Source organism: Salmo salar, chromosome 24 (assembly GCF_965601325.2).
Source record: "Salmo salar chromosome 24, fSalSal1, whole genome shotgun sequence".
Classification (NCBI taxonomy): Eukaryota; Metazoa; Chordata; class Actinopteri; order Salmoniformes; family Salmonidae; genus Salmo; species Salmo salar.
This window is the reverse complement of record NC_138314.1, coordinates 3,096,940-3,385,297: the sequence shown is the minus strand read 5'-3', so window position 1 is coordinate 3,385,297 and position 288,358 is coordinate 3,096,940. Positions and strand designations below refer to the sequence as shown.

General features: G+C 42.8%; 5 protein-coding genes and 1 pseudogene across 6 annotated transcripts; 2 read left to right on the top strand and 4 right to left on the bottom strand.

The window, feature by feature from the left end:
• Positions 1-31,859: 31,859 nt before the first annotated feature.
• LOC106584909 (heat shock protein beta-8) lies at positions 31,860-55,629 on the top strand. Its single transcript, XM_014170575.2, has 3 exons — positions 31,860-32,697; positions 41,121-41,184; positions 54,430-55,629. Exons 1-3 carry the CDS (start codon positions 32,301-32,303, stop codon positions 54,593-54,595), a joined length of 627 nt encoding a protein of 208 aa, XP_014026050.1. The 5' UTR covers positions 31,860-32,300; the 3' UTR covers positions 54,596-55,629.
• Positions 55,630-56,354: 725 nt separating this feature from the next.
• On the bottom strand, positions 56,355-59,276 carry LOC106584908 (uncharacterized). The gene is made up of 4 exons (XM_014170574.3): positions 58,678-59,276; positions 58,067-58,130; positions 57,661-57,781; positions 56,355-57,363 (listed from the first exon to the last, which is right to left on the bottom strand). The coding sequence occupies exons 1-4, from the start codon at positions 59,132-59,134 to the stop codon at positions 56,695-56,697; spliced, it is 1,311 nt and encodes a 436-aa protein (XP_014026049.3). The 5' UTR covers positions 59,135-59,276; the 3' UTR covers positions 56,355-56,694.
• Positions 59,277-63,333: 4,057 nt separating this feature from the next.
• Positions 63,334-118,462, top strand: LOC106584907 (coiled-coil domain-containing protein 60). The gene is made up of 13 exons (XM_014170572.3): positions 63,334-63,799; positions 73,146-73,223; positions 73,636-73,712; positions 78,996-79,244; positions 95,380-95,484; positions 100,615-100,705; positions 101,336-101,597; positions 103,779-103,878; positions 104,295-104,372; positions 104,936-105,076; positions 108,079-108,216; positions 113,515-113,704; positions 116,770-118,462. Exons 1-13 carry the CDS (start codon positions 63,506-63,508, stop codon positions 116,860-116,862), a joined length of 1,896 nt encoding a protein of 631 aa, XP_014026047.2. The 5' UTR covers positions 63,334-63,505; the 3' UTR covers positions 116,863-118,462.
• A 9,475-nt stretch (positions 118,463-127,937) lies between these two features.
• LOC106584906 (uncharacterized) lies at positions 127,938-130,771 on the bottom strand (annotated as a pseudogene). Its single transcript, XR_001323861.3, has 5 exons — positions 130,442-130,771; positions 129,851-129,947; positions 129,616-129,732; positions 129,340-129,506; positions 127,938-129,116 (listed from the first exon to the last, which is right to left on the bottom strand). The product of XR_001323861.3 is annotated as an uncharacterized LOC106584906 (transcript).
• A 13,582-nt stretch (positions 130,772-144,353) lies between these two features.
• Positions 144,354-256,020, bottom strand: znrf3 (zinc and ring finger 3). The gene is made up of 8 exons (XM_014170570.3): positions 255,444-256,020; positions 185,686-185,808; positions 155,516-155,590; positions 153,045-153,176; positions 152,375-152,485; positions 150,122-150,289; positions 149,043-149,145; positions 144,354-148,704 (listed from the first exon to the last, which is right to left on the bottom strand). Exons 1-8 carry the CDS (start codon positions 255,672-255,674, stop codon positions 146,783-146,785), a joined length of 2,865 nt encoding a protein of 954 aa, XP_014026045.2. The 5' UTR covers positions 255,675-256,020; the 3' UTR covers positions 144,354-146,782.
• Positions 256,021-285,024: 29,004 nt separating this feature from the next.
• On the bottom strand, positions 285,025-288,306 carry coq5 (coenzyme Q5, methyltransferase). Its single transcript, XM_014170567.3, has 6 exons — positions 288,012-288,306; positions 287,437-287,586; positions 287,001-287,240; positions 286,505-286,611; positions 285,916-286,116; positions 285,025-285,688 (listed from the first exon to the last, which is right to left on the bottom strand). Exons 1-6 carry the CDS (start codon positions 288,211-288,213, stop codon positions 285,587-285,589), a joined length of 1,002 nt encoding a protein of 333 aa, XP_014026042.3. The 5' UTR covers positions 288,214-288,306; the 3' UTR covers positions 285,025-285,586.
• Positions 288,307-288,358: the final 52 nt, after the last annotated feature.

Sequence of the window (288,358 nt, the reverse complement as noted above, 5' to 3'; positions counted from 1 at the left end):
ATGTACCTGCATGTTTAATAATTAGTGTGGGTCATGGATAGGTGTGGGTGGGTTTGTGTATTGAGAGGGAGCCACGGTGGAGGCTCCTACTGTTGTGTGTTGACAGCGAGTGGAGTGACCTCTGTAATCATCGTTGCAGCTCTCCTCCTCTGCTTTCATTAGACACTGACCTAATAGCAGCACAGTGGGTACTTACCTCTCTTCACAAATATGAGCCACTGCATGCTGCAAAAAAAGGACAGATATGTGAGGGTTGACACAAAACACATGGAGACACAGTACAGGGTCGGGTTCAATTCCATTTCGATTCCAGTAAATTCAGAAAGTAAACCAAATTCCAATTCCCCAATTCCAAATGTTCCTAATTGCAAAGCATTGAAGAGAATTGGAATCGGAATTTCACTGAATTGACTGGAACTGAAACGGAATTGACCCCAACCCTGATACAGTAGTATTCCACGTAGACCTATTTCCCACTACTGAGCTGAACCTGGGCTTAGTTAGTCTGGTTCTGCATCCACTATAGTTACTGGAAAAATACTGGAAAAGACGTTTCGTAGTGTGACGCATTTCACAGACCAATCCAACTCTACTTGAAAAATGTACATGTTCGTTATTGGAGTAGTGCAGTACCCCTGAGGCAAGTGTATTCACATCATTAATCTAATTGCTATCTAGGAAAGTCTTTGGGTGATAATTAAGTTGTCCCTAGAATATGGAACTTGGACAAACAATAAGCCTTAATTTAAAATAGGGTGTGCTAGTCTATCGGGTGTTTAATAGTGGTGCTAGATCATGTCTCTTCCACTCCTAATTACCATGACTTTCATCGCCTATAATAATGATTATCCATTGTTCCTGCTAGCTTTGACATGGGTAATGAACAGCATATTAGCCTTGCTGAACTTCAGAGGAGTGTCTAGGGACCGAATGAATGCTCAAATCACCCACAGCAACTTGGGAAGGAAGATCCCTAAGACACACTAACACACACATTCCCTTTATTTCGACTCTGTTACCATGTCCATATTAGCATGCCAATTTGAATAAGGCAATGTACTGGGCACACAGTGCCTTCGGAAAGTATTCAGACCCTTGACTTTTTGCAAATGTTGTAACTTTACAGGCTTATTCTAAAATGGATTAAATAAAAAAAAAATGTCCTCAACCCCATAACGACAAAGCGAAAACCATGTTTTTAGACAGTTTTGCACATTTATTAAAAACAGAAACCATATTTACATAAGTATTCAGACCCTTTGCTATGAGACTCAAAATTGAGCTCTGGTGCATCCTGTTTCCATTGGTCATCCTTGAGATGTTTCTACAACTTTTATTGGAGTCCACCTGTGGTAAATTCAATTGATTGGACATGATTTGGAAAGGCACACACCTATGTATATATAAGGTCCCACAGCTGACAGTGCATGTCAGAGCAGAGACCAAGCCATGTGGTCAAATTAAATGTCCGTAGAGCTCCAAGACAGGATTGCGTCGAGGCACAGATCTGGGGAAGGGTACAAAAAATGTCTGCAGCATTGAAGGTCCCCAAGAACACAGTGGCCTCGATCATTCATAAATGGAAGAAGTTTGGAACCACCAAGACTCTTCCTAGAGATGGCCGCCCGGCCAAACTGAGCAATCAGGGGAGAAGGGCCTTGGTCAGGGAGGTGACCAAGAACCCGATGGTCACTCTGACAGAGATCCAGAGTTCCTCTGTGGAGATGGGAGAACCTTCCAGAAGGACAACCATCTCTGCAGCACTCCACCAATCAGGCCTTTATGGTAGAGTGGTCAGACGGAAGCCACATGATAGCCCACTTGGAGTTTGCCAAAAGTCATCTAAAGACTCTGACACCATGAGAAACAAGATTCTCTGGTCTGATGAAACCAAGATTGAACACTTTGGCCTAAATGCCAAGTGTCACGTCTGGAGAAACCTGGCACCATCCCTACGGTAAAGCATGGTGGTGGCAACATGATGCTGTGGGGATGTTTTTCAGCATCAGAGACTGGGAGACTAGTCAGGATCGAGGCAGAGATGAACGGGGCAAAGTACAGAGAGATCCTTGATGAAAACCTGCTCCAGAGCACTCAGGACTTCAGACTGGGGCAAAGGTTCACCTTCCAACAAGACAACGACCTCTTGAAGCGCTCGTCCCGCATGCGGGATCAACATCCAGCGAAAAATCATATCGCCATATTCATAACCGATCCATAGCAAAATGTAATAATTTTTTTTTCTCTCAAATATAGGACTATTTTATATCGTTTTATAGATACACCTCTCCTGAATCGAACCACGTTGTCCAATTTCAAAAAGGCTTTACAGCAAAAGCAAAACATTAGATTATGTTAGAGGAGTATATCGTCAAAGTAGCCACATAGCCATTTTCCGACCAACCACATGCATCACAAATAACCAAAAAGCAGCTAAATGCAGCACTAACCTTTGACAATCATCATCAGATGACACTCCTAGGACATCATGTTACACAATACATGCATTCTTTTGTTCGATAAAGTTCATATTTATATATAAAAACAGCATTTTACATCGGTGCGTGACGTTGAGAAACTATTTTCCCTCAAATGCATCCGGTGAACAGCACTACAATTTACTAAATTACTATTCGAAAACATTTTTAAAATGTAATATTGTCATTCAAAGAATTATAGATTAACATCTTGTGAAAGCACCCGCATTGCCAGATTTAAAAATAACTTTACTGGGAAATCACACTTTGCAATAAAAGGGGATGCTATACTCAGAAAAATAGGCTAGCGATACAGGTCAGCGCCATCTTGGAACAATCGAATATCAAATCTACTCTTGTATACTATTGTAAATATTCCCTTACCTTTGATTATCTTCATCAGAAGGCACTTCCAGGAATCCCAGGTCCACAACAAATGTAGTTTTGTTCGAAAAAGTTAATAATTTATGTCCCAATAGCTTCTTCTTGTTAGCACGTTCCGGAGGCTACTCAAAATGTACCGTAGCGCGCGGGACTTCTCGTCACGAATGTGCAAAAAAAATATATTTAAGTTCGTTCAAACATGTCAAACGTTGTATAACATAAATCTTTAGGGCCTTTTTCAACCAGAGCTTCAATAATATTCAAGGGGGACGGTTGCATTGTCTTTCTAAACGTTTCGAAAGGGGAGGGTAGCCAGGGGCGCCCGCGTCATAATGGTAATGGCCCTCCCCCTATGACCAAGTTCCACAGCCTCTCATTCGGTCAGTTTGTACCGTAGAAGACTCAAACCACTTTGTAAAGACTGGGGACATCTAGTGGAAGCCATAGGAAGCTCAATGAATCCTAACTCACGGTGTGTTTTATAGGCAAAGTGCTGAAGTTGAGTCCGCAAATCAGATTTCCACTTCCTGTTAGGATCTGTCTCGGGGTTTTGACTGCCATATGAGTTCTGTTATACTCACAGACACCATTCAAACAATTTTAGAATCTTTAGGGTGTTTTCTATCCACATCTACTAATTATATGCATATCCTAGCTTTTGAGTTTGAGTAGGAGGCCGTTTAAAATGGGCACGTATTTTTTTCAAAAATCGCTGTAGCGCCCCCTATCCTTGGCGTGCGTCAAGAGGGTTCACCTTCCAACAGGACAACGACCCTAAGCACACAGCCAAGACAATGCAGGAGTGGCTTCGGGACAAGTCTCTGAATGTCCTTGAGTGGCCTAGCCAGAGCCTGGACTTGAACCCAATCGAACATCTCTGAAGAGACCTGAAAATAGCTGTGCAGCAACTCTCCCCATCCAACCTGGCAGAGCTTGAGAGGATCTGCATAGAAGAATGGGAGAAACTCCCCAAATAGAGGTGTGCCAAACTGGTAGTTTGTCGTGGAACTTCAATACTGAGAGAGATTTGGTCATTTCTTCAAACAATCATCTTTATTTAATATATCAATTAATTATTGCAATAATGAGGCTGGTCGACCCCCCACCCCCACCCCCCCACCCTTGAGTGTTGGACCAAGTAACCTAACCTTCACACAAATGCAGAGTACTATATACAGCTGAACTCTAAACTCCTCCTGGTTATCTCTATCTCAGTTACACCCACCACATCTTGTCTATGTAATGCAGTCTTTAACTCGTTTGTCAGCTCAAGCCATTTCTGGTGACCATAAGCCCAGATTAACTGCAGGGAACTAGAGTGGAGACCATAAAAACACAGACACTAACAGGACAGAAATATCCTCCTATTTGTTAAGTATTAATTGCTAACTATTAATATCAAACAAATCAGGTAAATATGCAATTACCTAAAGAGATTTGAGGCTGTAATCGCTGCCAAAGGTGCTTCAACAAAGTACTGAGTAAAGGGTCTCAATACCTATGTAAATGTGATATTTCAGATTTTTTTTTTAATAAATTTGCAAACATTTATAAAAACCTGTTTTTGCTTTGTCAGTATGGGTTATTGTGTGTAGATTGATGAGGGGGGGGGGAAACAATTTAATACATTTTAGAATAAGGCTATAAAGTAACATAATGCGGAAAAAGTCAAAGGGTCTGAATACTTTCCGAAAGCACCATAAGTAATTCTACCGTAAGTGGTATGCTAGGTGGTATGTACTCTATATTTGAACATATCCCTCCAAGTCCCTTTTTCCCCCATCTCCACTGTGGTTTCAAGGTAATAGTACATGAACAGTGGGCTTCTCTATCTGAGTTTCCATTACTGACTCAGACAGAGTGATTTGTTTATGAGACCACTGTACCAAGGCTCCCCCAAAGTCACTGATCATTCACTGATAAAGTGAATGTCACTAATAATTCTCAGACCACCATTTTGTATGCAGGATGGGTTCCTGTCACACCATGTTTGTTTTCTCTGCCTAAATCGACTGTTTAACCTACATGTACTATGTCAATGTCAATGAGGAGGACCATAATCCAAATGTTGACATCTCCTTTGACTTGCCCTCTCCCTGACCGGCTGTGGTCGTGTTGTTTAATTTATTGATCCACCATCTTGTTTTTCCTGTTTTCCCTTCCTGTTTGAGGCTAGATGTATCGATCCTTCCTGGCATCTCCTCTATTAAAGCTCTATTAGACACGCACAGGTCTTCTTGGCAATGGCAGTATGTCTCCTGTAGATGTGCACTGAAACTAAAACTAAAACTTTAATAAACTTTAATTTATATGGTAATTTGGGTATAGTCAACAGTAAAATAATCTGAAACATTTTACTGCAGCATACTGTAAATGATGGTGCCCTGTGGAAAATATTGTGCATGGGGAAAGAATTGCTGTATTTGGAATGGTACTGTAATTCCATCCTGCAGAATACAGTACCATACCGCATCTTTGGTGCACCAAAAACCTTTAGACCACTAGTGGGTGCTTGGTATTTTTGTTTCTGGTGCATCAAAATATTTTGAGGTGTGCTTTGCAATAGGCTATACTTGTTGCACCTGTGAGTAGGAATGCTGTACCAATTTAACTTCTATGTGGTTTTAGTGCCCCATCAATATAAAATGTATGGGGGATAGACTGGAATTGCAGCAAGTCTTAAACCTTGGTTGAGCATTTTGCCATGTCCTTTTGATCTGTTTTGCCCTGTAGAAGCTGCTAGTTTGGAAGCCTTTGTTAAGGCCTCATTAATATGCTGTAATCTGTGAACACTTTACCTGGCAGCCAACCTGCCTGCTTGCGTCAATCCCTTGTAATTACAGTAAAATTTTGCGAAATACAAACCCCTCCCCCTCAATGAATTTCATTTATTAATTCATTCATACCAACTATGGTAGCGTTTACTTTTCTACCGTATAATACAGTACATTTTACGGTATTGTACTGTGTGTCATTACACAGTACTTGCTTTGATTCCGTATTTATATCACTGTACAGTGTACTGAAATATGAAATACAGAATTTTACTTGCCACTCAGCTGCCTGTAGGTTACTGTCAAATTCACAGTAACTCCTTTACAGTGTGTGTGTGTGTGTGCATCCCCGTGTGCACATGGCTTGCATGGCAGCCATAATTACCCACATCTTGCAAAATAGAACGCACATCCCTTCACAGTGACCATGAGAAGTGGATGAGAAGGACTGAATGGAATCTTACATCCACGATTCATCTCGGCACACCATACCGGTTAAGAGTAGGCCTACAAAAGAAACATACACAGTACTCACAAAGCCTGGGGGGCATAAAATGCTGTAAGTCCTACTGTACTTGGAAGACTGTATCCAGTCACAGCAGGGCATCAGTAGTGGAAGGGATGGAAGTTGGAACATAATGCTGGTCTAGAATCAGAATCCCTCTTTGTTACATCCTTGTGGAGGCTCCATTCAAAAGTCCGCTCCACGCTGCTCCCATCTACCATCTCGCCCTTTTTTCCTTCACGTTTTGTGTAAACACTCCATTTGGAAGTGTCTGTGCAGAGGGAAGGAAAGAGAGAAATAGACACACACCGATGCAGGAGGCAATTATGTCAGCTTTTCTTGCAGAGTGGCGTACAAATCTGATTTACTATTTCATTATAGAATTTTTTTCACACCGTCATTAGAGATACTGTGTGTGTGTGTGTTTGCGTGCATGCGTGAGTGTGTCTATGCATGCATGCACAAGCCTGGCCTCAGAGCCATACGAAACATAATTTACATATTTCTGAGCAACTCCAAGATGGATGATACGTACTAATGGTCTAGTTACTTTAGACAGAAACGAAAGTAGGGAGGTTGGTCAGGAAGGATGGGTGTGCGTAATCCGTGACCGTCTAGCAAAGGTTGCGTGTTCGAGTCGGGGACATTTTAGCAAACCCTTTCGCTAACCCTTATTCTAAACTTAACCCAGTTCACCTTAAACTGCTACATAAATTCACCTAACCTTTGTCATTTTAGTTCTTCTAAGCTTCAACATAAATTATCCTAACCTTTGTCATTAGTTCTCCTAACCACAGATGTAAATTCTCCCCGTAATTCTCCTTTGATATTATGGCGCAAAAGCAACCTTGTCTCAGAGCAAGACATATACTACTATACATCCCCAGGATGTATGATAAAATACTTCCAATTCGTATTGCACGACCGGGTAAGACGTATGACACTATATGCCCTATAAAGCATATGATATTGCACTACTGCTATTCCATTCATAATGTAACATAACGTAATATATCATACTAAATGGAGTGTCATAGATTTACTTATAGAATAATACACTGTAATATATTGTTAATTTCTGTACACAGACGCAATAATGCATTAACGGGCATGTAAGAATGCATGCACACACCTCATCCCCTGAAGCCTCCCCCTTCATACACACTCTTTTGCTCTCTCTCTCTGTCTCTCTCTCTCTCTCTGACCCTGGGGAGTTTGCTGAGGTGAAAGTAATGCCCCCTTTAAGCTCCTCTCTCCTGTTTGTAATGTAGATTCTGCTCCATCTGTTGTTGCTTTCCCCCTCTTCCACATGATACACCACAATAGCAGCAGTACTACATAACAAAGCAACAGAGCACAGGGGCCTGTGCCACTGTTCCAGGAAGCATGAGTCACTCTGATAAAGACAACAACAAAGCTAAGCCACAGTCAGCCTGGTTATAGTCCTTCTATAAGTGTTCCACAAAAGCAGAGATTGCATATGATTATATAGAATATCATTAGAGTATGTCATTAGTATGATAGGATGACTGTGTTCATCTTTATTTGGGAATGTATATGTAGGATCTTAATTTGATAACATTTTTGTTGCTGAGAATTTTCCAGCACAGCAGTAGTGTATTCAAGGTTTAAATTGGCTTTTAACGTTTGTAATTTCCATTGAAAATGTCAGACTTGATTTTTCCAAACGAAAAAATTGATCAACACCTACAAAAGATGTTCATGAATTATAATCTAGATAATAATTCACATTTTCTGTCACACCCTGATCTATTTCACCTGTCCTTGTGGTTGTTTCCACCCCATTCCAGGTGTCGCCCATCTTCCCCATTATCCCCTGTGTATTTATACCTGTGTTTTCTGTCTGTATGTTGCCAGTTTGTCTTGTTTGTTCAAGCCTACCAGTGTTTTGTCTCAGCTCTTGTTTGTCCCTAGTCTCTCTTTTTCTCATCCTCCTGGTTTTTGACCTTTGCCTGTCCAGACCCTTTACCCGTCCGCCTGACCAATGCCTCTCTCTGACCCTGAGCCTGCCTGATGTCCGGTATCTTTGCTCCACCTCTGGATTACCGACCTCTGCCTGACCTGAGCCTGCCTGTACCTTGGGCTCTGCTCTGGATTATCAACTCCTGCCTGCCTTGACCTGTCGTTTGCCTGCCCCTGTGGTTACAATAAACATTGTTACTTCACACAGTCTGCACTTGAGTCTTACCTTGATTCCTGATATTTCCTTTTGCTGCAGGATTCTTTTCCTGCTGTATCAAACTGGCTCAAATTAAGAATACAGAATATAATTTGAGTATATCATTAGTATGATAGGATGTCAAGCAGAAAAAGATGATTGTGTTCATCTTTATTTGGGAAAACGAATGTCTTGAGGGAATGTATGATCCAAAACTGACATACCTTTGTAATACCATCTCTGTCAGGGTATTCTTTCTAATTATGAGGGTGGGTCATGTTGGATATCTACATTAAAGAAAATATAGCTCTTCATGCATGGCATAAGAACCTTTTTATTGTTCCTTACTTCCCTATTTGATTAACCCCTAAACAGTTTTCACCTTATTACAGGTTTTGACCGACTCCTGTCCAACGTATAACTCCTCTTACAGATATTGGATCTTAATTTGACCAGTTTTGTCGCAGAAGAAAAATAGTCCTGCAGCAGGAGGATTTGATTATATAAAAAAAAAAAAACGGATCATTCCTACTGGAAAAAGTGTTTTGATAGGCTACAGTAAGCTACACTTAATGTACAAAACATTAGGAACACCTTCCTAATATTGAGTTGCACCCCGTTTAACCCTCAGAACAGCCTCAATTCGTCGGGGCATAGACTCTACAAGGTGTCATAAGCGTTCCACAGGGATGCTGGCCCATGTTGACTCCAATGCTTCCCCCAGTTGTGTCAAGTTGTCTGGATGTCCTTTAGGTGATGGCCCATTCTTGATACACACAGGCTTTGCAACAGCGTTGCAGTTCTTGACACACTCAAACCCGTGTGCCTGGCACCTACTACCATACCCTGTTCAAAGGCACTTAAATCTTTTGTTTTGCCCATTCACCCTCTGAATGGCACACATACACAATCCTTGTCTCAATTCTCTCAAAGCTTAAAAATGATTCTTTAACCTGTCTCCATGACATCAATAAGGGATAATAGCTTTCACCTGGATTCACCTGATCAGTCTACAGTATATCATGAACAGAGCAGGTGTTCCTAATGTTTTCTAGACTCTGTTTAGAGCCCGGCCAGCTCTAGGAAGAGTCTTGGTGGTGCCAAACATCTTCCATTTAAGAATGATGGGGGCCACTGTGTTCAATGCTGCATAAATGTTTTGGTACTGTACCCTTCCCCAGATGTGTGCCTCCACACAATCCTATCTTGGAGCTCTACAGACAATTCCTTCAACCTCATGGCTTGGTTTTTGCTCTGACATGCACTGTCAACCTTGGGACCTTATATAGACAGGTGTGTGCCTTTCTAAATCATGTCCAATTAATAGAATTTACCACAGGTGGACTCCAATCAAGTTGTAGAAATATCTCAAGGATGATCAATGGAAACAGGATGCGCCTGAGCTCAATTTCGAGTCTCATAGTAAAGGGTCTGAATACTTATGTAAATAAGGCATTTCTGTTTTTTTTTAACTGTTTTTGCTTTGTCATTATGGGGTATTGTGTGTAAATTGATGATGATTTAAAAGAAAATGTAATCCATTTAAGAATAAGGCTCTAACGTAACAAAATGTGGAAAAAGTCATGGGGTCTGAATAATTTCCGAAGGCACTGTATGTCGTAGTGGAGACCAATATCTATCTTGTGTTAGTAAGCTATATAAAATGACGATTGTTGATGTGTATGGCGACATTTGAGATATTTTTTGGTACATTTGAATGTCGCAGTAGTAGGACGTACAGTAGTAGGACATTTATTCTGTCTGGTTTGAGAGAGCGAGAGAGAAAGAGGAATTTGTGTTTTCAGTGAATTTATGTGAATCAGGAGGCTCATTTAAGATACCACACCAACAAATTAAGATTCCACACCTGTACCCGTCTTCTACCTGCCTCAGAGTAAACAAATTCAGGTTCTGTCAGAATTTCCAAGGATTACAGGCCACATAATTCCTCTTCAAATACAAGACAAATCTGGAAAGATATTCCATCACAGCGCCTTCGGAATAAAAACTGGTCCATGACGTCAATGCCAAAAGCAATCTAGAGAACAGATAGGGTCTACTTTTTCTCCTAACAGAATAAAAAATAAATTAATCATCATCTAGTGCGTATTGAAATATTCATTTCCTCTATCAGCCTCAGTCTCCTTCCCTTGATTCCTTGATCATGTTAATCACCCAACCCAGCAAGCGTTAGCTGTCTTCATTTCACCCATCACCTTTAATGGAGACAGCCTGCACTTTTACATTATTAGTTTGACACTACAGGCCGTACAGACGGTGTGCGTGCCTACATGTGTGTACGTGTACACTCGCTCATGTGTAATTGCTTGTGAGTGTGTGTGTTTCTTTTCTGTGTGTGTGTGGCCCTCAGTCTATAATACCGAGGTGGGAGAGAGAGAGAAAGCAGAAAGCTCTGAGCGGAGGGAGAGGAGGCAATCAAGTCTTAATCTCAGCTCCTGATTATCTTCTCATTACAATCAGACAGAGACGCTCGAAAGGAGGAAGATGTATAATTACGCTTCAATCTCCCATGACTAAAACACAGTATGGTAATAAGGAAAGGGCACAGAGAAGTCTGTGTCTCAAATGTCACCCTATTCCCTATATAGTGTGGTACTTCTGACCAGAGCCCTATGGGAAAGTAGTGTACTATTATCTGGACAGTCATATTACATAGGTTTGATATTGTGATGAAGCCAAGACTGTAGGAGTCAATGCAAAAAAGGCTAAATCATTTTCATATGACTTTAATACAAAATTGCATAGGAAACGGTACAGTAGCTTTGTGTCCAAATCATGATCGTCCATAGTTAAGTGCATTGTTAAATGGAAATGCATGTAGTGGAATGCTGTTATATTCATTCATTACTGGTGTTATTTCCATTACACTGTTTCCATTCTACATGTTGGGAGAATGAAGTGGTAAACCTGTGAGTAATAGAGCATAGTAATATAGCACAGGGATAAAATGTGATTGAATTGTTTTAGCTTTTGGGTCTGATAGTTGCTACTATGCAATGAGTATAAGCGATAGTTTCTTCACCCCTATGGAAGGACAAACTCAAGGAGCTCTGCCTCTGTCTGTGCTTAACTGTTCAACTGTTCCACTTGCCAAAGCCTCCCCATTGCTACGCCTGCCAACCTCGAGACCTCGAGATGCAGAAAATAATTTCAGAGGATGTCAGGTCAACTGAAGCATGTAAATAACGGCATTTCAACTGACAGCTCATTTGAATGGAGAATAGCTGGCCTCTAGCTGACCTCCAGGTGCTGTAGAGCCCATGGGGCTCTGGTTCAAAAGTAGTGCACTATATAGGGAATAGGGTGCCATTTAGTACATAGCCAGGGTCTGGGTGGGAAAAATAGAAATAAAAACATCCTGTGGAGTGACTGAAAGGAGGAGAAATAAAATAGGCCCTAGTGATGCATCAATGCATTTCAAACTGTATAATGAAAACAGTTAACAGTTTGTATTCTGAGAATATTTCAAATGGAATGTGTTCCAGAGAGTCACGTGCAGCTGACAACAACACAGAGAGAGAGAGAGAGAGAGAGAGAGAGAGAGAGAGAGAGAGAGAGAGAGAGAGAGAGAGAGGAGAGAGAGAGAGAGAGAGAGAGAGAGAGAGAGAGAGAGAGAGAGAGAGAGAACTAAATCCATTCTTCTTTTTTTCTATCAATCCACAGCACGGAGACAACAACCTGCCAGCCACTCAAAGCCGACGAGAGAAAAGGGGAGGTAGCGGACACCAAGGTGGACACAACCACAGATAGAAATGGATGCATCAGAGACATAGGACGACACAAACATAGCAGCTATCATCGGACGCGGTGGTGAGTGCCTCTCTGTCTTGCAGTCGCAGCTCCACCAAATAAATGACTGGATTGTACAAGCATTGCTTCAGCATAGCTTGTATGGGGGCTCAATTTCAATTTGGGATGGGGGGGTGAACAATTTCAAGCTCTTGCCACTTCTATTTCAGCATTTCAAATGGTGACGAAGGGAAGTCTTTGAAGGTGAACGGTCTTTGTAGATGATAAGGAGGTTTGAGAATTAAACATTTGCCTTCCACTTTTTACACAATGTTATCCAGCTTTCTTTGGCACAAACGTTTGAACAGCCTTGTTTGTGATCAAGTGTTGCATGGGGGATAAAGCTACGAATATCCAGAATACACCTTGGGGGATTCTCTCCCTGTCTACGTCCCAAAGGGCATGCTGTTCCTTACATTTTGCACTACTTTTGACCAAAAGAAGTGTATTATATAGGGAATAAGGTGGGACGCAGACCCAGTCTCTGTCTGAAGACAGAGGTAATCTCAGCTTCCTGGTGCGTCGTGCTGAGAGGGACGTAAACATTGTTATCAGCACCGGCACAGTGCAAAACACAAAGGTGTTGTGAAATATTTTGAGCCCAGTGACAGTCGGTTCCCCCCTTTCATGGACACCCCCTACACGCCCTACCCTCTCTACCCACCACCATCCAACCCACTAGTTTCCTTTCCTTCACACCTCAAGAATAGTGTGTACCTCCCAAATGGCACCCTATTCCCAATAGTGCCCTACTTTTGACCCAGAGCCCTATGGGCCCTATTCAAAAGTGGTGAACTAAATAGGGCAGGGATCATTAACTAGATACAGCCACGGGACGATTTTTTTATTGTGCGGATGCTCATGGGGCCGGAACATAATAACAAATCATTTGTAGATTGCAAATTGACTGCAAGAAGCCCAAACAGATATAATATTTGACTAAAACATAAGAATTTCAAACCTTGATAACGTTTGTATACGATCATATATTTTTTTTTATTATGTGTTGCTAAAATTTGGCCCGTGGGACGCCAGTTGGAGAAACCTGATATAGGGAATATGGCCCCATTTGGGAAGCATACAGAATCCTTTGCCAAGTCATTTTAAGGTGAGAAAATCAATTTCGTCAGATATTTTAAAGCTGGAATAAGTTTTCAGACACCTTCAAAGCTGGCATGGTAATACAGCTGGAGGGGGTAGTCGATATGTAAAACACGGGAGAAGACATCTTAAAGGTTCCTGGGATCATAAGCACTGGAAATCATAGACTGGCTCGTTGAACTTTAAAGAACAGCTGCAGCTGCACTTTGGTTTAAAGCTTAACATAAAGAGAAAAAGGAGTCTCTGATGTGCTTCTGACGATTATGATCACGCCTTTTACACATGAGAAGAGTATGGATAAAAGCACTTTGTAGGGCTGTGGTTAAGAACTTGACTTTAAAAAGAGCAAACTGTGTTTTGCGTAATAACTATGGTCAGGAGTTTGTCCTGGTCAGGAGGAAAAACTCCTGGCCCTAGTAACGGCTAATAAAAAGCCTTGGCCTTAGCTATCCCTGCTTCTGTATTGAGTGTTTTTATTGGGCAACCAGGCAGCTATATCATGCCTGTGCATCAATAGCTGACAGCTAGAAGTAACACACGGGCAGTCCCAATTCACTTCCTACCCCTTCCCCTTCCCTTGGCCCTAACCTTACAATGTTTGCCCATCTGAAGGGTCTGGATAGGTATAAGCAGTGTAGTGATGGTGCTTTCACCATATTGCTTCCACCTTGCATTTAAGGGAAGGGCCAAGGGGAAAGGCTAGGGAGGGAATCTGGACCAGTTGTAAACCGCACCAGTAGTCTGGATAGGTATAAACAGTGTAGTTGTGGACCTCTCACCACATTGCTTCCCGGGAATAGGGAGCGGCTATAAACCTTGCCCTGGCTGTGTGCATCAGTATCTGACAGCTAGAAGTAATGGCCTCCATCAGAGGCCTGTTTATCCCGACTGTGCCCTGAAGGTCAAAGCGCTGAGGAGAGAGGACAGAAGCTAAAACCAAACCTGACACCACAATCATTAGAGTCCCACCCCACCGCACCAGCAAACATCACACAGCGGGGAGCAGGGGTAGCCCGGGAACATGCAGGAAATACACAGAGCTACGACGGCAAAACTGCTGACTGACATCGACCAACTTACCTCCGAAAAATCTGTTGGAACAGTGACAGTCTGTGGAAATGAGCTCTGACTGCTGTTATTTCTGTAGATGGCTAGCTAGCTGCTAATGATATACATATAGCTAGCTACAGTTGAAGTCGGAAGTTTACATACACTTAGGTTGGAGTCATTAAAACTCGTTTTTCAACCACTCCACAAATTTCTTGTTAATTAACAAACTATAGTTTTGGCAAGTCGGTTAAGACATCTACTTTGTGCATGACACAATACATTTTTCCAACAATTGATTACAGACCTCCACAAGTCTGATTCATCCTTGGGAGCAATTTCCAAATGCCTGAAGGTACCACGTTCATCTGTACAAACAACAGTACGCAAGTATAAACACCATGGGACCACGCAGCCATCATACCGCTCAGGAAGGAGACGTTTTCTGTCTCCTAGAGATGAACGTACTGCGAAAAGTGCAAATAAATCCCAGAACAACAGCAAAGGACCTTGTGAAGATGCTAACCTGAAAGGCCGCTCAGCAAGGAAGAAGCCACTGCTCCAAAACCGCCATAAAAAAGCAAGACTACGGTTTGCAACTGCACATGGGGGACAAAGATCCTACTTTTTGGAGAAATGTCCTCTGGTCTGATGAAACAAAAATAGAGCTCTTTGGCCATAATGACCATTGTTATGTTTGGAGTAAAAAGGGGATAGGCTTGAAAGCCGAAGAAGACCATCCCAACCGTGAAGCACGGGGGTGGCAGCAGCATGTTGTGGGGGTGCTTTGCTGCAGGAGGGACTGGTGCACTTCGCAAAATAGATGGCATCATGAGGAAGCAAAATGATGTAGATATATTGAAGCAACATCTGAAGACATCAGTCAGGAAGTTCAAGCTTGGTCGCAAATGGTTCATCCAAATGGACAATGACCCCAAGTATATTTCCAAAGTTGTGGCGAAATGGCTCAAGGACAACAAAGTCAAGGTATTGGAGTGGCCATCACAAAGCCCTGACCTCAATCCTATAGAAAATTTGTGGGCAGAACTGAAAAAGTGTGTGCGAGCAAGGAGGACTACAAACCTGACTCAGTTACACCAGCTCTGTCAGGAGGAATAGGCCAAAATTCACCCAACTTATTGCGGGAAGCTTGTGGAAGGCTACCTGAACAGTTTGACCCAAGTTAAACAATTTAAAGACAATGCTTCCAAATACTAATTGAGTGTATGTAAACTTCTGACCCACCAGGAATGTGATGAAAGAAATAAAAGCTGAAATAAATCATTCTCTCTACTATTATTCTGACATTTGCCAGGGAATTTTTACTAGGAATACATGTCAGGAATTGTGAAAAACTGAGTTGAAATGTATTTGGCAAAGGTGTATGTAAACTTCCGACTTCAACTGTACATTTTGATTAACTGTTGATCCTCAAGGACGAAGTAACTACAGTTGCTACAGTGGAAGGGAACATGAGTTTTTCATCCATTTTTATTTTATTCAATCACCATATCCTCCCTCAGTGCCAAACCAGAAATTACACTTAACTACAAGTCTAGGATTAGATTATCAGTCCCCAATCCTAAACCTTAACCATACGGTGGATGATAATTAATCTTACTGTAGATCAGTGGTTAAGGTTAACTTCCCTCCTAATTTTTACTACTGAGCGAGATGCAAATGATTTCTTTCTTCTGCAGGGATGGAGTTAGTGGGAGAGAAGTGTTAATGAGTAACAAAGCTTTCTCATTACCGAGACAGTACTTGGGTTCCTTCCCTATAATCAGCCCTTAATGTATTTCAGCTGCTACTATTTAATGCTATCCAATGCAGCCTCCAACCGACATCGTTTATTATGGCGAGACAGACGGCCGCGTTCCATCTACTTGGAATGGTGTGTGTGCGTTTGTCCGTGTATGTGTGTGTACGGTTGCACGAGTGTACTAAAACGGACAGACACAGCAAGGCTAGGCATTCCCGGAGGGAAGGATGGGGAGATATTGTCTGCCCACATACGTTTTCATCTGAGAGAAGGAACGATATAGACTGCAGTCGGTCACACACAAACACACACACACACACACACACACACACACACACACACACACACACACACACACACACACACACACACACACACACACACACACACACACACACACACACACACACACACACACACACACACTGTGTTGTCATATGATCTAATGGGTTTTCTGCTGGAGTGGCATTTATGTCTCTATTATATCCCTCAGTTGCTCGCTGAGTGCTCTGTTGCACCGCAGCATGATGTTTGGAGCCACTCAGATGCTGTTAGACTACATGTGTTTACACTATTCAGTAGGTGATGTAAAAGGGAGCTAATTTGTAAATCAACAGTGTTTTGACAAATCTGATCACACACTTGACATATTTCACATCTATACTGAACAAAAATATAAACGCAACATGTAACAATTTCAAAGATGATATACATCTGTTGGTCACAGAAAAGGAAGGGGCGTGGATAGAAAAAAAACAGTAAGTATCTGATGTGACCAGCATTTGCCTCATGCAGCACAACACATCTCCTTCACATAGAGTTGATTAGGCTGTTGATTGTGGCCTGTGGAATGTTGTCCCACTCCTCTTCAATGGCTGTGCGAAGTTGCTGGATATTGGCGGGAACTGGCACAGATCCTTGTTGATAGAGCCATGCATTATCATGCTGAAACATGAGGTGATGGTGGGGGATGAATGGCACGACAACGGGCCTTAGGATCTCGTCACGGTATCTCTGTGCATTCAAATTGCCATTGATAAAATGCAATTGTGTTTGTTGTCCGTAGCGTATGCCTGCCCATACCATAACCCCACCCTCCACCATGGGGCACTGTTCACATGGTTGACATCAGTAAACTTCTTGCCCACACAATGCCATACATGTGGTTGTGAGGCTGATTGGACGTACTGACAAATTCTCTAAAATGACATTGGAGGCGCCTTATGGTAGAGAAATTAACATTCAATTATCTGGTTACAGCTCTGGTGGACATTCCTGCCGTCAGCATGCCAAATGCACACTCCCTCAAAACTTGACATCTGTGGTATTGTGTTGTGTGACAAAAATTCAAATTTTAGAGTGGCCTTTTATTGTCCCCAGCACAAGGTGCACCTGTGTAATGATCATGCGGTTTAATCAGCTCCTTGATATGCCACACCTGTCAGGAAGATGGACTATCTTGGAAAAGGAGAAATGCTCACTAACAAGGATGTAAACAAATTTGTGCAAAACATTTTAGAAAAATATATTTTTTGTGCGTATGGAATTGTGTTGGCAAATGGGCATGTATGCGTACGTGCCTGTGTGTGTGTGTGTCCGTGCCTGTGCGTGATTAACAGTGGCTCACCTGTGACTGCAGTCTCTCTCAGCTCCACCTTGTTTGCCAGACATATTTACGACTCAGCGAGTCCTACATAATTTAACCATCTAATTTCATCTCCTCCAGACACCCAGATAATGCTCATTTTCTACCTCATTATTGAAGCCAAGGCAAGGCTGCCCAAATAAATTGCAGTTAACGGCCCTTTCCTAGGCATCTCTCTCTCTCTCACGCTTCTCTCTATCGCTCTCTCACAATTCCTCCCTTCTTTACCGTCTCTCCCTCTCTCTATATTTCTCTCTCACTCCCTCCCTCGCTCTCTGTATCTCTCTCACACTCCCTCCCCCTCTCCCTCCCTTCTACCATCTACCTCTATCTCTACCTGAAAGGCCAATTTAAGGAGTCTGTAGTGCTTAAAAGGGCCTCGTCGCCCTGACGCATTAGCCATTTGCAGAGAGCAAATGAAGTGGACCTTTCAGGAGCATTCATCCTGAGAGGCAGATGGTCTCCGACAACAGTTCCATCTTTATTGACTAATTAAAAGGCTCTGGGTGGAAAGACAATGCCTAGGGGAGAGAGAGAGAGAGAGAGAGAGAGAGAGAGAGAGAGAGAGAGAGAGAGAGAGAGAGAGAGAGAGAGAGAGAGAGAGAGAGAGAGAGAGAGAGAGAGAGAGAGAGAGAGAGAGAGAGAGAGAGAGAGAGAGAGAGAGAGAGAGAGAGAGAGAGAGAGAGAGAGAGAGAGAGAGAGAGAGAGAGAGAGAGAGAGAGAGAGAGAGAGAGAGAGAGAGAGAGAGAGAGACTACTTGGCTGGAGATAGAGAGTGAGTGAGGGGGAGGGAGGGAGAAAGGGTGGGAGGTGGAGAGAAGGGTGGGTGAGAGGGAGGAAAACAGAGTGAAAAAGCAAGAGAGAGAGAGTGAGCGGGAGAGGGAAAAAGAGGGGATGGAGAGTGAGAAAGGGAGGGAAAGCGAGAAATTTATTTGAGAGAGAGCTAAGTAGAGAGAGCAAGAGGGCCCCTATGCCATGCCTGTAAGGTCTTGGCAGGAATGTAAAGCTCAGAATTCATCAGGGCTAAAAAGGTACTACTCCCTAACTTAATTGATTGCTTTGGGCTCTGGAAGTTGTGAAGTTGTAATACCCCGTTCGGCCACATTTTGTTTTTTATGTGCCACTAGTCTTGACTGCTGAGGAGTGCTGTGGCTATGACTGACATTGGAGGCGCCTTATAAATCACATAATGTGCTACCAAATAAAATATTTTTGACATTCCTGTACATGACCATGAAAATAGTGCATTGGCAATGCTGTCATCACTAAATATTTACTATGTCAACAATCCCTGTCTTCTGTCTCTCTGTCTCCTGTTCCAGTGTGTCATTTGATGACGATCTCTCCCCTTGGCCCCACGCTCCCAAAGGGAAGAAAAAGAAAAGGAAATCGGAGAGAAAGAGGAAGAGGAAAAGGTCCGTACATAAAAGGAACCAGCACTCTGGTGGCCCGGTGGAAGGGTCTATTGTTTGTGCGTGTGTTTGTATGTGTGCGGTCATAACTGTTTATGTGGTTTTTGTCATAGGTCTCCGTCCTACAGCCTGTCACCGGTGAGGAGGAGAGAAGAAGAAGAAGAAGAAGAAGAAGAGCGCGAAGAAAAGCAAACGCCACAGGTAGCTACTTTCTATGTAATGTTGTTGTTGATCTGTATTGAAATTGTACCTTTGATCTTTTTCACCAGAAGACAGCATGAGCCTGGCATTACAAGATTACTTTGGCAAACACTATAAAATGTAGAATATGAGGTTTGAGTGAAGCAGAAGTTTCAATGGTATGCTGTTCTGTCAAGGAAATAGATGAACACACAACGTTTTGTTTTTGTTTCTCTTTTCCAGGTATACCTCTAAAAAGACAAAGCACAGCTCTTCAAGCTTGAAACATAAGAGGAAGGGTGATCGAAAGCACAAAAAAAGGTTGGTTGATGTAATTTTCCATCAATTCAGAGCTTTAGATTAATGTTGAGAAGCAACTAGTATGGATGAAACTGCACTGATTTTGTGTTCTGAAACTGAAAGCACCATGAAAGCACCCATTCTGAAAGCGAAAAACACGATTGAAAGCAAGAAACACAATGAAAGAGAAAAATTTACCAAAAGAGAGTAAGAGAAACCAATTTCACGCTATGAACCGACAACATTTATAATTCTGCTGCAGTGAGCAAAGCAGAGCCGATCGTCGTTGCTGAACATAGAACGAGGTTCAGACGTTGTGACTGCTTACAGAATGTCAGACCACTGCCTTTAAAAATATATATATATTTATTTATTTATTCTCATCTCTGCCTTTCCATCTCCTTTTTTATCTTGTGCTCCCTTCTCTTTCTTTTTCTTTTGTCCTTCTTCCACCACAATATTTTGTCTTCTTTATATGAAATGTATTGATTTGGTGGCAGTAATCAGGGAAGCAGAATATGGAGGAGTAAGCAAGTGCAATATCCATCACAGCAACATTTGGCCATTTCTTCCTTACTAAGAAAATACTCATTCCCTGGTCTATCTTCCCTCCTCTCATTTACTCTTCCAGCTCACGGAGTCACACGAAGCGAAGACGACGCTACCAGAGGTCAGAGTCAGAGAGTTCCACCTGGCGCTCCTCCAGCACCGAGAGGAGGTAAGGCCTAGCCTCAACACACACACACTGCGACGGAAGCCGCCATTTATCTTTTCAGCCCCGGGCATCCTGCCTGGTCTGGTCTGGTCATGCCACAGTGATGACTGATGCCAGAGGTGACTGTCTGATCATAGGAATGAGTAACGGGTGTAGCGGTAGCCTCCTTATCACATCTTCACAGGAAACGGCTGGGAAACGGCATCCACAGATCAATGCCCACTCAATTAGAGGCTGAGATCGGGCTGTGTTGCGGTGGCGCTGATAGAGTTTGATGGATTTGGCGGATTAATATTGCAATTGGTGTGGACTAGAGTTACGATTTTGAGGTGATTGGTTAGGTGATAGGATAGGTTCTAAATTATTTGGGCCAGCAGTTTAGTTTTTGCATTTGACTCTTCCATTAGGTTGTAGCCTGCGTTAAGTTTCAATATGACTGTAGTCTGACAATAAATCATTTCATTTTCATCATCTGAATCCTCAGAGACAGACAGAACAATTCTATTAGACCTCCCTTAGTGTCACCACTGCACTACAATAATTAACTCATCATCTGACATAATCCACTCTTTCATACATACACCCCTCATTCATTAATGAATTAATGAATTCATCCATTCATTCTCTCATTCATTCACACTGGTAACATGGGGAGACAGAATTGAGAGCCAAAGGTTTCAAATTGAAATAATCTTAAACCAGAGATGATTGCTTTTAAATCCCTTCTGGATCTCTCCATTATTGGGAGTTTCCCTGGGATATTCAGCAGAGGAAATCATTACTGAAATTGAATAGCGGCAAGCTTTACCCCGACCGACCGTGCTCCACTGAAAGGTACCGAGAGTCTGTTTGCGTCGCAAATGGCACTCTATACCCTTTATAGTGCACACATTTTGACCCCATATAGTGCACTACTATATAGGGAATAGGGTGCCATTTGGGATACATCCTCTGTCGTAGGGGGAGACAAGGGGGGAACAATCAGAATCATTTTCAATACCCAGGGATTCCATACCAACTGTCGCCTGGAAAACAATTATACACCAACTGCATTCCAGAACTGTATAACTATTTTGGAATTGTATAACCGTCAAGTCCACCAATAAAACCCCACTGAGTTCTCCAGGATCGTGTTCACAGCTCTAGCTCTAGCTAGTTTTCAAATGTGAAATGCCATGGTTTGGCAAGGCTGGCTGTGTAAGTTCTCCTTCCCCTTAGCTCGGCTGGTGGCAGTATCTGTGCTAGCAGTGTTTGCCTGTGTCGGAGGGTAAGGCTATATATCAAGCCGGTTTGTCTGAGCTCTGCCAAGCCGACACACACGCACAAGCACACACACACACACACACACACACACACACACACACACACACAAGCTGATGCAGGCATTAGTCTGTAATCAGATAAGGGTTGATCCCTGTTCAGCCTTAGATCACATTCACTATGAGGCTGCTGCCTGGTTCTCCTGTACAGTCTGGGGTATATTCTGAGCTGGCCCTCTGTCCCCCTGTCCCTACACAGTTTTTACAATGGCAAAGTAGGCCATAACCAGTTACAACATCATTTTGGTTGGTTGGTGAAACAACTTTCATCACAAGATGAGGGGAAATCGCATTTGAAGTCAATTTGAATACAGTTGTTCAAACAGTAAACATTGACCTAGTGAATACATGAGGCCAAATGTGTATTCTCAACGCTGCACAATAAGTGCTATTTTGAGTAAACAGTTTTGTCCTAACCTATCCCTAACACACACAGATGGCAATTTTGGCCAGACAATTGTGGCCAGAAAATTCTGTCAGCTGGCAAGCAAGTTTTGCTTGATTTACATTTTAGTCATTTAGCAGACACTCTTATCCAGAGCAACTTACAGTGAGTGCATACATTATTATTTTATTTTTATTTATTTATTTCGTACTGGTCCCCCGTGGGAATCAAACCCACAACCCTGGCGTTGCAAACACCATGCTCTACCAACTGAGCCACACGGGACTATGATGAAGTAGTGAGGTTTTAACTCCTTAACTCCTTATCTGTGTCCACAGCCATCATCTGCACAAATCAGTGAATCACCCTGTGTTGGGAGGCCTAGCAGCCCAGAGGGAGGACCCTAGTACAGCGCACCTGGACCACAGAGGGTTTGAGTGGGGGTCCGCCGCCAAGTCAGTCTGTAAAACGACTCCAATCTTTCGCTCCGTCCTTTCTACTGGCACTGTAAGTGTTCATCGGGATTCTGAGCCTTAACAAATGTACCAGTGGTGTAGTTTTTATTACTCTATTATAAGGCCATGTAAAACTGCCTCAGTATCTCGAAAACAGTTGAATTTATAACAAATATAAAAATGTATTCAAAGCAAACGGACCGTGTCCTCCCCCAAGATCAAAAATGGCTATCAGAAATACTGTGCTGTATAAAAACACACATATAGCACAGATATTCATTGTATTTTTGGAAGATATGGTCTTTTGAATTCAATTTGGTCCTTTGTGGGTGAATTCCAATCACTTCAGAATCAAATAGATTTTACATGGCCTGTCTGAATCATGTTGTTTCCTTACCTCTTTTCTATGAACGCCACATTTAGCGGTAATGTCATCTGTTCTTGTTTTTCCATTTTATCTAACCAACACCATCAAATAAATACAAACATAGCAGAAACAGCACCCGAGGAACTTGCTGGAGGTAGGCAGATATTGATAATGTGCCGAGGACGCATTCAAGCTGTTTTGTGAAAAGCTAATGGGGCAAGAGTGAGATGAAATGATCAGCACAATGACTGCAGGCAAGATTACAACACATACTGTAGCAGTTCATTGTTTCTTGAATTCAGCTGTTTTTCCTGAGCTCAAGCCCATCACTAATTGTTGTCATCAAAACAATACTCTTATTGACTGTTTATGAATTGCTATTGGCCCTGCACTGTAGCAGTATTAGAAACTATGTCTTGGTTGATAGTAATTGATCAGGTATTTCAGATCCGAAATAGGACGTTGGCAACATCTAACTTTGCCAAGTGCCGTTTCTCTCTTTATTACTTGAAACTGCTTGGATTTGAAACCCAGCTCAGCTCCGTCCGTTGACTCATTGTCTCATGCTTGCTGAGGCATGAAATACATTCCATTTCTCTCCAGTGATCATTAAATTATGCTAATTACACCCCACATTTTTTAAATCGCAAACCACAGGTTTTGTAATTTAAATGTAATAAACTAGGCCTATGTTGACGCATGCTTTGTATTCTAAACTCAAACCTTTTTTCTGAGAGGGGTTTCTACAACTGGTTATCTAATATCATTTTACTATGTTTATCACTTTTTGTATTCATTTTATACAGGATTTAATTGAATTAAAGTAATATTGTTGCAGGAACCTATATAAACTAACTCTTTCATAGAATATATTTTCACAGGTTTTAAGTGAATTAATCATCAGTGAAAGTATAGTCCTTTCTGTAGTTATATAAAAAGGAACAGAAAAACTATTTCATAATTGGTCTTTAGAATTCATTATTTGCTGGGGGCAAACTTAGGAACAATCTTTTGAAAGTTATTAGAGCAATGCATGATGGGCAGTGGTGTTCTACACTGCATTTTTTTGTGTCCCACATTTGTTTATATAAAAAACTAAGCCGTTAACAGCCCAATATTGTTAATCAACCAGGTTGACACTGAAATACTCATAGTATAATAGTAGCCTTACGTTAGAATTTTTTTTTAATTAATGCAAATACTGTTTTATATGCTTGTTTTCGCTTATGTTGAATGATCAAACCACTGCACAGAAGGGCAGAATTTTTTTTTTTTTAATTAAAATGTCCAGGAAAGCATTTTGTCTTCATAACAGATCCTAGTGAAGCTAAACTATGTGGGTATTAGGAAGATTGAGGAACAAGATTGGATAGGTTGAAGCATATTTGTCAGTAGCCTGTGACGGATGGTTTGGTTTTGATGTTTCCCCTGGGGTTTTCAGTTTTAATCTGGTCTGATGTTGCAGACCGGGGACTCGATTATCTGAAAAAGACTTAGGGCAGGCAGAGTTTAAGTAATCTACTACAAATAATTTGCAATTGAAAGGTAAAGAGAGATTATAATCTGTTCGGAGGGAATTTACTTTCGCTAAACATTCAATCATTTAGTATCTTATTTCCCATGAGTTTCATTCCGCAGGAAAACATTTCTAGCATTTCTGTATAGTCCTCATTGACAGCAACCACTCTTGCTATTTTAGAGTAAAACGAACTCACTTACTTTAGTAAAAAAAATGAAAAAGCTACAGTGTAGTTTACAAAGGTGGTTTGAATACCTATTCTAAAGTAGATTTAGTTTGTAATAAAAGGCCTTACAGACATGCGGTGTAACTATTCCAGATTGAGTGCATAATAGAAACTTGTTATGGGCTTCTAGCCCCAAGAAAACGCCTAAACAATCACACTTAGGGGAACAAAAAGAAACATGCCAATAACAGTCTAACTGGCTCTGGGTTTGAAGAGAGGGTTGTTGTCTTTTTCTTGCAATTTTCAACTCTAATGATGCACTTATGTTGCCCGCTCTTCCCTTTTTCTTACACCTTACCTACTTAAGGAGGAAATCTTGATTGGTAAGTCGATGCTATCCGCAGACGTAGGGATTTACTGTACCTAGGGTTCGCTGCAGGGTAATTATTTTCTTCTTGCAGGGAAAAAGCACAATCATCTGTCCTATTCTGAGGGCTTTCTTAGTTAGACTGATGGGATATCTCTTTGTCTGCAATCCTTTTCATTTCTACATAATACCCATTTTGTGATGTTTGTTCAATGTTCTATAAAACAGGCTTTGTAATGGGGCTATTGTTTTTTGTTATTTTCTTCTTCTTTCTTCTATCTTTTTCTCTCAGTCGACTTGGCTAAAGCCGTTGGTAGTTTTATTCACACATTAGTTTCTCTCTTTCTTTTCCGTTCTTTTGTTCTTCCTTTCATATGTTTGTTTTAGTTCCAAATTAATTTACTTTAAACCTTTTTTGTTAATTTATTTCTATTTGGTTCAGTTTTGTTTTTCTTTCTAACTTATTTGCATGCCATAAATTTGCATGACGTCTTTAATCTTTCCAAGTTCTCTGTCCCAAAATAATAATTTATTCTCTGTGTTTTGAAGGGAAATACGTGCCTTTGTAGAGTATCACAGTGCATCGTACAGGTAATTGCTTGAACCTATCCAAAACATCTCTAGAAGTAAAGCAATATCCTCTTTCTGTCTGTTTACAGGTCTTGCAGTCAAAACCTGGCAGTGAGGTTTTAAACACGACAGTGGATCACCATCACACTCTGACCAATCAGAGCAAAGGACCACAGGATTACGATTCCGGGAATGACACGTCTTCACCACCGTCGACCAAAACCAGCATTTCACGGACAAACGTCATCGGTGACAAAAAGGTCTTGTGTCAAGCGCCGGCTTCCCCAGAGAAGCTGAAGTTTACAGATGGCGATAACGCATCCGACTCTGGGAACTCTGTGACCAGCTATGCTTCCCTGTGTAAACCTCTGCATGTGGAAGGTGGTTTGTCTACTCCCATTTTCAATGGGAACGGCAAGAGGTGGGCTTCCTATCTTTGAGGAATATCATACTGTAGATGACGTAAAGTGCTGCTTGAAGTCAAAGATCAGAAATGTTCCTTAATTTAAGCCAGCCATGTACATACTGTAAGGAGGACATCAACATATTTTTACAATTGCAGCAGAAATTGATACATTGGTGTAATTCCACTGTTATTGTTGCAGTGAGCCGATAACAACCTCAGTATGTGGGGCCAAGATGGGGAGACCTCAGAAGACAGTCTCTTCTCTCTCTCCTTTGAGGATGGTGGCCTCTTCACGTAAGCGGACTAGAGCCAACTCGTCGAGCAGCAGAAGTACATCCTCAGGGAGCTCAAGACACTCCGGACGCTACTCTCGAAGCCGATCACTGTCATCTGCCAGGTTGGTTTCATTCAGGTTTTAATGTTCTAATGTACTTCACTGATACCTTAAACAGCCACTTGAAATATGTGGGATTCGCTGAGCACCGTTGAAGTAAATCTGTTCTGCTTGTCTTAAGGTCGTACTCCCGTTCACCAAGCTACTCTGGTTTGAGAAGGAAATGTAGTGAGGGCAGTGGAAGGTCCAGAGGAAGCTACTCCAGATACAGTAAAGAGAGGTAAAACATGTTTCACCTATCTACTTGCTCAACTAACTACTTCTGGCATAATGATAGCAGGATGTGCAAGTGTCGTGGGTTTAAAATGTGTCTGAATTACAGAATTGCTTATGAGTGATGCCTTACTGTACTTCTTTTGCCATCTAACATAGGATTCGAGAGAAGAAGAGGGACCCCAGCTCCTGTGAGAAGGATGTGAAGCACAGCAGTCAGAAGCGAAGCGGGAAGAGGCATAGACGCAGGTCCTACTCTCCAATGAGGAAAAGGAGAAGAGATTCACCCAGTCACCTGGAAGCCAGGAGGATAACTAGGTATCCTTTTCTCTCTCTGTCTGATACACTTTCACATTTCTTACAATACATGCATTCTTTCATTCGTGCACCATAACTCTTTAATTTGACTTTGTATCAACTTATTTACTCAAACCACGGACTCAACAATGGTTTTCCCGCAGCAGAGTCCCTCTTCTTTTAACCTTCGACAATGGCCTCCAGTTTGCCTCTGAGACTTTTGGCGGACTGTGCTGTGAAAAGAAGGCCATTTACCTGATACATGTTCTACTAGTCTAAACAAGCTACAATGGATAAAGCGAGACAGCTAGATGAAACAGTTGTGCTCATGATTATGCATTGAAATGTTGCAGGCATAATGTTGTTTCGAGGTGTGACAGTAATGCTATATCTTAAAGAAGTTTATCCTGACATGAACACGAGCTGAAATACAATTTTGTGAAGAAAGTGTAACATAGCAATCCAGGCATGAATACTTAGGCCCCTTGTACTGCATGTTAACAATAATGTATGGTTTGGCATCAATATCCAATTAAGCATTCTGAATGACACCACAATGTTTTTTTAAAACTTTATCAGCAATTGATTGCTTTGGGACTTAAATTACTTACTCTTGATATATTGATTCACACAATCTCTTTAATGCTAACCATACCTTCCTGATTTCCCATAGTGCCAGGAAGAGACCAATCCCCTACTTCCGGCCCAGTCCTTCATCCAGCAGTCGCTCTACCAGTGTATCCTCTTGGAGCAGCCTCTTCACACGGAGTCGCAGCCCTAGGCCCAGTCCTGGCCTCTGCCTCAGTAGTTCAAGGAGTAGGAGTAGGAGCAGGAGCCGAGGAAGAAGTAGGAGTAGGAGCTACTTCTCCTACCGGAGCTACAGTCGCAGCTCCTCTTGGAACTCCATCTTTGGTCGCCGGAACCGCAGTCAGAGCCGGAGTCGCAGCTATGACTCGTTGGACGGTTACAGCAAGGGCAAGAACCGGCACTGAGTTTTTAACAGACTGAGGAGGTTACAGAGGAGACTGCATTATTTCCCAATCTCCCAGCAGAAGTATGAAGTAATGTTTTCATCTCTTTGCGTATTTTTTGTGTTAGATGCCTGAGCCAGACCCTTCAAGTAAGTGTATTTTTTTTTGTGTCATTATTTGTTCAACGATGTCTTGAATAGAGGCAGTTATCTTGTCCATGATGTATTGAAGACAGAAACCACTGGAAATAGATTGTTTGTTTTCTTTGGTTAGTTTTTTTCAGTCCGCTGTGTCCTCGTCATGCATTAGCATTCAAAATGGCCAGAGACTGTTTTTCCTTGTGACACTCTTCCTCTGACGTCTGTGTCTGAAACGAAGGATGGAGGAGCATTGTTCAATTTAACCCTCTGATAAACTCTTATTTTATAACAACTCTTAAGTTTCCGACCATTTCATTTCAGATCTGGGATGTGCACTACAAAGTTGTTTTGGGGACAGAGGGAGGGTGAGAGGGAGGGTTTTTCAGGAACATAGGAAAAGGTGTATTGCTTCTCTGATCTCAGCTCTTAACAATGTGGAGCAAAAACATGCCTCTGAGAAATGATGAGAAGGTGGAGGAAGAGGAGGAGGGGGAGGAAGTCACGATGCCAAACAAACTGCCTATCAGCTCAGATTTATGTATCCTCTAATCAAGTGGAAAACAATTGAAATGTAATTCCTTATAAGATGATGGTGAATGATCAAACCACTGCACGGAAGGGCTGAAAAAGTGGGTTTTCATAAAAATGTCTGTCTTCATAACAGCTCCTCTAGTGAAGCTAAACTATGTGAGTTTACAAAATCGTTACACTGTTTTAGTAGCTGCTAGGTTGTCATATTTATTTGTCTAGGTAGTTATTTATTAATTAATGCATTTCTTTATTTATTCAAATGATCTGTGTTCTATTTATTTTATTATTTTGAATGAAACTTGAATAAGAGTGCAATGAGAGAGTGTTCAACTGTTTTACTTTTCAGCATATGTTTGACAGAGAGGAGATTCACTATTGGATAAATCAGTTATTTTGTAATTCAGATTTTTTGTGTAACGGTCCCAAATAGCACTGTTCAATCATGTGTTTGGTATTTCAGAAGCATAATCAAACACATACTTCACCTGTCTTGTTTGCATAGTCCGCCCACCAAAGGTCAAGTTTTGAAACACACATTTTTGTGTCATGCATATTTATAACATGTTTACAGTAATATTTATGCTTTTGTGTTGCCTCTCAGCAATGGTCTATGTTTCTATGCAATGCCATTATATTGCTGGGTTTATACAATTATGAGTATGTTGCGATTTAAAAAAAAGTTCCCATTCAAACTATACAATGGACAGTCTGACTCTAGCACATGTGTCTGTTTGTGCTAGCATGCCAACTCATTGTCATCCATTGACAGTAACAAAGTTGACAAGCGAACAAGCAGATCTGGAACAAGGCTAGTCTGACTTTGCACAATAGACAATGTAATAGCATATCAATACAAACAATGTTACTTTACTTCACTCCATCTCAACTATTCATTCCTCTGTTCTCTTTTGGGGAGAATGCTATTTCTTCAGAGGCAATGCTATAAATAGCCACATCAACAGAAAAGCAAATAGGAAAGTACTAAAAGCCTGTGTGGCAGACTTTTAGCCTCAATGGATACTCCCATATACTCTTTCAAGGAGATCTATGTGGGTAGATTAAGCAAAAAAAAATGAAAACATTAGCATTTAGAATAACTGTCTTTGCCCTTATGTTTAATTTCTCCATTAGGTCCAATCTATCACCTTATCTATCTATCTATCTACGTTCAGAATCTGCTCCAGGCATGAGGGTCTGCTCTCTATGCATTGTACATGTAACAGTCTGAAGTTATTTATCTGAATGTTCAGTAACTTATCCAAAGGTTTGAAGAGCTTGGAAGGAAGATGATGACACAAGAGTTTGACAACCCATTTTACATATGATACTGATGACATGCTTTTGCGGTAGTGCTGAGTGATTAACCGAAATGTAGGTTTATTTTCATTTTTTAAATAACTAATTGATCAATGTCAGTTCAATTATTTTAATTCCTTTTATTTACATTTTTTTCTGTGTGCTCAAAGCGCGGTTTGTGCCGTATCTCTAGAGATTTCTCTCTGGGAGATGTTGTCCAACCATAGAGAATGATAGAGGCCTCTAGTGGCCAAAAGGAGTGCCAAAAGGCTGTATTAGCATGGGCAGCACCATTGAAGTCTTCCACCATTTTAATGTAGTCAACTGGGTGGGACTTCCAAATTCATTGGCTGATCCCTCCTGGTGGCCCAGTTGGAGTCATGTCCAACCGAGTCATCAGGAGGGTTCAGCCAATCGTGAATAAGAAAATTGACTACTTCAAAATGGAGGTTGCCTCAATGGCGCTGCCCATGCTGCCACAGAGACTATAATAGCATAGATACAAAGATGAGTCCTCTATCGCAATGTGTCAAACTCATAGTTAAAACCAGAATCCATTGCCCCTACAGCTGCCTGTTATCATTGGTTCTTGCCGGGCAAGACTGAGGGGCCGGCAGACTGACCCAGCGAGAAAGAGCAGAGCGATAGAGAGACAAGAGAGGGAGAGAGAGGTATCTCTACCCAACAAAACATCTAATTGATTGGGGTCACTACCATCATTGGGGTTTTATTAATGATATAATGAAGTCATCATCATACAATCTTAGAAAAAAGGGTTCCAAAAGGGCTGTTTGGTTGTCCCTATACGAGAACCATTTTTGGTTCCAGGTAGAATCCTTTTTGGTTCCAGGTAGAATCCTTTTTGGTTCCAGGCGGAACCCTTTTTGGTTCCAGGTAGAATGCTTTTGGGTTCCAGGTAGAACCGTCTGTGCAAAGGGTTCTACATGGAACCCAAAAGAGTTCTACCTGGAACCAAAAAGGGTTCTTCAAAGGGTTCTCCTATGGGGACAGCCAAACAACCCTTTAAGGTTCTAGATAGCACCTTTTTTTTCTAAAAGTGTACTAAAAACAAATATGTAATTTATACAAGCAAAATATTTTAGTTAAGTAAAGTAATGTGAATAAATGATGGCTAGAGCCCAATAAAGAATAGTAATGGGCAGTCACTACCATCAATTGTTTTATTCTGTGTTGCAGCATTGAACCCACATAATGCATTTATTGTACAAAAACAAAAACATTATTATTTTTCAAAAACTGAACCGACCTAAAAAAAAAAAACGATTTGCTGAGCACTACTTTGAGGTGAACCACTCTCCCTTTTGGCCCTGATATACCATTCCATGATGTACAGTATGTACACTGTACAAATTAATATGAATTATTACTGTGGTGTAAATATGCATCTGCACTGTATAGATTCCTTATATGCGGGATGTGGCAAAATTCATTCAGAATTTGTGGAATAGTCAATCAAATGATCAATGCAAAATGATGCACTGTTACGGTATGGTTTCTCTCCTACTGTAAATACTTTGCCTCATTGTTGTCAACTCATCTGTAAGCTCTCTGATTTTAGTGTTAAATAATGTGCATTCATTCTTTAATTTTCCATGTGAAAGAACAATAATGCAAGACTGAGAGCCAGGATGCGTTTTCCCGCTGGTGTCAGTGTGAGCTTCACTTGTTGTAATGTGTCAGCTGAAATTGTATTGTCCTTCCTTTGAATCCTTAAATAAACCCTTATGCCTCCCCTTCCTCTATCTTGTAAGTCTGTAAAATCCATGTAAAATCCTAAATAAAACTGTATTTCAATCATAGCCTACAGGGTTGACTTGCCATCTTATTTGTTTCAATACCTATACAAAAAAAAGCTGAACTATAATGTAGGACGATAGTAGTTGCTTACTGCTACTTTACTGTTGGGCCAGATACAAAGATACCGCAAATACATGTAATTTGCATACTGACGAATTTGACTCATTAGCAATTAGTTTTATCCATATAGTGACATCAGCGTGTTCTCCCCTTGCTCTCCTCCGCGTCTCCCCCTTTCCCTCCCTTCGCCTCTCCCCCTTTCCCTCCCTTCGCCTCTCCCCCTCAGGCACGCTTGTAGCCATGCGTTATTTTCTATTAAAAAGATGAGTCACCGGGGAGCGATCATTTCAAGAATCTGTTGGACTAGTAACACACCAGCTAATGGCTAAACTTGGACGGAGAGGGAGGGTCTTCTGTGGTCAACTGTTGCGTCGCGACCGGTTGCGCCCAGCGGCACTACTGTGCACATTCACCGCCAGGGAGAAGGTAGCCATATAAAACGGTTGACCAATCGGTATAATGTCAGTTCAACTCATAGAGGATATTACACTTCTAAGATACTAACTGGAGGGGTAGTTATAAATCAATGTCCTTGGTTTGAAACCGTTATTTTTGGTGATCCAATCCGTAACTGTCATGAGCCCAACACAGGAAATTATCAAATTAAAAACTTTTTCTCTCTTATAGACTACTCAATATTTATAGAATTCGTAGAGGTGTCAGCTTGGGGAGAGTAAACTTGGAAAGGGTAAAAAAAAAATAGTACTTTTCTTCTTCGGGACAACGACCGGTAAACATGGCAGAAGGAGACTTCTACACTCTTGGAAGTAGGCAGAGGGTCCCACGAGATCCGTTCAGAGAGAGTCCGTCTCTCGCCTCCCGATTTATGGACGATGACTTTGGGATGTCCCCTTTCCCCGAAGACTTGTCAATGGACTGGCCCGGCTGGGCTCGGCCTAGCCGGCTCAGCACGCGGCTTTCCGCACCGTTTACTGGCACTCTGCACACTGGGTTTCAGCCAACGCGCGCATCGACTGGGCAGACGCCGGTGTATTGCACGAGATACAGCGAGTCCCCCCGCAGCTCTCCGACCCAGACACCCGGAGAGCCCTGGAAAGTGTGTGTGAACGTCCACAGCTTTAACCCAGAGGAACTTAATGTCAAAACCAAAGATGGGTTTGTAGAAGTGTCAGGTGAGGAAATCTTCGAATCTTAAATAACAAAAGTTACTAATATCGCCTTTATAAATCCAAACTAACCCAACTAATACCACCAGAATTGCTTGGAGGATAAATAAGAAACACTAACAATGTTATTTTCGTTTTAAGTTGTACCCAGCTAGCACATTTAGTTCCTTGGAAATTGTGGAAACGTGTTTTTGGTTTCACATTGGTTGTGGGAAAGAAGCCATACTTCCCTGACCAAGTTAACATTTGTTCTAGGGTTCTGAGGTTCTAGGGTTCTGAGGTTCTGAGAACGTTTTACTCTGGTTCCTTGAAAGTTTTCCTGGGAGGTTTTATTAACGCTCTGAGAACAGAAATTATAGGTTATTTGGAGGTTTTTGAATGACTTTGTAAAAAAATCTACTCAATAACACTGCTAGCTTATTTTGTGTAAACCTTTGTGAACTCCAAGCAGAGATAGGACACATGGAAATTAATGCAAATACATTTCTTTTTTATTGTGACATCAGTACCTATAATCTTCTGTTCTCTATCCTTGGGTTGCCCTTGTTTTTAGTCGGCTTCGCGAGTGTACAAGTATGTTCACTCCGGCCCTGAAACTCCCCATAATTAAATTTGCGACGATTGTACATCCGCTAAGAAAAGTCTGCAAAAAAAATAATAAAAAAATACATAAATGGAGAAGTCAACATACACGTGTAAGTAAAAACGAATGAAAATATTTTAGAAATTGTGCTACTAATGCACAAACACTTCTCACAAAAAGTTAATATGTTTTTCTTTGGTTATCTTTTGGAAATTGTAGAAATAAAACATTTTCCTTCTTCAGAAGTTCCAGCTAGGCAGGCTAACGATAGTTAGCTAATTAATGTGCTAGCTATCATACAGTAGGTGTATATTAATAACTATATATTTAATAAGTAGACATGCACTCATAATTGACTGTAGCGCATATAAAGCACCTATAAGCTACCGGTGGCTGAAAACACAATCATCGCAGGGTGAATGAGTGACGAATTTCCGGCCAAGGGTGGTCAATTTAAAAATCATTCCTTCCTCCCTCGCCCCTTGCCCTGCAAGTGTATACTTGTCAGACGTCATGATACGTCATCTGAAGTGTCCACTTAATTAGTGTGTGTTTTTAAGTGTTTGGACCGCACAACGGAGTTAGTCCACTGTGCCACCAGGATAGAGCTAGCATGCCATGTTTTTTTATGCATACAAAGCTGTTATTTTTTTGTCTATTCAAACAGACTCCATTTCAAAGAAAACAAGCACTCATTAAGATCAGGTGTGGCTAATTAGTGGGTGCAGCCAACACACCTGAGCACACTTAACAAGATAGAGGAGACAGTTTTGTTGATGAGTTTTGTTGACACTGAACAGAATGTATAGGTTTTTAAATAATATTTTTTTAAACGTTCTCTGAACGCTACCAACATTTTCTTCTGGTTTTGATGGAACATTTTCTTCACATTCTGAGAACTTAATGTATGTTTTTAAATTTCTGAAATTCCCACAGAAGAACATTGTTTCTTAACGTTCTCGGAACAATTTGAGAACATGACTTTAAATGGAACCATGAGGAAACCTGTAGGAAACGTTATGCTTAAGTACTGAAATTCACACAGAAGAATGTTGTTTCATTAACGTTCTCTGAACTATTTGAGAACATTCCCAATGTCAAACCAGTTGGAAAACATTCCGAGAACATTACCCACATGTAAATACAATGTAACCATGTTTGAAGTTTTATGAAACGTTCTGTTAAAGTATTGAAATACAGTACCAAGAAAATAATTTTTTTTTGTCAAGTTCCTTAAATGTGCTAAGAATGTTCCAAAGCCAAGCAATTATCCTGCACCATTCCTAGAAAGTTGTGGGAAGGTTGTATGCAAAATTACCATAGGAAAACCACGCTTTCACCAACTGTTATAAACATATGGTTATCAGAATGTTGTGTTCTAGCTGGGTAAAGTACCACAATAGATAAAGTAACACAATAGACATTATTGACAAAATAGTTATATTCATATTTTAAATATTTACATAAATTATTCACATAGCCAGCTCATATCAGCTCATATCAAGGGATGTTATGATATCCTGCCCTACAGTATGGGCAGTAGGACCCATGACTTGCAGATTGCTAGACCAGTTCATCAAGCCTCGGCACCTGTTTAGATTCCTTCAGAATCACTCACCAATACGCCAGATATAGATTTAAGTGAGGAAGGCCCATGACAACAGTATCTGTCCACAAGAAGATAAGCAACACACTACTGTTAGTGTTTAACACTGGAGAGAGAATGTTCTGGAACTATTATTCTGCCTGGTGATAGCTGACTAGACCCTTCAGTATTTATTAAATCAATAGCTTGTTGTACTACCATGCCCTGATTCTAGGAACCAAAAACATGAAACAGCTAGGTTCTGGAAGTATTATTCAATTTCTGGCCATTGATGGCTAACTACATCCCTTCAGTATTTAGCCAATTCATATACCAGTAATCTTTGAGTTTGTTGTGTTACCATGCCCTGAACTGATTTACAGAACAGAACTGCTCTGATTGTTGAACCAAATCATTTTAAGGGCTATATTAACCTCCTGTCCAGGGCATCCATATAATCTTTGAGTTTGTTATGTATAACCAGGTCCAGATTGTATAGACAAATAAGCGTAAACAATATTTCAAGCTCTCCATGGCTTCTTTAGAGAGTAGACTAAATATTTAGGGAACAACTGAAGAATGCCAGGGATAACCAGCACCTAGGCAAGGTCTGACGGAAGTATAGGTTAGTGTAGGCTACAGAGAGAAGATACTAGGCCCTATACAAGCTTTATATAAACACGTTGGTATGCCAGTTGGGTCATTTAGTCAGCTAGCTGCCTATCTCCGTGGCTCTGCCTGCCTGCCTCAGTGATCTCGTTCTAAAAGTCTGCCTGTGTGGGGGTGTCACAAGCATGTTCAAGCCGGTGTTGACGTGGCCTCTCCGGGCTTTCTCTCATGTCACAGTTTGTACAAAGCAAAAGTTAACCTAACATTGGCTGAACAGGGTTTTGTCTCATCATAGTCTCTAAGCTATCCAAAGCAGTGTGTCCTTGAGGCTGCATTAAAAACTATGTTTAATTAATGGGTGTAGCCTACTGTATATTTGCAATTAAGGTCTGAGTGTGTTACCAGGGCAGTTTGGAATGTGACATCTGTACCACAAGGGACTGAGGGAGGGTGAGAGGTTCTGGGAGACTGAGAGAAAGCCTGTGGTTGTGTTTTTATTCTCTCCAGACCAGAGCTCACACTGCAGGGGTATAGCGTTGCACATAGCTGGGGGCGGGACCGAGCAGAGGGGCAGAGGGGTGGAGGGCAGCGGCTGCTACACTGACATTTAGCATGTAGAGCAGCTGCACAGACAGAAGTCATAAACAGAACTTTATTAAGATGATGCCTTCATTCTGGGGATTTCCAGATCTCTCTTTATGTCACTCTCTCTGTTTGTCAGGAATATATGTGTTTGGGTTGGTGAGGTCATACTTTGAGAAGAAGCAGGGTTAAGATGGGAGGAGATGGAATGATGTCTTTCGTCATCATTCCTGTGAATATATGACCCACCCTTACACCAGGGACAAGACTATGTATATACTCTGTGTTTACATCAGTCCACAATCCTGGGAATTAGATAATGACACTGCTATAAATATCTTCAGAAAAATATTTGAGAAATATTTTTGCCAATTATTGCAAGGTTTTGGATTTCAACAACTTCACCCAACTTCAACAAATTCACCCAACTTATTGTGGGAAGCTTGTGGAAGGCTACCCGAAACATGTGACCCAAGTTAAACAATTTAAAGGTAATGCTACCAAATACTAATTGAGTGTATGTGAACTTCTGACACACTGGGAATGTGATGAAATAAATAAAAGCTGAAATAAATAATTCTCTACTATTATTCTGACATTTCACATTCTTAAAATAAAGTGGTGATCCTAACTGACCTAAGCCAGTTAGGATTAAATGTCAGGAATTGTGAAAAACTGATTTTAAATGTATTTGGCTAAGGTGTATGTAAACTTCCGACTTCAGCTGTATATACAGTGCCTTGACTTTTTCCAAATTTTCTTACGTCACAGCCTTATTCTAAAATGTATTTAATAGTTTTTTTCCTAATCAATCTACACACAATACTCCATAATGCCAACGCAAAACAGGTTCAGAAAAATATACAGTTGAAGTCGGAAGTTTACAAGTTTGATGGGTTGCTGCACAGATATTTTCAGGTCTTTCCAGAGATGTTTGATTGGGTTCAACTCTGGGCTCTGGTTGGGCCACTCAAGGACATTCAGAGCCGTGTCCCGAAGCCACTCCTGCATTGTCTCTTGGCTGTGTGCTTACAGGGTCATTGTCCTGTTGGAAGGTGAACCTTCGCCCCAGTCTGAGGTCCTGAGCGCTCTGGAGCAGGTTTTCATTAAGGATCTCTCTGTTCTTTGCTCTGTTCATCTTTACCTCGTTCCTGACTAATCTCTGAGTCCCAGCCACTGAAAAACATCCCCACAGCATGATGCTGCCACCAATATGCTTCGCCGTAGGAATGGTGGTAGGTTTCCTCCAGACTTGAAGCTTGTCAATCTTGGTTTCATCAGACCAGAGAATCTTGTTTTTCACTGGTCTGAGAGTCTTTGGGTGACTTTTGGCAAACTCCAAGCGGGTTGGCACGTGCCTTTTACTGAGGAGTGGCTTCCGTCTGGCCACTCTACCATAAAGGCCTGATTGGTGGATTGCTGCAGAGATGGTTGTCCTTCTGGAAGGTTCTTCCATCTCCACAGAGGAACTCTAGTGCTTTGTCAGAGTGACCATTGGGTTTTTGGTCACCTCACAGACCAAGGCCCTTCTCCCCCGATTGCTCAGTTTAGCTGGGCGGCCAGATCTAGGAAGAGTCTTGCTGGTTACAAACTTCTTCCATTTAAGAATGATGGATGCCACCGTGTTTTTTGGGACCTTCAATGCTGCAGAATTTTTTTGTTGTACCGTTCACCAGATCTGTACCTGGACACAATCCTGTCTCGGCACGCTATGGAGAATTACTTCAACCTCATGGCTTGGTTTTTGCTCTAACATGCACTGTCAACTGTGGGACCTTATATAGACAGGTGTGTGCCTATCCAAATCATGTCCAATCAATTAAATTTACCACAGGTGGACTCCAATCAAGTTGTAGAAACATCTCAAGGATGATCAGTGGAAACAGGATGCACCTGAGCTCAATTTCGAGTCTCATAGCAAAGGGTCTGAATACTTATGTAAATAAGGTATTTATGTTACTTTCCAAAGGCACTGTATACACAGTTGAAGTCGGAAGTTTACATACACCTTAGCCAAATAAACTAAGTTTTTCACAATTCCTGACATTTAATCCAAATAAAAAAATCCCTGTCTTAGGTCAGTTAGGATCACCACTTTATTTTAAGAATGTGAAATGTCAGAATAATAGTAGAGAGAATGATTTATTTCAGCTTTTATTTATTTCATCATATTCCCAGTGGGTCAGAAGTTTACATACACTCAATTAGCATTTGGTAGCATTGCCTTTAAATTGTTTCACTTGGGTCAAACATTTCGGGTAGCCTTCCACAAGCTTCCCACAATAAGTTGGGTGAATTTTGTCCCATTCCTCCTGACAGAGCAGGTGTAACTGAATCAGGTTTGTAGGCCTCCTTGCTCGCACAAGCTTTTTCAGTTCTGCCCACAAATCTTTTATAGGATTGAGGTCAGGGCTTTGTGATGGCCACTCCAATACCTTGACTTTGTTGTCCTTGAGCCATTTTGCCACAACTTTGGAAGTATGCGTGGGGTCATTGTTCATTTGGAAGACCCATTTGCGACCAAGCTTTAACCTGTTGGGTCTAGGGGGCAGCATTTGCACGTCTGGATAAAAAAAATGTACCCGATTTAATCTGGTTACTAATCCTACCCAGTAACTAGAATATGCATATACTTATTATATATGGATAGAAAACACTCTAAAGTTTCCAAAACTGTTTGAATGGTGTCTGTGAGTATAACAGAACTCATTTGGCAGGCAAAACCCTGAGACATTTTCTGACAGGAAGTGGATACCTGATGTGTTGTATTGACTTTAAACCTATCCCATTGAAAAACACAGGGGTTTAGGAATATTTTGGCACTTCCTATTGCTTCCACTAGATGTCACCAGCCTTTACAAAGTGTTTTGAGTCTTCTGGAGGGAGATCTGACCGAACAAGAGCCATGGAACGGTGATGTCCCATTAGACACCTGGCGCGCTAGTTCATGTTGGGTACCCTCGTTCCAATACGTTATAAAAGAGTATGCATTCGTCCACCTTGAATATTATTCATGTTCTGGTTAAAAAAGGCCCTAATGATTTATGCTATACAACGTTTGACATGTTTGAACGAACGGAAATATATTTTTTCCCCTCGTTCATGACGAGAAGTCCGGCTGGCTTACATCATGTGCTAACGAGACGGAGATTTTTGGACATAAATGATGAGCTTTTTTGAACAAAACTACATTCGTTATGGACCTGTGATACCTGGAAGTGACATCTGATGAAGAGAATCAAAGGTAATGGATTATTTACATAGTATTTTCGATTTTAGATCTCCCCAACATGACGTCTAGTCTGTATCGCAACGCGTATTTTTCTGGGCGCAGTGCTCAGATTATTGCAAAGTGTGATTTCCCAGTAAGGTTATTTTTAAATCTGGCAAGTTGATTGCGTTCAAGAGATGTAAATCTATAATTCTTTAAATGACAATATAATATTTTACCAATGTTTTCTAATTTTAATTATTTAATTTCTGACGCTGACTTGACTGCCGGTTATTGGAGGGAAACGATTTCCTCAACATCAATGCCATAGTAAAACGCTGTTTTTGTATATAAATATGAACTTGATAGAACTAAAAATGCATGCATTGTCTAACATAATGTCCTAGGAGTGTCATCTGATGGAGATTGTAAAAGGTTAGTGCATCATTTTAGCTGGTTTTATGGTTTTGGTGACCCTGTCTTTGACTTGACAAAACATTACACACAACTCTTGTAAATGTACTGTCCTAACATACTCTAAATTTATGCTTTCGCCGTAAAACCTTTTTGAAATCGTAAAACGTGGTTAGATTAAGGAGATGTTTATCTTTCAAATGGTGTAACATAGTTGTATTTTTGAAAAATTTGAATTTTGACATTTATTTGGATTCAAATTTGCCGCTCTTGAAATGCACCTGCTGTTGATGGAGTGCACCACGGGTGGCACGCTAGCGTCCCACCTAGCCCCAAGAGGTTAACTTCCTGACTGATGTCTTGAGATGTTGCTTCAATATATCCACACAATTTTGCTTCCTCATGATGCCATCTATTTTGTGAAGTGCACCAGTCGCTCCTGCAGCAAAGCACCCCCACAACGTGATGCTGCCACCCCCGTGCTTCACGGTTGGGATGGTGTTCTTTGGCTTGCAAGCCTCCCCCTTTTTTCTCCAAACATAACGATGGTCATTATGGCCAAACAGTTCTATTTTTGTTTCATCAGACCAGAGGACATTTCTATCAAAAAGTACGATCTTTGTCCCCCATGTGCAGTTGCAAACCGTAGTCTGGCTTTTTTATGGTGGTTTTGGAGCAGTGGCTTCTAGGAGACAGAACGTGTCTCCTTCCTGAACGGTATGACAGCTGCGTGGTCCCATGGTGTTTAGACCTGCGTACTATTGTTTGTACAGATGAACGTGGTACCTTCAGGTGTTTGGAAATTGCTCCAAAGGATGAACCAGACTTGTGGAGGTCTACAATTTTTCTTGGTCTTGGGTGATATCTTTTGATTTTCCCATGATGTCAAGCAAAGAGGCACTGTGTTTGAAGGTATGCTTTGAAATACATCCACAGGTACACCTCCAATTGACTCAAATGATGTCAATTAGCCTATCAGACGCTTCTAAAGCCATGACATAATTTTCTGGAATTTTCCAAGCTGTTTAAAGGCACAGTCAACATAGTGTATGTAAACTTCTGACCCACTGGAATTGAGATACAGTGAAATAAACTGTCTGTAAACAATTGTTGGAAAAAGACCTGTGTCATGCACAAAGTAGATGTCCTAACCGACTTGCCAAAACTATAGTTTGTTAACATGAAATTTGTGGAGCGGTTGAAAACAAGTTTTCATGACTCCAACCTGAGTGTATGTAAACTTCCGACTTCCACACTATATATATGAAGTAATGTTTAGTGTATTGGTCTGTTTTCTGTGTCTAGTAACAGAGATATGTTCAGGGTCTTATCTTCCTCCTTGACCTGATAATGACCAAGCAACAGAGGTTACACCATTTGACAATGTATTATTGGTTAGGGTTATTGAACTCTGCTCATTGGATTTCATGTTGTTTTTTCCACAGGGAAACATGAAGAGAAGCAAAAGGAAGGAGGTATAGTGACAAAGAATTTCACAAAGAAGATACAGTAAGTATCCATAGCCACATGCAACAATGATAACAACAGCAACAACAGCCAATAAACACATACTCCCTTAGGATTACTTTGCCTAGCGTCCATATCTCACAGGTAATCAAACATTTCAAACACATCATATGATCCCATTTCAAAGTTGTCACTCGTTCCTCGATGAGCAAAACAACAACCTTTAGCCTCCCCACAGGGAATCTATCCGACATTTCAAACATCTATTTTGATACGGTCCAATATAACCAAATAAAAAAAATGGCTAAAGGAACACCTTACTGCACAATTGGGGACTGTGAATAGACACAGCCATTTTATATATCTTGTATGGTAATTTGCACTGTATTATGTATTAGACCTAGATATTGTGTGTATGAACTGAGATGTAGGCTATGTGTGACGTTTTAAATGTATGTAGTTCAGTCCTTGACTAATAATGTTCTGTACTATGTATTATGTCATGTTTCATGTGGATCCCAGGAAGAGTAACTGCTGCTTTTGTAGGGATCCTAATAAATACCAAATACCAATATCAAAAATTATCACCAATTCAGCAACAACTGATAAACAGTTGCTGCCTCAGAATTAGTTACTGTCTCCCCACAGGCAATCCATCAGACATTTCAAACATCTACTGTCAAATGATCTCATATCAAAATGCCAGCTAAGTGGCCCAGTAACCCAAGGCAGCTAGGGCACAGAAGTTTCCATACGGCCATGCCCCTGTTAATTAGGACTATGGAACATCAAACAGTGGTGCTAATCACAAGTATGGGAGCACTGGCTACCTATCAAATGGCACCCTTTCCTTACATACTGCACTACTTTTGACCAGACCCCTATGTGCCCTGGTCAAAAGTAGGGAATATTGTGCCATTTGGGATACAGCACTGTCTTACAGGCACGGTGGAGGTGGCGTCACTTCAATGTTATTAATTTACTCTTGGCTAATTAGTAGGCAGCTAGTCTGCACTGGCACCAGCACTACTCTCTCTCTTCATATCACCAAGTCTTGTAATTGTAATCCCTCAGATCACACAGGCACACACACACACACACACACACACACACACACACACACACACACACACACACACACACACACACACACACACACACACACTAAGACACACACACACACAGACACATTCACACACATCGTGCTCCAGCTAAGCGAAACCCAAAGCAAGAGACAGACTGAGAGATAGAATAGTGGGTATATAAATAACTGTCCTCAATACAGAAATCCTCTGGCTGTAGAGTACAGTAGGCTACCCCCAGTGGAGAGAGAGAGGAGACATTCCTGTACTGCCTAACTAATCTAATCTGTTGTTATTAGTGAAAAAGACAAGGGGCTTGAGTCAATCTGTAGCGCTGAAGATCCGCGAATGAAATTCCAAGGTAATTTCCGATTGAGCCGACATATGCAGCATTTACCATGAATGCAATCTTCGCAAACAAGGATAACATTGCCTTTGAATTTATTTTGCGCTATACTGCGGATCTTCAGATCTATGGATTAAATCGAGCCCTAGAGCTTGTTATTCCTTGCAGAATATAAAATTCTGCTGTGCGTCGGAGCACCCCCTCCCACATTCACCGGATAGGCACCAGATAGGTGCAGTGAAATGTGTTGTTTTATAGGATTAAACAATTTTTCACCTAGTCAGCTCAGGTATTCAAACCAGCAACATTTTGGTTTCTGGCCCAACATGTTAACCACTAGGTTACCTGCCACCCTTACAACAATTTTTAGCTGTGACTATGTTCATGATATAACACAGCTTCTTGTGCCTTTATTTCTTAATTAACTTATTGTGGTCTTTCTAGCATAGGATCTTAGAGAGAGGAGTGTGGATAAATTATTAACTATTTGGGATTTTTCTCTGACTCTTCTGTGCATCAACAAGGTTAACTACTTATGTTATTCCAACCTGGGGTAGACGTAACATAGTAAACGAAAATCCGGGATACTTAACCTGTTGGGGCTAGGGGGCAGTATTGAGAATTTTGAAAAAGATATGTGCCCATTTTTAACTGCCACCTACACCAACTCAGAAGCTAGGATATGCATAGTATTACCAGATTTGGATAGAAAACACTCTGAACTTTCTAAAACTGTTTGAATGGTGTCTGTAAGTATAACAAAACTCATATGGCAGGCAAAAACCTGAGAAAACCTGAGAGAAAAAAATAATTTTGTGGCTGTACTATTTTTTTAAATCATTGTTTAATAGATACCACAGTGAGAAAGGATTCATTTCGCAACTCCTACGGCTTCCACTAGATGTCAGCGATCTTTATAAAGTTGTTTGAAGCGTCTATGATCAACAGAGACCGGATGACAAGGAAGGGAAGTTGACCTCCCTGGGATGTCGTCACTTCCATTATTGTCTGCACCTGCTCAATCATGTGATGCGAGACAATTTTCAAAAACGTTTTTCTAGACACAGGAGCGGTCGGGTTGAAACATTACTGATGTTTCACGTTAAAAATGGCTCCAAAGATTGATGCTAAACAACGTTTGACATGTTTGAACGAACGTAAATAGATTATTTTTGTAACTTTTTTTAACTTTTCGCCGTGACTTCCCACCCCCCCCCCCCCCCCCCCGCCCGCGCTACTTTTGAGTAGCCACCGAAGCGCTAACAACATGGAACAACTTGGAGTTATTTGGACATCAATTATGAACTTTGTCAAAAGAAACCACATTTGTAGTGGACCTGGGATTCCTGGAAGTGCCAATGGATGAAGATAATCAAAGGTAAGGGATTATTGACGATAGTATTATTGATATTAGATGGTTACAAGATGATGCTAACCTATATAGCCTAGCCTATTGTTCTTAGCACAGCACCCGGTTTATTGCAACTTGTGATTTCCCAGTAAAGTTATTTTGAAATCTGGCAATACAGTAGCATTTACGAAATGTTAAAATATAATTATTTGAATGACAATATTATCATTTACCAATGTTTTCGAATAGTAATTTTGTAAATTGTAACGTTGTTCACCGGAAGCATTTCAGAGAAGAAAAAAATCTGAATTTCACCGCTACTGTAAAATGCTGTTTTTGGATATAAATATGAACTTGATGGAACAAAAAATGCATGTATTGTATAACATAATGTCCTAGGAGTGTCATCTGATGGAGATTGCCAAAGGTTAGTGCATAATTTTAGCTGGTTTCTGCTTTTGGTGACGCCTGACCTTGAATTGAAAATGGATGTTTGTACTTTTGTGGCTATGTCCTAACATAATCTAACTTTATGCTTTTGCCGTAAAGCCTCTTTGAAAATCGAACAATGTGGTTGGAATAAGGAGATGTTTATCTTTTAAATGGTGTAAAATAGTTGATTGTTTGAGAAATTGAAATGATTAGATTTTTGATGTTTTGAATTTCCAGCCTTGTTAGCAATCCCGTCTCGGGGTTCATTGCTAACCTGTAGCCCCAACAGGTTTTAAATGAGTATGATATGTTACGTTTGGAATTGTATCATTCGTTTGTTGGTGTCCATCATTAGTTTCGTATGATATGTTACGAATTATAATTCATAAGATATGTTACGAATTACAATTCGTATGATGTGTTATGAATTGCAACCTATACAATATGTTACAAATTTGCAATATGTATGATATGTTATGAATTCCAATTTGTTGTGCCTAACGTTAGCTGGGTGGCTAAAGTTAACGTTAGCTAGGTGGCTAACAGTAGCTAGGCTAGGCGTTAGGGTTAAGGTTAGGGTTAAGGTTAAGGGCTAGGAGTTAGGTTAAAAGGTTAGGGGAGGATTTTGCTAATATTCTAAGTAGTTGCAAAGTAGCAAATTATCTAAAATGCTAAAGTTGTCCGTGATGAGATTCAAACATGCATTATTTGGGTTTCTAGACATTCGTGTTATACACCTACCCATCCACCCCGCCCAACCACCCTACTTTAGTTGTTGCCTTATTAAGTAACCTTCTGTCTTATTTAACCATACCAAACATAACATATCATACTCATTTGAGTGTCCCAGATTTTTATTTACTATGTTACGTCTAGTCTTTGAGACCAGGATGGCTATTGTCATAACGCTCCTGCGAAGATCTGAAGGATCAAGTTACAGTCGGTCCGCTCTACAGCGCCCTCTCTCTCCCGCAGAGGTGGAGGGGGCCACTTTATGGCGGTCGTAAAATACTCTGCTTCTGGGCTCTGTAGTATCGAGATTGGAATGTGACTGTGGAACACAGACACTTGGACGTCAAAAAGTTGAATAATTGAACAGTATTTCTGTATTCCAAGTAGTTTGGGTGGTCCATGGACACTTAAGGAACAGTCATGTCGAGTTTGTTTCATTTGGTGACCTCATGAAGGACAGGAGACACACAGTACTGCTTCTTTGTTTGTATACACTTCTCAATTATGGGGTTTGCATCTGATGTTGTATAAAATAAATTATTAAGCATAAGGATACTTTTGCTAAAGATAACAATGTGATCTTAGTCTTCTAAATGAGAATTGTTTTTCATAGTAACTTATGATCAGTCAGTGGCCACGCCCCCGTGAGCACAGACATTACACGGCGTCATGGAATGCCCCCTTTTCTACTCCTGTATAAAGCCACCCGTGCCAAAATGTACATTAGACCAAAAAACATGGAAGCTGTCGCCTCATGTTGAAGTGGTTGGCAACTCTACCAAAGGACAAGACCAGAGAACGTGGAGATCATTCCCACGTTGAAATGGCAAAGAAATCTACAAACTAAAGAATAAATATTTAGGCTGCAGCTGTTTAAGTACTTTAGTCTGGTAAACGCAACTGGTCGAACGACCGAATGGTACTCTGACGTATCCATTATAACAAGCTACAACTACGAAAGACTTTGATCTCTGGGGGAATGCAACCAGAGACTCTCTGATGAACTATTATCCAGCAGACGGACCAGCAATCACAGAGAGGGACAACAAAGGCATACACTCATAAATATGTAAATTGCAATTTCTTTTCGAATGAGCGGCTGTTCATGTTCAAAGTATTAGCATTTCCATGAGGGTAGTTATCAACTCTGAATTTCCCGCTCTTGAGCTGTCCCCACCCCTTTCCTTTGTCTACCAAGCTGTCATATCGGTTTTGTCCACTAGGGACTTTTCTTTGTGTCATGTTAGTAACTGACCTACTGTGTGTGTGTTTATGTAATTCTGTGATTGATTAGTTATTTAGTAAATAAATAATTAAGCCAATTTGTATATCACTGATTCATGATTTATGATGCTAGGATTCGTGCAGATATCCCAGGGTTTGCCACATTCAGGAGTGAGACTGATGAGGTAATAATACATTAATAGAAGACTGTAATCGATAAGATAATAAATTATCTGAAGAGTTATATTCGGGAAATTGTAACTCTATAAACAACATTTTCCATAGGTGCCCCGACTTCCTAGTTAATTATCATTCCATGATTCGTTTAATCACAGAATAATTACACAACGAGAATTGATTTGATAATATAACAGTCTACAAATTTAATGACAGCAAATGCTACGACACTATTCTAAAAAACAATACTCAATGCCTCTCTGTGTATCTCTCTCTGGAATATACACTGCTCAAAAAAAGGGAACACTTAAACAACACATCCTAGATCTGAATGAAAGAAATAATCTTATTAACTACTTTTTTCTTTACATAGCTGAATGTGCTGACAACAAAATCACACAAAAATAATCAATGGAAATTCAATTTATCAACCCATGGAGGTCTGGATTTGGAGTCACACTCAAAATTAAAGTGGAAAACCACACTACAGGCTGATCCAACTTTGATGTAATGTCCTTAAAACAAGTCAAAATGAGGCTCAGTAGTGTGTGTGGCCTCCACGTGCCTGTATGACCTCCCTACAACGCCTGGGCATGCTCCTGATGAAGTGGCGGATGGTCTCCTGAGGGATTTCCTCCCAGACCTGGACTAAAGCATCCGCCAACTCCTGGACAGTCTGTGGTGCAACGTGGCATTGGTGGATTGAGCGAGACATGATGTCCCAGATGTGCTCAATTGGATTCAGGTCTGGGGAACGGGCGGGCCAGCCCATAGCATCAATGCCTTCCTCTTGCAGGAACTGCTGACACACTCCAGCCACATGAGGTCTAGCATTGTCTTGCATTAGGAGGAACCCAGGGCCAACCGCACCAGCATATGGTCTCACAAGGGGTCTGAGGATCTCATCTCGGTACCTAATGGCAGTCAGGCTACCTCTGGCGAGCACATGGAGGGCTGTGCGGCCCCCCAAAGAAATGCCACCCCACACCATGACTGACCCACCGCCAAACCGGTCATGCTGGAGGATGTTGCAGGCAGCAGAACGTTCTCCACGGCGTCTCCAGACTCTGTCACGTCTGTCACATGCTCAGTGTGAACCTGCTTTCATCTGTGAAGAGCACAGGGCGCCAGTGGCAAATTTGCCAATCTTGGTGTTCTCTGGCAAATGCCAAACGTCCTGCACGGTGTTTGGCTGTAAGCACAACCCCCACCTGTGGACGTCGGGCCCTCATACCACCCTCATGGAGTCTGTTTCTGACCGTTTGAGCAGACACATGCACATTTGTGGCCTGCTGGAGATCATTTTGCAGGGCTCTGGCAGAGCTCCTCCTGCTCCTCCTTGCACAAAGGCGGAGGTAGCGGTCCTGCTGATGGGTTGTTGCCCTCCTACGGCCTCCTCCACATCTCCTGATGTACTGGCCTGTCTCCTGGTAGCGCCTCCATGCTCTGGACACTACGCTGACAGACACAGCAAACCTTCTTGCCACAGCTCGCATTGATGTGCCATCCGGGATGAGCTGCACTACCTGAGCCACTTGTGTGGGTTGTAGACTCCGTCTCATGCTACCACTAGAGTGAAAGCACCGCCAGCATTCAAAAGTGACCAAAACATCAGCCAGGAAGCATAGGAACTGAGAAGTGGTCTGTGGTCACCACCTGCTGAACCACTCCTTTATTGGGGGTGTCTTGCTTATTGCCTATAATTTCCACCTGTTGTCTATTCCATTTGCACAACAGCATGTGAAATGTATTGTCAATCAGTGTTGCTTCCTAAGTGGACAGTTTGATTTCACAGAAGTGTGATTAACTTGGAGTTACATTGTGTTGTTTAAGTGTTCCCTTTATTTTTTTGAGCAGTGTAATTCCTATGTGTTTTTCTGTGAAGGTCTCTATGCTAGCTATTTGGTTTGTTATTCGGGGCTGTGGGTGGATTGTATGATTCGTCTTTGAGACCAGGCTGGCTATTCAAGAAACAAATACTCAATGTCTCTCTGTGTCTCTCTCTGGAATGTAATTCCTATATGTTTTTCTGTGAAGGTCTCTCTCTGTGCTAGCTATTTGGTTTGTTATTCAGGGCTGTGGGTGGATTGTCATTGTCACTTTACCTCCTGTCTCTCTCTTCCCGCAAGCCCTGTTTCACTGCCTCTCCCCCCAAAAAAGCATATTGGACAGTTTTGGGCAGCCATAAAGAATCAATGGGAGAGATAAAAAGCAATGTAGCCAGAGGTGAATAAAATCCCCAGCCGGACAGATACTATTATGCAGTCGGGTGTGTCACGTAATAAGCCGGGCTGAGTGATTTGACTTTGTCAGAGAGACTTGCTGCATTTGGCTCCCTGAAAACAGGGGACTGTGAATTGGAGCCTTGAAGCCTGGGATGATTTATTATGGGGTCTTCATTCATTTCCAAGTTTCCACACATGAGTATGTCTGTGGTTTCTCTTTACCCTTGATGTGCCAATCTTTACCCTTGCTCTCTGGCTTCCTCAGACTAGGACAGGCAATTGTCAGTTGTGTGTAAAATGGTAGAGAGACTGTAGAGGGGTTATGATAATGAAATGGAGGCTGGACTCTAGGTCTGAGTCTACGAGGCTCTGCCCTTTAAAAAAAACAGTTCCCACATCCAATTTATGTGAAAATCGGGTATGCAGATTCACATGTGGGGTTGAAATCATGTTATTCTCCTCACATGTGAAAAGATGGTGTTAACATGTTGCAGTAGCAATGTTTCCATCTGGGATTTAGGGTGACCACATCTAAAAAGCCCAAATGCGGTACAAAGGATTTAAACGATAACACGATTAAATAAACCCTCTTTCCTGCAATTCTCCCTATCTTTGGTTATGTTACGCTGGCTTTTTTCCAGTTGCAAGTTTTGGCACATTCATTTCAACAACATAGCACCCTGCATCTCACTGCTGTTTTGCCTCTGAAGCTACAGTAAGCAGGGTCAGTCCAGGTCAGTCTCTGAATGGGAGCTGAAGTGGTGAAAAATAAACATATGAAAAAGAATGTCACATGTGGGGAAACATTTTTTTCACAATGGAAAACCGTGAAAAATGTATGTGAAACTTCACACGTGTCCCAAAACCACGTGTCTGACTCGTGAAAATTTTAACAACAACAAATTATTAATTTGTTTCACGTGAATTCGGTCCTATGTAGCAACATTTTAAATTGTGTTTTTTACATTGGATAAAAGTAGAGACTATAGAAAATGGTACATACGCTACAGTTGAGGAACAATGGGAAAGTAATTCTGCTTTGAAAGTTGATAAACTTGTCACCCCACTTTTGAGAAAATGGCCCTTGAAGTATTTTTGGTACACCTACTGGAGCTCTTCTTTGTCTACACCCATTCAGCATCCTTCACACCCTCTTTAGCCTAAGCCCCAACCCATCTCTTTAAAGATTCACATGTAAGGCCATGTGCTCAACAGAGTGAGTAGTGTAGTAAACAACCAAAGTTTTTAAGACAAAAAAATGTAAAAGTAGTAGCCTACAATAAGGAAAGATTCCAGGTAAAAATATATTTTATTGTCCTTGGCCTATATCCTAATCTGACTTTAGTGCAGGTCATGTTGTTCTTCACATTACCGTCTCTGGTAAACACACACTCAAATAAAATAAAATAAAATACAGAATACAGAAGGTGTAAATGGTAGAGTGAAATGATTACTTGCATATTTGCGTAGTAGCGATATCAAAAACAGAAAATGTCCAGATAATTGTTAGATGACGCTTACCCAGACACATTTGTCTAAATTGATGGGTCATGTGAAAGAAATGCTATAACCACCCCCTAGCCACATCTAGCTAAGTGGATGGGTCACTATTGTCTAGACATGTACACATGTTCATGAAATACAATAGATGGCTGTAACCACCCCGACACACCTGGCTGACTTGATGGGTCTTGTTGTTTAGCTAAAGTATTTTTGTTTAGCTAAACAATGAACTGACATAATCTCAACTCATATTAAACTGATTGTCATAGTGGTAGTATACATATACATGTTGCTAAAGCTAACCAACTATGTTCAATGTTAGCTAGCTAGCTAACATTAGGCTATTACAAGCAATGCATATAGTTTTCTGATTCGAATAATATTACTACACAGATCATACACGTAACTTTAACTAGCGAGCCAGCAAGCTATCGTTCACTAGCTAGCGAACAGTACGCTTTAACTTGCAATGAAAATGACTTTCTGACTAAATTAGAAACTTATAATATATGAAAATGTAGCTAGACTCTTACATGGATGAACACTTTATGGCAGACTGGAACCATTTAACTCTGTTTGTAGCTACATCTTGTTTGGCCAGTGTTGTGTCAAGTCACTCCGGTTCACACTGACCGTGGCGTGTGCAGAAAGTAGCCTATCACAACTCTTTCCAACTGATCTGTCGATGCTAAATTCAGGGCATCAATGTTGTTGAGAAAAGTAGCAAAACCTTTGTAATTTTCGATGGCTAATGTTATATCTTTCAAAAAAACCGTGTTTGAAAGGATAATCAACACATACTGAGCAGCTCACGTTATAGACAGAAGCCAGCTACATGGCAGACCAATGCAAACTCATCTCCCGGCCTGTCCAGCCCATCCATTATCTCAGCCAATCATGGCTAGCGGGAAGGTTCCTGACTTTTTCCGTGGCTAAACCAACTAGGCTCATAATGTAACAATTTTATTCGATTTACAGATGGAATCCAAATTTGTTAATAAGGCACATGAAAGTTGACATTTTCCAGTAGGCATTTCTGGCCAAAATATATATTTTTAGATATGTTCAAATGCCTCTCCTCTGAAGTAGTGACGTGCAACATACATACGCCTATCTTCCTTAAAGGGTCACATATGTGTGTTCACACATGTGTCTGAAAACCATGTTTTTTTCTTATGTGATTTTTTTTCATGTGTTTCTTTTGTAAGGATGTTGTTTATTTAAGCATAGGAACACTTGGCAGCTCATATGGAAACTCCAGCGACGGACAGAGGGCTTTATATGGCCAAGCTGCTTGACAAAGACCAGAGACCCGTCTGTCTGGGGTCTCTCTCTCTCTCTCTCTCTCTCTCTCTTTCTCTCTCTTTCTCTCTCTCTTTCTCTCTCTCTCTCTCTCTCTCTCTCTCTCTCATATAACTATATTGCAGATCTTAACTCGAACCAGTGTGCCTGGCACCTACTACCGTACTCCATTCAAAGGAACTTAAATTGTTTGTCATGCCCATGGCACACATACACCATATCTCAATTGTCTCAAGGCTTAAAATCCCTCTTTAACCTGTTTCCTCAACATCATCTAAACTGATTGAGGTGGATTTATCAAGTGACATCCAATAAGGGATCATAGCTTTCACCTGGATTCACCTGGTCAGTCTATGTTGTGGAAAGAGCAGGTGTTCTTAAAAAGCTGTAATATGTAACTTTTTGGGCAACCCAATTAAATCATTCTCATTAAAAGCAAGTCTAAGAAGCGGTATATATATGTTCTATGTGACCTATTTCTATGCTTCCCATTCTCAAGTTTTGTTTTGTTTTGTTTTACTTTCAGTTTTGTACACCAGCTTTAAACAGCTAAAATACAATATTTTTGGCTATAGAAAATATATTTCACAGCTATTTAGATGGTACAATGATTCCTACGCTATATTTGCTTGTTTTTTCACGTAAACTGAAATTTGGCGCACTATTAGAATTTTAGCAACCAGGAAATAGCAGAGCGATTTCTGCATACTGCATCTTTACTGTTTCGTACAATCAATGTATTTAAAATAAGGAAGAGAATGTATGTTTAGATCATGCTTATGAAGTATTATATAACATGTGCTACTACAGTGTCATAAACCAGATTAGACCAGATAAAACTCAGCAAAGGTTAATCCCATGCTGACCTTTGATAGGAATTGATAGCAGAGAACACAAGACCTCTAACTTTACCCAGAGCCATATGCTTCTGTCTGGGCTATATACTCCAAGGATATATCCTATCTAGCAACCAAGCTAATCTTTAAATCTCTGTTTGTTTATCTCATATTGGTCCAATCATATTAGTGTTTTGTCCAAAATGGCACCCTATTTTCTACTTCTGACCAGAGCCCTATGGGCCGTGAATAGGGTGCAATTTCAGAAGCAATCTCTGTCTGTTTATCTCATATTGGTCCAATCATACCAGTCCTCCTCTCTCCATCCTTCTCTCTTGGCCCTCTACTATTTTCTATTTTTACCAATGACCTGCCATGGGCATTAAACAAAGCCTGTGTGTCCATGTATGCTGATGATTCAACCCTCTACACGTCAGCAACCACAGCTAGTGAAATCACTCCAACCCTAGAATGGGTAGCCTGTAATAAACTGGTACTGAACATAATTCCCTAAGTTCTAGACCTCAGCTGAATCTGGTAATGAATGGTGTGGCTGTTGAGCAAGTTGAGGAGACTAAATTCCTTGGTTTTACCTTAGATTGTAAACTGTCATTGTCAAAAATATATGGATTCAATGTTTGTAAAGATGGGGAGAGGTCTGTCCATGATAAGAGATGCTCTGCTTTTTTGACACCACACTAAACAAAGCAATTCCTGCAGGCTCTAGTTTGATCTTATCTTGATTATTGTCCAGTCATATGGCCAAGTACTACAAATAACCTAGTTACACTGCAGCTGGCCCAGAACTGAGTGGCACGTTTTGCTCTTCATTGTAATCAGAGGGATAATATCAGTAATATGCATTCCACGCTCTCTTGGCTAAGAGTTGAGGAAAGACTGACTGCATCACTTCTTCTTTTTATACGAAACATTTGTGTTGGAAATTCCAAATTGTTTGCATTGTCATCTTACACACAGCACTGACACACACACATTTACCCCACCAGACATGCCACCAGGGGTCTTTTCACAGTCCCCAGTATTATACAGAGCCATGAGTGCATTGAACTGCCTTCCATCTCATGTGTGTACTGACATGTGTAACTGACAGATGCAAATGCACATGCACACTAGATGTTAATGTTTTTAAATGTATGCACATTTTTAAAGTATTTTGTCTATAATGTATTTTCCATTATGTGTCGGACCCCAATAAGCCTAGCTGTCGCCATTGGCGTCGGCTAATGGGGATCGTAATAAAATAAAATAAAATCCTCCAGAATCCTCATAAACATTTTTGACAGGCGGTAATGATATCTCACTCTCTCTCTAAACAATTTTTCTCTGTCTGTCACTCTGTCCATGTCTCTTTCTCTCTCCCTCTTTCCCTCTCTCTCAAAACGCATTTATGAGGAAGCCATTTATGCTAATTTAGTCATAAACTAGTTCAAAAACCAAGGGGGAAAAGGGAGAGGGAAATTGGCTGTTACCTGTCTGTCTGGCTGTTGAGATGAGCTGATTAGAAAAGTATGCAAATGGGAATTTCAGGTGATAATAGACTTTGCATCAGACAGCCATTTTGAATAATTGGAATCAGCCCTCATTTCTCAATCCTGCACCTGGAGCGAGTATGTCTCTTTTTTCTCCTTCTTCTTTTTTTCTTCCTCACGGCGCTGCGATGGTGACGGCAGCCAGAACATTTTAATGAAAACCTGAAAAATGAGCGTTGGCCAAAGAAAAAAAAAAAAATTGCTTTCAACATTAATTTAATCTGGAGCCAAGGTTTCTACTTACGGATTGTGTTAAATCCTATGTTTATAACTGGAGGCTGTTATAGGTATCGACAAGATGTCAATCAAATCCATTTGTTAGCACCAAACAGTAGTTGCAGTACTGCTGAGGTAATTCAGAAAAGGTTGCAAAGTTTTTAAAACCTCCAAGCACAGTTGCTTACACCATGTTTTTCCTTTCCTTCCACACCTGTTCTCTCCGTCTTTGTAGTTACCAACTTTTTCAAGACCCTCAAGCTTAAAGTTGTATGTACAAGTCTCTCAAATGCTCTTTCTCTCCCTCTTAGGATTCCAACCGACGTGGACCCTCTGAGGGTCTTCGCCTCCTTGTCGCCAGAGGGTGTGTTGATCATCGAGGTACGGCAGAGCCCTCCCTACTACCTCTTCAGTAACGAATGTCCTCAGGGAGAGATGGAAGAGGCCAGCCAGAGCCAGGAGGCCACCATGGTCTAGGATGAAGCCCAGGACCGAGCTCTCTCCCCTGGGGAGACACAGCCTCACCCCGGGCCCCCCTCAGGACATAATAGAGCATCCAGCAGACTAGAGAAAGGGCTAACACAGGTTCAAAGCCATCGAGACCTTCCGCGTTATGTTGTTGGGGTGACTCCGAAATGGCACCCTATTCACTATTAAGTAGTGCACTGAATATGGTCCCAAAGAAGCACTCTGATTTTCTTTTTGAGTGTTAAGTAATCACACAATTACTCCCCTAAAATATATAATAATAACATGGTGTTTGTGTATCTCTTGGCAGCGAAGGCTACTTGGATCTGTCACAGATTTAATTAAAAGTCACAAACTAAATCAATTCTAATGTCTCACAGTAGAGTTGCTATATACAGTATGCATCCAGTCCCAGATGCAATACTGAACTGACTCCAGATCCTAAACTGAGCAGCCTAGAAGCAGGCTGGGGCCCATGCTGTCTGAATCATCCTGAATCATCCTGTGGTTTTCTATCCGTATCCCATTTGTGATGAAAACGTAATTTGACAGAATGCTTCATATACACCATATTATGTTAAATGTGTAATTGAAAGAAGCACATTCAAATGGATAATCAAATAAAGTCATCCCATATGCCTTTATTTCTGAGTGGGAAGACTTAATGAAAGGGATATTCCCATCATTATAGTGTGTAACCTACTGTACGTGTGTGTTGAAACTGTATTCTACCCTAATGTAGGCCTACTGTCTGTAAATACATTGCACTTAACAGTACGTGCCAACCCATAGACACATCTATTTGAGTGCCATGATTACCCTACCTAGAGGTCTTACAAACTGATGTTCGTTGCATTTTTCTATTTGTACATGTAATGATGACGCTGTGTTCGTTCTTGGTGCAAAGGGAATTCATTTTTGCTAGACTTCTCCACTCCCTCCCCCCTCCTTCCTCTGCCGTCCCTCATCTCCTCCATCCCTCTCTCCTCCTTTCCGTCATGTCTTTGTATTTGTTTATGCAATAAAATCTCCCATCAATCCCAGTGTGTGTTCACATCTGTGTGTTTTGTTCTGTCTGCCATGTACAGTAAGGGCCAGAATCCAAGATGTCTGCCCAACAACAGTAATTGGGTAACAGCTTAGTGTAAGTGTGCATCTCAAATGGTACTTTATTCCCTTTTATAGTGCACTACTTATGGTCCATAGGGCTCTGGTAAAAAAATAGTGCACTTTAAAGGAAGTTGGGTGCCATTTGGGATGCAGACAAAGGATTGATTAATACAGGGGAGGTCCTGTGTAAACACAAACTCACTTCCTTGACAACTTCTCCTTCACAACAGCATTCCTTAACAGCTCTGTGCTGGTCCGCAAAGCGCAAGAAGTATGACTGTCCTGACTTCTACAGAGGCCATATCACCGTAAATGCTGCATGGCCAATGCAGACATCGGATTGACCATGCAGTGACTTTAATGCTGCCCGGCTGTACAAACACAGGTTACTGTATGATAATATGTATCATGAAACATGTCTAAACCATGAAACGCCATGATTAAAAATCCATGTTCCTATGTACTCATGGCAGGTAAACAATTACTGTGTCGATGTGATAATCAACCATCTAGAAAAGTTTATTTGGAGGTCAGCGTGTCAATATGATCACAAGGAATACCAAAGCATATGGAATATTGATTTTAAATCGCTCTGGAAAAGATTGTATGCTACATGACTAAAACATAATGTAAATGAATGTGACACTACAATTGGACATAGCTTTTGACTTTTTCTTTTGCCATTGGTTTATTGGAGCGCCAAACATCGCATGGTTACAGTGTGAGTATGTATGTGGGTCTTCACATACATACAGATTCAGGGTATATTTAGTTAGGCAAGCTTTTGCTGCTGGCTGATGATGAAGTAGCCTGGTCCCAGATCTGTTTGTGCTGTCTTGCAAACTCCCTATGGTCATTGTCGGCAGTGGGCAGAACAGCAGATCTGGAACCAGTCTAGTCATGAGGAGGAAGACTGCAGAATGTAGGCGCGATGGGAAGGATGATTTGATTCATAGGGAATCCCTGATGGGATGATGAAATGATGACCATGGCTCTTTTTATTTGGTGTACTCCTGTTGCTCCATATGAGGCTGCTCTTGGGTTTCCAGCTCCTGGGAGTGGTGGGCCACCTCTTCTGGTGGACTCATGCCTGGCGCAGGATCCTCAGGCTGCGGGAGCTCTTCCGCCGTCTCCCCTGTGCCCTCCGGGTGCTGGAGCTCTCCGCCATGGTCATGAGCCTGGTCTGTGTATTCCCCCTGATCAGACGTGACTGTGTCTGGGGTGTCTGGGCTGTCAGGAGTCTTAAGGTGCTCAAAGGGCTCTGTGGAAGTCGGAAGACCTTCCTCTTCTCTAGCTTCATCATCTGCGGACCCAGAGGGATGTCTCGCCATCTCCCCAGCTGGCTCAGTAGGGGCCCTCTCATCTGCATCTCCTCTCACCTCCTCATGCCTCTCGGGTCCTGCCGCGCCGCTGTCTGGTTGAGCCTCTGGGTGAGACTCTTCTCCAGGGACTTCCCGTGCGAACTCATCCCAGCGCTCGATTGCCTCTGTTGGGGGTAGTGTGCCAGGCTCTGTGGGGGTGAAGTCAGCGGCCTCCAGGGACACAGGAGCCACAGCAGGGGCAGATGGAGAAGGCTGGGGGTCCCGGGTCTCTGTGTCTGGCTCGGTAGTCCTCTCTGGCTTGGCATCACCCTTCTCTCCCTCCTCTCTTATGGTCTCCTTCTCCACCTAAATATACATGTAGCAGTAAAGAACATAAAATAAACATACAGGTTATGATTAAGGGTCATGTGTCTATTTGTGTTCTAATGTATGTGACATATAACAATGAAAAGGACATGGACAGACACAGAGATACAGTTTTGTTATTACTCCAAACTAGGATATACCTCCTATGCTTCCAACTTCCTATTCCGTACCGTACTTTATTTTAAGTGTCGAAGACAAGGAATTGTCCAACACAGACAATGAGTACTATATACAGTTGAATTTCATGTTTCGCCTCTAGTTAGTTGTTCACCTGACCTGAATGGGAATGATGACGTCAGCAGGGATGGTGGGATCAGGAAGTGAAGCTTCCACAGACAGGATGCCATCACCAGACAGAGAGGAGCGGATGATCTTAGGATCAATACCTTTTGGGAGCCTGGGACAGCACACAATCATGTTATCATACACATACAATGAATACAATATTCCAATACATAATATTTATAATTCATCATGTTTATAAGTACAGTACTCATAAGATTCATTTATAATGTCATAAACATTAGTATTGCTTTACGTAGGTGTAAACAGTAGTGTCAAATTTGTATTCTAAAAATGATGTGTCTCTTCTTGCTACATTAAAATGTATAATATAAACTGGTGAAGCTTGAATACATTTCTCAAATTATGAATATCAATAAGCTTTCTTGTGGAAACTTACGTGTATCTCCTGGTAAAGCACCTAGCAATAAATCCATGCTTGTCTGGTCTCTCCTCGTGTTTCCCTAAGGAAGAAATATCAATTACATTAGCAATATGAATACCCACAGTGGATCTAGACATCAACACCGAGGATGTGTCCCAAATGACACTCTGTTCCCATTGTATTGCACTACTTTTGACCAAGGCCCATTGGGTAGTGCACTATATAGGGAGTAGGGTGCCATTTTGGAGAAATTGATTGCTGTATGCCACCATAGTCCTACTCTCTTAATTTCCCTGAGCTGTTGTGTTCCACTAACTCACTCAAACTCTGTCCTGTGGGCATCATGTCTAAACACCAGACTGTTTATGGTTTGATTGTATAGAGTGAAGCTTCTCCATACATCTTTAAAACACTGAAGCAAATCACTCTCAGTACACACTATTGCTGTATAACATAACAGCAGCGTTTTGTTCAACACAGCAGCCCTTTACTTTACAATATACTTTATCTGTGCTATAAAATAAGCATATAATGTCAGTTTCATTACACTGTATGCATCTATTCTATAACAAAAGAGTAGCATTTCAGTATACATTTCAATAGCTTCACTACAGGTGTAGGCCTACCTCCGATTTCCAGGAAGCCTTCCCGGGTCCTAAGAGTGATCTCTACAGGGGAGAAGTGACTGACGTCCAGGGTGATCCTCCACTTGTACCCCTCCTCCCGGACCTCTGACAGCCCTTGCAACCCTGCAGACTCTGCCCTGCTCAGCCTGGGGTCTGGCTGGTGCATGGAGGAGGCCGGGACCAGGAAGGAGGGCACCAAGAGGGGGAGAGAGGGCATGTACCCAGGCCAGGAGCTGGCCGCCAGGTGTCTATGGATGTTGTTATCTATCCAGCTAAATTCACGGAGGTCTCCGGCCTCTAGGAACAGTGGCAGGCCAAAGTCCTGGTTGGGGAGGAGGGAACTGGGGCTCGGGGACTGCCACCAGCTCCGGAGGGCAGACCAGAATAAGTCCCGGGAGTAGTGGGGACCTGATGGTGCCGATGGGGCCGCTGTGTACGCTTTGGTCTGCTCGGTCATGATTCAGAAAAATATTAGAGGAGCAAATAAGAAAGGCAGAAGTCGTCTTTAATGAGGAAGAGTCGCAGGAGGATTAATTCTTATAACAAAGGAGAGGAGGGGTTTCAGAAGAGAAGAAGCACTGTGCAGTGAAGACCGAGAAATCTCTGGGGTTCTTTATATACCCTCACTGTCTGTTTTAGCACTTATTAAGCACTAATGGTTATCCTATGAGAGGGGAATGTGAGGGTGAGGTGACGGGTGCGCCTCAGAGACAGAGCTGTTTCTTATGTACACAGGACCAGGGAGAAGGGGTCATACACTCTGGCACCCTATTCCCCTCTCATAGTACACTACTTTAGGGTGCTAGTCTAAAGAGCTCTGGTCAAAAGTAGTGCACTAAAAAGGGAATAGAGTACCATTTGGGATGCAGAGAGAAACAGAACTAATTACATGTATTTATAACTGTGAGGGGGAAATGGCAAATAGCTGCTGGATGACTCCAGACTCCGTACGAGTTGGAGGAGCATAGTCCTGCCCCGGCTGTGAGAGCCCCGGCCCATCATCTCACGTCTCTCTGTGTGTGTGTGTGTGTGTGTGTGTGTGTGTGTGTGTGTGTGTGTGTGTGTGTGTGTGTGTGAGGTGGAAGAGGTGTTGTCCAGGCCCAGCCCCGACTGTGACAGACCTGGCCAATCTTCTCACGCCTTAGTGATCTTTATTCATTTTATTTATTTATTTTTATTTCACCTTTATTTAACCAGGTAGGCTAGTTGAGAACAAGTTCTCATGTGCAACTGCGACCTGGCCAAGATAAAGCATAGCAATTCGACACATACAACAACACAGAGTTACACATGGAATAAACAAAACATACAGTCAATAATACAGTAGAACAAAAGAAAACAAAAAGTATATGTACAGTGAGTGCAAATGAGGTAAGTTAAGGCAATAAATAGGCCATGGTGGCAAAGTAATTACAATATAGCAATTAAACACTGGAATGGTAGATGTGCAGAAGATGAATGTGCAAGTAGAGATACTGGGGTGCAAAGGAGCAAGATAAATAAATAAATACAGTATGGGGATGAGGTAGGTAGATAGATGGGCTGTTTACAGATGGGCTATGTACAGCTTAAAGCTAGTGAGGGAGATATGAGTCTCCAGCTTCAGAGATTTTTGCAGTTCGTTCCAGTCATTGGCAGCAGAGAACTGGAAGGAAAGACGACCAAAGGAGGAATTGGCTTTGGGGGTGACCAGTGAGATATACCTGCTGGAGCGCGTGCTACGAGTGGGTGCTGCTATGGTGACCAGTGAGCTGAGATAAGGCAGGGCTTTACATAGCAGAGACTTGTAGATAACCTGTAGCCAGTGGGTTTGGCGACAAGTATGAAGCGAGGGCCAACCAACGAGAGTGTACAGGTCGCAATGGTGGGTAGGGTATGGGGCTTTGGTGACAAAACGGATGGCACTGTGATAGACTGCATCCAGTTTGTTGAGTAGAGTGTTGGAGGCTAATTTATAGATGACATCACCAAAGTCGAGGATCGGTAGGATGGTCAGTTTTACGAGGGTATGTTTGGCAGCATGAGTGAAGGATGCTTTGTTGCAATATAGGAAGCCGATTCTAGATTTAATTTTGGATTGGAGATGCTTAATGTGAGTCTGGAAGGAGAGTTACCAGTCTAACCAGACACCCAGGTATTTGTAGTTGTCCACGTATTCTAAGTCAGAGCCGTCCAGAGTAGTGATGCTGGACGGGCGAGCAGGTGCGGGCAGTGATCGATTGAATAGCACGCATTTAGTTTTACTTGCGTTTAAGAGCAGTTGGAGGCCACGGAAGGAGAGTTGTACGGCATTGAAGCTCGTCTGGAGGTTAGTTAACATAGTGTCCAAAGAGGGCCGGAAGTATACAGAATGGTGTCGTCTGCGTAGAGGTGGATCAGAGAATCACCAGCAGCAAGAGTAACATCATTGATGTATACAGAGAAGAGAGTCGGCCCGAGAATTGAACCTTGTGGCACACCCATAGAGACTGCCAGAGGTCCGGACAACAGGCCCTCCGATTTGACACACTGAACTCTATCAGAGAAGTAGTTGGTGAACCAGGCAAGGCAATCATTTGAGAAACCAAGGCTGTCGAGTCCACCAATAATAATGTGGTGATTGACAGAGTCGAAAGCCTTGGCCAGGTCGATGAATACGGCTTCACAGTAATGTCTCTTATCGATGGCGGTTATGATGTCGTTTAGGACCTTGCGCGTGGCTGAGGTGCACCCATGACCTGCTCTGAAGCCGGATTGCATGTGGAGAAGGTACGGTGGGATTCGAAATGGTCGGTAATCTGTTTGTTAACTTGGCTTTCGAAGACCTTAGAAAGACAGGGTAGGATAGATATAGGTCTGTAGCAGTTTGGGTCTAGGGTGTCACCCCCTTTGAAGAGGGGGATGACCGTGGCAGCTTTCCAATCTTTGGGAATCTCAAACGATATGAAGGAGAGGTTGAACAGGCTAGTTAGTAATAAGGGTTTCAACAATTTTGGAAGATAATTTTAGAAAGAGATGGTCCAGATTGTCTAGCCCGGCTGATTTGTATGGGTCCAGATTTTGCAGTTCTTTCAGAACATCAGCTATCTGGATTTGGGTGAAGGAGAAATGGTGGGGGCTTTGGCAGGTTGCTGTGGAGGGTGCCGGGCAGTTGACCGGGGTAGGGATAGCCAGGTGGAAAGCATGGCCAGCCGTAGAGAAATGCTTATTGAAATTCTCAATTATAGTGGATTTATCGGTGGTAACAGTGTTTCCTAGCCTCAGAGCAGTGGGCAGCTGGGAGGAGGTGCTCTTATTCTCCATGGACTTTACAGTGTCCCAGAACTTTTTTGAGTTAGTACTACAGGATGCAAATTTCTGTTTGAAAAAGCTAGCCTTAGCTTTTCTAACTGCCTGTGTATATTTGTTCCTAACTTCCCTGAAAAGTTGCATATCACGGGGGCTATTCGATGCTAATGCAGAATGCCACAGGATGTTTTTGTGCTGGTCAAGGGCAGACAGGTCTGGAGTGAACCTAGTTCAACATTTTTTGAGTGGTGCATGCTTATTTAAGATGGTGAGGAAGGCACTTTTAAAGAATAGCCAGGCATCATCTACTGACGGGATGAGGTCAATGTCATTCCAGGATACCCCGGCCAGGTCGATTAGAAAGGGTCTCAGCTGTATGATGAAAGGTGTGTAAGTCAGGCCCTTTTCAAATACTTCCTTCCTCCCATTCATCCTTCCTTCCTACCTTCCCTGAAGAAATCCCTTATCTGATATGATTGGCTATGTGAACGCAATGTGATAGAATCATTGCTTACACCTATCCATTTGTGTTAGATCAGTGATTACTTCAAGGTAGGGAGGGAGGAAGGAAGGGTGTGTGTTTCCAACAGGACATCAGTGTGCGTCCTCAGAGTTGAGTCACAGCTAATAGAGATGCTGTTTGTTTTGGAGCATGAAATGCCTCCCGTGGTCTTTTGGGATGGAAATGTTCTGTGTCATCAAAAATGTTTTTGTGCGGTGTGTGTGTGTGTGTGCATGTGTGTGTGTGTTTGTGTTGACTTGGTGTGTGTGCAATCTGAAAAGCTTATATTTATTAGTTTTGGCAGTTTCCAGTGGGGTTATTAGCATTCCCATCTTTTATCAGCTATGACAGAGTTGTAATTGTTTCATCTGTGAGACGCCTTGAGATACTGCCACACTGTCCATTGGAGAACAAACCTGATTGAACAGATGTCTCTGTCATTCAGCAAGATGTCCCAGCATCAGTTTCTGCTTCAAGGATCAGGCAAGATGTTGTTAGCAGAGGTTGAATTGGGGTTTTGTGGAAGATTGCTGTTGTTTACAATTCCCCACTGTCTTCTTCTAGACAACTAATATAACCTCTAGAGAAGATAGTGAATGCATGGAGGAAAATATGTATGTCATCAAAAGGATGTTATAGATTTACAGTGGTTAAAGTCCTTCTAGGCATGTGTTATTGTACCAACAGTAACATCCTCAAAAAGTCATTGAATAATAAATAATAAATGTTATTCCCAGGAATCCCATAGGAATCCCATACAAGCATGTGCATTGTTATTGTGTTTTCGAGATAGTTGGGCCTGTCCCGACATATAGACTACCACCTTGCACTTTCTGTGTGGGCTGAGTTTCTCTGTAACCACGGGAGACAGGGTCCTACAACAAAATGCGTGTGGTTCAATGCCAAAGTCTAGCAGGCCATTCTGCGGTTTCTTTTTTTCAAAGATAATCATAGCAACTTCAATTTAAAAAAAAAACATTGAGTGCTACGATATATTTTAAAAACTTGGCTACACAACGTTTTGTCTACAACTTGAAAGCTTTGTCTGGCGTTATTACAATGACGACTCATCGAAATGCAGCATTAGACCCGCGTCACTTCGTAATAATCAAACCGCTTCCGATTCTTAAACCGACGGGAGAAATGCTCCAGGCCCGGAGCAGAACGTTGTGGTCCGCCTGTCAGTCGACCAGGGAACAGGTGTTCTGGGATAACTATCACCGACGACAGTGGCAGCTGAGCCGGCAGGGCTATAGAGCAGCCCCCTGGAGACCCTATGAGGAGGTTGGACAACCGCTCTACCTTGAAACCAAGAGACTCATACTAGAATCACTGGGACAACCTGTGGAAGAGGTGATTGTTTCCCCCTGGCCTTGTATGTATCTGGAGATTGTGTCTAATTGAATAAGAATAATTTAGACTACTGAGTAGACCTAGTTGATTTATGTGACAGTTTATGGTAGGCCAGCCTAAATAGCTCACAAAGTATGCCTAAATATTTATTATCCTTCATAGGCCTTCCATGCAGTGGCGGTTCTAGACCATTTCAAATGGGGGGGCCAAGCTGGGGCCAGTTGTACTGTTAGAGGGGCCAGTTACATTAGACGTTATTGTTGTCATATCGTTTTCTTCACTGCATTGCAGGCATTAGCAGGCAAAAGACCATGTTCATAACCATTCAACAATTTATTTGCATTTCCATTATAATTTTCATTTGCATTACATATTCAGTATCAGGTCATATCAACTGTATTCTCCGGTTTTTGTGTTTTTTTGCAAAAAGATCAGCAAATGAATCTAGACTCAAGGCCTTTGCCCTCCTTGACTCAATACCTAATACACCTAAATTGCTTAATCTGTCATTGTGGACCCGAGATACGTTATTTCATAGTCCACATTTAGAGGGGCCACAAGGGGGTCCAAGATTGTTGTCACAGGGGCACTGCCCCCCCCAGAACCGCTAGTGCTACCGTGTAACCTACTGCCAGTTCCATTACACTAGCCCATGACACTCCACAACATGAATTAGCATTTTTGACACTAAAATGAACACCTATGTTTTTTGCCAGTATATCATAATAATGATGAGTGAAGATGAAAGTTTTAGTTATTGGATAAGTAATGTATTATTATTTCATGTTCCTTACTTCTCTCTCTCTCTTGTGTGCACTCTCTCTCTCTGTCTCGCTCTCTCCTTTCATGTACCCTCTTTTCTTCCATTGAACTCGGTTTCTCTGTATGCAAGTAATATTTTCTCTCTGGTGGGCGGTGGTGTGTGTGTGTGTGTGTGTGTGTGTGTGTGTGTGTGTGTGTGTGTGTGTGTGTGTGTGTGTGATCACTCATTTCATGGCATCCTGTCTATCTCCTCATTTATCAGTCCTGTCCCCTTGGACTGACCGGGCCATTCAGCATCTCACACACACATGTGCGCGCGCACACACACACACACACACACACACACACACACACACACACACACCCCCTCAGGCCCGACACATAACTCCATTTACTGTTAATGGACAGTGATCCTCTGCGCTAAACAGATCAGTGACACGGAGAGTGTATCTGTCTGTCATCACAAATCAAATACTCCCTCAGCCCCAGCTCTCATGCCTCAAAATTACATAAAAAACCCTTCACAATTCTGTCCCTAGCCTCCCAAAGCAAGAGGGTTCAGCTCAGTGAAAGATGCAGACACACATTGGCCAGTTTACTTTAACCAGCCTCTGTGGGATTCCAGTAGCTATGAGATTTTCCCCTTTAATGTTATCCCATCTAGACCTTTTGTCTATAGAGTGAATATTCCATATCCTGTTTAGATAATGCAGAAGGCATGGAGGCCCATCGTTTGTCTTCCTCTATACACAGCCTCTCTACATAGTCCCTAATAAATGCATCTGAAGTAAGATATTAGAGGGCGGGCACCATTTATAAGGTGATTATACCTGTCCTTTAGGCTAGCAGCAGAGGCCATCACAGCAAATCAGCAGGCTTTAAGTAGCAGCAGCAGATACATGGGGTATTGGCACCTAACACATCATGGGATAATGTGAAATAGGTGGTTTATTCCTGTGAACATTGCATTCATCATAGTTATCGGGGACGCTCAGTTGCTAAGGCAGCTAGGCAGCTTGCCTGGCGAGCAGAGCAGAGGGAGGAGGCAAGAGTCCACATTAAAAGTGACAACATTAAAATGGAGAGGCTTATATTCTTGAATGCTGGAACCTTGGTCTCCCCCCTCTCTCTCTCTCTCTTTCTCGTTCTCTCTGTCTCGGTCTCTTTGGAGTCATCTCATTCAGGTGGTGTCAGAAGCAGTAGGAGACAACGATGATATAACGTTAATCTTACATGAGGGATTGCTATTTGTTCACTGAGTTGCATCCCTTGAATTGTGTTAGTGAAGACTCAGTTGTGTGATCAATTGTTACAAAGGCTGTATTGAGCAGTCGTACTACACCTACCATAAGAGGCTGATGATGGGAGGACTGCTCATAATAATGTCTGGAACGGTGCGAATGGAAACCATGTGTTTGATGTACAGTGTCCTCTTTAATTTGAGGGTATTTTCATCCATATCAGGTGAACTATTTAGAAATTACAGTACTTTTTGTACATAGTCCCCCCATTTTAGGGGACTAAAAGTATTCTAAAACGGTTCACCCGATATGGATGAAAATACACTAAAATTAAAGCTGACAGTCTGCACTTTCACCTCATAGTCATTGTATCATTTCAAATACAACGTGCTGGAGTACAGAGCCAAAACAACAGAAAATGTGTCACCGTCCCAATAATTATGGAAGGCACTGTATTTGATACCATTCCACTCACTCCGCTCTAGCCATCACCACAAGCCGGTCCTCCCCAATTAAGGTTCCACCAACCTCCTGTGTCAACTACTGTGGGTGTCAGAAGTATTCACCACCTTGGATTGTTTTAACATTTTGTTGTGTTACAAAGTGGTATTGAAATGAATTTAGTTGTTTTTGTCATTGATCTATACAAAATACTCTGTAATGTCAAAGTGGGAGAAACATGTATTTATTTATTATTCACCCCCCTGAGTCCATACATATTAGAAACACCTTTTGCAGGGATTATAGCTGTGAGTCTTATTGGGTAAGTGTTTGCACACCTGGATTGTACAATATTTTCCTATTATTCTTTTCAAAATTCTTCAAGCTCTGTCAAAGTTGTGGGGATCATGGCTAGACAGCCATTTTCAAGTCTTGTTATATATTTTCAAGTAGATTTAAGTCAAAGCTGTAACTTGGCCACTCAGGAACATTCACTATTTTCTTGGTAAGCAACTCCAGTGTAGATTTGGCCTTGTGATATAGGTTATTGTCCTGCTGAAAGGTGAATTCCTCTACCCATGTCTGGTGTAAAGCAGACTGAACCAGGTTTTCCTCTAGGATTTTGCCTGTGCTTAGCTCCAGCCCGTTTCTTTTTATCCCGAAAAACTCCCCAGTCTTTGCCGATGTCAAGGATACCCATACCATGATGCAGCCACTACCATGCTTGAAAATAAGGAGGCAGTTACTCAGTGATGTGTTGTATAAATACGTGCAGTATTACTTTAGTGCCTTGTTGCATACAAGATGCAAGTTCGGAATATTTGCATTCTTCTTTTTACTCTGTCATTTAGGTTATTATTGTGGAGTAACTACAATGATGTTGGTCTATACTCAGTTCTCTCTTCACAGCCATTTCATTTTTTTTTTTAAATCACCAATGGCCTCATTGTGACATCCCTGAGGAGTATTCTTTCTGTCCTGCAGCTCAGTTCAGAAGGACGACTGAATATTTGTTGCGTATGGGTGGTTTAATACATCATCCACAGCATAATTATTAACTTGACCATGCTTAAAAGAGATATTCAATGTCTGTTTTGTTATTGTTACCCATCTACCAATCACTGCCCTTCTTTATGATGCTTTTGAAAAGCTCCCTGGTGTTTGTAGTTACATTACATTACATTACATTTAAGTCATTTAGCAGACGCTCTTATCCAGAGCGACTTACAAATTGGTGCATACACCTTATGATATCCAGTGGAACAACCACTTTACAATAGTGCATCTAAATCTTTTAAGGGGGAGGGGGGGGGGGGGGGGTAGAAGGATTACTTTATCCTATCCTAGGTATTCCTTAAAGAGGTGGGGTTTCAGGTGTCTCCGGAAGGTGGTGATTGACTCCGCTGTCCTGGCGTCGTGAGGGAGCTTTGACTGGGCTGAGCGTGAACTGTGCTTCCTCAGAGGTAGGGGGGCCAGCAGGCCAGAGGTGGATGAACGCAGTGCCCTTGTTTGGGTGTAGGGCCTGATCAGAGCCTGAAGGTATGGAGGTGCCGTTCCCTTCACAGCTCCGTAGGCAATCAATAGTTGATTCTGTGCTCATTCAAAAATCATTTCAACACCTATTATTTCACACAAAGTGAGTCCATGTAATTTATTATGTGATTTTTAAAGCAACATTTTACTCCTGAACTAATTTAGGCTTGCCTAAACAAAAGGGGTGAATACTTGTTCAACAACTATATTTGAGTAAAAAAAAAAAAACAAAAAAAAAAAGGTGTTAACATTTGTAGAATTTTTTCACTTTGACATTATGGAGTATTTTATGTAGATCAATGACAAAAAAAATCACAACTAAATCAATTTCAATCCCACTTTATCACACAACAAAAAAGTGAAAAAAAAACAAGGGGGGTGAATACTTATGATACTCACTGTATAATTGTAAGTCATCTCGGGAAAAAAATAAGCAAATACATTTTGCTACAGTTCTCAGTTTTGATATGACAATTTTTTAAATTTAGATTGTGAGTATGCAAAACATTTTTTTATTTAGATTGTGAGTCAGTGTTGTAGTACTCGAGACCAGTCTCGAGTCTGGTATCGAGACCACATATTGAGTGTCTCGGTCTTGTCTCGGTGTTGAGTACATTTGTACTCGGTCTTGACTTGTCTTGGACAGTGAGGACCAGCCGAGACCAGCGAAGTTAAAAACTCATAATTATCAGCTTCCATTCAGTCAATGTATAAAACTGCTTAGCCAGATCAAATATATACACTCCTTTCTTGAAACATTAATGCAGTATCTTAACAGCCTTTATATCTATTTTAGACATGTTTGCGCAGTGCCGAACCTATAGGACTTCAGTGTGTGACATGTTCTTGATTCTGAAGACAGCAACTAATACCAGCACACTCATGTAGGAGTGCACTTTTTGTAAAACACAAAGGGCCAGTGGTGTAGTTGAGGCTATACGCAGGTATAAGCTGTATACCCACTTTATTTTCAGTGGGTATTGTGTATACTCACTTCTTAATCCCAACTGATGCATATCAAATCAAATCAAATAAAAAAATTATTAGTCACATGCGCCAAATACAACAGGTGTAGACCTTACAGTGAAATGCTTATTTACGAGCCCTTAACCGACAGTGCAGTTTAAAAAAATTGGATAAGAATAAGAGATAAAAGTAACAAGTAATTAAAGAGCAGCTGTAAAAAATGATAATATACCGGTTAGTTGAGGTAGTATGTACATGTAGGTAGAGTTAATTAAAGTGACTATGCATAGATGACAGAGGGCGGCAGTGGTGTGGAGAGGGGAGGGGGGGGGGGGGCAATGTGAATAGTCTGGGTAGCTGTCACGTCCTGACCAGTAAAGAGGTTATTTGTTATTGTAGTTTGGTCAGGACGTGGCAGGGGGTGTTTGTTTAATGTGTTTCGGGGGTTTGTTGGGCAATGTTCTATGTTAGTCTATTTCTATGTCTGTGTCTAGTTTATCTATTTCTATGCTTAGTTTATTGGTTTGACCTTCAATTGGAGGCAGCTGTTTCTCGTTGCCTCTAATTGAAGGTCCTATTTAGTAGGGGTGTTTTTTCATGGGTTTTTGTGGGTAGTTGTTCCGTGTTTAGCGTTTAGCCTGACAGGACTGTCTTCGTCGTCATTGTTTGTTATTTTGTTTTGTGTTCACGTTCCTTCAATAAAAGAAGATGAGTTCACACATTCCCGCTGCGCCTTGGTCCCATCTTTACGACGAGCGTGACAGTAGCCATTTGACTAGATGTTCAGGAGTCTTATGGCTTGGACCTAGACTTGGCACTCCGGTACCGCTTGCCGTGTGGTAGCAGGGAGAACAGTCTATGACTAGGGTGGCTAGAGTCTTTGACCATTTTTAGGGCTTTCCTCTGACACCGCCTGGTATAGAGGTCCTGGATGGCAGGAAGCTTGGCCCCAGTGATGTACTGGGCCGTTCGCACTACCCTTTGCAGTTGCCATTCCAGGCAGTGATATCAAAGTAGTGTAGTGGAGGTATACAATTTATCAATTATGTAGTACAATAGAGAAATCATGCACAAAACAGCCTACACAATCACAAACCATGTGCAATATATTCACACATAGCCTAGTTTCAGTGGAATTGAATCTGCAGGCAGCAAGAGTGTGCAGCTCTCGACTGGTTTTGGCATGGAGCAGCTCACAAAAAAATGACATCGGTAGCTGGTAGGGTAGGAAAGACATTTCAATTTATGATATCTACCAGTAAATGCTAACTAAGGCAATAATGGGTATGCAAACCAGGTATTGAAAAAGTTAAATCCAAACCGTTGGTTAGTAGGCTATTTGTGATGTGGAAGTGTTATCATGCACTATTTGCATCAGGGGCGTAGACATGGATTGGCCTGGGTGGACAGAGGCCCACCCACTGGGGAACCGAGCCCTGACAGCTCCACCCAATCGGATTGATGTGGTTTATGCATTGTTGTGGACTTAGACCATCACATTTTTCAAAATGTTATAATAAAAAAAAAAGATTTTGAGAGTATAAATCTGAAAAAATCTATTCCATACCTTCGCTGTGTGGGCATTTAGGAGCTTTTTGGCTAAATTTGAATATACCCACTTCTCCAGGCACCACTGCATAGAGCCGATGGAAAGACAGCAGTCACAGACAGCATGATGTTAAAGGATAAGCAGTCCATAAACTCAAACATAATAAGCCAGTAGGTCACAAATCATAAGAATCCAAAAACACAACCATTAAGCATTTCCCAATCGAAATGTACAACTATTACTTCCCATTGAAAAAAACATTTCATGTTTAGCACACAAAGTAACCTGTGACCTAAAGTTTAAGTGGAACTGACAGCATTTTAACTACTTTGCAGATATGAAACAAACAGACAATGATAATATCAAAAATATCTAATTCCCAGTTTATGCTACAAAACCAACTTTATAAGAGGTTTTAAAAATAGACTCAATGTTCCATGACTTACACTAAGGCATTGTTGGCAGAATAGATGGATGCAGTTCAATGCATGATTAATATAATTTACCACTACATTTCTTGGTAGTTCAAAACATCTTGCTATCAGGTTGTACATCACAGCTGGCCTGGTACATTGTTTGCTGCCTCCATTCGGGATGTAATGTTTCAGTTTCAATGACTGAATATTTTGGACAAAAACTGACAAATGTAACTAAAGCTGGGAATGTCAATACAATCAAACTAGCAAGGGCAATTATCACAAGTCAGTCATAACGTGGCTAATAGGCTAGCATATCTACCCGCTGAATATGACCGGTGTCAGTTAACATAGACAAAAAAAAAGTAATAGTTAGTCAAGAATGCTCCAGATAACATGCAAACAGCCTAACCAGCTCTGCTACGGTGAGTAAAATTGTCAGAGTGAGGGGTTCTCTCCTTTGTGTCTGGAAGTAGCTAGCTAGCAAGCTAGCCAACTTTAGCCAGTTAGCTTGCGTGCTTGGTTGGGACAAGCATGCATTGGCATGCAAGCTGCAGAAGGCTACAATTCCCCATCATTAATCAGTTGCAATATTGACGGCCAACTAGCTTAAAAAGTTTGAGAGAGTTTATCTAATGTTCCGTCGTTAGATTTTAGCTCATCTTGCTCATCAGATGTTTTTATTCGGTTTAATTTACTGCAATTGTCCAAATGCATGGGCGCTTTCCCACTCTATATTGATATAGAATTTTCACAAATGCCTTAGTATACGTAATTCCCAAATATTCTGAGAATTTATGAAAATTACCATATCTAAGTGGTCGCTTGTCAGAAAATGTTTTTAAAAGTCTCATATTCTTCCTGGGGTTGTATATAAACAGATTTTAATAAGATTTCATGTTGCTAAAATGCTGTCAGTTCCACTTTAAATACAACAATGTTTCACATACATACGTTATTTTCAAAGAGACAACAGCAAGCACACTGCAATAAAAAACACAGTTCTACTCACCAGATGATGATCAATTAAAACTTAACTTCTTATTGAAAGTTATTCTTGAAAAGGGAGAAGCTAACAAATTAGCAACAACATCCTCTGCTGCAACAACTGCAAACTAGCCGACAACAAAAGCTAGCTAGCTAGACCGTGGGAAAACTACTGCTCGCTATTGCGCAGTTGCCTGTTGGCCTTCAAGAAGGAAGAAGTTTCCATTCGTTTTCTAAAAACGGTGCCACTCATTAAGTCAAAATGTGATTGGCTGATTCCACTGTCACTCCAAAATCTTCCCTAATACAGTTAAATGGCAGATGCCTTTATCTAGCTTCCAATGGCTGATTTAGCTAGCTAGATGCATCTCCCCAGAGACCAGCAAAGAACAATCCTGATTGGATATTTTCTTCTGTTCAGTGTTAACCTTTTCCTTTCCCTCCCAAAAAAGAGATTAAATCAGAACATCATTGAAAATAATAATATAATTATATTATTATAATCGTTATTTTATAAATCCTTAGCCCTTCTATGAAGACATAGAAGGCCCATTGTTCCCCACTGTGTTATGGTTAGTAATAATTTGTAGAGTGGCTCTATTTTCCCTCAGCATGCATTTTTTCAATATTTTGAATTTCTTAAAAAATGCATATGTTGTTCTGAAATATGAACACAGAAATGCTGGACATTTTGAAATCGAATTATGGTGGTGATCTGACAAAATTACAATCATGGTCTTGAATTGGACTCGCATTTTTCTGGTTTTGGTCTTGACTCGGTCTCGGACAACTTGTCCCTCTCCCGGTCTCGGCCTTGACTCGGTCTTACCCCCACACCCTCCGGTCTTGGTCTTGACTCAAACTCGATTTGCTCCGGTCTTGGATCGGTCTCGCTTTAGGTGGTCTCGAGCACAATACTGTTGTGAGTATACTAAACATTAAGGACACCTGCTCTTTCATTGACGTAGACTGACCAGGTGAATTCAGGTGAAGCTATCATCCCTTACTGATGTCACTTGTTAAATCAACTTCAATCAGTGTGCGCGTGCGTGTGTGTAAGGGGCAGCACAAGGGCAAGCCAGAGTCAGATCCGGGAGGGAGTGGTCTGCGACATGCCTCACTGTGATGAATGAACGACCTGTCAACTCCCCAGTCTCACACCCTGCCTCTCTACTCTCTCAGAAATGATCAGAAACAGGCTAGAGTTTGAATAGGCCAAAGGGCTTTAGGGTCTATCTTTATCTGTGGAAGTCATGCCTTATGATTTACTGAGAGTTAGGAGTATGATGATTTGAACCATCCTCTGGCACCTTTGGGGCAGTTTAGGAGGCGTCATCGACATTTAGGTATGCTATACATTGTCCTGCTACTGTATGTGAATGTTGTGATTAACAGAACACATCAGCCCATCCCTCTCTTACAGACATTTCCTCTTGTTTATTTTATTACAGGCTTCAAAGGCTGATCCCTTAGCAGAAGAGGATGTGCCTGTTAGCACCACCCCATCAGATTCCCCAGGAGCAAACAAGGTGTGTGTGTGTGTGTGTGCGTGCGTGCATAAAGGAAACAAGGTGGGGCTTTTCTCAGTTTTCTTATACCCTGGTATCTTGTATATACACTTACAGTTGCCTTTACTGCATCATTTGCAATGAATAGGCTATAGAGCCTTTATATGAAATGCTGCTCGATTATGCAGAGGGATTCATTGTGTGATTATCTGTAATTTCTATGAGCGATGTAGCATTAGCACGTTAGCAACACAATATTTTCTCCTGGCCCGCTGCCTGGCTCTTAGCCATCAGAGGTCAGACGAGGACACACACACTAGTCGACTCCGCTGAGGCTTTTTATGCAAAGAAGGGTTGTTCAGAGCTACAGGGTTAAAAACTGTCTGCTTGTCCTTTTGTTTGTTGCTGGATGTTGTTGTTTGTTGTTTTCTAGAGCTTACCATTTCGTTGCCCCCAGGCTGGGAAGAGAGAGGATGCAGTATCTCTTAAGAAGCATCTGGGACATACCAGGTGAGGCTGGTGTGTGTGTGTGTGTGTGTGTGTGAATTCTTTTTTATACCAGAGACTATCTATTGACTCTGCCAAATTTAATTTCACATATTGCCATCAGCACATCTCGATACATCACATTTTCTGTAGATAAGCCAGTATATATCACACTTATACAAAAATGTAATCACTCATATTTTAAAGCACCTGAACAGTCGTTCTGAAAAGTACTTTCTCTAATGGCTAACTATCAGGAAGTTTGAAAAGACAGGCTGAGTGGGCGGGTGCTTATATTCATGAGCTCTCCTTGACTGACAGCTCTTTGAAACACCTACTGTATGTCAAGCAACTTGGATGCAGTGAGCAGTGTTGCAGTAAAATCATCTAAAGTAAATTTGGCGATAGCAACTCAAACTCAAAGCAACTCAAACAACATTGAAATTGCATCAATGACCTATTATATATATTTTTTTTTACATACATCTCCCATTTGGCATGTCTCTTGGGAAACGGTTCACAGCAGCACTGACAGATGTGTTGACTTGACAACTGCATCAGAGTTTTGAACGACCCTTCCCCCCATTTTGTTCCATGCTGGCTGAAGACCTAGCTAGCCAGTAACTAGCTAACACCAGATACAGATGAAAGGGGAAACATATAAGTATCTTTGCCATAGATGAAAAGGGTAAACTTTCTATTATATATTTGCTGACACACTAGTCAATTTTTGGCACCAGTAGAGTAGCTATCAAGCTGTATAAACCACGCCCCTCTGCAAACACGCCTTCTTCGATGTTAGTTACAAGGCGGTACTCATCTAAATGATGTAAGATAACATCATGTTACCATTAGTGAATTAAAATGAGAGTTAAGGTGATGTCACCTTTTATCCCTAATAATGAATCCCAAGTGTTTAACATGGGGGAGGGGACCAGTAACTTTATGATTAAACTTTATCAATGTAGAAGCAACAGTCATTTTTCATACTTTGATCTGGTTTCTTTAAAATATCACATTTCATGAAAACTTGATTTTGACTGTTCATTACCTTTAATACACGTCTCTACATTACATAGATAAAATGTCATGGTCAGGATGATAATGCATCCACTTTCTTATATCAACAGCTGTGGCCAATGGGCTGTTTTACAAGACCACTAAAAAACTAATTAAATTATGTTTAATTCATCAAACAAACATGTAGATGTAAATGAGGTTGGATGAAGAAACTGCAAAGGCAATAAAATGCGACCCAAATGGCACCCTATTCGAAAATATAGTGCATAACTTTTGACCAGGGCCCATAGGGGTCTGGTCAAAAGTAGTGCACTATGTAAGGAATAAATAGGCGGGCAATTGGGGCACAGCCATGGTTACTATCAAGTATCATGTGATGTGAAACAGATTTCCCCATTGAAGTGCTGACTGATGTGGCATTTTAGAAACAGGCAGCCCTGTGATGTATAATGTAGATATCTGGAGAGATGCTTGGCGAGCCATGAGAAGTTCTGATTATACATAACAAGGAAACCCAGTAGAGAATACATACCACCAGAGATACTGACGTATTCAGTCATACCAGAGGAATAGAAGCTCTGCATATGACTACCATGATTATTAAAGGGTTGTGTCCCAAAAGGCACCCTTTTCCTTATGTAGTGGATTACTTTTGACCAGGGCCCATAGGGCTCTTGTCAAAAGTAGTGCACTATGTAAAGGGACAGAACCCTTTAATAATCACAGTAGTCATATGCAGAGCTTCTATTCCTCTGGTATGACTGAATACATCAGTATCTCTGGTGAGACGTAATCATGTGTTTTCTGTCAACAAAAAATGGCAACATACTAATAACAAATATTGATGGTGACCATTTTTGTGATATGATAAGAGAATTACCTGGTATCATATTATATTTCATTTTATGGCTTACGAAACTACCTGCGTTATTTCTTCTGTATACAATGTGACAATACAAAAAATAGGGTATGAAGTCTTCCCAAATATAAAAAGACTGTAAAGGGTAGGCTATTGCCACTTAGAAACAAACACTGAAGCCCCTCTATTATTCGCACAGAGGGAAAACAGACACTATTCATTAGGGCTATTTCTCTTTTTCTCTCCCTCTGAAACGGTAACCTTTCCTCTCCTCAAACACCTGTATGAATTATTCAATAATCTGGGTTTTATAAGAAGCTGTCAGAAATGTCAGCCGTTTCAGGGACGCCCTTGGATGTCCTGAGAGGGTGTAGTCTGTCTGCACGCCCTGTGGCGAGGCTGAGAGTTGTTATATACACACACACTCACAGACACACACACCAAATGCCACGTCTGGTCTGTGCCAGGTATCTGCTGCCCGCAGGACACAGGGATGAGAGAATGTGCCAGCCCCACAGCGGACAAACTGACATTCTGTTGAATTTCAACACTACATTGAGAGGATAGAATACTGGGATCAATTCCAATTTCAATTCCTGTCAGCTGAATTGGACATGGAATTTCTCCATAGGACTGCAATTCAATCCCTTAACTACCTGTAATGTAGGTGGAATTTACCCCAACCATTACCATTTAGGACAGACCTTCTTCTGAACAGGTTCTAACTGAAGAAAAAGTGGATCTTTTCCCATTTCTTCCTTTTACATGAAGAGCCATTTCAGATTGGCCTTCTCTCTGTATAGAGACACAAAGCTTCACTGCCAAATCACTGTATCGCTCCTTCGCAACTTGTGAACTACATGCCTTTGGTTGCCTAGCAACAGGCTAACTGCTACCTAATACCTCTTCTGATCTGACCTGTTGAAGAAATCAAACACTTCAATTTCCCCAACAGTCAAGGAAGAGTAACGGGGCTCATTTACCAACCGAACACTGAATTATTTAAACGACTGTAAAGAGTTCATTTCATACTCACATGTTGGCATATCACCTATATTAAACACCTTTTTTTCAGTGTTTCTGTCACCTTTGGCATAGTCTTGCTTGCCAGACTCATAACAAACTTTTGCGCTGTTCTTTATTTTTTTTGGGGGGGGGGTTTGCTAATATCAGGTTTCGACCATGTTTTGAGGATAGCAGAATGATATTGATTGGAAGCTCAATGCTTACAGGATGTTAAACGTACATCCAATATTCTAAAACAACAGCAATATAACCTACACACATTATCTGCATCCCAAAAGGCACCCGACTCCCTAGTGCACTACGTTTGATGGGCTCTGGTCAAAAGTAGTGTACTTTTTAGGGAATAGGCTGCCATTTGGGATGAAGACTAATTGATTCCGTGGTGATGCACCACAAGTGACTCTCTGGCTTCAACACCTGAGATTTAAGGGCAATGGTAGACTCAGATACTGCCTCTGTCTAGTCAAGGGCACTTTCATACAGTAACACAAAGACAAATCGAGAGATACTTGCCCACTGTCCATACACACAACACTGGGCTGTTGCTGTCAACAGTATGTGTGGAATACCATATGGCAACTGATCTGACAATGTGTTGCTGCTGTGATGCTATGATTCACTACAGATGCTGATAGATGGATAGAAAGATGCTTTGATAAAGGCATGGCAGCATTCTGGATTAAGACATTGCACATGGGGATTTGATAGGGAGAGTCACTGATCTGGAGTGGGCTGTGGTATCACAAATAGAGCAAGCAGGGGATGCTTCAGATTTAAGCAATGTTCAGCCTGAAACAAAACAGAGCAAATGAACATTCAAGAGTTCAAACACTGATGCCCTCCATGAGTGTCTGTGTGTGCCTGTGGGCGTGCCTGCGTGCGTGCGTGCGTGTGGGCGTGCGTGTGGGCATGCGTGCCAGCGTGTATGAACAGTGATGCCATCCGAATATGCAGCGTTTGTCTGTTTGGCTCCACTCCTGGGGGAAGTATTGCCAGCCAGCTGCTCACTAGATGAGGAATAATGATTCATACAGGAGGGCTCTAACGTTATACAAGGCTCTGTTTTTTTGTTGTTGTCCTGTCTGACTTGAAAAAGACAATTATTCCACAGTGGTGTCTATTTATCTCATCTAGGGTCATATAACAGGCTGTCAATGACACGAGTAAAAGATGTATTGTGTTCAAGATCAGTTAAATCTCCACAAGTACTCATTTTGGAAAATGTGCATTCTATTATAGCTTTAGTTTAGACCAATGCTTGACCAGCACTTACAGTAGGCCTGTACTGTAGCATACAACTGGAGATGTATACTCCATTCTAGCAGACACACTTATGCAGAGCAATAAGGGTTAAGTGCCTTGCTTGAGGACACATCATCTGATTTTTCACTTAGCCTGCATTGGGATTTGAACCAGCGACCTATCAGTCACTGACACAATGCTCTTAACCACTAGGCTACATGCTGCCCTCTGTCTTTAAGAAAGACTAATGCGTGACCAGCAGTAAGCCTGTACTGTAGTATACGATTGAGACCTATACTTCATTCTAGCAGATTATTAGAAGCAATAGAATCATGCTCTTTGCCCAACTACCAAGGCTCCTTACTCATGTGTGATGATTAAGAAACACTGAGGTGTATTACAGTTCGTTCAGCAGCAATGTCAAACCATGGCTATGACACTTGTGTGCCTGTATGTGTGTTCGTGCATCCATGTGTGTGCATGCCTGCGTATCCAAGTGTGTGTGTTTTAAATTCCACCAGTAGCATATTAATGCAAAGTAATGATGCATGCAGCCACCGGTGAAAACCAGCAGACATGGTTTGGAAAGGAAGGGAAAGGTTATGGGCTGGTGCTAAATCACTGTAATGAAACCATTAGTTTGCCCACACGTCACATATTTCTCCCAAAATTCTCTATTTAGGATTATAATTTCAGCCGCTCTGATGATTTAGAGATCTGGTCCACTCTGATTGGTGTGATTTAAAGACCTGGTAACTTCATAAAGTTGTGATCTCTGTTGTCTGCTTAGGAATTACACAGGTGATGTACATCCTCAATTGACTGCTGTATATAGCGTTGGTCCTATTCTATTTTTGGGTTGGGGCTATTTTCGGTCACTGTAGTAGGGGATTTAACATATTTGTGACTGTTTTTGTGTTTGTAACAGAAATAGTTTCTGAGAATCTTGGTGGCATGACTAAATAAAGTAAATATTTTAAGAAAATCTGCCTGAAACCTGAACAATTGTGTTATCTTCCTAAATTATTGCCTAGGCTTCAGGTTTTAACACAATCTTGTGACATGTAGATGACCTACTCTCAAGCCCAGTCACATGCTGTATCGGTATGTACAGTATCCATATACTCATCTCGTGTGTGTGTTATGTCTCTATCCCCCAGCCGCTTGGTGTCCGCGGTCAGACAGGGCCGGGGTTACTTCCACCTCCTCCAGAAGAAGGAGCAGGAACACGAGGAGGCGCAGCAGAGGGAGCAGAAGAGGAGAGAGGAGTGGCAGCGTGTCCAGCCCCGACCTCCCTGCTCGGAGTCTGACTCTGACAGCGACCCAGGGAGGAAGAAGGCCCAGTCAGCTCGACCTTTCACCCCCATCCACCGCTCCCTGACTTCCCCTCAGGCCTCTGAGCCACCACAGTGAGTCCTCACCCTGTACTGTACATCACCTAATACAGTGATACCCTTCTTCACCTTATGTTTAAAGGTGCAATATGCAGAAATTGCTCTGCCATTTCCTGGTTGCTAAAATTAGATATTTTCAATAACCAAAACTATTGTAATTTCAGCTGTTTGAAGCTGGTGTACGAAACCAAATGTAAAAGAGGCAAAAACGAAAATGGAGAATGGAGAATGGGAAACATAGAAAATGGAGAATGGGAAGCATAGAAATAGCACACATAGAACAGATTTACCTCTTAGTCTTACGTTCAATGAGAATGACAGATCTATACCTCAAATTTCTATGTGAATTTGGTTGGGTCACCCAAAAAGTTACATATTGCTGCTTTAAATATATTATGATGTATCACTGAGATTCAAAATAGACTTTAGCAAGGTACTATACAGCATCATAATATTCTATAATATATAGTAGGTGAGTAAAAAGTATATAGCAGGTGATTTAATGTTTATATAACTTACAGTGTCTTCAGAAAGTATTCACACCCCTTGACTTTTTCCAAATTTTGGTGTAATACAGCCTGAATTTAAAATTGATTAAATTGAGATATTTTATCACGGGCCTACACACAATACCCCATAATGTCAAAGTGGAACAATGTTTTTCTAAATTAAAATGAATTAAAAATGAAATGTTGAAATGTCTTGATTCAATAAGTATTTAACCCCTTTTTTATTGCTAGCCTAAATAAGTTCAGAAGTAAAAAGTCACATAATAAGTTGCATGGACTCACTCTGTGTGCAATAATAGTGTTTAACCTGATTTTGTAATGACTACCTCATCTCTGGACCCCACACATACAATTATCTGTAAGGTCCCTCAGGCGAGCAGTGAATTTAAAATACAGATTCAACCACAAAAACCAGGAGAGCTTTCTAATGCCTCGCAAAGGGCACCTATTGGTAGATGGTTAAAAATAAAAAAGCTGACATTGAATATCCTTTTGAGCATGGTGAACTTATTAATTACACTTTGGATGGTGTATCAATACACCCAGTCACTACAAAGATACAGGCTCAGGGATTTGGTGACTTTAAACAGTTACAGAGTTTAATGGCTGTGATTGGAGAAAACTTAGGATGGATCAACAACATTGTAGTTACTCCACAATTACTAACCTAAATGACAGAGTGAAAAGAAGGAAGCCTGTATAGAATACAAATATTCTAAAACATGCATCCTGTTTGCAACAAGGCACTAAAGTATTACTGCAAAAAATATGGCAAAGCAATTAACTTTTTGTCCTGAATATAAAGTGTTATGTTTGGGGCAAATCCAATAGAACACATTACTGAGTACCAGTCTCCATATTTTCAAGCATAGTGGTGGCTGCATCATGTTATGGGTTTGCTTTTAATCGTTAAGTACTAAGGAGTTTTTCGGGATACAAAAGAAACGGATCTAGGCACAGGCAAAATCTTAGAGGAAAACCAGGTTCAGTCTGCTTTCCACCAGACACAGAATTCAGCTGTCAGCAAGACAATAACCTAAAACACAAGGCCAAATCTACACTGTAGTTGCTTACCAAGAAGACAGTGAATATTCCTAAGTGGCCAAGTTACAGTTTTGACTTAAATCTACTTGAAAATCTATGGCAAGACCTGAAAATTGTTGTCTGGCAATGATCAACAAGGTTGAATAATTTTGAAAAGAATAATGGGAAAATGTTGTGCAATCCAGATGTAGAAAACTCTTAGAGACTTACTGTCACGACTTCTGCCGAAGTCGGCCCCTCTCCTTGTTTCGGGCGGCGTTCGGCGGTCGACGTCACCAGCTTTCTAGTCACCACCGATCCATGTTTCCCTTTTCGTTTTGTTTTGTCTTGATTACACACACCTGGTTTCAATTCCCTTATTATGTTCCTTATTTAACCCTCTGGCTTACCTTTCTGTTTTGTCCGTGATTGTTCGTTATCAGGGATTGTTGGAGGTGTTCTCCTCACACTGTTGTTTCCTGTTGGATATTTTGCTTGTGTTTATGAGTAAACTAGACTGTTTCACTCAAACCTGTGTCCTGCGCCTGACTCCGCTACATCTCCAAACCCAGTTCATTACACTTACCAAGAAAGACTAAAAGCTGTAACTGCTGCCATAGATGGTTCTACAAGGTATTGACTCAGGGTTATGAATACTTATTTAAATGAGATCTTTCTGTATTTCATTTTCAATAAATTTGCAAGAAAAACTAATAACATGTTTTCACTTTGTCATTATGGGGTATTGTGTGTAAATTGTTGAAAAAATATATACTGTAACAAAACAAAATGTGGCATATGTTAATGAGTATAAATACTTTCAGAAGGCACTGCAGAGCTGCTAATTCTCACGCATTGGCCGTGAGACACGCATTTGACCCTCTTCTCATGCCACACCTCTTATATCTCACTCATTAAAAAGTACTGGTTTTAATTTTCTAATTAGCCCATTGTATAGTCAGTGCGTTAACTTTTCAACTGTGCTCCAAATCGTTTTGAAATCGTAACATTCTGCGCCTGCAATTTAACATCATGAGCTGCACCTCCATCATTGTCCTGTCTTGGCCACAACACTGTAAACCACGGCACATTGAAGCATATGATTGGTTTAGTTATATAAGGGATCAAGGGGATTGGATGCATGTTTTAAAGAAACTCCTCTCAAGATTAGAGTGGTGCTGAATGGAGAGAGAGAACGTCCTCTGCAGCGCTGTTTTATGTACAATGTTGTCAACAAAGTTAGGTCCTGTCCCTATTGCAGAATGCAGCCTTTTTGACAGCATGTACTAAAGTCGATTTAATCCACACTTGCATTAGTCCCCTCATTTGGTGTTTGGCATTTAGGATGTGACAACAATAGGGCAGCAGACAAACCGACAGTATGTTTTAACAGGGAAGTTTGGTAGGGTGACCTGGTTTGTAACTATGAAAAACATTTTGTCTAATAGATTGTGAACCCAAAAGTGTACATTTGATTCTACAGGGGATGCAATAAACATTCCAATTATTTGGTTATGGTGTAGGGGTAGATATATGTAATCTTGTGTTAAGGAGATTTTATGATCTATTGACTTTATTTAGTCTGATCAATAGAACAATTCTCATTCTTAACAATGGGCTAAAATATAGGGTAATTAGTGTGCTTGTCAGCAGGAACACTACTGTTATTCCCTACACGTATTTTATTATTCCACTTCTTCCCAATGTTGCCAGTGTAAACACATATTTGAAATCTGATATGCCTACTTGTGTCTTTGGAAATGGATTACAGTTGAAGTCGGAAGTTTACATACACCTTAGCCAAATACATTTCAACTCAGTTTTTCACAATTCCTGACATTTAATCCTAGTAAAAATTCCCTGTCTTAGGTCAGTTAGGATCACCACTTTATTTTAAGAATGTGAAATGTCAGAATAATAGAATAATGATTATAGAATAATGATTTATTTCAGCTTTTATTTCTTTCATCCTATTCCCAGTGGGTCAGAAGTTTACATACACTCAACTAGTATTTGGTAGCATTGCCTTGAAATTGTTTAATATGGGTCAAACATTTCGGGTAGCCTTCCACAAGCTTCCCACAATAAGTTGGGTGAATTTTGGCTCATTCCTCCTGACAGAGCTGGTGTAACTGAGTCAGGTTTGTAGGCCTCCTTGCTCGCACACGCTTTTTCAGTTCTGCCCACAAACGTTCAATAGGATTGAGGTCAGGGTTTTGTGATGGCCACTCCAATACCTTGACTTTGTTGTCCTAAAGCCATTTTGCCACAACTTTGGTAATATGCTTTGGGTCATTATCCATTTGGAAGACTCATTTGCGACCAAGCTTTAATTTCCTGACTGATGTCTTGAGATGTTGCTTCAATATATCCACATAATTTTGCTTCCTCATGATGCCATCTATTTTGTGAAGTGCACCAGTCCCTCCTGCAGCAAAGCACCCCCACAACATGACGCTGCCACCCCCATGCTTCATGGTTGGGATGGTGTTCTTCGGCTTGCAAGCCTCCCCCTTTTTCCTCCAAACATAACGATGGTCATTACGGCCAAACAGTTATATTTTTGTTTCATCAGACCAGAGGACATTTCTCCAAAAAGTCCGATCTTTGTCCCCATGTGCAATTGCAAACCATAGTCTGGCTTTTTTATGGCGGTTATGGAGCAGTGGCTTCTTCCTTGCTGAGCGGCCTTTCAGGTTATGTCGATATAGGACTCGTTTTACTGTGGATATAGATACTTTTGTACCTGTTTCCTACAGCATCTTCACAAGGTTCTTTGCTGTTCTGGGATTGATTTGCACTTCTCGCACCAAAGTACATTCATCTCTAGGAGACAGAACACGTCTCCTTCCTGAGCGGTATGACGGCTGCATGGTCCCATAATGTTTATACTTGCGTACTATTGTTTGTACAGATGAACATGGTACCTTCAAGCATTTGGAAATTGCTCTCAAGGATGAACCAGACTTGTGGAGGTCTACAATTTTTTTCTGAGGTCCTGGCTGATTTCTTTTGATTTTCCCATGATGTCAAGCTAAGAAGCACTGGTTTTGAAGGTAGGCCTTGAAATACATCCACAGGTACACCTTCAATTGACTCAAAGGATTTCAATTAACCTATCAGAAGCTTCTAAAGCCATGACATCATTTTCTGGAATATTCCAAGCTGTTTAAAGGCACAGTCAACTTAGTTTATGTAACCTTCTGACCCACTGGAATTGTGATACAGTGAAATATAAGTGAAATAATCTGTCTGTAAACATTTGTTGAAAAAATTACTTGTGTCATGCACAAAGTAGATGTCCTAACCGACTTGCCAAAACTATAGTTTGTTAACAAGAAATTTGTGGAGCGGTTGAAAAACAAGTGTTAATGACTCCAACCTAAGCGTATGTAAACTTCCGACTTCAACTATATTTGAGGCTATGTATTTTTGCAGGCTTTCATGGACAGTTTTGAATAAGTCTGACAAATAAGAATTGTATTTTAAAGAGGTAGTTCACCCAAATTACAAAATACTAAATGTTTGTGTCTTTACCTTGAAAGCAGTCTATGGACAAGGAGACTGCAATCTATGATTTGGTTACCCACTGCCATCAACCATTAATATGAATATTTCCTGTGTAAAGCCTTGGTGTAGTGATAACACTCCATGGCATGTGTCGCATACAACCTGAGAGCAGGGATCCATCCCTGTTTCCTACCTTGCATCTGTTTCTCCCATTTGCCTGTTTCCCCATTTCATTTCATTACTGTCTGAGTAGTGTGTCAAACCTGTCTGACGTAAATGTGTCAACCCCCCCCCCCCCGCCCAAAACAAATCATACTTTTTATTTAAACTTGATTTAACTCGGAAAGTCAGGTAAGAAGTTAAGAACAAATTCTTATATGTAACAAAGTCAGCGAATTTTGAGTGTACATTTAATGTTAATGTTCAAAGCATCCTAAATACACCTAAATGTTATTTTAAAAGTTAAATCAAGGGTGCAGTCTGTCTGCAGTTTTGATGAGGAAGTTTCAGGTTTGTTCATAAGATCTCAATATCTTTGCGTGGGTGCCATGGCGCTGTAAAGCAGCCTAAACAAAGAGCTCTTTAAATGTACATATTTTAGATTTTTAAGTGTTTTTGTTTGTTTCTTAAATCAGCTATTTTGTTTTTGATAAGTTGTTAAGTTGTTGATTGGATATATCTGGTGGTTGTTACCCACAGAATTGCAGGACTGATGACAGGTTGACTTGTCTGGTTTGGCTAGCTAGCTAGCTAGCTAGTTTGTGTTTAAAAAATGCATCTCAGCATCGGCTTCTTGATCAATGAGACCTGACTACATTATGAAAATGGCAGAGAGCTTGTGGTGAGGATGACTACTGCTCTGGGCTTTTTTGCGCTGTAGCAGCAGCAGAGGCTACACTTTAGTTGTGGAGGAGTATGAAGTCCAGGCTAGAGAGAGACTGAGCTGAGGATAACATCAGAGCCAGCATGCCAACTGCATCACCATGATCTGGCATCCACTGCATCACTGTCATCTGGCATCACCATCATTAAACTCAGTTTAGGAGCCTGAGATCGCTGATCTACTGAGGGAGTCATACTCTATGGCTATGACAATGTCATCCTGTCTTTTGTTTTGTTATGTCTTAAATGTGTTACCCAAGTATGCCTAGTAGGATAGGTTTACTATGCTTATGTTTAAACGTTATATGAGTACCACAGTGGAAATACGTTTTCAAACTTTTTTATGTAATCCTCAATGATTTTAAATCCACATGTGCGGCTGTATTGTGTTTCACATTGTCAAATAAATCGATCTATCTGTAACTGCATTGCCTCGTTTAAAACACATGAGAAAATAATTCAAAAGTTTTGGATATCTAGGAATCTCTACACCTTGAACACCTTCCTCTTGTCTCTGTCTATGTTTATAGATTTGTTCTGTGTCAAACAGATCTATATATGTCTTTCTGTCTTGTCAGTTATCCTTTTATTCCCTCTTTGTTAGTCATTACCACAACAACCCCAGCTTTAACCGAACAAATTGTCAACAGAACGTGATAAATAGTTAATATTTCAGTGTCTAATGATTGTCTGACAACTATTCTTGGTTTTAGTCTTTCGGATTCATATTATCTTTTTAGGATGTCCTTTCATAACAAATTCCTTTGATATGGCAGCTGAATCAGAGTTTGACATTTTGAAAAGGTGTCAGGTTTCTTCTCAGACAATCATTCTGGTTAGATGAGTGGGAATTGATTCATTCACACAAACAACAACTGCACCACAGTCAGACAGAGAGATCCCCATACAATGGCTTATGAGACAACTTTAGCTAGATAAAGCCAGTGCTCCTCTTTTAAACAGAGTAGAATTGATTGTATTGATTTCATGATTTAAAAAGTAATTAGACAAAAGGTGAACAAATTATCAAAAAAGTAGATAGTGAGCTGTTTACATACTACAGAGAACAGGCAGAGTGCTACTATGAATGAAGCCAACAACAGTAGGAAGAGCCATTGAGGCAGGGAATAAAGTGAAACCGCCTATCCTTTCACTCACTCTCTCTCTCCACCATACTGTCACCTGCAGTCAATCAGTAGTCTGTCACAATAACCAGGTTTCCATCCAACCTTTTATGCGAGTAAAGTACGTCAGATATAAAAAAAAATGTAATGACAGACTTGATGGAAACAGAACATTTTTCGGTAAACTTTCCTAATGTCGACAAAACAAAATAGGCTAGACAAGGTGGGATCTTTTTATTTTAGTAAAATTAATTATATAATAAAAAACACGAGCTGTCACGCACCCAGAAAAGAAGGGACAGTAATGTCGAAACTGTGGTAAATACCCAATAAATTACTGGGAGTTTATATATGGAGTGTGCGACTCTCTTCATTTTGATAGTAAAATGAATTATGCCATATCGGTGGAAACGCTTTTATGTGCAAATATTGATAGACTATAATAACATTAACATGAAGTACATTTTGAGTCAGGCGATGACATGTTGTGTGGTCCTCCCACTACGGCTCATCGGGAAAGCATACAGTTTATTAGGTTACAGATTAAATAAATAATGATGAACTTCACAGGGTGGTGAAAGTGCAAGGTGATGAGCTTGATGCTTCTTTCCAATAAATATCGAGGGTCGAATACTGGTGAGATGATAATCAATGCTTGACTGCCGTTTGACAAATAAAAATAATCTAGCTCATTTGTCTATAATAATAATCTCATAATGTAGGCTATATGCGTGATCTAGCCAATCTAACAACGCGCAGACAGCCTGTTGGCTAGAATCGTCAGTAGAGTTGAAAATACGATGGAAAGCCATTCATTTTTTATTCGGTACATGGGAATTAAACAACAAAAGGTATTTTCTGTTCACTATGTCATCACGCAACAAGTCAATTTGATGGAAACACATCTCTGGGGAAAATGCGCATATTGTTTTTATGAAGATTTTGGAATATTCGCATAAAAACTCTGTCGCCAATTGGATGGAAAACTAGCTCACGCCTCAAGGCCGTATTACCACATTCGTTACGCTACACCAGGAATGGGCAACTCCAGTCCTCGGCGGCCTGAGTTGCCCATTCCTGCATTACATAGACGTCTCCTCACACGTCAAACACAATATGGCCATCTCTCCCCTCCCCATCTCCCACTCCTCTCCACACGTTATTTTTCTATCACCCTCCTCCCCATCTCTCGCTCTGTCTATCTAACGTTATCTCTCTCACTCGCTCTTCTCCCTCTTCGCTCAAATGAGTGGGTGAGGTGGCCTTGATCAGAAAGTGGGGCAATTTTTCATTATCAAGACAGGGATGTGTGTTGGCAGTCCTGGCAGGGAGGGAGAGAAAGAGTGAGAGAGGGAGGGTGGGTGGATGGATGGGAGGCATATACAAATCTCTTAGATTAGGATCCATCAGAACACGGATAACAACCTTTGAAACATTGGTTATTTTCTGGCGGTTTCTCGGCTAACAGCAGGGGTATATTTTCCAGCGACAGTAGGCAGGTTCCATTGACTCAGGTTTATTCTACAATGTCGCAAAAAACACTGTGACTGACATGCGTAAGGGAAACAGCAGCTATAGGACAAATATTCTAAAGACAACATTGTTATCCATTCGGCATAAAATAAATGATTTTAAGGCACGTGACGTCATCACATAACTAGAAAGCTACGCTCCAGATGTAATTCTAAAAGCCTACTGCTTGCTAAATAAATTGTTCAACTATAATAATGTGTCTTTGCAGGACAAGGATTTTCTTGACTTTAAATAATGCATGAATTGCTTCGCCTTGCGTTTCTGTTTGGCTGGATGCAAGTTTTACCATCAAGTTATTTCATATCTAGGCTACCGGAGAGCAAGTTTCACTATGTCACGGACAGTGGCGATGCGTTGGCACATGATAATTATTAGAATATTGCAAATATTAGTAAATCTATCCCTGCTGGCTTTTGCGGACTGACTGAGACATTAAACATATATCCGGTAGCGCACACAGGCTGTCGCCAATTTATTAATGCGCAATTTGACTAAATGGATATTGGAAACACTTCTACAACTTAACATTTATTCGACACTAGGTTTTTGCGAAAACTTTATTTTCAATGTGAGGTAATAATGTCCAGCTGCTTTTATCGACACGACAGTTAAATGGAGAAGCACGGCAGCAGGCAACTGTCGCATTTATATTCTATGCAAACTTTCTAAATGTCGACAAAAAACAACTGGACAAGTGAATAATGGAAACGTAGTTGGTGATGTGAGTGTCTGAGGAAATGAAGTTGTACATTTGGAGTTGGGCTATGGGTGATAGATGACTCATAGCCTAGCTACACCACAGGAGGCTCCTGAGGGAAGAACAGCTCTCAATAATGACTAGAGTGGAGCATATGGAATGGCATGATGTATTTGATACCATTCCACCTATTCTCAGCTATTACCACAAGCCCGTTCTCCAAATGAAGGTGCCACCAACCTCTTATGAGCTACACTCCCAGAAAAAGGGTACAGTTAGGGTACAGTAGTGTTCCCTGTGGCATAGAAAGATCAATATACAAATAATGTACCTTCAGAGGTTCCTTTTTGGTACGTTTTAGGGTACATGTGCGAATAATCTAGTACATTTTTGTACCTAATATTTTTAATATAAAGGTACAATGATTATTTTTGGCCACCCGTGGTTGGAAGTGTTGTAACAGTTTAAGTGGTCTATGGTTATGTTAATTAAAGTTTAATCATGTTCTCTGCCAGTTCTGAAGTTTTTATAAAAGCTTACTTTATTTGACTATTTTCTACATTGTATAATAGTGAAGACATCAAAGCTATGAAATAATGCATATGGAATCATGTAGTAACCAAAAAAGTAATAAACAAATCAAAATATATTTTATATTTCAGATTATTCAAATAGCCACCCTTTGCCTTGATGACAGCTTTGCACACGCTTGGCATTCTCTCAACCAACTTCACCTGGAATGCTTTTCCAACAGTCTTAAAGGAGTTCCCACATATGCTGACCACGTGTTGCCTGCTTTTCCTTCACTCTGCTGTCCGACTCATCCCAAACCATCTCAATTTGGTTGAAGTCGGGGGATTGTGGATGCCAGGTCATCTGATGCAGCACTCCATCACTGTCCTTGGTAAAATAGCCCTTACACAGCTTGGAGGTGTGTTGGGTCATTGTCCAGTTGAAAAACAGATGATAGTCCTACAAAGCCCAAAACAGATGGGATGGCGTATCGCTGCAGAATGCTGTGGAATGTGTGCCTTAAATTCTAAATAAATCACAGACAGTGTCACCAGCAAAGCACCCCCACACCATAACAGCTCATCCTCCATGCTTTACGGTGGGAAATACACATGCGGAGAACATCCGTTCACCCACACCACTTCTCACAAAAACACGGAACCAAAAATCTCAAATTTGGACTCATCAGACCAAAGGACAAATTTCCACCGAAGAATGTCCATTGCTCGTGATTCTTGGCCCAAGCAAGTCTCTTCTTTTTATTGGTGTCTTTTAGTAGTGGTTTCTTTGCAGCAATTTGACCATGAAGGCCTGATTCACACAGTCGCCTCTGAACAGTTGATGTTGAGATGTGTCTGTTACTTGAACTCTGTGAAGCATTTATTTGGGCAGCAATTTCTGAGGCTGGTAACTCTAATGAACTTATCCTCTGCAGCAGAGGTAACTCTGGGTCTTCCATTTCTGTGGCGGTCCTCATGAGAGCCAGTTTCATCATAGAGCTTGATGGTTTTTGCGACTGCACTTGAAGAAAATGTTCCTTATTGACTGACCTTCATGTCTTAAAGTAAGATTGGACTGTCGTTTCTCTTTGCTTATTTGAGCTGTTCTTGCCATAATATGGACTTGGTCTTTTACCAAATAGGGCTATCTTCTGTATACCCCACCCTACCTTGTCACAACACAACTGATTGGCTCAAACGCATTAAGAATGAAAGCAATTCCACAAATTAACTAGTTAAGAAGGCCCACCTGTTAACCTGTTAGGGCTAGGGGGCAGTATTGACACGGCCGGATAAAAAACGTACCCGATTTAATCTGGTTACTACTCCTGCCCAGTAACCAGAATATGCTAGAATATAATATAATAGAATATAATTATTGGCTTTGGATATAAAACACCCTAAAGTTTCTAAAACTGTTTGAATGGTGTCTGTGAGTATAACAGAACTCATATGGCAGGCAAAAACCTGAGAGGATTCTATATGGGAAGTGGCCTGTCTGACAAGTTGTTGTTCATCTGGGCTCTTTTTATTGAAGACTGAGGATCTTTGCTCTAACGTGACACTTCCTACGGCTCCCATAGGCTCTCAGAGCCCGGGAAAAAGCTGAACGATATCGAGGCAGCCTCTGGCTGAAACACATTATCGCTTTTGGCAAGTGGCCGATCAGAGTACTATGGGCTTAGGCGCGTGCACGAGTTGACCCCGTGCTTTATTTTCTTTCGTCTGTTTACCTAAATGCAGATTCCCGGTCGGAATATTATCGCTTTTTTATGAGAAAAATGGCATAAAAATGGATTTTAAACAGCGGTTGACATGCTTCGAAGTACTGTAATGGAATATTTAGAATTTTTTTGTCACGAAATGCGCCATGCTCGTAACCCTTATTTACCCTTTCGGATAGTGTCTTGAACGCACGAACAAAACGCCGCTATTTGGATATAACTATGGATTATTTTGAACCAAACCAACATTTGTTATTGAAGTAGAAGTCCTGGGAGTGCATTCTGACGAAGAACAGCAAAGGTAATAACATTTTTCTTATAGTAAATCTGACTTTGGTGAGTGCTAAACTTGCTGGGTGTCTAAATAGCTAGCCCTGTGATGCCGGGCTATCTACTGAGAATATTGCAAAATGTGCTTTCACCGAAAAGCTATTTTAAAATCGGACATATCGAGTGCATAGAGGAGTTCTGTATCTATAATTCTTAAAATAATTGTTATGCTTTTTGTGAACGCTTATCGTGAGTAATTTAGTAAATTCCCCGGAAGTTTGCGGGGGGTATGCTAGTTCTGAACGTCACATGCTAATGTAAAAAGCTGTTTTTTGATATAAATATGAACTTGATTGAACAAAACATGCATGTATTGTATAACATAATGTCCTAGGTGTGTCATCTGATGAAGATCATCAAAGGTTAGTGCTGCATTTAGATGTCTTCTGGGTTTTTGTGACATTATATGCTAGCTTGAAAAATGGGTGTCTGATTATTTCTGGCTGGGTACTCTGCTGACATAATCTAATGTTTTGCTTTCGTTGTAAAGCCTTTTTGAAATCGGACAGTGTGGTTAGATTAACGAGAGTCTTGTCTTTAAAATGGTGTAAAATAGTCATATGTTTGAGAAATTGAAGTAATAGCATTTCTAAGGTATTTGAATATCGCGCCACGGGATTACACTGGCTGTTGCGTAGGTGGGACGATTTCGTCCCACCTAGCCCAGAGAGGTTAATTGAAATGCATTCCAGGTGACTACCTCATGAAGCTGGTTGAGAGAATGCCAAGGGTGTGCAAAGCTGTCATTAAGGCAAAGGGTGGCTATTTGAAGAATCTCAAATCTAAAATATATTTTGATTTATTTAACACTTTTTTGGTTACTACATGATTCCATACATGTTCTTTCATAGTTTTGATGTCTTCACTATTATTCTACAATGTTGAAAATAGTAAAAATAAAGAAAAACCATTGAATGAGTAGGTGTTTCCAAACCTTTGACCGGTAGTGTACATAAGAGCAGGTGACAATAAAGAGCTGTAATTAATATTGTAGTGACCTTAATCTAACAATGAGCATTTCAATTCCAATTAATTCAGAAATTCAACCCAATTCCAATTCCAAATGTATTTAATTGAAAAGCATTGAAGAGAAATGTGTACTTCTTGAATTGAAATGGAATTGACTCCAACTCTGGCTCTGAGCAAGGTTATTATAGTAAATTAAAATGGAAACTAAAATGAAAACTAATCATGAAAAAAGGATTTAGTAAACTGAATTAAAATAAGGAAACTGAATTTGAAAAACGAAAACTATACTGAAAGTTTTATCTTTGACTACAAAACGAATTATAAATAAAAAAAAAACATCATGAATTATGTCAATTTGTTTTACAAAATTTTGGGGAAAAATCGGATGGGGTTTTCAAAGGAGTTCTCAAGCTTTTTTAATGGGGGATGCAAGCTTCTGAATCTGGCGGGTAAATGCTTCAAGGAGATGGCTTTGTTTCAAATTGGTCCTAGTTTATGCATCACTATCACCAAGCTAAGGGAACAAATCCACTAGGTTCCTCCTCTAACGTTCCCCTAACATTGTTTTAACATTCCCCATTCCCCTAATGTCCCCCCCCCTAACGTTGTTTTAACATTTCCCATTCCCTTAACACTCCTCCCCTAACGTTCCACCCTTAACGTTCCTTCCCAACATACCCCTCACATTCCTCCCCTAACATTCCTCCCTAACGTTCCCCCCTTCCGTTACCCCTTGTGTTCCCCTAACGTTTCCACCGCTAACGTTCCCCTAACATTCCTCCCATAATGTTCCCCCAACGTTTCTCCCTTAACGTTCTTCCCCTAACATTTCCCAAACAATATTGTCCCCCAACATTTTTGGGCCAAAACTTTAATAGGATTTTATCTGGCAGGTAAAAAGTTGCCAGGGGATGGCTTTGTTTCAAATGGGCCTAGCTTGTGCATCACTATCACTAGCTATCACTAGCTAAGGGACGAAATCCAGTAGGTTGCTAGCCTAACCTAAGGCCACCATACTTTATATCTGTAACACTAAAACTGAAACTAAATACACTACATGTCCAAATGTAACGTTCTTCGTCGTCTGATAATGAGAAATCATTGTCAGAGAAAGTGGACCAATACGCAGCAAATGTATTTGGACACCCCATCACATTAGTGGATTTGGCTATTTCAGCCACACCCGTTGCTACCATGCAATCTTCATAGACAAATATTGGCAGTAGAATGGCCCCTACTGGAGAGCTCAGTAACTTTCAATGTGGCACCATCATAGGATGCCACCATTCCAACAAGTCAGTTCATCAAATTTCTGCCCTGCTAGAGCTTCCCCGGTCAGCTGTAAGTGCTGTTTGTCACGTCCTGACCAGTAATAGGGGTTATTTGTTATTGTAGTTTGGTCAGGACGTGGCAGAGGGTATTTGTTGTATGTGGTTCGGGGTGGTGGTTTGTTTAGTAGGGTATTTGATTTATGTATTCCGGGGTTTTTTGGGCACTGTTCTATGTTAGTGTATTTCTATGTTCTGTCTAGTCTTTTGTATTTCTATGTTTTGTTAATTGGGGTTGGAGGCAGGTGTTTTCTAGTTGTCTCTGATTGAGAGTCCTATATATAGGTATGTGTTTGTTGAGTGCTTTGTGGGAGATTGTTCTGTGTATATCCTTGTGCCTTACCAGCCTGTGAATAGTCGTTGTGTATGTGTTTATTTTGGTTCTCCTTCTTGTCCCATAATAAAAACAAGATGAGTACACATAACCCTGCTGCGTATTGGTCCACTTTCTCTGACAATGATTTCTCATTATCAGACGACGAAGAACGTTACACTGTTATTGTGCAGTGACAACGTCTAAGCCAACAATGGCTCAGTTGCGAAGTGGTAGGCCACACAAGCTCACAGAATGGGACCGCCGAGTGCTGTAGCGCGTAAAAACCGTCTGTTCTCGGTTGGACACTCGCTACCGAGTTCCAAACTGCCTCTGGAAGCAATGTCAGCACAAGAACTGTTGGCTGGAGCTTCATGAAATGGGTTTTCATGGTCGAGCAGCCTCACCCAGGCCTACGATCACTATGCGCAATGCCAAGCGTCGGCTGGAGTGGCGTAAAGCTCGCCACCACGAATCTGGGTTTGGCGGATGCCAGGGAAAAGCTACCCGCCTGAATGCATAGTGCCAACTGTAAAGTTTGGTGGAGGAGGAATTATGGTCTGGGGCTATTTTTCATGGTTCTGGCTAGGCCCCTTAGTTCCAGTGAAGGAAATCTTGACATTGTAGACAATTCTGTGCTTCCAACTTTGTGGCAACAGTTTTGGGAATGCCCTTTCCTGTTTCAGCATGACAATGCCCCCTTGCACAAAGTGAGGTCAATACAGAAATAGTTTGTTGAGATTGGTGTGGAAGAACTTGACTGCCTTGCACAGAGCCCTGACCTCAACCCCATCTAACACCTTTAGGATGAATTGGAACGCCGACTGTGAGCCAGGCCTAATCACCCAACATCAGCGCCCGACCTCACTAATGCTGTTGTGGCTGAATAGAAGCAAGTCCCCGCAGAAATGTTCCAACATCTAGCGGAAAGCCTTCCCAGAAAAGTGTGGGCTGTTATAGCAGGAAAGGGGGGACCAATACCATATTAATGCCCATGAATTTGGAATGAGAAGTTCGATGAGCAGGTGTCCACATACTTTTGGCCATGTAGTGTAATATAAAAACAAAATGTGAATAGTTTATGAAACTAAAACTCAGTAAAACTATCAGGTCTCAGGTAAGACCCAAGTGCAGACTGTTGAAGTAACATTGTTTATTGTAACAGGGGCAGGCAAACGACAGGTCAAGGCAGGCAGGGGTCGATAATCCAGAATAGTGGGGCCAAGGTACAGGACGGCAGGCAGGCCCATGTCAGTAATCCAGAGTAGGGGCAAAGACACAGGACGGCAGGCAGGCTCAGAGTCAGGACAGGCAAGGGTCAAAACCAGGAGGATGAGGAAAAAGAGATACTGGGGAAAAGCAGGAGCTGAGACAAACCGCTGGTTCACTTGAACAAACAAGATGAACTGGCAACAGACAAACAGAGAACACAGGTATAAATACACAGGGGATAAGTGGTGAAGATGGGCGACACCTGGAGGGGGGTGGAGACAAGCACAAGGACAGGTGAAACAGATCAGGGCGTGACATAAAACTAGCAAATCAGGTCTGAAAACTAACTGAAACTAAACTGAATTTCAAATGACAAATTGAAAAACTAATAGAAATAGAAAAGGAAAATAAAAACGAAAAACTATAATAACCTTCCCTCTCAGGACTTCTGCATGCACTATAAGTATTGTTCTTGTTCTTTTAGAGGGCCCATTTTCCGCCAGCTGTGCTGTCTGAACTGGTTGCTGGAGGCCCTGACTCTGGACAGGACTGGGAGAGCTGGACCAGTCACGTCCTGCTGGGATCTCAAGTAAGTCACTGGTCACAGGTCAGAAGTAATTTTATGGACCCCAGGCAGCTTGGGTTGGGTTAGCTATTGTGTTGTTGCTACATAGTGATTGGGCAGAGGCCAGGACTGAATCACAGTCTTGACCAGGGTTGGGGAGTAACTGATCACATGTAGTCTGATTACCCATAAAACTGTGACTAATCAGTTACGTTTCCAGCAAAAATATTGTAATCAGATTACAGATACTTTTGAAAAACTAGATTGGCTTACTTTTAAATTCAGAAAGGATGTTTGTGAAAAAATACATTATGACACATCTGTTTTCTCAATGGCATTTAATTCAACATGTAAAAAAAGCACAAGTTTAAGTTTGTTCCACCTGAGCGAGTCTGACCAGAAGTTAGAGACCACTATGATGACACACCAAATGCATTTGATGGATACTTTTTGTCTTCTTCAGATGCCCCTGTTGGGGCTAGGGAGCAGTATTTTCAGGGCCGGATAAAAAACGTACCCGATTTAAACTGGTTACTACTCTTGCCCAGAAACGAGAATATGCATATAATTAGTAGATTTGGATAGAAAACACCCTAAAGTTTCTAAAACTGTTTGAATGGTGTCTGTGAGTATAACAGAACTCATATGGCAGGCCAAAACCTGAGAAGATTCCATACAGGAAGTGCCCTGTCTGACAATTTGTTGTCCTTCTGTTGCATCTCTATCGAAAATACAGCATCTGTGCTGTAACGTGACACTTTCTAAGGCTTCCATTGGCTCTCTAAAGCCGCCAGAAAGTGGAATGGGGTGTCTGTCTCTGGGCAAAGTACAGCAGCAGAGTTTAAGTGGTCAGCCTGGGGACAGTGAGACTGAGATGCGCGTTCACGAGACTTCTCCATTTTTTTTCTTTCAGCCTTTGAATGAATACAACGTTGCCCGGTTGGAATATTATCGCTATTTTACGAGGAAAATAGCATAAAAATTGATTTTAAACAGCGTTTGACATGCTTCTAAGTACAGTAATGGAATATTTTGACATTTTTTGTCACAAAATCGTATAGTGACCTGAACGCACGAACAAAACGGAGGTATTTGGATATAACTATGGATTATTTGGAACCAAAACAACATTTGTTGTTGAAGTAGAAGTCCTGGGAGTGCATTCTGACAAAGAACAGCAAAGGTAATCCAATGTTTCTAATAGTAATTCTGAGTTTAGTGAGCCCCAAACTTGGTGGGTGTCAAATTAGCTAGCCTGTGATGGCCGAGCTATGTACTCAGAATATTGCAAAATGTGCTTTCGGCGAAAAGCTATTTTAAAATTTGACATAGCGTTTGCATAAAGGAGTTCTGTATCTATAATTCTTAAAATAATTTCTGTATTTTGTCAACGTTTATCGTGAGTAATTTAGTAAATTCACCGGAAGTTTTCAGTGGGTATGCTAGTTCTGAACATCACATGCTGTCACGGTTTTCGTCGGTAATGGAGGACCAAAACGCAGCAGGTATGTGTAAGCTCATCTTGACGTTTATTAACTTCCCAAAATGAACACCAAAATAACAAAACAAGTGAATGAACGATATACAGCCAGTCTGGCAAGGCACAAGGCTAAACACAAAACAATCTCCCACAAACACACAGACAAACACACCCAACTAATATAGGACTTCCAATCAAAGGCAACACCACACAGCTGCCTTCAATTGGAAGTCCACCCCAATTAACTCTACATAGAAACACACTTACTAGACTACACATAGAAATACATAAACATAGACCATAAACCAAAAACCCGGAAATACTAAATCAAACATCCTTTTACCAAAACACCACCCCGGACCACATAAAACAAATACCCTCTGCCACGTCCTGACCAAACTACAATAACAATTAACCCTTATACTGGCCAGGACGTGACACATGCTAATGTAAAAAGCTGTTTTTTGATATAAATATGAACTTGATTGAACAAAACATGCATGTATTGTATAACATAATGTCCTAGGAGTGTCATCTGATGAAGATCATCAAAGGTTAGTGCTGCATTTAGCTGTGGTTTTGGTTTTTGTGACATATATGCTTGCTTTGAAAATGGCTGTGTGATTATTTTTGGCAGGGTACTCTCCTGACATAATCTAATGTTTTGCTTTCGCTGTAAAGCCTTTTTGAAATCGGACAATGTGGTTAGATTAACGAGAGTCTTGTCTTTAAAATGGTGTAAAATAGTCATATGTTTGAGAAATTGAAGTTATAGCATCTTTGAGGTATTTGTATTTCGCGCCACGCGATTCCACTGGCTGTTGACTAGGGTGGGACGCAAACGTCCCACCTAGCCCATAGAAGTTAAGGGGAAAGTGATCAAAAAAGTTATCAGATTATGTTACTGAGTTTGGGTAATCCAAAAACTACATTACAGGTTACAATTTTGGACAGGTAACTAGTAACTGTAACAGATTACATTTTGAAAGTAACCTACTCAACCCTGATGATGACTAACATAATCATCAGGGATTGGCTCATCAACACTGTTAACTCTTGACCCCAACCAGAGTAGAGCAGGGCAGTATGCTGTGTTTCAGTTCACCAACACAACACACAGCATCTGTAACATATCCCAATCACTTTGAGTCAGCCACAGAGCCACCGTTCACGTCAGGCTGTAGAGACACAGGCTATGTTACAGTAGCATATCAATGGAAAGAAGGCATACCCAAACGTGCTTCAGCCCAGAACATTGCTTACCCCAGGATACTACAACTGTTGACTATCCAGGACAATAAAGAAAAAGGAGCACTATGTTGCTGCATACATCAGATTTATTGACAGGACAAGAAAACAATCGGCTACGTTTCGGCATGAATCGCCTTCATCAGAGCCTTTTTCCCCAGGATAGTCACCAGTTGAAGTATCCTGGGGTAAGGAATGTTTTTTGGACAGAAGCATGTCACTTAGAATGCCCAATAAATTGTTTAATTCTACAGTAAGCGCTATGCTAGTAAGGATATTGGAACAGAGGCTCAGATATGAGTGTGGTTCATACAGGAAGCCTGGGGCTGAGGCAGACAGACAGTGGTAAATGAACTATAAACCAAACCCTCGGGGGGTAGAGCAGAGAGAAGAGATTGCATTCCTCCATCTCCACGTCCCCTCAGGTTCACTATATACCTCCCCTGATACTGACCCAACACAGGAAGGGAGGAGACAGAGATTGAGTAGAAAACCCACCCTACTCTGCCATGCTGTACAGCACCAAGCTACATAACCATAACTCAAACCCACTGTCATAACCATTTCCATTCCTTTCACTGACAATACTATTATCATGATACACAGAGGATATAGATTTCTTCCTCTCTCTCAATCTTATTTTCTCTCTCTGGCACTTTCTCTTCCTCTCACACTTTTTTTTTCATCGTTCACTATCTTGCTCTGACTGCAGCCTTCCCATCTTCTCTCATCTTTTTCTTCTTTTCACATTTTCAATCCCTCTATATTTGTCTCTCTTTCCTAATATAGAGGTGGGAATGAGTACCCTGAAATGCTAATGATTTGAATGCTCTGCTTCTTAAGGTGTCAGACGAGACACTGAGAGGCAGAATGGATGGATTCAGGAAATGTATAAAGCGCTGTCTCTGTGCTCTGCTCTCACAATGGGGCTTGGTAGAATGTATTAGGAAATCATCACCCATCTCACTCTGGAAGTGTTGAATTAGTGATGGGAAAAGAGGAGGGAGCGGAGAGGGATGGAGTGCAAAAAACAGTATGTCACAAAAGCGCTCCTCGGAGTATTGCAAGTAACTGCCTTGAGGCCCTTCCGTCCTCACTGACTCTGCTCTGAATCACATTTCCTATCAGTTTAAGCTTTATGGGAGAAATTATACAGTAGAAGTATTACAGAGAGAGACTGAAATCATATCACAAGGTTATTATAGTACTACAGCGGTTTCCAACAAATCAAATCACATTTTATTGGTCGCATACACGTGATTGGCAGATGTTATTGCGGGTGTAGCGAAATGTTTGTTTCTAGCTCCGACAGTGCAGTAATATTAAACAAATTATAACCAAGAATTTTTTATACTAGGTAAGTGAGTTAAGAACAAATTCGTATTTACTATGACAGCCTACCAGGGAACAGTGGGTTAACTGCCTTGTTCAGGGGCAGAACGACAGATTCTTACCTAGTCAGCTCAGGGATTCGATCCAGCAACCTTTCGATTACAAGCTCGAACCACTAGGCTACCTGCCACTAGGCTACCTGCCGCCCCATACACACAAATGTAAGTAGGAATGAATTAAGACTATATACATATGGACGAGCGATGTCAGAGCGGAACGGACTAAGATACAGTAGAAAAGTATAGAAAACAGTATATGCATATGAGATGAGTAATGCAAGATATGTAAACATTATTAAGTGAATGAGATACCGTAGAGAAAACAGTATATCCACATGAGATGAGCAATGCCAGATATGTAAACAATAAGTGAGATACCGTAGAACAGTATAGAATACAGTATATACATATGAGATGAGTAATGCAAGATATGTAAACATTATTAAGTTACTAAGATACAGTAGAATAGTATAGAATACAGTATAAACAAATGAGATGAGTAATGCCAGATATGTACACTACCTTTCAAAAGTTTGGGGTCACTTTGAAATGTCCTTGTTTTTGAAAGAAAAGCACATTCTCTTTCAAGGGAGTACAGGTGGAGTCTGAGCACACACCCTTGTGGTTAGAGCGTTGGACTAGTAACTAGTAAAGGTTGCAAGATCGAATCCATGAGCTGACAAGGTAAAAAATCTGTTCTACCCATGAACAAGGCAGTTAACCCACTGTTCCTAGGCTGTCATTGAGAGTAAGAATTTGTTCTTAACTGACTTGCCTAGTTAAAAAAAGGATAAGTGGAGGTGATGTTTCCTACCTTCACAACTTGTGTGTGTGTGCAGTGATTAAAAAAAATCAAGCTAGTGAATTTGGATAATGGTCAGGGTCTTGCCATTCCAAGGCTGTGTATGTGTGCATGCCTCTCTTTGTCCCCACTCCAAGGCTGGGTGGTGGAGACAAGGAAGGTCGCAGTGTAATGAATATATCTCAACCCACACACAGAACCCCGCTAAACACTTATTTTCTCCTGTTACCCAGGGACCCTGGCCAAGGAAAAACCACCATAAAGACCCTGAATAAAGAGAGAGCCATTGAGACCAAATGGGACCAGTTTGTGTCTCTGCAAAAGGTTTTTGGGCTTTTCTTTTATCTCTCTATGCCTATCCACCTCTTGAGTTTAATTCTGGGGTTACGTCCTTAAAAGGGTTGTCACTTAGTCATATTACCTGCTTCAGAGGAGGCAGATCAAGCCGTACAACACACACACACAAACACACCCATACATAGACATTGGTCGCACACTCACACACGCACACAGCCAGACACATACACACTCCTTGGGGATGCTTGTCTGTGTGTATCTGTGGCAGTAGAGGACATTAGGAGAGCTAAGCACTGTTGCAGCTGAAGTCTTGTGCTCCTCTCCTCTCCTGCTCTCACACATACACACACACACACACACACACAGAGACACACTGATAGACAGGCTGGAGAGAGGGAAGGGCACAGGGGAGAGAGAAAAAGAGATGGAGAGAGGAAAGGGAGATACGTGACTGTCTCCTCTGCAAATCCTCATACTGTCTGTCCTCCTCAGCCAAGGAGATGTGTTTGTGTGTGTCTGCTTGCCTGCATGCCTGTCTGTCTGTGTATGTACGTGAGTCTCTGTGTGCCTGTGCATATGCAAGGCTCTAGGTGCGCTTTTATGAAAATCTATGCGTGGAAATCCCCTCTGACATCTCCTCCTCACCTCATCCCCCAGCCACGTAGAACAGGCTCCAGGCCCTCCCGCTCCTCCTCTGGTCGTCTGTACCTGTTGAAGGGGTCCTCCCTGAGCGTAGCCTCCTCCTCAGCTCTCACCACCCCTACCCTTCTGGGCAGCCTGTCCTCCCTGGGCCCTGGCATAGAAGACACTGGAGCTACATTAACTGGAGCTATAGTGACTGCCACTGGAACCAGCCAGGATAGTGCGGAGCAACCAGGAGCAGGAGGGGACTCCGAGACAGAGCTGCCCATGTCAGAGTGTAAGTAAATAGAGTCTTGTATGAAATATTCAGAGGGTTCTCTGTGGTAAAAATGGGTGCAATATGGTGAAACCTGAGGGGTAGTGTGTGTGCGCCGGTTGTGTCTGTGTGCAGGGTTCAATGGGGTAGTTTTGTGTAGGAAACACCTCTCTCCTCATCTTTCTCTGTGTGTTATATTCTGGTTCCTCTTTGGAGCTGTGTGTGTGTGTAGAGGAGGTGATGTGTGTGCCGGGACACGCTCATTACTCTATGTCATCTGGTTCTGCGTTTTTGGAGCCAGAATGAGCCCTATCTGTTTCCCATCAGCCCTGTCACTCTGCAGGAACATCTGCGGCGTGCGCACGGAACCCAAAGACCCACACACACACGCATCTACGCACAGAACCCAAACACCCGGATCCCGTTGTCATAGGAACAGCTCTTCCTTCTGATGTGATTGTGATATGACACACACCCTGGGCTCAAAGTGAAATGTTTGTTTTGAAGGGATGTTTTCCTCATACAACACGTCACTTCTGACTCTTACACTGCATCTGATATGGCACCCAAATCCCTCTATTGGGCACATTGGGCTCTTGTTAAATGTAGTGCGCTATGTAGGGAATAGAGCGCCATTTCAGATGCAGTATAGGAGTCAGAAGTGAGAGAGAGAAAGCCTCCAGATTTGTCTGTATTGCGCATGCCAGGGGGGAAAGGCCCACTCGCTCTCTGCGTTGGTTCCTTTGGGTTGATTTCATCCCATGCTGTTCCAGTAATGAAGCCCAACACAACACTGCTGCTTTCTACCCTGGTCACTGTTGTCGGGTCACTAAAGGGCCCGCTAGCTGGACGGCTAGCTAAAGCCTCCCTCACTACTCTCCGGCTCTGGCTTCCCAGAGTGCTTTGCATCAAAGCTGGAGGATAATTAGTCAACTGATCTATCCGAGAGCGATCAGAGCCTTCGTTATGCTATCACATTCTGACGAAAGACTAGTTTTGTTTGCCCGAGTCATCGTCAGTTCGTTGTCATATTCCCCCCCCCCCCATAGGTTGAAGCAATTAACTGCTCTTCTCCATGATCCAGAGTTATGCCTCAAATCCAGAAATTGGGCACCAGAGATATTCAGCTGAGCTCACTCACTCCGCCCGCCCCAAGGCACATTTATGCCTGAAAAATGAAAGAATAAAAGTATGTGTCCTAAATAGCACTCTCTTCCCTATGTAGTGCACTACTTGTAAACAGTGCTCATATGGCTCTGGTCAAAAGTAGTGCACAATATAGGAGATGGGGTGTTATTTGGGATGCAAAAATTAGAGTGAAGGGAGGGACTTTCTTTTCTTTAATTTTAAAAACTCTGATGAAAAAGGAATCAACATTTGGGCACTCATTATTTGAATATTTTCATAAAAGATAAAACATTCATATTATGAGCTAATTATAAAATTATATTAAATCTAAAGCCAGAACAATTGGTTACAATTATTGGCTATAATAATGTTTTATGGTGGGGTTTTCCTATGAGGTATCTAGCACATTAATCACCATGTGATTAATTTTGTCTCACATAATATAAGTTGCATAATTCTTGTTGGTGTATTTTGATTAATGTGCTCCATTCTATTCGAGTGCTTTATGAAGATTTAGTGCAATGTCATTTTATGTGTGTCACTTGTGAGTATTCCACCATAGTGTTTCAAAGAGATCTTGTTCTGTAGCCGACCATCTCTGTTCATCTGAACTGACTTTGAATTCATTACTGTATCTAAACAGCAGAGGGAGCTAGGGGATCATTTTTGTCTCATAAAACTCTACTCTCATTACATTTACATTTTAGTTATTTAGTAGACACTCTTATCCAGAGCGACTTACAGTAGTGAGTGCATACATTTTAATACTGGTCCCCTATGGGAATTGAACCCACAAACTGGCATTGCAAGTGCCATCCTCTACCAAGTCCTTCTGGCAATTACTCTGAGCTGAGGGACACTGTGGATGAAAACTTTTGATTTTCTCATTAAATAGCCTACTATTCTCCTTAATGATTTTGTTTATTTTAAAATAGTGAATAATTTCTTTGTTGAATCGTCTCTAAAAAATTAAGATAACCTTTTAGCAGTGAGACGTGAGTCCTATAGGCTACAGAGAGACCAACAAAAAGTTGTCATTATAAGGTTGTTAATGTTTACTGCCTCTCCGCCCAGACCTTCAGAAGCTGCTGGATGCAGTCCACCAGAGTGTCACCAAAGACTTCAGTGGTCCAGAGCAGATTCATGGCGACGGCACTTTGGCTGTCGGATACCGGTAACATCCCCTAGGCCTGGCCACATTCCACTCCCCTTTCTGGCCACTACTCTTCTACATTTGCTCTTTCCGCTTTCATCTCTTTCCTGCTGCTCTCTTTTCCTTCACTCGGCAATAGATTAAAGGGGTACCAAGACAAGTTATCTCTGGAATTAACAAATTCATAAATGGCTACGTATGTAGAGGCTGTTGGAATTGGATGATTACATAATGTTGACTGAGTAAAGTAAAGGCATTATCATGTCATGCCGACCCAAGGGTGACCAGGTTAGCAATTAAACATTTGCATTTCCACGCAGACTTCAACCCCATGTTAACTCCAGACCCCAGGGTGAGAGGGTGATCTAATATGTAAACGCCCTAACTAACTATACGCCCTAACTAAAAACTAACGGATTTGTTCCCTCACACAACAGGCCACCTACCCAACCCACCCCTCAGAGAGGGGACAACACAACACGCCCCAAGACCAAAGACACACCAAGACCCAAAAGGTTGGCTTGCTACACCTAAACTCAAATTACTACTACTTTTCTACCAGCTGCAGAATAAAAATTAATTCTGCCCTGTCTGTTTTAAATGTTAAGTTTGTTTTGGGAACTTTTCCGTGTTGAAAGTTGAGGCGCTTTGCGCCAGAAGAAGTCAAGTAGGTCAGGTTTGCGAGTAAGAGCTATTTTGCAGACAGAAAATGTTGCCTACACTATTTTACTATACTGCATTACATTGAGTATCATATTGCACTGAGTGTAACTGTGTTGTATTGGGAAAAAAGCCTTGTCTCTGACTCTGTGTGTAGTTGTCCTCCTAAGCCATTGTCTGTCTAGCTCTAGTCACAACTCAATCTATCAATCATGGTATTGTATAAAACAAATACATATAAGTATATAAAGTTGCCCTGCTAAGCGTGCATTGTGTGTAATTTCAGTGCATTCAGAAAGTATTGAGACCCCTTGACTTTTTCTACATTTTGTTACGTTACAGCCTTATTCTAAAAAGGAAGAAATGTATTTTTTTCCTCTCTCTCTCTCTCTCTCTCTCTCTCTCTCTCTGTGTATAGTTGTCCTGCCAATCCTCTGTCAGCCACCAGTGAGTTGATCAGCAGTAAGAGGTCCATGCTGTGGGATATGAGGACAGCCTATGAGGAGAGAGCAGAGGAGCTGGCCCAGAGCTTCAGTGACATTCTGGACCACAATGCCAGGTGACTGTCCCCTCTCTGACCATCTAGTTCTGGTCACAACAACTCACCTCCACCAATGTTTTTATTAGTTTAACTAGGAAAGTCAGTTAAGAACAAATTCTTATTTACAATGACGGCCTACTACGGCCAATTGTGCACCGTCCTATGGGACTCCCAATCACAGCCGGATGTGATACAGCCTGGATTCAAACCAGGGACTGTAGTGACACCTCTTGCACTGAGATGCCACACCTTAGACCGCTGCACTACTCGGGAGCCCCAATCGGACTTTTGTCCTTTTTCCTCAGAGAGAGGCCTGCCTGTGTTGTCTTCTAAAGTCATGTTTGTTCAATTACCAATTAATCTCTAGTGCTGGTCAGTTTTTAGTCTCAAAAGCATTGACCACAACATGATTTGAACACGCAACCTTGCGAGCTGGAGTCAGACGCACTACTGTTGCGCCACAAAGTCTGGTGGTGTACCAACTGAGCTATCAGGCCTCTGGAAGTGCTGAACCTCACATGGGGTTCAGTTTCTCATTCCCAGCAGAAATATATCAAACAGTCTCATACTGTCTACTTACTTAGGGCCTTGTGGCGCAACAGTAATGCGTTGGACTCCAGATCAGAAGGTTGCGCATTCAAATGTTTTTAAGCATGAATGAAAACTGGGCCTGCTCTGACCAGCACTGGTCCCATGTGCCTCAGTTGGTAGAGCACGGCACTTGCAATGCCAGGATTGTGGGTTTGATTTCCACGGGGGACCAGTACAAACAAATACTAAAATGTATGTTGTCATCTACTGTAAGTTGCTGTGGATAAGAGCATCTGCTAAGTATGTCAAATGAGGTGGTCTCTGTACAACCACACCACAAGGTCATAGGTAACTAACCAGGCAGTATGAGACTGTTTCATTGAATTTGCACACATCTTTCTCTGGGGAAAGAAGCAGACAACCTAATCATGAGAAGTGTAATATAAATCAAATGTTATGGTCACAGAATCATGGTTAGCCGATGTTATTGCGAGTGTAGTGAAATGCTTGTGCTTCTAGTTCTGACAGTGCAGTAATATTTAACAATTCCACAACAGATACCAAATACACACAAATCTAAGTAAAGGAATAAGAAAATATATGGATGAGCAATGACAGAGTGGCATAGGCTAAGATGCAATAGATATAGAATACAGTATATACATATGATATGTAAACATTATTAAAGTGCAGTCGCAAAAACCATCAATCGCTATGATGAAACTGGCTTTCATGAGGACCGCCACAGGAAGGGAAGACCCAGAGTTACCTCTGCTGCAGAGGATAAGTTCATTTACCAGCCTCAGAAATTGCAGCCCAAATAAATGCTACACAGAGATCAAGTAACAGACACATCTCAACATCAACTGTTCAGAGGCGACTGCGTGAATCAGGCCTTCATGGTCTAATTGCTGCAAAGAAACCACTACTAAAGGACACCAATAATAAGAAGAGACTTGCTTGGGCAAAGAAACAGGAGCAATGGACATTAGACAGGTGAAAATCTGTCCTTTGGTCTGATGAGTCCAAATTTGAGATTTTTGGTTCCAACGCCATGTCTTTGTGAGACGCAGAGTAGGTGAACGGATGATCTCCGTATGTGTGGTTCCCACCGTGAAGCATGGAGGAGGTGTTGTTATGGTGTGGGGTTATTTGACCAAGAAGGAGTGATGGAGTGCTGCATCAGATGACCTGGCCTCCACAATCACCCGACCTCAACCCAATTGAGATTATTTGGGATGAGTTGGTGAAGGAAAATCAGGAAAAAGGAAAATCAGCCAACAAGTGCTCAGCATATGGGAACTCCTTCAAGACTGTTGGAAATGCATTCCAGGTGAAGCTGTTTGAGAGAGTGCCAAGAGTGTGCAAAGCTGTCATCAAGGCAAAGGGTGGCTACTTTGAAGAATCTCAAATCTCAAATATATTTTGATTTGTTTAACACTTTTTTGGTTACTACATGATTCTATATGTGTTATTTCATAGTTTTGATATCTTCACTATTTTACAATGTAGAAAATAGTAAAAAGAAAGAAAAAACAAACTTTTGACTGGTACTGTATATATATTTACCAAAACTATATATGTGGGGATTGGAAGTGATGCAGACAATTGGAAGCTACAATCTATCTGCAATATTAAAGCTGATCTACTCCCTAAAAAAAGCTGACAACATTTCAATGTTAGTTTGTCCCAGGTCAGGACCTTTTACTTGAAGCACTGTGTCACTTTTCTTTGTACCTTAACTCGCAGCTGACTTTTGAGTACTTTATTGCAGTGCTCCTCAATATAGATTTGTTTTCACATAGGGCTCTCAAGTGGTGCAGTGGTCTAAGGCACTGCATCTCACTACAGACTCTGGTTTGATTCCAGGCTGTATCACAAACGGCCATGATTGGGAGCCCCATAGGGCGGCGCACAATTGGCCCAGTGTCGTCCGTGTTAGGGTTTGGCCGGGGTAGGCCGTCATTGTAAATAAGAATTTGTTCTTAACTGACTTGCCTTGTTAAAGGTTACAAATAAAATAAATGAAGACTTCTCATCCAGTTTGCGCTGTGTAATAGGTGAACATAAAATATCAGTAATTGGTAAAGTCAATCAAAAATCTATCTGGTTTATTACAATTTGCAACAGGGAGACCGCAGAGAAAATGTCTAGCTAGCCTTCTCTGGGCAGGCCCTTATCCTAAACATTCAGCTTCAACTCTAGTGACCATCAACCCACACCTTGAGTGTCCCAAAAATAACACTGGAAATTATATTTTGTACCTGGTACTGTATGTATTTTTTACCTGGTACTGTATGTTGATCATTCTAAACTAAATATAAACGTTACTCATTTTACATTTCCCCATTGCACCCTGTTATCTAATTATATGGTTAATGTCAGAGGATTAAGTATCTCTCCTATATGCATCTTACTACAGTATATCCCCTCCCTTTCTTTGCTCTCACTGTGCCCACCCCATCTCTCTTCCTTTTCTCTCTGTACAGGAAGAGGCTGGAGAGTGGCATCCAGAGATTCCAGGCCCTGTGTCATGTGACCCACTCTCACCTCATCCCTCGTCATGTGACCCCACGGGTCACCGGCATGAAACCCCCAGAGACAGACTGCGGCAACAACAACATGTGGTATGACATCTGCAATACACATGGATTGGAATGTTGGAATGTGTGTTTGTTTCCTCATCTGTCTGTGTGATCCCTCTGTCCACCCATGTTTTCACACACAAAACTTCTGACCCCAACGCAACCTTCTGATCTGGAGTCAGACGCAGTACTGTTGTGCCACGAAGTCCTGTGATTAACTAGTGTGTCTGATGCCATTTTATAGAATGCACGTCCCTATCTTTCCCCTAGGAAGTCAAATAGAGGCCAGGGACATCACTGGAGCTTTTGTTAGCCACAATTTTTTTTGCATTGCTGCGATAGTGTATTTTTGGCATATTTCTTTATTATTTTTAATAATAATGTATTATTTTGGAAGTTTTGCTCAATCTGATTGGGTGGGCCTGGTAGGGCCTGGTTCCCCAGTGGGTGGGCCTGTGTCCACCCAGGCCCACCCATGCCTACGCCCCTGGGACAGCCCCAGCATGCTGACCAGACCGGGCACGCGCGTGCGTCTGCATGCACTATCGTGCACATGTTGATTTGTACATCACCACAAGACAGGCAGATTGAAATATCAAACTAAACCCTGAACTCTTTGTCCTGGGATATAAACATTGGGTTGTTATTTTACCTGAAATGCACAAGGTCGTTTTTTCTGGATTTTTGTAGAATTTTTACCCATTTGAGTCACACAAAATCGTTCACTACTCCAGTAATTAATCCACAGATAAAAGGGACATTCTAGTTAGTTTCTAGTCATCTATCCTCCTTCAGTAGTCTTCTTCTTCTTCTGTGGACATTTTATGTTGGTTGGAGTGTGGACCTCAGTTCATCTTTCAATCACCCACGTGGGTATATGCACTTAAAAACCAATGAGGAGATGGGAGAGGCAGGACTTGCGGAGTGTCAAACATAGAACCAAGTTCTATATTAGCGCATAGCTACGTAGATGCTCGTGAGCAGTTTAGATTAAATGATTGAATAACATGTATGTATACATTTATTTTGGAACGCTTGCGCACGCAACCCGAGCGGTGTGGTCAGCATACTGGTGAAGGCCACTTCTCCAATTATTGTTGAGATCTGATATTCTGCGCAGCACAAGACAAAAGTAATGTCGTCTTCAACCATATTTCTCAAACCCTTTCGGGCAAAAATCCAGCTGAATTTGGAGGACAGTTGGGCATTATTACTTACAAAAATAGTGCGTCTGGTGAAGAGCTATAAATATAAGTAAATAGCCGTATTAGACTGAAAGATATAAGGTAATTTTGTCAAACTTGTGAGACCCCATGCTCATTAGTTGCTCATTCAACATATTTTCTGCTACTTCACTCAATCCCATTTTTAAAAGTCTCCCTTCCTAACTGTTTTACATTCCTTGAGACCAACCAGAAATGTTTCTTTGGCCAAATATTTTCAGAATTTGTGGTCTCTTGTTTCTGCATCACCAAATTTTGCGCAGGCAAAAGAGTAGGCAAGGTGCACTTCAATTACTTATTCGCGCTGCCGGAACGTCGCTCTGCCACTTTTCACAATGGCGCTTGTTTAGATCAAAGATGAATCAATGTCTTGGAAGATCACGGAATGATTCATTAGTGTTCTACATCAGTGGTTCCCAAACTTTGAGAGGGGTCGTTCCGGCTTTCAACTTACTCTTGAAAGTTGTTATAATAGAATGCACAAGCTGATATTTCGAAATTGGGTACTGCATCAGTTTCCCGCGTCATGTCAGACATTGCATACCTTAGAGAGCTATTTATAACTTGTTAAAAATGTCCAGATCAAGCCCATGTCAGCTAACGTGTTTTAGCTATGCTTTTTAGCCCACAGATTTGATTGTAATGTTTGAGTCACTCAAATATCACATGGGGGAGATGTTCCCCAATGCTGGAAGGGGGTCCTGAGAGAAAAAGTTTGGGAAAAGCTGTTCTACATAACATAACCAATAGCATAGTATAACGTTACTGTTACACCAAAAACACCATGAAATTTATTATGAGATTTTAGGACTGTTAGCTGAATAGTAAAACAAAAATGATAATGTGGTCAAAACTCAACAGCTAGGCAGAATTTGCATTGATTGAAACAAAATACAGGCAAAAAATAAATAATTGCGCGTTGAAGATATCTATATCGGTCCGCTAATACAGGACTAATAAAGGCCCAGTGCACTACTTTTGTGAACATTTTTAACTAAATCTATTCGAGTGTTTATCAGCATTTATAACTTGAGTCTGATAATTATCTGTACAGAGCAGTTCATCTGATAATACTTGTGGAATATAAAATATTTGCTTGACATGTTTTCAAGTTTTTTCAAATACTTTACAAATGCAATTTATTTCTATGTTAAAACTTTGCTATGAACTGCTTTAAAATGGTCTAGTCTTTCCTTTTTAATAGACACTCTTATCTAGTCAACTTACAGTACATACATGTTTGTACTAAACTCCCATGGGAATCGTACCCACAACCCTAGCATTGAAAGTGCCATGCTCTACCAACTGAGCCACATCATACTTTTGATCATGGAGTGTATGTGGACACCTGCTCGTCGAAAATCTCATTCTAAAATCATGGGCATTAGTATGGAGTTGGTCACCCCTTTGATGCTATAACAGTCTCCACTCTTCTGGGAAAGCTTTGCAATAGATATTGGAAAATAGCTGCGGCGACTTGCTTCCATTCAGCCACAAGAGCATTAGTGAGGTCGGACACTGATGTTGGGCGATTAGGCCTGGCTCTCAGTCTGCATTCCAATTCATCCCAAAGGTGTTCGATGGGTTTGAGGTCAGGGCTCTGTGCAGGCCAGTCAAATTCTTCCACACCAATCTCAACAAACCATTTCTGTATGGACCTCGCTTTGTGCTCGGGGTCATTGTCATGCTGAAACAAGAAAGGGCCTTCCTCAAACTGTTGCCACAAAGTTGGACGCACAGAATCGTCTAGAATATCATTGTATGCTTTAGCATTTAGATTTCCCTTCACTGGAACTAAGGGGCCTAGACAAACAATTTAAAAAAAGCCCCAAACCCTTATTCATCCTCCACCAAACTTTACAGTTGGCACTATGCATTCGGGCGGGTATCGTTCTCCTGGCATCCGACAAACCCAGATTAAAACGTGATTCATCACTCCAGAGAACACGTTTTCACTGCTCCAGAGTCCAATGGCAGCGAGCTTTACACCAATGCCAACGCTTGGCATTGCATACGGTGATCTTAGGCTTGTGTGTGGCTGCTCGGCCATGGAAAGCCATTTCATGAAGCTCCTGACAAGCAGTTATTGTGCTGACAATGCTTCCAGAGGCAGTTTTGAACTCGGTAGTGAGTGCTGCAACCGAGGACAGATGATTTTTACGCGCTACAGCACGCGCCGGTCTCGTTCTGAGCCATTTTCACTTCACATAACAGCACTTACAGTCAGAGGTGTGGACTCGAGTCACATGACTTGGACTCGAGTCACAAATATGATGACTTGCAACTCGACTTTGACTTTTACACGAATGACTCGTGACTTGACTTGGACTTGAGCCTTATGAATCGACCTGACTTGATACCCTCCCCAAGCCCAAATATTAAAATGATGCTATTAAAAAAGTGTGCTGGGCATCAACTCTTCATTTAACGGATTACAGTTTGAATTGGACAGCAGCCAATCAAATTGTACCAGCTGAGAAAATGTTGTGCGTGGCAGTGCAGAGGAACATCGGTGGGTGAATGCAGATGGAGCCCTTGGAAAGATGGGGTTCTCATGGCTACCCATGTATTTCCATGGAAATATAACGTTTATTTGGAAAGTAATACATATATAGATATTTTTTAAATCATTCATGATTTGCGTAAATGTAATATACTAACTATTACTCTTGTTAAAAATATGAAATGGTATTACATTTGGTGAAGAGCACATTATGACTTGTTTAGGACTCGAAACTCAACGTTTAGGACTTGAGACTTGACTTGACACTTGACGGACTTGAGACTTGACTTGGGACTTGAGTGCTAAGACTTGAGACTTACTTGTGACTTGTCAAACAATGACTTGGTCCCACCTCTGCTTACAGTTGACCAGCGCAGCTCTAGAAGGGCAGAAATTTGACGAACTGACTTGTTGGAAAGGTGGCATCTTCTGACGGTGCCACGTTGAATGTCACTGAGCTCTTCAGTACGTGCAATTATACTGCCAATGTTTGTCTATTGAGATTGCGTGTGCTCGATTTTATATACGTGTCAAGCAACGGGTGTGATTGAAATTGAAGGGGTGACCACATACTTTTGTCCATGTAGTGTATCATCACATACCACTTGATGTCTCGATGTACTCAATTATTGAATTGTGTGTTGTTTTTCTTCATGGTGATGGAAAGTCTACACGTACAAAGCTAGATGACCAGCCTATGTACAATACAGTAATGTACATTAAGTGGTTTGTAAGGATGGTAAATTAATACTTCACAAAAAGTGGTTGTTTTCCATGTTATTTGATCAAGAAAAATATTTAATTTGATGTGGAGGTTTTGTGTCTTTGCCCATAACGTTGCACCTTTTGGTGTAAATGTTTGAGGACATGGTTTTGTTCTTTATGGATTCCATTATAATGACAATATAATGGCAACAACTCTTACAATTCCAACTATTGAATCCTGCAAGATACTATTCTTAATTATATAACTACCTTTTTTGCCAAGGCAGAGATGCTGCAAAAAATATTTTTGCCTGCACTGCAGACGTCTATATCAGTCTGCTAATACTAGTAAAGGCCCAGTGCACTACTTTAGTGAAAATGTATATTTTTTTCAGGGAGTGCTGCACCACCCTCAGCATCCCCACTTCCCGCGGCTATGTTTGTATTGCTCCCCGGCAACAAAAAAATGTGCACTACACCATGAGCGGGAGGAGGATTTCTGTGTGTGGGGTGGACTCAAACTACCATTTTGTTTTGGGGTGGCCTCAAACTACCATTTTGTTTTGGGGTGGCCTCAAACTACCATTTTGTTTCTTTAACTGTGCCTTCTTCAGGGTTTACCCAATCAATTACTGGGAGCTTATATACAGTGTGTGACTCTCTTTATTTTTAGAGTCGATACTGTGCACTCATACATTTGTAAACGTTACTGTGCACTCATACATGGGTAAATGTGTGTGGGTGTGTGTGTACACGTTTTTGCATGTTGGTGTACAATTTGAACATTTGCACAACAGTTTGTAAATTTGTGTGAAATCAATTGTATTCCTCTACAATGTGTCCTACGTCCCATCCAGGCTTATTTATAGATTATTTATACTGTATGTATTTTTCATCCCATCCATCCAGGCTGTCCTCTCTACTGAGAAGTCTCCCTCCAGAGGTGTCTCAGGACAGAGGGGTGAGCCGAGTTCTAGAGAAACTCAGCCGCTTCGCAGATGAGCGGACCCCCAAGGTGCGACCCCATGTCTTCCTGAAGATGTTGGGGGGTCTACAGCCCTGGGAGCTCTGTCTACCTGACCTCTGTGTTGCCATTGAGGTACGAACACATCAAATAATAATGGATTTATAGTGAATTCATTATTATGCTTTATTTGTTTAAGGAAGTATAATGAAGTGCATTGTTTCTTGGTTGGTCAATTGGTTTAAACATGGTGCTAGTTGTGGGTTTGATTCCTGCTTCGGCCACATACAATATATAACGTTTTAAAAAGGGGAACTAATTGTGTGTGTACAAAACATTATTTGAAGACATGTTTCCTGACTGCAATGCCTCTGCCTCAGATAGGGAATATCTCAATTGCATACTCCTCTCATCCGCTCTCCTCATCTCCTTCTCAAAACCCATTGGAGGAAGAGGTCCGATGGGAGGAACCTCCTGGCTTTCTCATCAAATGGGTTTTAAAAATGAGATGAGGAGAGAGGACGCAATGAGTTTCAGTGGTGGAAAAAGTGCCCAATTGTCATACTTGAGTAAAAGTATAGATACCTTTAATAGAAAGTTACTCAAGTAAAAGTGAAGCATTCATCATGTAACGAGTACTTTTGGGTGTCAGGGAAAATGTATGGAGTAAAAAGTACATTATTTTTGTTAGGAATGTAGTGAAGTAAATAAAGGTTAAATTAAAAATGTTTACAAAAACAAGTAAAAGTACAGGTTGTCAAAAATATAAATAGTAAAGTGAAGATACGACATAAGGAGGAGTATGCAATTGATGTCTTCCCATAGAGAGCTGTCGGTGGCCTCACTGTGTTAATTCAGCAGCCAATTCATCTCCAGTGCTTGTCAGAGCAGGACCTTCACTCAAGCTCAAAAGCACCCACCCCCATGTGAACACGCAACCTTGTGATCTAGAGTCAGACGCAGTACTGTTGTGCCACCCAGTCCTTACTAACAATTGTAGACAGTGGGAGGCAGTTTTCATTTAATAGAATGCACCCCCTTATCTTTCTCTTGGGAAAGAAATGGAAGGGAGGCCTATGTCATGAGAAACTGACCACCTTGTTACAGTGGGAGGCAGATCCTGGATAGCTTGAACAGTACCCGACTTGGACTAGGACAATAGCATCTTACCTCACATATACATACTCATGAACTGTTTATAGTACAACCATGAATTCAGTTACAGTCATAATTTTGGCCAATAAACAATTCATAGAGCATTGAACTGTACCATTCTTCAGGCCCTAGACTACCAGACCTTGTGGTGCAATGGTAATGTGTCTGACTTCAGATCAGATGGTTGTGTGTTCAAATCACATTGGGATTGGTTGTTTTGGAGTTGAAGGAAAACTGGACCTGCATTGACCTGAGGACAGAGATGTCTAAACAAACACGGCTTTGGGGGTGAACACGGAAGAAATTGTAGTCAGGTATCAGAGGAGGCTGTCCAGGACATGGTTACATCTTAATTTATTAAATGGTCCATGGTTCAAGTCCCTTTTCAGGCCACAAAAGTTTAAGTATAAGTCGCTTTGAATAAAAGTATCTGTTGATTTACCATATTACATTTTGATTGTCTATATAGAGCTTTTTAAAGTGTTAAAAGTGTTTAACATTGTAAGGCAAGAATTCACCTCATCCACAACAATTATTCAGCACCCACGTGGGTGATGCGCAGCAGCCAGACAGACACATTGTAGGAATCTAGACACTAGACCAGGGTTCCCCACCTGGAGGCCCCGCGTGTGGTTTTATTTGGCCCCCCAATTTTTGTAATATTTTTCTTTGTTGGACATTATTTTAATTTTATTTTTAAAGAGAAAATCAGCTCCGGGTGATTTTAATTTGGGAAATCTGTTCCCAAGTATTTCATATACAAATGTAAGCAAGGTTTGAAATTAACATGTTTTAGTCAAATATTATATCTGTTTGGGCTTCTTGCGGTCAATTTGCAGTCTACAAATTATTTGTAATTATGTTCCAGTCCCCCAACCATCTGCTCAAGAAAATATTGGCCTGCAGCTGAATCTAGTTGATGATCCCTGCACTAGACAGAATGTCCCTCTCCCCCCACCATCCAAACCAACATATTGAGACTAATGATTAGGTACAGACTGCTACCCCTCCACACACACACACACACACACACACACACACACACACACACACACACACACACACACACACACACACACACACACACACACACACACACACACACACACACACACACACACACACACACACACACACACACACACACACACACACACACACACCTGGCCATCGATGATGATGATGACGGCCTTCATGGCCCCTAGCCCCAGAACAGAGCAGTTTGGAATAAGTTAATAACAGGAATTCAGAGTGATAAATTAGACTGACTGGTTATAAAGATGCTTACCTCAGGGTTGTGTGTGTGGAGGGGGGGGGATATACCCTGCCCGTTCCCCTCCCACATATCACAATTTGTGCCACCCATAAGTGAGAACCCTACATGGCAAGTATAGACCATATATTGTGTTCCAAACATGTAATAGAAAAGAGCAGAAGAGCTGATTTATCCATTCAGACCCCGGTCCTACTGTACCTACCTGGACAATTTGCTATTTTAGTATTCCTCCAGTAGTTTTCATGAAGGAGAAATCCTCCACTTCTATGTCAAAGATACTAAAACAAAAACACTATAGTAAATGCGACAGTAATGACCCCAAGAACACTGCAGTAAATACTACAGTAATGACCCCAAAAACACTACAGAAAATACTACAGTATACTACAAGCTGTAAAAAAAACTACAATAATTACTATAGTATATACTACAGTTTTATTTTACTGCAGTATTTATACTGTAGTTAACTGTAAATACTACAGTATTCACTGTAGTGTTTTTGCAGACTTAAGTCCGCAAAAACACTCCAGTGAAGGCTGCGAAAACACTACAGTGAATACTATAGTATTTACAGTATATCATAGTATAAAATAGTATTTTTTTCATGTGGGCATAGGAGAACCCTTTTTGGTTCCAGGTAGAACCCTCTGTGGAAAGGCTTCTACATGGAACCCAAAAGGTTCTACCTAGAACCAAAAGAGTGTACTATGCTTTGGAACTGTGCGTGGTAACTCTCTCTTCCCCTCCCTCCCTCCCTCCCTCCCTCCAGATAGCCAGAGAGCATGTTGTCCAGATGTCCAGAGAGGACTATGACTCGTGGCTCCTCTCCAGGGTCACTCTTCCACAGCAGCAGGACCACTAACCCAAACGCATATGAGGTGTACACATTTTTACTAATACCAGGAAAATGTGACGACCACAGGGGAATGACCCCCCCCCCATAAAAAAAATTAACCCGCACGCAAATACGCTCACACATGTAAATACACACCCACAGACACACGCGCGTGCCCACACACACCACCCGTTCTGCCATTCACCTTCTGTTAAAGGTCCCCAAAGCACACACATCCCTGGGTCGCTCCTCTTTTCAGTTCGCCGCAGCTAGCGACTGGAACGAGCTGCAAAAATCACTCAAACTGGACAGTTTTATCTCTTCATTCAAAGACTCAATCATGGACACTCTTACTGACAGTTGTGGTTGCTTCGCGTGATGTATTGTTGTCTCTACCGTCTTGCCCTTTGTGCTGTTGTCTGTGCCCAATAATGTTTGTACCATGTTTTGTGCTGCTCCCATGTTGTGCTGCTCCCATGTTGTGCTGCTCCCATGTTGTGTTGCTACCATGTTGTTGTTGTTGTTGTGTTGCTGCCATGCTGTTGTTTTAGGTCTCTCTTCATGTAGTGTTATGGTGTCGCTCTTGTCGTGATGTGTGTTTTGTCCTATATTAGAATTTTATTTTTAATCCCAGCCCCCGTCCCCGCAGGAGGCCTTTTGCCTTCTGGTAGGCCGTCATTGTAAATAAGAATTTGTTCTTAACTGACTTGGCTGGTTAAATACAATTTAAATAACACACACACACACACACACACACACCCTGGCCATGGATGATGATGACACACACAAATATAGTTGCCCATAGTCTCTGAAATGACCTAAGGTTAGGTTTTGGGGGAGATTAAGCTGATCCTAGATCTGTGATCCCACAGGCAACTCCAATCCAGAGTCTTCCTCCTTTATATCCACTGTGGGAAGCAGGGCTCACATTTCACATCTACTTGTTCTCCATTTCCCTTTTGTTTATGTTTCAAACATACTTAAATCATGTCTCCCACGGGAGGATAAGCTTCACTGAGCCATCAAATACCTCCCTGTCCTTGCGCCGACCCCTTATCCCTTTCTCCCTCCCTATGCCAGTCCACTCCTCCTCCCTTCCCTTCCCACACCACCATTTACCTCCCCGTCCTCCTACCATCCTCTTATCCCCCCTTCTCTCCCTCTCCAGTTCCCAGCACATCCACCGCCCTTCCCTCCCCACAAATATCCCAAACAACAATAATAGATAGCGTGGTGTCTGTTATTGAAATCAGCCCAGTGCCACGCCTATACAGGCTCCGCTCCAGCCTAACTCTAACCCTTACCCCAGCCCCGGCCTTGTCTGATGGATAGCCCTTTTATTGGGGAATAAAAGAGCCTGACCCAATGCTCTTTGCCTCCTGTTAGATAAAGATAATGAACTCTGCCTGGAAACAATTGTTTGTGAAGACTTTGAGTAGACTAGTTGAGAGTTACTGTGAATGCAGTGTTTCAACAGCTGTCTGTAGAGGATTTCACAAAATCATGAATGTGATCATTAAAACAATAATGATTAAAAGGTTACAATTATGTGATTCTGTATGTGGCGCTATACGTCATTTATCTGTAGAAATATGACTAAATGCTGCGATGGCAATAAAATAACTTATCATCATGTGTTTTTGTTCCAATGATTGTTGTCAGCAGATAACTGTCTAGCTTTCTTATCTTCTGTGATAAGCTGTTGTGTTTTTTCTCTCTTGGATGGTTGGATTGGGGGAGGGGGGGTACGCTCCAGCTCCCTCCCTCAACTCCTCCCCGGTAGTGTAGTGGTGTCAAAGGCTTTGTAGACTCCCAGAGGGGAGAGAGGGAGAAGGGCGAGAGAAGGGGAGACAGGGATGGGGGAGAGAGGGCGAAGGGGGGAAAACGGGTGTCGATCACACATTTCAGGAATGCCACAGTCTGTTTGAACCCCAGAGCTTAACCTCAAAGTATGGGGAGGGGAAGACACATGCTCTCTCATTCTAACCTCATTCAGGTTAAGTTCGGAGAAAACAGTCTAAACCACACTGGTACACTCTTAGAAAAAAAGGGTTCTTTGGTTGTCCACATAGGATAACTCTTTTTGGTTCCAGGTAGAACTATTTTGGGTTCCAAGTAGAGCCCTCTGTGGAAAGGGTTCTACATGGAACCCAAAAGAGTTCTACTTGGAACCAAAAGGGTTCTACCTTGCACCAAAAAGGGTTATCCTATGGGGACAGAAAAATAACCCCTTTCAGTTCTAGATAGCACCTTTTTTTTCTAAGAATGTAGTGTCAGGCATTTGTCCTTGATCATGTGATCTGATCTAGGAACAAAGTCTGATGTTTAGTTTTACCAGTCTTGGTCATGAGCTCAAGAAAAACTACTTGAAAACCTACACATTGTGTGCTGGTTGGAGAGATTATAAGGTACTGGATATTGCAATGTTAGGGTTTGTAAAATTCTGTCAGTCTGTGTCTTTGTGCATTTTTAGCACACATAGCACAACAACCAAGCGGCTGTGGAAAATTCAATATTTACATTACAATTACCTGCAGGCCACTCTATTCCAGGGGTGAAGGCACGGGTGTGTGTGGGTGGGCCTGGGCCAGGCCCAATCACTCAGATTGAGCAACAACAAAAAGATTTTAAAAAATGTAAAGTCTTTTTTTATGCTCTTTACTTCTCAGTGTTCCAAACAGGACATTATTTGTATTTTTACCTTATTTGTATTTTTACTATGCAAACACAATCAGATAGAATTCATAGCAAGCAGTGCACTGGGTTAGTCAGATTTGATGGCTACTAAATGATTCCATATGTGTTATTTCATAGTTTTGATGTCTTCACTATTATTCTACTATATAGAAAATAGTACAAATAAAGAAAAACCCTTGAATGAGTTCTGTAGGTGTGTCCAAACTTTTGACTGGTACTTTATGTTCCATGTGTGTATTTCCATTTTCCTGGAAGGCCTTTTGGCCCAATGAAAGGTGATGAAAGGTTCCACTCCATGGGCCCTTTGCACAGGTAGACTTTATCTTATCACTACTAACAGAGTTGAGGGCACTGTGGACTGACTGTTAAATTAGTATTTACTCACTGGCAATGCCTGCATTAACTTCCAACCAATCTAAGCTTTTCATGAGGTTGTCCATGGACATTTAGTAACGGAACACTGTTCTGGAAGTATTGGGGAGTAGAATGATTTTGACAAGTTCAACCAAGTCCAACCTAATGTCACAAATGTCACTTTTATCCAAGTTCAAAGTGACATGACGGTCACTCACCAGCTAGCTAGCAAGGTGCCATTGACCTGAACGCTATCTTCACAGCCATGAGACTGAAATAGCCTAGTTAAAGTAAGTACACGTGCCACATTCACAGCTGAGATAGGCAGACAGAAACCACTGTTGTACACCGGCTAGTATGACAATATACTCTGTGACACTAACTTATGATTAAAACAAATGAACCATATTGTTTTTGTTCTTAGGTGGTGCAATGCATGTTGTTTATTAAACGCAGAATGTTTGGATTTTTATCTTGGCTTAGTTTTTAAATCTGTAGAATCTGATACCATTGAAATCCTTCCAGTGAGAGTTGTTTATGTTTAGTGCCCTTCCAAGTCATAGATAAAACAGATGATTAGTCCAAAGAGAAGACCTATTTATCTTTGACTCAATGTAGAATTGTTTGATATTTCAACAGTTCATTGACTTACAAACTGGGGCACTGACACAAGCTCGTCTCTACAGGATGTGTCCTGTGATGTTAGTGGGTGGTCTAGATGAAAATTAAACAAAGATAGAAGAAATATGAGGCAAGCAAATATCATTGAGGATCCTATCTTTATTGAATCAATTATTGTGTGTGTGCGCACATATGTGTGTGCGGTGGTGTGTATGTGTGTGCATGTATCCTGTGATTATGTTGACTGAACATAACTGTCTCCATGTGTTCTCCACCGCAGGCAGAGACAGGCACTTAAAAACAAGCCAGGGGGGGGGGGGGTTCTGTTTATAGAAACAGTGAACGAGAGAGAAAAGTTAAAAAAGAAACAGTGACAGGCTGTTTCTCCCTCTCTCTCCTTCCTCTTCCTCTGTCATTTGCTCAGCTACTTTACTGCCCTGATGGTCAAACAGTCAAGCATCTTAGCCTAGAGGAAATTATATTTTTCGAGATGAAAATGACATTTTCCTAGATAGAAAGATAACCCAGAATGTGAATCTTGTCCTGGTGTGTGATCTGATATGGTGCTAGTACTTCTAGGTATGACAGTTGGAGTTGCTGTAGTACGGACTGGGGGTTGGAGTAACTGAAATTTAAAATACTGTTTATATCAAAACACATTTAGCTGGTGTTCAGATATGTGGTTCCTATCCCCAATGATAGAAGATCTTGTAGTAGATGTAGTTTTGTGGTTTTTTTTAGGTGGTTTTAGCTTTCATGTTGTGGATTTCATCAGGACAATTATAGCTGGGATATGTTGTTATACTGTGGGGGAGATTTTGGTTTGAGGAGAGATGCTGTAGCTTTCCAACAGACGTTCTAGCAGAGTAAACTGCCACATGTACAGAACGTGAAATCATGGCGATGCTGGAGTGTGTATTAGAGTGGTGAGGAAGCCGTGTCCGGAAGCGACTTCACAATTCATTTTCTGGATTCAGGTTCAATCAAACATAGTTTTAAGCTTTGTTTTATTATTGACAGTTACAGCTGATTTTGGGATTGAACATTGATTTGCTCTCCTAAATATTTGTCATCTGATGTATTAATTTCAGTCTTTGAATTGTTTAATCAAACTTTTCACCGCCAGCTCCTGGGGCGGCAGGTAGCCTAGTGGTTAGAGTGTTGGACTAGTAAAGGTTACAAGGTCAAATCCCTGAGCTGACAAGGTAAAAAAAATCTGTTGTTCTGCCCCTGAACAAGGCAATTAACCCACTGTTCCTAGGCTGTCATTGAAATTAAGAATTTGTTCTTAACTGACTTGCCTAGTTAAATAAAGGTAAAATATCAGGGCTTAAAAACAAAGGTTATGTATGTAACAACGGTTATGTGAGCTATATGGATCACTCCAATATATTGGTATCACTCCACGGCGGAGGGATACATCCGAGGTGATTTACGGCTGGGGTCCACCCCTATATATAGACCCCATGGCTGCGACACACGTTCTCTACATCATTTTTTGAGGCGCCTCTAGCACCGTAGAGGATTGGACTGATCCATATAGCTCACATAACCGTGGTTACATACGTAACCTTTGTTATGATTCACTATATTGGATCACTCCAATATATTGGTATACCCGTACCAAATTAGTCGGTGCTAGAGAGACCTGGCCAGCGGGAACCAACCGCAGAGGGAGGTGACACATTTACCCGATAGTACCTAGCAAAAGGTGGAAGAGGAAGCCCAGCTGGCCACAGCACAGATCTTAGCGAGGGACACTCCTCTCAGTAGAGCCCAGGACGCAGCCACACCCCATGTTGAATGTGCAACCACAGATCCCAGCACTGGCATGCCAGCCAGGTGGTATGCTGTCATGATCGTGTCCACGATCCAGTGAGAGAGCCTCTGCTTTGATAGCCCAGCCCCCAGGACTCTCGCACCATGGCAGACAAAGAGCTGGTCTGTTGTTGTCACTGACCATGTCTGCTCCACATAGGCGGCCAGTGCCCTCACAGGGAACAGCAAGCTTGATGGAGGCCCAGACTCCCCCGCCACTGCCGGGGGATCGTAGGCAGATGTGACAGATTATTTCTCCCCTTTTTCAGGGGCGTAACACAGACAGGATAAAAGGGATGTTCACATGCCTTTCTGACAGAACCTTCGGGAGGAATGAAGGGTTGGGGCAGAGAGATAATACCGGTCCGTCCGGTAGCACTCAGAACTTACCGAAAGAGCATGGAAGTAATTGCTACCAAGAAAGCAATCTTCATAGAGAGGTGTTTCAGGGAGGTAGACTCCAACGATTCGAAAGGCGGCTTTGCCAAAGCTGCCAAGACCACATCCAGATCACAGCTCGCCATTGAGCGGGTCCTAGCTGGAAGAAGGCGACGAACCCCCTTCATAAACCTGGAGACCAAGGGATGACGCCCCACTGGCCTGTCCATTCAACCCACATGGCAGGCAGATATTGCGGCCAAATACTTTCTCAGTTTAGAGGCTGCCAAGCCCTCATCCAAGCAAGACTGCAGGTATTGGAGGACATACTGCACCACGCACCAAGAGCAGAACCGTCGCCCTTGCGCTCTGCATGGTGTTCATTACACCCTCCTGTAGTCCTAACATGGACCATTGGTGCCGATCAGTGGCCAAGCCCACAGACTGAGGCGGTGTGGCCTCGGATGCCACAGAGTTCCCACAGCCTGAGACAGCAAGTCCGGTTTCAGGGGAAGTTGCCAAGGTGTCCCAGACAACAGGGACAGGAGAAGGCTAAACCAGGGTTGTCTGGGCCAGTATGGGGCCACCAGAAGCAGACGATGCTCTGCCATCCTGGTCCTGTCCAGCACAGCCTGGATCAGTGAAAAAGGGGGGAATGTGTAAAGCTCCAGGCCTGGCCAATCATGAGCCAGTGCATCCAAGCCCAGAGGCCCTGGTGGCTCCGACATGGAGTAGCTCCGACATTCTCACCAGGACATGTCTTCCTTTCGGATGTGGAAGGAAAGACTGCAGGGCCAGTAATACAGCTCGGAGCTCTAGTATATTGATGTGCCTGCCGGTCCAAGGGGGTAGCCAACAGCCTGCGCTACATCCTCATCATCTCCACCCCACCTGAGAGAAAGGAGCAATAGCACCATCTCAACAATGCCCTGAGGCACTGTGCAGTCACCCGCACCTGGTGGTGACGGTGGCACTTCGGATGCAGCCGATGGGTGTTGAACCACTGTTGAAGAGGCTGGAGATGGAGCAGGCCCAGGGGAATCAGCAATGAGGCCGCCGTCAGCAAGCCCAACAGGTGTTGGCAGGTTAGGGCATATACCACCCGCCACTGCCGAAAATGGTTAAGGCAAGATAAGATCACCTGAACCCTTCTGGTGGGCAAGTGTGCTCTCATGAGGACTGAGTCCGGTTCCATGCCAAAAAAGTCCACCCTCCGATGTGGGTCAGGAGCATGTCTCTGTCTTACAGGACCTGGGTCCTGGTTGAGGCACAAATAGCCAATTGTCCAATTGAGGATCAACAATCCTCTGGACCTGAGAGGTGCCGGGACAGTGTCCATGCACTTTGTGGAAATGCGGGGTGCCAAGGAGAGGCCGAAGGGAAGAACCATGAATTCGTAAGCCGTCCCTTCGAAAGCGAATCAGAGGTACTGCCAATGAGCTGGGTGAACAGGAACATGGAAGTATGCATCCCTCAGGTCCAGCGTCACAAACCACTGGTCCCTGGACACGGCTGGCAAAACGCGGGCTTCAAGTACCCTTTGAGGTTGCAGGGGTACAGAATCGGTCAAAACCCTCCGTCTCTTTTTGGGACCACAAAATAAGTGGAGTAGAACCCACATGAGAAAATAGCAACTCTACAGCGCGCCAATGGCTGCAATGAATGGCCTAATTACTTCTGGACCCAAAGGGTCCACGAAGCTCCTCCTCCTCCTCTCCACTCTATTGGTGACATGCATGTGCTCGCTCATACATAGCTCGCCAGTCACAGCTTTTCTTTATTAACTGTTACATTAAGAAGCTGGAGGAGGTTGTTATGACCCAATAAAAGTATGTATTCTAATGAATCCTTCTCTCTCATTCTATCTTTCTCTCTACCTCCCCCCTCTCTCGCTTCTTCTCCCTCTTTATCTCTCTCATTCTCCCCGTACTTTTCTGTCCTCAGGTATTTACTGTTTCTCATTGGTGAAAATACTTAAGTAAAACTACTTTAAAGTACTACTTAAGTCGTTTTTGGGGGTATCTGTACTTTACTATTTATATTTTTGCCAACTTTTACTTCACTACATTCCTAACCAAAATAATGTACTTTTTACTCCATACATTTTCCCTGACACCCAAAACTACTCATTACATTTTGACAGGAAAATGTTCTAATTCACACACAAGAGAACATCCCTGGTCAGCCCTACTGCCTCTGATCTGGCGGACTCACTAAACACAAATGCTTCGTTTGTAAATTATGTTTGAGTGTTAAAATGTTCCTCTGGCTATCCATCAATTTAAAAAAAACAAGAAAATTGTGCCAGCTAGTTTGCTTAATATAAGGAATTTGACACTTAAGTACATTTGAGCAATTCCATTTACTTTTGATACTTAACTATATTTAAAACCAAATACTTTTAGACTTTTACTCAAGTAATATTTTACTGGGCGACTCACTTTTACTTGAATCATAATGCATTAGCTCTCTCATGTGACACAGCGCTAATACTTAGAGAAGCAGGTTCATTTGTCAAGCACCTACAGCACATACAGCACTTTCATGTCATGACATTTGATTTGTCAGCTCAAAATAGATAACACATTATATTCAAATGTGTGGTGCCTCTGAGTGACTGTTTTTACCCTCACCAAAACCACACCCACCGAGTGATAATATTGCTTCCTTGTTGTTATCACTGATAGTATACCATGAGGGTTTTGTTCAACCATCATGGATGCTATACAAAACAATATGACAAACGTCTCAGTATGTGATCATGTTTCAACTATGAATTGATTTCCTTTCCCTGTGTGGTGGTTTGCCTTGGCTAATGATACCGAATAGAAATAGCAGTCAAGTCAGTGAGAGGTCTCATTGTTGCCAGGGGTAACAGTGGATAAGGGGCTCTTATTGTTGTTGTTTTTGGTGAGGGAGCTGGAGAGTCTGCTAACTCGTCAACACGCACGCGCACGCACACGCACACCCACCACCACTCATATGGGGGCCTTAGTGTCACGTGATTTTTCCCCCTCCCCAGGCTTTCTGGCCCAGTTTTAAATAAGTAGCCTCTGTTTGATCTCTCCCTCTGTTTATTCCTCCTCTTACTTGGTGAAAACCTGTTCTTCCTCTCTGATTCGCGGAAAACCCTGTTCTTCCTCTTCCGTCTCATTTTTGGGAAACCCTTGCTACGAGTAAGGCAAAACAACTTCACTTCCTCAATCCTCTCTGAAGCTTTTCTGCAGCTGCGGTTAAGGGGATAAAAGCTCTGCCGCTCTCACTGCTGTTCTTAGACAAATGTTTTCTATTAGACCACACTCTGAAAAGCTGTTTGAAATTGTTGCCTAAAGAAGGTATTGGATCTTGAACGCTCACCATGGAGAATGAAGATGGTCATTTACCCTAGCCAGGCAGCTTCCCATGGTGTGTAGATCTAGCACACACACATACGCCCGCGCACTCTCTCACTCTCACACACACTCTCCCTCTCCCTCTCACACACACACACACTCACACACACACACTCACACACACAGAGAACATGAGCCCTACTGTAGGATTTATCCAAGCAAAGGTGACCACAGTGCCATATTAACAAGTGAAATTGGTAGGCCTCTAATTTAAGCGTGACCTTTAACATCCAGTGCTGTGTGACATCATACGGTACACTGAAAGACAGAGGTCCTGAGGTCCACCTGCTCTTTAAAGTCTCCACAAAAGGCTAACCATTAAAAACTAACCCTGTTGTAAGCTGGTAGCAGTATCTTCCGTGTGTGTTGTTGAATTCAATTTTACAGAACATGTGGACATCAGAGCACATAAGGAAGAATACAAAACAACCTTAGTTCTGCTTAAACCAACCTTGTCTTGCTAAACATGGCCATGACATATAGTTATTTACAGTAACAGTCAAACATTCAGGCTGTCAACTGATTTCACCACAATAGCATTTTAATGAAAGCGAGAATTTTTTTTTTTTTTTTTAACCTTTGGTTTCAGTAGTACAGCTGTGAGCTAGTTTTATTCTCTGTTGTGGTTGAGAGTAGGAGAGGGGAAATGTGCTCTGCCTCTGCTGCTAACCACACTCTTCAGAAGAATTTCAGTCACTATGTGTCAAAAGCACCACTAGTGGTCCCACATACACTGCAGTCTAGTAATAGGCTAAGGTACCACAAAGGACAATTACAAAATGAACAACGTTCTGAATAAGAAATTACCCTTGCTGTAAATTACATTTTCTAAACGTCTGCCTCTTTATAGTACCAGTGTTGTTGTTAACCCACAAGGTGAATATGCCCCTATAGGTGCAGATCTAGGATGAATTTGCCCACAAATCCTAACCTTGGGGGAAATGCTTATGCAAATCAGATGCAGAACTGACCCAAGACAAGCGGGTGCTACACTGTATAACCAGTCCCCTCCCTGATCTATACTCGTTCACAAGCAGCAGGAGACGAAGCAAACAGACAGTGAGAGACAGACACTAAAGAGTTAAGATCAACTACATCAGAAGTGTATTTGAGTAGCTGATCTAATCAGCTAGTAGCGATAGGGTTCCATTCTGAACAAGCGGACCCTCGATACATAATAATAGGGCATACATTTCACAGCCACACGTGACCTTAAGCCTACTGTACTGGACCCTAGTTGGAGATCAGTGACATGTAATCATTCATCTCTTAACTCTACTTCTGGCATCTTATCTGCTCTAGAAGAAAACACTGGGGCCAGGTGGCAATTGGATATTTACCTTGAAGACATGAAAATGCCTTGCTAGTTATTTTAAAACAATCTGACAGATGGTCTGAAGAAAAGCAAAACCACTGGGCACAGATGTCAATTCAAGGATGGTTCATTGAAATGGAAACATTGAGTCATTGTGCCCAGTGGGAAGGCCTAGAGTCCTGCATTTTACATTTGAGTTTAATAACTTATTGCTCAAGCCACACTTTCAGAGGACCTCTAGTGAGGCCACGTTTCTTGCTTTGCATTTCCTATACGGCATTTGAGGCTTGAATCAAAGAAGCCAAATGTTGGCTCCTTGGAGAAAGCAACAGGATCAAAACTAAATGCTTGAACTTTTGCCCAATTGTATATTGTAGACATACCATGTAGAATAATTGAGATACCACAGTAAAAATATATTCAAGAGACCCAGGCTTGCACTGTTTGAGGGTGTATTCCCCTCCTACCCTCTGATCAAACACCTGGTCTGTAAAACTAAGAGCCAGTGAAACCAAGAGACGGTAAGATGCAATGCAAAGTTTCTTTTAATGCAGTAATTTCAATCTACAAGGAGAGTGTTTAACAAAATTATACAGGAGGTAAAGCCCTTTATACATATGGAAACAGATTACATAGAGAAGACTCCGGAGCCGAATACACAAATAAATACATTTGTCTTTTAAAACAGTCAGTCCCAGTCCCCCAGCAAAATATAACTTAAAGAAATACTGGATATTTCACCCATTGGATTTCTCCTGAACTCCAACAATGAGTGGAAAGACTTAAAGCAACCTTACAAAACCACTAGCTGTCAATTAGTGATGTCAAATTAAGGTGTCAATAACGCCATTTCCCACAAGCCAATGCAGGATCGCAAAATCGTACAGACCTGCTGTAAAAGGAGATTAACTTTGGTTTGAACCCCCAAGATGAGGTACACGCTAGTATTAGCCTTGTCTCCGATCAGTTTACGCTGTATAGCCATTGGTAAATCGGCACTGCTGGGACAGGCTACAATATAAAGCATAATGTACTGTATTCACTTAACACTACACTAAATAGCAGTGAGTTCATAATAGGTTGGATCATTGATTAATTGGGCCAATGGGATGTTCAGAATCAGATCAGACACTGATCAACTGGGGGAACAGTTCGTTGGCGAACACGTCATCCCAGGACCCCTCTGAGCAGAGTGGAGATGACATGTCGCTGATTGGGGAAGGGGACCGCTCGTATCCGGAGTCACTGTAGGCATCCATCAGGAAGGCACCAGTCTTCTCTAGGCTGCCCATGGCCAGGTCAGAGGTCAGCGAGGCCACAGACAGGAAGTCATCCAGCACCCCATGACTTTCAGGGATGATGACCACTTCCTCCGGCTCATCTTTGACACAGACGTCAACCTCATCGGCCACAGAGAAGACCTCAACCATTTTTATCCCTGTCACACTCTCCTCGTGATTCACTTCCTGCTGCCCGAGGCCACACACCACCTCCACAGGCTTGGTGTAGATGTGGTCAAAGTGGATCAGTTCATTAAGGGCCTCCAGCTTAACTGGTGTGGCCCCCAGAGCTGCAGGTGAGGGGGCAGGTACTCCTCCCCCCCCTCCAACCAGCAGCACCGCCTGCTCCTGGATCTCCTGCTCACCGCACTCCCTGAGGAACAGCTCTGGGTGAATGATGTCAAGAATGCCCAGCAAGAGATCAGACTGGAGGGGAGAGGGAGCGAGCAGGTTACAAGATGAGGAGCATTATAAAAGCACTTTGATGCTACTGGAAAATGGACTAGACTAAATTATGCCAAGCCATGACTATAAAGTGCTGAATATTCATCTCCATTTGATAAAGCCCTTATCCATAGCTCACATTAAAGTGGTCACGCATTAGCTGTAGCAGACAAAAATGGTGTCCATAGTGGTCTACGTGTCTCACCTCAGAGTCTGTAGAGTCAGGACTATCTGTATCCATTGGGAAATCTTCAGATTTGAGAATTGCTGGGCCTGCACCTGCTGCAGAGGCACACATAGCCTGAGTACTGCAGACTCAGAAGACCCGATCCCCAAACCTGCATCAATCCCATTGGACTCCAACACCTGAGCCTGGGGGGAGAGTGAAGAGTTATAAACTAATTGGCACTGACAACCAGGAAGCACAACTGTCACACCCACCCAATCTTCTACATTACCAGTAACTCACAAATCTGCTTACATTCTCTTTGGCCTCAAGGCTGTCCAACCCCAGCCTCTGTCTCAGTTCCTTGTTCTCGTTCACCACACCGCACATCTTTTGCCGTAACAGCCTGTTTTCAACGTGAAGTTTCTGGTTCTAGAGACGAGAGAGAGAAACTTAGAATTTGCATTTTAACACCTTAGTTTAGGAATAACAGCAATAAATAGCAGTCATTAACATTATGACAATTTATGGATAGATATCATTTCTTTACCTCCAGTTCCAACACCAGAACTTGCTCTTCCAGCTCCCCCATTTTGGCTTTTTTTCTGTCTCTGGCCGTTTGGGCTGCAACTCTGTTCTTGAGTTTCCTGAAGAGGAAACATTATCTTTTGAAATTGCTGACAAAGCAAGATGACTGACAGGAATGGGATGGAGTTCTTGGTTATTGCACAAATCAGCCGCCATGTTCCTGTCACGCAGGCAGAACAGGATCCAAATACACAAAACTGGGTGGGACCAATAGGCTAACTACTCAAATCTGTTGCTATGCGAAGCGAGGGTAACATCACAGGCCGATTCGCCGAATAAAAAGGTACAAATCTACCATGGTCTAATTTTGAATGTGCAGGATTTATTCTTAGCACAGTTATTGGAAAGACATCAATGCCATTCATGGGAATCTGTCCATTTGTGTGGCGTAAGGAGTAACCGGCTACCTTTGGTCAACCAATTCGCCATTGTTCCCCTTTGGTATCAAGAGATCTATATGACCGCATCGGACTGTTAAATAATAATTGATTTATATAGCCATGAGAATAACGTTACAACTAAATACACCAAATTGTCCATTCATGAAACTAACCTGCGAAGTTGCTTTTCTTCTGGACTCAAATGAGTGAGTCTCTGTCTTTTTCGCAGGGGTGGCCCAGTTGTCGAATTTGAGTCGGAATCTGACGAATTCGCTTGGTTTTGCGACGGCAAAACGACAGAAATTGACCGGCTGTAGCCCTGTGTTGAGCTAGAAGAGCCATTCTGTTGCCCAGATATCAAGAGGACTTTATGTCCCGCTGTCCCCACGACCATATTATTTATCCTTATAAACTTCAGAAATATTGGGGTATCTTCAAAGAAACCTAAGGTTTCTTTAGGACTTTCTATCCCTGTCAGTTCTCAAACATAAAAAAAGGAGTTCCGCTTCCAATCTATTTCTACAGTCGTGGTGAAATCTGATAGGCTGAAAGAGACTGTAATGCATTCACAGTATGCTCTATGATTGGCTACAGGGCTGATGCAATTTGCATTCAACTTTCACCCTGCGTTCGCAGTAAAATGCCTGCCTCCTGTTCATGGAAGGTGTAATTTCCCGTCTAACCTACGCTTGGCACAAATAACAAACCCGACCCATTTAAACATCTCAGCTAAAATACTTAGAGCCCAAAGTATTGAGGTTATTCACCCTGGGTTATTACTTTATTTTTCTAAATTAACTTTAGTTCTCAAAATACCCATACAGTAAACGTACTTGTATTCAGTGGTGGAAAAAGTACTCAAATGTCATACTTGAGTAAAAGTAAAGATACCTTAATAGAAAATAGTAAAAGTGAAAGTCACCCAGTAAACTACTACTTGAGTAAAAGTCTAAAAGTATTTGGTTTTAAATATACTTAAGTATCAAAAGTAAATGGAATTGCTAAAATGTACTTAAGTATCAAAAGTAAAAGTATAAACAATTTTTCTGTCAAATGTAAAGAGTACTTTTGGTTGTCAGGGAAAATGTATGGAGTAAAAAGTACATTCTTTTCTTTCGGAATGTAGTGAAGGGAAAGTTGTCAAAAATATAATTAGTAAAGTAAAGTACAGATACACCAAAAAACGACTTAAGTAGTACTTAAAAATATGTTTACTTAAGTACTTTACACCATTGCTTGTATTCTAACATGTAGGACAATAACAAGTTCACCTCCAAAGATGTACACTAGCTTACAATTACAGTTGTAAAAGAAGACTATATTACGATGGACTATTGTACAGGTTCTTTATAGAATAGTCATTGCAGGAGATTCAGTTGTTTTCACCTTGCCACTACAATCCCCCCATTCATTTTGTCCTCACCATTCAATAGTCAATACAGTTTGCAAATCCATATTGAATTTTGATGATGTCCCTGCCATTGCACATCTGGCATCCATCTCACTCATAGTGGATAACTTTCAGGTCAAATAATGGAAAATAACTGTTTTGTAGCTTGTGATGCATGGGATTTATGTGATTTTCATCATGTATCCTACTGGGGGAATTCATATGAATTCTTATTAGTTGTTTTTGTTTTATTATTCCCCAGTCCTTATTCCCCAGTCCTTATTCCCCATACCTTATTCATAGTGAGACATCTTCAACATTTCTTCAATGAAGGTGTGGCTTGGAATCCAGTTTTATATACAGTACCAGTCAACAGTTTGGACATACACTATCGTTCAAAAGTTTGGGGTCACTTAGAAATGCCTTTGTTTTTGAAAGAAAAGCACATTTTTTGTCCATTAAAATAACATCAAATTGATCAGAAATACAGTGTAGACATTGTTAATGTTGTAAATGACTATTGTAGCTGGGAATGGCTGATTTTTAATGGAATATCTACATAGGCGTACAGAGGCCCATAATCAACAACCATCACTCCTGTGTTCCAATGGCACGTTTTTATTTTATTTTTTATTTCACCTTTATTTAACCGGGTAGGCAAGTTGAGAACAAGTTCTCATTTACAACTGCGACCTGGCCAAGATAAAGCAAAGCAGTTCGACACATATAACAACACCGAGTTACACATGGAGTAAAACAAACATACAGTCAATAATACAGTAGAAAAATAAGTCTATATACAATGTGAGCAAATGAGGTGAGATAAGGGAGGTAAAGGCAATAAATAGGCCATGGTGGCAAAGTAAATACAATATAGCAATTAAAACACTGGAATGGTAGATTTGACAGTAGATGAGTGTGCAAAGTAGAAATACTGGGGTGCAAAAGAGCAAAATAAATAAATAAATAAATACAATAGGGGAAGAGGTAGTTGTTTGGACTATTTATAGATGGGCTATGTACAGGTGCAGTGATCTGTGAGCTGCTCTGACAGCTGGTGCTTAAAGCTAGTGAGGGAGATAAGTGTTTCCAGTTTCAGAGATTTTTGTAGTTCGTTCCAGTCATTGGCAGCAGAGAACTGGAAGGAGAGGCGGTCAAAGGAGGAATTGGCTTTGGGGGTGACAAGTGAGATATACCTGCTGGAACACGTGCTACGGGTGGGTGCAGCTATGGTGACCAGCGAGCAGAGATAAGGCTGGACTTTACCTAGCAGGGTCTTGTAGATGACCTGGAGCCAGTGGGTTTGGCGACGAGTATGAAGCGAGAGCCAGCCAACGAGAGCGCACAGGTCGCAGTGGTGGGTAGTATATGGGGCTTTGGTGACAAAACGGATGGCACTGTGATAGACTGCATCCAATTTGTTGAGTAGGGTGTTGGGGGCTATTTTGTAAATGACATCGCCGAAGTCGATTATTGTTGTGTTAGCTAATCCAAGTTTATCATTTTAAAAAGCTAATTGATCATTAGAAAACCCTTTTGCGATTATGTTAGCACAGCTGTAAACTGTTAAAGAACCAATAAAACGGGCCTTCTTTAGACTAGTTGAGTATCTGGAGCATCAGCAATTGTGAGTTCGAGTACAGGCTCAAAATGTCCAGAAACAAATAACTTTCTTCTGAAACTCATCAGTCTATTCTTGTTCTGCGAAACGAAGGCTATTCCATGCAAGAAATTGCCAAGAAACTGAAGATCTCGTACAACGCTGTGTACTACTCCCTTCACAGAACAGTGCAAACTGTCTCTAACCAGAATAGAAAGAGGAGTGGGAGGCCTCGGTGCACAACTGAGCAAGAGGACAAGTACATTAGAGTGTCTAGTTTGAGAAACAGATGCCTCACAAGTCCTCAACTGGCAACTTCATTAAATAGTACCCGCAAAACACTAGTCTCAATGTCAACAGTGAAGAGGTGACTCCGGGATGCTGCCCTACGACAACAAAATAAAAAAGCACCATTCTGCACTAACTGTAGTTTTTATTCAGACATTTGGAACTACACAAATAAATAATCAGAACATTTAAAACTATATAAATATAAAAATATATACAAAAATAAGACCACGGTACCAAAGACAAATAGAAACAAATTTGTGTTGATTTGGCACTCGAGCACCCATCCTCCAACACTATCAACCAAGAGTCAAGACTAAACCAATTCACCTTGGTGTTGTGCAGACTGGTTTTATATTATTGTTAACGATTTCGCACAAACCAGAAAAAAATTCAAAAATATGTCTGTGAAACTATATATTCACAGTATTATGAATGAATTGTGGTTTATGCGGTAGCATTTCGTAGTGTGACTGATTTTACTAATTGCATTAGTAGTGTACAAAGTTAGAGGTGTGATATTTGAGAAATTCCCCCGCTGAGGTCAACCTACCCCCGCCCCCTTCCCCATCTCATACTTCTGAGTGGGAGACCTTCCCAGGCATAAGCCTGCCTAGTCCACAAACTAGAATCAGGGCGCCCACTCCGACAAGGTTAATTGACCTACAGTCCCACACGGTGACATGATATCATTGACGTGACGTGCAAATGAGCGATAGAAAACCAATCGCGCAAATGTCACCATTCCAACATTTTTTGTGTGGGCTTCCCGTGCCGCCCCCGGCAAGATGCCACGCTGGGCGGCTGCCCATGTCGCCTACACCTAAATCCGCCACTGTACCTACTCATTCCAGGGTTTTTCTTTATTTTTATTATTTTTCTACATTGAATACATTAAAATGATGAAATAACACATATGGAATCCTGTAGTAACCAAAAAAGTGTAAAACAAATGAACATATATTTTATATTTGAGATTCTTCAAAGTAACCACCATTTGCCTTGATGACAGCTTTGCACAGTCTTGGCATTCTCTCAACCAGCTTCATGAGGTAGTCACCTGAAATACATTTCAATTAACAGGTGTACCTTGTGTTGTGGAAATTCATGTATACTGAGAGAGACTTCAACCACCATTCAAACGATCAATCTTTATTTAACATTGATTAATTATTGCAATAATGAGACTGGTCGACCCCACATTGTTGAGTGTTGGACCGAGAGCCTAACCTTTTCAGAAAATGCTGGTTCTTATATAGCTGACACTAAAAATGCTTAGTCATGGCTGGTTCTACCCCTTCCATGCAGATCGGGGGCATCATAAGCCACTTTGGGTTCATATTGTGGTTATCTGCACCTGGTGTTGTTTTAACCCCGACCCAGCTTAGTCTCCCAGATGCAAGAATGGTTTTGAGACAATGAGAGATTGTTCTACTCCTAAACTATCCCTAGTAAAACATATTCTTGACCATATGTCCAGATTAGCTGCAGGGAGCTAGAGTGGAGACCATAAAAACAAAGCGTTAGTAGAACAGAAATGTCTTAATATTTGTTAAGTATTCATTGTTAACTATTAATATAAAACAAATCAGGTAAATAAGTAATTTTTCTCTCACACTTGTTAAAAATTCATTTGTGGAATATCTTTCCTTCTTAGTATGTTTGAGCCAATCAGGTGTGTTGTGACAAGGTAGGGGTGGTATACAGAAGATAGCCCTATTTGGTAAAAGACCAAATCCATATTATGTCAAGAACAACTCAAATAAGCAAATAGAAATGACAGTCCATCATTACTTTAAGACATGAAGGTCAGTCAATCCGAAAAGTTCAATAATTTTGAAAGTTTCTTCAAGTGCAGTCACAAAAACCGTCAAGCGCTGGCTCTCATGAGGACTGACACAGGAAAGGAAGACACAGTGTTACCTCTGCTGCAGAGGATTAGTATATTAGTTACCAGCCTCAGAAATTGCAGCCCAAATAAATGATTCACAGAGCTCAAGTAACACACACATCTCAACATCAACTGTTCAGAGGAGACCGCGTGAATCAGACATTCATGGTCGAATTGCTGCAAAGAAACCACTACTAAAGGACACCAATAAGATGAAGAGACTTGGGTTAAGAAACAAGAACAATGGACATTAGACCGGTGGAAATCTGTCTTTTGGTCTGATGAGTCCAAATTTGAGACTTTTGGTTCCAACCGCCATGTCTTTATGAAATGCAGAGTAGGTGGTTCCCACCGTGAAGCATGGAGGAGGATGTGTGATGGTGTGGGGGTGCTTTGCTGGTTAAACTGTCAGTGATTTATTTAGAATTCAAGGCACACTTAACCAGCATGGCTACCACAGCATTATGAAGTGATACGTCATCCCATCTGGTTTGCGCTTAGTGGGACTATCATTTGTTTTTCAACAGGACAATGACCCAATAAAACTCCAGGCTGTGATAAGGGCTATTTGGAGAGTGATAGAGTACTGCATTAAATTACCTGGCCTCCACAATCACCCGACCTCATCCCAATTAAGATGGTTTGGGATGAGTTGTACCGCAGAGCGAAGGAAAAGCAGCCAGCAAGTGCTCAGCATGTGTGGGAACTCCTTCAAGACTGTTGGATAAGCATTCCAGGTGAAGCTAGTCGAGATAATGCCAAGAGTGTGCAAAGCTGTCATCAAGGCAAAGGGTGGTTACCTTGACGAATCTAAAATCTAAAATATATTTTGATTTATTTAACACTTTTTTGGTTTTTACATGATTCCATGTGTTATTTCATAGTTTTGATGTCTTCACTATTATTCTACAATGTAGAAAATAGTAAAAATAAATAAACAAGGAAAAACCCTTGAATGAGTAGGTGTGTCCGAACTTTTGACTGGTACTGTATATTAAATTTATTGGACCTGATTTGGAAAGGCAAACACCTGTCTATATAAGGTCTCACAGACCAAAAACCAAGCCATGAGGTCGAAGGAATTGTTCGTAGAGCTCAGAGACAAGATTGTGTCGAGGCAGAGATCTGGGGAAGGGTACCAAAATATTTCTGCAGCATTGATGGTCCCCAAAGAAACAGTGGCCTCCATCATTCTTAAATGTAATAAGTTTGGAACCACCAAGACTCTTCCAATAGCTGGCCGCCCGGCCAAACTGAGCAATCGAGGGAGAAGGGCCTTGGTCAGGGAGAGCTCAAGAGTTCCTCTGTGGAGATGGGAGAACCTTCCAGAAGAACAACCATCTCTGCAGCACTCGACCAATAATGCCTTTATGGTAGAGTGGCCAGACGGAAGCCACTCCTCAGTAAAAGGCACATGACAGCCCGCTTGGAGTTTGCCAAAAGGCACCTAAAGACTCTCAGACCATGAGAAACAAGATTCTCTGGTCTGATGAAACCAAGATTGAACTCTTTGGCCTGAATGCCAAGTGTCTCGTCTGGAGGAATCCTGGCACCATCCCTACGGTGAAACATGGTGGTGGCAGAATCATACTGTGGGGATTTCTTTTCAGCAGCAGGGACTGGGAGACTGGTTTGAGGCAACGATGAAAGGAGCAAAGTACAGAGAGATCCTTAATGAAAAGCTGCTCCAGACCGCTCCAGACCTCAGACTGGGGCAAAGTTTCACCTTCCAAAAGGACAACGACCCTAAGCACACAGCCAAGACAACACAGAAGTGGCTTTGGGACAAGTCCCTGAATGTCCTTGAGTGGCCAAGCCAGAGAGACCTGAAAATAGCTGTGCAGCAACGCAGCTGGGAGAATGGGAGAAACTCCCCAAATAAAGGTGTGCCAAGCTTGTAGCGTCATACCCAAGAAGACTCGATACTGTATTCACTGCCAAAGGTGCTTCAACAAAGTGCTGAGTAAATGGTCTGAATACTTATGTAACTGTAATTTTTCAGTTTCTTTATTTTTATAAACTAGCAAACATTTCTAATAACCTGTTTTTGCTTTGCCATTATGAGCTATTGTGTGTAGATTGATGAGGGAATACAAAAAAATATATTTTATAATAAGGCTGTAACATAACAAAATGTGGAAAAAGTCAAGGGGTCTGAATACTTTCCGAAGGCACTGTATATATTGTTGATTAGATGAGTTTATTAGTCACATGCACAGGGTCGCAGATGTGATTGCAGGGTACAGTGAAATGCTTAAGCTCCAACAGTGCAGGTCAAAAAGAGAAGTGAATGGGATGGAGTTTTGGCCTGCATGGTGACATCACCAGGTGGTAAATTAGTTACTAGACCAATAAAAAATAGAGTTCTAAATCTCTCTGCCAATAACAGCTAGTTTTCTGTTTTCCCCTCCCCACTCAGACCACTCCCTAGCTAAATTCTTGCTTAAGAAATTGCTCTTCGCTAAGAAGCTATTTTTGTTTCTTTTTGACCATTTTAATTGAAAACAATCACTTTTACCCAGATATTCTTTGATATTGAGATAAAAACTGATGCATTATGACCTTAAATGAATTTTGAGATGTTTTTATATTTCTTTTTCACAAATGTGGTGTAGATTGTGTAGATCTGTAGGAAAAAAATCTCATTTAATATCTTTTTAGATTTTTAAGGTAACAAAATGTGAAGACTGTGCAAGGGGTGTGTAGACTTTCAGTAGGCACTGTAAGTATACAAGAGGGGGCTCTTCTGTGGAAGGACATAATGAGAACATTTGTAGCTAAGTAAGTAAGCCTTGTCTGAGCCAGAACGGCCCATAGGGCAGGAGCCTATCTCCCTTTTCTGTAACATGAGGCAGCTTGATGTAGAAGTATACACCCTGGACAGAACGCTAGTCTGAGAACATTTTGCACAGAGCTAAACCAAGTTAAACCGGCACAGGCACTGGTGCATCTCATTAATATGCAGGGTAACACAAATACTGAGCTATATTGTATGCTCCAAAAAATATATATGAATACAATTGCTCAGAGAAATATATTTTGTTTAACAAGTTGTTTTTTTTTTTTTTTTTTTGATTTATCAAAATAATTGGCACCCTGTTTTCAATACTTTCAGCACCCTCCCCTTGTGAGGATAACGTCCCTTAGCCCTTTTCTATAATGTTTTATGAGATTGAAGAACACAATGCCGTTTAGCAAACTCCAGGCCTTAACATTTGTTGTTTGCTCTCAATAAAGGCATTTTTATGGCAACACTTCCAAATAGCCTATTGGCATGGAGGTGGCGTCTAATTATACGTTTGCGACTTGGTGACCACAGGATGCGACCAAGTTCTGTAATTCTCCAACTGTAGCCCTTGATCTTTTCTTTGCCTCCTGAACCATCTTCCTCACTGTGTGTGGGGACAAGATACACTTGGGTCCTCTTCCAGGAAAGTTTAACACTGTTCCAGTGATTTTAAACTACTTAATTGTTGCCCTAATAGTGGTAAGCAGTATGTTTGGTTTTTCCGGGTTTTTGTTAAACAAATTAACTCATTTATGAAAGTCAGCAACCATTTGTCTCTTTTCATTTGTGAGTAATTTGCATTTCCACATGGTGATAGATGACAAATGGATTTTTACATGCGTGTTACCTCATTTTTATACCCCAGTAAAACAGGAAGTCATGAAAGGCCACAATACAGTTCTTTAAAATGAGATTAATTAAAAAAAGTAGAACATTGATGCAGATTCAATTTTGTTTGATTTTATTTCTAAGAATCGTTAGGGGTGACGGTAATTTTGACACCCATCTTTTTGTGAAAAAAAGTGTTACTTGTTAAACAAAATATTTTTCTCTGAACTATTTACACAGTCTTTTTTTTTTCAAGGGTGCCAGTCATTTTGGTTGTGACTGTACATCCTGTATAGGTGGGTATCTACCAGGCCCATCTTTCTAACGGTTTTGTAAAGTCAATAAAGATTAAGCAAATATCCGGGTGGGGCAAAACATAAGGGTGAAGAGTTCCAGGGAAGAGTATGTGATATACAGGTATTTAGTATGATATATTTTTTGATTACTCATTGCTTCACAGTTAGGGACCAAACTTGATATGAGTGTGTTTCATTAACTTTGACAGCCCTAGCTTTAACTCATATTTTCATGTGAAAAATGCATCTCTCCATGAGGCATTGGTGTAATAATTGCAGTCAAGTTAGGATTCAGAGCATGCTGATCATGGTGTGGTCAGGAGATTTACAGAGTTTACAGAAGTTAGCACAATTAAGCCACTGTTTTATGTGAAGAGATACAGTACTATGTATGTAGCTAAAGGAGCAGTTAAAAGAGCACTGTTTTACACAGAAGGCATTGAATGTGTTTAGCCTAAAGATCCAGGGCTAGGTTAATCTACCATAGAGAGAGAGGCGCTGAGAAGTACTGTGTCAACAGTAAACCTAGTGACCCGCCCTATAGCACCCAGACCAGACCAGACCCAGCCTATAATCACTACGTACAAGCACCAGGAGGGAGGGAGGGAGAGACCCCAAACCTCCCCAGGCCGGAACACACCAGAGGCAAACTCTATGATTAGGGGATTAGGGGGTCTGAATTACAGACCACTATTCATATAGGCTTAGTTATCCCCCATAATAACCCTCACAGAGAGAGAGAGAGAGAGAGAGAGAGAGCGCAAGGCATTTATGTTCATTTATAACCAAGAGAGAGCACAAGGCATACATCATTATTGTTCTGTTCCATTCCAGAACACTTATGGGTTCCAGATGCCCTTATTTTCCAGAAGAGCAGCCTAATGTTTGAGTTATATGACATGGTAAAAAAAAATCAACAAGGTTATGTGTGTTAAATGTTTTTTTAAATAACTATTAAAAAAGGCTAGATAAAATCAGACCACAACAATCAATCAAATGTATTTATTAAGCCTTTTTGACAAAAAGATCACCATTCCTTTCTAGATTTGTTGTAGCGTATATTTTTGCTTTGTCTGAACTAGATTGATATGTTTTGTGTTTTTTGTGGATCCAGGAAGAAAAGCTGCTTCTTCTGCAAAAGCTAATGGGAATCTGAATAAACCAATGCCCAATGATCCACCAATGTACTGTATTCCAGTTCATCCTGGTTACTACAGTATAGGCATTGGATGCAGGATCTCTAGTTTAGTTGGTAAACATTGACGCCCATGTGTGCCTAGCAGGGCGGGTTCTGTTCTGGCCTCCCCAGCACCACTGATAATGGTGTGGATAGACAATAGGGGGTGATCAGGGTCACACCATGGCCTAACCCTGGGATAGTGGCCAGCTGTGATGGGGCCATGATGTTTACCCACCTCCTGAACACACTCTGCACTACAGCACACACCCTACCTACTATGGTGTCGTCACTGGCTCTAGCCTTCCCGGCCACCTCGATCTCTCTGAATCTCGCTTTCTTCTGTTTACGTCTTTATCTCTTTTATCCTCTCCATCTATCTCTTTGTATTTCTGACGGTTTCTCTGTCTTTCTCTCCCTGTCCCTGTCTCTGAATTCCTCAACATTTCTCTGTATTTCTCTTGCAACACTTTCTGTGTTGTGAAATTCACCAACTGACACACCCGCTGACGCATGGTGGCTTATAATTTGAAGGGAATGCTTAATATGGGTGTGTGCATAACCTAATATGCATGTGCACATACGGGTATAACCTGGTTTCTGATTTTAAAAAACTCCCCTGTAAATACCTGGTGTCAATCATACAGCTTTTTAGTTTTATGATAAATGAAGGATTCATGGTTGAACATTACCTTAAGTTGCCCTTATACCCATGTAGCTACAAAGTAATAGCTGTGTTAACAATCTTGCAGTTACATAGGACATATACCCCTGAACTCTATTACCATGTAATTACATAGCAGTTCCTATGGAAGTACACTGTTGTTGCTAAAATGATTACTCTTTAGTTACCTATCCATGTTACAAGTATAATAAGCGTTGTGCCGTGTGTGTTATGCTTTTCTTCTCCTTACACCTTCTGATAAGATGTCTACATTTTGCATGTGGATCCCCAGTAGAAAGAAGTTAGTGAACCAAGAGACTCAGTAGCGCGGCATAGTGCTTATAACCACTTATTGCAAGTTTCTGAGTACTTAAGTGCTTATTAAGGGTCTTTCCAGACTTGAAAATTATGATATAGGGCTAGTTTGCATCATCCACACTTGTCATTTCTGGACCAGGCCATATTTGTGTATGTCAACCTAATTAAATAATCAACAAAGCCCTTTGCGTTCATCTGTCAAATAGTTTCAGGTCAAAGATGACATTTCTTGCAGTTAATTGAGCATCGATTGCTGGGAAAAGGCGACGCTTTTGATCGAAGACAATTTGCTGTGTAAATTTACCTAAATCCACTAGTGGAATAGTGTTCATTGTCAATCGCCCATAATTGTCTTAGGGTCTCTGCCAGGGCTTTCTTAGCCGGATAAGCTGCGCTTTGTTCGCCGCAGAGCTGACATAGCGCTCTTTTTGTTTCTGTGGGTCATCACATTTTACCCTGCTCTCTGTAGCTGTATACGGTCAGACTCAAAGACAACAACCCTGACAACACCAAATGATTAGACACTGTAGGGTGAGACCCTGAAGTCACTTAGTCTCCATGACATAGTCATTTATGTTAAGCTAGAGGGTCACTAGGTCATATACAGCAACGGGAGACTTAATATAATGGAATTACTGTACACAGTATGTGTTTGTACATGGGGCACCAGGTGTTGAGGATCTACAACTGAAAACCTAAAGGAGGAAACGGTAAACCAACATGGAAAACTGTGGGGTTTCACACGTGCACTCATACAATATCTGCAGGATGTATTGGAGTATATTTGCGTAGATAGAGCATATTACTCAAAGCAAGGTTGGTAATAGCCTACTGCATATCATGCTGCATATCATGCTACACCATATGCTAGTGATAATGTGGTATCTGTGTGCGGTATGGCACAACGCATGGCATTTTGGTCTAGCCCCAGAAACACAAAAAGACTGCATTGAAGAATGTCTTTGGAATGAATAGTCCATATGATCAGATATTGATGCTGTACTAAACCATTCTAATGCAACATCTTTGTCTGATGCAACACCGTGGCAAAGAAATGAGGAAATTCAGCTTTCTGACTCACTTGTGTATCAATAATTGTTAATAGAATCTTATGTCATAAGTGTCAAATCCAGTTCTTCAAATTACTATCAGGCAAAATAAAAGCGGTCAAGAGAGGCTAGTTTTAAGGTGAAAGTGGGTCCTGGTCAAAAGTAGTACACTATATAGGGAATAGGGTGCCATTTGGGGCACATTCAGTGTGAATTCATCTCATGCTGCTTGCCGCCCAGTTGGAATGTCCCTTTGAAATGTGTGGCTTACAATACAGAATGCTTTGAGTGACCCCTGGTGGTGTCAACAGTGAGATTGGGGTGAATCTCAATTGTATTTCCTTTATTACTGCACCCTCTCTCCTCACGCCTGTCTCAAAAAGAATAATGTTTTCCTCCAATGCGTTTAGAGAAGAAGAATCAAGGATAAACAATCGTAATACACCGTTGTTTTCGCATACAATTTGTATGATTACTTTAATACTATATTTTTATTGAATACTTTTTTTTGTATAGATGTTGCGCTTTTGAGAGGAGAGCATGCGAGAAAGCATTTAATTGTACTGTGTAGTAGACTATGCTGTATTCTGTGCATATGAATAAACTTCATTGATTGATCTCTTTGGGATGCTGATCCCCTCCCACTAGATGGAGATGGAGCAGAAGCAGTCTCATTTTCCAAAATGTGTTCCATGCCAACAGCGACACTTTCGGAGTGTTCTCACATCCAAAACACAAGTCATATCCTGTCGCTCTCATTTTGTCACACCCTGATCTGTTTCATCTTCCCTTGTGATTGTCTCCACCCTCCTCCAAGTGCCGCCCGTCTTCCTCATTATCCCGTGTATTTATACCTGTGTTCTCTGTTTGTCAGTTGCCAGTTCGTCTTGTTTGTCAAGTCAACCAGCGTTTTTCTCAGCTCCTGCTTTTCCCCAGTCTCTCTTTTTCTTGCCCTCCTGGTTTTGACCCTTGCCTGTCCTGTCTCTGAGCCCGCCTGCCTGACCACTCTGCCTGCCGTCCTGTACCTTTGCCCCACCTCTGGATTTACCGACCTCTGCCTGACCTGACCCTGAGCCTGCCTGCCGTCCTGTACCTTTGCCCCTTTACTTTGGATTGTCGACCCATGCCTGCCTTGACCTGTCGTTGCCTGCCCCTGTTGCTATAATAAACATTTACTTCGACAGTCTACCTGGGTCTAACCTTTATTCCTGATACATTTAACTCTAATATGTGTGTATGTCAGATCTGGGTTCAAATACTATTTGTATTTAGGGTATTCCAATTACTTAAAAAGACATTTGGAAGTAAGAATTTAGATGTTTTATTTAAAAAGTAGTTGAATATTGGAATATATTAGAATACTCAAATACACTGACTTAAATACACTCCCATGTATTTGAAAAAAAATATTTGAAATAAGCATTTGAAAATAATTTAAAATACTTCCAAAATAAGTAGTTGATTCAGGCCACATTATAAAAAAAATACTCATACACAGACAATAAGTATTTAAATAACAAATACACATGTATTTGAACCTAGGTGTATGTACAGGCACAGAACAGCAGTGACTTCAGTTATAACTGGCTGTCAAGCCCAAAAACTGCAGTGTGTAGTCAGTTAACTCCAGGCCAGACAAAGACTATGATTAAGTTGCATGGTTTGAAATATTCCAGATGCTTTCCTCCAAAAATGGTCTTCCCAAAAGAGATGTATCCCAGACTTAAGACATCACTTCTAATTGAACTGTTGTGAATTAAGATGACAAGGTTAGGAAGAAAGATGCCACAACATGATTTACTTGAATAAAACTGTATATTTTACAGATCTTTGTACACTTTAATTACAAAACTGTATGATACTACATTTTTTAAATCAGTTTTTGGTCAGAGAATATTTAAAATCGTCTTATGTGCAATTACCATGTATTTACAAAGTCTCATGTTAGTGATTTATCAAAGGAAGCAACCAAATAACAACTCCAAAATGTTCATACACTCAACATAAGACATGGCTTAAAGATAAATATATTAGTAAATAAATATTCAGAGAACATATTTCCATTTATGAAATGTGCTGCTATACAGATACAGAAATATACAGATTGATTTCTAACCTTTTTAAACATCTGTAAAATGGTAATGATGGAGAAAATAATTATATTCTTATTGTTTTTTAAAAAGCATTTTTTTTGTACACATTTTCTTTTTATATAATCTTAAGTGCTACAAACAATTAAAACAAATTAAATAGTGACTTGCGTACCTCCAAATTTTCATTTGCAGTACATCTCTATGCAAAGGCAAGATTAGATTCTCAATATCTTTAATTTATTAGGGCTCTGGGTTAACATATAAATATTGTTATTTCAAAACGAATGCCTCTGTGAAGAGAATGGGTACATTTCATAGAAACAGTAGAATACAGTCTGTAAAACAAACAGAAAGAAGGTATGAATGAACAAACAATGTTGATATTGTTTGTGAGCATGATGTGTATTGTGTGATTTAATCATCTTTAAAAAAAAATCAGATATGCTGCTTTTTTTGTAACTGCGTTATAAAAAAATACATCAACAAAAACACACAGCCACAGTATAAAAGAGATCCCTTGTGAATGACACTTTTTTTTTCCTTTGGCCTATTTTTGAAGCAACACAAGAGCCTCATTACGACCATCTACATTAGAGCTTAAGTGTTGAGGAGGCTAGATGAGTAATTGCCAAAAAAAAAAACATGAGCATCTAAACTAAAAATAGTAACTTAAACTGATAATGAAACCAATCCTTTGAAGATTTCCAAATCTCTTTCGAGGAACTCAGAGAAACCTTGTCACTATGTGGACCTCTATTCAACCAAAAAGTGACACAGTCCCGCCCCAGATAGTAAGTATGGCTCGCTGGCCTAAGGCTTGGTGTTGGTCTGAGTATACCAACAACAGACAGAACTGTAGAGTAGTTTGTATAGCTTAGCTTCATCTTCTCAATGAGAGAAGTGGGTGACTGACTGACACTGGCTGTCCTCCAACTACCAAAGATCCCAATCCCCACCCTACCAAAGATCCCAATCCCCACCCAACCCCCTAAAAAAGAAAGAGGAAATGTTTTGGTATTCTTCCATAACCTTTCATCTGAGTTGGTGGTTTGTTGAAGCTTGTTATCCAAGCTGTATAGGTAACTGTATGTCATAAAAGCAGTACAGTACAGTACACACATAATCAGGTCTAAAGGTGAGCAAAAAAGACTTATTTTATGCTAATACAATTGCTTAGAGGAAGATACTTTATTTAACAAGTAATACAAAAAAATCGAAAAAAGATAGGGGTAAAAAATATTGGCACCCCTCTTTTCAATACTCAAGCACCCTCCCCTTGTGAGGATAACGACGCTGTCTTTTTCTAAAATGTTTTATGTGATTGGAGAACACATTGGGACGGATCTTAGACCACTCCTCCATACAGAATCCTTCCAGATCCTTGATATCCTTCATCTGCTCTTACGGACTACCCTCTTCAATTCAAACCACAGGTCTTCAATCGGGTTCAAGTCCCGAAAATATAATATAGCTCAGTATTTGTATTATTTATTGTATACAGTCTTTTTTGCTCATCTTTAACAAGGGTACCAATCATTTTAGACCTGACTGTACATATAGTGCATACATACTGTATGTACATCCAGGCATTTGTGTAATAAGAATTAAGAAGAAGAAGGAAAAAAGGAAAGAAATCCTCAAAAGTTTTGCACAAAATGGAGTTTCGATATCATGTGAAGAAAAACTACTCACCAAACCAGAAAATACAATCTCACAAACTGGGCCCAGCTAACACAATTAGTTTATCTTCTAACGGGTCTCATGACTGACCCTGGCTGGCACTGATGTTATGTGGTAGTAGCCTACATGTTGTGTTGTGCCTCTGCCAAGCCAACCACTGAACTTCCACCCATATGTTGTAGCCTGATTCTTTATCGCAGCCTGTAGAAGCTGCTGGTGGGGCCATGAGGTGGGCTGAGCCACAGGAATGAACTGGATAGGCCTGGTTACACCAGGCAGGGCATCATATAATTTTCAGTAGAAATCCACACCATCACCATATAGGATTATAACATTCAGAGCTCAGCGAGCGAGCAAGGCTTAGACCAAGGCAACTGAGGGTTTGTTGATCAACTGACTGAACGACTGACTGGTTCGGTACCAAAGAGGCTGTTTCTGGGCTCCACACCTCCTCATATACCGCCAAGCCCCTCATCTGTAGCTTTACTGTTTCCCGACGCATCGTGGTTAGTGGAGTTCCGGGGGTGGAACAGGGCCCTGGTCTCTTCCTCCTGGGTGGGGTACGTTTGACCTCTGAACTGTCCTGAAGTGAAGTACCCCCCTTCACCTGGCTCCACCCGCCAACGAGTCCCAGTCCGCCCCTCGCCCCCTTGCCCCTCCCCCGTGAGGATGCTGCCTAGCAGTAGGCTGCTCTGGGTCTCCGCCCCCAAGCCCGGCTCACAGTCTGTGTCCTCATGGATTATGGGTATTCTCTGGCTGAGCTCGCCACAGCAGCCCTGTCCGGAGCAGGCGTCTGAGTCTGCAGCGTGGTGTGCGTACTGCACGTTCACGGCATAATCCTCGTTATAGCGCCCCCCTGTTGCCCGGTGGACCTTCATCTCCTTGTAGAAGAAGCAGGGCAGGCCCCCGTAACTCACCTGCTCCGACGGAGCCAACAGGTGCTCCGACGGAGCCAACAGGTGCTCCCCCTGGCCGTAAAAGTTCTGCTGATGCTGAGAGGCGGAGCTCTGCTGATGGAACTCCGCCCCCCTGTGACAGCCACGCCCCGAGGAGGCCAGAGACCCCGCCGTGTCCGAGTCCTGCCCCTGCTGACCTATGCACTCCATGTTGGGTGGGAGTACCTCAAAACAGCAGCTACACGCCCCTGCTCCTACTCCCCCCAGGCCATGATTCCCCCCCATCTCCTCCCCTGTCTGCCCCCCCTTCCCCCTGTCAGCGGCTCCCTCTAGAGGGCCAGCTGAGGTAGTGCTAGTGGTGCTGGTGTCCCTGGGTTGCTCCAGTGACGAGCGGCTGCTGTAGTTGGGCTCCACACTGGAGAGCTGGTCCCCTGAGCCGAACCCACAGGCTCCTGGAGGAGGCTGTGGCTGCAGGTTGCAGCCATCTTGGCCCCCCGAGGGAGCTGGGGTTAGGGAGTCCTCGGCTGTGGAGGGACAGGCGGTGGAGGCCCCTGCGGCTGTGGCCCCTGGCTCCCCTTGCGAACCCCTGCAGGGGCTCTTACTGCGGTAGACGTAGGGGTCGTAGTCAGAGCTCAGGGAGCTGCGGAAGGTAGAACAGGAGCCGTACACCCCCTGGTTGCTAACCTCGGTGCAGTCCAGCATAGAATCACTGGATGAACAGTGGCACTGGCCCGAACTGCTGCTGCTGCTGTCGCTGCCCGGACAGTCGGCCAGGTAACCGCTGCACACAGAGTGGTGGCCATGGTAACAGCCCAGGCCTGAGGCACCGCTCCCTGCCTCCCCTATCCTGGAGCTGGTAGCGGGGGCCATGTGGACCACCGTGGGGTAGAGCAGACCCCCCTGGAAGGCCCTGCTGTGGTGGCCCTTGTGGGGCCCGGCGCCCCCAGCCACCCCCACTACGCCTGCAGCCCCCTCACCCTGCTGGGGGAAGGTCAGGCCCTGGAAGTAGTAGTGTTGGTACATGGTCTCATACTGCGAGTAGCAGGCAGCACGCGAGAAGCTGCGCCCATGGAATTTGGGCCTCTTGAAGGCTCCATGGTGGGGCCCGGACTGCTGGTGCTGGGGGTAGGTGGGGGGGTTGAGGCCCAGGCTGCGGTGTTGGTGTTCCAGGCCACAGTGGTGGGGGTTGAGGGAGTGGTCCAGGTGCACGGTAGTGTGGGGGTGGTAGCCCCGGAGGAAGGCCCCGGCGTGGGCAGACTGGGGAGGGAACAGGCCCTGGGGGTCTGGGTGGTGGTCCACAGTGAGCATTGTGATGGGGTTACCATGGGGGTCCATGGAGGTGCGGGTGGGGTAGGTAGTCACTTGCCCAGCACGGTGCACCCTGCCTGGGTAGTGGACGGGCAGGACTACCCTCTGCTGCCGGCTGTGGACGGGATTGCCATCCATGCAGACAGGGCCGGGGTTTCCCTTCTTTTGCTCTGAGAAGAGGGGTGTGAAAGAGGGAGAGTGTTTGATTAAGGTTAACCTAGAGATTCAAAGAAGAGTCTTTCAAAGGTTAACTTTGTTACAGTTACAGTTTCATGTGCTGTAATATTTACTTTATTTAATGAAAAGGGTATTTTACATCAACTGCACTTTGCTTTTACTGTTTTAGTGGGTTGTGTAGTCTAACAAAAGTGCTGACTGAAAACTCTTATTAGAGAGCCACAGGTGCTCCCCCGCTGGCACCCTGTTCCCCATACAGTACACTACTTTTGACCAGGGCCCATGGGGAATAGTGTGCCATTTGGGATGCAGCCAGTGTGTACCAACTCACCGATAATGTTGTGTCTACAGTGAGGGCAGGTGTGGTGCTGGAGGAGCCAAGGGTCCACACACTTCTTATGGAACCTGTGGGCACAGGGGATGACCCGCAGCTCCTGTTGAGGGGAAGGAGAGGAGGAGAAGAGGAGGAGGAGGAAACAGGGGGAGAGGAGGAGAGAGAGGGGAAGAACAGGGGAAGAGGAGGAGAGGGGGAAGAAGAAGAGTTAAGGTTAGTTAAGGCTTATGATATCGAAGGACATTATTGGCGTTTGATGGATGAACGGCCAACAGGTGGCAGCAAAGCAGCAAGAAGGTTTCTCTTCTTCACCGGTGTCACATTATACATCAGTATACAGCTACACTGAACAAATCCAACCTCACAATCAAACCCAAGACTACACTACTCATCATGGCAGCACAGAACCCTCAAACTACACCAGTCACCCTTATTCTCAAACCTGACACCATGCCGTTGGCAGAACACAGCAAGACTCCCTGACACAAAGAAGGATCATTATTATTCAGTTCTTGGACAGAGATAGCTCAAGTTTTTCCCTCCGTTTCTCTCGCCGTTTCCCTCTCTCTCTCTCCCCCCTCTCCTTCTCTCCCTTCCTCTCTCACTGCCCCTTAGCATGACTCATCTCCTGTTTGGGCTCTATCCCTCCCATCTTTTGTCTTACTTCACTGCTCAAACCCCTTTGATGCCATTCAGGCTTTTATATCACTACTATGCTTTGTTGTGTGTTTTCTTCCCCTGGTTTCCCAAGACGACACATAACACACTCACTGACTGACTGGGTCCCCTGGGGGCCCGGGGCTCTGGGTTGGTCCCCTGATGTCCCCAGGCTGGGCCATGATTAGCAATGGTGTTACTGTAAACCTTCAAAGGTCCCAGATTAGGGTCTAGGAAACATCTTTCTACAGTGACTTCAGAAATTCAAGTCAGTTTGACCATGTGCCTTAAACTCACCCCTTTCAAATACCACTCCGATTAAAATGCCACTCTCTGACATAACAAAGTCTCTCACAACTTTTTTAATGAACGGTATTCAGTGTGTGTGTGTGTGTGTGTGTGTGTGTTCTCTCTCGCACCTCTCCGTCAATGTACTTCTCCAGGCAGATAGCGCAGTCGGAGGTGGAGCTACTGCTCAGGGAATCCGATGCCCCGCAGCTGATCTCGCGCTGCCCTTTGACCTTGGCCTTGAACTTCCTGGTCTCCATCTTCTCCAGGGCCTGGATGGCCATCCTGTTCATAGAACTCTGGAGATGGGGATAGAGGGAGAAGAGAGAGGAGGGATAGAAATGGTCAGGCTGGGAATAATGGTACACAACAGGTACATAAAGAGAGGTACAGTATTGGTAGATAATGTTGGTAGACAAGTACAATGTTGGTAGACAGGTACAATGTTGGTAGACAGGTACATAAAGACAGGTACAGTGTTGGTAGACAGGTACAGTGATGGTCATGTAGCCTACATAGAGTCAGCAATATGTTGAGGACAGTGTCCTTAGCATGCCCCAGTGTGAACTCAACTGGAAAGAGGTTTCGTAACGTGTGACAAACTGCTATTTTAATTAACACTTCAAGGAAGTCGACATGGCTCATCAGGAACACACACACACACGCAAACAGAAACACGTGTGCACACACTGGCAGGTTTCTGTATATTAATCCCAAACGCGGTCCCCTGGAGTGTGTTCCTCTGTCTAACACACACAACATACACACACACACAGGTATGCTGGCAGGATTTCACCTGCTACTGTGCTGCTCACCATCAAGGTTAATTAGATGTTAAAACCTGTTTTGGAGACTGGTTTTTGTTCGGAATTTCAGATGACTGATGTGCCCAAAGTAAACTGCCTGTTACTCAGGCCCAGAAACTAGGATATGCATATAGCATTGGTAGCATTGGATAGAAAACACTCTGAAGTTTCAAAAACTGATATGGCAGGCGAAAACCCAAGGAAAATATGTGGATTATCTTTTTTTGAGGTCACAGGCCATTTCAGTGCTAGCCTATGGGAAATACAAAATAGATAGGACCCAGATTGCAGTTCCTATGGCTTCCACTAGATGTCAACAGTCTTTAGAAAGGGTTTCAGGCTTGTTTTTTGAAAAATGAGCAAGTAGTTGGGAAGAACTACAAGGTGTCTCTCATTAGAAAAGTCGTCTTGTTGGCGTGTGAATGAGGTGCGCACTCTTCGTTATTTATCTTCCCTATTGAACATACTATTCTCCGTCTTAAATATTATCATTTATTTTGATATTAGAGTACCTGAGGATTAATTAGAAACATCGTTTGACTTGTTTGGACGAACTTTACTGGTAACTTTTAGATTTTGTTTGTATGCATGTTGAACAAGTGGATTACTGAGATCATTGGCGCCAACTAAACAGATTTTTTGTGATATAAAGAAGGACTTTATCGAACAAAACGACCATTCATTGTGTAGCTGGGACCCTTGGAATTGCAAACAGAGGAAGATCTTCAAAAGGTAAGTGATTAATTTAATCGCTATTTGTGATTTTGTGACGCCTGTGCTGGTTGAAAAAGTATTTTGGTGTGGGGCGCTGTCCTCAGATAATCGCATGGTATGCTTCCGCCGTAAAGCCTCTTTGAAATCTGACAACGCGGTTGGATTAACAAGAAGTTAAGCTTTTAAATGATGTATGACACTTGTATTTTCATGAATGTTTAATATTACGATTTTTGTATTTTGAATTTCGCGCTCTGCAATTTCACCGGATGTTGTTGTAGGTGTCCCGCTAGCGGTCCATGCGCCAAAAGAGGTTAATCCGGACTCATGGACCACTCCAGGCCTACACTACAGGAACATCCTGTTCAGAACACATCCATCAGCATAGCATCTAATCATAGCATCTAAAGTCCACAAAAAGTCAAATGCTATTTCTATGGTTTAGGGTTAAGGTTAGAATTAGTGTTAGGGTTAGAACTAGGTTTAGTTTTAGGGTTAGGAACTAGGGTTAGGTTTTTGGGTTAAGGTTAAGGTTAGGGCACAGGTTAGGGGTTAGGGAAAATAGGATTTTGAATGGGACTGAATTGTATGTCACCACAAGGTTAGCTGCGCAAGACTGTGTGTGTGTGTGTGTGTGTGTGTGTGTGTATGTGTGTGTGTGTGTGTATGTGTGTGTGTGTGTGTGTATGTGTGTGTGTGTGTGTGTGTGTGTGTGTGTGTGTGTGTGTGTGTGTGTGTGTGTGTGTGTGTGTGTATGTGTGTGTATGTGTGTGTGTGTGTGTGTGTGTGTGTGTGTGTGTGTGTGTGTGTGTGTGTGTGTGTGTGTGTGTGTGTGTGTGTGTGTGTGTGTGTGTGTGCGCTCACCTGGCTTCTCCTCTGTTTTAGTTTGATCTTGATGAGCAGTACGAGGCAGACCAGAGACACCACTACGAAGAAGGCCAGGAAGATCCCCATGTCAAAGTACTCCGTAGGCTGCTGTAGGGAGGGAGACAGGGGGACAAGGGTTTGTTAAATGATGTCTATACAGCCAAAGGCAGACATCTCACACACATGCTTGCATACACACGTGCAGGCACACAGGCATTGAAGCACAGAACTGGGCATAGATGCACCCCTGGCACCATCCATTGATAAAATGACTGTGTGAAAATTGTTGTGATATAACGAAGAATAGAGAGCGAGAGAGAGAGAATAAAGGAGAGGCTTAGATTTCTCTTGAAGAATGTCTTCCCATATCTGTAACTGTTAGCTGTGGGACTAGACTCAGTATGGTGCTTTGTGAAGTGTGTAGGGTTTAAATAAGAGTTATGATCAAAATATGGTTTGGCTAGTCCATTCACTTGTAGTTGTGTGCGCACACACACACACACACACACACACACACACACACACACACACACACACACACACACACACACACACACACACACACACACACACACACACACACACACACACACACACACACACACACACACACACACACACACACACATCTTCCCAGTAGTTCTGGTTTGGCTTGTCAGGCTCTTACCCTTGGTGGTCTGTGCTGGATTCTGGCACGGGCCACTTTCTGCTTGTTGACTATGTTCATCAGCTTAACAGCATCGACCCCCTTCACATAAACCACCGGCCTCTTCAGAGGGTCCTCCGCTACCTGGTTCAGCTGCAGGAAAGGAGAACACACAACAGGTTAGCTATACAGGAGAACACACACACACAACAGGTCAGCTATACAGGATTACACACACACACACACACACACACAACAGGTCAGCTATACAGGAGAACACACACACACAACAGGTCAGCTATACAGGAGAACCGGCCCACACCACATCGACCTTCAGTATTGTAATTGAAGAATAAGAACTGTGTCCTATCATCAACATACTCTCTCATTTTATTTCCCATTGAGAAAATAACCTGTAGGCTAGATAGAGAGTGATGTGGAAACTGTGGACTGCCTCCTCCACTGAGCTCCTCTTTCTCCAGTTTGCTGTCGGCCTCCCTCCCTTCCTGCCCTCTCTAGTCTCTCTAGTCCATGTGTCAAACTCATTCCACAGAGGGCCGGGTGTCTGTGGGTTTTAATGAATTCAGGTCCCCATTTTAGTAAGGAACAACCCTCACCTGGTTGTCTAGGTCTTAATTGAAAGGATAAACCCAAAACCCACAGACACTAGGCCATCCATGGAATGTGTTTGACACCCCTGTTCTAGACTGTCGGCCTCTCTCCGTCCCTTCCTGCCCTCTCTAGTCTGTTGTCCTCCCTCCCTCCCCTGTCAGTCTCCCTCCCCTTGTCTGCCTCCCTCCCCTGTCAGCCTCCCTCCCTCCCCCTGCTCTCTAGTCTCTCCAATCAGTCAGCCTCCCTCCCTTCCTTCCCTATCTGTTCTCTCTAGTCTCTCAGCCTCCCTCCCGGTCCTCTCTAGTCTCTCCATTCTGTCGGCTCCCCTACCTCCCTGTTCTCTCGTCTGTAATTTAGAAAGGCCAGGGGAAATACCAGGGATATTCACTTTTCAATCTCTTCCCGTCGTCATGTTACCAAGTGAAATATGCTCTCTCTGGTTACAGTATAGCAAATGGCAATTTCACATCTCTGCCTCTGCTTGTGTTCTTTCCCGCTGCAATCTACAAAGTTAATCTACACTAGACTCTCAAAAGTGCCAACACTGCTAGCTGCATGTGCTTGAATTGAAGAACAAAGTGAATTTGAAAGATGAGATACTCAACCACTCGAAGTCAAATGGAACTTAAACAAAGTGCTTCTCTATTATCAAAAACCATCATGTTTAACTCTACATTAAATTAAAGCCTTCGTAAAAGTAGATCGATCATGTAAATGGCAAGAACAATTTAAAGAAGAGATGTTAAAAACGTTAACTTTCTAACCCTCTGTAACTCCTCCTCCCTGCCCCTCGGCCTTGTGGGTCGTGTCTGTACCGATTGGGCAGCTGCGACTGGAAACCCTCTTAGGGGAATTTAACCCCGCGGGCCACACTGCCTTTCATGTGGTCCCTTCTCAAGCCTTTCATCTCTGTGGGTCGCTGCTACACTGCTGCTGTAGCCTACAGCCTGGAGGCCTGAACACAGAGAAACCTGCATGTCCGGGCCTGGTGCTCTGGGCCTGGCTGAATACCACAGGAGAATTCTTCTCTCTGACAAAGCTGCTATCTATGCTGCACCGGTGGAGGCTAAAGGGTGGAGGAGAGACTTCTGTATTACAGGCAGGGAGCTCACCAGCCAACAACATAGAAACAGGAACTAGCTCAGGTAGAATGGAAGGAGAGAGAGAGAGAGAGAGAGAGAGAGAGGGAGAGAAGGAGAAAGAAGTAGAGAGGGAAAAATCAGAGAGAGAAGAGAAGAAAAAAAAAGAGTCAGAACGAGAGAGAGATAAAAGCGAGAGAGACTCGGATTATTCGGGGTACTAGGGGATGAGGTAACGTGTTGGTGTGCAGTAGCAGCTCTAAACTACCTCTGCAATTATGAGCTCCACAGAGCACGGTCCTGGTTGAGTAAAACCCTAACCTGAATATCAATTTAACGTCTTTCTCACACAGTACACTGTTCTTAAGGCAGGCAGGGTAGGACTCAGTCTGCATCCTAAATAGCACCATATTCCCTATATAGTGCGCTACTTTTGACGAGAGCTCTATGCACCATATAAGGAATAGAATGCCATTTGGGAAGGGGTCCTTAGGCTAGACTCAAAGCCCCTAATAGTTGAATGAGCCTGCTTTATCCACATGGGTTTGACCAGAAAGAAAAAAAGTATATTGTTGGGCAAACACACAACCTGCTTGTCATAGCAGGGCATGTCTCAGTCAGTTGACAGTGGTCTGTTAGGACAGAAGGTCTTTGAAAAGAGAAGAAGAATTTGGGTGTTTGAATGGAGAGGAATCTGTTTTTAGCCTTTAGCACGTTGGCTTAGCTACTCTGTTTCCTTCATTGAGTAAGTGGAGACTTCGGATGCGAGTGCTGTGTGTGTGTGTATGTATGTATACTGACCTGATCGATGGCATCAGGGTTTTCGGACACGTCAAAGATGACAGCCGTCGCTCCCCTCTGAACCGCTCGCTTCGCCTGCAAGAAACAGAGAAAAACACAATCAGTAGATATGCATAAATCATTCAAATGAAGGCACTACTTTCACTCTCTACTTTGTTTACAAACATCACCTTGAACTCAAATAAGTACATCTGAAACGGAAATTGAAACCGAGAGCCAGACAGACAAGATCTTTTGAGGTAGAAAAATAGACGGGTTGGCACCAAAAAATGATGCACGCACATAAATGTGGCCGGAAGGTGATGTGTTGTTATGATTCTGAACGGACAAATAGCTAGCAACGATGACAAGAAGCTGCCTTGTGGGGAATCCTAGGTGGCTCGTTTCAGCGCGTTGTATCTTGTTATAGCTAGCTAACCAACAACTGTAACAATGTAATTGAAAGACAACTTGTGTGTGCAAATGTGTTTATGTTTTCAATAAACATTTGGAGACGAAATATAGTTTACTCTACAAGGTGTTCAAAGCGTTCCACAGGGATGCTGGCCCATGTTGACTCCAATACTTCCCACAGTTGTGTCACATTGGCTGGATGTCCTTTGGGTGGTTGACCATTGTTGATACACACGGGAAACTGTTGAGCGTAAAAAACCCAGCAGCGATGCAGTTTTTGACACAAGCCAGAGCGCATGTCACCTACTACCATACCCCGTTCAAAGGCACTAAAATCTTTTGTCAAGCCCATTCACCCTCAATGATACATACACACGTTCCATGTCTCAATGCTTCAAAATCCTTCTTTAACCTGTCTCCTCCCTGGCGTTGCAAACACCATGCTCTATCAACTGAGCCACAGGGAAGGTGTGACTGATTGAAGTGGAATTAACAAGTGACATCAATAAGGGATCATAGCTTTCACATGGATTTACCTGGTCAGTCTATGTCATAGAAAGAGCAGGTGTCCTTAATGTTTTTTAGACTCAGTTGTTTCAATGTATTTTCCCCCCAAACACATTGCACTCTCACTCCCAGCCACTGGAGGGGGTTGTGTGACTTTGAATGGCCTGACTCCAGCAGCAGCTAGGCCCAGCAGCTAGAGAGAGAGAGACCTCGAGAGAGACCGAGAGCGCGAGAGAGAGATGACCGAGGGAGTCGACCCCAGTCCATGGAGAGGTAAACAACACGATGATAACTTTGGAAGGATGAGCACATGTGGTCTGTCTCAACTTTCTTTCTTACTACATGGTGTAACGTGACACAGACCAGTATACCAAATGACAGCCTATTGCCTATGTAGTGCACTTCTTTTGTCCAGGGCCCAGGTCTCTGGTTAAAAGAAGTGCACTATAAAAGGGAATAGGGTGCCATTTAGGACACACTAAAGAGCTGCCTGTTTTGGTGGGATGGTGTTTTGGCCTGCCTGGCGACATCACCAGGTGGTGAATTAGTAAACAGACCAATAAGAAAAAAAAAGAGTTCCATAATTCTCTGCCAGTAACAGCTCGTTTTCAGTTCTCTTTTAATTATTCATTTTGATATCTCACATTTGGGGTTCACTAAGGACGGCCTACTCTCGAAAGTATCAATCTAAAACACTCTGTTGGAGACAGACAGGCAAAGCGGCGAATGAGGTGACCCTCAATTCCATCAAAGGAGCCACTTTCCTGCCCGCTGGTTATTCTCACTTCTCTTCCTCAACAGAAGTATCACTACTCTAGTTCTCCTCATATCGACTGGATACCGGTTGCCAGCTCACAAGTGAACCGTGAAGGGTATCGCTGCTGAGCATAGGTCTTCAGACCCTGTTGAGAGGTTGACTTCTAACCAGGTTTTTGATTTAAGTACAAATTTCTACTTCTCAGTCTCCGTTAGTAGCTAGTGTCACTGCTAGCTATTGAGACTCAGTTAGCCCATGTTGCAAGGCTTCGGCTAACTTGGCTAGCTTGCTGAGAGGCAAGCAAACCTCACTAGCATACCCTACCTGCAACACGGTAGCTTTGCTAGCTCCCTTCTATAGTCTAGTTAAGCTACGTTCACCCGTTGTGTTAGCTAGACCGACCCTCTCCGTCTTCACGGAACCGTCGGTCACGGGAGGTTTTTTCTCTGAATGCTAACTCGGTCACTCGGTTTCCTTCAGCCAGCACTGAGCTAGCCACAGCATACCTTCACCATGAGGTGGCTGCTAGCTAGCTTACGCCCCACTAGCCTCGCAACTATAGCATTACAGAGTGCACCCATGTTCTTGTGCTTGCGGCTTCATGATAGCGGGGAAAGATTCCCACCCCCCCATGCATTAACTGCTTGGGTAGGGAACATGCCTAGGAGGCGCTCAAGGACCCCGAGTCCTGTAAGCACTGCAGATTGCTTACTACAGCAGGTCTGAAGAGGAGGCTGAAATGTGCTTTTATCTCGTTAGCCCCTCATGCCTCCGAGCCAAAAGCGACAGCTGAGGCTCAGCTCCCCGCAACCGAGCCCAGTTGGGGCAAGGTCATGGATACCCTTGACTCCCTCCCCTGACTGTCTGACGAAGTAGTGTCAGGGGAAAGCGAGTTAGGGGACAACGAGGATGACGATGGGATCAAGTCACGGAAATCCTTGAGATAGCACAGGAGTTGGGGACTGATGACCCCGTTCTCCCATCCTCCAGTGGAGTTTGTGCTCCTTAATGTCTACAAGCGGACCTTGGCCAGATTCGAAATTCAGTGGCTGTCTTCTATAGGCGCTCAAGGCCTGTCAAGGTCACGGGGACCATTATATTGATTTATAATGGCAAGGGTGATAGCCTTCAGAGGGGCTTGGAAGGGCCCTCGCCTATAGAGGAGTTGACCTCTTGGGCACTGTTTTTGGGACATGTCTCATTATACTGATATTGGTCCATGTATTGGGCTTTCCCTAACTTTTTGCGTTTTTTCCTGACGGGTTGTCCCTGCATCTTCTTGGTCCGTACTCCCTTAGTTTCAGGACCAAGAAGATCCAAAATTCATCCAAAATTCCAAATGCTGCCCCCTACCCTAGTGAAGTTAACTGCCTTGCTCAGGGGCAGAACGACAGATTTTACCTTGTCAGCTCGGGGATTCGATCCAGCAACCTTTTGGTTACTGGCCCAACGCTCACTAGGCTACCTGCTGCCCCCTCCAATTTTTGTTTACAAACATTGGAGAGAAACAAGCTAATATTTTTTGATGAGGTACGACGGTTAACCTGTTAGGGCTAGGGGGCAGTATTTACACGGCCGGATAAAAAACGTACCCGATTTAATCTGGTTATTACTACTGCCCAGAAACTAGAATATGCATATAATTATTGGCTTTGGATAGAAAACACCCTAAAGTTTCTAAAACTGTTTGAATGGTGTCTGTAAGTATAACAGAACTCATATGGCAGGCAAAAACCTGAGAAGATTCTGTACAGGAAGTGCCCTCTCAGACCATTCCTTGGGCTTCTTGACTCTTTTTATTGAAAACTTAGGATCTTTGCTGTAACGTGACACTTCCTACGGCTCCCATAGGCTCTCAGAACCCGGGAAAAAGCTGAATGATGACGAGGCAGCCCCTGGCTGAAAAACATTAGCGCCTTTGGTAAGTAGTCTATCAGAGGACAATGAGACTGAGGCGCGTGCACGAGGCGACCCCATGTTTTTATTTTCTCTCTCTTTGAGCTAAAACACAGATTCCCGGTCGGAATATTATCGCTTTTTTATGAGAAAAATGGCATAAAAATTGATTTTAAACAGCGGTTGACATGCTTCGAAGTACGGTAATGGAATATTTAGAATTTTTTTGTCACGAAACGCGTTGGGCGCGTCACCCTTCTTTACACTTCGGATAGTGTCTTGAACGCACGAACAAAACAGAGGATATTTGAACATAACTATGGATTATTTTGAACCAAACCAACATTTGTTATTGAAGTAGAAGTCCTGGGAGTGCATTCTGACGAAGAACAGCAAAGGTAATAACATTTTTGTTATAGTAAATCTGACTTTGGTGAGGGCTAAACTTGGTGGGTGTCTAAATAGCTAGCCCTGTGATGCCGGGCTATCTACTTAGAATATTGCAAAATGTGCTTTCACCGAAAAGCTATTTTAAAATCGGACATAGCGAGTGCATAGAGGAGTTCTGTATCTATAATTCTTAAAATAATTGTTATGCTTTTTGTGAACGTTTATCGTGAGTAATTTAGTAAATTCACCGGAAGTTTGCGGGGGCTATGCTAGTTCTGAACGTCACATGCTAATATTAAAAGCTGTTTTTTTATATAAATATGAACTTCATTGAACAAAACATGCATGTATTGTATAACATAATGTCCTAAGATTGTCATCTGATGAAGATCATCAAAGGTTAGTGCTGCATTTAGCTGTGGTTTGGGTTTATGTGACATTATATGCTAGCTTGAAAAATGGGTGTCTGATTATTTCTGCCTGGGTACTCTGCTGACATAATCTAATGTTTTGCTTTCGTTGTAAAGCCTTTTTGAAATCGGACAGTGTCGTTAGATTAACCTGTTGGGTCTAGGGGGCAGCATTTGCACGTCTGGATAAAAAAAATGTACCCGATTTAATCTGGTTACTAATCCTACCCAGTAACTAGAATATGCATATACTTATTATATATGGATAGAAAACACTCTAAAGTTTCCAAAACTGTTTGAATGGTGTCTGTGAGTATAACAGAACTCATTTGGCAGGCAAAACCCTGAGACATTTTCTGACAGGAAGTGGATACCTGATGTGTTGTATTGACTTTAAACCTATGCCATTGAAAAACACAGGGGTTTAGGAATATTTTGGCACTTCCTATTGCTTCCACTAGATGTCACCAGCCTTTACAAAGTGTTTTGAGTCTTCTGGAGGGAGATCTGACCGAACAAGAGCCATGGAACGGTGATGTCCCATTAGACACCTGGCGCGCTAGTTCATGTTGGGTACCCTCGTTCCAATACGTTATAAAAGAGTATGCATTCGTCCACCTTGAATATTATTCATGTTCTGGTTAAAAAAGGCCCTAATGATTTATGCTATACAACGTTTGACATGTTTGAACGAACGGAAATATATTTTTTCCCCTCGTTCATGACGAGAAGTCCGGCTGGCTTACATCATGTGCTAACGAGACGGAGATTTTTGGACATAAATGATGAGCTTTTTTGAACAAAACTACATTCGTTATGGACCTGTGATACCTGGAAGTGACATCTGATGAAGAGAATCAAAGGTAATGGATTATTTACATAGTATTTTCGATTTTAGATCTCCCCAACATGACGTCTAGTCTGTATCGCAACGCGTATTTTTCTGGGCGCAGTGCTCAGATTATTGCAAAGTGTGATTTCCCAGTAAGGTTATTTTTAAATCTGGCAAGTTGATTGCGTTCAAGAGATGTAAATCTATAATTCTTTAAATGACAATATAATATTTTACCAATGTTTTCTAATTTTAATTATTTAATTTGTGACGCTGACTTGACTGCCGGTTATTGGAGGGAAACGATTTCCTCAACATCAATGCCATAGTAAAACGCTGTTTTTGGATATAAATATGAACTTGATAGAACTAAAAATGCATGCATTGTCTAACATAATGTCCTAGGAGTGTCATCTGATGGAGATTGTAAAAGGTTAGTGCATCATTTTAGCTGGTTTTATGGTTTTGGTGACCCTGTCTTTGAATTGACAAAACATTACACACAACTCTTGTAAATGTACTGTCCTAACATACTCTAAATGTATGCTTTCGCCGTAAAACCTTTTTGAAATCGTAAAACGTGGTTAGATTAAGGAGATGTTTATCTTTCAAAGGGTGTAAAATAGTTGTATGTTTGAAAAATTTGAATTTTGACATTTATTTGGATTCAAATTTGCCGCTCTTGAAATGCACCTGCTGTTGATGGAGTGCACCACGGGTGGCACGCTAGCGTCCCACCTAGCCCATAGAGGTTAAAATGGTGTAAAATAGTCATATGTTTGAGAAATTGAAGTAATAGCATTTCTCAGGTATTTGAATAACGCGCCACAGGATTCCACTGGCTGTTACGTAGGTGAGACGATTTCGTCCCACCTTCCCTAGAGAGGTTAAACTAACCTCATGAGGCATTTATAAGTTCAATTATTCAAGAAACAGTGGGATGGAGTTTTGGCTTGCCTGTTGACATCACCATGCGATAAATTGGTTAATAGGCAAACAAGAAAGAGTTACAAACCTCAATAACAGCTAGTTTTCAGTTTTCCCGTCCCCACTCAGACCATTCTCAGATGGTCTTAGCAAAATTCTTACTGTGGTTGTTTTAATTAAAATGGTCAAAGAAACAAAAATAGCTTCTTAGCAAAGAGCAATTTGCTCTAGGACTGTCTGGGAGAGGTCTGAGTGGGGAGGGGAACCCCGGTTCTCTGATATTTTGAGTGTGATATTATGAGTGTGATATTTTGAGTGTGATATTATGAGTGGGGTTCGCTAAGGACCGCCCTCTGATTATTAAGAGTGTGCAAAGCTGTCATCAAGGCTAAGGGTGGCTACTTTGAAGAATCTCAAATCTAAAATACATTTTGATTTGTTTAAAATATTGCAAAATGTGCTTTCACCGAAAAGCTATTTTAAAATCGGACATATCGAGTGCATAGAGGAGTTCTGTATCTATAATTCTTAAAATAATGTATGTTTTTTGTGAACGTTTATCGTGAGTAATTTAGTAAATTCACCGGCAGTGTTCGGTCGGAATACTAGTCACATGCTAATATAAAAAGCTGGTTTTTGATATAAATATGAACTTGATTGAACAAAACATGCATGTATTGTATAACATAATGTCCTAGGGTTGTCATCTGATGAAGATCATCAAAGGTTAGTGCTGCATTTAGCTGTGGTTTGGGTTTATGTGACATTATAGGCTAGCTTGAAAAATGGGTGTCTGATTATTTCTGGCTGGGTACTCTGCTGACATAATCTAATGTTTTTCTTTCGTTGTAAAGCCTTTTTGAAATCGGACAGTGTGGTTAGATTAACGAGAGTCTTGTCTTTAAAATGGTGTAAAATAGTCATATGTTTGAAAAACTGAAGTTTTTGCATTTTTGAGGTATTTGAATATCGCGCCACGGGATTGTTGAGTAGGTGCGTCCCACCTAGCCCATAGAGGTTAACACTTATTTGGTTACTACATGATTCCATATGTTATTTTATAGTTTTGATGTCTTCACTATAATTCTACAATGTAGAAAATAGTGAAAGTAAAGAAAAACCTTGGAATGAGTAGGTGCCTCCAAACTTGACTGGTACTGTACATCTGTGTACTACAGGCCAGGCCAGGCTGACTGACGCCCCTCCACCTCAATCCACATTCACCTTAATTTTGACTAGAGGAAATGTGCAGTGAGCTGGCACTGTGTGTGTGTGTGTGTGTGTGTGTGTGTGTGTGTGTGTGTGTGTGTGTGTGTATTCTTTAATACAGGTTCTCACAGGGTAGAAGGGGATGAATGATTCACTAATGCTTCACCATCGATCAACAACAAACTGACTCACAACAAAGTAGTACTCCACATAGGGAATGCAGTATGCAATCCACACATGGAGACCAACGAGTTGATTCTAATGGGGTTAAATAGAACTCCTTGGCTAGTCCTTTCTTTAGGTCGACAGTCGTGTCCACTTTATAGGAGCTAACACGTTTCTTTTTTCCCAACTGCATAAATGCGTTTAAACTTCTGAGCCGAAGAGTGAATTCTCTTATTCTGTTCTCTGTGTGTTTCCCTCTCACCCAGTTTCAGCTCTCCATTGCCAGGCTCTGGCTGTAGTCCATTTAATTCAGACGCTTTGATGTTAGCCATCTACGTTAATAATTAATAGCTCTTGGTAAGAGGCTTCAAGAAGAAAGAGATCCCTGCTAAAGAATCTCCATTTGGGCATGCGCTGCAGTGTAGGGACTCGCCTGCCTGATGACAGCAAAAATGTACCTACAGGCAAGCGCAGCTCCTTCTTTTAACGTAAAGCACACACACACTCACACTCACACACACAGAAGCACACAGGAGCACACACACACACACACACACACACACACACACACACACACACACACACACACACACACACACACACACACACACACACACACACACACACACACACACACACACACACACACACACAAACGTTGAGAGGAAGGATGAGGATTGGGTTGTTTACATCTAAAAAAATAAACGATTTCCCCTGAGCAGAGCAGAGTGGAGTAGAGCAGAGTGGAGCAGAGTACAACAGAGCAGAGTTGAGTAGAATGGAGTAGAGCACAGAAAAACAGAGCAGAGTAGCAGTGTGCTCTAGTCCCTATGAAGAGAGAAAAGGCCGACACACTACTCCACAACGTCATAGGTCTTGTCACACTAAAACCTTCTACTCCTACACTTTCACACACTGTTCAAGGGTTTCTATGAAGTAAAGAAAGAATATGCTGGTGTTGTACAAAGTATAGCATCAGGCAAAAAAAAATCATGTTCTGATCAGTAATTCTGTTTCATCGATTCAAAACCGCTCTGGAATTTCAAGTAATGTTACTTCCACCACTACTAGATAACAATGTGAATCTCCATAACATATTTGTAGGAGAACTATAGAAAGATATGGCCTTGTCTTTGCGTAAGTAAAAAGTGGCAAGGGTGACTGAAATAACAATGTAAAGATGTATGTTTTAAAGTAAACAAAACATGAAACTCACAGGTCAGAAACTCTAAACTCTAGCTGTCTGCCATGCCATGCATATGGCCTGTCTGTCATAAACACTTACACTTACCCAGAGCTATTCGGAGTCTCAAATAGCACCCTACTCTCTACATAGTGCACTACTTATGATCAGAACCCTATGGTGCCAATTGGGACAGAGCCACTGACTTAAAGCCAGAGCCACAGTGTGCGGCCCAGCCGCTGGCTCAACGGGCTACATGTTGGCCCTGAGCATGAGAAAGAGGGTACAATACAACCCAAGTGGACAGAAATCACAGCCTACAACGAGGAGAGGAGGAGAGCCTGGCGTCTAGACACAGAGGACAGAGAGGAAGAAGAAGCCTATGTTTAGAACGGGTAAGTACATCTGCCAGCTTGTGTTTTTTTTTAAAGGAAAGAAGATTTCACCATGCAGTCTGGAATGGGACTTTTCTCAGGATAGATCAGCATGAACACTATGTCCAACTGTTATATACTGTATGTTCACCAGTGGAGGCTGCTGAGGGGAGGGCGGCTCAGAATAATGGCTGGAATGGAGACAATGGAACGGTATCAGCCACATGAAAACCCTGTGTTTGATACAATTCCATTGACTCCATTCTAGGCATTACTATGAGCTGTGCTCCCCTCAGCAGCCTCCTGGTGTACACATAATGTGTGTAATCTGTACAGTTTCACTCTTTCACTCACACACACACACACACACACACACACACACACACACAGTACATGCACATAAACATGCGCCCAAGTGCGCACACACACAGGCTGCGTTTACGCAGGCAGCCAAATTCTGATCTTTTTTTTCAGTAATTGGTCTTTTGACCAATTAGATCAGCTCTGAAAAAGATCTGATGTGATTGGTCAAAAGACCAATTAGTGGAAAAGAGATCAGAATTGGGCTGCCTGTGTAAACACAGCCTTAGCAGCGCGCACACGCACCAGGCTGTGTATACACCTGTAACCTGTATACTTAGCTAAGCTCTCATCAGAGTTTAACTCTCCATTTCGCACTCTCTCATGCTTGCTCGCCCTCTTTTTTCTTCCCCCCCCCCCCCCCCCCCCCGCTCCTCCCCCCCGCTCTTCTCTCCCCGCTCTGCTCACTGCTATAATTAAGTGAATTAAGTCTTCAGAAGGTTCTCCTCTCCTCTGCTATTACACAGTCATTTCATGTAGCCTCCTGGCTTCTCCTCCCTTTATTAAAAGATAAAGGCATACTTTTCTCCCATGGATTTTCTTACATGTGGTCAGCTTTTTTTCTCCCTCCTTTCTTTTTTTGAGACCGTGTGCCAGGGCATTATTTACATTCTGCTAAAATAAAATGAAAGCTCTGTTCTCAGAATGACTCTTCATCCGACACATGCATATATGTAGACACGTTTCCCAATGGCATTCTAACCAACTTAACTTTGTTTCCCATATGTGACTAATTAACTATTATCCACAAACTATACCAGATGACATCACTACTGAACAAAATATCTATGCAGTATACACCCGGCAGGAGACAGAAAATCCTTTAAACGCACGCAAACTAATGTTGTGAGCACAATAGTTTACCTCAGTAACACTGTGTGAGTTAGTTTGGACTACACGTTTAGCACATACAGTTGAAGCCAAATACATTTAAACTCAGTTTTTCAAAATTCCTGACATTTAATCTGAGTAACAATTCCATGTCTTAGGTCAGTTAGGATCACCACTTTATTTTAAGGATGTGAAATGTCAGAATAATAGTAGAGAAAATGATTTATTTCATGATGACATCTATTTTGTGAAGTGCACCAGTCCCTCCTGCAGCAAAGCACCCCTACAACATGATGCTGCCACCCCCAGTTGGGATGGTGTTCTTTGGCTTGCAAGCCTCCCCCCTTTTCCTTCAAACATAACAATGAGTTCTAAACAAACAGTTCTATTCTTGTTTCATCAGACCAGAGGACATTTCTCGAAAAAGTATGATCTTTGTCCCCATGTGCAGTTGCAAACCATAGTCTGGCTTTTTTATGGCGGTTTGGAGCAGTGGCCTTTCAGGTTATGTCGATATAGGACTCGTTCTACTGTGGATATAGATACTTTTGTCCTTTGCTGTTGTTCTGGGATTGATTTGCACTTTTCGCACCAAAGTACATTAATCTCTAGGAGACATAACGCATCTCCTTCCTGAGCGGTATGACGGCTGCGTGGTCCCATGGTGTTTATACTTGCGTACTATTGTTTGTACAGATGAACGTGGTACCTTCAGGTCTTTGGAAATTGCTCCCAAGGATGAACCAGACTTGTGGAGGACTACCATTTTTGGCTGATTTCTTTAGATTTTCCCATAATGTCAAGCAAAGAGGCACTGAGTTTGAAGTTAGGCCTTGAAATACATCCACAGGTACACCTCCAATTGACTCAAATGGTGTCAATTAGCCTATCAGAAGCTTCTAAAGCCATGACATCATTTTCTGGAATTTGTTTAAAGGCACAGTCAACTTAGTGTATGTAAACATCTGACCTACTGGAATTGTGATACAGTGAATTATAAGTGAAATCATCTGTAAACAATTGTTGGAAAAATGACTTGTCATGCACAAAGTAGATGCCCTAACCTGCCTAACTATAGTTTGTTAACAAGGAATTTGTGGAGTGGTTGAAAAACAAGTTTTAAGGACTCCAACCAAAGTGTATGTAAACTTCCGACTTCAACTGTAGCTTCAATAGCACACTTCGGTTTACTCTCATAACCAGTGATTGAGGCAGAATAAAAAATAAAATAACCTGCACTGCTAAATCACGACTAGCTACTTCTGAGCTATACACATTGTCCAACCAATCGCACAGGGGCATACCATACAGTGCACATTAACCCCTTTCTCCTCATCCTCAGTGTCCTTCCTCACGACCATGAAATCCCCCCCCCCCCCCCGAAACCTCCACTTTGACTCTGTACGGCTCTCCAGTTCTATGGGGGGTAAAAACACCACGTCCAGATTCCTGACTGCATGTGGACTTTGAGTGCCCTTGACTTTTAAGTGACATTCTTTTGAAAAAACTCCACTCTCCCTCCGTCCGTAATTCTCCTTTTTAATATCACTGGGGCAGCCCGTTAAGTTGAGTGTTTTACATGAGTTGAGGGGACGTCAACGATACAATTTCAAAGTATTTTTGGGGGATGTAAAAAATGTTTATGAAGCACATAAAAAGCCACTTGTGTTCCACTAGCCTTACAGCCCTCCTGGTGTAGGACCCAAATATCACCCTAATCCCTTTATAGTGCACTACTTTAGACCAAGGCCCATAGGGGCCTGGTCAAAAATAGTGCACTAGTGTACTATTTGGGACACATTCCTTGCGTAAACTAGCAGTTTACCGAATGTAAATACGGACACAGGATCACTTGAACCACTCTGGGAGCCACGGCGACAGCCATTCATAACCCTGTTCCAGACGTGAGGTACACTGAGGATCTGAGCAGAACAGAATCGCTGGTCTTGTTTGAGTATTTTTAACATGAATCCGTCCTTCGTCTCTTCCTTGAAGTAATCACTAATCTAAGACAAATGAATGGAGTTAGTACAGGTTTAAGTACATAGTTTTTATCTATCCATTATAGTCAGATCAGTATTTACTTCAAGGCAGGGTGGGGGATGTTTTGTTTTGTTGTGAATGGGGGCTCTGCCTCTTTAAAAGGGCCCCAAAAAGCAAAAGCTAGCCCCAGGCAGCTACAGTATGATGAGGGAAGATTCCCCTGATCAGTGTCATCTGCTTAGTCCAACTTGTAGTCAGACAATGTGATGGTCTCACCAATATGGAAATGGCAACGTCACAGAAGAGTTTTCCAAAATTCTTCCAGCTTCACCAACAGGATCGAGGCCCAGAGACAGAAATGACCCAGCATTAATTCTGGGGCCACCCCATCACCACACTGTCAGCACATGTGTGTGAGGGTATGTATGGAACCTTACTCGGAACACAGTGGGTACGGAACCTCGATCGGATAGAGAGATATAGAGAAAGAGAGAGACAGATGATGACCTCACTAGTAGAGAGACAAAGAGAGAGGGTGCCCGTCTCAGGTACAGTACTTTGGGGCTCTGGTCCTCTGGTCTCATACCGAACACAACATAGCCAGCTATGGGAGTGTGTGTGGCTGATGTCATCAGTAAACGTGCATTCTGTGGACAACAAACACCACGTTAGATGCTTATGCAAGTTGCTACACTAGATGCTAGCGCAAGGTGCTAATGCTATGGGCTACGCTAGGTACCACTAGACGCTAATGCTAGAACGTTAGAGACTATGCTAAATGCTAACGCTAGATGCTAATACCAGGTGCTCCTCTCTTCTCCTCTCCCATACCTCTCTCCCATTGCTTTCCCATTCAGTCTCCCCTATCTCATTCCCTTTCTCGCCCACTCTATCTCCTTCTCCCCTACCTCTTAAGAACTCTTGGAAGACAAGCCCATGGTAGGCTAAAAGAGATCCTAATAGATTTTCTCAATCTCTCTCCCAAAACTCTTTCCCTCTGTCACCCCCCATTTCCCCCTCTTTCCTTACCTCCCTCTACTCCTCTCTCTCCCCTCTCTTTTCCTCTGTCTCTGCCTCAGCGCACAATGCGGGGTGGCCATTCAGCCAGCGTTACATAACCAACATTATACAATTGAGTTGCACTGTGAGTGTGTGTGCGTGCATGAGTGTGTGTCTGCATACTTGTGCCCGCGAGTGCTTGAATGACTGCGTGTGTGTGCATGAGCACCGAGTAGGTGTGTGTGCATGTTCATGTGTGTGAGGTGGGGCACCTCAGAGGGCCAGCCAGAGCAGTGTGACTTGGCAAACAGCAACAGACCCATTAACGCCTACAGTTCTGCAGGAGAGAACTCTCTCATCAGACAGTCTTTCGATCTACACCTCTCTTTACCTCTCTCCCTGCCCGTTGTCCTCCATAACACCAGTCCCTCTTCCCTTCCTGACCACTGAGTGTACAAAATATTAGAAACACCTGCTTTCCATGACAGACTGACCAGGTGAATCCAGGTGAAAGCTATGATCCCTTATTGATGTCACTTGTTAAATCCACTACAAATCAGTGTAGATGAAAGGGAAGAGACAGGTTAAATAAGGACGTTTAAGCCTTGAGACAATTGAGACATGGATTGTGTATGTCTGCCATTCAGAGGGTGAATGGGCTAGACAAAAATATTTAAGTGCCTTTGAACAGGGTACAGTAGTAGGTGTCAGGCTGGGTTTTTCACACTCAACAGTTCCCTGTGTGTATCAAGATTGGTCCACCACCCAAAAGACATCCAGCCAACTTGACACAATTGTGGGAAGCATTGGAGTCAACATGGTCCAGCATCCCAGTGGAATGCTTTTGACACCTTGTAGAGTCCATGCCCTGACGAATCGAGGCTGTTCTGAGGGAAAAAGGGGTGCCATTCAATATTAGGAAGGTGTTCCTAATGATTTGTACACTCCGTGTGTATACCCATCATCCCTATGCACGCTCTCTCTCTCTCTGTGTGTGTGTGTGTGTTATCCACTGCCCAGTCCTTAGTTTTACTTAAAACACAGGACCTAATCAAGCACCCATCAGCCACTGCTCTTCCCTGTGTGTGGGTTCTGCCCTGTGGAGACCAAACGGACAGAGAATGGACAACCGCTAATTAAATGTCCTCCACTTTTTCTCGTCTCGATCCCCCTGTTTTTGTTTTCTTACCAGTTTGCTTTTCCAGCCTTTGTGATCCGCGGGAAAATAAACAACCCTTCTGGTTGATGGTGGGTCAGACTCGGGAACGCTGCTGCCTTTTAGAAAGTACACCCACCAACCAACCAACTGACCTCCTCTACTTCAGAACTGGAAAAGTACTGTAGGATCACCAACGAAAAACCTGTATCCAATCCTAGGTAAGGGATGCATACATCTCCCAAGCCGTTATGACCGTATCATTGAATTATGGAAGTAATAATCATTTGTATTCCACAGGTCTCTGGAGATTCCTCTGCAGTGAATGTATTACTGATGTTTACTACCATGTGTGGCTGAGCCAACGGTAAACAAAGAATCACATGACTAACTGCTGAAATAATACCAACTGGGCTTTTTTTGCTCACAAATCTACCAAGTCGACTTTTTTTTCTTCTAGAAACTCATAACCCCCCTAGATGTCAGTACAAAACTGCAGTACTGCATTAAAGTTGTAGAAATAAGTACTACAAGGAACTAGGCTATTTACTAGGAACATCCTAATGCAAGAACACTCTACTACAGTCAGTCAATATTTCTCATCAATTTGTAACAAAAGGGTCCACAAAATCTTGAATCAAGGACATCCTTGCGGAACGTCCTCTTGGAAACATTTAAACCTGTTTATAGTCGAGAATAGATCACGTGTCCTTTGGCTCATCCGTAAATATAGAAGAGTGGTGAGACAGAATTGGAGGAAATTACAAAAGTGAAACCCTCAACAGGCACGTAGTAAAGTCACTTATCAAAGGTACACATCAAAACGACTGCGTTGTAATTCCAGTGAAAAGGCGAAGACTACTAGGAACTGGAGTTGGGTTCCTTTTCTTATTAAAACAGGACGTGTGACAAACAAACCTCTTACGTCATGTACAGTACGATAACATAATAACCTTATCATCTAAATACATACATATTTTTAAAACATGACTGCATGACAGCAGAGTGATGCAATGTTTCTGGGCATTGCATCATCAACGTGTGCCACAGTGTCACTAACTAGCTACCACAATCACACACCACGCTATGTTGACCAACCGTTACAATACCTCGCTGTTAGTTATCATAATAATGGAGCATTTAGTCATTGTCAGATAAGCATCCACTTTGGTACCTTTAGGGAAGGGAAAGGGGATACCTAGTCAGTTACACAACTGAATGCATTCAACCGAAATGTGTCCTCTGCATTTAACCCAACCAGTCTGAATCAGAGAAGTGCGGGGGGCTGCCTCAAAATCAACATCCACGTTAATTAATAAATAGGATTTGCTAAAGAACTCGGAAGAAAAAACTATTTATATAATCCTAGGATCTCAACTACCTCATAAGAACTGACCAATGGGAGCAATCGTTGTCCACCTGCAGCATTTTGCCCATTAAGCTGGGACGGCAGGTAGCCTAGTGGTTAGAGCGTTGGGCCAATAACCGAAAGGTTACTGACAAGGTAAAAATGTGTCGTTCTGCCCCTGAACAAGGCAGTTAGCCCACTGCAGGCCGTCATTGTAAATAAGAATTTGTTCTTAACTGACTTGCCTAGTTACATAAAGGATAAATACAAAAAGCTCTTCAACTGACTTGCCTAGTTATATAAAGGATAAATAAAAAAAGCTCTTCATCTGCCTCTGTCCTTTTCTCGCCCCCTCCCTCCCTCCCTTTCAGGAGACAAACCAAACCCAGCAGCTGTTAAAAACCCAAATAATGCATGGAGAGCAGAATTAGTGCGATACCCGCTAATGATCAAAATCCAGAAAAGAGCTGTTAAATTCTACAACCACCTAAAAGGAAGCGATTCCCAAACCAAAGAGAGATGAACCTAGAGAAGAGTCCCCTCAGCCAGTTGGTTCTGGGGCGACAGAGAGATGAACCTAGAGAAAAGTCCCCTCAGCCAGTTGGTTCTGGGGCGACAGAGAGATGAACCTAGAGAAAAGTCCCCTCAGCCAGTTGGTTCTGGGGCGACAGAGAGATGAACCTAGAGAAAAGTCCCCTCAGCCAGTTGGTTCTGGGGCGACAGAGAGATGAACCTAGAGAAAAGTCCCCTCAGCCAGTTGGTTCTGGGGCGACAGAGAGATGAACCTAGAGAAAAGTCCCCTCAGCCAGTTGGTTCTGGGGCGACAGAGAGATGAACCTAGAGAAGAGTCCCCTCAGCCAGTTGGTTCTGGGGCGACAGAGAGATGAACCTAGAGAAAAGTCCCCTCAGCCAGTTGGTTCTGGGGCGACAGAGAGATGAACCTAGAGAAGTGTCCCCTCAGCCAGTTGGTTCTGGGGCGACAGAGAGATGAACCTAGAGAAAAGTCCCCTCAGCCAGTTGGTTCTGGGGCGACAGAGAGATGAACCTAGAGAAAAGTCCCCTCAGCCAGTTGGTTCTGGGGCGACAGAGAGATGAACCTAGAGAAGTGTCCCCTCAGCCAGTTGGTTCTGGGGCGACAGAGAGATGAACCTAGAGAAAAGTCCCCTCAGCCAGTTGGTTCTGGGGCGACAGAGAGATGAACCTAGAGAAGAGTCCCCTCAGCCAGTTGGTTCTGGGGCGACAGAGAGATGAACCTAGAGAAGAGTCCCCTCAGCCAGTTGGTTGTATGGGCTCTGTTCACAAACGCAAATAGACCCAACCAAATAATGAGAAAACAAAAATATAATTTCTTGTCACATTGGAACGAACTAACCAAAAAAACTGAGCAAACTGGAATGCTATCTGGCACTAAACAGAGGGTACACAGTGGCAGAATACCTGACCACCGTGACTGACCCAAAAATAAGGAAAGCTTTGACTATGTACAGACTCATTGCTATTGAGAAAGTCCGCTGTAGGCAGACCTGGCATTCAAGAGAAGACAGGCTATGTGCCCACTGCCCACAACATTTGGTGGAAACTGAGCTGCACTTCCTAACCTCCTGCCAAATGTATGACCATATTAAAGACACATATTTCCCTCAGATTACACAGACCCATAAAGAATTCGAGAGCAAATACATTTTTTTAGAAACTCCCATATCTATTAAGTAAAATACCACAGTGTACCATTACAGCAGCAAGATTTGTGACCGGTTGCCATACAAAAAGGGCAACCAGTGGAGCACAAACACTATTCTAAATACAACCACTATTTATCTGTTCATTTATTTTCCCTTTCGTACTTTAACCATTTGAAACTCTTGTGAGTGTTATGTTTACGGTTCATTTCTGATCGTTTATTACATTTTTGTTTATATCACTTGCTTTGGCATTGTAAACATATGTTTCCCATGCCAATAAAGCCCCTTTGAATTGAATTGATTCCCCCCTCTACTGGCAGCCCCTTCAGAGGAGTAACAATAACTGGATGTAACTTAGCTCTCACTACTGCCCTCCCCCTCCCTCCTCCCCCCACAAACCCTCTCCCCTTCTATCCCTAGCTACGGGCTCACATAAAGAACTCCCAGTCAGTCTGTCTCGCTCAGCCTCTCTCTCCATGGCTGCCAGGTGTGTTACTCACCACCCTCCCATCCCCCACCCCACCACCACTCCTCGAACTGTGATTCTCTTTTTTCAAGAGCTCTTCTTCCATTAGCTCAACCTCTCAAGGCATGGCTAGCTCCAATGGCACTTCTCACTCTCTCACACACTTACACACAAACTCTCAGGAGGGTGAACCAAACCCCACCTCTCTGAGGAGCATAAACTTCTTAAACCTCTGGATGCTCTTTCACATGGGCAGAGGAACCCCCGCCTGCATGGGGCCCAGATCAGGCTCAGGCGTGGTGGGCCTCGGCCCCGAGCAGCTCAGGCTCAAAGAGAACAGGGCCATCACACACAGAGCAGCCCAGTATGGAGCAACAAACGCACACGGGCTTAGCTATGTGGAGACCCAGGGAGAGAGAAGAGAAAAGGGGCGCTTTGGTGTGGGAGCCATGTCTGATCGTATCACTATGATACGTTTTTTTTTTATCCATGTTACCTCTTTTGATAGCTAGCTGTTGTATTTTCTGGCTAATAGCAAAAACCGTCAAAACTCAAAATGATATATTTTTTTTTAAATCACAAAAAAATGGAAACAAAAAAAAGTCGACTTTTTAACCGTTTACAATTACATACAAATTCAAGCATGTCGAAGAATTTATCATCTCAAATTAATCCATTTAAAAGACCCCCCTCCCCTTCTGTGGTGCTCCGCTCTTTCTTTTCCTCCCTTTCATTTCCATTCCCCTCTCTTTTCTCCCTCCCCCTCTTTTGCTCTCCCTCTTCTTCTTTCTCTTTTCTCCCGCTCCCTCTCTTTCGTCTTAAGTCCCCGGGGCTCCTTTATTCTCTCTTTAAATAGGGGCCCGACCAGGGCTGTGAAGTGTAATAATGGTCATTTTTCCTCTCCATTCAGCAGCGGGTAATTCCACCCAGGGACGGCTCACTTTGAGCCACATCACACAAGGAGCTTCCCAGTGACCATGGCAACGTGCTCAGTGGGATCCCGGGTCCGTGAAGCAGTGATTTGGGGGATTTGGTGGGGTGTAGGGCAGCCAGGGTGGCTGGGGCGGTGAGGGCCCGCAGAGGAACAAAAAAGAAAACGTTGTCCAAAATGGAGAGAGGAGAAGAGAGAGAGCGAGAAGAGAGGCCCAGTCTAGGTGTAGAGAAAGCCTCCGACCGAGCGAGCGACACCCCACCAGGAAGAGAAGCCAAGATACTATCAGCAAGTTGAGTCGTACAAAACATGAAAGGAGCACCCAAGAGGCAGGCCTCCCTCATGGTGCAGGCAGCTCAACGCTTCACAGGGTTTCACTCTCTCCCGCTCTCCTCCCCCTCCCTCCTATTTCCCCCCCCCCTCTTTTCTCCCCTCTTCCTCCTTCCGCCATGGTACGGCAGTGTTTCTGTGATGTGGTGGTGTGGGGAGGGAGAGAGGGAACTGAAGGTAGTATGTGCGTTTTCTTGTTGGTGCCAAAGTCTATTGATGAACTGATGCTTTCATTGATCATAAGGGAGGATACCTTGGCCTTCTGTTCACCTCTCAAAATCAACCCCAGGACCAGTACATTCACATGGCCCTCCCTCCCTAACCCTAGAATGTGTGTAATCCACTGGTTAGTTATAGGGGAAACGTTGGATTACGGCTTCATAATAAATCGTCCTACTGCAACAACACCACCACCATTTCAGTCTTCATCACTTTAACTACCACAACGTCTGACAGTAACATGCACTTCTGTGGACAAGCTGTCCTCATATGGCATGAAAAGAAGTAGGCTCTTAACTCCATTTGTGCGCCCACCTCTGAAAGGAAAGAAAATAGTCCCATCGACCCATCACTACTCCATCTATTCCCTTCCACCAGCAGAAAGCATTCTTCCATAAACGCTAGGTAATTACATTGGAATAAAAAGCTGCAGCTGCATCTTAACAATGCACTAAAACTATTATAGGTAATCAATCCCTATTATATTGAAGTTCTACAGCAATCTATCTACCAAAGCACTGTGCAAAACCACCTGGCCATCAAAACACAACACTTCTCTCTCCCTCTCTGCGACAGACAGACAGACAGACAGACAGACAGACAGACAGTCAGACAGACAGACAGACAGACAGACAGCTTTATCAAAGCACAGCTAATCTCTCGGCCCCCAGATAAACAGTGGATGAGCTCACATAAACCACACACGCACACACTTATTTTTTGACATTTTCATTAGCCAATATTATCGTCCACAAAAAAATAAAATGGTGTACAATACAACATAAAGGGTGCGACAGATCAGCGCCCCTGCCAGAACCTACCCTATAAAACACCACAGTACGAGTTTAACAACACTCTGTGTGGCATAGCACCGCATTGGCATACCATACCATGTGGTCTGGCATTGGCATGGTCTCTAACAAACAGACCGACAGACACCTTTCCCAGGTCAGCTACAGGGCAGGGCATCCAAGGTTTACACAGCCAGAGGTGGGAACAGTTAACCTAACACAGGCCCCAGGCCAGACTGTGTGTGTGTGTGTGTGTGGCTAGCTGCCTCACTCTCATCTCTCTCTCTCTGGCTGAGATGCCAGACAGGGTAAGCATCCAAAAGCCACTTAGCAGTAAGAAGGTGCAGCTGTTTGCTGAGCTCCACAGCAGGCTGTGCCAAGAGAGAGAGAGGCAGAAACAGAAAGAGGAGAGGAGTGCCAGGCTAGGCTGCTAGCTAGTCACTGCAGGGGATCTATATCATAGAATTACAGTGCAGTCGGAAAGTATTCAAACCCCTTGACTTTGTCCAATTTATTTAAAGTTACAGCCTTATTCTAAAATGGATTAAATAAAAAATGTTCCTCAGCAATCTACACACAATACCCAATAACAACAAAGTGAAAACAGGTTGTCAAATCTTTGCAAATGTATTACAAATAAAAAACATAAATACCTTATTTACATTGGTATTCAGACCCTCTACTATGAGGTGTATCCTGTATCGATTGATTATCCTTGAGATGTTTCTACAACTTGATTGGAGTCCACCTGTGGTAAATTCAATTGATTGGACATCATTTGGAAAGGCACACACCTGTCTATATAAGGTCCCACAGTTGACAGTGCAGGTCAGAGCAAAAACCAAGCCAGGAGGTCGAAGGAATTGTCCATAGACCTCTGAGACAGGATTGTGTCGAGGCACAGATCTGGGGAAGTGCACCAAAACATTTCTGCAGCATTGAAGGTCCCCAAGAAAACAGTGGCCTCCATCATTCTTAAATGGAAAAAGTTTGGAACCACCAAGACTCTTCCGAGAGCTGGCCACCCGGTCAAACTGAGCAATCAGGGAAGAAGGGCCATGGTCAGGGAGGTGACCAAGAACCCGATGGCCACTCTGACAGAGCTCAAGAGTTCCTCTGTGGAGATGGGAGGACCTTCCAGAAGGAAGCCACTCCTCAGTAAAAGGCACATGATAGCCCGCTTGGAGTTTGCCGTAAGGGACCTGAAGGACTCTCAGACCATGAGAAACAAGATTCTCTGGTCAGATGAATCCAAGATTGAACTCTTTGGCCTGAATGCCAAGCGCCATGTCTGGAGGAAACCTGGCATCATCCCTACTGTGAAGCACGGTGGTGGCAGCATAATGCTATGGGGATGTTTTTCAGCGGCAGGGACTGGGAGACTAGTCAGGATCAAGGGAAAGATGAACGGAGCAAAGTACAGAGACATCCTTGATGAAAACCTGCTCCAGAGCACTCTGGACCTCAGTCTGGGTCAAGGGTTCACCTTCTAACAGGACAATGACCCTAAGCACACAGCCAACACAACGCAGGAGTGGCTTCGGGACAAGTCTCTGAATATCCTTGAGTGGCCCAGCCAGAGCCCGGACTTGAACCCGATCAAACATCTCTGGAGAGAACTGAAAATAGCTGTGCAGCGACACGCCCAATCCAACCTGACAGAGTTTGAGAGGATCTGCAGCGAAAAATGGGAGAAAGTCCCCAAATACAGGTGTGCCAAGCTTGCAGTGTCATACCCAAGGCTATAATAACTGCCTAAGGTGCTTCCACAAATTCCTAAGTAAAGGATCTGAATACTTATATTAATATGAAATACACAGTTGAAGTCGGAAGTCTACATACACCTTAGCCAAATACATTTAAACTCCGTTTTTCACAATTCCTGACATTTAACCCTAGTAAAAATGCCATGTCTTAGGTCTGTTAGGATCACCACTTTATTTTAAGAATGTGAAATGTCAGAACAATAGTTGAGAGAATGATTTATTTCAGCTTTTATTTCTTTCATAACATTCCCAGTGGGTCAGAAGTTTACATACACTCAATTAGTATATGGTAACATTGCCTTTAAATTGTTTAACTTGGATCAAACATTTTGGGCAGCCTTCCACAAGCTTCCCACAATAAGTTGGGTGAATTTTGGCCCATTCCTCCTGACAGAGCTGGTGTAACTGAGTCAGTTTTGTAGGCCTCCTTGCTCGAACACGCTTTTTCAGTTCTTCCCACAAATGTTCTATAGGATTGAGGTCAGGCATTGTGATGGCCACTCCAATACCTTGACTTTGTTGTCCTTAAGCCATTTTGTACGATCTTTGTCCCCATGTGCAGTTGCAAACCGTAGGCTGGCTTTTTAATGGCGGTTTTGGAGCAGTGGCTTCTTCCTTGCTGAGTGGCCTTTCAGGTTATGTCGATATAGGACTAGTTTTTACTGTGGATATAGATACTTTTGTACCGGTTTCCTCCAGTATCTTGTTCTGGGATTGATTTGCACTTTTCACACCAAAGTACATTCATCTCTAGGAGACAAAACACGTCTTCTTCCTGAGCGGTATGACGGCTGCGTGGTTTATACTTGCGTACTATCGTTTGTACAGATGAACGTGGTACCTTCAGGCGTTTGGAAATTGCTCCCAAGGATGAACCAGACTTGTGAAGGCCTACAATTCTTTTTCTGAGGTCTTGGCTGATTTCTTTTGATTTTCCCATGGTGTCAAGCAAAGAGGCACTGAGTTTGAAGGTAGGCCATGAAATACATCCACAGGTACACCTCCAATTGACTCAAATTATGTCAATTAGCCTATCAGAATCTTCTAAAGCCATGATATCATTGTCTGGAATTTTCCAAGCTGTTTAAAGGCACAGTCAACTTAGTGTACGTAAACTTCTGACCCACTGAAATTGTGATACGTGCTACCTGTCCCAGACCTGCTGTTTTCAACTCTCTAGAGACAGCAGGAGTGGTAGAGATACTCTCAATGATCGGCTATGAAAAGCCAACTGACATTTACTCTTGAGGTGCTGACTTGTTGCACCCTCGACAACTACTGTGATTATTATTATTTGACCATGCTGGTCATTTATGAACATTTGAAAATCTTGGCCATGTTCTGTTATAATCTCCACCCGGCACAGCCAGAAGAGGAATGGCCACCCCTCATAGCCTGGTTCCTCTCTAGGTTTCTTCCTAGGTTTTGGCCTTTCTAGGGAGTTTTTCCTAGCCACCGTGCTTCTACACCTGCATTGCTTGCTGTTTGGGGTTTTAGGCTGGGTTTCTGTACAGCACTTTGAGATATCAGCTGATGAAAGAAGGGCTATATAAATACATTTGATTTGATTTGATACAGTGAATTATAAGTGAAATAATCTGTCTGTAAACAATTGTTTGAAAAATTACTTGTCATGCAGACTTGACAAAACTATAGTTCGTTAACAAAAAATTGGTGGAGTGGTTGAAAAACAAGTTTTAATGACTCCAACCTAAGTGTATGTAAACTTCCGACTTCAACTGAATATATATATATTCTAGGCAGAGTTCCTCTGTCCAGTGTGTGTGTTCTTTTGCCCATCTTAATCTTTTATTTTTATTGGCCAGTCTGAGATATGGATTTTTCTTTGCAACTCTGCCTAGAAGGCCAGCATCCCGGAGTCGCCTCTTCACTCTTCACTGAGACTGGTGTGTTGCGGGTACTATTTAATGAAGCTGCCAGTTTAGGACTAGTGAGGCGTCTGTTTCTCAAACTAGACACTCTAATGTACTTGTCCTATCGCTCAGTTGCGCAACAGGGCCTCCCACTCCTCTTTCTATTCTGGTTAGAGCCAGTTTGCGCTGTTCTGTGAAGGGAGTAGTACACAGCGTTGTACGAGATCTTCAGTTTCTTGGCATTTCTCGCATGGAATAGACTTAATTTCTCAGAACAAGAATAGACTGACGAGTTTCAGAAGAAAGTTCTTTGTTTCTGGCCATTTTGAGCCTGTAATTGAACCCACAAAGGCTGATGCTCCAGATACTCAACTAGTCTAAAGAAGGCCAGTTTTATTAATTCTTTAATCAGAACAACAGTTTTCAGCTGTGCTAACATAATTGCAAAAGGGTTTTCTAATGATCAATTAGCCTTTTAAAATGATAAACTTGGATTAGCTAACACAACGTGCCATTGGAACACAGGAGTGATGGTTGCTGATAATGGGCCTCTGTACACCTATGTAGATATTCCATAAAAAATCTGCCATTTCCAGCTACAATAGTCATTTACAACATTAACAATGTCTACACTGTATTTCTGATCAATTTGATGTTATTTTAATGGACCAAAAATATTAGCTTTTCTTTCAAAAACAAGGACATTTCTAAGTGAACCCAAACTTTTGAACAGTAGTATATATATATATATATATATATATATATATATATATATATATAAACTCAGCAAAAAAAGAAACCTCCTCTCACTGTCAACAGCATTTAATTTCAGCAAACTTAACATGTGTAAATATTTGTATGAACAAGTTCCACAGACATGTGACTAACAGAAATTGAATAATGTGTCCCTGAACAAGGGGGGGGGTCAAAATCAAAAGTAACAGTCAGTATCTGGTGTGGCCACCAGCTGCATTAAGTACTGCAGTGCATCTCCTCCTCATGGACTTGGATTTGCCAGTTCATGGATTTGCCAGTTCTTGCTTTGAGATGTTACCCCACTCTCCCACCAAGGCACCTGAAAGTTCCTGGACATTTCTGGGGGGAATGGCCCTAGCCCTCACCCTCCGATCCAACAGGTCCCAGACGTGCTCAACGGGATTGAGATCCAGGCTCTTCGCTGGCCATGGCAGAACACTGACATTCCTGTCTTGCAGGAAATCACGCACAGAACGAGCAGTATGGCTGGTGGCATTGTCATGCTGGAGGGTCATGTCAGGATGAGCCTGCAGGAAGGGTACCACATGAGGGAGGAGGATGTCTTCCCTGTAACGCACAGCGTTGAGATTGCATGCATTGACAACAAACTCAGTCCGATGATGCTGTGACACACCGCCCCAGACCATGACGGACCCTCCACCTCCAAATCGATCCCTCTCCAGAGTACAGGCCTCGGTGTAACGCTCATTCATTTGACGATAAACGCTAATCTGTCCATCCCCCCTGGTGAAACAAAACCGCGACTCGTCAGTGAAGTCCTGTCTGGCAGGTGTTGTTACACGTGGTCTGCCACTGCGAGGACGATCAGCTGTCCGTCCTGTCTCCCTGTAGCGCGGTCTTAGGCGTCTCACAGTACGGACATTGAAATGTATTGCCCTGGCCACATCTGCAGTCCTCATGTCTCCTTGCAGCATGCCTAAGGCATGTTCACGCAGATGAGCAGGGACCCTGGGAATCTTTCTTTTGGTGTCTTTCAAAGTCAGTAGAAAGGCTTCTTTAGTGTCCTAAGTTTTCATAACTGTGACCTTAATTGCCTACCGTCTGTAAGCTGTTAGTGTCTTAACGACCGTTCCAGAGGTGCATGTTCATTAATTGTTTATGGTTCATTGAACAAGCATGGGAAACAGTGTTTAAACCCTTTACAATGAAGATCTGTGAAGTTATTTGGATTTTTACGAATTATCTTTGAAAGACAGGGTCCTCTTTCTTTTTTTGCTGAGTTTATATACATATTTATTTTCTCCCTTTATATATATTTTTCTGCTGAAAACTTGAGGGGACAAAACTCTACTCTATACAGCCTTGTGTATTTGCTGTATGCCCTTAAAGCCAGCTACAGGTCCTGAACCAGTCGAGCTTAGGTCTGTGTTTTTAGGGCTGTGATGATACCAGATTCGTAATATAGAATTTTTTCCATGGGAAAAATGAAAACACATAGCAGACTGAACTCTTTGGTCCTTCAAAAACCCGCTGTGTGTAAAATAGGGTGTGCTATATCTTGGAAAATAGATCAAATGTGACTCTGGTTGACAACATAATGGTGTTTGTTTCCAACATTAGGGCTGATTTCCTAAATATGTGAAATCCGCTTTGTGTTTTGTTTCCATGCCAGAATACTAACGAGTATCACAATACTGGTATCGTCCCGGCCCTAGTGTTTTTGTAAGGGCAGAGTAGAGTACATGGCCCCTGTGTGTGTGTGTGTGTGTGTGTGTGGTGGTGGGGTCGGAGAACATGAAAAGGCTGTGAGGGAGAAAAACCCCCAATAATAATTAGACATCCTCATATCCTGACACAAACCCCCCCTTCCCCTCTCACCCCCTCCATCACACCCTCAACCCTGAAACAGCACCCCTCACACCCCTCCCTGTGTAGGGGGTGATGTCATGCCACAGGATGGAGGGATGAGGACGGGGATGAAAGGAAGAGAGGGAAAACTCTCATGCCGGTCAGGGCCCATGCGGCCGTTGGCGCGGCAACATGAAAAGTGGAAATATCACGCTGGCATGGCGACAAAAGAGAGCAGAGCCACCAAAGCCATGGCATGGTTACATGTTCCACGAGAGACGCCAATATCACACAGCGAGAGGGAGAGAGACTAAAGAGAAGGAAAGAGAGAAAGAAGGAAAGAGAGAGACTAGAGAGAAGGAAAGAGAGAGAGAGAGAGAGAGAGAAAGAGGGATAGAGTAGAGGGCTAGAGAGAGAGGGGGTGGGTAGAGGAGGGGATTACCAGGAAGCTAGGAACATGTCACCCCAGCCAGGCTAGTTAGGACAGAAATACACCACTTCAAGACAGGCAGCACAATTCTGAGCACAAAGTTTGTTTTTTCACTAAATTGGTCATTTGCCCAATCAGATCAGCTCTGACAAAGATCTGATGTGAAAAGATCTGATGTGATTGATCAAAAGACCAATTAGGGAGAAAGAAATGATCCGAATTGGGCTGCCCGTGTAGACGCAGCAATACTGTTCAACACTACACTTACAAGAAACCATCATGTGAGGATCTATTCAACACTTTACACAAAACACCACAAGTCAACTTACTGTGCTATAACTCTTTAGTCTGCACAAATAAAATGTATAGGCATAGCTACAGCTCTCTGAACAAAGCTAAACCCTGCACGGAAATACAATGTGTAGATGTTAGATGAACAGTTCAGTGGCTATCTACGACGCTACAAAAACAACTCTTCCACAAACACAGGCAAAGACAACACAAGCTAGGACCCAATCTTCCAGCGCTTCCCTGCTGTAGAGGGAGCCGCTGTGTGTGCAGCACACAGGGAGGGAGGTAGCGGTGGGGGGGGTCACAGGTCAACAGCCCAGCGCCTCTCATAAGAACCAGACAGGAAGAGCTGGAAAAAACTGTGTACATATATACACCACCAAATGAAGTGGTGGGTTTGGCATCGAAAAACAAAAGCATATGCAGAAAAGTACCTCATACCTACAGTAAAGTATGGTGGTAGGGCTATTATGGGGTTATAGCTACTTCTATTGTAGCTGACCCACCATTAGAGGCAGGTTTGATGAACAGAAGGCAGGACTTACGGGAAAGGGTGAAAGACAGGATTGAGGAGGTGGGTGAAAGAAAATGGAGGGGGGAGGGGGCATGCTATCCTATGAAGCCCTAGTGCAGTAGAGAGAGCAGGCTTCCACACCAAACCGGTGTCGTGTCACGTACAGTCAGGTCCATAATTATTGACACCCCTGATAAAGATAGAGATAAAGAGCAAAAAAGACTAAAAATATAATTATATTATTTTATACTTGTACAATTGCTCAGGGAAAGAGATTTTGTTTAACAAGTAATAAAAAAATCTCAAAAAGATACAGGTCAACATTATTGGCTGTTTTTCAATGCTCTAGCACCCTCCCCTTGTGAGGATAACGACACTGAACCATTTTATGAGATTGGAGAACACATTGGGAGGGATCTTAGACCGGTCCTCCTTACAGAATCTTTCCAGATCCTTGATATCTTTCATCTGCACGTATGGACTGACCTATTCAATATAAACCAATGGGGTTCAAGTCTGGAGACTGACATTATTTCGATTTTGTGGTTGATTAACCATTTTCTTCTGGAATTTGATTAGTGCTTGGGGTTATTGTCTTGCTGGAAGATCACCTCGTGGCCAAGAGGCAACCAGGTTTTTTGCTAAAATGTCCTAATACCTGGTAAAGTTCATGTTGCCGTTGACCATAAAAGGTCCCAGAGGAAAAGTGGAAGCAAAATAGTAGTCCTGGCTGCTATGTTTTCCATTTCAGTAGAGAATCTACTAGTTAGAATTAGTGTTAAAAACATCATGATACATAAAAAACATGAGCTGGCGCACGCCCAGAGAAAAATAATTGTATGTAGAGGTGCTGACTAACGGCGAATAAGCTATAAAAAAATAAAGAGAGTCACACACTATATATAAACTCCCAGTAATTTATTGGGTAAATCCCCAACGTTTCGGCATCAATGTGCCTTCTTCAGGGTGAACATCATGATGCAAATAGCATATTCGGGGCTTGTAGCATATTCTAGAATTGGAATTTAGATCCAAAACTGGGCGGCAAAGTGTGTAGGAAACAGAGAGGAGGGTTGAGTATGGGGTTATACAGGGGGTAAGGCTAGACCAGGCAAGGCAGGGTGGGGTGAGATATCTGAGCCTAGTAGGGACTACAGTCTGCTGGCACTAGGGGAGTAGGGGCATGGGGGCTGGCAGGGGCACTTGGGGCTGTGTGTCTGTCTGTACAGTAGAGTAGTGGCCGTGTCTGGCTCTGGGAACACTACAGGCCCCCAGCTGTGCTCGGGCCCAGGCAGGCAGAGTCTGGTCTGTCAAGATGGGCCAAACAACAATGAAGAGGCTTTCCCCTCTCCTTTCTCTCTCTCTCTTTACACACTAATTATAGACCAGCAATGTCCCACTGTCCCCTCAAAACAAACCAGGAAAGAGAATGGAAGAACAAGGCGCCTCCTCTTCTCCCTCCTCCTTTTCATCTCCACTCTAATGAGGGGATGGATACTGTCATCTAGATCACTTTCACAACACCTCCCCCTGAAAGAGGGCAACAGGTCTGCTGGATGGGCTCTGCTCCTGCACCAAACCAAAACACACCCCCCCCCCCCCCCCAATTCCAACATGGCCACCCGCCTACAAAGACAAGAGATCATCCCTATGGTGGCCCCAAATATCAGCTCAGCAGAAGTTGAGTCAAGGCCTCACTGCAGTCCAATCAGAACACTACTGTACTCCAAAAACACTCGACTCGACACGTTGACTAAAACAAATGATACAGCCGGTACTTTCAAGAGAGGAGGAACCTATCGTCCTATTCCCAGGTATAGTACAAGATTCTTCAAGTGTTTGAGTGCCTTCGTTCTAGCATTACCATTAGCTCAGCTTTCAGATCCTGGCGTGTTGCGTGTTCTGTTCTTCTCTGTCCTACTCGGTAGCTAGCATTGAACGCCAACCGACCGCTAACCGTCGCCGCCAGAGAAAGTGCCTCATCCATTAGCATGTCTATACAGCTACAAGGAGCGCTCCTTCATTTATGAATGGCTGCCCTCTTTCTGTCACTGGGAAGGCGAGGCCAGGCGTGTACAGGATAAATGAGACGATAGCCTCCCCCCGTCCCTCAGAGACAAGTGGTATGTTCCATTAGGAAGGACACTTAATTAAAGCCATGATAAAATACCACTCTGGACACCAGAGGGGGGTCTAGTGGAGGGGTGGAGGGGAGAGGGGGAGAGACAAGGGAAGGCTTCAGTTCCTCTTCTGATTCTTGAAGCGAAAAGAGGAGAGGAGAAAAACAAAAACAAAACCTGTAAACGAACGGTTCCCTTGACAACCAGGGATCAGAGATAAATAATACTGACAACGTTTTAATTAAGTTGCTGAACACAAGTTGTCTTCACTTCAGAGCCAGGCTGAATCTGCCCATGCAGATAGGATGAAGGAGTGATGTTTTCTGGCATGTACAGGAGCTGATCCCAGATCAGCACTCCCACTCTGAGACACTTGATACATACGGGCCACAAGGTCTTGTTTAACATCCAGCACCTACCCAAAGACATTGCATCATGTTTGTTTGTGTACAACCTAGCTGTGTTGCTCACCTTTCCCAGGACAGTGAGACAGCTGGGGTCCAGCTCAGGCTGCTCCAGCTTCACCACTCCCACCCAGCCATACTCGTATAGGTCCTCCTCATCATTGTTGTTACACAGCCCCAGCGGATGCATCTGGAGACACGAGGAAAACCTTGGGTCAATATCACAACATATAAAACGGGATGAACGTCTTTCACGACACAGCATAGGGTTAAAATCATTCTAGGGATCCTGGGAAAACATGCTCCTGCAAGAACCCAAATGTCCCTTATTATATTACATACAAGCTGGTGCAGGTGTGTGTGTGTGTTTGCGGTCGGGCTCAAAGAGATTGCCGTTGAAGTGCGCTTTATACACTGTACCTATGAGCTAAGCAGCAGCGCTACGGGTTAACAGCCAGCCAGGCACATTCATATTACTATAAAAGGATATAAGGCTTTAAATGAGAAAAAAAAAGCCAATGGTAAAGTAGCTAAGTTCCACACCACTGCACATTACCCAGTGTCTAGAGTATCTTAAGTGGTCCCCCTATTATCCCTAAGGCTACTAAATGATCTTGGGGTTTGCAGTGCTATTCCTCAGAGCACAGAAAGAGAATGACTAGAATGGAAAAGAATCCCCCTTCAGACCACAGCAATACTTCAGGTCGAACGCACTGATTATAGGCCTAAGTTGCGCTGGATAAGTGTCCGCTAAATGACTACAATGTAGAATGTCTGTAATTGAAATGCCCAGTCTATTCTATGTCATTGTATTCTTATGTCCTGAAGCAGAGGGAGGATGTCTGCAGAGTAGATTAGACCTGAGGACTGAGGATAGGAGGGCAGACATGGCTGACTCACTCTCTCTGTGTGTGCGTGTGTGTGTGTGTGTGTGGGCACGAGGCAGCCCCCTGTAATTACAGACTAATGCATCATGATTCATCTCAGAAAGCTCTTTAGCTACTTTACTTCAGACTTTCTCTTCTTTGATTACGTAGGGGGATTTAGAAATAGGCCTATACGCCTGCATCCCAAATGGCACCATATTCCCTTCTATGGTACACTAGTTTTGATCTTCTGGTTTGGTGACCTACACTATGTCGTCATCAAACATATCCCCCAATGGGAACAAAAACACAGAAACCACGCAAAAATAAATACAAATGTAAAAAAAAAAACGGCGTAAAAGGAACACTTGATTTCTAGGCTTCTAACTTCAAGGAGCCTAATTGTCATTCCCCAAAATGCTTTAAGTATTGCACCAATATTTCCTGTGGTGATGACACGGACTGCTGCGGACTGTTATACTCTATATCTAAAAGCAGCCTTTCTTCCTTCCTGCTCTGTGGTGCCTCAGCCTGGCCTTGTAAACTCAACAGGTAAAGACCTGAAGAATTCATCGTATTCCTGTTAGGCCTAAGCCAGGGATATACTGACCTTACCGTAAAAGGGCTCTCCACGGTGATTTCACCTTCTACGCAAAAATGTCAGCTGCACAAAAGTAAATGGAACGAGGTAGAGAGCTACGCAAACAAACCTCCGTCGGAGCTGTTGAGTAGACTGTGCAGAGCCTTTAAGACTCAACATGGTAGGCCATCAAACTGAACCAAATCAAGACAAAAGTTACATTGAAATATAAAAACGAGACAACTACAGCAAGAGAAAAACCGACAGTGTAAACTGAACATATCTGTTCGAGCATAAAAAGTAAGAGGGTAATTTCACTCCTTCTCCGATACCCAAAATTAGATTAAACGTCTTTTTAAAAAAAGGTTGGAAGCTGGTGTCCTTAGGTCACAAAGACCCATCCCCTCCCCTCTCCACCCTGACCAGTAGCAGCAGCTTAGTGGACCCTCTGGGTCCGAGGATGACCCCAGATACCCTGTCTCTCCCTAACCTGACCACTGAACCCTACTTCATCACTTTGCGAGAGAGCTGCTCCGCTGGTTGGAGTTAGGGTGAAGCGTGCAGTAGGACCATTGAAAAGGTAGACTACATGGCCAAAAGTATGTGGACACGTGCTCGTCAAACATCTCATTCCAAAATCATGGGCATTAATATGGAGTTGGTCCCCCTTTGCTGCTATAACAGCCTCCACAGGAAGTCAACTGACTAGTTGGAAAGGTCACATCCTATGATGGTGCCACGTTGAAAGTCACTGAGCTCTCCAGTACGGGCTATTCTACTGCCAATGTTTGTCTATGGAGATTTAATGGCTGTGTGCTCGATTTTATATACCCGTCAGCAACGGGTGTGGCTGAAATAGTCAAATCCACTAATTTGAAGGGGTGTCCATATACATTTGGCCATGTAGTGTATTTAGAGAGGAGGCTTGTCACGCCATCGCCATATGGCAAAGGGTGGGGGGGGAGCACTGACCTGAGGGTTTTGGAGGAGTGTGTGTGTGCATGTGTTCGGTGGGGGTTAGAGTTCGGGGGTTAAATGCAAATAGCCCAAGATGGCCATTGTGTGTCATAGGAAAGGAATGCTGACAAAGTGTGTAATGTCGTTTGAGAGTTCTCTTTTCTCTATGAAGTTCCCTATTTCCCCCCCTGAAGGATGTAATGTGATAGAGACATTGGATTCTCCACACGAACACCTCTCTATCATTAGTAGTCTAGAGGCATACTGGAACCACAGATGCTAAATTTGAGAAATCAAGAGCCTCGGGACAGCCATGGGGAAGGAATATTAAAGACACACACACAAACACGTAAAGCACACACACACACACACACACACACACACACACACACACACACACACACACACACACACACACACACACACACACACACACACACACACACACACACACACACACACACACCAGGGTTTCCGTTAGCCGGTAATAGCCGGCTTTTGGCCTACAGTACCAGTCAAAAGTTTGGACGCACCTACTCATTCAAGGGTTTTTCTTTATTTTTTCTACATTGTAGAACAGTAGTGAAGACATCAAAACCATGAAATAACACATATGGAATCATGTAGTAAGTAAAAAAGTGTTAAATCAAAATATATTTTATATTCTTCAAAGTAGCCACCCTTTGCCTTGACAGCTTCGCACACTCTTGGCATTCTCTCAACCAGTTTCATGAGGAATAATTTTCCAACAGTCTTGAAGGAGTTCCCACATATGCTGAACACTTGTTGGCTGATTTTTCTTCACTCTGCGGACCAACTCATCCCAAACCATCTCAATTGGGTTGAGGTCGGGTGATTGTGGAGGCCAGGTCATCTGATGCAGCACTCCATCACTCTCCTTCTTGGTCAAATAGCCCTTACACAGCCTGGAGGTGTGTTTTGGGTCATTGTCCTGTTGAAAAACAAATGATAGTCCCACTAAGCCCAAACCAGATGGGATGTCATATCGCTGCAGAATGCTGTGGTAGCCATGCTGGTTAAGCGTGCCTTGAATTCTAAATAAATCACAGACAGTGTCACCAGCAAAGCACCCCCACACCATCACACTTCCTCTTCCATGCTTCATGGTGGGAACCACACATGTGGAGATCATCCATTCACCTACTCTGCGTCTCACAAAGACACAGCGGTTGGAACCAAAAAACTGATTTCCACTGGTCTAATGTCCATTGCTTGTGTTTCTTGGCCCAAGCAAGTCTCTTCTTATTGCTGTCCTTTGGTAGTGGTTTCCTTGCAGCAATTTGACCATCACACAGTCTCCTCTGAACAGTTGACATTGAGATGTGTCTGTTACTTAAACTCTATGAAGCATTTATTTGGGCTCTAATCTGAGGTACAGTTAAATCTATTGAACTTATCCTCTGCAGCAGAGGTAACTCTGGGTCTTACTTTCCTGTGGCGTTCCTTATGAGAGCCAGTTTCATCATAGCGGTTCATGGTTTTTGCGACTGGACTTGAAGAAAATGTTCATCAAAAAAAGTTCTTCAAATTTTCCAGATTGACTGAACTTCATGTCTTAAAGCAATAATGGACTGTAATTTCTCTTTGCTTATTTGAGCTGTTCTTGCCATAATATGGAATTGGTCTTTTACCAAATAGGGCTATCTTCTGTATACCACCCCTACTTTGTCACAACACAACTGATTGGCTCAAACGCATTAAGAAGGAATGAAATTCCACAAATTAACTTTTAACATGGCACACATGTTAACTGAAATGCATTCCATGTGACATCATCATGAAGCTGGTTGAGAGAATGCCAAGAGTGTGCAAAGCTGTCATCAAGGCAAAGGGTGGTTACTATGAAGAATCTCAAATCTAAAATATATTTTTACTTGTTTAACACTTTTGTGGTTACTACATGATTCCATATGTGTTCTTTTATAGCTTTGATGTCTTCACTATTATTCTACAATGTAGAAAATAGTAAAAATAAAGAAAAATCCTGGAATGAATAGGTGTGTAAATGTTTTACTGGTACTCTATATCTTTTTTAAAGCAGATAAATAAAATTGGCACGGGCCAATTGTCCCGGAGAAGAAGAAAAAATCCCACTGCGAAATATACTTAAGCCTATTCATTGATGGAAATACCAAGCGATGTAAAAACATTTGACTGGTCAAGCTTATCGGTCTATAGTGACATTTGCATAATTTAGTGGAATTCAATTGCCGCGTCTGTACAGCATATTCGTTATGTATTTTATTTATCACACGGGTACAGCATACAGATCTTTTGAGTGGAAAATCTGTCTGACCGAGCGAGAGCTGCTGCTATAGCATCTCAAACAGGAAATGGATAGGCAACGAACGGAAGGCAGGCTTCATCAGCGCATCACACACCACTTTGCATTTTGAAAACATATTTCATCGTTTGAAAGTTCAACATTTTAATACATGAGGCATGTCTTACCTTGCATCAAAGTAGCCTAGCCAAAATCTGGCCATATCCATGGAGGCAATTATTTTATATCAACTTTCTTTCATTGTCCAGTAGGCAAAGGCACAATCCTTGTCATATTAACAACCCATGCTAGTTGTTGTATATTAGATCTCCCCTCTTTCTAAACGTCTAACGGATTTCGTCATCTCTGCCACATGAAACCGCTCGCATGTGCAGTGCCCTTTTGACAAAGGTGTTTGCCCGCTAATTGCATTGTTGAACGAACAACCTACTGCCTTGTACGCATTGCTGCGCTTACGTGAATAAATACGTTTATTTTAAGCTAAACCTTCTGATCTGTTGCATCTGTTCCCGTTTTTTTAATGTATCCTACTGGTTGTACGAATTTGGGCTCTATCATCCCACAACTGTCCCAGAATCTGTTTGGAATAGGCCATTTCTTTCTCAACATGCTGACCAATAGGTAAACTTTTCTACAATGGCGGACAGTAAATTGGCAACGGCCAGTGATGTTGCTGTTCTTTGGCTGAGGGAAAGTAAATGTGGACAGTTATTCTAACATCTTCAAAGTGCACATCAGAGTTCGGTAAGAAGGCCAACGGAAACATTGAATTATTAGGAAACTGTGGGCGAAAAAGAGAGATATTTTAAACAACACAGCACCAAGAATGAAGCAGTGAAAGCAGCAGACCTTCATATTCAGAGAGAGAAAGAGGGCAATCAGTGAAGAACAAACACCATTGTAAATACAACCCATATTTACGCTTATTTATTTTCCCTTTTGTACTTTTAACTATTTGCACATCGTTACAATACTGTACAGTATATAGCCGTAATATGACATTTGACATGTCTCTATTCCTTTGGAACTTTTGTGAGTGTAATGTTTACTGTTCATTTTTGTTTATTTCAATTTTGTTTATTATCATCTATTTCACTTGCTTTCGCAATGTAAACATGCCAATAAAACCCTTTGAATGGAATTGAATTGAGAGAGAGATCTTCAGTATTCACTAAGCATTCTCTACACTATCTCTCCTGTAAACTTAGAGAAGAGGCAGAGCAGTATAGAAGGCTCAGGCTGCCTGGCACAGATGACTGTAGACAGGTAGGTATTAGGTAAGTAGATTGATATTACTGTTGGTAGGAGAAGGGAGAACAGAGGTCTATGCTACACATTTGGTATGATAATTCCATCTTTGAAAACTGTGAGAGAAAAAAAAAAAATCAGGAGAGATAAGCAGCTCTTTCCCCTGTGCATACATGAATCATCATGCTTTATTATTCCACTTCACAAACTGAAATCAACTGAATGAGGATTCATTCACTGCCCCGGTGTTGCTGTGGCAGACATATTGGGAAATGTATCTAAAATGAACAGAGGGACGGAAGGAGAAATGGTGGGAGAACGGAGAGAATGAGCCCCGCCTGCCCTGCTCTACCCTGCCTGTCTCCCTGCCTGCCTGTCTCCCTGCCTGCCTGTCTCCCTGCCTGCCTGTCTCCCTGCCTGCCTGTCTCTGAGTCTAGAACACTGTTCTATTGTGTTGGTCCTTTCCCTGCACCTCTAAAGGGTCTTCTGTTGTTGTTATGGCCAGCGTTGTTATTTTAGAGGCTGGCCACCATTATCTCCATCTGTACTGCTGGTACACAGCTAGAGAGCGGCTGGTTGGTCATTGAGGGATGTAAAAACATGCCTTGATTGAGGGAAGGTTGTTAATACGGAGTTGGGATCGAATTAAGGGGCAAATGTTTTGGTGTCTTTGGCACACACACACACACACACACACACACACACACACACACACACACACACACACACACACACACACACACACACACACACACACACACACACACACACACACAGTGCAGAAACAGCAGAGCTTGTCATGTGCTCACTGCTCCAGAAGCTATCCTCTCTAGGTAGAACTCTGCTACCCGACCTGAGCCCGACAGCCCCTGACATTATACATCAGGTTAGGGCAGGGTAGTGCCTGTTTTTTCAGGAATAACTACGGTACGGGCATAGCTCGGGTATCACCAAATTGTTAACTAACATTTTGAAGTGGAGCCATTTGCTTGTGCTCTGCTGCGCAGTACATCTAACGAAGATCATAACGTGGCGTCAGAAGTGCTTCAACCTCGTCAAATATAAAACGGGAGAGATTATTTCAGAGAAACTAATAATATTCCTTGTGCTGTCGGAGTTTAGAGTGATGAAAAGTAGCTAAGAGCTAACTGCTCTCATGTGTCTTCATTGAGCAGGGCAACCCAAGCGGAGCCGTTGCTATGGATACTCAGACTCAGAGCCGCCATGAGCAGAGCGCATGGAGAGCGAGCTGCGGATGGGAGTGAGTGACAGACAGAGGAGCAGCTAATGGATTTACTAACGGAGGAAGGTATTTCTGATTTCAGGTTTCAGGCAGGGCCTTAAATTTGGCAGAAGCAATCGGGCATAGGTAGGGCTCAGACTTAAAATGTATGCCTGTGCAGGGCTTTACCTCTTGGCCCCACAGCCGGGCAAGAGCACTGCCTTCCTTCCTTCCTTCCTTCCTTCCTTCCTTCCTTCCTTCCTTCCTTCCTTCCTTCCTTCCTTCCTTCCTTCCTTCCTTCCTTCCTTCCTTCCTTCCTTCCTTCCTTCCTTCCTTCCCCTCCTCTCTTCTCCCTCTCTCCCACTCATCTCCTATCCCCCCTACTCTCTTCTACTCCTCTCCTCTATTCTCCCTTTCCCCCTCTCCTAGATGGTGTCTCCAGTTCTGCCCTGCTCGCCCCGAGGGGAGGCAGTCTTTCACATGGGTATCCCCTTACACACAGCCAACACTCTCAATGAAATCATGGCAGTGATCTGAACCCAGCTTGTCACTCAACTGGTCCCTCCCCCATGCTCCATCTACAGAAAACACTGTAAAGACCTGGGTCGTATGCACTAGGGCTAGGCATGAAACTGAAGAAAACGGACTGAAACAGGGAGCGACTACCTGAACTTCTCCAATGAGAAAGGCTTGTTTTCGTATTTTGTCGCTAATCATTTGGCTACGGCATGCACTAATGAATACAACCCTGAAGTTTGGTTTGGAACAGGTTGCGGCTTTGCCAACTAATACTGTATGTTTAAATCATCTCAATCAATAAATACAATACAGAGTTTAAAAAATATGGGTTACGGATGTTTGTTGATTTGTCTTAAGTGCTTTAAAAAAAATTGTCATAGCATTATGGGGGATGATATACTAGGTGAAGACGTGAAATGCAGTCAAATGAAAGGTGAGCCCCCACCATCCCCGAAATCCCACCCCCAGCTCTTTATCCCGCTCGCTCTCCCCTATAGGAGTGGACTGAGCCGATTTGGGTTTGTAATGGGATCAAAACAAGCCCTACTTCTAGGACTATTTCTAGTCCTCCCCTCTCAAAGGACATCTAAATGCAAGTCACACCATTCTCCTCTGTCAGTGACACAATTCACTCTTCCTTTGATCGTTCAACAACATCTAATTCAGACCCCCCTCCCCCATCCCTCACTTTTCACCATCGCTTTGCACCCCTAGTTACATCCCCACATAGCACCACCGCTGCCCCCCTCCCACATCCTCCTTTCCCGCAACCCCCAACATTTGAAATCGCTCCCCACGTTTTGTTGTCCGAGTCGCAGCATGCTATACCGCCCCTGCCTGAAAGAACTTGATAGGGTTCAGAGCTAGGAGGAGGAGGAGGAAACTCAAGGCAGGACAAGGCTAGCTAGCTTCCTCTCCTGCTCTCCAACTAAACTCTCCACTTTCCTTCAGCCCCCCCCCCCATCTCTTTTATTAACTTAGGGCCCTCTAAAATCTAACTAAACGGAATAAGGCAACAACAAAAAAAATCGAAAGTTTTGTTTTTCCAGGTTTCAGATCGCTCTCAAAACCACACTTTTATTAAATAGAAAAACATAAACATGGAATGTTCGAAGTCTACAACAATGCTTAAACCACATCAGGAGACCCCTTTTGAAGTCTGGCAAATGTTGAAGACATTTTAAGTGTGCACCAGCAAGAGACTTGTTGGTTAACAGTGTTTCTGTAGCACACGTGATTGCAGAGAACGCTAAACAAATTGCCACTGGATTGATACAAATATTCATGGTATGGTTCTGCCAGGTAGGCATAGGCTACTTTGTAGTTAACATTTAATTGAGAAGGTTTTTGGGAAAGCCTTTCCATCTACCAGAAGACGTTTATCATTAGCATCATCCGTAACGGCTACACAAAGTGGTAGTTCTCCGCATCGTGGATTTTTATAGGGCCCTACTAATTTAAAGAAATGCTGTGTGGGTCAAAGATTTCACAAACATCCGCCCGGCCCCGGTTTTAGAAAAACTAGATGCGTTTGAACCATTACAGCTTCAAAAGGGTGTGTGTGACTGTGGGAAGATGGTTGTGTTAGCTGCAACACTACATTCAGAGCACAGTGCTCCTGTACATGATCATCTTAGACAGTGCTTCTGCTGATACACCAGGATGTCAACTTCAAAAGAGCTGGCAGATTGGAGGACATAGCAGACAATTTGATTCCTCAGCTAAAATCATCACACGCACAGACTGAAAGACAGACAGAGAGAGAGAGAGAGAGAGAGAGAGAGAGAGAGATTACACACGCATAATACCAACTTGTCGTTTATCCTGGATATGGAGCTGTGCTCAGCTGAACCAAAGGAACAACTGAAACGAACCCTCTGTTTTATTCTCAAATCCCAGTTATGAAAGGAAATGAAACACAGACTCCTAAAAAAAACATCTTTGGCATTGGCAAAAAAAAAAGGCCACAAGCAAGCCCACTACCATGTCACAGAGCAGCTCAGCACAGGGACTTACAGTGTCCCAACTACTGTGCTTCTAATATAATCTAACATCGTGCATGAAATCGCACCCTATTCCCTTTATAGTGCACTACTTTCGACCGGGGCCCCTAGGGCTCAGTAGGGAATAGGGTCAATTTGAGACACAGTTTAGGGCACTATGGTACATCAGGAGACTGTCTGGTGATGACAGAATTTAGGTCGTGATGCAGATCGGTTTCACTGACAATCAGAAGGGAGAGAGCAAAGCCCACAGGCACAATGTGCCATCACAAACTAGGACCGGGGACAATACCAGTATTGCAATATTTTGTCCGTGGCAAAAGTGAAAACACAAAGCAGAAGTCACTTTTTGGTCCTTTAAAAACCGCAGTATGGAAAATGTTGTGCTGTAGCTTGGAAAAGAAATACATGTGACTCTGGATGACAACATATTGGTGTTTGTTTCCAACATTAGGGCTCTTTTCCTAAATAAGTTAAAATGCGCTTTGTGTTTTGTTTCCATGCCATGATACTAACGAGCATCGCAATACTGGTATTGTTCCCGGCCCTACCACAAACACTATGCCATCCCACACACCATGCCCCCACAAACACCATGCCACCACAAACACCGTGCCCCCACAAACACCATGCCACCACAAACACCATGCCACCACAAACACTATGCCATCCCACACACCATGCCCCCACAAACACCATGCCACCACAAACACCATGCCCCCACAAACACCATGCCACCACAAACACCATGCCACCACAAACACTATGCCACCACAAACACTATGCCATCTCACACACCATGCCCCCACAAACACCATGCCACCACAAACACCATGCCCCCACAAACACCATGCCACCACAAACACCATGCCACCACAAATACCATGCCACCACAAACACCATGCCCCCACAAACACCATGCCACCACAAACACCATGCCACCACAAACACTATGCCACCACAAACACTATGCCATCTCACACACCATGCCCCCACAAACACCATGCCACCACAAACACCATGCCCCCACAAACACCATGCCCCCACAAACACCATGCCACCACAAACACCATGCCACCACAAACACCATGCCACCACAAACACCATGCCACCACAAACACCATGCCACCACAAACACTATGCCCCCACAAACACCATGCCACCACAAACACCATGCCACCACAAACACTATGCCATCTCACACACCATGCCCCCACAAACACCATGCCACCACAAACACCATGCCCCCACAAACACCATGCCACCACAAACACCATGCCACCACAAACACCATGCCACCACAAACACCATGCCACCACAAACACTATGCCATCCCAAACACTGCCATGAAAATACAGTGATCAAAAAGAGTTCCATCGAAACAATGCCATCGCAAAGTGACACCGCAAAATAGTGCCATCAGCTACAGTGCCATCAACAATGATATGGTCGTGGTGCCACCAGGGCCTGGCAGAGTGACAGGTTTCACTAGATGTTCTCTGGGTCAGTCTGGTCCAATGATTAACCACTAGAGCGGTCGGTTAAGGTTTCTAGGTTTCTCTCTTTATTTTGGGAAGGGGAAGAGCTAGCACCGTTTCACGTGTACACAGAAATACACCGGAGAAGAAGAACCTGGGAACCATGCCAGTCTACTGTACTTAGTCAATGCCACTTCGGCACTGCTCGTCCTAATATTGAAATATTTCTTAATTCCATTCTTTTACTTTCAGATTTGTGTATTGTTGTTAATTGTTAGATACTACTGCACTGTCGGAGCTAGGAACACAAGCATTTCGCTACACCCGCAATAACATCTGCTAAACATATGTATGTGACCAATAAAATTTGATTTGATATTTTATTTTATTTGAGTCCTCTTCTCTTGTCTCACCCACCTGTGTTCCTAAGCTAGGCTATAGATGTGTGTTCCAGTGTGTGTTTGAGGGAGGGAGAGCTTGTGTGTGTGTGTGTGTGTGCTTGCGAGGAGAAAGAGAGAGCGATCAGGGCACTACAGCTCTCAATGAATGATACTGGTACTGGTGAAGGCAAGTACGTGTCAATTCTCCCCAAAAGTCTTCCACCGTGAACTCAATGACCCCACTCCACACCCCCCACACACGTTCACACACGCATGCAAAAACACACACCAGCTGCACTGACCCGGGGCATTGACGGGCTCTTTGACTCCCACTGCATCCCCCAATCCCATTCATCTTCAGAGAGGTGTGAGGTAGCCCTTACAATTATCCCAGCTTATGTGTGATACTATCGTAGTTCGTAGTAATTGTTGCAGGTTTGCAATGGGAGAGCTTACTCGTATTAGCATATCATCACGTCATAAAGTTATTGACACTCCCCTTACATTGTGTGGTTGGTGGATTTAATCAATGACCTGCGCAAACGTGTGTGAGTCTGCTCTGAACACACACATCAAATACCCTCAACCTCAAATGGCCCCCCAGCTGCCAAATACTTCCAGTGATACCTCATTCTCGGAACTGGATGCTCGCTCGCAATAACATGCCCACACATAGCGGGGAGAACTTTACCGAGAAAACACACACACACACACACATGTGGCCTTGCCAGTTTCCTGTCGATGCATGTCATTTAAACTCTGTCCCAGCAGCCAAACAGTGATTTTCACAGAGAGTTATTGCCACACAGTTCCACTCCATCTGTTTATCCATGAGGAGGACCGATCCATATGAAGAATCACTCTCAGGGCCTCCCGAGTGGTGCTACGGTCTAAGGCACTGCATCACAGTGCTAGAGGCGTTACTACAGACCCGGGTTCATTCCCGGGCTGTGCCACAACCGGCCGTGGCCGGGAGTCCCTTAGGACGGCACACAATTGGCCCAGCGTCGTCCGGGTTAGGGGAGGGTTTGGCCGGGGGGGCTTTACTCTCACCCTAGCAACTCCTTGTGGCGGGCCGGGTGCCTGCAGGCTGACCCCGGTTGCCAGCTGAACGGTGTTTCCTCTGACACATTGGTGCGGATGGCTTCCGGGTTAAGCTGGAGGGTGTTAAGGAGTACGATTAGGCGGGTCATGTTTTGGAGGACGCGTAACTCCAACTTCGCGTCTCTGAGCCCGTTGGGGGGAAATAAGGGGGTAACATTTTTTGGGAATAACAAAAATAAATTCAAAAGTCTCTCTCTCTGATATTGCATGCTCTCTCTTTATCCAGCTCTTCTCGTTGTTGGGTTGTCAAGTCTGTCTCTTTCTCAATCAATCATGTTGTATCGAAAGCTTTTTCTCTCCAGTCTGAACAGTGACTAAGGACAGACGCACACACAGACAGAGAGAGCGAGAGAGAGAGAGAGAGAGAAAGGAAGAGAGAAGATGAAAGTGAAAGAGAGAGAGAAAGAGAATGAATGAAAGTGAGAGACCAAACCAAAACATTCTGACTGACCGGGCCTATGAAGTACTGTAGCAATTGAGTAGCTCTCTCCTCTTTCTACTTCATTTCCCAGCACTGTAAATAACTTCAAAAGGGGGCTGGTAGCCTTGAGGAGCGGAGAGAGAGAGCGAGAAGAGCGAGAAAGAGAGAGAAAGTGAGAGAGACAGAGAGGGGGGGATCCCGTTACAGGAGTAGCAGCTGGGAGGACCTACAGGTGGGGCCATCCCTCCCCTCTCCTCCTCTCCCCCTCCCTCTCTACTTCCCTCTCTCCTGAGGTAACCTGATCTCAGTAAAGGATCCCAGTGCTCCTCCGCTTTGTCTTCTCCTATCCACAGATGAGATGGAACAACATGCATAGCCTGATTAACTTCATGCCGTCGCTCTGAATGTCTGTGCAATGTAACATTCAATCACAGTTGATGATTAAAGAGACGTTTGAAGAAGTTAGAGTGAGTCCGAGGGAGTATGCTAACATTGGTGACAGTAGTACCCGTGTGTAATACAACTAGGGATGAAATGGTTACTGGTTTCACAATAAACCTTGGTAAAATTCCCCGATGGTTAGTATTACCGTTTCAAATTTTAATTATCATAAAACCGTGTTTGATTACCGAGGTTTGAAAAACTCAAAGTAAATACTGTCCAACATCAACCAAAGTTAGCAACAGTCTGACGCAGGCACAGCATGTAACGTGGGTTATGTTTTGTGCGAAAACATGGCGGAAGGCAGTGACAGCGCTCTGGAGATTTTTCAGCCTTCTTAAGAGGACCAAATCTGAAGTGTGGTCATATTTTGGGTTTTACAAGACTGCTGAGGGAAACTTAATCGAAGATGGTCACCCTGTCTGCAGAACATGCACAACAACAAAAAAACGTTGCAAAAGGGAGCAACACTTCAAATCTCTTGAGTCATCTTCGTGACCACCACCCAGTACTTTATAGCCAATGCAAGGTAAGGTAACTTTCAGCTCAGTGCATGACGTGGGGACTTTGGAATGGGGGAAAATGTCATGGTTTGTCTGTCTAACTTGCTAATAGCGTGTCATTAATGTAAACTGAAGCTTTCAGTGTTACCTACTTTTGTAAAAACACTACACGTTGTTCTGCTGTTGTATGCGTCCTATGTCTGCAGACTCTATTCGCCCATTGCACACGATAGTGCTGCTAATTGTATTTGTTGTTTGTTGGTTTTCAATATAAAACTTGGTGAAATGATTTCAGTGTGTGTATGAGTACTTTTTGAACAGTACATTTTAACAATACCGCGATAATACTGATCACCGTGATTATTTTGGCCACTATAATCGTGATATGACATTTTCATACCGTTTCATCTCTAAAGACAACTAGGGTTTTCTCTTAGAGGCCCAGGGGTAGCAGGCAGAACCAGTCTCTGCTTCACAAACTCCCCTCTCAGTATGCCTGTCTGTTTAAATGGCATTAGCCTCCAGCTGGCGAGCCCACAAAATAACCCGACCCACTATGTTACATGCTGAGAGCTTTGCCATCCCAACACTCACACCCCCTGCCCTTGTCCTCTCCTTAACCCCCCTAAACATCACCTCCGCCCTCACAACCATCTTCATAGCAACGGGGAAAGCAAACAAGTGTGGTGGTTTCAGTGTGTATGGGGGACACTGGGAGAGGACACCTAATACCATGTCAATATTCTGATATGTAGCGCAGGACTCTGGAGCTGACAGCTTTAACACAGAGAGACAGGCCGCATTGGTGACTCTATTAGCTTAGAGCAGAGCCTGAGATGGTGTGTGTGTGTGTGTGTGTGTGTGTGTGTGTGTGTGTGTGTGTGTGTGTGTGTGTGTGTGTGTGTGTGTGTGTGTGTGTGTGTGTGTGTGTGTGTGTGTGTGATGTGTGTGTGTGTGTATGTGTATGTGTATGTGTGTGTGTGTGTGTGTGTGTGTGTGTGTGGACTCAACTCCCTCTGTGGCGTCACTTTCGGTCTTCAAAGGCGGAACAAAGGCCGACAAAGTTCATAGGTCAAAGTTGGTCGGATGCCATCATTTTGGGGAGTTGCAACATGCACACACACTCCCCCCTAAAGAGCAGCAGAGAATATCTACATGCATAGTGAGAGTAATAAGCATATTGTGCTAACTGCATTGGCAGTAAAAGTGGGTGAGTTGAGCATGATTCTCAATATGCATCAATTATTCACTGACTTCAAGGTGTCACAGAGACTTCATTAACATAGCTTACATACCATATCACTGACAGACACAACTGTGGAGGATGTTAATAAGTGATACAGTGCGCACACACACACACGCACACGCACACGCACACAACCTAATAACTTATTTCTAGTTATGGTCTCGAACTGAAGGGCCCCTGACATAAACTGGAACATTGAAAGAGACCGTCATCTCAGCAGAGTTAGCTGTGTTAAAAGAACACATCATTAACTTTGTTACATGAATGATCAAACAACAAGCACATTTCCAGAATAAAGCCAATACATTGAGGCTACACCCCCCTTCTGAAGCCTAACATTACTTTTCATTATCGTTTTACAATACACTCATTTCTCCCATACAACTAATGCTGCAGCTCTGTTGGATCTCCCTCCATAGTAAAACATCACCTAGCTCTCACCAGTCCCTCAAATCATGATTCCTGGGCCTAAAACCAGAGTGAATGTCACAAGTTAGTGGGTCCTGATTAATGCCACAGCCTGGCTATGGAACCCACCCGGACCCTGGGCTGATCTAAATATCTATCTGGAGGGCTGTGGCTCGAAGTCCGGAGGGGGGCTAAAAGTGGACCAGTGGCGGATTGCAGTGATCAACACCTAGCCTCAGCGTGGCCTTTGAAGTGGCTTGGGCCCTTTGATGGCTCCGCCGGGCGGGGGAGGGGAGGAGGGAAGGGGGGGGGGGGGGGGGGGTGAGGGAGGAATCTGTGGCGTTCTGCTCGCCCTCCTCTTGGAAAGCCCCCAAAGTTGTGGAATGCAGAGCAAGCTGAGCACGGAAAGCTATTGCTGCTGGTTGACCGACAGACAGTCCAGGCCAGAGCCTGCTGGAATGTGATTAGAGCAGAAAGCACAGAGCAGGCCCACAACCAGGCAGGCCTCCCTCCTCCCTCACTGACTCTCTCTCCCTTGGTCATTCACTCTCTCCCCCTTCTCTCCCTCTTTACACGCACTGGACAACATGGCTACCACAATATTGGAGTTGGGAGAGAGATATAGAGAGAGAGAGAGAGAGAGAGAGAGAGAGAGAGAGAGAGAGAAAGGAGACAGAGCTAAAGTGGTTTGAGGAAGTGGGGAGAACGGAGGATTGGTACATGAGCTGGTCTTTATAGGAGCAGAGATGAAGTGAACGACATCCATCACTTCTACTTCAAACCTATCCCCTTCGAGAGTTCTCAATTTCAGCCCGAACCCGACGGGATCCGACAGGTTCAGGACGGAGCTTTGTTTTCAAGAATTGACTCAGGCCGCCGTGTAAAAAAAAAAGGTCAGAATTACAGCGTGTGCCTACCTCCCTGTCAGCTGCAGGAGCAGGGACGGGCTGTGCTGTTTATTGCGCTGTCCGGGTTGCTGAAGCTGCTATCTTATTACACTTAACTAGTTTCTTACTTGCTATTTTTCTGACTGAAAAGTTGAAAGAAATCCCTCATTTCTTGAGAGAGCAAAAACATTCCCTATTGCTAAATGTGCCTTCCCTGCCATGCTCTTTTCATGTGACACATGCATGCACATGTGACTGGCCAATAGGGTAGGGTCTGAAGGTAGGATGGCCAATCATACACTGAGTGTACAAAACATTAGGAACACCTGCTCTTTCCATGACATAGACTGACCAGGTGAATCCAGGTGAAAGCTATGATCCCTTATTGATGTCACTTGTTAAATCCACTTCAATCAGTGTAGATGAAGGGGAGGAGACAGGTTAAAGAAGGATTTTTATGCCTTGAGACAATTGAGGCATGGATTGTGTGTGTGTGTGTGTGTGTGTGTGTGTGTGTGTGTGTGTGTGTGTGTGTGTGTGCCATTCAGAGGGTGAATGGGCTAGACAAAATATTTAAGTGCCTTTGAACGGGGTATGGTAGTAGGTGTCAGGCGCACTGGTTTGTGTCAAGAACTGCAATGCTGCTGGGTTTTTCAAGAATGGTCCACCACCCAAAGGATTTCTAGCCAACTTGACAACTGTGGGAAGCATTGGAGTCAACATGGTCCAGCATCCCTGTGGAATGCTTTTGTAGAGTCCATGCCCCAACGAATTTAGGCTGTTCTGTGGGCAAAAAGGGATGCAACTCAATATTAGGAAGGTGTTCCTAATGTTTTGTGCATAGTGTATATCACATCAATACATTGGTTACAACATCTCTGTTATATCATTATAACACGTTACAGCAAAATGGATGCCAAGGATATTAAAAAGAAACTTGCCACGGGGGAATGTATACTGGTGGCTCAGGAGGGAAAGGGGAAGTCAGATGTGTGGAAGTCATTTGACTTGGTTGTTGAAGCAACGAGAGAAACAACTGGCCATGTCAAGTGCAGAGAATGCGAGGCCTTTCTACGTTGTGACAGCAAGATGACCGGTACTTCTTCCCTGCAGTGCCATTTTGCACAATGCCGTGGCGTGACAGCCTCCTCCTCAGGCCAAGCTTCTATGACAGCTTTCATCAACAAAACGGTAACCGTCTCAAAGAAAACAAAACAGGCAGTGACTGACAAATGTGTCAGTTTTTTGTTGCAAAGACGTCAGGCCATTCTATATCTGTCACAACGTCCACAGGTGGCGCCTCTCCCCGTTCGGGCGGCGCTCGGCGGTCGTCGTCGCCGGCCTACTAGCTGCCACTGATTTCCTTTTCTGTTTCGTTTGGTTATGTCTGGTTAGGGTAGCACCTGTTTTGTGTTTAGTAATTAGTGGGGTATTTAGTCTGTTTTGTGTTTGGGGTTGTGCGGGATTGTTTTGTGTCTGTTATCGTAGGTTGGGGGGATTTCTTTTCTGGTCCTTTTTATATTTAGCGTTTTGGCTTTAGGGTTGCTGGGCTGCGTCCCGTTCTATTCCCAAGACTGTGTTAGTCTGCCTTTTTTTTTTCCCTTGCCTTGTCGGCTTGATATTTTGGACTTGTTTTTTCTTCATTAAAGTAACTATGTGTTTCACGTACCTGAGTCTCCTGCGCCTGACTTCACCCCTCCTGCAGAACATTATTTGACAATATCGTCGAAGGCCCAGGCTTTCAGGAGCTTGTCCAGGAGCTAATATACATGGGAACCACTTATGGGAGGGTGTCTGCCAGCTCTGTTCTACCCAGCAACAACACCGTCTCTGCCAGGTGCAAGAGTATGGCAGAAGACAAAGGAAGAATTTACAGATAAGGTAAATGATATCCTGAAAGAGGGCACAGTGAGGATGATGACAGACATGTCTGACAATAACATGTCATTTCATAAGTAAAAGGAGTTCCAGTTAATTGGAAGAAACATGACCATGGCTGTGTTTCCAGCTAAAGACTCAAAACTGGGGAGAATAGAGGGAGTTGCTGAAGCTGCTTGTGACAAAGTTTGACCTCGACGCTACGTCACTGAGCAGAATTGTTTAGGTAACTGACCAGGGCTCCAACATCCTTCTTGACCTTCGGCCATATCAGAGGCTGGACTCTCAGGACCACGTTCTAAACATGGTGCTATGTCATGACCTTGACAGAGCAATACTGGCCATTGATGTGCATGACATCGCTGAAACCCTCACCGCAGCAAAGTCACTGGTCAGGTAGAATATGAGAATTAATTTGTGCTTTATATATGCCCAACCATGTCATACCAACAATACATTATAGGAATATAATTAATATAATGTTATGTAGCCTTCCATGTGGGCATTTCCATGTGGGTAAGCTTATTTTTCCATGCACCGGTTTGATGTGTTTATCATGCCCTATATCAAGTATGTCTAGTAGTCTGGACCGACTGCCCAACTCTATGACCCTGCTTCGGATGGGAGACACAAGATTTAGCACAGTGTACCTGACCCTGAAGTCTGTCCAGAACGTGTACAACAAAGTGCACGAAAAGTTGGAGGCCCGTGGAGAAAGTGTGAGAGTAATGAAAATCAAAATCGCCCGATTACTTGCAGTTCCTCCTGCAGTTCCTCCTGGAGTTGGAGTTCCTCAAGCCATTTCATGACTCACAGAAGGAACTGGAGGGGGAAAAATACCCCACTCTGAATCTTGTGTGTCTGTGGTCAGACAGACTAAAGCACTCTCCTAAAATACGTGTTCTTCTGTTGTGTTCTGTTGTCTTAATATTTAAGCCATAGGTTAGCCTATAGCTAATAATATCCAGAACATTATTTATTTATGATTTAATTATTCAAGGCTCCATTTGTTATTTTATTGTCATGTTGTTCTGTTCTGTTGTCTTAATACTTAGGCCATAGCCTAATAAGCCGGAACATTTAATTTGTTATTTTATAAATAAAAAGCTTGATTGTATTTAAAGGCATGACAGAATGACTTGTACTTATATAGGCTACTATAGTACTTAATAATAATCCTAAGGAGAAGGGGGGTCATTTTTACATTTACGTTCTAGTAATTTAACAGATGCTCTTATCCAGAGCGACTTACAGTAAGTAGTGAGTGCATACATTTTTCCTACTAGTCCCCCGTGGGAATCGAACCCACAACCCTGGCGATGCAAGCACCATGCTCTACCAACTGAGCTACACAGGAGGACGTGGTGTGTGCGTGTGCCACTGCCAAATAGGTATTAGACTACCAAGTTTGTTTTCTGAACAGTGTAAACAACACCTAACAAATAAGAAATCACAATGAGAACTCTAATCCCTTCATCTCCCTCCTCTTCTCCTCACTGTGGATCCTTCTGAAGGCGAACATGACAGCCTTCGAAAATACATGATCAGGAATAATTCATGCTTATAATTATCGCTATCAGAATAAATCCACCAGCTTCAATAGGTAACTTTTATTCCATTCAAGTGCAGTCAATCTTCTTGGACATTTCAATATTCGAATGGGGATGTGTGTGAGAGAGAGAGAGAGAGAGAGAGAGAGAGAGAGAGAGAAAGCATTGCACCATGCAGAGATCAAACGTTAGCCAAGCGCTTTGTCTGTCCTTCATCAAATGCCACAGATCCCCTACCCTACATGAAGACTGAGATCACACACACACACACACACACACACACACACACACACACACACACACACACACACACACACACAGCTTTAGGTCTGCGTGTGTGTGTATAGTGCACTACTTTTGACCAGGGCCCATAGCGATCTAGATGACCAAAGCCACCTGCTGATTATGCAAACTCCTCTCTGACATCAAAGTGTCCTCTGCTAAATAAATAAATCACAAAGTGGCTTCTTTTGAATCCTCAATCAAACCAGACTTGTTGGCCTTCCCTTTGTGTGTGTGTGTACTACTCTGTGTGCGTGTCATGGTCTCCACAGGCTGTTAAGAGTACTGTATAGCAGCTGGAGGTAGAGGACTACTCTAATCAAGACTCCTCAGAGGAGGCAGGCAGCCAGGGCTCTGTTAAAGGTCACACCATCAGTTCCATACCCTCCCTTCTCCTCATCCCCCCTTCCTACATCGCTTCTCTGCACCACCCCAGACAGCACAGAGCAGCACAGACCGTGACCTTCTCAACAACTGCACAAACACAGCCATATGTACCGACTAGGGATGCACAATATATCGGTGGATATTAGCTAAAAATGCTAGTTTAACGCCGATGCGCAAAACCGATGTCAAAGCTGACGCGCATACCTATATAACGACGCCACGTAAAATGTTGCGCTACACGTGCAACACAGCATTTCTAACCTAGCCCACAATGTCTGCTGTGTGGATCGAGCAGTCAACAAGTAGAGCAGTCATTTGAAAGAGTAAGAAGATTTCAGCGAGACAACTCAAAGGCGAAATCCATTAAATCCAAGATAATGGAATTCAATGCCTTTTACAATCAACCGTTCTCTGTCGTGGGTGATGTTGGCTTTCGTCGACTGGTACACACTATCAAGTGCTCTATTTTTCAGATGTTGCCCTACCGGAGTTACACAGTAATAGCGTCACTGCTAGTGTAACCGATGTGAAATGGCTAGTTAGTTAGAGGTGGTGCGCGCTAATAGCGTTTCAATCGGTGACGTCACTCGCTCTGAGACTTGAAGTAGGGTTTCCCCTTGCGTTGCAAGGGCCGCGGCTTTTGTGGCGCGATGGGTAACGATGCTTCGTGTGGTGTCAGTTGTTGATGTGTGCAAGGGTCCCTGGTTCGAGCCCGGGTTGGGGCGAAGAGAGGGACGGAACCTACACTGTTACATTGATGCTGTTGACCCGGATCATTGGTTGCTGCGGAAAAGGTGGAGGTCAAAGGGGGGGTGAGTGTAACCGATGTGAAATGGCTAGTTAGTTAGCGGTGGTGCGCGCTAATAGCGTTTCAATCGGTGACGTCACTCGCTCTGAGACTTGAAGTAGGGTTTCCCCTTGCGCTGCAAGGGCCGCGGCTTTTGTGGCGCGATGGGTAGCATCGAGCCCGGGTTGGGGCGAAGAGAGGGACGGAACCTACACTGTTACATTGATGCTGTTGACCCGGATCATTGGTTGCTGCGGAAAAGGAGGAGGTCAAAGGGGGGGTGAGTGTAACCGATGTGAAATGGCTAGTTAGTTAGCGGTGGTGCGCGCTAATAGCGTTTCAATCGGTGACGTCACTCGCTCTGAGACTTGAAGTAGGGTTTTTAGGGTTATTTTAGATGATGTCAACTAGCTATATAGTTAGCTAGCTAACTACAGCTACAGAAACAGATTGTCATTTTGATATGTTTTTGGGGAAGAACATAGTTTGCATCCATGAGCTAGCTAGCTTTTTTTTATGACCAGCACTGTAGGTGCCTGAGACAACTTTACCAGCATCATAGCATACGTATCGATGAATCGTTGTGACATATGAAATACAAGTGATTGTGTAATCAATTTGTAATAACTACGTAAAAAATGTATGAACGAGTTAAATTATTATGTGAAGTGCAGTCATATTCCGGTTCTGATTGGTCAACAAGCTTAATTGACACGTCAAATAGTGTTATTTGACACGTCAAATAGTGTTATATAGTATATTTTTTGACACGCAAAGACCCAAACAGCGTTCCATAGAAATCCTGGTTGAGAATGAAACGACTGAACAAATGAACAATGAAACAGCACAGCAAGTAAGTGAAAGAAATATGTTTTGATTATGTTCTTCTGGTAATGGGGACATACGTAAATGCCAAAAAAATAACTTTTCGGTCAGTGTGCTGAGTGTGTAACCTTTATTTAACTAGGCAAGTCACTTAAGAACAAATTCTTATTTACAATGACTGCCTACCCCAGCCAAACCCGGACGACGCTGGGCAAATTGCGCACCGCCCTATGGGACTCCCAATCACGGTCGGATGTGATACAGCCTGGATTCAAACCAGGGACTGTAGTGACAGCTCTTGCACTGAGATGCAGTGCCTTAGACCACTGCGTCCATGTATGTGTGTCAACTATCTAACTGTACTAGAATGCTTAAAAGGCCGCTAAAATTTTAAATATCGGTTATCGGTATAGGGTGTTTTGGCAAGGAAAATATTGGATATCGGTATCGGCCAAAAATGTAATATCGGTGCATCACTAGTACCGACTACTGAGTGTTTGACAGAGGCTATGTGCTGAACTCTGATTTGTGCTTGAAGTCGACTGGAATAGGCAGAAGTACTCATTCTAGGTGCCTACCTGTACTCTTTATATTTACAGTGCCTTCAGAAAGTATTCATACCCCTACAGCTTGAATTCAAAATTGATAAAATGTATTTTCTTAAAATCACACAATACCCCATAATGACAAAATGAAAACATAAATGGAGCCAAATACAGGCAAATCCTTGATGAGAACCTGCTTCAGAGTGCAAACGACAGACTGGGGCGAAGATTTACGTTCCAACAGGACAATGACCCCAAGCATACAGGCAAAGCAACACTGGAATGGCTTCAGAACAAGAATGTGAAAGTGGCCCAGCCACAGCCCAGACTTGAATCCCTTTGTTGAAAATCTGTGGAAAGACTTGAAGATTGCTGTTCACCGCCTCTCCCCATCTAACTTAACAGAGCTTGAGAAAATCTGAAAGGAAGAATGGCCGAAAATCCCCAAATTCAGCTGTGCAAAGCCGATACAGACATAACCAAGACAACTCAAAGCTGTAAGACGCCCAAGGTGCTTCTACAATGTATTGACTTAGGGGTGTGAATACTTATGTAAATGAGATTTATGTATTTCATTTTTAATCCATTTGCAAAAATGTCTAACAACATGTTTTCACTTTGTCATTAAGGGGTATTGTGTGTAGATGGAGAAAAAAATCTATTTAACCCATTTGTAATTCAGGCTATAACACAACTAAATGTAGAATAAGTCAAGGGGCATGAATACCTTCTGAAGGCACTGCAGGTGCCAGTACTCATCACATTTTAGATCGTGTTACTCAAGCCATAGAACAAGGTAGTGGTGAGCAAACACATTCATATGCAGGCCATGCACCAGTCAAGCATAAATGTTTAACTAAATGCTGTGTACTTCCTTTGGCCCGTGTTTGAGCAGGGCCGAGAGCTACCCCTGAGAGTGGAGCAGGCGGGAGACAGGGGCGAGGGCTACCCCTGAGAGTGGAGCAGGCGGGAGACAGGGGCGAGGGCTACCCCTGAGAGTGGAGCAGGCGGGAGACAGGGGCGAGGGCTACCCCTGTCCGGGTCCCCTTGGCAGTGGGGTGCGGGAGCAGGCGAAAGGCAGATGGTGAAGGCAGGAGAGAGAGGCAGAGGTGGGATGGATGGAGGAGAGGTGATGCAGGGGTAGAGGGGAGAGAGGAGCGAGAGGGGAGAGAGGGGAGGCAAGCAGTATTAGCGCTGGGTTCAGGTTTCATCTGCCTTGGTCTTGTTGTCTTTAGGAAGCACTAACTGGTGCTCATGGTACACCGCAAGGAAGTGCTTGCCTACATCACTTCCGGGTCATACGGTCGAGGTCACGCTGACCCTCGTGGGAGAGAAGTGGGGTCTGGAGGGAGGGAGAGGGAAAGAGGGAGGGGGGTACGGACAGACAGACCACATTCGGAACTCATAATGTCACCAGCAATTAACCCCTACGATACTTTCATATATACAGACATAAAAGAAAAACACAAAGGAAAGAACAGTACGACACTACTCTCTCTCCCCCTTGCTCTCTCTCTTTCTCAACCTCAATCTCTCTCTTTCTCTCCCTTGCATGCTCTCTCTCGATCTCTCTCTCTCTCAATTCAATTTCAATTAAATATATGTTTACATTGCCAAAGCAAGTGAAATAGATCATCTCTCTCTTCCCGTTGAAACTACAGACACCTTCCTGGCTGTTTCCACCCTCTTTCTATTTTTTGTCTCCTTCCTTCCACGCTCTCTCTCGATTTTGTGAATGGCGGCGGGCCATGGCGCGGTGGCGGCAGTGCTATCACCTTTCAAGACGACCTGGAAAGGAAGCGGTTAGGAGGCGGTCAGATCGGGAGGAAAGCCCTGCTCCACCATCCAAGAGGAACGTTAGGACGGGAGGCACTCCGACTCCATCTAATGATATTCCAGAGGAAATGAGAATGTGAATAAACAAAACCCAGGCTATTTCCTGGGAATAATGGAGAGACGGAAAGAGCGAGAGAGAGAGAGACAGAGGGGGAATGGGAAGCAGGTCTGTCCGGAGCCAGAGAGCCAGTGCCAGGAGAGGAGTAGTACAGGCCCTTTCAGGTCTCTAGTTATATTCCTTCAGGGAAAGACCTTGGACGACACGCACAGAAGCACCGGAAGCTATTTGGAAACACTTCAAACCAAAGACTTCTGTCTCTCTGCCATGGCTGGAGGGGGTTAGAGGGGCTGGAGGGGGCCAATTTGTGTGTGTGCGTGTTGGGAGACTGCATTATAAAAACTCTCAGCCATGGCTTGGCATGTCTCCTCTTCCATATTGCAACCAGAAGACAACTTATTCTGAATTAATAACAACATATCACTCACTGCCTTGGATACTCCTTGCCCCCACCTATGGGTGTGTGTACTATGTCACAGCGGTTATTCTATGGGTGAGGCAGAGGCAGGACTTTCAATAAAGCTGCACCATTTTCAGCATTGGAATATCGACAAGCCTTTCAACCAATTTTGTGTTTCCAAAAATACTACCAAACATCAGAGACATAGAACCGAGTCCTTTTGTATGGCCAATCCCACTATTCAAGCATTAAAGAATCTTTGAAACAAACCATGGAACCATTACCTAAGCCACAGAAATGTTTGTTTATTTTCACAAGATCTGAGGAGTCTCAGATATGAAAGGTGAAACTAAACAAGGAATCATCTGATCTGCCAATGGGGTAGGGGTTTACCGCTGAGACCTAGACCATAGATCTATCTGCTTTCAAATGACACCCTATTCTCTATACGGCCCCTGATCAAAAGTAGTGCACCAAATAGGTAATTGGGACGCAACCAATTACCTCTCCCTCCATCGCTCTCTTATTCTCCCCAATGATCAGGTTAGGCAAGTCGCGCCATTCACCGCTACACAGTAATACCGATATCCCCCCAAAAAGAAAAAGAAAGATGGAGGGAAAAGAAAGAGAAAAATCTTATCAGAGATTAACTGGCAGCACCCAGACGAGGCTGTGCTGGGTTCAGTGTGTGTGTGTGTGTGTGTGTGTGTGTGTGTGTGTGTGTGTGTGTGTGTGAGTTTGGGGCGAGGGAGGGAGCCAGTGAACCTATCTTACCCACTCGTCTCTTGTTCTGAAGCAAAGCAAGGCACAGTCTCAAACAGCACCCTATGTAGTGCACTACTTTTGGCCAGCCCCCATAGGGACTATATTAAGGTATAGGGTGCCATTTGGGATGGGACTCATGTCTTTGATACTTGACTAGGAGGAATCTGGAGGCGTTGCAGGTTTCTTTTGTACTTAGCGCTTGCCGTGCCACACAGAGAACCCATGTGTGTGTGCCAAGGCTGGGATTTCTTTCTTCTCTTTACCCCTCCCCATCCTCTTCCCTCCTTCCACCTTCCCTCCGTCCTTGGCCTATCCCCCCCATCCAAACCTCAAACCACTGAATCAGAAACTACTTTTTTTCTTCTTTTTTTTGTCAAACTTTTTAATCTAAGGTTATAACTAGAGGTCGACCGATTATGATTTTTCAACGCCGATACCGATACCGATTATTGGAGGGCCCAAAAACCCGATACCGATTAATCGGACGATTTCTTTTTCTTTTTTTTGTAATAATGACAATTACAACAATACTGATTGAACACTTATTTTAACTTAATATAATACAACAATAAAATCAATTTAGCCTCAAATAAATAATGAAACATGTTCAATTTGGAATGAAAAAACAAAGTGTTGAAGAAGAAAGTAAAAGTGCAATATGTGCCATGTAAGAAAGCTAATGTTTAAGTGTATTGATTTTAAGAAAGGCATTGATGTTTATGGTTGGAGCAACATGTACCTAAGCGATTATATGCAACGCAGGACAGGCTAGATAAACTAGTAATATCATCAACCATGTGTAGTTAACTTGTGATTATGATTGATTGATTGTTTTTTATAATATAAGTTTAATGCTAGCTAGCAACTTACCTTGGCTTCTTACTGCATTCGCGTAACAGGCAGGCTCCTCGTGGAGTGCAATGTAAAGCAGGTGGTTAGAGCATTGGACTAGTTAACCGTAAGGTTGCAAGATTGAATCCCCGAGCTGACAAGGTAAAAATCTGTCGTTCTGCCCCTGAACAAGGCAGTTAACCCACCGTTCCTAGGCCGTCATTGAAAATAAGAATGTGTTCTTAACTGACTTGCCTAGTTAAATAAAGGTGTAAAAAAATGTTTCATTTAAACGGCCAAATCGACGTCCAAAAATACCGATTTCCGATTGTTATGAAAACTTGAAATTGGCCCTAATTAATCGGCCATTCCGATTAATTGGTCGACCTCTAGTTATAACTAACTTTTTCTTTAGTGAATGTCCAGCTAGAGCGCTCTATGACCCTGCTTGCCATGGTGTTGGGTGTTCAGAGCGGCCATATTTGGGTGATGACGAGCTTCTGAGGGGTTTTCTGAAGGAAAAGAGGGTGGGGGGCGATTTTGGACGGCAGGAGGGGGTAGGTTTGACTCCCCTTTGAGATTTTCTTAAACCTATTACATCAGATTTTCTCTGCTTGATGGACTCAGAGGCCTGGGCCTTTGTGAGGGGAGAGAATGACCTAAACTGACATTCAGAAGGGTTGTGGTTGGTTGGTTGTGGTCAGGCGTTTACAAATAAAAGGGAGATTCCTGAAGCCTCCTGACCCTTCTGAAAATCATTGATCACTTAGTAAGAGCAGCTTCCCTTTGGACAGCAAAATAAACAGCTAACTATGTGAATGTGAGGATTTACTAAAACTGAAAATATGCTCTGAGGATTATTAGACTAAATCACAGAAAGACACCATTTCTAAATAAGGGGTGATAATATAGTCTGTTTCTGCTCTCTTGGCAACTCCTTATGGAATTATCATGCTAAACATGACATGACAATGACAATTGAGTAGGCAAAAGCGCAAACAGATCTAGGACCAGGCTAGTGACAACTAGCAACATCTGTCTCAACACCAGCTAAATAAAAACAACTTTTCCCATCTCAGCTACTTTCACCATAGAGGATGGATGCTTCATACAGATATTATGTTTTTTTTGTGCTAATGTTGACATTTGCAGCCAAGCTCAATGGACCAACAGGGCAGTTAATCTGTAGCCCAACATGATTAACAGACCCACAGTCGACAACAGGCTAAACCTACTGAGAGAAAAATAACTCTGGTGGGGCCAGACAAACTAATGGTCACCAAACAGGCACTATCAAAAGACCCTGGGAGACTCAAAGCTGCCACTCCGTCTCCCCTACTGTGATCAAACAGCTACACTCGACAGAGAGGAGAGAGAGAGAGAGATGAAGAGAGAGGGAGAGCTTTTTGCACCACCACAAGCCAGCCACCAGCACAAAAAACCCAGCAGCAGAGCATGGATCGAGAGAGCGAGGAATGAAGCAAGAAGAGAGGGGGAAGGAGAAGGGGTAGAGAGGTAGAGGGAAAGAAAGAGAGCATGTGGGTAAATGGTGAGGTGTAAGGGTTTAGAGGGAACACGGATACTCCTCACAGTGAGGTAGGTGTCACTGAGCAGTTGGAGTCACCTCAGTCAAGACGGAGAAAGAAAGAAAAATACTCTCTGTACCCTACTACACACACACACACTACACTAAAAACTCCAAAAAGGAGAGGGAAAGCCCCCCTCCTGAAGACTAGAAGCAGGAAAACACATCTGTAGTCAGGAAGAAAGAGAAGGATATATTATAATCTCCTCCCTGTCAGCTTTCAATACAGACGGACAGGCATTACTTCAGCCCCCCTCCATGAAGTGTGTGTTCTGTGAAAGACTATTCCTGCTGGAGGGAGGATCCACACTGCGGCCTGTTTATCTCCCTCTCTCCGGGTAGTATCTGTTACACAGTCGTCGTCGTCCCCCCCCCCCCCCTCCCGGGCTCTCTCCGAGTGTGGATCTGTGTGGCGGTGCTACTCTATCCCCCTCATCTCAGCAATGTCACCTCATACCCACCATGCCTGAGGACATAACTCATACATTCTGACATTCCACTGTGTGAACATTAGAGAGGGATATGGTTATAGTATGGAGACTAGAGAGATATATACGGTTTACGGTTGGTTGTAGATTCTCCTCTTCTTAAGTGGTTTTGATTTTCAGGATTTCACAAGATTTTAGAAACCAACAAACCAACTAAAAAATGAAAAATACCAAATCCTTGTAAACAGATGTGTTGTTCAGGCTAGGAGAAATTAATCTTGAGGTAGGGTTTAAAAACATTATCTTCTCTGTTCAAAATATCCCCAAACGTCAGGGACAAACATTCAGATATAGTGGGACCAGCTGGACTGCCAAGTCTGCACACACACCTCCCAGCAGAAAGTAAAACATACATACGTTTGCAACTGACCAACAGAATGTTTCCCTACTTACTGCCATACAGGAAGACAGTAAATAGTCTGCATGACTGCAGCAAGGAAAGAGAAAAGTAAACTTGAATTAGTGTGGAAATTCCATGACCATATAGTCCCCCTATAAAAAGGTGATGTGTTCTTTTGACAGGCTAGGCAGTTTGTTTCTGAAGTAGCTGTGGGATGGGCCAGCCCCAGCCCGGGCCGAGGGGCAAGGCCACTCACCAACCAGAATTCCTCCCAATATTTGTTTAGCAGCAGGTCGAGCGCAGAGCAGTGCACAAACGCAGTATTGTTCCTTCCCCCCTTCTCGCTCTCTATCTGGCCTCACTGTATAGCCAGAGTTAGGAGCTGCCTGACAGAGTCATTGGAGAAACTCCTTGGTTGTCCCAAATGTCACCAATATTCCCTATATAGCGCACTACTTTTGACCAGAGCCCTATGGGAGAATAGGGTGCCATTTGGGATGCAACCCTTCTCCATGCTTTTTTATGGAAGGAGGGTATTTAGAGAGTTGGAGGCGAGTTGGTTTATCTGCTCTGAGAGTTCATGACTCCAGTGTTGTAAACCTCCAGAGATCCACGTTATTTGATTTGTTTTTTTTATTAGAAACAAGAAATCACTTAGCTGACTGTAACCTTTGGGGCATTTGGCCCAGCTTCAGACAGAAAGAAAGGACTGTGACTCACTGCTGCTGCTCCACGTCGGTCACATTTTCTCCCCAAAGCGTTTTTTAAAATAGCTATAGCTGTCCTGCCCCTAACAGACACAGCCTGCATCGGGAGATTAAAAAAAAAACAGAGGACGGAGCAGAGGGCAGTAATATGCTTAGTGAATTTATGCAGGATGAGATCATAATGCATCCAGAGCGAGAACCATGCAGCAATGTGTAGATTTGGCAACCCATTATGTCAATAAATATACAGTTGAGGATTTCTATTAGATTCAAGCCATTCTATCCCTCGAGTGTCTAACATTATCATCATCCACCAACTCAGTCTCTCTCAGAGGAACTCTACTCCACTTCTCTGTGATTGAACTGAACTGTTCAATGTCGATACAAAAGTCAATACAAAAAGGTAGCCATTTGTCAAATGGAGGAATAGATTTTGCAGTGCAATGGTGAGTACAGTGAGAAGCTATTATTGGCACTTATCTGAACCATTGTCATTTCACAACACCCAGACCGATGAACGGTTAAAAACACAGAGAGTGGCCGCGGTGTGTTGGCGAACACCTGCTGGGAGTCGATTCAACATAATCGTCGGTAAATTAAGAAAATGATGGCAGATGTTTTGGTCAGAGGCAATTGCACAGCCACGCCACCAGCTGCTTTAACCTGTAAGGGCTAGGGGACAGTATTGACACGGCTGGATAAAAAACGTACCCGATTTAATCTGGTTACTACTCCTGCCCAGTAACTAGAATATGCATATAATTATTGGCTTTGGATAGAAAACACTCCAAAGTTTCTAAAACTGTTTGAATGGTGTCTGTGCGTATAACAGAACTCAAATGGCAGGTCAAAACCTGAGAAGATTCTGTACAGGAAGTACCCTGTCTGACCATTTCTTGGCCTTCTTTGTCATCTCTATCCAAAACAAAGGATCTCTGCTGTTACGTGACACTTCCTACGGCTCCAATGGGCTCTCAGAAGGCGGCAAAAAGTTGAATCGTGGCTTTGCAGGCTCTGGCCGAAAAAAAAGTAGCGCGTTTGGGTAGTGTCTGGTTAAAGTACTGTGAGACTCAGGTGCGTACCCGCGTTGACCGAATGCTTTGTTTTCTTTCCTCTGTTTACCTAAATGCAGATTCCCGGTCGGAATATTATCGCTTTTTTACGAGAAAAATGGCATAAAAATGGATTTTAAACAGCGGTTGACATGCTTCGAAGTACGGTAATGGAATATTTCGAATTCTTTTGTCACGAATTGCGCCATGCTCGTGACCCTTATTTACACTTCGGATAGTGTCTTGAACGCACGAACAAAACGCCGCTATTTGGATATAACGATCGATTATTTTGGACCAAACCAACATTTGTTATTGAAGTAGCAGTCCTGGGAGTGCATTCTGACGAAGACAACAAAGGTAATCAAACTTTTGTAATAGTAAATCGGAGTTTGGTCAGGGCTAAACTTGGTCGGTGTCTAAATGGCTAGCCGTGATGGCTGGGCTATCTACTGAGAATATTGCAAAATGTGCTTTCACCGAAAAGCTATTTTAAAATCGGACACCTCGATTGCACAAAGGAGTTCTGTATCTATAATTCTTAAAATAATTGTTATGTTTTTGATATAAAGCTGGTTTTTGATATAAATATGAACTTGATTGAACAAAACATGCATTTATTGTATAACATAATGTCCTAGGTGTGTCATCTGATGAAGATCATCAAAGGTTAGTGCTGCATTTAGCTGTCTTCTGGGTTTTTGTGACATTATATGCTAGCTTGAAAAATGGGTGTCTGATTATTTCTGGCTGGGTACTCTGCTGACATAATCTAATGTTTTGCTTTCGTTGTAAAGCCTTTTTGAAATCGGACAGTGTGGTTAGATTAACGAGAGTCTTGTCTTTAAAATGCTGTAAAATAGTCATATGTTTGAGAAATTGAAGTAATAGCATTTCTAAGGTATTTGAAAATCGCGCCACTGGATTACACTGGCTGTTGCGTAGGTGGGACGAATTCGTCCCGCCTAGCCCAGAGAGGTTAAGCAGGTCGTCTTTGCGGTGTGTCTCTTCTCTTACGTGCAGCGAGGCAGCAGAACATTGTTGGGGTCAGAGGTTAGAGGTCAGGTGGATGCCAGAGAGAAACCACTAGATCCCAAAGATGTCAGACTTCCATACGACCCTCTGAGGACACCTTGAAGATGAATACTAAACTCTGAACATCATGAATGCCAATGAAGGACCACAGCTACGGTTGCAAACGGTTGGAAACTTACCACGAAATGTCCAGAATTTTTCCATGGGAAGTTAAGCCCAGGAATTTTGCTTTAATCCAGCAACAAAGTTAGCTTATAACAGTAAACCTTTTTTGTGGGATACACATAAGGCAATTCTAGGTCTTGTGGCATATTTTGGTTAAACTATCCCCAATTCAATGGAATTGCAACCCTCTGCATGCACAGTGCATTCTTCCATTACATGTGCTGTGCACTCTTCCATCACATATACAGCTGATTCTCAAGATCTTGCACACTAATGAGATGCTATTGAGCCCACACTACTACACTGTCTGAGCCAAGGACTACATGCCTTCTGGTAAGTTTTGATTACAATACTGGGGGGGTGAATATAGTTTATGTGATATACATGATATACTAGTAAATAGTAGCCTACAGCAAGGTGTGTTTAAATCATTTCTAACTTGTTAACAATTTATGCTAGTTAGTTTTTGCTGCCATGTGGGTTTTAGCTTGCTTGAGCCTGCTAACTGCGGAGTGTTAATTCACCTGTTTCCATACATGTTTCATTTTAAAACATTTATCTTACAAAGGAGTTGTTTAATCTAACTGCTTATTAACTATTTATCTGTACATGGAATTATATTTGGACTTTTTTTACTTGTTTTTTTTATCTTTACAGGAAAATGCCACGGGCACTATCTGATGTGTGGAGACATTTCACCGCAGTTAATGGAGAAGGAAAAGCTGTGTACATTTGCAAATACTTTGCCAAATCATATGTGAAGAATGCAACAAAGATGCAGAATCTGGCCAAGTGCATAAAGTTCCCACAGCACTCACAACAAGCAACCTCCTGACAAAAGTCCCTCTACTTCTATTTGAAGTGAACATTATGAATCAGACACCTTATCAATAGCAACAGCTCAAGTTTTTTTTGACTCAATGGAGGAATGTAGTCAGAGAAATTCTGATGAATGCCTTGCTCGAGCTGTGTATGCAACTGGTTCACCTCTGATGCTCACAGGCAATGTGTATTGGAAAATATTTCTGAATGTTATTCGCCCAGCATACACCCCTCCAACCAGACATGCTTTATCTACTAATTTGCTAGTTGCAGAGTTCAACAGAGTTCAAGTGAAGGTGAAGCAAATCATAGAGAAAGCAGACTGTATTGTAATCATCTCTAATGGGTGGTCGAAAGTTTGTGGGCAAGGAATCATTAACTACATAATCTCCATCCCTCAAACAGTATTCTACAAGAGCACAGACACAAGGGACAACAGACACACCGGCCTCTACATTGCAGATGAGCTGAAGGCAGTCATCAATGACCTTGGACCACAGAAGGTATTTGCACTGGTGACAGACAATGCTGTGAACATGAAGGCTGCTTGGTCTAAAGTGGAGGAGACCTACCCTCACATCACACCCATTGGTTGTGCTGCTCATGCATTGAATCTGCTCCTCAAGGGCATCATGGCACCGAAAACAATGGATAGGCTCTACTAGAGAGCCAAGGAAATGGTTAGGTATGTGAAGGGTCATCAAGTTATAGCAGCAATCTACCTCATCAAGTGAGAAGAATAAGAGCACCACATTGAAGCTGCCCAGCAACACCCGTTTGGGTGGTGTTGTCATCATGTTTGACAGTCTCCTGGAGGGGAAGGAGTCTCTCCAAGAAATGACCATATCAACTGCCATTTACAACTGCCAGGTCGCAGTTGTAAATGAGAACTTGTTCTCAACTAGCTTACCTGGTTCAATAAAGGTGAAAAAAAAGAATAATTACAGTCTGCCGATATGGACAGCCCCCTCAAGGGGATCTTCCTGGATGATGTATTTTGGTAGAGAGTGGTAAGCAGCCTGAAACTCCTGAAATATATAGCAGTAGCCATTGCACAGATTGAGGGAGACAATGCCATCCTGTCTGACTCTGCTTGCAGATGTAAGAGGAGAAATCCGTACTGCCCTGCCCACTTCCCTGTTGCTCCAAGCAGAGGAAACTGCAGTTCTGAAATACATCCAAAAGCATGAAGACTTCTGCCTGAAGCCCATACACGCCGCAGCGTACATGTTGGACCCCAAGTATGCTGGCAAGAGCATCCTGTCTGGTGCAGAGCTCAACAAGGCCTATGGTGTCATCACTACCGTGTCTCACCTCCTTGGCCTGGATGAGGGCAAGGTTCTTGGCAGTCTGGCAAAGTACACTTCCAAGCAAGGGCTTTGGGATGGAGATGCAATATGTCAGTCGTGCCAACATATCTCATCAGCCACCTGGTGGAATGGACTTTGTGGATCTGAGGCTCTTTCCCCTGTTGCCTCCATCATCCTCCAAATCCCACCAACATCAGCCGCCTCAGAGTGCAACTGGTCTTCCCTGTGGCTCAGTTGGTAGAGCATGGTGTGTGCAACGCCAGGGTTGTGGGTTTCATTCCCACGGGGGGCCAGTAGAAGAAAAAAAAAAAAGAAAATGCATGAAATGAAATGTATGCATTCACTACTGTAAGTCGCTCTGGATAAGAGTGTCTGCTAAATGACTATAATGTAACACGCAACAGGCTGACCAATACAAGGGTTGAAAAATTGGTGGCCATCTGGGCAAATTTGAGGCATTTTGAGCCTGACAACGAGCCATCCTCAACAAGGTTGGAAAGTGACAGTGACGATGAGGCCTCAGAGTCTGATGTTCAAGAGGTGGACATTGTGGAGGTCCAGGGAGAACACATGGAAGCCTGAGAGGAAGACAACCAAAGCTTTAGTTTCTAGACTATCATTTTACAGATGTATGTTGAAAACGTTTTTGGGAGATGCGATGGATCATTGGGGATTATTCAATATTCCCTTTCTTTTGTTGTTCAGTGAAATCATCCCATTTGAAGAGTCATCTCATTTAATTAAAGTTTATTTCTATTGGAAGTATTTCATAAATTTGCAATTATGTCTACTTATCATAAGGTAAAAGGTTAATATTTCTGTCTCCATATGATATGGTAAATATATCCAATGCAAAAAAAATCTACATTTAAATGGTATTAATATTAATTTGCATATATTCCCGTTAATTCCCACAGAAGGTTTCCGCCTCTGAATATTCCCAAAATGTGCAACCCTAACCACAGCTATGTCCATTTTAACTAGAAGCCAGGAAACCTTGGTTATATTCATTAGGGCACACCCTAGCAAAGCATTTAGAAATGGGAAATAAAAACTTATTGAACAAGCTTAGTCCCTCCCTGTTTGTCAGTTTTCTTCCATTTGGTGCCCTGGATGGCAGCGAACAAACAACGGCATGCTTCCTCCAATCTAGCTAACCACTGTAGCTAGAATTGACATTTTCATTAAATCACAATGATTAGCTTTTTCCATGAAACAGCTGCTGAGTTAGTGTAGTGTCCTTAGCTAGCTAGCTATGTTGTGCTAAATGTTGGCTAGAAATACAGAAAAATATGAAAATGAAATACAACAATATTACATTTACATAAATATTCACACCCCTTAGTCAATACATGTTAGAATAACCTTTGGCAGTGATTACAGCTGTGGGTCTTTCTGGGTAAGCCTAAGAACTTTTCACACCTGGATTGTACAATATATCTTTTTTTATTCTTCAAGCTTTGTCAAGTTGGTTGTTGATCATTGCTAGACAGCCATTTTCAATTCTTGCTATAGATTTTCAAGCCAATAGAAGTCAAAAATGTAACTACGCCACTCACATTTAATGTCGTCTTGGTAAGCAACACCAGTGTGTAATTGGCCTTGTGTTTTAGGTTATTATCCTGCTGAAAGGTGAATGTCTCCCAGTGTCTGTTTAAAACCAGACTGATTTTGCCTGTGCCTAGCTCTATTTTGTTTATTTTACCCCCACGAAAAAAAGTCCCTATTCCTTGCCGATGATAACCATACTCATAACATGATGCAGCCACCCCCATGCTTGAAAATATGAAGAGTGGTACTCCGTGATGTGTTGGATTTGCACCAGACATAACACTTTGTATTCATGACATAAAGTTCATTTTTTGCAGTTTTACTTTAGTACCTTGTTACAAACAGAATGCATGTTGGGGAATATTTGTATGCTGTATAGGCTTCCTTCATTTCACTCTGTCAATTAGGTTAGTATTGTGGAGTAACTACAATGTTGTTGATCCATCCTCAGTTCTCTCCAATCGCAGCCATTTAAAGTCACCATTGGCCTCATGGCGAAATCCCTGAGTTAGGAGGGGAACTTGTACCTTTATAGTGACTAGGTGTATTGATATACAATCCAAAATGTAATTAATAACTTTACAACGCTCAAACGGATATGCTTTAAAAAATAAATGTACCCATCTACCAATAGGTGCCCTTCTTTGCGAGGCATTGGAAATGTGTTTTAAATTCACTGCTAAAGTAAAGGGGTGTGAATACTTTGAGGCACTGTAGGTTGAACCATAGACCCAAAGCTAGGTTGAACCAGACATCTAATTAACAACTTTATTTGAAAATGTAAATAGTAATACAATAAATAAAGGTACTTCTACAAGCCTATTTCCCACCATTGCCTGCCGAATTGCAAGATAATTAAATAAGTTAATTTGTGCACAAATTAAAATGTGTCACTGACTCGCCTCTGAATTGATGTTTCAGCTTTGTCTCAATGAAGAGTTCGGCGTTCGATTAGCCATGTACAACATGCCCCGGCAGTTACAAGCCTGCTAGAGTTAGCGGCAAGCAGACAAGCAATATCCACTGTCGTAGTAAGGATGAAGCCTGAGCTGGAATGTGACGCTAACTGAAGCTGGCTAGCTTTAGAAAACCCCGAGTAGACCTAGCTTCCTTCGTAGTATACCCCTCCGGTCTTGGCTGATGTGTGTACCTGGCGTGTCACAATAACAGAACAGAGAACAGAGTGTCTTTTGTAGACAGGCAGCGGGTCCATTATGCAGCCACCATCCACCATCCACCATCCCCTGGCTGTAAGTAAGCCTCCCTGCCCCTATGAGCGCTGCTACGTGTTTTCCCTCGTCTCGACCATAGAAATATAATCCCTAGAACCGGTATCCCTATTGAAGTCAATTGGTGGGTGAAAGGTGGACGGGCAGCCATATTGAATGAATCCATAAACATAATTATATTTCTATGGTCCTCCTGGCCCCAGTGTCTCAGTGGCCCAGGCCAAACCCAGCCCGGACCAGGCTGCCTGCCTGGCTGTCATCACTGCCACAGAGGCCTCTATTCATTCTATTCATCCCGGAAAAGACAAAGCCCAAAGTGTACAGCAGCCATCCCAGGCATCCCAAGCATCCTGATATCCACCAGCGATATCATTTTAGGCTTTTGTGTTCCCCGTGCTTTGGTACGTTGCCTCCCTTCGTCCCTCCCTTCGTTTTCCACCATCACTCGTTCTCTCTCTCTCGCTTTCTCTCTCTGGCATAATCCAAGGTTTTGGTGCAATACCATTCTGCCACTATGTTGTTTGTTTTTATCTCGTATCGATACACACATTATAAGCATCATAACACAGCAACACAGATAAGGAACTGAGAATGTGTCTGTGGAGGACAAATGAGAAAGACACTCTGGTGACCTCTTCTTAAATACAACATCCTTCCTGTCCGCCTCGTTTTACCTTACCCCCACCACCACATTCTGTCCCTATACAGGCCCCTCTGGTTAGCCCTCCCCTGGCCATGTCAGTCCCCATTGGATCCTGGAGCCCAGTGGTGGACTTAATTCTCCAGCTGCAGATAGCATTATCACCCCACCACCAACCTTCCCACCTTTTCTCCGCTATGGCGGGCATGTGTGCCGGCCACTGATAAAGGAAGTGGAGATAAGAGGAAACACAAGCTGTGATGAGGAACACATTGCTGACAGAACAGAACAAAATTGCAGACGTGGAGAGGGAAGAGAATGAGAGAGAAAATTAAGGGTGGGAGAATGAGAGAGAAAGAAAGCAAGCATATGAGAGAGGGAGAGTGCATCACAGCAGCAAGATTTGTGACCTGTTGCCACAAGAAAAGGGCAACCAGTGAAGAACAAACACCAATACAAACCATATTTATGTTTATTTATTTTCCCTTTTGTACCTTAACTATTTACACATCGTTACAACACTGTATAAAGACATAACATGACATTTGAAATGTCTTTATTCTTTTGGAACTTCTGTGAGTATAATGTTTACTGTTCATTTTTATTGTTTATTTCACTTTTGTTTATTATCTACTCCACTTGCTTTGGCAATGTTTCAAAAATGTAAAAGGAGAGAGAGAAGATCAGCCTGTGACATAAACAAAACAGAACAATAATAAATGTAAAGGGCTGAGAGTTAAATGACAGAATATTCCTGGAGGGCCATGCCGCTAAACTCCATACTGAAACCATATTTTTGTATCTAGACCAGTTTGCGCTTGAGATGTAGGGACTCATGTGTGAATAAAAAGTCTGTATATATCTGAATGATGCCTAAGTGAATGCCGATAACAGAAATTTGAATAAGTAAACGTAGCTATATTGTATATATGCTGCACCACACATAAACCACAAAGCATTGTTCTCTGACATTTACACTATTCATTGTTCTCATTGTTAAAATTCCGAATTCCAAAATGCGAGAGGTGATTATGATTCTACTGAACTTCCCTACTTTCCCAAGAAGACAGAATGTAGATACATCTGTGCCAGCGTTGGGGCTGAGTGGAAGGGACAGGTGCCACCCTGACAACGGTGACCTCCACCCTCCTGGGGACATACAGTATGTATATATGCTTCCCATAAAGCATCCAATAGTGCTGTGGTGTCCCCTTGCAAGATGGATGCCAAACTAGACCAGGCCTGCTGCCATGTCGTGGTGTGGTCAATGAACGTATGGTAGAGTCGCCCTTTCAAAACACTACAGGCTTAGGCTACTTAGAGATGTATGGATGTAGACTACAGCAGATATGGTATTGTCATACAGAATACACTAGGCGAAAAGGGTCCATATCAGGGGATATCTTTACATGACACGTTTTTTGATATTCTGGAGAATACAGACCATTTCCCATACATAGTTTTGTAGATATGCACCATAACCTGACAAATTCTGAATCCAGATGTGTCTTTTAGACATATATAATATTGGGATTACTCAGAATATTGCATTTCTTATGGCCGGATATGGACTCATTCAATATCCTGAGGTATGTGACATCCTATTTTCTCTCTCCATGTTGACACATACTGACTGTATGCATCGCATATCTTTGTTTCAAGATATCAAGCTACTATGGTGATTCCAAATATGCTTCTCTTCTCGTGAGGTCCATATCCGGATCTTGATATACTTTTCAACATGCTGATAATGACGACGATTTCTGATTCATTTCTGTGTTTTTAGCACATACTCAGTAATTTGACCAATATGAAATCCATATTTTTCTTTCATGCACAAATCATTTTTGGATTTCATCCAGATATCATACATTGTATGGCCGGATATTGACTCATTAGATATCCTGAGATAGGCTTATGTGGACATCTTACTCAATAATTTGGCAAAAATCAAATCCATATCATTCTTTCAGACACTATAATTTTTGTATTCCCTATGGATAAAGGCACGTGCAAACCGGAAGCTAAAAGGACAAACTGGTAGCTTAGCAACAACAATGTATTTTTTTCATGTATTTTCTGCTGTAGAGTTCCAACTTTGGGCACCACAAATGAGTGTGTAAACGGTGTGTGGAGAAACAAAGAAGTGAGAAGCTGTTCAGAAAATACCTCAAAAGAAGTCAACTCTAAAGTAAGTAGCTAATTTGAGATGTTTTATTTATCATTCCGAGTTGGATGAACGGTCAAAACGATTTTTCCCAACCGCCTCTCACGGTCCCTGCTCTCTCCTTCCTTTCCTCCGGTGAGACTGACCAGAGAGAAGAGACACCGTCTTCCACCTGATGGCCAAACTCAAGTCGCACCGCATCTGCATCGTGCACTAATTTATGTTGTTCCTATGACCAGAGAAAGTTGAATATTCCTTAATATTAAAATCTACACGACGAGCTGCTAATAATCATAAAACACAGGGCTATCAATACTTGGCTACTAATTCATTGCAGCTGCGGCCCGAGCAGAAGTACGGTGAAGCGCGTTTTGTAATAGTGTTGATGAAAAACAGTGACAGTGCTGAATATAAACTTAAACATGAACTCACTCATAAAAACAGCAGCTCTTTGCTGTATTCATTGACAGTCTCTCTGTGGTCATGGTTTTAAAAGTTATTAAATCTTACGTAGCCTAGTAAATTTGGCTGTGGCCAGGGAAGCTCTGTAGCCACGGTGATTTGAGCTATGCGTTCGGGCAGCTCAGTAGGTGCACTCCATTTAGTCACAGATTTGCCTGTCCGCCGGGCAGGCGGAGTTTGTCTCATGGGAACACTTTGCTTACCCTGTGCACAGGACTTTTGAATCAAGTGCAACAGCTCAACACGATTTTTAAAAAAAGGTGCGCAAGCCTTTAACGTTCGTTGGCTTTTCTACAGAAATATTTGGTGATCGACTAGGAATGCCTTGAAGGTAGACCCGTCGACCACTTGGAGACCACTGCAGTAAGGCTAGCTACTTATCTAGCTTAGTGGCGGTTCTAGACCATTTCAACTGGGGGGGCCAAGCTGGGGCCAGTTGTACTGTTAGAGGGGCCAGTTACATTAGACATTATTGTTGTCATATCGTTTTCTTCACTGCATTGCAGGCATTAGTTATGTAAATATTATTTCATACTCCACATTTAGGGGGGCCACAAGGGGTTCCAAAATTGTTGTCACAGGGGCACTGCCCCCCTGTGGTAGGGGTAACGTTAAAAGCTAACTGGTAGCCTAGCTAGCTAACAAATAACGAAATTGCCTTTTTCACCCCCTACCAAGCCTCAAGGTGACAGCTAACGCTTTAAAATGTTAAGGCGTATTTTGTATCATTGTTTAACATAAGCTCGTTAGCTAACTGACTAAGCTAACTAGCAACTTGGCTAGCTAGCAAGCTTGTTCAAGTTAGTTTTCTTGTCATGAATGAAGGTAGAGTAGCTACCTTGTGGTATGTATGGTTATATGAAATGACAATATTTTCTTGCAATATCAACAGTTTGGAGTGGATCACAGACCAACACTATCACCACATTGGGTCTGGACTGCAAGGGACCACCGCTGATGACCCAATCTGCACCCATCGCATTCATCATCCATAACAAACAGGGCAGGCAGGGGTATTAAGGGTGTACAAATTGTATTTTCTGTTAAATGAATAAAATACATGTTTCTACAAAAAGATTGGCCTACATTTGCATCTTTACAGAAAACGTGTTGTGATTGGACCACTGGATTTGCTTTGGAAGTCGCAACTTGGTTTAAATATGACGATGTTTGCCTTTCTGTGCATTGTATAACCTACTAATAAATGCTCAGATATGTCACCTTCATGTGATTTTCGGGTGCTTGAACAGGTAAAATAATTTGGCTGCTGGACATTTCATATGAGTATGATTAAGCCCATTATCAATCAGACACATGAGGATATTACATATCATGTAACAATATCTATTGATATTATGATTATGATTTTTTTTATATATCGTACATAAATGATCAGGTAATGACTACAGATATGATACATTTCTAAAATATGTGGATTCATTCATGTCTAAGTATAAAGGCTTAGATATGTCAGCATGTTGACACATACCCTTTCAGGAGATATTTATAGAATATTCTATGTACAGTGCCTTCGGAAAGTATTCAGACCCCTTGATTTTGAGAAATTTAGCAAATGTATTAAATATAAAAAACGGAAATATCACATTTACATAAGTATTCAGACCCTTTGCTATGAGACTCAAAATTGAGCTCAGGTGCATCTTATTTCCATTGATCATCCTTGAGATGTTTCTACAACTTGGTTGGAGTCTACCTGTGGCAGACTGGACATGATTTAGAAAGGCACATAGTTGACAGTGCATGTGCATGTCAGGGCAAAAACCAAGACATAAGGTCAAAGGAATTGTCAGTAGACCTCCTAGACAGGATTGTGTCGAGACACAGATCTGGAGAAGGGTACCAAAAAATTCTGCCGCATTAAAGGTCCCCAAGAACACAGTGGCCTCAAACCTTCTTAAATGGAATACGTTTTGAACCACCAACACTCTTCCTAGGGCTAGCCGCCCGGCCAAACTGAGCAATCGGGGGAGAAGGGCCATGGTCAGGGAGGTGACCAAGAACCCGATGGTCACTCTGACAGTGCTCTAGAGTTCCTCTGTGGAGATGGGAGAAGCTTCCAGAATCCAATCAAATTTTATTTGTCACATGCGCCGAATACTAACAAGCCCTAAGCCCTTAACCAACAATGCTTCAAAAAGTTTAAAAAATAAACAAATTTGTAAAAAATAGATAAGAAGGACAACCATCTCTGCCGCACTCCACCAATCAAGCCTTTATGGTAGAGTGGCCAGACGGAAGCCACTCCTCAGTAAAAAGCACACGACAGACCGCTTGGAGCTTGCCAAAAGGCACCGAAATACTCTCAGACCATGAGAAACAAGATTCTCTGGTCTGATGAAAGCAATATTCAACTCTTTGGCCTGAATGCCAAGCGTCACGTCTGGAGGAAACCTGGCACCATCCCTACGGGGAAGCATGGTGGTGGCAGCATCATGTGGGGATGTTTTTCAGTGGCAGGGACTGGGAGACTAGTCAGGATAGAGGCAAAGATGAACAGAGCAAAGAACAGAGAGATCCTTGATGAAAACCTGCTCCAGAGCGCTCAGAACCTCAGACTGCGGCAAAGGTTCACCATTCAACAGGACAACGACACTAAGCACACAGCCAAGACAAAGCAGGAGTGGCTTCGGGACAGGTTTCTGAATGTTCTTGAGTGGCCCAGCCAGAGCCCGGACTTGAACCCGATCAAACATCTCTGGAGAGACCTAAAAATAGCTGCGCAGCAAAGCTCCCCATCCAACCTGTCAGAGCTCGAGAGGATCTGCAGAGAAGAATGGGAGGAACTCCCCAAATACAGGTGTGCTAACCTTGTAGCGTCATACCCAAGAACAGTCAAGGCTGTAATTGCTGCAAAAGGTGCTTCAACAAAGTACTGAGTAAAGGATCTGAATACTTACATAAATGTGATATTTCAGTTTCTTATTTTTTAATACATTAGCGAAAATGTAATTGTGTGGTATTGTGTGTAGATTGATGAGGATAAAAAAAAAAAGAATTTAGAATAAGGCTGCAACCTAACAAAATGTGGAAACCGTCAAGGGGTCTGTATACTTTCCAAAGGCACTGTAAGCGGGTGCATGCACATCAGTGGTTAGAGTGTGGGCCAGTAACCAAAAGGTTGCTGGATCAAATCCCCAAGGAGACAAGGTAAAAATCTGTCATTCTGCCCCTGAGCAAGGCAGTTAACCCACTCTTCCCTGGGCGCTGAAGACATGTATTTGATTAAGGCAGCCCCCCGCACCTCTCTGGTTCAGAGAGGGTTAAATGCAGAAGACACATTTCAGTTGAAGGCATTCAGTTGTACAACTGACTAGGTATCCCCCTTTCCCTCTTGAACGTATCTCACCCCAGATATCTCCCTGGACTCATTCGGTAGCTGGGAGATTTCTCAGGTCCGGATTGGATGCATGTAGAAACTTTCCCATTATGGAGAATATCCTAGGTCTGTATATGAAATTAAGGACATTAATATCTGATATATGTCTACACCTTATATCGAATAAAATGATAGATATCTGTAAATCTATAGATAAAGCTATCCCCTGATATTGACCCTTTTCACCCAGTGATAGGGAATGGTGTCAGATCTATATGTTATTTCTATCTAACTGGCCTACTCAACGCACCACAGGGTATGGCTACACAGAACAGTGCAGCATTGCAGAATCTGAAACTTCAGATAGAAAATGTATTCTATAGAGCTAGAAAAGCCTCTACCCCTAAGCCATAAGACTCCTGAACAGCTAATCAAATGGCAACCGGGCTATGTTACAGCAGAAACTGACTCAACCACACGAATGCCCGGCCGTCCCGTCTTCAGTCAGCTGTTCTTACCACACAAAAACATGTTTTTTATTTTATTTTACAGTTATGACAGTAATTTTATTTTCATGGCGCCGGTCCATAACCGTCGGTTACACTGTTATACCATAATTGTGCCAACCCTAGTGTCAGGTCAATATGTTATATTTCTATCAGATTCTATCTTCAACGTTCTGAGCCATAGACCCATAGCCTAAGGAAGTAGGGGTGCGGCAGCACCCCCCGTGGTGAAATAGCAAAACGTCAGCACCCCCTGCAGAAGAGGTGTGAGAATGTGTGTTAATATTGAGTTAACCTTTTCACACGTATCAACACACTGGTGTGATCATTCTACAGTGGTCCCTGCAGTGTATGCTCAAACCAGTGTGATTAGAATGATTATTTAGAACGTCCAGTTTTGACTGATGAAACAGTCAGCATTTGAGCTAGCCACACTGTTTTTTCACTGAAACATTTTGCACAAAACACAGTCCTTACAAAAGTATGTCCTGAATGTGACCAGTTTATTTTTTGGATGCAATGTTCAGGCATTCACACAAGTAGCGACAGCATACACAATCATGCAAACCCAAAAAAATGTAGGCTACATTAGTCCTGGCGCTAACTGAGGAAATATTGACGTAACACAAGTAGTCATATTTAGCTAATTCTCGGCTGACAGAATCCACAATATGAATTAGCTAATAGCAATTATTATTTATAATTCATCACATCACGGGTGAGCTCACCATTGATCGAAATAATTGAGTAAAAAACTAATCCGACGATAGGTAGTTTGTGCGCGCCGCCATGTTTGTTTTTTCGCGTCAACCAAAGATAATAAGAGGAGACAAGATGAGTTTGGTCTGTTTGCAGTATGCATGTTGAAGGGGGTGTGTCGTCTACGATAATTCACTTCCGGAAGTTTACTTGAAAGATGTGAACCATTCCTTCACCTCATAACATCTTTGGTCGGACAGAATTTACGTGACAGCCAGAATGCATTGTATAATGTCAACAAACATGGTGCCACACATAGCTGGCAAACAGCTTAGCATTAGTTCATTGTTATCAGTACAACATTCAAAAAAGTATTTACACACATCATAGGTGTCCATTACAATCTATGCAATAATCAGAATGCATATTTTGTCACCAGTACTTGAAAACATGTGAATAAAACTGTAAATACATTATGCTCCATACATACATACATACATACATACATACATACATACATACATACATACATACATACATACATACATACATGCTACAGTTGAAAGGACAACATGATATACAGAAAATAAGGCACTTACTTTGATAGGAACACACGTCCAAAGTTATTATTTGAAAGGAAAACAACAATGAAGGCAATGGGAGCGCAGGTCAGAAAATGTGCCAGTTTGTGCAAGACTGCGCAAATATCTACATATTTGAACTGCAGAAACACTGGGGAAGTGCTTGGGATCTCCTCGAAGAGAGAAGTTAGTCCGGCTCAGTAAAGCCTCAAACATAAATTGTCCGCAACATTGAAATGGGCTACTTCTATGTGAATTAATGAGGAGGCGGAACACACCTCAATTTAAACTGTTTAAAAATGTCAAGTTGAAACATAGCCTACAGATAATTAGCAGGAAGCGCGTGTTAACTGTCCGGTTGCGTAACAATCACATTTTGGAACAGCGAGTGCATTTTGACATTACGTGCATATAACAACTTATGCTGGGGTGACCGTTAGAGATATTTGGAACTGACATGTGAAAAGATGAATATGGATATAAATAATAATAATGGAATTGGGGTAGGGGAGAGAAAAAAACATGGGATGTAACAAATAATCATCTTCAAACTGTAGGCTAAAACCAATCATTGACAATACACTACCGCAAGGTTGAACGTTTCCGGTTCATTCCTTCCTGTAGGTTTGCATTTAGCATTTGCAAGATCAAGGTTAATAAAAAAATCTAAATATAAAAAATACTATTATTTCGGATTTCTTCAATCCTGGTACTAGCCAACCAAAAAACCTGCCATCCCAGCAGCCCCAATTGACGCCCACTATCGCCACACAATGGAGAACGTAGTGGTGGAGAGGTGGAGATACAAGTTCTTTGAAGTGGTGGATCTGATGCAATCAGAAGTGGAAAGAAGATTCTGCCAGAAGGGGTAGGGATATCAGCAAGACAAGAGAAAACCATAATTTACGCAGCAAAAGAAAGCATAACTCAACTGGATGCACAGTCCCTTGACTCCCTCCACCTCCCCGTTCAGCTAGACACAGGTCGCTTGCTGCTTCAACACCACATGTTGGGAGACATCACAAAAATACCCCATGCTGCACTCTCTCAGATGTGGCTTAAACTCTGGCCCAATTTCACCCACAAACAAGGTCTCTTCAGAGAAGTAGAAACCTTAATCCAACTGTGCCTTTGTCTTCCGATCTCTGTCACGTCCTCGAGAGCACGTTCTCCACCCTTCGCCGCCAGAAGCCTTGCCTGCGCAGCACAATGAGCCAGAAAAGGCTGACAAACCTTACCCTTATGCACATTCACTGTGAAACTTTTCATATGGTATTGTTTCGTATCGAGTATCGTGATACTAAACCTGGTATCGAAGTCAAAAATCTGGAATCGTGACAACACTTGGCTGCAGTGATACGGTTACCGAATCTTGTCCTATTCTTAGGGTATTCACCACTTTAGGAATTGTATTTAATTGGTAGTCTGCATAGATGGATGTTATGGTTTATTATAAAGGTGATTTTCCCCCTCAATTTTCTCTTTCTTTTCAGTCAGCACCCCATACTCAAAACTTCATCCCGCGGCTATGCATAGACCCCCACTGAGTGGACAGGTTGGCCATGCCTCTTATCTCTTCAAACAGCGTCCCATTGGCTCACAGTCAAAGACCATGTCCTGTTAATCCAATCCAACAGTTGTCTGGTCTGGTCCCTCTGAAAGTCACCTCTGACGGAACAAAAAGGTTGCCTCCCAAATGGCACCCTATTCCCTAGTGCACTCCTTTTGACCAGGGCCCATAGGGAATAGGGTCCTTTTTGGTACATACCACTAAGTGGCTGAGCACTAGACTAGCCTAGTGGCTGAGGAATCTCCAGGCTCCACATACCGGCTCCCGGATATCCTTTAGTTAAGGAGGCCCCTAAGCTAGCACCATGCATTCGCTTAGCTAGGGCAAGTAAGTGAAGTATCCTAGACACCGGTGATGCTTAAAAGGCTTTCGAGGTGACATCAGTGTCCCTGTGAGTCATGTAAGTCGCCACTAGCATGACAGACTAGGCTATTGAAGCAAGACTATAGAAACCAATCCATTTCACTGCTCCTAGATCTTTGAAGCACTGTGTGTGTGTGTGTGTGTGTGTTCCCCTGGGCTAAGTGTGCAGTTGCTCCTGCTGTAAGCCCCTGGATCTCAGTCTGCTCTGTGAATGGCTTTTGTTGCGCACGCACACGCACGCACACACACACACACACACACACACACACACACACACACACACACACACACACACACACACACACACACACACACACACACACACACACACACACACACACACACACACACACACACACACACACTCTCACACACACACACACACACACACACACACACACACACACACACACACACACACACACACACACACAGAGGATGAGGGAGCTCAGGTTGCTCGAGCTCTCCTCTCCTCTCCTTCTGTTATTGGCCTCACCATTGTGTCTAATTATTCCAGTAAACATTGACACAGCATGTGTGGTCTCCCATCTCTCTGAATCCACCCGCTCCAGCCCAGAGAGAACAGACAATGTGTGTGTGTGTTCTGACATCATCTTCATCTTGTTGTTTCAATCAGCAAGAGAGACAGAAAAAACAAGAGAATGTCTTTACCAATGTAAGCTGTTAAATACATACACAGTCAGACAAAAAAAAGCCATAAGAAAGAAAATTTGGGATTTTTTCGAGCTGTTGCCATGGGCAATTATCATAACTCCACACATAACTCCAGAAAATAGTCATTATGACCAACGTATGTTCGCACCAGTCCAGTAACTCACCACTCACTAAATCCTCTGGAGTCTGACCTAAATACGCTACATGTGGTTTAATACCCTGGCTATAGGGGCCAGACAGAGGTAGAATTAGGCCTACTTTAGCCTGCTTAAAGCCCCTGAAATTATTTTAACGTAACTGACGTAACTGTGGAATTCATTCAAAACCAATCAAACACTACCATAAAACATACTCTCACTGACCCCACAGTTAAAACCCTCATTGACCCCATTGTTTTATCACACCTGGACTACTGCAACGCCATTCCCTTCAAACTCCCCACCAAAACACACACACACACACACACACCACACACCACACACACACACACACACACACACACACACACACACACACACGACTTTGGGACCACATCACCTCCACGCCCACCCTCATCAAACTCCACGGTCTCCCAGTTCAATACAGGATCATCTTCAAACTGCTCTTGCTCACCTACAAAGCACTCAATGGATTGGCCTCCGCATCCCTTACTGACCTCCTGCGCCCCTATACTCCGACCTGTTCACTGCACTCCTCTGACACTGTGCTCCTCACCATCCACACCAGGCTCCACTCCATGGGAGACCGTGCTTTTTAACAGTGCAGCCCCCGAACTCTGAAACTCCCTCCCTCTCCATGTCAGAACCTCAAAATCCATACACATATTCAAGTCCACATTAGACACACCTCTTCACACAAGTGTACCCGGACTCTCTGTTGTCTTAGCTTTTATCCCGTGTAGTTCACTTCCCTGGTTAGTCTGTCCTAATGTTTAGTGTACTTGTATATACTTACTTATTTTTAAATGTATGATTTTATAGCTTTTTATACTGCTGTTTATCTTGTGTATGCAAAGTGACTTTGGGTGTCTTGAATAGCGCTTAAAAGAAGAAAAAAAAATATATAATAATTTTTATTAAAAAAAAATATATATATATATATGTATATATTATTATTATTATACATGAACACAGCTACATTGTTAGGCATGAGCATGCAGATGAGGACAAATCTCTAAAGGTATTGATGCAGAATCTGTTGGTATGGTGTTTGGCCCTCACCTACCTACTCATGGGCCTTACGCTAGACGTCAGCGCTGCCCTGAAGTTACCCTACCCAGCGCCTAGCCTCAGACCCCACCTAGCAACCAGCTTCAGGTGGTAACAAGAAGGGAAGGAGGGGGGCTGACTTGCATTGTTGCATTGATGTTACTCACTGTCAATGTCGCTGTGTAGCGCTGCATTGGTGTCACTGTGGATGTTGCTGTGTAGTGCTGTATTAAATTTCACTGTGGATGCTGCTGTGTAGTGCTGTATTAAATTTCACTGTGGATGCTGCTGTGTAGTTTCGTCCTGTCAATTTGTTTATCTAACCGCAGCATGCCGTGCACTGAGCCATTTAGGGTGGATGTGATGTGACAGAACTTGGGTTGACAAGGCCAGCATTAGAGAGCCGTCTGTCACATCGATGGTTGACGCGCTGGTTGACTGTTCCAGGTATAAGACCTGATGTTGACGACGTCTCTGACTAAACAATCTCAAGTTGAGTCCAAAATGGCACCCTATTCCCAATGGGCCCTGGTAAGAAGTAGTGCACAATATAGGGAATAGTGTGCCATTTTGAACGTAGCCACAGTCTCTCTCCGGCTGTCGAAATTATGATAACTGTCTGTCTCTCAGTCAAGACAACAACATCCGGTTCATGGACTCTGTATTAGGTGCATCTGGGGTTGAAAAAGACATGAAGCCGAGGAGTGCAGCACAAGGCATCTTTAGGACCTCGTCACGTAAAGATCCTTTCAATAAAAAGCCAAATCAGAACATGACACATCATTGGAGAAAGACCGAAATGGCAGAGAGAGAGCGAGAGAGAGAGAGCGAGATCCTTAAAAGTCTCGGTGAGGCCAGTGTCCAAATCTCAGGACCGCTTTCTGGCAACGTTTATTGGGGAATGCTCTGTTGCGGAATGTGTGTTGCCTCAGGAGCAACTATTTGACTTGTGTCACATGCCTGTGGGACGGGTATGACGGATGTGTTCTCTCTCTCCTCTCTTTTCTCTTTTGTCCTCCCTTTCCTTTGTCATCGCTCTCTCTCTCTCTCTCTCTCTCTCTCTCTCTCTCTCTTTTCCTCTTTCTCCCATCCTCTGAAAAATTACACTGGTCACAAGGATTCCAGACGTGGACTTCTCTGATAGAAACAAAAACTAGTGATGCGATTATAGAGAGAGGGTTTGATGGATGGCATGGAGGTAGACAGAGACACGATTGAACTGCTGTAATTGCCATGACCTTTCCTTCCGTACGTACGCTGTGCTCCAGGTGTGGACGTAGAGACCGACAGGGGTGAGTGGACACAACAAACTTTACCAACTTACTGGGGTATGTAACATGGATTGACGTTGTTTTGCTGTCCCAGTCTTCTTCTGTCTCAAGGTCTTCCACTTATCGCTCTCTCACTCGCTCGCTCGCTCAATCCCCCTCTCTGATCTGAAACAACCGCTTCACTCAGTATGACAAATCCAACCTCCGACAGTGAACCATATCCAAATGAAAAAAGAAGATTAAAGTGTTCTTACGCAGGTCAAAGTCATGCTCAGTTATTTGGAGATTCAAGCACTAGATGGTCATTTTACAACCAAGTGCCACGCTCTACAAACTGTGACAAAGGCAGTAGGCATATTCTTCAATAGCAACAACACGTATTGGCCCGTATTGAGAAAGCCTCTCAATTGGAGTAGGAGTGCTGATCTAGGATCAGTTTAGACTTTTACTCCATAATGAATAAGGCTATATGGACAGTGAGGACCTAATCCTAGATCAGCTCTCCTCCTGAGACGCTATGTGAATACAGGCCCGGGACACAAAGATTAAAAAGAAATCTTGAACTCTGTGAACTCTAAATAAATACAAGCAGAGAAGCGTCACTGCTCAGTAACAACAAAGGGACAGAGAGACACTATCTGGAAACCAAAAGAAAAGCTTCAGACTTCAATCAGAAGCATGCAAATAACCCTAGTGAACCACATCAACAACACACACACACACACACACACACACACACACACACACACACACACACACACACACACACACACACACACACACACACACACACACACACACACACACACACACACACACACACACACACCAGGGTGTTATTCCAGTGCATTAATTAATTGAAGCCACCTGGTGTCCCAGATCTACATCAGTAGATCACCCTGACTAGAGGGGAACAATGAAAAAAGCAGTGGAACTGGCTTCAAGGCCCATAGTTGAGTTTGAGGGCTACAAAGTGACTATGGGGCCTGGTCAAAAGCAATGCACTATATAGGGAATAGGGTGCCATTTGGGATGCATTCTTTCCTTCAGCGTGAGCTTCCAGCTGTCATGGGAGCTGTCAATGAGTTATCTGTCTGATGATCTTGGCGGCATTTTGAAAGCATCTGCAGTCACACATGCACATGCCTGTTCTGACACACACACACACACACACACACACACACACACACACACACACACTGCGACCATTTAGTCGCATTTTGCGACCATTTGACTTGGCTGTGCAAGTAAAAAAAAATTATATTGGTCACGTCGGTGCGAGCTGCACATTCTATATGGCCACCTCAACAACAAAAAATTGCATATTTTTTGAAGGCTAAAACCCTTATGATTTGGTCAAACCGTAAAGTACGATTTTGTAATGAAAGTGGCTGCCTGCCCCTGTACCTGTTTGGCTGGGGCCTGCTGCTGTTAGAGCGAGCCAATCTCTCCCTCCTTTCCTGGGGGAAAAAAATGCTTGAGGAGAAAAAAAACGGTTGTGATTGTATAACATTTTAAAGTCCAATTGCCGGGAGAACACAGCTATTCCTGTTGTCACAGTATCCTGTGGGAGAGAGGAGGTTATCAGCTTTCTGTAGGTATACTTTTTATTTCTCAACTCTAAATTTTGAGCACAATAGCAACTATTTTACAAACAAGATATTTGATATGGCTTTGAGATAAGGAGCGAGCGAAATGCGCATTGGCCATTGCGAGTGCATAGACTTTATTGGGCGGTAGGCTACAACTGCACAAAAAAATTGGATATTAAATAGACTGTTAAATGAATATATGGCTCCTTCTCCGTGGCCGACGAAGCCGCGTCCTCGGGGCATGCGCAGACCAGCTGGCAGGTGTGTTTACGGACATATTCAATCGCTGCCTATCCCAGTCTGCTGTCCCCACATGCTTCAAGATGGCCACTATTGTTCCTGTACCCAAGAAGGCAAAGATAACGGAACTAAATGACTATCGCCCCGTAGCACTCACTTCTGTCATCATGAAGTGCTTTGAGAGACTAGTCAAGGATCATATCACCTCCACCTTACCCTAGACCCACTTCAGTTTGCATACCAACCCAACAGGTCCACAGACCATGCAATCGCCATCACACTGCACACTGCCCTATCCCATCTGGACAAGAGGAATACCTATGTAAAAATGCTGTTCATTGACTATAGCTCAGCATTCAACACCATAGTACCCTCCAAGCTCATCATTAAGCTTGAGGCCCTGGGTCTCAACCCCGCCCTGTGCAATTGGGTCCTGGACTTTGAAGGGCCGCCCCCAGGTGGTGAAGGTAGGAAACAACATCTCCACTTCGCTGATCGTCAACACTGGGTCCCCACAAGGGTGCCTGCTCAGCCCCCTCCTGTACTCCCTGTTCACCCATGACTGCATGGCCATGCACGCCTCCAACTCAATCATTAAGTTTGCAGACGACACAACAGTAGTGTGCTTGATTACCAACAACGCCGAGGCAGCCTACAGGGAAGAGGTGAGGGCACTCGGAGTGTGGTGTCAGGAAAACAACTTCTCACTCAACATCAACAAAACAAAGGAGATGGTCATGGACTTCAGGAAACAGCAGATGGAGCACCCCCCATCCACATCGACTGGACACCAGTTGAGAAGTTTGAAAGTTTAAATTGTCTCAGCCTACACATCACCTACAAACTGAAATGGTCCACCCACACAGACAGTGTGGTGAAGAAGGCGGAACAGCGCCTCTTCAACCTCAGGAGGCTGAAGACATTTGGCTTGTCACCTAAAACCCTCATAAACTTTTACAGATGCACAATTGAGGACATCCGGTCGGCTGTATCACCGCCCTCAACCGCAAGGCTCTCCAGAGGGTGGTGCGGTCTGCACAACGCATCACCGGGTGCAAACTACCTGCCCTCCAGGACACCTACAGCACCAGATGTCACTGGAAGGCCAAAAAGATCATCAAGGACAACAACCACCCGAGCCACTGCCTATTCACCCAGCTACCATCCAGAAGGCGAGGTCAGTACAGGTGCACCAAAGCTGGGACCGAGAGACTGAAAAACAGCTTCCATCTCAAGGCCATCAGACTGTTAAACAGCCATCACCAACACAGAGAGGCTGCTGCTACATACATACAGACTCAAATCATTGGCCACTTTAAAAAATGAATCACTAGTCACTAAATAATGCCACTTTAATCATGTTTACATATCTTACATTACTCATCTCATATGTATTTACTGTATCTTATACCATCTATTGCATCTTGCCTATGCCACTCAGTCACCGCTCATCCATTTATTTATATGTACATATTCTTATTCCATCCCTTTAGATGTGTGTATTAAGTAGTTGTTGTGGAATTGTTAGATTACTTGTTAGATATTACTGCACTGTCACACCTAGAAGCACAAGCATTTCACTACACTAGCATTAACATCTGCTAACCATGTGTATGTGACAAATAAAATTTGATTTGATAGCAGTGGGTATTATATTTGGAGTTAGTGAACTAGCTAATAATGTGTTTTGAGTTTCCACTTCCACTTACTTAGCCCCAAATAAATTAGCCTATGAAATTATTTTACATAAAGATGCAGGCAAATTCATCTCTTCTAAAACAAAAAATATATATTCTGGAGCCTTATTTTAACAGTAAAATATAACAGCCTAATTGTCAACACAAAATGCACGACAATCACTGGATTAGGTTGCACATTAAAATATTTTGAATCATAACATGAAAAGATGAAAACGTATTTCTTCAATACCATCTCAGTAGTGTTTTACACTTTGTAGCCCTTCACACTCGTACCCCTATACAAGTTGAAAATGGCAGATTTGGACACTGATAAGTGCCTAAACTGGAACACAGTAGCTGTACAGTAATATGCTATAAATGACATCAGAGCTCAGGGTCTCAGCTTCACAGCTCTGTATGGGTTTTGACTGACAGCTATTTTGAACGTGAGCCCCGTTTCTCGACAAGAAGTTGCACCCATCCCTCCCACTATGTTTAGTTGTCTACGTGAGGGAAATGTTGTAAATTAAGAGGACTCAATGTATTTTGAAAGATGTGACGTTTAGGATTAGAATAAATACCGCTTTGATGTCATACAAGCAAGATAAACACCCGGGAGTTTAAATGTGCACTTCACATTTCCATACCATAAAACCCGTGCAAAATACATTGTCAATGTTTATGATCACTATGTTTCATGTACAGTTACAAGATGACATGGTGTTATACCCTGGGTTGTCCTGAACAGAATTAGCCTGTTGTATTGAGAAGAAAACCTCCGTTCTATGTGCACCAAAATTATGATCGGCTTCTCTGAATTACCTTGTGAAAACACTAAGGTCGCATTTTCTAATTTAGCTAGTCATGTTGCCAATAGAACAGCTTTCAAATGATGCCCACCTGAACCAGATTGCGATTTATAATGGACTCTTTTTGGATTGTGTAAACAACAACATTAATTGTGTGTGATGGCAAGGATGCGGAGCTGAGTTTATTTAAGTCATTAAAGTGCATTGAAATGACTTAGGAACTGTGTCCACTTGGAGACACCAGTTAGTCCTCTCACTCAAACCCCCTTGTCATATTGCACCTACCCCAAATTTTACAAGAATATTCTAATCATGTTACTGAATGTATCCAGAGTATTTTCAGATTGTTAACAACAAATGTGGTGAAAAGTACAGTAAATGTAAAATGCACATAAAATAAACATATTTGGATTCAGTCTTGTGTCTGGTGAACTGTTGTGTCCTCACCTTTAGTCTAATAATTTTCCCGTAATCTCCAAACCGTTCCCTTTTCATTGCTACCATGGGTATGCATTTCATATTTCTTCTGTAAGAAACCTTTCAATATAGCCCTATCCATATATGAGCTCCCGAGTTGCGCAGCGGTCTAAGGCACTGCATCTCACTACTATATCATAACCGCCATCGATAAAAGACAGTACTGTGCAGCCGTCTTCATCGACCTGGCCAAGGCTTTCAACTCTGTCAATCACCGCATTCTTATCGGCAGATTCAATAGCCTCGGTTTCTCAAATGACTGCCTCGCCTGGTTCACCAACTACTTCTCAGATAGAGTTTAGTGTGTCAAATCAGAGGTCCTGTTGTCCAGACCTTTGGCAGTCTCTATGGAGGTGCCACAGGGTTCAATTCTCGGGCCGACTCTTTTCTCTGTATATATCAATGATGTCGCTCGTGCTGCTGGTGATTCTCTGATCCACCTCTACGCAGACGACACCCTTCTGTATACATCTGGCCCTTCTTTGGACACTGTGTTAACAAACCTCCAGATGAGCTATAACGCCATACAACACTCCTTCTGTGGCCTCCAACGGCTTTAAAATGCCAGTAAAACTAAATGCATGCTCTTCAACCGATTGCTGCCCACAGCGGCCCGCCCGACTAGCATCACTACTCTGTACGGTTCTGACTTAGAATATGTGAACAACTACAAATGTCTGGTTAGACTGTAAACTCCTTCCAGACTCACATTAAGCATCTCCAATCCATAATTAAAACTAGAATCGGCTTCCTATTTCGTAACAAAGCCTCCTTCACTCATGCTGCCAAACATACCCTCGTAAACTGACTATCCTACCGATCCTTGACTTCGGCAATGTCATTTACAAGATATCCTTCAACAATCTACTCAGCAAATTGGATGTAGTCTATCATAGTGCCATCCGTTTTGTCACCAAAGCCCCATATACTACCCACCACTGCGACCTGTATGCTCTCGTTGGCTAGCCCTCGCTACATATTCGTCGCCAAACCCACTGGCTCCAGGTCATCTATAAGTCTTTGCTAGGTAAAGCCCCGCCTTATCTCAGCTCACTGGTCACCATAGCAACACCCACCCGTAGCACACGCTCCAGCAGGTATATTTCACTGGTCATCCCCAAAGCCAACACCTCCTTTGGCCGCCTTTCCTTCCAGGTCTCTGCTGCCAATGACTGGAACGAATTGCAAAAATCCCTGAAGCTGGAGACTCATATCTCCCTCACTAACTTTAAGCATCAGCTGTCAGAACAGCTCACAGATCACTGCACCTGTACTTAGCCCATTTGTAAATAGCACACCCAACTACTTCATCCCCATATTGTTATTTGTATTTATTTTGCACCCCAGTATCTCTACTTGCACATCATCATCTGCACATCTATCACTCCAGTGTTAATGCTAAATTGTAATTATTTTGCCTCTATGGCCTATTTATTGCTTTACCTCCCTAATCTTACTACATTTGCACACACTGTACATAGATTTTTCTATTGTGTTATTGACTGTACGTTTGTTTATCCCATGTGTAACTCTGTGTTGTTGTTTTTGTCGCACTGCTTTGCTTTATCTTGGCCAGGTCGCAGTTGTAAATGAGAACTTGTTCTCAACTGGCCTACTTGGTTAAATAAAGGTGAAAAAAATATATATATATTTTTTCAACTACAGTCCCTGGTTTGAATCCAGGCTGTATGACATCCGGCCATGATTGGGAGTCCCATAGGGCAGAGCACAATTGGCCCAGTTTCGTCCGGGTTTGGCCGGGGTAGGCCTATATTATAAATAAGAATTTGTTCTTAACTGACTTGCCTAGTTAAATAAAGGTTAAATAAAAATACAATAAAAAAAAATAGGCAAATTCCCACAAGTGTAAAGGGTTAACCTGTTATGGCTAGGGGGCAGTATTTTCACGGCTGGATAAAAAAACGTACCCGATTTAATCTGGTTACCACTCCTACCCAGTAACTAGAATATGCATATACTTATTACATATGGATAGAAAACACCCTAAAGTTTCTAAAACTGTTTGAATGGTGTCTGTGAGTATAACAGAACTCATTTGGCAGGCAAAAAAACTGAGAAGGTTTCATGCAGGAAGTGGCCTGTCTGACAAGGTGTCATTCTTCTTGTCTCTGTTTATTGAAGAGTGAGGATCTTAGCTGTCCCGTGACACTTCCTACGGCTGCCATAGGGTCTCAGAAGGCGGTAAAAAGCTGAATCGTGGCTTTGCAGGCTCTGGCTGAAAAAAAGTAGCGCGTTTGGGTAGTGGCTGGTTACAGTACTGTGAGACTCAGGCTCATGCCCGCGTCGACCGAAAGCTTTGTTTACTTTCCTCTGTTTAGCTAAATGGACATTCCCGGTCTGAATATTATCGCTTTTTTACGAGAAAAATGGCATAAAAATTGATTTTAAACAGCGGTTGACATGCTTCGAAGTACGGTAATGGAATATTTAGATTTTGTTTGTCACGAATTGCGCCATGCGCGCGACCCTTATTTACCCTTTCAGATAGTGTCTGGAACGCACGAACAAAACGCCGCAATTTGGATATAACGATGGATTATTTTGGACCAAATCAACATTTGTTATTGAAGTAGCAGTCCTGGGAGTGCATTCTGACGAAGACAACAAAAGGTAATCAAACTTTTATAATAGTAAATCTGATATTGGTGAGTGCTAAACTTGCCGGGTGTCTAAATAGCTAGCCCTGTGATGCCGGGCTATGTACTTAGAATATTGCAAAATGTGCTTTCACCAAAAAGCTATTTTAAAATCGGACATATCGAGTGCATACAGGAGTTCTGTATCTATAATTCTTAAAATAATTGTTATGCTTTTTGTGAACGTTTATCGTGAGTAATTTAGTAAATTGTTAGCAAATTCCTCCGGAAGTTTGCGGGGGGTATGCTAGTTCTGAACGTCACATGCTAATGTAAAAAGCTGTTTTTTGATATAAATATGAACTTGATTGAACAAAACATGCATGTATTGTATAACATAATGTCCTAGGTGCGTCATCTGATGAAGATCATCAAAGGTTAGTGCTGCATTTAGCTGTCTTCTGGGTTTTTGTGACATTATATGCTAGCTTGAAAAATGGGTGTCTGATTATTTCTGGCTTGGTACTCTGCTGACATAATCTAATGTTTTGCTTTCGCTGTAAAGCCTTTTTGAAATCGGACAGTGTGGTTAGATAAAGGAGAGTCTTGTCTTTAAAATGCTGTGAAATAGTCATATGTTTGAAAAATTGAAGTTTTTGTATTTTTGAGGAATTTGTAATTCGCGCCACGCCTATCATTGGATATTGGAGCAGGTGTTCCGCTAGCGGAACGTCTAGATGTAAGAGGTTAATAAAGCACTGTGAATGACTTTATAAGATGACTCATTCTTTCTATTGCTTGACACCACAAAAAAAATTGGTGACACCAAATCATGGGCTGGTGCCACCAACTGAAAAACTTTGTGGCACCAGTGCCACCAGGGGAAAATGTTAGTCTGGAGCCCTGCACATGCAAACACAAACACAGGCAGCCAAACACACACACACACACACACACACACACCACACACACACACACACACACACACACACACACACACACACACACACACACACCAGGCAGGCCCTGTATAAACTTTACAAAGAACAGAGTCAACTGTGTTCCACCTGTTGTGTACTTTAGGAACGCCCAGTGGATTAGCCTGTTGAATAAGATAAAAACTCCCATCCAAGATCATCAGTCCAGCTCACCAGAGCTTCTCCAGTCCACAGCCCAGCGAGCCAATGTTCTAAAACACTAACTAAACTTTAGACATTTGAATCAAGTTCCTTACAGAGAACATCTAGGGTTAAATCTACCCCTCCCTCCTCCACCTACAGGGTGTCTGTAACTATGTTGGGCCTCAAACAAAATCTCACTGTTCACCAAAAGTATTTTTCCTTCCACTTGAGCAGGCAGCAGGCAGAGAGGGAACACCTCCACCTTTATTTGTAAGGGAGTGGAACAGAGCAAAGCGTAAGGATTTAGCCCCAGGGCTGACATTACATCATCATGGGGTTTCTCAGCGGAGCGGTGTATCAGGGACCGGAATTATTCACTGAACCCTTTGAAGAACTCAGCCTGGCCCTGCCTCTCCCTCCCGCTCTCTTTCTTCTTCCTCTCTCGCTCTATCACCATGTGTCTCTCTCTCTCTGCCTCTCTCTCTCTCTGTCGCTGTCCCTCTCTCTGCCTCTCTGTGTCGCTCTCTTTCTCTCCGCCTCTGCCTCAGAGCGGCAGGTCCTTTGATGCTAGTACTGTGAGCACGTTGCTGTCCCCCAGCCCTCCCCTCCCTGCCCGATACTATCTGCTCAGACGGCACATTCATGTGGTTTATCTATGCAGCACAGCCAGACTGCAGTAGCCTTTCACCCTCCCATCGTTCCCTGCCAACCACAGGCCCTTCCCTGTTCAGGGTCCAAAACTGGAAAGGTAGGTAGCCAGGCAGGGCAGGGCAGAAAAGCAGGCATGCAAGCAGGGCAGGGCACGGAGGTAGGTCAGGCAGCAGCATGGCTTTGATATGGTGTAGTGTAATCCTGTGTATTTCGGGGGGGGAGGGGAAGGGCAGGAATCACACACACAATCAAGGGACCTATTTTTCCAGATGAGTAGACCCATTTTTCACTCCCAAGATCTGGGACGCGTCACTTACATGAGTTCTGGGAAGATGAGGAAGGGGAGGAAGGAGATGGGGGACCAGAGATGATACATCTTCCTCCTGTACTCAGGGGAGACGACTGACTACGACGGCACTTCACCAGGAAAACAAATGAAGCTCCCAGCCAACCCAGTCTGGTCCAACCAGCCGGTCCCAATTCATCATACCTCAGGCCCCATTGTCGAACAGCCTCCTTGGTTGGCTGGGTCCTCCTCATTACTGGAACCGCCGCCACCACCACCATCCCAGAAAATATCCTCCTGTCTGGGGGGGCACCAAGAGGGGGGTGGCTGGTGGAGGCCGGGGCTTCCACCTCCACCAAGTAATCCCAGCCAAGCTATTTGTCCCCATAGGGCAACCTTGTAAAATGACCCTTATACCACAGTTGTGTAAGAGTCCAAAAGAGGAAACGATGGCAGAGAGAGAGAAATGGCCAGGTTGTGACAGAGGATGTGTCAGCTTTATGGTTTGTGCAGACCCTAATAATACTGATATGATACCTTAGTCTCGGGACAGATGGAGGCACAAAACCAATAATGCCTTCCACTGAGTAATAACAATATAATGCTAATAAGCCTGGAACACAGAAATGGCATCAAGGGACTTCCATTAGCCAAACTGGCTTACTATAATAAACCGGTATGAAAGAGCAGGGAACAATAGATATGGGATTTGATGATTATGAAACAAATAATTAATTCTCCTTACAATGAAGCACAGTGAGTCGAGGTTTATATAGATCAAAGGAAAGCAGTGGTAAAAACCTCTGAAAGACCTAAGAGGCTGATGTAATTTATGTAACGATGTACACAAAGAGAGACCTTTGAACACCGTGGGAGTGAGACAGATTTGTGATAAGGCTTCTCCTCTCATGACAGCGTGAGCAAACCAGGTTAACGGGCGCTAAGTGTGTGCGTGTGCGCACAATCCGAGCCTGTACGTACGTGCTTGTGTGGAGCCAGCCAGCCAGAGTGCAGAGGACTGAAAGGGACTCCAGGCCATGCAGCTAGCTAGCTACCCAGCTACCTTCCACAGTCAGTTCACAGTCCCAGAGTCTATCAGTCTATCTATCGGTGTATAGAAGCACAACAAAAAGGGGGCTGGACTGGTGTTATAGACCTCCCTCCAGTAGTCAGCACATTCCTGACCAACAACAAAGCCTACCTCTGCTCTGCCTGGACCCGCCATGGAGAGAGAGCATTGTCCCCCAGGTTGTTGGTTAGTGAGATAAAGTCAGTGTGTCGGCAGGTGGAAGACAGGGGGAGAGGTATGAGGGGGTTGAGCTGTTGGTCTGATTTAGAATGTCATACAACGCCTCCGACATCCATCAGCCCACGGTGCTTTGTGGCAGGCCGTGATGCAACAACGTACAGATTAGTGATAGGGAGTTGTGATTCGTGACATACCGGTACACGTTTGTTGTGAAGGGAAGAGGCAAGCATTAGGGCCTGGTTTCCTCGTCTGTGTGTCAAAGGAGGAGTAGACAGCAGGGGAAGAAGAAAGCAAAGGAGAGAGAGAGAGAGAGAGAGAGAGAGAGAGAGAGAGAGAGAGAGAGAGAGAGAGAGAGAGAGAGAGAGAGAGAGAGAGAGAGAGGAGAGAGAGAGAGAAACTATTCTGTTCTATTCCGAAAAATACAAACGCAACCTCAAATGACTTTGGCTGGGACTTAAAAGCGGAGCCGGGTGGCGGTTAAAGAGACGATAGCACTTAAAATACAGCTGCCACCGCGAAACCAATAAATGGAGAAAGTAGGCGAGCAGGGCACTTATAACCTTTTAAACCCTACAGCTATATAGTGCTAGCTGCTTGTGTACTGCTTGTGTACTGCTTCTGTTGCTTGGCGGCAGGCGAGGCGGGCGGCGCTGGGAGGGGTCCTGTTCCGGGTACCTCCCGTCCTTTCTGGGCTTTGCCCATTATGGCCTCCTCTCTTGGGGTTTCCAGCCTGTGGTCGAGAAAGAGCGAGCGAGAGAAAGCAGCGCTGCCTGGATCCCTCAACCACACCAAGCTCTCATTATAGTCTAAATGCAGCGGAACATAACTCCTGCCTGGCCCGCTCGCTTTCTCTGAGCTGAGAGGAGGCATAGGCTTCAGTATATGGGTTTGGGATCCTCGTTTTCTAACTTTGTTGGTATGTGCAATGCACAGGCTTTTATGAAACGTACCAGTCAGATAAAGCGACTGTATAGACTATCCACTTCCAAGGAAATGACTCAATGTCAAAATATCAACATTTGATGCAGGTTATGGGTGGACATCAAAAAGTTGACAGGTTGAGATAGCGAGTGAGACAAAGAGCCTCAGAGTCTCTGCTGGCTTTCTTCTGTCACTCTATTTCACAGGAGGTTTGAGTCATTCCAAGGATGGATGTGAGACAAAAGCCACATTCTGGTTCTGGTTTGAGTTCCATCTGGGACTGACAGATGCTGCCACAACTCTGTCCCTGCCTTGGTCCCTGCCTGCTCCTCTGTCCCTGCCTGCTCCTCTGTCCCTGCCTGCTCCTCTGTCCCTGCCTGCTCCTCTGTCCCTGCCTGCTCCTCTGTCCCTGCCTGCTCCTCTGTCCCTGCCTGCTTCTCTAGCATGCTGTGGACAGCATAGCCCTGCTGCAGGGAAATCAGACGCAGATGTGTGCTCTGCTCTGCTCAGGCCATGAGATGAGATGCAGGCAGCTTCCTTTGCCGGGCTAAAGGAACAGACAGCTTGGCCCGGGGAGAGACAATGTGGAGACAATAGGAGATATGATGAACAGATGCCTTCATTTTAACCTACTCAGAACCAAGCAGAGGCTAAATAATTAGGGAAAACTAATGGCAACACTGGTAACTGCAAGTATAATGCATTATGATGCAGTTATAATGCATTGTAAGATGTGTTATAAGCATATTTGAGCAATTATAATACTTTATCATTTCATAATAAAAAAAGTGTCATGCCACTGCATTTACTGATTGATATACAACCGATGTATAAAAGGGCAACATAATCGTTGCTATGGAGGCTGATTGTCGTAACTCTATGTGCATCCCATAATAAATGCCATCCCAAACCAGGAAGTAGTATCAGTAGCTCCTACCCCCATGCAGATCAGGTTTAAGTCCCAAATGGCACCCTATTCCCTATATAGTGCACTACTTTTGACCAGAGCCCTAAGGGTCCAGGTCCAAATTAGTGCAGTAAATAGGGAATAGGGTGACATTTGGGATGCAGACCAGATGGTGATGACTGATGGGGATACCCTCCAACTGTGTAAATATCGGTTGGCATCGTGATGGTGAATCTGAGCTCACTGTCGCCCGGATCGTCCACCTGGGTGAATCAGGCGGGGGTGGCGGTGTGGTCCCGCCTTCATGGCCCTGTGTCATGGTCTTTACCGATGAGATGACACACTGCCTGTTGTTTACAGCAAGGTTTGGAGTTAAACACCATCACATTCACATTCACACACTGCCTCTTGTAATAGGGTTCAAAGTTAGTGGATTCCAAAATTATTCACACCCTTGATAAAGACGAGGAGAAATTACTATATAAAATAAATAATTCAAATACTGAGCTATATTTATATTGTATGCTAAAATACAAATTGGGAATTTATACTAATACAATTGCGAAGAGAAAGAGATGTTGTTTAAAACTTCTTGGTGACAGGGGGCAGTATTCGGAAATTCAGATGAATAACGTGCCCACATTAAACTGCCTGCTACTCGAGCCCAGAAGGTAGGATATACATATTATTAGTAGATTTGGGTAGAAAACACTCTGAAGTTTCTAAAACTGTTTGAATGATGTCTGTGAGTATAACAGAACTCATATGGCAGGCAAAAACCTGAGAAAAAATCCAACCGGGAAGTGGTTTGTAGTTTTTCAAGTGATTGCCTATCCAAACTACAGTGTCTGTGGGGTAATTTTGCACTTCCTAAGGCTTCCACTACATGTCAACAGTCTTTAGAACTTTGTTTCATGCTTCTACTGTTACTGGGGAGAGAATAAGAGCTGACTCAACCAATGGACTGCCTGAGACCAATGAGTTGTTTACTGCGCGGTCACGCAGGTGCGCCCACGCAGGTGCGCCGTTCCTTCTTTTTCCTCTGTAATGAAAACACTATTGTCCGGTTGGAATATTATCTAATATTTATGATAAAAAGACCCTAAGGATTGATTGTAAACATCGTTTGACATGTTTCTATGAACGGTAATGGAACTTTTTGACTTTTCGTCTCGGGTTTTGCCATCGCGCATTATGCCTTTGGAATAGTGATCTGAACGTGCGAACAAAACGGAGGTATTTGGACATAAATATGGAGTTTATCGAAAGAAAAAAAACATTTCTTGTGGAAGTGGGAGTCCTGGGAGTACATTCCGACGAAGATCAGCAAAGGTAAGTGAAGATTTATAATGCTATTTCTGAGTTTTGTTGACTCCAGAACTTGGCGGGTAACTGTATAGCTTGCTTTGATGGCTGAGCTCTGTACTCAGAATATTGAACAATGTGCTTTCGCCATAAAGCTATTTTGAAATCCGACACAGCGGTTGCATTAAGGAGAAGTGTATCTATAATTCTTTCAATAACTGTTGTAAATTTTATCAACGTTTATGATGAGTATTTTGTGAATTGATGTGCTCATTCACCGGAAGTTTTGGGAAGCAAAGCATTTTCTGAACATCACGTGCCAATGTAAAATGGGGGTTGTGGATATAAATATGAACTTTATCAAACAAAACATACATGTATTGTGTAACATTGAGTCCTGGGAGTGTCATCTGATGAAGATCGTCAAAGGTTAGTAATTAATTTTAGCTGTATTTCTGGTTTTTGTGACGCCTCTCCTTGCTTGGAAAATGGCTGTGTGGTTTTTCTTGTCTCGGCGCTGTCCTAACATAATCTAATGTTATGCTTTCGCCGTAAAGCCTTTTTGAAATTGGACATTGTGGTTGGATTAACAAGAATGATAGCGTACTGTACCTATTAAGCCCACTTTGATCTTTTGATTTAATGTTTCAACCAATTAATCTGTCCGTTATTATTCTAAGCCAAAAGCCAATCAGATGTTTTACTATCAAGTTATGTGCAAGTTCCCACTTGTGGACAATCTGAAAGCGGCAAAAAAACTTGTGTTGAGGCGACCTAAGACAAACATGTTTTCCAGATATTTTGTGTACCTCAGATAAGTGATCATACTTTATGTACAATTAAGGGAGGAATGTACTGATATGCACATGATAGCATATTTTATGTGCATTAATGACTATTTCTTGCCAATTGAAAATCTGGGGTTTTCATGCTAGTCACAGTCACACAGTAGCAACATAACTTGGTGAACTACAACACGATAATAGATTTCAGGCATTAACAGCTTACATTTTGAAATGCCTTTTGTCTTATTTAACTCTTAAATGAACCTTGCATTATTATACATAGATTACATTTTTGTAAATTTGACATTTCTCAGGTGGGCTTAAAGGGTACAGTAGCACAAAAAGCACTCCCTCTATATAGAATGTAAACAGCAATAAAGAAACATTGTTCAATATGATAAATACTACATTTGCATAATATTGTAGACTATAGTGTATATTTATACCCCAAACCATTGGTTTTCAAATATGTTATGAGTAGACGTTGCTATTCTGTATTTTTAACAATAAATCCCTGTTGTTCCAAAAGCCCAGTATGATCCTATTAAGACGAGTTTTCAGTGACACACACAGGGATAGTGTGTTGATAGCCATAATATTCAATGATCATGAGCATAATATTTTTTTGTTCAGATTTAAGTTGATTAAAACACAAAAACTACAGTTAGGCATATTATGGATTTAGCCATGGTGTCAATTAGAATCCTATGTACTGTCTCCAAGACGTTTGGAGTGGAGAGTTGGAAAATTACAATATAATGTAGATCAGTACTGGTATTTTTTCTATACAGTCTTTTTTTGTTCATCTTTATCAAGAGGGTCAATAATTTCACTGTATAATTTCACTGTAAATGGTGCCACACTCAAACCCACACAACGTATTCATTGACAATGAAGACAGCCGTCACAAATGACTAAAAACGGCAAAGACAAAACATGAAGTGACAATAATGTATGCATGTTGTATTATATCTAAGGCTGTGGCTACAGTAGACCCATTCTTTATTTTCTTTCACAACACATCACACCAGTTGAACTTGAGGCCGGCAATTTGTATTTATCAGTGGAGGCTGCTGCGGGGAGGACGGCTCATAATAAAGGCTGGAATGGTATGGTTTCCATGTGGTTGATACCATTCCAGGCATTACTATGAGCTGACCTCCCCTCAGAAGCATCCACTGGTATTATATTCAGTGTTCTAAAATCTACATTCTATGTTCTAATTCTACGTTCCACATTCTAACGGCAGGTAGTCAGTCACAGGGTAGATGGGGAGGGGACCGGCTCCACCTGCAGAGAGAATACCCCATATAATTTCACTCCCTGACTGAGGGTGATTTAAAGAGACATTGATACCTCCCTACTATGTAGTCAAATTGTAGGCAATCAGGGACCTGGGAACTGGCCTGGCTGGGAGGGAGAAAGAGAGAGGGAGGGATAAGCTGATCGTTCTGGACTCTGGCGTCTCATCCACATCAAGTCATCTCACTTTCCCCTTAACGGTGCAGAGCAAATAGAAAATTGACTTAACTTATTATTTTTGGCCCCGCCACTCATGAGGCAGAGCTCAGGGGGTGTTCGCTTTGGGGAGCAGGAGAGTAAGGCGGAGAGCATAGTGGTTATTGAACCACTTTGCTCAGGAACCATGCCAAGCCCCCCCAGTCCTAACACCAACCACTACCTACTGAGGTCTGGAGACCACTGTACATAAGAGGTAGAGCAAACCCCCAGGGGCCAAACAGCTGGGACTGACTGAGGCCTGCCTTCCTAACCTGGCCGACTCGGCCCTGTAAACCACCTCTCAGACGGTGCCAAGTAAAGGCCTCCATTCACACTGACTGGGAGAATGCTGAAACAAAGACAGCCAACAGCGGCGAAGTGGAGTGGCTAAAGAGAGAGGGCATTGTGGGAAATACATGGAGGGGACTAGTGATTTGGGGGTGAAAGCTATAATCCCTTATTGATGCCACTTGTTAAATCCACAAAAAAATCAGTGTAGATGAAGGGGAGGAGACAGGTTAACGAAGGATTTTTAAATTGAGACATTAATTGTGTATGTGTGACATTCATTCGGGGTATGGTAGTAGGTGCCAGGCGCACCGGTTTGTGTCAAGTACTGCAACGCTGCTGGGTTTTTCATGCTCAACAGTTTCCCGTGTGTATAAAGAATGGTCAACCACCCAAAGGACATCCAGCCAATGTGACACAACTGTGGGAAGCATTGGAGTCAACATGGGCCAGCATCCCTGTGGAACGCTTTCAATACCTTGTAGAGCCCATGCCAAGGAATTGAGGCTGTTCTGAGGGCAAAAAAAGTGTGTGTGTGTGTGGGGGGGGGGGGGGGGGGGGGGGGGGGCATACAACTCAATATTAGGAAGTTATTACTAATGTTTGGTTTACTCAGTGTATTGAATCATGAGAATTACAATACATATCGTATCAGCACCTAAGTATCATGATAATATCGTATCGTGAGGTCCGTGGCAATTCCCAGCCTAGAGGGGTTAATAGTGAATGTATTTTGGTATGGTTATAACAAGTCTTACAATTCATTATTACTAGGACTGGGATGATAGTATTGTGATACTCATTAGTATCAAGGAAACATAACACAAAGCGGGTTTAACGTCAATAGGAAAACAATCCTAATGTTGGAAACAAACATCATTATGTTGCCATTCAAAGTCACATTTTATAGATTGTACAAGCTGTAGCAAACAATATTTTACATACAGCAGGTTTTTAAAAGACCAATACTGGTATCTTCACAGCCCTAATTATAATTGCATCATAATGAATTATACCTGTGGGTACAAAGTAATCATTACAGAAACATAATAAGGTCTGATGCATACACAAGGTAGCATGCATGAGCACCTACCTAGTTTCATTACACAAGGCTTACTAAGGCATAATAGCAAGTCCTCTATGGTTTGAAATGCCATTACTTTAACGATTCAAAAATGCAGTCTTAAGGTTGCCATCTCTCTTAGTCAATCATTCACAAAACACATAAACAACCATTAGCAACTACTGAAACAGAACCAGTTTGGACATGGTGATTCTGTCCTTCTGTACTGGACACAATGTCCCTCCTCTTTACAAAGAATACAAGCTGCCACACAGTGGTCATTATGTTAGCAAAGAAATGAAAACCTAAATAGACGTTTTCAATGTAAAGTTGAGGTCCCACATTTCTGTGTGGTTAGCAAGCCAAGCCAAATGGCCAACAAATGCTATATGTGTAGAAACAGGATCCATTTCAGTGATAAATATTCTCTCTCCTTTGATCCTGATGGTCTTCCCGCAATGTGCTACTTTCATAGCAAAATATGACAAATGGTTGTTATTTTTATGAAAACACACTTGTGAGTACACACACACACACACACACACACACACACACAATTCATTCAAGTTCTCTTCAGGAAAGTGTATTCTTTGTGGCTCCGTAATGTAATTTCACTGCATGAGTTAGAAAGCAGTAATAAATGAGTTACAGACATCATTATAGATTCCTGCAACAATCCTAACAAGACCCGGATAAGGTATGTCATATATAAAGAGTAATGAGCAAACACCTCACACTGCTACTTCATTAAACATGTAGGTTAGCCCACTAATAGTCATACTTGGAGTCATCTTTGAAATTAGACCCTTTCTAGCTAATCATGGTCACGTGTAGGCTACTGTAGCAGTGCAAACCACTACTAGGCTGAGATAGTTCTCCAAATCATGACTGATAGTAATAGACCACATCGTCCCGTGTTTCATGTAGGGTAGGCTACAGCGGGGTTGGAGGGGTCCGTGGCGTGGCCCAACATCCACAAGGCTGCGGGCTTGGTGGGCCATCAAAGGATTTAGAAGGCTGCTCGTGCGGGTGGTGCTTACGGAAATGATTACTAACATTAAATGGTTGGTGAAGTAGTTATGTAGAAAGGCCGTACCAAAACTAAGTAACAAGCTGGTACAATAAAATATATGGGGTAGTTTGTTCAATTTTTCTGTTGTTACAAAATATCCACACACAATCACTTAGCCTAGGCCAACTTCAAAGAAATTGTCTGTGTGAAAGATTGATAATGTATCTTCGCAGCGTGGCGGTACAGTAGGTAGGAGGTTTAGTTATATTGGTTGAACTAATAATACAAAAATAAGTCAATAATGAAAACAAACAACCATCCATAATTGGAAACGAAATGACCTATAGGCGTACTGCTGAATCAAATCATTAGACGTTATTTGACAAAACGTTTCTTGATTACTTCCAGACAATATCCTATTTGATGGAACTGTGACCAACCATCTATCAGTTGTAACTCTGATCAAGTTATGATGAACAACTTCTATGATTTTCCTGGGAACGTTTACAAGTGTAATAACCATGCTAATCCGTGAAAAAAAGGTTATTGAATGTATATGCCATGGCAGATTCTGGGTGAATCTGAGCTTTTATCCCGAAAAGAACCTGCAATGTACATGTGAATGAGTTCCAAAAGATAGAAGCCATCTTGTAATCACATTTGGTAGCAATAGGAGGCTAGTACCATCCTCACACATACAACACACAGTGCAACTCAACCCCCCCCCCCCCAACCCCCCCCTCCTTCGATAAAGTTTTAGAGTAGAGTAGCAAAGTAGAATGAACGCCCAGGCTCTACTGATAAGCAAACAGAGCCGTAGCAACATATTGTATATGTCCTTCCCACAACTTAACTGAGTTTTACATACTTGCACGATCTCGCCCTCCGCGCTGATAGTGGCTCCTGCCTTTGAGAATCGTCCTTGCAACCCCGTCGTGTATGTAGTATAATCTCCATTTGGACTTGACTCAAACAGCACTACTTCCACAAAAGCCGTATCCTTGGCGAAAACCGTTCCAAGAGAAGTGGTGACCACGAAGATCACCAAGACCACCGAATCGGCTACACACTCTAACCTTCTCCTTGGTAAAATCATCATCTTGCCGGTTGGATATGCGCCGATCGGAACATAATTTCCAAGCGTGATTAGGTGATGGTGCTGAAATTCTGGAAATCGAATCTGAAGCAAGATCGATGCGTCAAAAGAGCGCCGTGTTTTCGCAATTGTGCAACGAAAGCTGTGCGTTGGCCGAGAGTGTTTATTTCACCATTGCAGCCTTGTCAATTACGTTGCCTGCTTGCTCTCTCTCTCTCTCTCTCTCTCTCTCTCTCTTTCTCTCTCTCACTCTCTTTCTCACTCCCTCTCTCTCCAGCTCTACAAAGCGGATCTCCTTTGATCTCCAAACACGTGATTGTTTTAGTTTTTTTTTCCTTCGAAAAGGGTTATCCCCACCCACCAATTTTCCTGACCCTCTACTTTCCACTCCCCGCTTTCGAGTGCCAGCATTCTGTTAAGGACGCAAGACGCATTCATCGTTAACACTTCATATTTAGGAGCCTATAGGTCGACAAGTATGCCTCGAATTGAAGCCAGACAATTTATCAAACGGGATCAATTTGAGTTGACATAGCCTAATCGAGGTTTAGTTTAGCTATGGACGAGAGATTTAACAGCCAACGTGGTTAAAATATTCATAAACGCTGTCTTTTAGAAGGGGTCATTCGCTCAGGGTTGAAGCCCTTGAAGATAGGAACGACCTTAAAATAATCATTACCTCTTCAAAACACTTCATTATTTAACCCGGCTAATTTTTCAATTTCATTTCTGATATATCTGTGTCACTAGGCATTAATGGTAACTTGTTACATTAATGATACATCTGCCCCTATTGTGAGATGAAAAAGTTACTACGCAGCCTGTAGTTGCCGGTAGTTTTTGAGGAATAGCTCAAGAAGCATGCCGCGTGTTCGTGTTTAAGAAATAAAAGGGACAATTTAACCAACACTTTATACAAATCATGAATAAGGGCCTTTATAAATGGTTCATCAACGCTTATTTATGAAAAGTATTATAAAGTGTTATTTTGGCATTATTAACATAATATGCATTACAAGTGGTCAAATACCCATGTCAGTGTTTTGTCTAGCTGCATTCCTCTCATCTTCAAAGGGTTCTTACCCTAATTGTTATTAAGACTGAGGTATGACAGGCTAATTACACGTACTTTCAGTAATTGAGAGAAACAGCTGTCACAGGTGTTTAAAGCATATCAAGGGTTATTTGTAACAGAAATACATCATCACTTTGGTGTAGGAGAGATTGATGCACAATATTAGGCATGTATAGGGTTCGAGTTTTGCGTGACATTTTTTACACACTGTGAACGATTGAGGTGAGTAAACTATTGTAAACCATAACACAAACAATTACACAAAAATAGAGGACAAACATAAATATAGTGTATTTAGTAAAAAATATAATAAGAATTAAATAAAGTATATTGTTACATGGATTCTTTTTCAGTAGACAATAATATTGCCGTGAATAATATAATGGTGTTTGGACAGAGGACCAGTCTGATGTCTTGTCTTGAATCCTTTATCCAGACAGATGTCTGGCGTTTGTTTGTGTGCTGCATGGGACATGGCAGTGCCTGGGTGCTGGAGACAGCCTCGATCACAATTCTAAGTCCCAAATGGCTCCCTATTCCTAGTCCCATAGGGCTCTGGTCAAATGTAGTGCACTATGTAGGGGATATGGTGCCATTTGGAACACAGTCTTTGCCTGGGAGGAAGAGAGGTTTGTTTCGAAACAGACAGATCTTATGTATAATTCCAGTGTCTGAATCAGAGGACCTCTGTGCAACATTTTATTTTTTCAATGCATTTAACAAAATGCAGGCCTACATGGGCTACAATATTTATCATACATATCTTGGTATGATATTATAGAAACAGATTTGAAATTGCAATCAAGTGACATTTAATTTGATAATAACTGCATTGATTATCTACTCCTATCTTGTAAACAGCTTTTTGCATCCTTGACTGATCTCATTTCAGCTGCAAATAGATAAATTGCTTTATCATCAAGTGACATGATTTTAAGTGTAAAAACTTACTTAATGAGACGGTATCCTTATTACCACAGTGCTAGATGTAACAAAAAAAAAACTGAAGCAAGGTCTCATCTCACAACTCTGTCAGTTGAGTAGCAGGGTGATTATGAAAACCAACTGCACGAGTTGGAGACTAGAGGCCTTTTTAGGTCAAAAATGCAGCAGCCTTTGGAAAAAAAGCTGCTTTCTGGTCAACATATGTTCTGATTCAAATGCCGGCAATGCAGAGGAGCAAAAAAATTCGAAGGAGTTGAAGCTAGCAAGCTGATTTTTAAGATGTTTTTTTCTTCTTCCACCTCAAGCATGACAATTATTTACAGATCACCTTTGCCTGGTGATGTCACCATTGATTGTGATCAAGTCCACATCTGTGGACTATCTGTCCTGCAACACACAGATGGACACACACACACACACACACACACACACACACACCAAAGTCATCTTTAGCTATTTCTAGTCTTGTCATCTGAAGTGGTCAAAATCACTCAATTATTAAATACTTAGCTTTCAAACGTAAGATGTGCCGTTTGTTTGAGCACCCATCAAAATATTTTTATGAATCTTTAAAGGTATAGCAGCTCTACACTACACAGATGCTCCCGAGTGGCGCTGCAGTCTAAGGCACAGCATCTCAGTGCAAGAGGTGTCACTACAGTCCCTGGTTCAAATCCAGGCTGTGATTGGGAGTCCCATAGGGTGGTGCACAATTGACCAAGTGTTGTCCTGGTTTGGCTGGGGTAGGCTGTCATTGTAAATAAGAAGTTGTTCTTGACCGACTTGCCTGGTTAAATGTAAAAATGTTTCTGGGATTTCCCAAATGTCAGTATTTGTAAAGACTGTTTTGATATACTCCGAACACTGTCTGTCATTGACTGTATACACCACTGACCACAGTTATCGGACATGTTCTCCTAAACAGTACTGATTATAAATAATAATGCAAGATGCCAATACATGATCAACACAATATAACATTCCGTTGGTGCCATCTCTCATCTTGAGTTATTTCAAATAAATTGAGATTATTTTCCCATAGAGGTTAGGTGTTGAAGAAACATGAAGCTACAGTGTAGCATTATCATTTTTGAACAGGTATAATACAATGACATCAAAACACAACATTATCAATAAACCAGTAGACAAGGGGAACTTACTTTGTCTACAAGTCAGCAGATATTGCTTCTCATAACGGTAGATTTAAGTTTTTACCTTAAGCCTGCCCTCTGCTGGTTTGTAAAAGACCTGCAAGCACAATGACATGAGCCCCTGGGTTTGTCCCAAGTGTGCAATCGTTCACTACTCCCCACACATTTTAAAGCATTTGATTCGTGTTGGAATGGGCTAGAGGGAGTTTCCATACATACCACCATTTTCCTTCCAAGTCAATGAAAGGGAGTGAACAAGTGCACAATTCAGGAGAGAGGAGATTATTGGGATGCAACCCTTAGCTAACCTGCAAGGAACTTGAAGTTGATCTGAACAAATGTAACAGGTAACCTTGTCAGCTCGGGGATAACCTTGTCAGCTCAGGGATTTGATCTTGCAAGCTTTCAGTTCCTAGTCCAACTCTCTAACCACTAGGCTGCCTGCCACCCCAGAGTAGGGCCTATGGTCTAGAATAGGGTCTAGGGGTTGTTTCTACACTGATAAAAAATACAAACGCTCCAACGATTTTCTAGCGTTAGAGCTCATACAAGAAAATAAATTAAATTAGGTCTATGGATTTCACATGACTGGGCAGAATGCAGCCATGGGTGGGACTGGGAGGGCATAGGCCCAGCAAATCAGAATTAGTCTTTCCCCACAAAATGCCTTTCTACAGACAGAAATGCTCCTCAGTTTAATCAGCTGTCCGGGTGGGTGGTCTCAGATGATCCCGCAGGTGAAGAAGCCGGATGTGGAGGTCCTGGGTGGCGTGGTTACACTTGGTCTGCGGTTGTGAGGCTGGTTAGACGTACTGCCAAATTCTCGAAAACAACATTGGAGGCGGCTTATGGTAGAGAAATTAACATTACATTCTCTGGCAAGAGCTCTGGTGGACATTCCCGCAGTCAGCATGCCAATTGCACTCTCCCTCAAAACTTGAGACAGTGTTGTTTGAAAAAACTGCACATTTTAGAGTGGCCTTTTATTGCCCCCAGCACAAGGTGCACCTGTGTAATGATCACACTGTTTAATCAGCTTCTTGATATGCCACACCTGTCAGGTGGATGGATTATCTTGGCAAAGTAGAAATGCTCACTAACAGGGATGTAAACAAATTTGTGCACAACATTTGTGAGAAATAAGCTTTTTGTGCAAATGGAACATTTCTGGGATCTTTTATTTCAGCTCATGAAACATGGGACCAACACTTTACATGTTGCGTTAATATTTTTGTTCAGTATAGATCAATCCCTTCCTCTGTCTTTAAAGGTCAACTGCCCTTGAAAACCAACTTCTCCTTTTGAAAAACGGCCTATGTGGCATTGATATGTCAGAAAAATGTATAAAAGTATCATAATTGACTACAAAGTATAAATAGCATATTATTTTGTTGATATAGTCAGGTTCATCCAAAACTGAGTCTTGTAAGTGAGTTCACCACAATTTACTGGAGGGTTGGGTATGGATTACTTACATGCCCACTTTCGCCAATGATGCCCAATTCAATCAATTCATCAATAAAATGTATTTATAAAGCCCTTCTTACATCAGCTGATGTCACAAAGTGCTGTACAGAAACCCAGCCTAAAATCCCAAACAGCTAGCAATGCAGGTGTAGAAGCACGGTGGCTAGGAAAAACTCCCTAGAAAGGCCAGAACCTAGGAAGAAACCTAGAGAGGAACCAGGCTATGAGGGGTGCCCAGTCCTCTTCTGGCTGTGCCGGGTGGAGATTATAACACAACATGGCCAAGATGTTCAAATGTTCATAGATGACCAGCAGGGTCAAATAATGATAATCACAGTGGTTTTAGAGGGTGCAACAGGTCAGCACCTCAGGAGTAAATGTCAGTTGGCTTTTCATAGCTGATCATTCAGAGTATCTCTACCACTCCTGCTGTGTCTAGAGAGATGAAAACAGCAGGTCTGGGACAGGTAGCACGTCCGGTGAACAGGTCAGGGTTCCATAGCCTCAGGCAGAACAGTTGTAACTGGAGCAGCAGCACGACCAGGTGGACTGGGGACAGCAAGGAGTCATCAGGCCAAGTAGTCCTGAGGCATGGTCCTAGGGCTCAGGTCCTCCGAGAGAAAAAGAGAGAGAGAATTAGAGAGAGCATACTTAAATTCACACAGGACACAGGATAAGACAGGAGAAATACTCCAGATATAACAGACTGACCCTAGCCCCCTGACACATAAACTACTGCAGAATAAATACTGGAGGCTGAGACAGGAGGGGTCAGGAAACACTGTGGCCCCGTCCGACGATACCCCCGGACAGGGCCAAACAGGCAAGATATAACCCCACCCACTTTGCCAAAGCACAGTCCCCACATCCCTAGAGGGACATCTTCAACCACCAACTTACCATTCTGAGACAAGGCCAAGTATAGTGCACGAAGATCGAATTTACATGAATTTACAATTTAATTTACATGTACTCTCAATGGAGACACGTTTCAGTCACATGTCAATTTATTATTTAAGATTTCACCATGAATGTAGTGGAAGCTGCTGAGGGGAGGACGGCTTATAATAATGGCTGGAAATTGGAGAACAGCTTTTTCCTGCAATCTAGAGCCATAATCCTTATGATTATTTCTATGTAAAAAGATACAGTTGAAGTCGGAAGTTTACATACACTTAGGTTGGAGTAATTAAAACTCATTTTTCAGCCACTCCACAAATTTCTTGTTAACAAACTATAGTTTGGCAAGTCGGTTAGGACATCTACTTTGTGCATGACACAAGTCATTTTTCCAACAACTGTTTACAGACAGATTATTTAACTTATAATTCCCTGTTTCACAATTCTAGTGGGTCTGAAGTTAACATACACTAAGTTGACTGTGCCTTTAAACAGCTTGGAAGTTCCAGAAAATGAAGCTTTAGAAGCTTCTGAATGGCAAATTTACATCATTTGAGTCAATTGGAGGTGTACCTGTGGATGTATTTCAAGGCCTACCTTCAAACTCACTGCCTCTGCTTGACATCATGGGAAAATCAAAAGAAATCAGCCAAGACCTCAGAAAAGAAATTGTAGACCTCCACAAGTCTGGTTCATCCTTGGTAGCAAATTCCAAACACCTGAAGGTACCACGTTCATCTGTACAAACAATAGTACACAAGTATAAACACCATGGGACCACGCAGCCATCATACTGCTCAGGAAAGAGACGTGTTTTGTCTCCTAGAGATTAATGTACTTTGGTGCGAAAAGTGCAAATCAATCCCAGAACAACAGCAAAGGACCTTGTGAAGATGCTGGAGGAAACAGGTACAAAACTATCTAAATCCACAGTAAAACGAGTCCTATATTGACATAACCTGAAAGGCCACTCAGCAAGGAAGAGGCCACTGCTCCAAAACCACCATAAAAAAGCCAGACTACGGTTTGCAATTGCGCATGGGGACAAAGATCGTACTTTTTGGAGAAATGTCCTCTGGTCTGATGAAACAAAAATAGAACTGTTTGGCCATAATGATCATTGTTATGTTTGGAGGAAAAAGGGGGAGTCTTGCAAACTGAAGAACACCATCCCAACCATGAAGCATGGGGCTGGCAGCAACATGTTGTGGGGGTGCTTTGCTGCAGGAGGGACTGATGCACTTCACAAAATAGATGGCATCATGAGGCAGGAAAATTATGTGGATATATTGAAGCAACATCTCAAGACATCAGTCAGGAAGTTAAAGCTTGGTTGCAAATGCGTCTTCCAAATGGACAATGACCCAAGCATACTTCCAAAGTTGTTGCAATATGGCTTAAGGACAACAAAGTCAAGGTATTGGAGTGGCCATCACAAAGCCCTGACCTCAATCTCATAGAAAATATGTGGGTATAACAGAAAAAGTTTGTGCGAGCAAGGAGGCCTACAAACCTGACTCAGTTACACCAGCTCTGTCAGGAGGAATGGGCCAAAATTCACCAAACTTATTGTGGGAAGCTTGTGGAAGGCTACCCAAAACGTTTGACCCAAGTTAAACGCCTTCCCTGTAGCTCAGTTGGTAGAGCATGGTGTTTGCAACACCAGCAAGGTGTGTGCAAGGCCAGGGTTGTGGGTTTGATTCCCAGAGGGGGCCAGTACATTTTTTTAAAAATGTTTCTACAAACTGTAGTATAACTTTTTTGACTTTTCGTCTGGACTAAGTAAGCACGCGCGTAGCGGATTTGGATAGTGAACCTAACGCGCGAACAAAATGGATTATTTGAAAATAAATATGAACTTTATCGAACATTTATTGTGGAGCTGGGATTCCTGGGAGTGCCTTCTGATGAAGATAATCAAAGGTAAGTGAATATTTATAACGTAATTTCTTAGTTTTATTGACTCCAAGATGGCAGGTTTCTGTTTGCTAGTTGTTAGTGTCATCTGGGCTGTACTCAGATTATTGCAAATTGTGCTTTCGCCGTGAACCTTTCTTGAAATCTGACAAAGCGATTACATTTAGGAGAAGTGTATCTATAATTCTGTGCATAACACTTCTATATTGATCAATGTTTACGATGAGAATTTTCGTACTATGTGTGCTCATTGTGCTCATTCACCGGGAGGTTTGGAGGGAAAACATTTCTCAACATTACGCGCCAATGTAAAATGTTGTTTTTGGATATAAATATGAACTTTTGTTGTGTAACATAATGTCCTAGGAGTGTCATCTGATGAAGATCGTCAAAGGTTAGTGCTTCATTTAGCTGTGTTTTGGGTTTTTGTGATGCAGATAGTTACTTGGAAAATGGCTGTGTGGTGTTTCTTGTGAAGTTTATGTCCTAACATAATCTAATTTTATGCTTTCGCCGTAAAGCCTTTTTGAAATCGGACAATGTGGTTAGATTAACGAGAAGTTTATGTTTAAAATGGTGTAAAATAGTTGATTGTTTGAGAAAATGGATTTTAGCTGTTTTAAATTTGTCGCTCTGATTTTCCACTGGCTGTTGTCAAAATCAATCCCGTTAACGGGATGAGAACAGGAAGGGGTCCCATAGAGGTTAAAATAAACTAAATATGATATTTGTGAGTTATTGTAAATAAGAATAGAATATGTTTCTAAACACTTCTAAATGAATGTAGCTGCTGCCATGATTACCGATAGTGCTGAATGAATCGTCAATAATGATGAGTGAGAAAGTTAGTGACTCCAACATGTACCAAAAGTAATGTAATTTCTTAACGGTTCCCCCGATATGGATACAAATATCCTCCAAATGAATGGGGACATTCTGCACTTTAACCTCAGTCAATGTATCATTTAAAATACAAAGTGCTGGAGTACAGAGCCCCCCCCCCCCCCCCCCAAAAAAAAATAGCACTGTCCCAAGCTCACTGTGGAAGTATAGGGTAATTTTTCTGCCTATAAAAGTGGGGATGTTTGGGAAAAAATTGCTTTTTGTGCATATGGAACATTTCTCGGATGTTTTATTTCAGCTCATAAAACATGGGATCAACACTTGTTGCGTTTATATTTTTGTTTTAGTATAAATATATAATAACAGATGCTGGCCTTCTAGACAGAGTTCCTCTGTCCAGTGTCTGTGTTCTTCTGCCCATCTTAATCTTTTATGTTTATTGGCCAGTCTGAGATATGGAATTTTCTTTGCAACTCTGGAGTTGTCTCTTCACTGTTGACGTTGAGACTGGTGTTTTGCGGGTACTATTTAATGACACTGCCAGTTGAGGACTTGTGAGGCGTCTGTTTCTCAAACTAGACACTCTAATTTACTTGTCCTCTTGCTCAGTTTTGCACCAGGGCCTCCCACTCCTTTTTCTATTCTGGTTAGAGCCAGTTTGTGCTGTTCTGTGAAGGGAGTAGTACACAGCGTTGTACCAGATCTTCAGTTTCTTGGCAATTTCTCGCATGGGATAGCCTTCATTTCTCAGAACAAGAATAGACTGCGAGTTTCAGGAGAAAGTTCTTTGTTTCTGGCCATTTTGAGCCTGTAATTGAACCCACAAAAGCTGATGCTCCAGATACTCAACTAGTCTAAAGAAGGCCAGTTTTATTAATTCTTTAATCAGAACAACAGTTTTCAGCTGTGCTAACATAATTGCAAAAGGATTTTCTAATGATCAATTGGCCTTTTAAAATTATAAACTTGGATTAGCTAACACAACATGCCATTGGAACACAGGAGTGATGGTTGCTGATAATGGGCCTCTGTACGCCTATGTAGATATTCCATTAAAAATCAGCTGTTTCCAGCTACAATAGTCATTTACAACATGAACAATGTCTACACAGTATTTCTGATCAATTTGATGTTATTTTAATGGACAAAAAATGTGCTTTTCTTTCAAAAACAAGGACATTTCTAAGTGACCCCAAACTTTTGAATGGCAGTGTACATAGATACACTAGCCTATTAGCCACTGTCACGTCCTGACCAGTAGAGGGAGCAATTGTATTAGTTTTGGTCAGGACGTGGCAGGGTTATTGTGTGTTAAGTGTTGTGTTGGTGATTGGCCTCCCAATTGAAGGCAGGGGTGTTGAGTTGCCTTTGATTGGGAGTCCTATATAGTAGTGTGTGTTTTTCTTTGGGTTGTGGGTAGTTGTTTTTGCACTGCGTTTGTTAGCCTGCAAAACTGTTCCTGTTGTCGTGAGTACTGTTTATTGTTTTCCCTGTGGATGCTTTGTGTGTTTTCATTAAAAGAATATCAGTATCCACATACCCGCTGCGATTTGGTCTATTCAACACGGCTACACCTGTGACAGCCACATTATGACTGACTTTGCCCTTGCTAGTCTAATTGTATTGACATTCCCAGCCTTAGTTACATTTGTCTGTTCTTGTCCAAAATATTGAGCAATTGAAACTGAAACAGTGCACACCGAATGGAGGCAGTAAACAATGTACCAGGCCAGCTGTGATAACAATATTTTTTTGGACCACCAAGAAATGTATTGGTGAATTATATTAGTCATGCATTGAACTGCATCTATCTATTCTGCCAACAATACCTTTGTGTATGTCATGGAATGTTGAGTCAAATATAACCAATTTTTTACACCTCTAATGAAGTTGGGTTTTGTAGCATAAACTGGGAATTTGATTTGTTTTTCTGATATTATGATTGTCTGTTTGTTTCATATCTGCAAAGTAGTTAAAACACTGTCAGTTCTGTCACGTCCTGATCTGTTTCACCTGTCCTTGTGATTGTCTCCACCCCCCCCAGGTGTCGCTGATTTTTTTTTTCCCCCAGTGTTTTGACCCTTGCCTGTTTCTGGACTCTGTACCCACCTGCCTGCCTTGACCAGGAGCCTGTCTGCCACTCTGTACCTCCTGGACTGTGATCTGGTTTTGACTTTTTGCCTGTCCATGGCCATTCTCTTGCCTACTCCTTTTGGAGTAGGCAACATTGTAAGACTCCAACCATCTGCCTCCTGTGTCTGCATCTGAGTCTCGCCTTGTGTCATGATATAGTTCCACTTTAAAACAGTTAGAGTTTAATGGCTGTGACAGGCGAACTGAGGATGGATCAACAACATTGTAGGTACTCCACAATACTAACCTAATTGACAGAGTGAAAAGAAAGAAGCCTGTACAGAATACAAATATTCCTAAACATGACTGCTGTTTGTAACAAGGCACTAAAGTTATACTGCAAAATAATTGGCAAAGCAATTCACTTTTTCACCTGAATACAAAGTGTATTGTTTGGGGCAAATCCAACACATTACTGAGTGCCGCTCTCCATATTTTCAAACATAGGGGTGGCTGAACCATGTTATGGTATTATTGTAATCAAGGCCTAGGGAGTTTTTCAGGATACAAAAGAAATGGAATGGAGCTAAGCACAGGGGAAATCCTAGAGGAGAACCTGGTTACAAATATTGAAATTTACATGGTTTTTAGAGTGAAGTACATCGGAAAAAAGCAAAAGAAGACTGAATAGGAGAAAAAACAAGCAACAAACAAAGAAGATAGGCTTTTGAAAAATAACTACAATTTTATGAAAAATAGTTATCTTAGCAAGCTGAATTGTTTACCAGTTGCTAAGCAGTTGCTAGGGACTCTTTTGGAAGAAGCTAGCTAGCTAACGAAGAACAACAAAGAATATCTAGTTAACAGAAGAAAAGAAAGAGAAAATCAGGACAGAAGAAAAAGGATATCAAAGTGAAACAGTTCTCTAAAGACACAGGAGACAATAATACAAGAAACAACACTTCTGTAGCTTGTCAACTATGTGTCTGTCTATCCCTGTTCTCTCCTCTCTGCACAGGCCATACAAACGCTTCACACCGCGTGGCCGCTGCCACTCTAACCTGGTGGTCCCAGAGCGCACGACCCACGTGGAGTTCCAGGTCTCCGGCAGCCTCTGGAACTGCCGGTCTGCAGCCAACAAGGCTGAGTTCATCTCAGCCTATGCTACCCTCCAGTCCCTAGACTTCCTGGCGCTGACGGAAACATGGATTACCACAGATAACACTGCTACTCCTACTGCTCTCTCTTCGTCTGCCCACGTGTTCTCGCATACCCCTAGAGCATCGAGCCAGCGGGGTGGTGGCACTGGAATCCTCATCTCTCCCAAGTGGACATTCTCTCTTTCTCCCCTGACCCATCTTTCTATCTCCTCATTTGAATTCCATGCTGTCACAGTTACCAGCCCTTTCAAGCTTAACATCCTTATCATTTATCGCCCTCCAGGTTCCCTTGGAGAGTTCATCAATGAGCTTGACGCCTTGATAAGTTCCTTTCCTGAGGATGGCTCACCTCTCACAGTTCTGGGACACTTTAACCTCCCCACGTCTACCTTTGACTCATTCCTCTCTGCCTCCTTCTTTCCACTCCTCTCCTCTTTTGACCTCACCCTCTCACCTTCCCCCCCTACTCACAAGGCAGGCAATACGCTTGACCTCATCTTTACTAGATGCTGTTCTTCCACTAATCTCATTGCAACTCCCCTCCAAATCTCCGACCACTACCTTGTATCCTTTTCCCTCTTGCTCTCATCCAACACTTCTCACTCTGCCCCTACTCGGATGGTATTGCGCCGTCCCAACCTTCGCTCTCTCTCTCCCGCTACTCTCTCCTCTTCCATCCTATCATCTCTTCCCTCTGCTCAAACCTTCTCCAACCTATCTCCTGATTCTGCCTCCTCAACCCTCCTCTCCTCCCTTTCTGCATCCTTTGATTTTCTCTGTCCCCTATCCTCCAGGCCGGCTCGGTCCTCCCCTCCTGCTCCGTGGCTCGACGACTCACTACGAGCTCACAGAACAAGGCTCCGGGCAGCCGAGCGGAAATGGAGGAAAACTCACCTCCCTGCGGACCTGGCATCCTTTCACTCACTCCTCTCTACATTCTCCTCTTCTGTCTCTGCTGCTAAAGCCACTTTCTACCACTCTAAATTCCAAGCATCTGCCTCTAACCCTAGGAAGCTCTTTGCTACCTTCTCCTCCCTCCTGAATCCTCCTCCCCCTCCCCCCCCCTCCTCCCTCTCTGCGGATGACTTCGTCAACCATTTTGAAAAGAAGGTTGACGATATCCGATCCTCGTTTGCTAAGTCAAACGACACCGCTGGTCCTGCTCACACTGCCCTACCCTGTGCTTTGACCTCTTTCTCCCCTCTCTCTCCAGATGAAATCTCGCGTCTTGTGATGGCTGGCCGCCCAACAACCTGCCCACTTCACCCTATCCCCTCCTCTCTTCTCTAGACCATTTCCGGAGACCTTCTCCCCTTCCTCACCTCGCTCATCAACTCATCCTTGACCGCTGGCTACGTCCCTTCCGTCTTCAAGAGAGCGAGAGTTGCACCCCTTCTGAAAAAACCTACACTCGATCCCTCCGATGTCAACAACTACAGACCAGTATCCCTTCTTTCTTTTCTCTCAAACTCTTGAACGTGCCGTCCTTGGCCAGCTCTCCTGCTATCTCTCTGAATGACCTTCTTGATCCTAATCAGTCAGGTTTTAAGACTGGGCATTCAACTGAGACTGCTCTTCTCTGTGTCACGGAGGCTCTCCGCACTGCTAAAGCTAACTCTCTCTCCTCTGCTCTCATCCTTCTAGACCTATCTGCTGCCTTTGATACTGTGAACCATCAGATCCTCCTCTCCACCCTCTCCGAGTTGGGCATCTCCGGCGTGGCCCACGCTTGGATTGCGTCCTACCTGACAGGTCGCTCCTACCAGGTGGCGTGGCGAGAATCTGTCTCCGCACCATGCGCTCTCACCACTGGTGTCCCCCAGGGCTCTGTTCTAGGCCCTCTCCTATTCTCGCTATACAACAAGTCACTTGGCTCTGTCATATCCTCACATGGTCTCTCCTATCATTGCTATGCAGACGACACACAATTAATCTTCTCCTTTCCCCCTTCTGATAACCAGGCGGCGAATCGCATCTCTGCATGTCTGTCAGACATATCAGTGTGGATGACGGATCACCAGCTCAAGCTGAACCTCGGCAAGATGGAGCTGCTCTTCCTCCCGGGGAAGGACTGCCGTTCCATGATCTCGCCATCACGGTTGACAACTCCCTTGTGTCCTCCTCCCAGAGTGCTAAGAACCTTGGCGTGATCCTGGACAACACCCTGTCGTTCTCCACTAACATCAAGGCGGTGACCCGATCCTGTAGGTTCATGCTCTACAACATTCGCAGAGTACGACCCTGCTTCACACAGGAAGCGGCGCAGGTCCTAATCCAGGCACTTGTCATCTCCCGTCTGGATTACTGCAACTCGCTGTTGGCTGGGCTCCCTGCCTGTGCCATTAAACCCCTACAACTCATCCAGAACGCCGCAGCCCGTCTGGTGTTCAACCTTCCCAAGTTCTCTCACGTCACCCCGCTCCTCCGCTCTCTCCACTGGCTTCCAGTTGATGCTCGCATCCGCTACAAGACCATGGTGATTGCCTACGGAGCTGTGAAGGGAACGGCACCTCCATACCTTCAGGCTCTGATCAGGCCCTACACCCAAACAAGGGCACTGCGTTCATCCACCACTGGCCTGCTGGCCCCCCTACCTCTGAGGAAGCACAGTTCCCGCTCAGCCCAGTCAAAACTGTTCGCTGCTCTGGCACCCCAATGGTGGAACAAGCTCCCTCACGACGCCAGGACAGCGGAGTCAATCACCACCTTCCGGAGACACCTGAAACCCCACCTCTTTAAGGAATACCTAGGATAGGATAAAGTAATCCTTCTAACCCCCCCTCCCCCCCTCCCCTTAAAAGATTTAGATGCACTATTGTAAAGTGGTTGTTCCACTGGATATCATAAGGTGAATGCACCATTTTGTAAGTCGCTCTGGATAAGAGTGTCTGCTAAATGACTGAAATGTAATGTAAATGTTTCCACCAAAAATGTCTAAAAACATGTTTTCATTTAGTCATTATGGGTGAGGGGGAAAAAAATCTATTTAATACATTTTTTGAATTCAGGCTGTTACACAACAGAATGTGGAATAAGTCAATGGGTGTGACTACTGAAGGCACTATCTATGGCAGCAAATAGTTAAACATGTCAGCAAGTATTCAGTAACATACACAGCTGGCTGTATAGTAACAGTGTCAGCTTACATATTTTTAATAACAATCACCAAAATGAACTAGACAGTCAGGGAGAATATAATTTATTGAATGTCATGGCTTGGGGCCCCCATTCATCTTGTTATGTTTGAGTCACTCAACATAAGAACATGGCATAAACAAACTCATACTTTAAAATGACTAAAACCAAATCGGAACTGTGTAGACATGATAATGGAACTGTATCAGTGGAGGCTGCTGAGGGGTAGACGGCTCATAATGTCTGGAACGGAGCGAATGGAATGGTACCATTCCGCTCCAGCCATTACCACGAGCACGTTCTCCCCAATTAAGGTGCCACCAGCCTCCTGTGACCTACACTATATTCAGACAGTTTCTTGACTGTCCAGCTCCCTAACAATCACTAGACAGGACAAGAGTCTACGAAGGGAAGAATGGCTTATAATGTCCGGAAAAGAGCAAATGGAATGGCTTCAAACACCTGGAAACCATGCGTTTGATGTATTTGATACCATTCCACCTATTCTGCGTGGTCATTACCATGAGCTCGTTCTCCCCAATTAAGGTGCCACCAACCTCCTGTGACAGTCAGGGAGCATAAAAAATAAAACATTTTGATGGCCAGGAAATATTTTTTAAAATCAGTACCGTCGCCCAGACCTCGTTGAGGACCGAATGCGTCCCCCCGAGCCAAATGAGTTCTACACCCCCGATGCAATCAGTGCTGTGTGTATATATGTGTTTTGTATGTTGTAAGGTGATGCCCACTGGGTTGTGTGTAGCCTACGTATCATGTCAACAAATATCAAACCTGTTGGATTTATAGAAAATATGTCAAAGAAGGTGTGCAAATTCGAAGTGAAGCGAGAGGGTGACAAATGTGTTCAAATATTCACGAACACGTGTAAATACACACATGCACGGATGCATGAGTACACACACCGATAACAAACATAGCAATTGTCATGTGAATCACACAAACTCTTCTCTCTATCCCAGAGTCAATAGTCAGCACACTGTCATGGGGAAAGCATCTCCCTCCAGTTGGGGGTGTGTGGGGCCCCTTAATTGCTTTATGTAATAATACACTGCAGTGCTGCTAAACCCTGCCTTCCCCATCATCTCCTTTCTTCATTAAAACACAACGTCAGCACCCCGCTAACAAAGAGACAATTCACAGAGAGGAGAAGAGGCCTGGTTTGTGCGTACAGAGAGCAGTGCAGTGCGCAAATCGTAGGCTACACATTCAAATGACTCTTTTTTTCTGTAAAAATAGTAACTCATAAATAGTAACTGTTGTTGACACTTTTTCTGTCAGGGATCAAAAGCAGAAGAGACAGGAAGGGGGGAGGGAGAGAGATGGAAAGATACAGCTTTGACACAATGTAGATACTTTTATTTGTTTTCAGACGTACAATATGTCCAACTCCAAAATAGTCTAGGCTGGAAGTCAATTGATCCCAGTATATAAATAGTAATATCTTTGTTTACAAATAACGGTATGTTCACATCTTATTCTTTCTGGTAGTAGTAGTATGGTTTTACAGTACCTAAAACCTTGCTGTAATTTTATTTGACCATGGGAAAAATAACTGCTATGTAAAAACATTAACCTTTAGCTTTTACTCTTCATAGACGACGATTCATAATAATGAACTCTAGCTCTGCATTGTGTCTTTAAATGGATTTCACTTTTCAAACAGTTCATGACAGAATATTTGAGGTTTTGAAGTGTTAAGCATTCTGAGACGGCGCTAGCCTCAGTCGGATCGCCCCTTGGACGGATCTGCCCCGGGGCAAACACTGACTTTGAAGTGTAGATTAGGGGGAGTTATTTCAATAGGCCCTAATTCCACAGTGAACGCATACGCACACTCTGTGGGATGAATGCTGAAATCGTCTGGGGGGATGGTAGGAGGGAAGTGGAGTCTTCAGAGAAAGAGAGGCCCTGTTGCACTGAGGTTCTCTCTTTGTGTGTGTGCGCCTCAGTTGGGGCACCTGAACCTTTTAAGGCTTGCAGAAACAGGTATGATCTCAGGGGGGAAATGAGTGTTAGAAGTCATTTGAATCATCTTCACAGTAATCATCATTCCTCAGAATAATAAACTATTATTAGTATGAGAGGAGATATTCTGAAGATAAAGTAGATGGTCATTTGTGCTACCCTGATGAAGACAGCTTGGCTATCAAAATGTTGGCTATAAAATGATTGCATCTGAGCACCTAGTGTACAGCGCTCTTTTTCTTTTTCAAGTAATATGTGCTCACACACACACATACACACACACACACTGCACCCCCGCCAACACACACAGACAAGGAAACAAACAAATAAGAACTAAAACAAAAGTGTTGTTCTGAACAACAAATGAGGCCAACCTAGATCGGTCCGGTCCGCCAGTGTGTTTTGTTAAAAGAGAAACTTAATCCAACAACAGAACTAAACAGACTGGCATATTTGCTAACAATCTTGGCTGTGAGTAATGTGCTGTGTGGGATATTAAGGTCAACCCTGATCAATCAAACCTTCACTTATTTTAACTAACTGAAGTTTGAAGCAGCAAATCAATGCCTGACCACTTAAATGTTCTGTAGTTAAGTTCAAAGAGCCGCTGCGTGAAGGAGTTTAACAGGTAGTGACATGTTGAGGGGAAAGTGGATGTGGAAGTGAGCCTGGGAACGAGGGGGAAAGGTAAAGAACCCTGAGGAACACAGAGCATGAGAAAGCACGCAGACCATCTGTGACACAGTCTCTCCCGCTCCTCCATCTCTCACAGTTGCCATTTTCTTTCTCCATTCTCTCTTTCTCCATTCTCTCTTTCTCCACTCCCTTTCTACTTGTTCCTTTCTCCGCTTTCCCTCTTGTCTCTCACCCCGCTCTCTTGCTCTCTTTTCTTTCACTCCTCTTACTTGCTTTTTTTCTCTCATCACCCCCCTCTCCTACTCCAACATGTTCCCAGGCCTCCCATACTACTGTAGTGCTTGACTTGGCGGAGTGCTTGACCGCAGGGGGAGAACACTAATCATAAAAGGAAAACGATCCATCAGATCAAAGAACTCACAAATCACAAAGGACTAGCAGAATAGATAGTCTGCAAATCAAATCAATACAGCAGCAGGGATCCATAGGTTCGGTTTGTCTGCCTGTGTGAACAGTGGAAGCTGGGTTAGAGAGTTGTTCTCAGTGCCACCATATCAAAATCTAATTTTATTTGTCATGTGTTGAAGACAACAAATGTAGACTTTATTGTGAAATGCTTACTTACTTTCCCAACAATGCAATTAAAAGTAAGAAAATGAGCAAATAGATAAAAATAGTAACGCAATAAAATATAACAATAATGAGCCTATATACAGGGAGTACAGGTACCAAGTCAGTGTATTGGGGTATGAGGTAGTTGGGTTGATTGATTGAGGTAATATGTACATGTAGGTAGGGGTTGAAGAGGGTTAAACCAAGGCCTTAAACTTTTTAAAGGGTTAATAAATGATGTTATGATAAACTGTAAGGTTTCTTCAGGAGACCTCTGTGTGTGTGTGTGTGTGTGTGTGTGTGTGTGTGTGTGTGTGTGTGTGTGTGTGTTAAAACCTGTTTTGAGTGTTGTGACCTTCAGACACTATCAGAAGGCGTCTACATTAAGACTCCTCCTGTCTGGATCCCACCGTGGTGATCTGGTTCTCTGAGAACACAAGGCTGCCACAGACCTGATGAAACCAGCCCCCTGTCAGAAGATGCTTACACTCGTTCACATTGTCATGACCCTATACTTGTGATGAAAGGTCACGTTTCAGTCAAACCCACTTCTGAGCTTTTAATTGCTGATAAGATGGTTCCTGCTGTCAGGGGGAGGTTAGATTTATTAAAATGTTGTTGCCAGGGAAAGTTACGTAAGGGGGATTGGGGAGGCTATATGAGTTACAGGATGTCTTAGACATTTTGCAGAACTTGGGGAGAAGTATCATATACTGTTATACTGTACTCTGTACCAACATCTGCCTACAATTGTATTACTAAAGGAGTATTTTAATACTTAAACAAAGAGTCTGTGTTTCCTTTCCATTACTAATGTATGTTTGATAATTATATAGACTTGATCATTTGTTGAAGAAATTGACCAACAGGGTGAAAAGGAGAAAGGCCCAGTAGCCATTTGATTAACTGTTCAGCAATCTTATGGCTTGGGGGTAGAAGCTGTTCAGGAGCCTTTTGGTCTCAGACGGTGCTCCAGTACCACTTTCTGTGCGATAGCAGAGAACAGACTGTGACTTGGGTGGCTGGAGTCTTTGACAATTTTTGGGGCCTTCCTCTGACACCGCCTGGTTAGAGGTCCTGGTTGACAGGGAGCTTGGCCCCAGTGATGTTCTGGGCCATACGCACTACCCTCTGTAGCACCTTGTGGTCGGATGCCGAGCAGCAGCCAGTCAAGATGCTCTCACTGGTGCAGCTGTATAACTTTTTGAGGATCTGAGGTCCCATGCCAAATCTTTTCAGCCTCCTGAGGGGGAAGAGGCATGATAGGTCAGTGATGTGGACACAGAGGAACTTGAATCTCTTGACCGTCTCCACTATAGCCTCCTCAATTTGAATGGGGGCATGCTCGGCCCTCCGTTTCCTATAGTCCACGATCAGCTCCTTTGACTTTCTGACATTGAGGTTGATATGGTGTTTGTGTGTGTACGGTGGAAGCTGAGCTAGAGAGCTATTCTCTGTGTCACCCTGTGGTTGACTTGCATCCATTTTAACTTCCTCTGCAAGAGACAGCACAAAGAGATCTGGGGATCAGGCTAGTAGTTGACATGAGAGGCAGGCCAAAAGTATTGCAATATATGGGGAATAAAGTGTTATTTGGGATTCAACCAGTGACTGGGAATGGAGATTCGCCTTACCGCTCTGAGGCACTCTGTTTTAAACTATTGTGCTGATGTGGCATTATTTTCACACCAAACACACCAAAACTCAAAATACAGTCAGTGGGAAATGTCTGGTTTTCGTAGCTCACCAAGAGAGCCAGGGGAATCCTAGGTAGGGAGGGAGAAAGGATGGAGGAATAGGGCAGCGAGCCACCCAGACAGACCTATAGGCTCTGGAACACTGCACACTCCCTTTCCCTTGCCAGAGTAAACACTCATTAATAAATTGTTTCCAACTGTGTGTTTGTGCTTGTTATAATGACGGGGACAGGCATGGCTGGGGATGGGGTAGGCACACTCATCTCTGGAGGGGAGAGGGAGCAGGTTAAAGTTATTCCAGAATTGCAGTGTTGTAGAATTTTTGAATGGAGTCTATACACCTACAGTACACTGCGTGTACAATTATTAGGCAAATTGTATAAATTTTATTGTTGAACAAACACAATGCTCTGTCAATCCAAAATGTTATTGAACCTCAAACCTGAATGTTTAACAGAGGAAATGTGAGTTTTGTCTTTCTCAGTGGAATATATAACGGTGTAAACATTTATTAGACAACTATTAGCATGCAGCATTATTAGGCAACTAAATTACTAAAATAATTTCTCCGAACTCACTTATTTATTCTCAATTTTTAGAGTAAGTGTAACAAATAAGTAACACAAAATGACAATGAAATAACATTTTTGGCCTTTCAAAAATATTCAGTGACCAATATAGCCACCCTTCTTTTCAATAACTGCTTGAAGAAAGTATCTTCCAGAAACTGGCAGTAGGTTTGGGAGTTGAGTTTCAGTCCATCTTCAACCCCAAAAGGTCCATCTACCTCATCCTTAATGATAGCATCCCATACCAGTACCCCTCCTCCACCTTGCTGGCGCCTGACTCGAAGTGGTGCCCTGTGTCCATTACTGATCCAGTCACGGACCCATCCATCTGGTCCATCAAGAGTCACTCTCATTTCATCTGTCCATAAAATCTTAGAAAAATCTGTCTTCAGGTATTTTCTTGCCCAATCTTGACGCTTCAACTTGTGAATTTTTATTCAGTTTCAGCCTTCTTGACCTGTGTTCTTCAACCCTGGTCCGGGAGATTCATAAACTGTGCAGGCATTTTTCCAGCTAGGGTGGCAAAGCTACCGGTAATTCACCAAAGTTAGCAGAATCTTCTGAAATGTTTGTAATTAAGAGGAACTCTATGGCAACTTTTGAAATTTAAACTTGAATAACACATTTTTTGTATTCATATATAATATTCATTTTTAAATCTGTGTCCATATGTTTCTAGTGGATAGACCATATGGTTCAAGAGAAAATAGCCTAAGTTAATGAAAAAAGCATCCAATCAACAAAGTGCATTATTTTCTATGAATTCCGTACATCTCTTCCAACTATTGACTTATTTCACAACTGCCACCAATTTGGTGGCAAAACATTTACAACAAAGACATAAACTTAGTATTAAAAAAAGTGGGGGAAAAAAGTATTTGATCCCCTGCTGATTTTGTACGTTTGCCCACTTACAAAGAAATGATCAGTCTATAATTTTAATGGTAGGTTTATTTGAACAGTGAGAGACAGAATAACAACAACAAAAAAACAGAAAAACGCATGTCAAAAATTTTATAAAATGATTTGCATTTTAATGGGGGAAATAAGTATTTAACCCCTCTGCAAAACATGATTTAGTACTTGGTGGCAAAACCCTTGTTGGCAATCACAGAGGTCAGACGTTTCTTGTAGTTGGCCACCAGGTTTGCACACATCTCAGGAGGGATTTTGTCCCACTCCTCTTCGCAGATCTTCTCCAAGTCATTAAGGTTTCGAGGCTGACGTTTGGCAACTCGAACCTTCAGCTCCCTCCACAGATTTTCTATGGGATTAAGGTCTGGAGACTGGCTAGGCCACTCCAGGACCTTAATGTGCTTCTTCTTGAGCCACTCCTTTGTTGCCTTGGCCGTGTGTTTTGGGTCATTGTCATGCTGGAATACCCATCTACGACCCATTTTCAATGCCCTGGCTGAGGGAAGGATGTTCTCACCCAAGATTAGACGCTACATGGCCCCGTCCATCGTCCCTTTGAAGGGGTGAAGTTGTCCTGTCCCCTTAGCAGAAAAACACCCCCAAAGCATAATGTTTCCACCTCCATGTTTGACGGTGGAGATGGTGTTCTTAGGGTCATAGGCAGCATTCCTCCTCCTCCAAACACGGCGAGTTGAGTTGATGCCAAAGAGCTCCATTTTGGTCTCATCTGACCACAACACTTTCACCAGTTGTCCTCTGAATCATTCAGATGTTCATTGGCAAACTTCAGACGGACATGTATATGTATTCTTGAGCAGGGGGACCTTGAGGGCACTGCAGGATTTCAGTCCTTCATGGCATAGTGTGTTACCAATTGTTTTCTTGGTGACTATGGTCCCAGCTGCCTTGAGATTATTGACAAGATCCTCCCGTGTAGTTCTGGGCTGATTCCTCACCGTTCTCATGATCATTGCAACCCCACGAGGTGAGATCTTGCATGGAGCCCCAGGCCGAGGGATATTGACAGTTCTTTTGTGTTTCTTCCATTTGCGAATAATCGCACCAAATGTTGTCACCTTCTCACCAAGCTGCTTGGCGATGGTCTTGTAGCCCATTCCAGCCTTGTGTAGGTCTACAATCTTGTCCCTGACATCCTTGGAGAGCTCTTTGGTCTTGGCCATGGTGGAGAGTTTGGAATCTGATTGATTGATTGCTTCTATGGACAGGTGTCTTTTTTACAGTTAACAAGCTGCGGTTAGGAGCACTCCCTTTAAGAGTGCTCCTTCAATATATATATATATATACACACTGCTCAAAAAAAGAAAGGGAACACTAAAATAACACATCTTAGATCTGAATGAATGAAATAATCTTATTAAATACTTTTTTCTTTACATAGTTGAATGTGCTGACAACAAAATCACACAAAACTAATCAATGGAAATCCAATTAGTCAACCCATGGAGGTCTGGATTTGGAGTCACACTCAAAATTAAAGTGGAAAACCACACTACAGGCTGATCCAACTTTGATGTAATGTCCTTAAAAGTCAAAATGAGGCTCAGTAGTGTGTGTGGCCTCCACGTGCCTGTATGACCTCCCTACAACGCCTGGGCATGCTCCTGATGAGGTGGCGGATGGTCTCCTGAGGGATCTCCTCCCAGACCTGGACTAAAGCATCCGCCAACTCCTGGACAGTCTGTGGTGCAACGTGGCGTTGGTGGATGGAGCGAGACATGATGTCCCAGATGTGCTCAATTGGATTCAGGTCTGGGGAACGGGCGGGCCAGTCCATAGCATCAATGCCTTTCTCTTGCAGGAACTGCTGACACACTACAGCCACATGAGGTCTAGCATTGTCTTGCATTAGAAGGAACCCAGGGCCAACCGCACCAGCATATGGTCTCACAAGGGGTCTGAGGATCTCATCTCGGTACCTAATGGCAGTCAGGCTACCTCTGGCGAGCACATGGAGGGCTGTGCGGCCCCCAAAGAAATGCCACCCCACACCATGACTGACCCACCGCCAAACCGGTCATGCTGGAGGATGTTGCAGGCAGCAGAACGTTCTCCACGGCGTCTCCAGACTCTGTCACGTCTGTCACATGTGCTCAGTGTGAACCTGCTTTCATCTGTGAAGAGCACAGGGCGCCAGTGGTGAATTTGTCAATCCTGGTGTTCTCTGGCAAATGCCAAATGTCCTGCACGGTGTTGGGCTGTAAGCACAACTCCCACCTGTGGACGTCGGGCCCTCATACCACCCTCATGGAGTCTGTTTATGACTGTTTTAGCAGACACATGCACATTTGTGGCCTGCTGGAGGTCATTTTGCAGGGCTCTGGCAGTGCTCCTCCTGCTTCTCCTTGCACAAAGGTGGAGGTAGCGGTCCTGCTGCTGGGTTGTTGCCCTCCTACGGCCTCCTCCACATCTCCTGGCCTGTCTCCTGGTAGCGCCTCCATGCTCTGGACACTACGCTGACAGACACAGCAAACCTTCTTGCCACAGCTCGCATTGATGTGCCATCCTGGATGAGCTGCACTACCTGAGCCACTTGTGTGGGTTGTAGACTCCGTCTCATGCTACCACTAGAGTGAAAGCACCGCCAGCATTCAAAAGTGACCAAAACATCAGCCAGGAAGCATAGGAACTGAGAAGTGGTCTGTGGTCACCACCTGCAGAACCACTCCTTTATTGGGGGTGTCTTGCTAATTGCCTATAATTTCCACCTGTTGTCTATTCCATTTGCACAACAGCATGGGAAATTGATTGTCAATCAGTGTTGCTTCCTAAGTGGACAGTTTGATTTCACAGAAGTGTGATTGACTTGGAGTTACATTGTGTTGTTTAAGTGTTCCCTTTATTTTTTTGAGCAGTCTATATTTCATGCTGAAACCCTCATATTAAACACCAATGGTATTCACTAAGTATATTTAGGATCATGTTTTACAGCTTTGTCATTCTAGTTTTTTTTTAATCTTATTTGATTATTTTATATATTCTAGATGTGGGCTCCTGAGTGGTGCAGCGGTCTAAGGAACTGCATCTCAGAGCAAGAGGTGTCACTATAGTACCTGGTTCAAATCCAGGCTGTGATTGGGAGTTCCATAGGTTGGAGCACAATTGGCCCAGCGTCGTCTGGATTTGGCCTGAGTAGGCCGTTATTGTAAATAAGAATTTGTGTTCTTAACTGACTTGCCTAGTTAAATAACAAATGTTATCCCAAAAACTTGAAAGTTACCAACATTCTGGTAGATTACTGGTTAACTACAAGTTTCCAGTATCATACCCTCACTTTGCAAACTTAGTTCCAGCCCAACAGTAACACACCTGGTTAAACGAATTAAGAAGTGTGTTGGAATAAAAGTCAGTACACCCTATGGGTCTCCAGGAATTAAACAACATTCTGCTCTGAAGTCAATCCAGGTTGGTGATGAGGACATGACACAACAAATCAACTATGGGATATCTTCCCTGTACACTTTCTTCAGGATTTTAGGCTATAGCTTTTAGTTTGGACATCTGTTGACACGTGATATCTAGATCCTATGGGATTATTGTTAGTCTGGACTACTGTTTTAAGTGTGATATGTGATATCGACATCCTATAGGGTCAATGGTAGTTTCACAACCCACTAAGCTGGTGTCAACTTGTTCCTCGAGGTGCCACTCATTTTGGATTTCAGTAGCTACTGACAGCTAGGTTCATCTAGAATGATTTACTGTCAATTTAGCAGATCTGAACCCCTGGTTTCCTGCAGGGCAGTAGTATGCAATCCATGCCAGGATTGGAAGAGAAGACATGTTTAAACTCATTATATTGAATAGGCATAATATACAGTGGTAGACTTTACCATTAGGCAGAGAGGCAATTGTCTCAGGCCTCACATCCTCAAGAGACCTTGTGAGCTGGACACAATAAAATATTTTTATTTTCTTTATAATTTCTCAGTTTAAGGCCCGTCCAAGCTCTGCAAGCTGCAGCAATGAGGCGCTTTCAGAGCGTGGCAGAGAAAATAAAAAGTAAGAAAGACGATTTAATTTTAACAGAATAATTACTTAATTAAGGAATTTCTTCAGTAAAAAGACAGGTGCTGCTGATTATACTGCCATCATTGTCGAGGCAGATGACATGAACAGTGCATTCGGAAAGTATTCAGACCCCTTGACTTTTTCCAAATTTTCTTACACTACAGCCTTATTATGTAATGGATTAAATCGTTTTTTCCCCCTCATCAATCTACACACAATACCCCATTATTATTTTTTTTAAACAGGTTTAGAGTTTTTTGTTAATTTATGTATATATATTTCAAACTGAAATATCACATTCAGACCCTTTACTCAGTACTTTGTTGAATAACCTTTGGCAGCGATTACAGCCTCGAGTCTTCTTGGGTATGAAACTACAAGCTTGGTACACCTGTATTTGAGGAGTTTCTCCCATTTTTCTCTGCAGATCCTCTCAAGCTCTGTCAGGTTGGATGGGGAGCATTGCTGCACAGCTATTTTCAGGTCTCTCCAGAGATGTTCAATAGGGTTCAAGTACGGGCTCTGGCTGGGCCACTCATGAACATTCAGAGACTTCCAAAAACACTCCTGCGTTGTCTTGGCTGTGTGCTTAGGGTTGTTGTCCTGTTGGAAGGTCAAGCTTCACCCCAGTCTGAGGTCCTGAGCGCTCTGGGGCAGGTTTTCATCAAGGATCTCTCTGTACTTTGCTCAGATCATCTTTGCCTTGATTCTGACTAGTCTCCTAGTCCCTGCCACTGAAACTTCACTGTAGGGATGGTGCCAGGTTTCCTCTAGATGTGATGCTTGGCATTCTGGCCAAAGAGATACATTTTGGTTTCATCAGACCAGAGAATCTTGATTCGCATGGTCAGAGTCCTGAGGAGTGGCTTCCGTCTGGCCACCCTAACATAAAGGCCTGATTGGTGGAGTGCTGCAGAGATGGTTGTCCTTCTGGAAGGTTCTCCTATCTTCACAGAGGAACTCTGGAGCTCTGTCAGAGTGACCATTGGGTTCTTGGTCACCTCCCTGACCAAGGCCCTTCTCTCCCGATTGCTCAGTTTGACCGGGTGGCCAGCTCTAGGAAGAGTCTTGGTGGTTCCAAACTTCTTCCATTTAAGAATGATGGAGGCCACTGTGTTTTTGGGGACCTTCAAAGCTGCAGAAAGTTTTTGGTACCCTTCCCCAGATCTGTGCCTCAAAGCAATCCTGTCTCGGAGCGCTATGGACAATTCCTTCGACCTCATGGCTTGGGTTTTTAGCTCGGACATGCACTTTCAACTGTGGGACCTTATATAGAAAGGTGTGTGCCTTTCCAAATCACGTCCAATCAATTGAATTTACCACGGGTGGACTCCAATCAAGTTGTAGAAACATCTCAAGGATGATCAATGGGAACAGGATGCACCTGAGCTCAATTTCGAGTCTCATAGCAAAGGGTCTGAATACTTACGTAAATAAGGTATCTGTTTTTATTGTTAATAAATGTGCAAACATTTCTAAAAACCTGTTTCGCTTTGTCATTATGGGGTATTGTGTGTAGATTAATGAGGGAACATGTTTTATTTAATCAACTTTAGAATAAAACTATAATGTAACAAAATATTTTCCGAATGCACTGTATGTGTAGCCCATGTACAGTACCAGTCAAAGGTTTGGACACACCTACTCATTCAAGGGTTTTGCTTTATTTGTACTATTTTCAATATTGTAGAATAATAGTAAAGACATCAAAACTATGAAATAACACATAAGGAATCATGTAGTAACCAAAAAAGTTTTAAACAAATCAAAATATATTTTTGATTTTATATTGTTCAAAGTAGCCACCCTTTGCCTTCATCACAGCTTTGCACACTCTTCAAATCAAATCAAAGTTTATTTGTCACGTGCGCTGAATACCTTACAGTGAAATGCTTACTTACAGGCTCTACCCAATAGTGCAAAAAAGGTATTTGGTGAACAATAGGTAAGTAAAGAAATAAAAACAACAGTAAAAAGACAGGCTATATATAGTAGCGAGGCTATAAAAGTAGCGAGGCTACATACAGACACCGGTTAGTCAGGCTGATTGAGGTAGTATGTACATGTAGATATGGTTAAAGTGACTATGCATATATGATGAACAGAGAGTAGCAGTAGCGTAAAAGAGGGATTGGCAGGTGGTGGGTGGCGAGACACAATGCAGATAGTCCAGTTAGCCAATGTGCGGGAGCACTGGTTGGTCGGCCCAATTGAGGTAGTATGTACATGAATGTATAGTTAAAGTGACTATGCATAGATGATAAACAGAGAGTAGCAGCAGCGTAAAAAGAGGGGCTGCGGGGGCACACAATGCAAATAGTCTGGGTAGCCATTTGATTACCTGTTCAGGAGTCTTATGGCTTGGGGGTAGAAGCTGTTCAGGAGCCTTTTGGTCCCAGACTTGGCGCTCCAGTACCACTTTCACCGCCTGGTGTAGAGGTCCTGGATGGCAGGCAGCTTAGCCCCAGTGATGTACTGGGCCGTACGCACTACCCTCTGTAGTTCCTTGTGGTCGGAGGCCGAGCAATTGCCTTACCAGGCAGTGATGCAACCAGTCAGGATGCTCTCGATGTTGCAGCTGTAGGACCTTTTGAGGATTTCAGGACCCATGCCAAATCTTTTTAGTTTCCTGAGGGGGAATAGGCTTTGTCGTGCCCTCTTCATGACTGTCTTGGTGTGTCTCAACTGTCTTGGCATTGTCTCAACCAGCTTCACCTGGAATCATTTTCGAACAGTTTTGAAGGAGTTCCCACATCTGCTGAGCACTTGTTTGCTGCTTTTCCTTCACTCTGCGGTTCAGCCCTTACACAGCCTGGAGGTGTGTTGGGTCATTGTCCTGTTGAAAAACAAATTATTGTCCCACTAAGCGCAAACCAAATGGGATGGCGTATCGCTGCAGAATGCATCGTGAAGCATAGAGGAGTGTGCGTTGAATCCTAAATAAATCACTTACAGCGTCACCAGCAAAGCACCCCCACACTATCATACCTTCTCCTCCATGCTTCACCACGGTGGGAACCACACATGCAGAGATCATCCATTCACCTACTTTGCATCTCACAAAGACATGGCGGTTGGAACCAAAAATCTCAAATTTGGACTCATCAGACCAAAGGACAGATTTCCACCGGTCTAATGTCCATTGTTCGCGTTTCTTGGCTCAAGCAAGTCTCTTCTTCTTAATGGTGTCCTTTAGTTGTGGTTTCTTTGCATGAAGGCCTGATTCACACAATCTCCTGTGAACAGTTGATGTTGAGATGTGTCTGGTACTTGTAATTTCTGAGGCTGGTAACACTAACAAACGTATCCTCTGCAGCAGAGGTAACTCTGGGTCTTCCTTTCCCGTGGCGGTCCTCATGAGAGCCAGTTTCATCATAGCGCTTGAAGAAACTTTCAACATTGTTAAAATGTTCCGGACTGACTGAACTTCATGGCTTAAAGTAATGACGGACAATTATATCTTTGTTTATTTGAGCTGTTCTTGCCATAATATGAACTTGGTATTTTACCAAATAGGGCTATCTTCTGTATACCACCCCTACCTTGTCACAACACAACTGATTAGCTCAAACGCATTAAGGAAAGCAATTCACAAATGAACTTATAACAAGTCCACCCCTGTTAATATAAAACTTAGTACATGAGGCTCACACTGAAACTCAGCAATGCATTCTTACTAAACAACCGCATTTTAAACAGCTGAATTAAAATGTTAAAAACAACTGTGGCCACAACAATAGGACTGTCCTCAGATACCTGTAATGACTGGCCTGAAGTTGTAATAAAAGAAAACAGAAAATGACTGTTTTATGGAGACTATCTTCTCTTGTGAGGTGCTCTGTCACTATTATTTTACACATATTTTGTTTGAATATTCTTGCATTCACCTCTTTAATTGCCTTCAGTTTAAAAACAATTCGCCTTCATCTTATTGTTTCACTGTAAAATGTATCATGATTTAAAATGTGCTTACAATAAAGTTTTATTTGATTGATTTGTACACAATTAGTGGCTTTGTGTGGCTCAGTCAAGTTTTGGCAAGAGGGTACCATATCAATCCATAACCTTCAGAGTGATCAGTGTAGTTTCTCAGTTGACCAGAGGAGGGTAGTATGACTTCACATGGGAGGACTGCTCTATAAAGATGGAGAGAAGTGACTAAATCAAGCATTTATAGATGTTTCACAGAAGTTAGTACTTATTTTGAAAGCAGGAAACAATATTGGATTACTAAAGCACAAAAGAGGACTTAGGCGTTTACTTTTATTGTAAAACCAGCTGACATTACAAAGATTGAGATTTTAAATAGTTGTCATGATGCGCCCTTTGCTAAGTGCTCCTCCCATTGGTCGCTCAGGCTACATCCCAAATGGCACCCTATATAGTGCACTACTTTTGACCAGGGTCCATATAGGAAATAGGGTGCCATTTGAGACAGAACACATTGAAACCTGCCAAATAGATTATTTATTGTACCCCCTGAGAAAAGCCAGCCTTTCCTCAAACCATCAGAAAAATAAATACAATACACAAATATTGTAGACAGCATGTCAGTGTATATTGTTTCCTTGACGTTTGCGGTGGAATCTGCTTGGGTTTAAAACCCCAGTCACACATACCCTAGAGGAGCTGTCTGTCTGACACTGGGCCTCGGCCTTGACTGGTTAGAGTTAAGTCCAGGGCCGTATTCATAAAATGTCTCAGTGTATGAGGGCTGAACTAGGATCAGTTTCGCCTTTTAGATCCTAATGAATACAATTTGAAATTGACAGTGGGTACCCAATCCTAGATCAGCACTGCTCTGTTCACAGCTTGAATCCAGAGTGTAGGGCCACCACTCCTCCTGTCAGGTTGTGGTAGCGGACAGAAAATAACCCTGCATCTTCAATCATTTGTTTGAATGTCTCCTGTAGAGGGAGAGAATAGGAGAGAAACAGTTAGGTAAAAACATAGAGCAAAACTTAAGTATACAAACATACACAATACTCAATTGAATTATAAAGAGCAACTGATGTAATTTAGTCAGGCAGTATTTGAAGAAGATAGTTTCAGAGAAATCTATTCAGCATAAATCTGGCCACCAAAGGGCCAGACAGAATAGGTACAGAAGGATGATTGAATCATTCATTCTTACCTGGTCTGGGAACTTCCTGATGCTCTCCACCAGGTACTGATAGGACTTCCAGTCGCCAGCGATCACCTCCCCCAGCACTGGGATCATCTGGAAACTGTAGGCATCATAGAGCCTGGCAAGCAGGGGGTTGGTGACTTTACTGAACTCCAGACACATGAACCTTCCCCCTGGCTTCAGCACCCGTACAGCCTCCTGTAGAGCCTGGAAATAAGACAGAGGAAAAACATTTTATTTGATCATTTTAGTGACACATCTTCAAATAATATTTTTGCAGGAATCTCCTTGCGAATGATTTTGCCGAAGATTGTATCTCCGCCGGCCTGGGCAACCTCAGCTTTTGCTATCTCTTAATCAAGAATTAAAAGACAATTTAATAAACAAGTCAGTTCATAGCCTGTTTATCATTAAACAAAAGTTGTTTAACATAAAATAATCCACCCAAACTAATGCTAAAAGATAGAAGAGTATTCTATTTGGCTACATTATCAAGTTTGATTTCTGGTGTACAATGAATGCAAGATGAATTACAAATGTTTATTTCCTTGCCTGCCAGGAGTACACTAAAACTAAGTGGATTGAGAAGGATTACCAGGTCTATGTGGGTGACATTACGGATGCCAAAAGCAATGGTGTACACATCAAACTGGTCATCATCGAAAGGCAGTTCTTCTGCATCTCCTACCACCCAGGACAGACCTGTGACACACACACATTTTAGTCATTTAGCAGATGCTCTTATCCAGAGCGACTTACGACTTATGCATATATTTTTTCTCCGTACTGGTCCCCCGTGGGAATCAAACCCACAACTCTGGTGTTGCAAACACCATGCTCTACCAACTGAGCTACACAGGACCACACACACACACACCAGTCAAGCCAACAGAAATCACGAGTACTTATTGAAAGCACAGTCCACATACATGTCTAATGAGGGTAATATGGTGTACTAAAGAAAGGTAGTAAATGGAGGGTAATACTGTGCGCATATAAATAATATAGATAGTAGCTTGACTAATCAGTGGGTGAGGTGATACACCAGATAATATACAATTCAATAAAAATGTTAAATTAAATCTCCCTACCACTACTGATGCCCATGCTCTCCGCTTTCTGTTTGCCCACTTTTAGCATCTCCTTGTTGATGTCACAGACTACAGCCCTGGACTCTCTGGCCTCTGTCTCCATCGCTATTCCCTCCGTGGGGGTCGTGTAGCTGGTTGATATCTCCTGCCAGGAGGGGGTCTGGTTGGCCCGGGCAGTCCGCCGTGCAACACGCTCCCGCTGAGACCTCACATAGTCCAGGAATCTGAAGGAGATGTCACCTGCAGGTGCACAGTTGAAGTGATTTATTTGAATTGGCAGAGAATTTTTTTTTGTTACAAGTGTGTAACCAGTGGGATGTGAATAAAACATGCGCTTACAAGACTAAGGCAGGGCTAGCTCACTACGAGAGTTTAATTCAAAAGTCACCTGTGCTACATAAGGACTACTTTTATGATCACTGAATAAGAAGCCTACCTGTTCCTCCAGCTACGTCCAGTAGGCATATGCCTGGCTGGGGGTTCATAACATGGAGTAGCATGTCCTTCCAGAGCCGGTGGACCCCCAGACTCATAGCATCATTCATCACATCATACTTCTGGGCCACGCTCTCAAACACCTTGTAAACTGGAGATACAGGTGAAGGTTTGAACACAGATGAATAGGGGAAACCTACTCCATAACTATACAAATCTCTGGGTTAAAGTTTTGAAGGAAGAGAGTCGATATCAGGGACTGGGAGTAAAGCCCATATTACGCATTGGGGCATGCACGGCTAACCGTGGCAAAAGAGTTGGAGGGGGTATGTAGACTAACTTACCCACGCGGATTGTTGTAGGGCAAGGGTAACAATCGATTTTCAAGCAAGATAACATTAACTAAATTATAGGAGGTAAAATGGTTTGCCTCTACAGACTTTGAGATACATTTGCAATGAACATACAATCCAAGGTCGGGCATTAATGGTCAACTGAACCAACATGCTAGGCGTATTAATATAACACATATCCGAGCAGCCTAGCCTTAACGTAGCTAACTAACGTTAACGTTACCTCTCTCTGCCTTCTCTCCTTCCGACACAGTCTCGAAGCCGAAATGTGTACTTTTGTCCGCGGCACCATCGCTGAAACATCGACAAGCTGAAAGATTTGAAGGGCAACTCGAACTGACTATTCGACCAGACACACTGCTGTTGATAGTTCGAGAAGCATCACGAACTATTCTCCGAGCGAGCAACCTAATGGAAGCCGCCATGGTATTTTTCTTCTTCTGTGGGCTTTATGGCGGACTACAACCCAACAAGGTGTATTGCCGCCACCAACTGGACGGGTTTAAAAAACAAGGTAAAAGAATATCCATACGTGACACGGAAAACGAACTTACTCAACCCAAATAAAAA

Coding starts and splice junctions, on each gene's coding strand:
- LOC106584909 (XM_014170575.2), top strand. CDS start 32,301: ATGGCAGAAGGAGACTTCTACACTCTTGGAAGTAGGCAGAGGGTCCCA. Junction 32,698..41,120: donor TGGGTTTGTAGAAGTGTCAG/GTGAGGAAATCT, acceptor TTTTTTCCACAG/GGAAACATGAAGAGAAGCAA. Junction 41,185..54,429: donor AATTTCACAAAGAAGATACA/GTAAGTATCCAT, acceptor TCTCCCTCTTAG/GATTCCAACCGACGTGGACC.
- LOC106584908 (XM_014170574.3), bottom strand. CDS start 59,134: ATGACCGAGCAGACCAAAGCGTACACAGCGGCCCCATCGGCACCATCA. Junction 57,782..58,066: donor TGCTTTACCAGGAGATACAC/GTAAGTTTCCAC, acceptor GTGCTGTCCCAG/GCTCCCAAAAGGTATTGATC. Junction 57,364..57,660: donor ACGTCATCATTCCCATTCAG/GTCAGGTGAACA, acceptor ATGTATATTTAG/GTGGAGAAGGAGACCATAAG.
- LOC106584907 (XM_014170572.3), top strand. CDS start 63,506: ATGACGACTCATCGAAATGCAGCATTAGACCCGCGTCACTTCGTAATA. Junction 103,879..104,294: donor ACTTTGGCTGTCGGATACCG/GTAACATCCCCT, acceptor CTCACACAACAG/GCCACCTACCCAACCCACCC. Junction 105,077..108,078: donor ATTCTGGACCACAATGCCAG/GTGACTGTCCCC, acceptor CTCTCTGTACAG/GAAGAGGCTGGAGAGTGGCA.
- znrf3 (XM_014170570.3), bottom strand. CDS start 255,674: ATGATGATTTTACCAAGGAGAAGGTTAGAGTGTGTAGCCGATTCGGTG. Junction 150,290..152,374: donor TAAAACAGAGGAGAAGCCAG/GTGAGCGCACAC, acceptor CCCCATCTCCAG/AGTTCTATGAACAGGATGGC. Junction 149,146..150,121: donor AGAAGTACATTGACGGAGAG/GTGCGAGAGAGA, acceptor TCCCCTCAACAG/GAGCTGCGGGTCATCCCCTG.
- coq5 (XM_014170567.3), bottom strand. CDS start 288,213: ATGGCGGCTTCCATTAGGTTGCTCGCTCGGAGAATAGTTCGTGATGCT. Junction 287,587..288,011: donor AGGAGAGAAGGCAGAGAGAG/GTAACGTTAACG, acceptor CTGTATCTCCAG/TTTACAAGGTGTTTGAGAGC. Junction 285,689..285,915: donor TCAGGAAGTTCCCAGACCAG/GTAAGAATGAAT, acceptor CTCCCTCTACAG/GAGACATTCAAACAAATGAT.